We start from the raw sequence: 288,358 nt of genomic DNA, 5'->3' as shown, positions 1-288,358 counted from the left end.
CCAAGAAAATGTACCATTTTAAGTAAAAAAAAGATAAGGTCATTTTGAAATTGATGGCAACAACACATCTCAAAAATTTTAAGACAGGGCCATGTTTACCAAAGTGTAGCATCCTCTCTTATTTTAACAACACTCTGTACATGTCTGGGAACTGAGAAGGCCAGTTTCTGGAGTTTTGGGAAAGGAATGTTGTCCCATTCTTGCCCGATATAGGATTCCAAGCTACAAATATTTTCAATTGGTGAAAGGTCTGGATGCAGGCGGGCCAATTAAGCATCTGGACTCTTCTACTAAGAAGCCATGCTGTTGTCATATATGCAGTTTAGCATTGTCCTGAAATATGCAAGGCCTTCCCTGGAAAAGACATTGCCTGGATGGAAGCATATGTTTCTCTAAAAGCTGGATAAATCTTTCTGCATTGATGGTTTCCAGTTGTGCAAGCTACACATTCAGCACAAATCTAACCATAAGAGTATAGGTGGGCTCTGCTTCCAAGTATAAAAAAAGCTAAAGAGGTTGTAAACCCTTTACAACCACTTTAACTTACAAGTAAGCCTAGATTAAGGCTTACCTGTAGGTGCTTGAAATATCAATGCCATGCATACTAGCTCATTATGCCTTTGTCTTGCATGTGGTGTTTTTTTCCCCTGGGTTTACATCCTTTTTAAATTTTAGGACAGGTACTGTACTTCTGGAGATGGGAATTAAAAACACAAACAAGACGACACACTATCTTAGGTTTTCTGACTAGAGTCCATAACATAATAATGTGCCTGATTTACCAAGCCTTTACTCCATGACTCATGGAGTAAAAGCAGGAGTAGCAGCCGTTTGGCCATTTACTAAAGAAATACGCTGCTAGTGCAGTGTATTTCCCTAGTTACTAATGTGCTCCGTGCGCCCAGGAGAGGGTGCATTGTGCACCAGTACAGACCTGGCGCACGGCACATTAAACTGTAAATTGCGGGGGTTTGGGCGGGAGTTTATTAGGGGGGGAGGTGGGGGGATGCAGGGGAAGTGAAGTGACATGTGTTTTGAAGTGTTTGGCGGGCCGAATTGAAAGGGAAAGTGTTTTTTGAAAACAGATCCCCGTACGCTTGCACAGTGCGCCTGAACCTCGGGAGGTTCATTTGCATACTGGGCATGCGCAGAGAGAAAAGTCAGGGATTCCCGTGCGCCTTGTCAGTACGCCGTGAAAATCTTGGTAAATACCAAGCGGCGTACCCGTGAATGCGCTGCGTGACGCGGCGCACGGGAATCTCCGAGCTGTTTTCAGCCCTGAAGGGGAACTCCGCGCCAAATTTCAAACTTGAAATCGGCGCGGGTCCCCCTTCAGGGCTACATTAGGCTCTTAGGCTTGGTCCGGAACGTGAGGGGTTAAACCCGCGCCGATTCGGCGCGGGGGTCCCCCCCAGATCCAAACCAAGCCCTCATCCCAAGCATGCAGTCTGGCCCGGACAGGAATGGGGGCGGGGACGAGCGAGCGCCCCCCCCCTCCTGAGCCGTACCAGACCGCATGCCCTCAACATGGGGGAGTGTGTGCTGTGGGGGAGGGGGGCACTGCCCCCCCACCCCACAGCACTCTTGCCCCCATGTCGATAGGGACAAGAGCCTCTTCCCGACAACCCTTGCCATTGGTTGTCGGGGTATGCGGGCGGGGCTAATCGGAATCTGCGAGCTCCCTTTAATAAGGGGGCCCCCAGATGCCGGCCCCCCACCCTATGTGAATGAGTATGGGGTACATCGTACCTCTACCCATTCACCTGGGGGAAATGTAAAGTAAAATAAAACACCACACAGAATAAAATATTTTATTGATCTGCTCCGGAGCCCCCCCTTTCTTCTTTAGCTCTCTTACAAGGGGGGGTTTCTTCTCTCCCGATCTTCCGCCGGGACCCTGGGCTTCGGTGATTTCTGCCGGGGGAGGGCGCCATCCCTCAGTCCTCTCCGGAGCCTTCCGCCGGATGCCCCCACCCCATTTAAGCTCTTTTTCATTAGGGAGGGGCATCCGGACTTCGGGGTCTTCTGCCGGGGGATGGCGCCTATCCCCCGGTCTTTCCGGTGCCTTCCGCCAGGGTTCCGGTCTTCCTGGTCTTCTGCCGGGGGTGCGCCAACTCCCAGGTCTTTTCTCTTCTGTCTTCTCTGCTCCCTCTTCTGCCTGGCTCCCCCGCGGAGCCAGGGCTTTCTTCCGTCTTCTTTCTTCTCTCTTCCTTCTTCTGCCTGTCTCCTCCGCGGAGCACAGGGCTTGTCTCCGCTGTCTTCTCCCTTCTTTTCCATTGGATGTTGACACGACGAGGTCCGGCGCTGGAATGCCGTCTGAGCAGTGGGCATGGACTTATATAGGGCAATGCCACCATGTGACCTCAACCCATGTGACATCACATTCCCATCATGCCCAGGGAATGTGATGTCACATGGGTTGAGGTCACATGGTGGCATTACCCTATATAAGTCCATGCCCGCCGCTGACACGGCATGTCAGCGCGGAACCTCGTCGTGTCAACATCCAATGGAAGAGAAGGAAAGAAGACAGCGGAGACAAGCCCTGTGCTCCCGGAGGAGACAGGCAGAAGAAGGAAGAGAGAAGACGGAAGAAAGCCCTGGCTCCGCGGGGGAGCCAGGCAGAAGAGGGAGCAGAGAAGACAGAAGAGAAAAGACCTGGGAGTTGGCGCACCCCCGGCAGAAGACCGGAACCCTGGCGGAAGGCACCGGAAAGACCGGGGGATAGGCGCCATCCCCCGGCAGAAGACCCCGAAGTCCGGATGCCCCTCCCTAATGAAAAAGAGCTTAAATGGGGTGGGGGCATCCGGCGGAAGGCTCCGGAGAGGACCGAGGGATGGCGCCCTCCCCCGGCAGAAATCACCGAAGCCCAGGGTCCCGGCGGAAGATCGGGAGAGAAGAAACCCCCCCTTCTAAGAGAGCTAAAGAAGAAAGGGGGGGCTCCGGAGCAGATTAATAAAATATTTTATTCTGTGTGGTGTTTTATTTTACTTTACATTTCCCCCATGTGAATGGGTAGAGGTACGATGTACCCCATACTCATTCACATAGGGTGGGGGGCCGGAATCTGGGGACCCCTTTATTAAAGGGGTCTCTCAGATTCTGATAAGCCCTCCGCCCGCATACCCCGACAACCAACGGCCAGGGTTGTCGGGAAGAGGCTCTTGTCCCTATCGACATGGGGACAAGAGTGCTTTGGGGTGGGGGGGCAGTGCCCCCCTCCCCCACAGCACACACTCCCCCATGTTGAGGGCATGTGGTCTGGTATGGCTCAGGAGGGAGGGGGGCGCTCGCTCGTCCCCACCCCCATTCCTGTCTGACCAGACTGCGTGCCTGGGATAAGGGCTTGGTTTGGATCTTGGGGGGGGACCCCACGCTATTTTTTTTTTGCGCGGGTTTAACCCCTTATGTTCCAGACCAAGCCTAAGAGCCTGGAGGGAACCCACCTTATTTTTTTGGGGGGGGTCTGGAGTTCCCCTTCATGAACAGCGATCTGTCATTTACACATGTCAGTCCCACCCCCCCCTACAGTTAGAACACACCCAGGGAACATATTTAACCCCTCCCTCGCACCTAGTGTTAACCCCTTCCCTGCCAGTGGCATTTTTAGAGTAAGCAATGCATTTTTACAGCACTGATCGCTAGAAAAATGCCAATGGTTCCAAAAAAGTGTTCGATGTGTCCGCCATAATGTCGCAGTACCGATAAAAATCGCTGATCGCAACAATAACTAGTTAAAACAAAAAAAAAAATATTTTGTAGACGCTATAACTTTTGCAAAAACCAAACACTAAACGCTATTTGCGATTTTTTGGAACCAAAAAGATGTAGAATACGTATCGGCCTAAACTGAGGGGTTTTTTATTTTTTACAATATATATTTTTGGGGATATTTATTATAGCAAAAAGTAAAAATAATTTTTACATATGTGGGCGGGACTTACGCAAGTCCCGCCCACATATATAAACATCGTTCAAACCACACATGTGAGGTATTGACGCGTGCGTTAGAGCGAGAGCAATACTTTTACCACTAGACCTTCTTTGTAACTATAAACTGGTAACCTGGAAAAAAAAGAAAAAGGTCGCCTATGGGGATATTCACGGAATTCATTTTGGCCCCATTGCAGGAGTGTTTCCAATAGTAAAGCGTGACATGTAAGGTATCTATTTACTCAGTGTAACATCATCTTTCACATTATCCCCAAAAATTGGGCTCACTTTTGTGTTTTGTTAATTTTTAACCACTTGAGCCCGGACCATATTTCTGGTCAATGACCGGGCAAGTTTTTGTGATTCGGCACGGCGTCGCTTTAACTGACAATTGCGCAGTCGTGCGACGTGGCTCCCAAACAAAATTGGCAACCTTTTTTTCCCCACAAATAGATTATTAAATGTGCGTGTTTACTTCTGTCTTTAACACCTCCCCTTCAGGCTGGAAAGCATCAGATCAGGGGAAACAAAAAAAAAAAGCTCTTATTCCATTGCAGCTTGGTTCCTACATGTGTGATGAACTGAGCATGCTCAAACACTTAGAAAAAAAATATCCTTTCTTTTTAAAAGGTGAAAAACACTCCTTGGATGCTCATAGAGCGTGGTTTGGGTTAATTGCAGGTGTGCCCAATTACAAGCTCACCCAAACTAGAGACTGCAATTTGTTCATGTGATTTCAATTGCTTCATTACTAGCACTGTTATAAAAAGCTTGGATCGATCAGTCCTCAGCTGCCCTCAGAAGGGGCAGGCTGGCAGAAATGCTGTTGCTAAACACAAATGTGGTTTGTTGCATGGGTTTTGTTTTATTTTGCCAATGGTTTTGGTTTATTTTTAAATGATGTTCACTTTGATGTATTTGTCTATGTGGCCTTATTTTATGAAAAATGTGTGAAGCTATGGTTAGTTAGAATTTTGAAATGTATTTTTGTTTGTGTTTGTTTGTTTGTCTTTTTTCGCTTTCCTTGTTTTGTTGACCAATAAAAATTATTTTAAAATTGTTAAGTTTGTCTTTTGTTACTTTTTCATGCTACATATGTTGACAGCTGCAGCTGAAATCGGTTTGGGCCTAACAAATTATGTGTGTCTAAGCTTCTTTCCTGGTGTGTAATCATGAAATGTTTGCCATGTTTATTCTCCATGACTTTAAAGAGAAAACTGGTAATTACCCCCGACAGGACATGTTTTGTGGATTTCTCTTATCAAGAATTGCTGTCCAGACTGTATTTTAAAGCACATGTACAAGATGAAGGAAAACCTGCAAACATGGCCTGGGGGGGGGGGGGGGGGGGGGTTTGCTATTGGTGGACAGGCTTGACGTGCTGATTTACAGCACTGTGCTTAAATCTAGCGCAAGGCAATCCTATTCAAATTGTGGGTGTTTGAGGGAAGCCAAGTGAGTGTTAGAACCCCTGCTTTGTGTTTTTTTATTTTTGTGTTGAGCTTTGTGTCCCTTTTCTTAAAATTGGCTTCACTTCCTGTCACACAGCTGAACAGGAAGTGAGGTAAAACCCTACCAGTGTCATTTCTTGGGGACACAGGTCAATCTAACTAGTGTCCCCATTAAGCAAATTGCACTCCAGCACTGTTGTGTACACCCCAAATCATGGGTCTTCAAACTACGGCCCTCCAGTTGTTCAGGAACTACAATTCCCGTCATGTCTGTGAATGTCAGTGCATTACAAGGCCTCATGGGATGTGTAGTTCTACAACAGCTGGAGGGCCGTAGTTTGAGGATCCCTGCCCCAAATGATTATTTAGTTTGGGGTTTAGTAAAGGCAAAGCCACTCTGCAGTACAAGCATAGTTGCTGAAAATCAGAGAGGAAGCACTGATGGTTTTAACATCCAATCCTGTAGAAGCAAAGTTGTTTTGTTTTCTTCCTTGCTTTGCACTTGTAGGAGTGGATTTGCCTTTAGTAAATGGACCCCAAAGTCCAAGATCCCTAATAATTTGGGGTGTACACAGCAAAATGCTAGAGTGCAATTTACATAATGGGAAACTATTTAGATTGATCTCTGTGTCCCCAAGAAAATATATTAGTAAGGTTTTACCCTCACTTCCTGTTTGGCTATGTGACAGGAAGTGAATGAATTAGAAAGGGTGAAGACACCTCACAAATGTTGTCACTATCAGGGGTGCAGACATCCCCCAAAAAATTAGCAGATAATACTTATTTGCAAATTAATATTTTTTTAGTTAACATTGGGTGGGGTTCTCTAACACACACATTCCTACATATTCGCAACGCTCTATCCTGGCCTATTGGCATGGTTATATTTTCTTAGGGCTCTCAATAAAACTCTATGAAATTTGTGCTTAAACTAGAACCAGGGGCGGACTGACAACTCATGGGGCCCCTGGGCAATAGAAGATTATGGGGCCCCTCTGGCTTACAGATGGCCACCACGCCAGGAGGTAGTGCAGAGGCGGGCAGCTAAAATCTTGGGATATTCACATTAAAAGCATGTCATTTTCGGACATATCAGGGACAGATCTAAAAAAAACACAGATTTTTACATACTGTCCCTGGTTTTACTGAGCCTGGCAACCCGGATGGGGCCCCCTAGTGGCATGGGGCCCTCGGGCAGTGCCCGAGTGACTCAATGGTCAGTCCGCCCCTGACAAGAACTATAATCAACAAGTTTTATTTTCTTTAATTTTGGATAGTGAGGAAGGGTTATAGGCCCTGTCAGTTTATTTTGTATTATCTGTGTCCAATTGGGGAGATTTGCCTTCACTTCCTGCCCCATAGCCAAATAGGAAGTGAGAGAAAAACTATGCAAATTAACCACTTCCCGCCCAGCCTATGGCCGATTTACGTCCGGGAAGTGGTTACACAATCCTGACAGGACATCCTGCAGGATTTCATGCCGCGCGCGCCTGTGGGGTCACGCAGCGCGGCGATCGGTGATGCGGGGTGTCAGTCTGACACCCTGCATCTCCGATCTCGGTAAAGAGTCTCTCACGGAGACAGACGCGAGTATAGGAGAGCCGATCGGCGGCTCTCCTGACAGGGGGCGTTCGCGCTGATTGTTTATCAGCGCAGCCCCCCCTCGGATCACCACACTGGACCACTAGGGATGCCCACCCTGGACCACCAGGGTGTGCAAAAAAAAAAAAAATATAGAAAAAAAAAAACAAAGCATTAAAAAAAAAGAAAAAAGATGCCAATCAGTGCCCACAAATGGGCACTGACTGGCAACCTGGGAAAATCAGTGCCACCCCACAGTGTCCATCAGTGCCACCCCACAGTGTCCATCAGTGCCACCCCACAGTGCCCACCTATCTGTGCCCACCTGTGCCACCCATAAGTATCCATCAGTGCCACCCATAAGTGCCGCCCATAAGTATCCATCAGTGCCACCCATAAGTGCCGCCCATGAGTGCCCATCTGTGCCGCCCATGAGTGCCCATCAGTGCCGCCTATGAGTGCCCATCAGTGCCGCATAGCCGCGCCGCCAATCAATGCCACCTCATCTGTGCCCGTCAGTACTACCTCATCGATGTCCATCAGTGCCATCTCATCGGTGCCCATCAGTGCCGCCATATCAGTGCCCGTAATTGAAAGAGAAAAACTTATTTACAAAAAAATTAACCTAAAAAAATAAAAACGTTTTTTTGTTTTAAAATTTGCAGTATTTTTTTAGTTGTTGCGCAAAAAAAAAATCGCAGAGGTGATCAAATAACAAAAAAAGAAAGCTCTATTTGTGGGGGAAAAAGGACGCCAATTTTGTTTGGGTACAGTGTTGTATGACCGCGCAATTGCCATTCAAAGTGCGACAGTGTTGAAAGCTGAAAATTGGCTTGGGCGGGAAGGTGCGTAAGTGCCTGGTACGGAAGTGGTTAAGGGAATCCAGTGCCCCCCCAGAACTAGTGTGTGGGTCCCCTGAAAATTACTGGGCGGGTCATACAAAAACAGGGTGTGGCTTTGACAGGAAGGGGTGGGTCATTTTTCTATTAGGAGGTGCAGATATGTAGTCAGGCCTAGGGCAGAACAAAACCTAAATATACTACTGCATATTAGGGCTTATTTAGACCGGATCCGATTTACAGCGTGTTTTTATATTGTGGGAGGAAACCCACGCAGGCACAGGGAGAACATGCAAACTCTATGCAGATGCTGTCACGGGCGGGATTCGAACCAACGACTCTTTTGCTGCTAGGTCAAAGTGCTATACACTACACCACTGTGCTGAACGAACATGATTGCAGCTGAAAGCATGAGAACTTTTATTTTTTTTTTCAATACCATGCTTTCCAGCCTTATTGACCCCGCCTCTCTCCATAAAGAGGACCTGTCACACACTAGTCCTATTACAAGGGATGTTTACATTCCTTGTAATAGGAAGAAAAGTGATCCAAAATCAAAAAAAGTGTCAAAAAAGTGCAAGAATAAAAATATGAGGTAAAAAAAACAAACAAATAAATAAAATAACGCCCCTGTCCCTAGAAGCTCGCACTCAGAAGCAAATATGCATGTAAGTCCCGCCCACATATGTAAACAGCATTCAAACCACACATGTGAGGTATTGACGCGTGCGTTAGAGCGAGAGCAATAATTCTAGCCCTAGACCTCCTCTGTAACTTTGAACTGGTCACCTGTAAAAAAAAAAACAAGCATCGCCTATGGATATTTTTATGTCCCGAAGTTTGGCGCCATTCCATGAGTGTGTACAATATTAAAGCGTGACAAGTTAGGTATCTATTTACTCGGTGTAACATCATCTTTAACATTATCCATAAAAATTGGGCTAACTTTACATTTTTTTTTTTTTAAATTCATGAACCGTGTTTTTTTTTGGGCCAAAAAAAAGTCGTTTGAAAAATTATTGCGCAAATACCGTTGGAAATCAAATAAAAAATGACCGCTAACTTTATTCCCTAGGGTGTCTGCTAAAAAATTATATATAATGTTTGGGGGTCCTGATTAATTTCCCAGGAACAAAATATAATTTTTACATGAAGGAGAGAAGTGCCAGAATAGGCGCGGTATGGAAGTGGTTAAAGTGAAATAATAAAAGTGAAATATTCCTTTAAATTTCATACAGGGGGGGAGGGGGGGTACACGCATGTTTCCCGTGCTTAGAACTGTCCCTGTACAAGATGTCATTTCTGAAGTGAAACAAAAAAAAGGAAGTTTAAAGTACTCATGGCTATAAAGAATACAGTCATTGCTCATTAAAAAAAAAAAAAAAAAAAAAAAAAAGGGGGTCCCTCCAAATTAAATTACCAGGCCCTTCAGGTCTGGAATGGATATTAAGGGGAACCCCGCCGTAAAACCCCCCCCAAAAAATGGCGTGGGGTCCCCCCAAATATCCATACCAGACCCTTCAGGTCTGGTGTGGATTTTAAGGGGAACTCCACCCCAAATTGAAAAAAAAATGGCGTGGGGTCCCCCCAAATATCCATACCAGACCCTTCAGGTCTGGTGTGGATTTTAAGGGGAACTCCACCCCAAATTGAGAAAAAAAATGGCGTGGAGTCCCCCTAAAAATCCACACCAGACCCTTATCCGAGCACGTTGACCTGGCCGGCCGCAGAAAAGAGGGGGGGACAGAGTGCGGCCCCCCCCTCTCCTGAACCGCACCAGGCCACATGCCCTCAACATGGGGAGGATGTCCCCATGTTGATGGGGACAAGGGTCTCATCCCCACAACCCTTGCCCGGTGGTTGTGGGGGTATGCGGGCGGGAGGTTTATCAGAATCTGGAAGACCCCTTTAACAAAGGGGACCCCCAGATCCTGACCCCCCCCCTGTGTGAAATGGTAATGGGGTACATTGTACCTCTACCATTTCACCCCAAAAAAAATGTCAAAGTGTTAAAAATGACAGTAGCCGGTTTTTGACAAATCTTTTAATAAAATCTTCTTTTCTTCTTTCCTTCGGGTTTCTTCCTCTGCTTCTTTCTTGGGTCTTCTTGTCCACATCTTGCCCGACGTCTTCTTCTATCTTCTCCGTCCGTCCTTCAGCCTTCTGGTCCCGCATCTTGCCCGACGTCTTTTCCTGTCTTCTTCTCCGTCCGTCCGCCAGCCTCCTCGTCCGCATCTTGTGTCTTCTGCGGTCTTCTTCTCGGTCCGCCAGCCTTCTCGTCCGCATCTTGTGTCTTCTCCGGACCCAGCGTTTGAATTTGATTTGGCCGCCGTGTTCCCGCTCCTGGGACCCGCCCCCCTCTGACGCCACAAGTAAACTCCTTAGAAGGTCATGTGCGTCACAGGGGGGCGGGGTCACATGAGTGTGACACGGCGGGAACTTCTTCTCCGGGCGGCGCGATTGAAATTGAATTCCCCCGCTGTGTGACGCTCTGTGACCCCGCCCCCCTCTGACGCACATGACCTTCTAAGAAGTTTACTTGTGGCGTCAGAGGGGGGCGGGTCCCAGGAGCGGGAACACGGCGGCCAATTCAAATTCAAACGCTGGGTCCGGAGAAGACACAAGATGCGGACGAGAAGGCTGGCGGACCGAGAAGAAGACCGCAGAAGACACAAGATGCGGACGAGGAGGCTGGCGGACGGACGGAGAAGAAGACAGGACAAGACAACGGGCAAGATGCGGGACCAGAAGGCTGAAGGACGGACGGAGAAGATAGAAGAAGACGTCGGGCAAGATGTGGACGAGAAGAAAGAAGCAGCGGAAGAAACCCGAAGGAAAGAAGAAAAGAAGATTTTATTAAAAGATTTGTCAAAAACCGGCTACTGTCATTTTTAACACTTTGACATTTTTTTTGGGGTGAAATGGTAGAGGTACAATGTACCCCATTACCATTTCACACAGGGGGGGGGGTCAGGATCTGGGGGTCCCCTTTGTTAAAGGGGTCTTCCAGATTCTGATAAACCTCCCGCCCGCATACCCCCACAACCACCGGGCAAGGGTTGTGGGGATGAGACCCTTGTCCCCATCAACATGGGGACATCCTCCCCATGTTGAGGGCATGTGGCCTGGTGCAGTTCAGGAGAGAGGGGGGGCCGCACTCTGTCCCCCCCTCTTTTCTGCGGCCGGCCAGGTCAACGTGCTCGGATAAGGGTCTGGTGTGGATTTTTAGGGGGACTCCACGCCATTTTTTTTTAAATTTGGGGTGGAGTTCCCCTTAAAATCCACACCAGACCTGAAGGGCCTGGAATGGATATTTGCCGGGAACCGCACGTCTTTTGTTTTTTTGTTTTTTACGGCGGGGTTCCCCTTAATATCCATTCCAGACCTGAAGGGCCTGGTAATTTAATTTGGGGGAACCCCTACACATTTTTTTGTTTGTTTTATGAATGAATCCCTTTAGAATTGTCAGAGCCGACAATTCATTATAGCCGCGTGTGAATTTTTAAATGACTTTTTTCCTTCTGAATGTCATTTTGTGCAGGGGGAGTTCTAAGTGCGGGAAAAATGCGCTATTTCACATGCTGACATTACACCCCCCCTAGGTACGAAATTTAAAGGAATATTTCACTTTTATTGTTTCACTTTAAGAATTATTAATTTCACTGCTCCCGAAAAAACGGCCGTTTTAAAAAATAAAAAAAGCATTGATACATGTTCCCTGGGACAGGACTGAGGTCCCCAAACACTTTTTAGGACAAAACTAGCAGATTAGCCTTTAAAATGAACACTTTTGATTTCTCCCATAGACTTCTAAAGGGAGTTCGGCGCGGCTTTACATATTACTTTCAATGCGCCGGCTGCTACGCTGGTTCATGCGCCCAATTAAGCCTCCACCCGGAGTACTAATTAACGCATGAACCAGCGCAGCGCACAGAGCATAGTAAATCAGGCCCAATGTCTCTAGCTATGTATTGCTTATGTTAGTGCAGTGCCATCTTGTGAAAGTCACCAGAAACTACAAGTTTCAAATAACATAAAAGCTTGTTAAATCACATGACCACCACTAGGAAGCAGATGAAATTTTCCTCATTTGTGCATCAGCTTAAGAAAAAGATGACATATTGCTGACAAATATTCTTTGCTGTCTATTGTACAAGTGCAAATACAATTTGTGGGGTAGATTTACTAAAACTGGTGCACACAGAATCTGGTGAAGCATAGTAACCAATCAGCTTCTAGGTTTTATTGTCAAAGCTTAAGACCCGGTTCACACTGGGGCGACTCGTCAGGCGACGCAGCCGCCTGACAAGTCGCGTCCCATTCTAGTGAATAGAACCGTTCTAATAAGAGCGACGTAAGTCGCTTCGACTTAGAAAAAGGTTCTTGTACTACTTCGGGGGCGACTCGGGGCGACCTGCATTGACTTCTATACAGAAGTAATTTTGCAAGTCGCCTTAGATGTCGTCTTCATGTCGCCTGGCCGAGTCGCCCCCGAAGTCGTGCCGCCCCTGTGTGAACCGGCTCTAAAGTGTCTCGTTTTTTTTATATGTAAATAACAAACAAGTTATACTTAACTGCCCTGTGCAGTGGATTTGCACAGAGCAGCCTGGATCCTCCTCTTCTTGGGTGCCTCTTTGGTGCTCCTGGACTCTCCGGTCTGTCGAGTGCCCCCACAGCAAGCAGCTTGCTATGGGGGCACCTGAGCAGAGCTGAATGGACACACAGAGCTGCAGTTTCAGCCCCCACCCTCTCTCTCCAGATTGGCTAACTGACTTCGATTGACAGCCACATGATCCAATGGCGCCGCTGCTGTACCTCAGCCATTCAGGAGGGAGCGTCCCGGATGGCCTAGGGATTTGTGGACATCGCTGAACAGAGAGGGGGCTCAGGTAAGTATTAGGGGGTGCTGAGGAGGCTGCTACACACAAAAGGCTTTTTATCTTAATGCATAGAATGCATTAAGATAGAAATCCTTCTGCCTTTACAAACTTATGAAATCATGTTCAAGAAACCAGTGGTGAGATGATTTGAGCTTTGTGACATGGTGCATTATCCTGCTGGAAGTAGCCATCAGAAGATGGGGACACTGTAGTCATAAAGGGATGGACATGGTCAGCAACAATACTGAGGTAGGCCATGGTGTTAAAACAATTCTTAATTGGTACTAAGGGGCCCAAAGTGTTCTAAGAAAATATCCTTCACACCATTACACCACCACCAGCCATTGATACAAGGCAGGATGGATCCATGCTTTTATGTTGTTTACACCCAATTCTGACCCTATCATCTGAATTTCGCACCAGAAATGGACACTCGTCAAACCAGACAATGTTTTTTCAATCTTCTATTGCCCAATTTTGGTGAGCCTGTGTGAATTGTAGCTTCAGTTTCCTGTTCTTAGCTGACAGCAGCGATACCTGGCGAGATCTTCTGCTTCAAGGTTTGATATATTGTGCATTCAGAGATGGTATTCTGCATGTCTTGGTTGTAACAAGTGGTTATTTTAGTTACTTTTGCCTTTCTATCATCTCAAACCTGCCCATTTTCCTCTGACATTAACAAGGTATTTGTGTCCACACAACTGCCACTCACTGGATATTTTAAATGTTTTGGACCATTCTCTGTAAACCTTATGCCTTGTACACACGATCTGAATTTCCGATTGAAAAAGTCAGACGGAATTCTTTCATCGGATATTCCGACCGTGTGTGTGCCCCATCTGACTTTTTTTCCGTCGGAATTTAGAAAGAGAACATTTCTATCGTAAATTACATTAGTCTGTAGGGAACTCCGACGGAGAAAAAAAACATGCATGCTCAGAATCAAGTCGACGCATGCTCGGAAGCATTAAACTTAATTTTTTTTTTCGGCTCGTCGTTCTTGATGGTCGGAATTTGGTGTGACAGTGTGAATGCAAGACAGCTTGAATGAAATTCCGTCGGAAAGATTTGTCTGAGTTTATCCCAATGGAAAATCCGATCGTGCGTACAAGGTATTAGAGATGGTTGTGTGTGAAAATCCCGGTAGATTAGCAGTTTTTCAAATACTCAGACCAACCCGTCTGGCACCAACAGCCATACCACGTTCAAAGTCACCTAAATCCCTTTTCTTCCCTATTCTGATGCTTAATTTGAACTTCAGCAAGTTTTCACCACGTCTAGATGCCTAAATGCATTGAGTTGCTGCCATGTGATTGGCAGATTAGCAATTTGTGTTACCAAGCAATTGAACAGGTGTACCTAACAAAGTGGCCAGCGAGTGTATATTGCCATTAAAAACTTTATTGTGTCTGTTATTGCTTCCTGGGAACGTATCATACAGGTCAAAATTTTCCATCAAACCCACTCCGGCCAGGTTACACAGGATGGTCTCCTGCCCTCAGCTGCCTGTTTCTGCAGCTGTGGCCGGGAGGCCGATTTCTTACACTGCTTCTGGACATGCCCGGTAGTCCGGGACTTCTGGGACGAAGTGGGTGCTTTCATCTCACCGGCGCTAGGCCTCCCAAACATAATCCACCCCAAGAATTGCCTATTAGGCATTTTTGGCAAATTACACCTATTATCACATGCAGGGGTCAAGTCCTGGGAAAAAAAGTTTGGGAACTCACCCAAGATTCCCCACCCACCTCAAAAATAAATTGGCGCAGCACCCCATCGCTCTCCTTCTTGGTCAAATAGCCATTACACAGCCTGGAGGTGTGTTTGGGGTCATTGTCCTGTTGAAAAATAAATGATGGTCCAATTAAACGCAAACCGGATGGAATAGCATGCCGCTGCAAGATGCTGTGGTAGCCATGCTGGTTCAGTATGCCTTCAATTTTGATTAAATCCCCAACAGTGTCACCAGCAAAGCACCCCCACACCTCCTCCATGCTTCACGGTGGGAACCAGGCATGTAGAGTCCATCCGTTCACCTTTTCTGCGTCGCACAAAGACACGGGGGTTGGAACCAAAGATCTCAAGTTTGGACTCATCAGACCAAAGCACAGATTTCCACTGGTCTAATGTCCATTCCTTGTGTTCTTTAGCCCAAACAAGTCTCTTCTGCTGGTTGCCTTTCTTTAGCAGTGGTTTCCTAACAGATATTCTACCATGAAGGCCTGATTCACACAGTCTCCTCTTACCAGTTCTAGAGATGTGTCTGCTGCAAAAGGTGGCTACTTTGAAGAACCTAGAATATGAAATATATTTTCAGTTGTTTCACACTTTTTTGTTATGTATAATTCCACATGTGTTAATTCATAGTTTTGATGCCTTCAGTGTGAATCTACAATTTTCATAGTCATGAAAACTCTTTGAATGAGAAGGTGTGACCAAACTTTTGGTCTGTACTGTGTGTATATATATATATATATATATATATATATATATATATATATATATAAATAAAACTGTCTTATCTCCTCCTTCTTCCCAGATGTTCAAAGAGGTGGCCAAGCAAGAAAAATAAATAAAAAATAAACTCACCCCAAGGCGTCCGCACACATGTGTTGGTCTGTGCAGAATAGTACAGCTGGGAGTGCTGAGCATGCCCGCCTGGGGCCCCTCTCCTCGGGCTGCCTGTATTGATTGTGCAAAGTGGGGCCCAGATCCTGGGTCGCTCACTCCTCAGTGCCCATCAAATTCAGCCTGATCAGCGCCCATTATTGCAGACTTACCAGTGCCCATTAAATTCAGCGTGATCAGTGCCCATCAAATGCAGCCTGATCAGAGCCCATCAAATGCAGCCTGATCAGTGGCCAGTAATGCAGCCTTACCAGTACCCATCAAATGCAGCTTGATCAGTGCCCATCAAATGCAGCTTGATCAGTGCCCATCAATTCAACCTTGGCAGTGCCCATCAAATGCAACCTGATCAGTGCCCATCAAATGCAGCCTAGCCAGTGCCCATCAAATGCAGCCTAGCCAGTGCCCATCAAATGCAGCCCGATCAGTGTGCAGCAATGCAGCCTAATCTGTGTCTAGCAATGAAGCCTGGCATGTGTCTGAATCTGGGATCTGAATATCCCAGCGCGACCATGTTATCCCCTCCCTCAGTCCACCTCCTCCAGTGGCCACTGTAACAAAGTCCTGGCTCCTATAATTTACATCACACTGATTCAATTTGCCATTGGATCAGGGTTCACCTTATCACTAGAGCTGGGACTTTGTTACAGTGGTCGCTGGAGGAGGAGGAATAGGCGGACCGAGGTAGGGGAGGACGGGTGCACCTTGATGACAATGAGAACGGCGTTCCTGCTGTGGAAAAAGTACAGGAACGTTGTTCCCATGCGTTCCCGCAGGACTCGAGTCCTGGGTGTTCACACCCATGCGATCCAATTCCTGTCCAAATTTGCAGATCGCACTGCCATATGCAAACTGATTTGGGGGCGCTATTAAGTTTTAATTGGCACTTCCAGCAGTTCACATGGGGCAGTGTGAACTGCCGACAGGAGACATGCGATGTGGGAACCCCAGTGGATTTGCAGGGTTCCCGCATTGCATTGCAGCAGTATGAACCGGCCCTTAATCCTAATGGCATGATGCATTAGGAATCACACCCACACTGGAAACTGCTCTGCATTTGCGATTCCTGTGCGTGCGGGCTGTGACTCCAGAAATGGTGGAGGGTCCTTTCGACCTTCTTGGTATTTAAGGAGGCACAGCAGCCCATACAGTATAAATGGGCTGTCATGCCCACACAAAACGCACCTTGCAGAGCCACAACAGTGTGAATTAAAGGAAAAAAATTCCCCCCCCCCCTACTGCTTAAGAACCCCACACCTCCAAGCAAAACTTCCCACTGCAAAACACCACCCTCCCTCATATATCCCCACAATATTAACCCCCCTGTCTCCGATCACCCCTCAAGGCGAAAATATATCCCTCATTTCTAATGCTAAAGAATATCTCCCTTCATTCAACAAACTTTCCACCCAGAAGCAAATCCATACCAATAACGACCCCCTGTAAACTTCTCTACAAGAAACTTACAGGGGCGGTCCTTCTCCAAAAGCAAACCCACCCCTTTTCCTTAACCTCCCCACCAAAATAAACTCCCCCAGGCAGGAATTCTCATCCCCTCCTTCCTCCACATAGAAAGCCATGCCTACCTGACCTTATCTTCAGAAATCGGCACGGCACAGAGGCAGGAAATCTTCTGCATCCCTGGTCTCCCTTCAGCTGTGTCAGAGCTGAGGAGTCTAGGAGTTCCCTCGGCAGTGTGCCCTCGTTGGCAGAGCGTGCCTGGAGCAGTGTGTGTGTAAGCAGCCACAGCTGCTAACGGGAACGGTGTTCCTGCTGAGTAAAAACTGCAGGGACGTCGTTCCCATGCGTTCCCGTAGGACTCGAGCCCTGATCACATGCCAAGAGACTGCTCCTTATACTCTTCTTCTATGTTAAAAAAAGCTATTTTACTGTCCTGGAAGGGCACACAGACCTCTCTGAAATCCCTCTGGTTAAAACTTATTTAATGATGATATCCCACTGTATAATGTTACTTTTGAACTCCGGAAACGGAACAAAACCTTCCACAAAATTTGGGGTAGATGGTTGGCTAGTCCGCTAACTTTCTCCCAGCACTGGTTGTACTACTCTTGCTTGACCATTGATGGGCCATGCCTCAGGGATCTCTAATGTCTGGACCTCCGCTTTTGCTATATCCCGGTATTATACCTGAGCCTTTTACCACTGTGCCTACTTTATTTTTTGCACTGATGTCAGTTTATATTTCTATGTTTGAGTGTATTGCCTAAAGTTTATGACCAGGTTGTCTGTTGGGTTTTTTTTGTATGTTTTTCTGTTTGTTGGTTTGTCTTAAACCTAAATAAAAATATCTTAAAAAAAAAACAAAAAAAACTTTATTGTGATTTGCTGCGATTGCAGAACCTCAGCACGGCTCATTCAATTGCATTATCAGCAGATATAGTTACCAGTTACTGCCAGGTATCTTTCTTGCAGAGAAGCATGTTATGATTCAATATGTGGGAAACAATGTGCAGTATGTTAAAATAATTAACAGAGACCACAAGACAAAAAAAGAATCACAAACGGGATTAGTTATAGGAAGCAGATGTTGTATAGTGTTTATTATTTCTGGACATATACCAATGTTTATATTTAACATACAAATTGAAATAGCACCTATGCCCGAGATGGCAGTAAGAAGTGACACAAAGTACGTTATTAATTTTTAGCATCACACAAGCAGCTTTACATTTCATTTTTCTCTTAAAGTGCAAGTTCACCTTACAGATTTTCTTACACTTACAAGTAAATCTGCCATGAGGGGAAACCCTGGAGCTGCCACTAGTGACCACCTTCCAAAGATGCAAGATGACTGGCTGTAATGGAGACCCTTCTGGCCATTACTTTCCGAGTCTTTGACCCAGAACAAATACACTGATCAAGGAAGTACTTATCTGCATCGTTTTTTTTCCCCCCCAGATCAGCGATACAAGTATTTGAGCCAAATGGTCAGCATGACAGTCAGTGTTTCATAGCAAAGGCAGCTTCCATCAATCACCCATGACAATCTTCTTTTAGTAGAACTTGAGCCCAAAAGTCTTTTTTTTTTCTAAGTCTTGAATAGAATTTGTAAATGTTAGAACCTCAGTTAGCTTTTGTTGTCTGTGATCCGACGGATAATATTTCCCTTAATTCCTCTCCCTTTAACAGCATTAAAGAACAGCAGGTGAGGGGAAATGTTCCCAGCTAGGACACAAACAGTAATAAAAAAAAAAAAAAAAAAAACACCTGATTGAGGTTCTTCTCCACCCTCTTAAAAAAAAAAAAAAAGAAAGAAAGAAAAATAACTTATTAAATTTCAAAATCCTATCTAGTGACATACTCCACTAAACAAAAAACAGGTTTACCTGCCAGAAGAACATTTTCAACTGTAACTGTATGACATGCAACAAGGTTATGCTGAGAATGCGGTTTCAAGGTAAAGTTTCCTACAGGACAGTGAGAGTACTGTTAGCAGATAGTTATTTCTATAATTTTTTTGATGTTAAATGTGTAAACGTAATCCTATTTGGTTTATAACAAAATACTCATCATTGATAAACAGATAATGTATATACAAGTTTTTAATTTCCCATTTTCTTCAAAGTTGATTGAACGGGTCTGTGTATGCAGGCCTCTGATGTCACATAACCGGGACCCTGAGCTTGCACTAAACAGAATACCATAAAGAGTGTTTTTTGCATGTCAGATTTAAGATCTATAGAACTCATATTAAGAACTTGTTGCCACTGCAGCAGCATATTAGCCTTTGGTAGAGTAAGGTCCATATCAAAGCATCATCGTGACTTCACATTATTTAACAACATAATCAAACAAGTAAGAGCCTTAAACTATGGAGAGCTTAAAGTGATTGTAAAGTCTTGTTTTTTTTCTCTAAAAATAACAAACATGTTATACTTACCCGTTCTGTTGTAGTGGATTTGCACCCAGCAGCCCAAAATCTCCTCTTCTTAGGTCCCTCCCTCCTGTTGAGTGCCCCCACAGCAAGTAGCTTGCTATGGCGGCACCCGAGCTGAGTCAGAGCTCCCTGTGTCCATTCAGACACAGGGCCCCGCCCCGTCTCTCATCTGATTGGCTGACTGACTTTGATTGACAGCAGCAGGCGCCGCTGCTGTGTTTCAGCCAATCAGGAGGAGCGCCTTGGACCGCCGAGGCACCCGTAGACATCACTGGATAGTGAGGGGGATCAGGTAAGTATTAGGGGGTGCCAGAGGGTGGCTGCTGCACACAGAAGGTTTTTATATCTAAATGCATAGAATGCATTAAGATAAAAAAAAAAACTTCTGCCTTTACAACTCCTTTAACTGGTAAGTGACATGGAGTTTAATATCATACAACCATGGTTTACCATGAGGTTAGTGAAGGAAAAACAAAATACTAATAAAAATACTATGTGCAGTCCATTTTAGTTCAGATCAACAGAACAACATTAAAAAGCAAACAAAATTAATGTTTACAAACTTTTCACTTTTTAATAAAGAACAATTTATTGTACCGTATTTATCGGCGTATACCGCGCACTATTTTGCCCTGAAAATCAGGGCAAAATCGTGGGTGCGCGATATACGCCGATACCCGCTTTCCCGCCACGAGTTTGAATACTGCGCCGGCATATACCGAGTGTAGTACACTCATGAATCTTCGGGCAGTCTCGGCGCCTCTCGCACTGACGTCCTGTACGTACAGGACGTCAGCGCGACAGTTGCCGAGCCTGCCCGAAGATTCACGAGTGTACTGCGCTTGGTATATGCCGGCGCGGTATTCAAACTCGTGGCGGGAAGGACGCGAGGACGCCGCAGAAGGACGCCGGACCCGCCGAAGAGGACACCGGACCCGCCGAAGAGGACACCGAACCCGCCGCAGAAGGACACCGGACCCACCGAAGAGGACACCCGAAGCCGCCGATGGACGCCGCGCAAGACACCAAAACTAAGTACAAAAAAAAATTTTTTCCACAGGACTGGGGGTCACTTTAGGGGTACGCGGTATACGCGGGAGCGCGTTATACTGCGATAAATACGGTATATAAACCGTATCACTTATGCTGGATACACACTTCAATAAATAATTGATTTATTTTTCAGCTTAACCTCTTGCGATAGGAATAATTGATCTATAGTCGACAACCCATTTGATTAATAGGACCCACAAGGGGAAGTACATTTTAACAATAGTTCCCCATGCAACCTCATAATCCAATTGATCAAAAAGTTATTAAATTTCACGAGTGTTCTAAGTGTTGGCGATCAATGCCCTGGCAGATCGACTTAGTTTGATTGAATCCAATCGAAATTTAGTCTAAACAAAAATCAGAAGGGATGTTATTCCTATTTGATTGTATTATTTAATGTGCGAATCACCAAAAACAATCAAAGTGTGTATGGCCACCATAAGTCTGCAAGTTAATGTAAAAGCAAGAACTCAAATTTTTAATGCTAAAATAAAAAGTAGATACCTGTTCCCATAATTTTGTACAATTACATTGTATAAATGGTCCAAGTCTTAATCGGCATGTGTGAAACATTGTTTCAAGATTGAAAAAAACAACAACAATTTGGCACAATTGCACAGCAACCTCTTGTATAAGCATGGAATACCATTGAAAGCAACAGGGAAGCTTGCATTGTTGCCATATCATGACTTATTCTATGTTTCTGATGGACTGATGTGTTACACTATTGACTTGCCTGATAAGCACTGAATAGTGGATGTTTGGAATGCTCAACCACTGGAAGCATGTGGAACACCTTCTGATTTCAAGTCTTTAACTAACTTGCTTTGAGTATGGAGTGTAATCTTCTATAGGATACATACACACCACATATGATTAAATGTCCCCCCACCAAATAATCTGTGTATTGCCACCATCAGCACTTGCATATGTCAGCCAGTTAATGACTGTACTCTTTTGTTCATTTTGCTGCTAGGTCCTCTGGTGTGTAATTATACAAGGCAAGAGGACCAGTTTCACTGGTTGCATCAGACAATATGACTCAACACTTCTATACTATTATTACTCTGAGAGAGGAAGGATGGAGGAACAACTGTCAACTGATAGCAATTAACAAATGATCTACAGTGGAAGGAAGAGTCCAACGAGTAAGAAAGATAAGGCATGACAAAAAAAAAAAAAAAAAGGCTAAAATAAGGAAACACAAAAGTAAAATTATGGTCTCCCATTAAAAAAATACATGCTGCAGTAATTTTTGTTGAATTTCAGGCATCTATCTTGGAGGAGGTTGAGAGGTGGGGTGCTGAAGTCACGATCTCCATCTCGTTCAATCAAAAATTTGTTCCATTTCAGCATCCAACATGGCAAATCATGCAATGTGTGTCTGAGACAACATATATGAAAAATGTTTTTTATCACTCAGACGTCAAACATATACACACACAAAAAAAAATACATACACTATAATATATATATATATATATATATATATATATATATATATATATATATATATATATATATATATATATATATATATATATATATATATATATATATATATAAAATACAAGTTGGCCAAAGCCAACGTACCTTCACCTGACATGTACATCCACTGTTTAGTGCCTGTTGAGAAAATTCCTCAATAGTACCATTGATGCAGTAATCTGCAGCATTGGGGTGTGTCCAATCATGTGAAATTTATCAGCCAAAAAATGACAAAAGAACAAATCAATCAACTGGACAAAATGCCAGATCCCTATATTGTTAATCTCCTGGGGTCCATCTACTGCAGCAATCATTTATATTTTATACTTTTATAAATTTGATGGAACTGTTATACAACGACCTTAAAAACATTTGTTTCAAGCAACAACGTTATCCAGTGTATTGCCACCAGAACTTACAGTATAAAATTATCCAGTCAAATCTCCAATATCTTAGCTACAACTGAAATTCATCCAATTTTACAAACACTTTCTGGACAGCCAAGTACATCGTAAGCCTCGTAGACACACAATCAGTTTTTCCGGCGGGAAAATTGTGAGGAGAGCTTTTGGCCGGGAGTCCCGGCCGCGTGTATGCTCCTCGCAGTTTTTCTGACGGGAAAACTATCCAAAAACCGCCAGACAAAAAAAGAAAATCCGGCGGACTTTTGCCCGGCGGTTTTTGACAGTTTTGGGAAAAACTGCGATGGAGCATACACATGGTTCGGGATTCCTGGCCAAAGCTCCATCACAGTTTTCCTGTCGGGAAAACCGTCCGTGTGTAGGAGAAAGACTGAACCGAGCAGGTTCTCGGCTTTCCCCTCGGGATTTCCAACGGGAACTTTTCCAGTCAGAAATCCTGTACGAGGCATTACTCTTTTTATACGCCAACAGGAGGGTGGCTGCCAAGTACAAAGCATTTCACTTGCCTTACTCAGAGGGAATGCAAGCTATTGCCCCCACCCTTGGATTAAAAACCAGATGCGTTTGGTAAACTATTGAAGCTTTTACACATAATTTTGAGTAATCCCAATTACTGATGTGTTAGCTTTTGTTTTAAATGTATTGGTTCTTTCAAGAAGATGCTAGATAAAAAATAAAATAGTATAAACTCTATAAGCTACTAATAATCAAACTAGGCTGGATCTGAAAACTGTACTATAGATCAGTGCAATATAGAGCAATTATCTTATAGTAACATGACTTACTGGTGAGCCTGTTAAAATGCATGTATTCAAATACCTAATAAAGCAAGGTGCAATAAACAATTGCTGTTGCTTCATTGTAGGCATGTAGGAGGTAATTAAATAACACTGAACATTTCAGTTGATCGTGAAACATACAGAATTGGGTCTAGTTGTGTTTCATGAAGGAGTATTGTATCCTTAAACTACTTTACCTTATATTACATAACTATTCAGCATGCTAAGTAAGGGCATGTTCAAAAGGCTATTAGACTAACAAATCAGGTGGCCCTTGTGTTCCTATACAGGGAGCACCATTCCTACAAAAGTAACCTCGTCTAATAAAAAGCTAGAATTTAGAGACAGAAATCATGGTTCCTGGGGTGAAGAATCTGGTTGGCCCTCCACGCTCTGCTTGAAAATCCACTCGGCATCTTCTGGGTACTGAAGCTGTAGCTCTTTTTTTGTAACATAGTGATTTCCTGCAAACTCTGAGAAGTAAAGATTTATATCCGGATGTGAGATTTCTGTAGGAGATGGATGTGGTTCAAGGTCCTCTGCAACAAATGGAAAAATAATTTTTAGTTTAGTATATAGTAAAACATAGAAGAGTGACAGTAGAGAAAGACCAAGTGGTTCATCAAGTCTACCCTTGATAATAGTCCTAGGTTAGGTATGAACTTTCTGGTTTGGAGGTCACGTCCCTGTGTTCTTAGTCTAATTTCAAATTGAAAATACTGCCCTCCTGTATATTTCTATTATTTAATGAAGACTGGCATATATTAAATTACTGAAGACTTTCCTGAGGCGTTTCATTTATCAGCCCTTTCCCTATTTTTGTTGCCCATCTCTGGACTTATTCTAATATAGCATTATCTTTTTGAAAATGAGGTTTGGACACAGTGTTCTAAATAAGATCTAACTAAATGTCTCTAAAGAAGAATCAGGACCTCCTTCCTCCTGCTGTTGATGCCTCTAGCGAGAACTAAAGATCTATATAGAAGATTGCACATTTTGCAATCATTTTGAAACAGGTACCCCCAATTAATTTCCCACTGTAGTTATGGCCCATACTGTACCCCCAATATTGTACTCAGAGGATTATTTTTCCCTAAAAGCATTATTTTGCATTTAGGAACTTTGAACCGCAGTTTCCTTTGCGTTTACTGATCTTCTAGCACCAACCCTCCAATTAGTAGGGAGCTTCCTCTGACAAAGTCTTGTGGAGACGCAATGCGTAAGTGGAGTTTTTGCTATGACATCATCATGCAGGAGCGACCCAATGAGGATAGAATTAAGAGTTGTTGTATGCAGCCCCGCAGCTCACTGGATACTGGTGTCAGATTGTTTGATGAGCAGATGAAAAACATTTTTCATATAAAAATATTTAATCTTATGTAAAGTATTATGATGTTTTCGTTCTCCCCTGTGGCTTAAATTGGAGTGCTGGGTTTAAAGCTGTATACAAAGATTAACCCTTAAGGGGTAACAAGCCTGACATCCCGTAATCTAAGAGGTACAACCTCAGAGGCAAGCTTACATCCACAAGGCACTTTGTGAGGGACGAGTTACAGATAAAGAGTGTGGAATAACATGGTGGTGTATGATAGAAGACATGTTGAAGATCAGCTTGGGGAGTGTGTAGTTTAACTGTTTAAGAACCACCCCATAGGTCATTTACTGCTACAGAACAGCCCACCTGTGCAGAATCATGTATATATACACATAGGATTCGGCACTTCCACCTAGGGGGCGCGCACCGCTGGCGGTCCACTGCTACTCACAGCAGAATCCGATCTACGGGTGTAGGGGAATAGATATCTGCCTGCAGCCGCCATCGTCAGGAAGACATAAAACGGAGAGATTGTAAACAAGGCAGAACCCCATTCTGAAAAAAAGGAGGGAAAGGATGGATTTTGTATTCCTGCAAAGCAGGCAGAAGACTGGGTGAAGATGTCAGCGCCAGAAGGGGAGCTTGCTGATGTTGCATCTCTGAACCAGACGTACAAGTAACTAGTCAAGTATCTCTACAACTAAGCAGAGAGGAGTGAAACAGGTTTGAGGGGTGGTCCTTAGGGGGAAGTGTGCAGTATGTGTTGTCCTACCAAATACATTTTGTTAGAGGAAGTGATGTTATCGGTGAGCGGCCTATTGTCCGATTGAAAATTTTCAGTATACATCCCATAGCTTGTAGACGCTATAACGGGAGGGAGAGAGAGAGAGAGAGAGAGAGAGAGAGAGAGAGAGAGAGAGAGAGAGAGAGAGAGAGAGAGAGAGAGAGAGAGAGAGAGAGAGAGAGAGAGAGAGAGAGAGAGAGAGAGAGAGAGAGAGAGAGAGAGAGAGAGAGAGAGAGAGAGAGAGAGAGACAGGGCCGAACCGCACCTCTGTGTCTAAATGGATACACAGAGCTGCAGCTAGGCTCAGGTGTCCCCATAGCAGGCTGCTGGCTGTGGGGGCACTCAACAGGAGGGAGGGTGCCAGGAGAGCCAGCCACGGAGAGGAGAGGGAGGGTCCGGGCTGCTCTGTACAAAACCACTGCACAGAGCAGGTATGTATAACATAAAGAGACTTTACAATCACTTTAAGTTAGCCAAAAAAGGGTATTACTAACACCAAATAGGGACTTTAGTTGTGGTTGCACCCTTCCAGGGTGAATGAACTCCTGTGTGCAAATGCAGGAGTCATGTCACCGCAGGACAGCCAATCAAGGTGGGCAATGTGTCAAACACAGAAGACTGGGCGAAGATGTCAGCGTCGAAGGGGGAGCGTGCAGATGTTGTATCTCTGAAGCAGACGTGCAAGTAACTAGTCAAGTATCTCTACAAATAAACCCAGAGGGGTGAAACGTGTTAGAGTGGTCCTTAGGTGAAAGTGTGCAGTATGTGTTGTTCTACCAAAGACATTTTGTTGGAGGAAGTGATGTTATCGGTGTTTGGCCTATTGTCTGATACTAGATGTTTACAAAGAGTAGGAGGAAAAGAATGAACTCGAGCTTGGGAGCTCTGAGATTCAGGGCTATAGTCTTAATAGAGTTAGAAGCAAGTTTAGGTCCCCTTTAAAAGGTAACCTTTCATAGGCTCTCCAGGAGACACAAAAAAGATGCTGTATTGGGTATTTACTTTTTTTCTGGTTTCCTTCTTTTTTTTTTTTAAAACGTTTCACCAATAAAGCAATTTCTTTCACCCACCTTGAGCAACATAATTACAAGTACCATCTTCAAGAAGCACACTATAAAATGGCTGCGTTATTCCTTTTGAGAGGTTGTAGAGATCCAGGTTTTCCATCCAATCTGGCGGCATCATACACAAAGGATCCCAGCTGAAGATTACACAACTATAATCATATCTGTAAAAGTGAGAAAGGGGCTGCCAATTTAGAAGACTGAAGAGACAGGTGTACTTGAAAATAAATCAAATAAAACAGTTACTGGGGAATACAAGATTTGATACATAAGTTTACCTTTTGAATATGTTACATGTTACATCCTTATTTAAGAGTGTAACACGTAACAGAAAATTAAAAAACACCATAATATAATATAAAAGGAAGGTTTAAAATGCCCCACTCACGCTCATGCTTTAAAAAAAAAAAAAAAAACAGCCCCATCTCAAAGACAGAGTAGTTAAAAAAAAAAAAGAAGAAGAAGAAGGAGGATGTGCTGGCTAATCATAGGCTGAAGGATGCACATAGTAAGTGAAATAGAACTTGCAAACAAAGTATATTATGTTCGACAAGCAGTCCAATGGAGGGGTGAGCAACAGCACAAAACACTAACAGGCCTACAAAAATAACACAACTGGGGACTGTCTGCAGCTAAAAGGGCGACCTGAAGGACTTACGCCCAAAGCTGCCATCAGAGGGGGCTTGAAAATCTACCTGGAAAAACTTAGAGAATGTGTGAACAGAAGACCAGGTGGCTTTCTTGTTAATCTGGGAAACATTTGCTTGACGCTGAAAAGTACTCACAAATCTAGTAGGAGTGTGGCTTTACAGGAAATGGTGGAACCTGATTCTTGAAGAAGAAATGGTGAAATGAGAAGCAGGTTCCTCTTTGTGGGGAATGATAAATGGTAAGTGCTAAAAGTCCAAACTACAACCAGAAATAGAAGGAGATTTCCTTCTGATGAACTGGAGCTAGACAGAGGGGACAAAGAATGATGTCCTGGTAGAGGTGAAAAGCCAAAAAACACCCTTTTCCTTATGCAAGACCAAAAAGGGTTCTTTACAAGATAAGACCACTTGTAAGACGACCTTGTAAAAGAGAAAAGATTACCCCCGATTGGTTTAAGTGCCACTTTGAGTGCTGTGAGAACCAAATTCCCAAGGGGTCAAGAGGGAGCGCACAGGGGAACCACATAGGAGATTTGAAGAACTCATGTAGGCAGATATATTGTGAATTGTAGTATAAATATTTTTTTTAAAGATGCCTTTAATGTTGTTTATCTCATGTCCAGATAATTGCTGTGGACTGTAAAAATTTTTATTTTATTAACCACTTGCCGACCGCGCACCGTCGAAATACGTCCACAAGGTGGCTCTCCTGGGCGAGATCACGTAATATGACGTCCGACGCGTGAACGGAAATTGGGCGCGCGCGGGGAAGGGGAAGTACTGCTCTCTCCCTCGTGTCGGTCTTTCCGTTCCAGACCGAGAGGGAGAGAGCATCTAACCGTGAGTTGCACAACACTACACTGACACCAGGTCACGTAGGCACACAATTCACCCCCCGATCACCCCCCAAATTAACCCATTCACTGCCTGTCACTGTGTCACCCAGTACAGCAATCAGATTTTTTTTTGATCGCTGTACTTGTGTCATTAGTGACAAAAATAAGTGTTAGGGTAATCAGTCTTAGGCCCTAAAAAGTCTAGGGACCCCCCCTAACCCCCCCCAATAAAGGTTTAACCCCTTCATTACCCCCTGTCACCAGTGATCACAGTATAAGTGTCACGGGTGACGCAGTTTAGCTAGTTAATTTTTTATAGCATCAAGGCACCCGCCATATTTTTTGCTATAAAGTTTTAACCCCCTGATCGCCCGGCGGGTGATCAAAGTTTGGTTTTAGCACCAGATAGGGTCTGCGTCGCCCCAGGCAGCGGCCAATAGCGCTAACACCCACGCACGCACCATACGCCTCCCTTTAGTGGTATAGTATCTGATCGGATCGATACTTGATCTGATCAGATCTATACTAGCGTCCCCTGCAGTTTAGGGTTCCCAAAAACGCATGGTTAGCGGGATCAGCCCAGATACCTGCTAGCACCTGCGTTTAGCCCCTTCGCCCAGTCCAGCCCACCAAAGTGCAGTATCGATCGATCGATCACTGACACAAAACACAAAAACACATAACTGCAGCGTTCGCAGAGTCAGGCCTGATCTCTGCGATCGCTAACAGTTTTTTTGGTAGCGCTTGACTCGGTCACTAACAGGTCAGGTGCTTTTTTGCCTGTGAATCTCACCACTGTACCCCTAAATTTAGAGCCCAAAATGGCAAATCGATGGTACAGTGATGAAGAGGCCTACTTGTTTATGAGCCTGACAGATAGTGATGAGGAGGTCACGCATCTGTCAAATTCTTGCTCAGAATACGATCCTGTAGACGACAGTGGCTCCCTGACAGATAGCTCTGACGACGGAGTGGTCCCTGCTAGGGTCAGGCGTACCAGACCCCGATCTTCTGCTGTCGCTGAGGTGCAAGAACCGCAGGGCTCTCGTATGGAGGAGAGAAGTACTAGCGCCGCTATTCCTTCTGGTGAACTGGCAAGCACCAGCGGCCTAGTACATCCTGGTCATATATCCAGCACTGCAGTAACACTTGGTGACGTGGCGAGTCCCATAAGTGCAGTTCAAGCTGGAGAGGTGGCAAGCACGAGTAGTGTCCCGCTGCCACCAAGAAGAAGACGACAAAGACAGGCCCGTCCCCATAGTGCCCTTCCTGCTGCATTCGCCAATCCTGATTGGGTACCCACCACTTCTGCAGCACCCGTACTTCCCCCATTCACTGGCCAACCCGGAATTCAGGTGAATACAGTTGATTTTACGTCACTGGATTTTTATTCGCTGTTTTTCACCGAAGATCTCTATAGATCTATTGTGGACCAAAGCAATTTGTACGCTGGTCAATTCTTCGCCGCTAATCCCCAGCTGTCCCTTGCCAGAGATTGGAAGCCAATTACGGTTTCCGAATTTAAGATCTTTCTGGGCCTTTCCCTCATCATGGGCATTACTAAAAAGAGTGAGCTGCGGATGTATTGGTCCACGCACCCAGTTCACCATATGCCCATTTTCTCTGCCTCCATGGCCAGGACACGATACGAGCAGATCTTGCGGTTCATGCATTTTAGTGACAATGAACTCTGTCGTCCTCGGGGAGACCCTGGATTCGATCGGCTCTACAAAATTCGGCCCCTCGTAAACCACTTCAACGAACGGTTTGCAGCCTTGTATAATCCCCAACAAGTTGTCTGCGTTGATGAGTCCCTGGTTAAGTTTTCTGGCCGCTTGTCATTCAAACAATTCCTTCCCAGCAAGCGTGCCAGATACGGGGTCAAGTTGTATAAGCTCTGTGACAGGGCAACAGGCTATACATCTAGCTTTATGGTTTACGAGGGAAAAGACAGTCACGTAGAGCCGGAGAATTGCCCTGATTACATAGGGAGCGCTGGTAAGATAGTGTGGGAATTGGTGTCACCCTTATTCGGAAAGGGGTACCACTTGTACGTGGACAATTATTACACAAGCGTGCCACTTTTTAGTCACCTTTTTGATTATGGAATTGGCGCATGTGGCACCGTGCGACCTAATCGCCGGGGCATCCCCCAACGGCTTGTAGAATCCCGTCTTAGTCGGGGGGAGAGAGCCTGCTTACAGTGTAATAATTTGTTAGCAGTGAAGTGGAGGGATTCACGGAATGTTTTCGTTCTGTCCACGCTTCACGCAGACACGGCAGTCCAAATTCCTACGGCGGCTGGTGTTGTGGAGAAACCCCTCTGTATCCACGAGTACAACCTTAACATGGGAGGGGTGGACCTCAATGACCAGTTGTTGGCGCCGTACCTAATTGCCCGGAGGTCCAAACGCTGGTACAAAAAAGTGTCAGTGTATTTGTTTCAATTGGCTTTGCTGAACGCTCATGTGCTATACAGAGCTTCAGGACGGACTGGATCCTTCCTAAAATTCCAGGAAGAGATCGTCGAAGCCCTTCTGTTTCCAGATGGTGCTGTGCCCCACCTTCCCAACGCAAATGCAGTGAGCCGGCTGTATGAGAGGCATTTTCCTTTTGTCCTCCCTTGTACCCCTACCCAAAAAACCCGCCAAAAAAGATGTCGTGTCTGCAGCAAACTCGGATTTAGGCGTGACACCCGCTTTTATTGTCCCGACTGTCCTGACCAACCTGGTCTCTGCATTGGTGTATGTTTCAAACGCTACCACACACTAATTGAGTTTTAGCGTAGGGTACAGCACCACACAGTCCTAGGCACACCAACACAGGGTCTCGGAATATGTGATGGCCATCACATTTTGAGAGACCATAATCTGCAAGGTTCAGTTTACAGTTTTCTTACAGTTTTTATAAAAGTGAAAAAAAGTGGAAAAAAAATAAAAAAAACTCACACAAAAACACAAAAAAAATATAAAATAAAAAATCCAAAAATAGTTGTGGTTGTATTTTTCTCCTCTCTTTATTGTTCTCTTATGTTCACTCTCTACTGTCCACTCACTATTGTTCTATATCTATTCTCTCTATTTTTACAATGTTTTATTGTATTTGCTTTGCAGGTATGGTATGTTATACTGTAATGTTTGTTTTATTGTTAACCATCATTTGTTTAGCAGGTACGCCATTCAGTTGCATCGCGGATTTATTTAGCGTGACAGCAACAGCGTTTGCTCCCACGATTTATAAAGCTGTGACTCCAACGCTGTAGGAGGTGATTTCACCACCACGGTTAAAAAAAAAGCATATATGCCGAAGCATGGGGGCAGCAGGGGCGGAGGAGCGATTTTGCTCCTAATGCCGCGTACATACGGTCGAAATTCCGACGGAGGCTTGCCCATGGAAAAGTTTGACCGTGTGTATGCGGCATAACTTTTTATGCGGGAGGATGCCCCCATGCTTCGGCATGTATATTTTTTAGGCACAGGTTGCGTTAAAAATTTTTTTATTTTTTACTGTATTTATTTTTTTGGTATTTGCTTTGCAGGTATGGTATGGTAAGATCTTAATGTTAAAATGTAATGTTACTTTGTTATAATGTTTAACCATCATTTGCTTAGCAGGTACGCCATTCAGTTGCAGCACGGATTTATTTAGCGTGACAGCAACAGCGTTTGCTCCCACGATACATAAAGCCGCGACTCCAACACTGTGGGAGGTGATTTCACCACCACAGTTAAAAAAAGAGCATATATGCCGAAGCATGGGGGCATTAGGGGCGGAGGAGCGATTTTGCTCCTAATGCCGCGTACATACGGTCGAAACTCCGTCGGAAGCTTGCCCGTGGAAAAGTCCGATCGTGTGTATGCGCCATAACTTTTTATGCGGCGTACATACGTGTGTGAGCGGCATAACTTTTTTGCGGGAGGATGCCCCCATGCTTCGGCATATATAAATGGTGCGTGTATGCCCATCATTAGAAGTGGGTGGATGAAGGGAGGTATTCTAATGGTGGGCATACCCACCGATCAATCTTTTTTTCGTTCAGCCAACAGGCTGCATGAAAAAAAAAAAAGATTACAATACATGTCCAACAAGAACCATCAACGTATGGTATGTTGCTGGACTTTGAATGGTTATACCAGAATGATGCCTGCGGGTTTAGGTATCATCTTGGTATCATTCTTTTCAGCCAGCGGTCGGCTTTCATGTAAAAGCAGTCCTAGCGGCTAATTAGCCTCTAAACTGCTTTTACAAGCAGTGGGAGGGTATGTCCCCTCCCCGGATATAAACTGCGCCATTGGGAAAGTGGGAAAACATTTTATCACACCGATCTTGGTGTGGTCAGATGCTTTAAGGGCAGAGGAAAGATCTAGGGTCTAATAGACCCCAATTTTTTCAAAAAAGAGTACCTGTCACTAACTATTGCTATCATAGGGGATATTTACATGCCCTAAGATGGCAATAAAAATTATAAAAATAATAAAAAAAGTAAGGAACAGTTTAAAATAAAATTAAAAAAGCAAATTAAATAATAATAAAAAAAAAAAAAAAAAAAAAAAGCACCCCTGTCCCCCCCTGCTCTTGCGCAAAGGCGAACGCAAGCGTCGGTTTGGCGTCATATGTAAACAGCAATTGTACCATGCATGTGAGGTATCACCGCGAAGGTCAGATCGAGGGCAGTAATTTTAGCAGTAGACCTCCTCTGTAAATCTAATGTGGTAACCCGTAGAGGCTTTTAAAGGCTTTTAAAAATGTATGTAGTTTGTCGCCACTGCGCATTTGTGCGCAATTTTAAAGCATGTCGTGTTTGGTATCTATGTACTCGGCCTAAGATCATCTTTTTTATTTCATCAAACATTTGGGCAATATAGTGTGTTTTAGTGCATTAAAATAAAAAAATATGTATTTTTGCCCAAAAAAATGCATTTGAAAAATCGCTGCGCAAATACTGCGACGTAAAAAAAAATGCAACACCCACCATTTTAATCTGTAGGGCCTTTGCTTTAAAATAATATATAATGTTTGGGGGTTCAACTTAACTTTCTTGCAAAAAAATAATATGTTTTTATGTAAACAAACAGTGTCAGAAAGGGCTTTTTCTTCAAGTGGTTAGAAGAGTGGGTAATGTGTGACATAAGCTTCTAAATGTTGTTCATAAAATGCCAGGACAGTTCAAAACCCCCCCAAATGACCCCATTTTGGAAAGTAGACACCCCAAGCTATTTGCTGAGAGGCATCTCGAGTCCATGGAATATTTTATATTTTGACACAAGTTGTAGGAAAGAGAATTATTATTATTTTATTTTATTTTTTTTGCACAAAGTTGTCACTAAATGATATATTGCTCAAACATGCCATGGGCATATGTGGAATTACACCCCAAAATACATTCTGCTGCTTCTCCTGAGTACGGGGATACCACATGTGTGAGACTTTTTGGGAGCCTAGCCGCGTACGGGACCCCAAAAACCAATCACCACCTTCAGGCTTTCTAAGGGTGTAAATTTTTGATTTCACTCCTCACTACCTATCACAGTTTCGGAGGCCATGGAATGCCCAGATGGCACAAAACCCCCCCAAATGACCCCATTTTGGAAAGTAGACACCCCAAGCTATTTGCTGAGAGGTATGTTGAGTATTTTGCAGATCTTGCTTTTTGTCACAAAGATTTGAAAATTGAAAAAAGAAAAAAAAAATATATATATATATATATATATATCTTTCTTCATTTTCAAAAATAAATGAGCGCTGTAAAATACTCACCATGCCTCTCAGCAAATAGCTTGGGGTGTCTACTTTCCAAAATGGGGTCATTTGGGGGGGGTTGTGTGCCATCTGGGAATTCCATGGCCTCCGAAACTGTGATAGGCAGCGAGGAGTGAAATCAAAAATTTGCGCCCTTAGAAATCCTGAAGGCGGTGCTTGGTTTTCGGGGCCCCGTACGCGGCTAGGCTCCCGAAAAGTCCCACACATGTGGTATCCCCGTACTCAGGAGAAGCAGCAGAATGTATTTTGGGGTGCAATTCCACATATAACCATGGCATGTGTGAGCAATATATCATTTAGTGACAACTTTGTGCAAAAAAAAAAAAAAAAAAAAAAAGTTTGTCATATTCCAGCAACTGGTGGCAAGATATAAAATATTCCATGAACTCAAAATGCCTCTCAGAAAATAGCTTGGGGTGTCTACTTTCCAAAATGGGGTCATTTGGGGGGGTTGTGTGCCATCTTGGCCTTTTATGGCCTTCAATACTGTGATAGGTAGTGATCGGTAGTGAGGAGTGAAATCAAAAATGTATGCCCTTAGAAATCCTGAAGGCCGTGCTTGGTTTTCGGGGTCCCGTACGCGGCTAGGCTCCCAAAAAGTCCCACACATGTGGTATCCCCGTACTCAGGAGAAGCTGCAGAATGTATTTTGGGGTGTAATTCCACATATGCCCATGGCATGTGTGAGCAATATATCATTTAGTGACAACTTTGTGCAAAAAAAAAAAAAAATTGTCATATTCCCGCAACTTGTGGCAAAATATTAAATATTCCATGGACTCAACATGCCTCTCAGCAAATAGCCTGGGGTGTCTACTTTCCAAAATGGGGTCATTTGGGGGGGGTTTGTGCTATTTGGGCATTTTATGGCCTTCAAAACTGTGATAGGTAGTGAGGAGTGAAATAAAAAATTTGCGCCCTTAGAAATCCTGAAGGCGATGCTTGGTTTTCGGGGTCCCGTACGCGGCTAGACTCGCAAAAAGTCCCACACATGTGGTATCCCCGTACTCAGGAGAAGCAGCAGAATGTATTTTGGGGTGCAATTCCACATATAACCATGGCATGTATGAGCAATATATCATTTAGTTACAACTTTTTGTAATTTCTTTTTTCTTTTTTTTTTTTTGTCATTATTCAATCACTTGGTACAAAAAAAAAAAATATTCAGTGGGCTCAATATGCCCCTCAGCAGATTCCTTGGGGTGTCTACTTTCCAAAATGGGGTCATTTGGGGGGATTTTGTGCTATTTGGGCATTTTATGGCCTTCAAAACTGTCTTAGGTAGTGAGAAGTGAAATCAAAAATTTGCGCCCTTAGAAATCCTGAAGGCGGTGCTTGATTTTCGGGGCCCCGTACGTGGTTGGGCTCCCAAAAAGTCTCACACATGTGGTATCCCCGTACTCAGGAGAAGCAGGAGAATGTATTTTGGGGTGCAATTCCACATATAACTATGGCATGTGTGAGCAATATATCATTTAGTGACAACTTTTTGTAATTTCTTTTTTTTTTTTTTTTTTTTGTCATTATTCAATCACTTGTTACAACAAAAAAAAATATTCAATGGACTCAACATGCCTTTCAGCAGGTTCCTTGGGGTGTCTACTTTCCAAAATGGGGTCATTTGGGGGGGTTTTGTACTTCCCTGCTATTTTAGCACCTCAAGAATTGAGATAGGCAGTCATAAAATAAAAGCTGTGTAAATTCCAGAAAATGTACCCTAGTTTGTAGATGCTATAACTTTTGCGCAAACCAATAAATATACGCTTATTGGCATTTTTTTTACTAAAGACATGTGGCTGAATACATTTTGGCCAAAATGTATGACTAAAATTGAGTTTGTTCGATTTTTCTTATAACAAAAAGTAGAAAATATAATTTTTTCTCAAAATTTTCGCTCTTTTTCCGTTTATATCGCAAACATTAAAAATCGCAGAGGCAATCAAATACCATCAAAAGAAAGCTCTATTTGTGGGAGAAAAAGGACGCAAATTTTGTTTGGGTACAGCATTGTATGGCCGCGCAATTACCAGTTAAAGCAGCGCAGTGGAAAATTGTAAAAACACCTCTGGTCTTAAGGCTGACAAATGGTCCGGTGGGAAAGTGGTTAAATGCTGAAACGTATAACCAGTGCTGTACTTCTGGCACTGTGGCCATCTACAGAGTATAGATAGTGTAATTTATACACCCTTTATCCTTGTTTATTCACAGAATGCCTCATGAAAGGAGAGAGAAGAGGTGTAAAAAAAAAAAAAAAAAAACACACTTGTGAAAGGGGACAGCAGGTCCACATTCAGCATTCCCCACCTGTGAGTCAGGTCCTGGAACACCTCCAGGTGAAGAAACCAGGTTCAGGTGCTGCCATCTAATGAAATCTGCCATGACTGGGATGTAAATGTTGAACAAGACTGGAACACAAAGTTCTGCCCAGAACAGGATCCGCTCTACCACCCTTGCCATTACAAGAATTCTGGTTCCTCCCCAATCGCTGATGTACGACACCAATGTGGCAGTGTCTAACTGAATTTGGATCAGACGATCCGCCATTTGAGATGTCCAAGGCTTCAAGGACAGCCAGGTTGCCTAAAGTTCCGGAATGCTGAACAGGAGACAAGATTCCTCCGACATCAAAGTCTCCTGCACCATCAAGGTGCCCAGGACTACTCCCCAGCCTGACAAGCTAGAATGCGTTGTGAAGATCTCCTAAGGATTGGAAAGAAGGACTTCCCAAATTTAGAGCTGAATTGCTAAGTCACCAAACTAGAGACAAATACCTGGTCTTCATGCTTTGATTGATCCATCCAAGGACTGAACTGACATGTTTCACGATGACAGGATATTGTAGACATGTACAGTCTAACTGGGCAAAATGGGACTGCCTCAAGAGAGGCTATCACCAGCCCCAAAACCTTCATGTAGAAGCAAAAGAGTCAAACGATTCCTAGACTGAAGATTCTAAGTCTGGGAGTGGAGAGTTTGAAGTATCTCCTGCCTTGAGTATTCAGAATAAAAGAATGTTCCAAGTGATGAATCAGTTCCAGCACTGACTAATGAAGATTCAGGACCCAGTCATACCTCTGCAAGGTCTTGATGGTTGGGGCTGGGATACCCGTAAAAACCTGCGCTGACTGTTCCAACAGGTCACACATATCCCACAATGGGGATGAGCAATACCACAAGAATAACTGAGATCATAGGCCAATTTCCAGGGTCATAAGCTGGAAGTGCTGCAGCAAAGCAGATGAATTGTAATGCACTGGAAAAATGGAGACAGAGTGTAGAGGTGTGGAAAAATGCATTCGACATGTGGTGCATAGATACACTTTTCAAAAACATTGGAAAAAAACAGGATTTTTAAAAACGGCTTACCTGTAAAAATCCTTTTCTTGGAGTACACCACGGGACACAGAGCCATTCATTACATAATGGGTTAAGGCTCACCAGCGGTGATTGGACACTGGCACAACCAATTGAAGACAGTTTGCCTCCATATAACCCCTCCCATCAAGGAATTACCTCAGTTTTGTAGCAAGCAATAAGGTTCCCATAAGAAGGGGGGACCTCTGTGTCCCATGGTGTACTCCGAAAAAAGGATTTTACAGGCAAGCTGTTATAAAAATCCTGTTTTCTTTCTCGTACACCACGGGAGCCATTCATTACATAATGGGACGTCCCAGAGAAATGCTCCATATGAAGGGTGGGAGACACAGATCAAGCAGGCCGCTACGGAAAAGAAGCCCTATACTGCTGCCTGCAGAACACTTCGCCCAAAGGCAGCATCCTCATGTCCTTTCACATCTATTTAATAGAATTTGGAAAATGTGTAGACTGAAGACCAAGGTGCAGCTTTACAGATCTGAGCCAACAAAGACTGGTGATGCACTGCCCATGAAGCACTTATCGCCCTGGTAGAGTGCGCCCTAACAGAAAAAGGAGGAGTTCTGTTCTTTAAACCATAGGCTTGAATAATTGTCGAATCCACCTGGAGATAGTGGATTTTGATGCGGCTTGTCCCTTCTTGTGACCATCTGGCACAATAAACAAAACATGTGTTTTGTGTAGCCGAGCAGTTGCCTGCAGATATACCTTTACTGCTCTCACTAGATTTAGAGAGTGCAATCATTTTTCCTCCGCTTTCCACGGATCCAGAAAAAAGAAGGCAGAACAATGTCCTGATTTAAATGAAAAGCCGACGCCATCTTAGGTAAAAAGGCAGGATGGGGTTGTAGTACAATTTTGTCTTTGTGACAAATTAAATAAGGTTCTTTGCAAGAAAGAGCTGCCAATTCAGATACTCTTCTAGCCGAAGAGATAGCAATCAAAAAGGCTAATTTCCTGCTTAAAAGGATCAGCCGAATCTGGCAAATAGGTTCAAAAGGTTGCTTCTGCAAAACTGACAATACTAAATTCAGATCCCATGGACACAAGGGAGACTTGACTGGCGGATTGATCCGCAGTACCCCCTGAATGAAAGGCTGAACTAGGGAATGAGATGCCAGCGGTCTTTGAAAGAAGACTGATAGAGCCGATATCAGCCGATTACAATTGGGACATGTTTTTTGTGCGTTTTATTCACAGCTCCTTGGGACAGTTGTGCTAGAGGATTAGCGGCAGGAGCACATGAACATAGCTCAAGGTTCCAGGTTTGATTTATAATATTCATGAACCCAGCTGCTGGGTCGCAGAAGGTCAAAGGTCAGGTGGACAAAGGTGGCCAAGTCACAGCAGGCAGGCAGCAGAGATGACCTGAGGAAAGTTCCACATGTCAAATGCAGTCAGGAGCAGCAGTGGGAAGGAGCTTCCTCAACGTTGAATGACAGGCATGATATGAATGGCCTCAGCGCTCCATCCTTCAGTGTCAACCAAGTCCATGAAGGAACAGGCGGAAGCTGGAGTATTAAAAACAGTGCCCAGCTGCCCTAATATATAGGTGGTTCCTGGTGCTGGGCTTGCATGTCATAATCATAAATGAGTTTTAAGAGACAGGGTTCCACCTGGTGAGCCACATTTAGTGGCACATGGAGAGCTCAGTGCCTGTAGGTCAGGTTCCGTGCAACCCCGCAACATTCAGCAGGGTCCAGGTATGGCACACCAGAGTCATGGTTAGAAACAACCGATCTGGATAGCTGCCTGGAGAGACTGGGGACCAGCTGCGATGTTGCACGAATATTGACTGAAGAACACACACACACACACACACACACAAAAAGGAATACGCAAAAAACTAAGGGATGCTGGAAGTAGGATGGGTTAGACTGTGCTGGTTCACAATTTTTTGTTTGCCAGTGTCCAGTCCTCCTGAAGGTGACAGTGTAGTCCAAAAGTCTCCGAATTCCTCTGACATTTTGATACATAAAAGCACTATAAGCCAGACCTTCCACTGCCTACTCTACAGGGGCCTTCCAATTGTCTCTTATGGCCAACTAGCAGAAAATGAATGCTGTGATTACAAAGGCTACAATCATTTACATAAATATTAAAATATACATACCTTTTATGCCTCATAATAAGTCCTACAGAATAACACACTTCCTTCTCATTCGATCTCAGCTTTGCATGAAGTGAGCTGTCATCCTTTCTCCTCTCTATATGCTCCAATGTATGCTGGACGAGATATGCCACAGCGCCGTGCTGTGATGGATCCAAAGCCTGAATATTCTGCAAGATATCCAAGACCTACCAAACACAAATACTGCATATAATCACACAATTCACCAGGATGTTGTCCATACACCGATTTCCCGTTCATCTAAGGTTTCATGTGCAATTAATTCATTTATATCATGCACAATAAAAAAAATTGAGATTCGAAAAAGTGTTAAATCGTAACTGTCCCATTACAAATGTGACTTTATGCATTGATGTCCCTCCAAAAAAATTCAATCCTGTCCAGACAGTATGGCCAGCTGCTGATTCAACACCCACCACAGGACATTAAACTCTCCATTAAGACATGAAGGTTGAACTAAAAGTAATTGTCCTTCTCAGAATACATTACAGATTATATTACAAAGGGTGTTTTTAATGTTCCTTGAAGTGTAAAAATACAATCTTCCCAGCCTAGTGTCTGCTAAGAAGACTAGAGGGAACATGGAAAACCCAGGGAGGGACCAACTACGTGTACCATATAGCATTATACAGAAGGGAAAACAGAAGGAACATTCTGCTATACAGACCCTTCAGTTCCCAGACCCCATCAATCATTCCAAGGAAGTTGGTCTTCCTTGATATTGTACTCATCAAAATAGTACCATCATTTCTACCAGCCACTTTATACACACAATGGGCAACTCATATCTGCACTACAATATTTACCATTATCCCAAAATATATCTAGGAGTCAGTTTTGTAGGCTTAGAAAAAAACTGTTTAAATGAAACAAATTGCAATTGCAAATTCCAGACCGCCGCACGACTATATACGTCAGCTGTTTGAAGAGGGATATCTCCGTTATGGCAGTAGCTAGCTGCCATAACCCAGGTACCCATCCATCTCTTCCGCTGGCGGTCCGGTTTCTGATAATAGTGGTCTCTGCAGCGGATTCGCCGCAAGATCACCGTTATCAGCGGCGGGAGAGGGCCCCCCCTCCCACTGCTCTCGTGTGCCCTCTGCCACTTACTGGAGCCGTTGGTGTGGGCGGAGGCTATCGGGTCCTTCCTGTGGCTGGGTATGGAGACGAGTGAAGGGAAGATGGCCCCCACCTGTCTCCATACCATAGCAGGGCAGAAACGACGTCAAAACGTCACTTCCACCCATAGCTCTTAAGGGGACATTTATTTTTTTCAAATGACAACATTTTTTTTTATTGCATTCTAGTGTAAATATGAGATCTTTTTGACCCCAGTTCTCATATTTAAGAGGACCTGTCATGCTTTTTTCTATTACAAGGGATGTTTACATTCCTTGCAATAGGAATAAAAGTGACATAATTTTTTTTAAAGAACAGTTACAAAAAAAAAAAAAAAAGTTTTAAATGCGCCCAATTCAATTCCAAATACCACTTCATTACACATAGTAGGTACATAGTTGGTACATCTTGCTGCAAAATGCAAAACTAGGCCCTACATTGTCATCAAAATCTAGAGCAGTGTTCAGAACGGCTCTACATATTAAAGTGATTTTTATTTATTTATTTTCTTAAAATAACGAACACTTGTAGTTTTTGACAGAGAAACATTTGTAATATTTATCATCATTATAGTTAGACTATATAATTATTAATTTTTGTAAACTTTTTGTCTATGAAGAATAACCCTTCTTTATTTTAACTGAAGCTTCTAGAATTAGATTACAGATAATATTTGCCACTTTGTTCCCTTTATCCATTACAATGTTCTGAGTTGCATACACATAGAGGGTTTACAGTATATGTCTTTACAAATGTCTCCTTCTAGTGGCTAGTAGTGGTATCTCTGAAAATTATGAATGAAATGTATAAAATGATGATAGGTAACTTTTTTAAAACTTTTATTTCCATACAAGTTTCTAATATAAAAAAAAAAATTGAAATTCCCTGTTTTATAGTATTTGCATACTATTGAACCCAATTTTAGCTGGTTTCATGCATAATATGTGGCAGTTTTACAACTGCTTTACCTGCTCTCAAAGTAATATATACTGTAGCACCCCAAGAGGAAAAATCCTTAAAAAAGTGCTGCCTGCTCCCCTGGATTTTCACAGTCTTCACCTCTTCTTCCCCAAAAGACTGCTGGTTTGAAGAACCTCTAAGGCGGGCTGCTGTGGACTGTTCTCAGCTGGGCTGATGTGCACTAAACAAGTGGGGGAATCTCTAAAAGACCACTTTGCTTTTATTAATAATAAACTGTAAACTTTTTTTATTGCATGAGATGTGTGCACTCATCTATGGTTGTTTCATACCAATATCTGACCAAACAATAGCAGAAATTGTAACTGCTAAAATGATGCACACAAAATCCTAAGCCTACCCAAGGGAATTTGAGGGGCAATATCATCTTTACCGAGTCAGTCAGCCCTGAAATTATAACATCAAGAAATGTATTTTTTTTCTGGTGGGAGTTCCATATATTCAGTTTTTGTACTGTGTACAGCCAAAAAAAAATAGAAAATATTAATAAATAATAATATAAAATATTAATATACTTTAATTAAATTTGGAATGTTACTAAAGGAATTTCTGTGGGTTTCTGAGCTGGGTCTAATAAAAAAGCTGAACTCAAAGTCCTCCAGCTTAAAACTCTGACATAAAATAAAAAAAATAAAAAACTTTTACAGAAGCCATACTTTGAATTCCACAGCGCAAGTCAAAACTTCTTTTTTTAGTTTTGCATAGAGTAGGTCAGTGATGAGATATCTCCACTCACCTCTTCTCCCAGTGGCAAGTCTAAAATTTTGGATTTCCCATGACTTTTTGTAGCAGAGACAAAAGGTCACCAGAACCATTAGTGAGGGTAAATCTCCTAAGCAGTGGCACAGACATATATAAAAACCTGACAGGGGTTCTAATCCCTCCCCACCCCATCTAAAATGTTTGAGCTATACACTTCAGCTTTCATATCTCTATGGACCATTACGTTTTACATTACAGTGTGCGATTCATCTGTTGTCCTCTGTTCCTTTTCTTTTGATACAACAATAACTGTCTTTATTTATGTTAAAAAATAAGATATACAGTGGAACCTCGGATTGCGAGTAACTCTGTTAACGAGCATTTCGCAATACGAGCCGTTAAATATGACTCGATTTGAGAGCGTCGTCTTGCAAGACGAGCAGAATTCAAGCCGCTGGGATGTGCAGTACCGCATTTGGCCAGAGGCGCGGGGGTGCCGGAGACGCTTGGAGACACTCAGTTCCCGAGTGTCTCCGGCGCTCTCGCCCCTCTGGGCACATGCGGTACTGCATACACCGACGCCCCTGCACCTCTGGCCACATACAGTACTGCATACATCAGCAGTCACTGTGGAACGAATTAGCTTAGTTTCCATTGATTCCTATGGGGAAGCTTGCTTTGATATTCGAGTGCTTTGGATTACAAGCATGCTTCTGGAAGGGATTATGCTCATAATCCAAGGTACTATTGTATCTTCTACTCCAATATTTAATTACATGTATGAGGTGATCTCCTATAAAAGGATTCATATCACAGTTTTACTCTATGTTACTGAATTATTAATTATTTTTCTCCAAGATTTCCCTCTCTGAATGGCTTCCAGCTGGGAAAAGGATCTGGGGGTTTTGAAGAAGAGCAGGTGGAGGGGGCTCTATTAACTGTCCAACAATGTTCCTTAAAGTGCTTGTAAAGTCTCTCTTTTTTTTTTTAGGTAAAAAATAACAAATATGTTATACTTACCTGCTGTGTAATTGTTTTGCACAGAGAAACCTGGATCCGCCTCTTCTCGGGTCCCTCCATCCTGTGGAGTGCCCCCACAGCAAGCAGCTTGCGATGGGGGCACCCGAGCCGAGCCACGGGTCCCTGTGTCCATTCAGCCACTGAGCCGTGGCTCGGCCCTACTCCCTTTCTCTCCTCATTGGCCGACTGTGACAGCAGCGGGAGGCAATGGCACGGCGCGGCTGTCTCAGCCAATAAGGAAGGGAGTCCCGAGCAGCTGAGACACTCCTGCAACATTGCTGGATAGATATGGGGCTCAAGTAAGTATTAAAAAGGCTGCTGCACATAGAATGCATTAAGATAGAAAACCTTCTGCATTTACAATCACTTTAAAATGTTTCTCAATGCCTTTCGCAGTTGTATTTACTTCTGAGGGTACATTATACACCTGTGAGATTATTTTGTATGGGAATGACAGAGGATTCCACCTGTACACAATGTATTAGGGAATCATGATGATTTATTATGGCATTGTTTAAAATTACACCTTTATTGGAAGGGGGTCATAGCCACTATTAACCAGGTTTTTCAAGTCCAAATACGTGTAGACACCAAACAATGTCTATTGGGTATTCTATGCAACGTCTCTGCTGAGGATATACCTAAATAAGCTATAGCCAGGGCCCTTTTTCAGGCCAGCAAGCTAATTCTGATGCCGCGTACACACGACCATTTTTCGCGATTGCGAAAAATTACCTTTTTTTTATGTCATTAAAAACGATCGTGTGTGGGCTCCAGAGCATTTTTCGCATTAAAAATGGCCATTAAAAATTTAGAACAAGCTCTAAATTTCCGCGTTGTTTTTCACGTTGTCGTTTTTAACGCCGTAAAAAATGGTCGTGTGTGGGCTTTAACGACGTGAAAATAACGCACATGCTCAGAAGCAAGTTATGAGACGGGAGCGCTCGTTCTGGGAAAACTAGCGTTCGTAATGGAGATAGCACATTCATCACGCTGTAACAGACTGAAAAGCGCGAAACCGTCTCTCACCAAACATTTACTAACACAAAATCAGCAAAAGCAGCCCCAAGGGTGGCACCATCCGAATGGAACTTCCCCTTTATAGTGCCGTCGTACGTCACCGCGTTTTGCTAGAGCTTTTTTTTTTTCACGATCGTGTGTATGCAAGGCAGGCTTGACAATAATCGGGTTGAAAAAAATCTTCCTACACTGAAAGAATGAATATCCCAAATGGGGGGATACCCTACAACTTGAAAAATGTATTTATTAGCATTGAGGAGGTTTTGGTCAATTTAATAAGCACTGGTTAGATACTCCAGGTCTGGCCCCGGTAGATCTTTTTATGGATCGACTGCTGTGTTGAGGGCTAATTAAGTGTTATATTATTACTCTGTTCCTGAGGGGTGGAACAAGTATGTTCGATACACCTATATGCTTGTCTGTACATGTTGGCAATTTTTTTTTTTTATTGTATTTCTTGGTATCACTATACTCCATGTAAGATGCAGATCTGTGTTGTTTCTGCATGATATATATGCTCTGGGCTGTGTAACGTTTACTTAAATTGTTCAATAAAGTTGAGATAAAAAATAAATAAAAAATATGTATTACATTGCTAACAAACATTTTTCTACTTTTGGTTTAAATAATATTGTAAATAAAAAGTATAAATATTAATGCTACAATTCATCCCATTTGAAAAAAAAAAAAAACACTAAAATAACTCTGGTGCAAAAAGTATCAACGTGATATAAAACCCTTTAAATTTTTTACTTTTGTAATGTGACGCTAAACAAATGCAACTAATAATATGATTAAAATATGCAAAAATAAAAAGTTTAAATATAAAAAAAAAAAAGAGAAGAATATTTTTTTTTGTTTGCCCATTTATACTTACCTAGGTGGATGCAGCGCCAGTCGCCTCTGCACTAAGAACTGAGTGATCGAACACCGCTGATGGCCCCCTCCTCCCAGATCCCTGCTGTCTGTTAATCAGCAGCTCTCCTGTTCTACTCCTCCACGCTCACTGGAGTGCCGAGCTGTGGAGGGGCAGGGAGCGCCCATCTCAGACTCTCAGCGGCTGGCCGAGAGGCTGAGCGGGGTGTCAGTCCAGGCACCTGGCGGATCCAGACTGTGTCACAATGACACAGTGGCTGGACCGATTTCTGTGATGTCAGCAGAGAGTGGACTTCAGTCTGCTCTCTGCTGAAAACAGGTCATAGGAGTTCAAAAATTGCACTCCTGTGACCCATAGGAGAAGCCCAGCCAAACAAGCTCAGGACTTCTCCTTTAATGGTAAAAAAACAAGAAATAAAAATAAAATCAGCAGGAAAATAATAGCTAAAGGGACAATGACAAGAAGATAAATAGGGCTGACATACTATGGGTTAAAAGGAAGTAAAATAGTAACAAAGTTTATTTTTTTTCTTCAACTCATTTGAACAACTGCCATTTTGACAGTTGGAAATTGCTGGCAAGTGTAGGGGGGAATTGACAGTGGGACAGAAAGAAAAGAGAGTACTACATACGTCCGTTGTACTTTAATGAAATTTGTTCTGGAATACAATACAATGTGACTGTCACATTTGGCACCCTGTACATTAGCATCACCTAGAGCAAAATCATTAGGTTAGCAAAATCTGATGAGGTCATTCTGCCATAGAGCTGCTAGTTTGCCCCTTCCAAACATTTTTTTTTTTAAATCAACATCTAATTACTAATGGAGGCAAAAAGGACTGTATGGAAATAAAAGACACATGACAGTTTTATGCTGTAGTTACAAGTACTTTTTGCTAAATTCATTATGTTTTTCTGGCTATAAGCATATTCTTTGTCTTTGTTTTTAGTTTTTTTACCTTTTCAGGCCATATACCGAGGTGAAAATACAGTCGCGCTTGTAGCAATAGGTGTTGCACGCTGTCTGGATACATGGCTAGATACAGATCCAAAGATACTCTCAGCAGCATAAAGCTACGGTCTTTACTTTCCCTGTAAGGGACACGTGTAAAACAGAACAAGAATTGTAAAGTAATAATCTACTTATAATAAAATGAGACCAACTTAATACCACAGTTTATGCAGCTCTTATGTCTGTGAGGGATCTCATTTATATATACTGTATTTATTGGCGTATAACACTCACTTTTTTTACCCTGAAAATAGAGGGTAAACTGTGCCTGCGTGCTATACACAGGGGGCTGTGGAAAGTTTTTTTCCTGAAACTTCCCTCTTAAAGTTAGGGTGCGCGTTATACGCCTGTGCGTGTTATACGCCGATAAATACGGTATGTGTAGTCTAGTTTTAGTTTGTCACATTTAACTAGAATTTTTCTGTAATGATAAAGATCTACAGTAGCTTACCAAACCATTTCTTTATTTCCTAGAGTGTCAGGAAGATACCCCAGTATTTATATTCAGACCTGAGGACACTTAATCCACTCATCACAGAATATGTAAAATGTTGATTGTCCAAGAGCGGGATAGGGGGTGCAAAAGTTGTGGTGCCATCCTGTCCTAGTAGCATAAGCCCATTGTTGGAGATGTTAAAACTGCATCATATGTGGAAGAAAGATGATGACTAAGGGATGGTTCTTGGATTGTTGTTCTACGACGTAGATGGCCTCTTTCATATCACTTGTAAGCCAGTTGTCTTTGCGGTCTTCAAAAGAATGTCCCCATTTCCCTATGGCCAGTTGCACAAACATGTAATAACTTACTGTTATACTCAGGATCTTGTTGGCATAAAGATCTTGAGTAAAATGTTCCATTAAGACGTTGTGTAAACACATATAAATGCACGTATGCACATACACACGTAAATTCAGAAAAATCTTGGATGAGAACCTTCTTCCCTCAGCCAGAACACTGAAGATGGGTCATGAATGGGTCTTTTAGCATGACAATGTCCCAAAACAAAATCGCCAAGGCAACAAAGGAGTGGCTCAAGAATAAGCACATTAAGGAGTGGCCTAGCCAGTCTCCAGACCTTAATCCCATAGAAAATGTATGTAGGGAGCTGAAACTTTGAGTTGCAAAGCGACAGCCAAGAAACCTTAAGGATTTAGAGAAGATCTGTATAGAAGAGTGGACCGAAATCCCTCCTAAGATGTGTGCAAATGTGGTCACTATCTACAAGAAACGTCTTACCTCTGTGCTTGCCATCAAGGGTTTCTCCACCAAGTCATGTTTTGCTTGGGGATCAAATACTTTTTTTACTCACTGAACTGGAACTAAATTTATAACATTTGTATTGTGTTTTTTTTTTTATGGATTTTTGGTTGATATTCGATCTCTATCATTTAAAATACACATATGATAAAAATTATAGACCCTTCATTTCTTTGTAAGTGGGCAAACTTAAAAAATCTGCAGGGGATCAAATAATTATTTTCTCCACTGTAGATGTAGGAAGACTGCAGAGTATATCACTCTTAGCTGGCAACACAGTACACCATCTTTAGAACTCTAAAGAATTTGTCAACAAGGTACGTGGATTGAAGTTGGAGCCAGAAGAAATAATGGTGTCCTATGATGTCAGATCCACTTTCACTTGTATACCAACTGCAGAGGCTATTGAGACTGTAAAAAAATATCTGAAATGAGATCACTCTTGACAGTTGAAGAGAACTCAAGCCAGACTAAGCTTGTTCTTTGCTGGATCTTTGTCTCAACACAACTTATTTCAAGCATATGGGTAACTTATACAGACAGAAACATGGCTGTGCTATGGAATCACCTGTGCCTTTCATTGTAGCTAACCTGTACATGGAGAAGGTGGAGAAGAGAACCTTCAATTCTTTCATAAATGTTCAGGTATGTGGATGATACATGGGCCAAGATTAGAACATCAGGTACACAAGCTTTTAGTAACCATAAACTCGGTGGACACATTTACCAAGTTCATATGGCACAGAATAACAAAATACTTTTTTAGACTGTGTGTTATACGTATTGATTTGGACATTGAGGTCTACAAGAAATTTACCCACACAGACCAGTATCTGCTTTTGACTCTCGCCACCAATTGGAACGTAAAACTATTAGGAATCTGCAACATTGGGCTGAGACAGTATCAACAAACAAAGGCCCAGATTCTTGTACACTGGGCGTATCGCTGCGGCGGCGTAACGTATCCAATTTACGTTACGCCGCCACAAGTTTTTCAGGCAAGTGCTTTATTCACAAAGCACTTGCCTGTAAAGTTGCGGCGGCGTAGCGTAAATCACCCGGTGGAATTCAAATTTGGCGGGTAGGGGGCATGTATCATTTAAATGAAGCGCGTCTCCGCGCCAAACGAACTGCGCATGCGCCGTCCATAAAATATCCTAGTGTGCATTGCTCCAAATGACGTCGCAAGGACGTCATTGGTTTCGACGTCAACGTAAATGAAGTCCAGCCCCATTCACGGACGACTTACGCAAACGACGTAACTTTTTAAAATTTCGACGCGGGAACGACGGCCATACTTAACATTGGCTGCGCCTCATATAGTAGGGGCAACTTTACGCCGGGAAAAGCCTAACATAAACGTCGTAAATTTACTGCGTCGGCCGCGCGTACGTTCGGGAATTTGCGTATCTAGCTAATTTGCATACTTGACGCTGAAATCGACGGAACCGCCACCTAGCGGGCAAAAAAAAATTGCAGTTTAGATCCGACGGCGTAAGAGACTTACGCCTGTCGGATCTAAATGGATATCTATGCGAAACTGATTCTAAGAATCAGTCGCATAGATACGACGGGCCAGATTAGGACTTACGACGGCGTACATGGCCCTGTGCCGTCGTAAGTCCTTTGAGAATCTGGGCCAAAGAGTTTAAAAACAAAGAACACAGACATCTCAGGGTTGTCTTAAATGTTTGTGCCTATCCAGACTAATGCCACATACACACGATCGGTTCATCCGATGAAAACGGACCGATGGATTTTTTTCATCAAATATCCGATGAAGCGGACTTTCATCAGTCTTGCCTACACACCATCAGTTAAAAAAAAACGATCGTGTCAGAACGCGGTGACGTAAAACACTACGACGTGCTGAGAAAAATTAAGTTCAATGCTTCCAAGAATGCGTCGACTTGATTCTGAGCATGCGTGGATTTTTAACCGATGGACATGCCCACAGATGATTGTTTTTTTCTATCAGTTTTTTAACCATCAGATCATTTTAAAACAGGTTCTAAGTTTTTTCACAGATGGGAAAAGAAACGATGGGGCCCACACACGATCGGTTCGTCCAATGAAAACGGTCCATCAGACCGTTTTCATCAGACGAACCCCGATCGTGTGTACGCGGCATTAGGCCTTTGTTAAAACTATCCACAAGGTCAAACAAAAAAAATCTGGACCACTGAACAGAAAAGGAGAAGCAGAACACATTCAGAAATATAGTTATACAGACATAGCAGGAGTGACTAAAAAAACTCAGAAATATCTATAACAAACACAGCATCCCTCTATCCTTCAAGCCCAGCAATACGCCGAGACAGAAACTTGTACATCCTAAAGACCCTACACCCAAACACAAGCAAGGTATCTTAGTATATAGAGGGCAGTGAGTGTAGTAAGAAATACATGGACCTATATATTGTGGAGACAAAAAAAACTCTTAACAAATGGCCCAACAAAAGAGAAAATTCTACAGGCCAAGACTCAGCAGTCTTTCTACACCTTAAAAGAAAAGTATTGGTTTTTGTTTTTTTTTAAATCATACTAACCTAGGTGGATGCAGCATTGATCCCATGCTGCATCTGTCCCCAACTGACTCTAAGGCCGAGAACCGAGTGATTAAACACTGATGATCACTCAGTTTTCCCTGCCACTGGGAGCAGAGAGCGGTGACTGTCAGTCACCACTCTCTGCTGTGCCCCCCCCTCCCCCAGAACTAACTGGAGTGTTGGGCTGTGGAATGTGTAAGGAAGTGGCTGGCTCAGGATTTCCGCATGCTCGCTGAGAGGCTGACCCCAGGTGCCTGTCCAGGCTCCTGGGTGGATCCTTTTTTTTTATAATTCTTTATTTTATATATGTTTCTCTTTTTCCTTTCATATACAGAAAAAATAAATACAGCAATTTCAATATCTTCTGTATCATAACATTCATTTGAAACATCAACTAAACATCTCATAATCTTTATTTTAAATTGCTACGTCCTATTTCGTGTCTGTTCTCCCTTTCACTGGCTGTACTACTACCTTCCAAATGGTCTTACACCCTTCGACTATGACCGTCGGAGGAGCCTCTTAACCTCAGAGGGAGTAATAGTTCTATAGTTCCCTCATTGTTCTCCCCCCCCTCCCCAAAAAAAAAAAAAGAAAAAGAAAGAGAAAAAAAAAAAAATGTTTTATATAATTGTCCATCTTTCTTCCCTAGGGATTTTGGGCCATATCCACAAAAGAGATACTCCGGCGTAAGCCGTCGTATCTCTGGTTCTAACTTTGGAACTGATCCTCAGAAGCAGTTTTCCTAAGTTAGGCAGAAGATCCGACATCTGTAAGGGACTTACACTGCCGGATCTTAAGATGCAGTACCGCATCCGCCACTGGGGGCATTTCGAGTCGAAATGCCTCTTCTAGTATGCAAATTAGCACTTAGGGCGATCCTCAAAGCTTTTGTGCCTAGTTTTTTCGCCGTAAGTGTTAGTTTGCCTGGTGTAAAACTAGGGCTGCTTTTACAAAGTGTAAAGTTAGTCACACCTTGTAAAGGCCCATTCAAGCGACGGCATTTGGTATGCATTCCCGAGGGAGAACTCCACGGCAATTTGTAAATTCCAAACCGGCATGGGTTCCCCCCCAGGAGCATACCAGGCCCTTAGGTCTGTTATGGGTTGTAAGGAGACCCCCCCTCCGCCGAAAAATCGACGTAGGGGGTCCCCCTACAATCCATACCAGACCCGTATCCAAAGCACGCTACCCGGCCGGTCAGGAATGGGAGTGGGGACGAGCGAGCGTCCCCCCCCCTCCTGAGCCGTGCCAGGCCGCATGCCCTCAACATGGGGGGGTTGGGTGCTCTGGGGCAGGGGGGCGCACTGCGGGCCCCCCCACCCCAGAGCACCCTGTCCCCATGTTGATGAGGACAGGACCTCTTCCCGACAACCCTTGCCGTTGGTTGTCGGGGTATGCGGGCGGGGGCTTATCGGAATCTGGGAGTCCCCTTTAATAAGGGGGCCCCCAGATACCGGCCCCCCACCCTAAGTGAATGGATATGGGGTACATCGTACCCCTATCCATTCACCTGTAGGCAAAAAGTAAAAGTTAATAAACACACAACACAAGGGTTTTTAAAATAATTTATTATTCTGCTCCGGATGCCCCCCCTGTCTTCGTTATTAGCTCAATTACCAGGGGGGGCTTCTTCTTCCACTCTCCGGGGGTCTTCTCCGCTCTCCGGGGGGGGTTTCTTCTTCCGCTCTCCGGGGGGGGGCTTCTCCGGACTCCGGGGGGCTTCTTCCATCTTCTCCCCTCTTCCGCTGTTGACTCGGCGAACCCCGGTTCTTCTGCAGCTCTCCGGTGCCTTCTTCTTCAGCGCTGGCTGCCTGCTATGTTTGTGTGTTAGCTCGATTTCAAACAGGCAGCCGGCGCGGTCTTCTGTGACGTCATCTTCTCTTCTGTTCTTCTCCCCTCTTCCGATGTTGACTCGTCGCCTGTTGTCGCTGTAATGATGGAAGCGCGCCTTGCATCCCATTTATATAGGCATCACCGTCCCATCATGCTCCGGTAGGTACCCACGTGGTGGGTGCCTACCCACGTGCACCCACCACGTGGGTACCTACCGGAGCATGATGGGACGGTGATGCCTATATAAATGGGATGCAAGGCGCGCTTCCATCATTACAGCGACAACAGGCGACGAGTCAACATCGGAAGAGGGGGAGAAGAACAGAAGAGAAGATGACGTCACAGAAGACCGCGCCGGCTGCCTGTTTGAAATCGAGCTAACACACAAACATAGCAGGCAGCCAGCGCTGAAGAAGAAGGTACCGGAGAGCTGCAGAAGAACCGGGGTTCGCTGAGTCAACAGCGGAAGAGGGGAGAAGATGGAAGAAGCCCCCCGGAGTCCGGAGAAGCCCCCCCCGGAGAGCGGAAGAAGAAACCCCCCCCGAAGAGCGGAGAAGACCCCCGGAGAGTGGAAGAAGAAGCCCCCCCTGGTAATTGAGCTAATAACGAAGACAGGGGGGGCATCCGGAGCAGAATAATAAATTATTTTAAAAACCCTTGTGTTGTGTGTTTATTAACTTTTACTTTTTGCCTACAGGTGAATGGATAGGGGTACGATGTACCCCATATCCATTCACTTAGGGTGGGGGGCCGGTATCTGGGGGCCCCCTTATTAAAGGGGACTCCCAGATTCCGATAAGCCCCCGCCCGCATACCCCGACAACCAACGGCAAGGGTTGTCGGGAAGAGGTCCTGTCCTCATCAACATGGGGACAGGGTGCTCTGGGGTGGGGGGGCCCGCAGTGCGCCCCCCTGCCCCAGAGCACCCAACCCCCCCATGTTGAGGGCATGCGGCCTGGCACGGCTCAGGAGGGGGGGGGACGCTCGCTCGTCCCCACTCCCATTCCTGACCGGCCGGGTAGCGTGCTTTGGATACGGGTCTGGTATGGATTGTAGGGGGACCCCCTACATCGATTTTTCGGCGGAGGGGGGTCTCCTTACAACCCATAACAGACCTAAGGGCCTGGTATGCTCCTGGGGGGGGGAACCCATGCCGTTTTTTTTCGTTGAAAATTGGCATGGAGTTCTCCCTCTCAGGAATGCATGCTGAGCGACGCTGTCATTTTTTTTTTTAATTATTTGTTTTCCCGGCGCGTCTTTTTTTCACCCGTCGCAACTTTAGTGTCCCGTCGCAATCCACAAAGCCGCCCGGCGTCAATTACGTTCGCGCGATGCACGTCGGGAAAATGACGTCACACGCATGCGCAGTACGGCCGGCGCGGGAGCGCGCCTCATTTAAATTGTAAACGCCCCCCGGAGAGGAGGAACGCCTTACGACGGCGGCACTTAACTTACACGGCTTGAAATTTTTACGTAAGTGCTTTGTGGATCAGGCACTTAGGTAAAAACTTTAAGTCAGTGTAACTTAACTGCTGAAAGTTAAGTTACGCCGCCTGGCTGAGGATTTGGCCCTTTGTTCCCTATATTCTATGTATGGAGTCCAAGTCCTCCAATACTCCTCCTCTCGCTCCCTCATTCCCATCGTAAGATTTTCCATCAACTGGATCTCCGTTATTCTACTGAGCCAATGTGACCTTGTTGGGAGAGCCGTACTCTTCCATAGGATTGGTATACAAGCCTTTGCGGCTGTTATCAAATGTCACAGCAAAGATTGCTTATAATTTTCCAGAGATAATGGGATGTCAAATAACAAAAAAGCTGCAGGTCTGTCTCCAAGGTTCACCCCGGTGATCTCCAGAATTGTATCTGAGACCATCTTCCAAAACTCTCTTATCATTTGACAACCCCAAAAAATGTGTACCATGGTGCCCTCTTCTTTATGACATCTCCAGCAAACTTTTGAAGTATTAGAAAAGATCCGATTTAATGATACTGGTGTCCTATACCACCTAGTCAATACTTTGTATCCCCCTTCCTGATACCTAGATGCAATTGATGCTTTATGTGTGAATGAAAAGATCTTATTTTTCTGTGTCTCTGAGAACTTTATACCCAGATCCTTTTCCCAGGCCTGTATAAAAACCAATTCTTGTGGTGCATTTGATTCGATCAATAAATTATACATATGAGAGCATGTGTCTCATTGGTTCTTTTTTTAAACAGATTTCCTCAAATTTCGAGGGTACCCCTATATCTTCCAATCGGAGTTTCAAAGAACCTATGAAAGTTCTCAACTGATTTTGTCTCCATAAATCTAGATCCCCCCCGTATGCCTGCTCCAGCTCCTCACTATGCATCACATGATTATCTCTCATAAAATGAGTCAGCCTGCTGATTCCTTTCCGTCTCAGATTGTTAAAACATCGGTCTTTTAGACCTGGCTCAAAACTCGGATTACCCAGAATTGGTGTCATAGGGCCTATACAATTCCGCAACTTTGTTTTCTTACCGATCCTTCTGATAACGCTAAGTGTTGCATTCATCATTGGATGTTTTTCCTGGGTGGATCCTGACCATATGGTTGCAATCTTTCTGAAGGCTCTATGAAGTCAGACTGGCTCTATGAAGTCAGCCAACAGCAGGATTTACCTTGCTGTCAGCGGAAAACAGGTCAAGTCACAGGAGTGCAGAACAAACTGCACTCCTGTAACCACAGTAGAAGTAAAGCCAAACAAGCTTTAGCTGAAATTCTCCTTTAAGCAAAAGAGATTCTTTCAAGGACAGCAAAGTGCCCATTTTAGATAGAGAGAACAACTAGTTCACAAGCAGTCCATCTATGTCAAAGTGAAACAACTATCCCTGAAGGCCTTGGTCACTTTCTTCCAAATAGAATGACCTCTAGTCATGTAAATTGAGGAACGAACACCTGACACCAACAATAGTGCTATGTAGCTAGGACAGCATGGCATTACAACTTTCACACCTCCAATCATCCTTCCATCAACCTGTCCAGTTTGTTTGAATCTGGTGTTCCCAACCTGTGGCAAAGAGCTTTAAAGAACTCCGGTTGGACAGCCCATTCTCTTGGATCCAGACGTTAATGACTAAGAAAGTCTGACTGCTAAATCTCCATGCTTGGCATGTGGACAAGGACATGGGCAAAACATGACATTTTGCCCAAGAGAATTAAGTTTGCTGGTTCATCCTTAATTACTGAAGCAAGCCATGGTTGTAGCATTTTCCAACTGTATTCTTGTTGGGTGAACCCCACAAAACAGGAGTAGGAGTGCAGCACTGGAATAGTCCTGAATAATGATTGGAAGGTGTGCCTTCCCCAACAACTAAGCTCCCTGCACCAAGAAGGTGTTCAGGACTGCCAGGATGGCATCTGTTGAGAGAACAATCCACCACTATGGTAACAAGGTTTCCCTAACTCCACTGCTGGAATAGAACTCCACAACATTGGGGAGAGATTGGCCTTGGGGTTCATATGCATTGGGCAGTTCAAGGAATGTTGCAATGGTCTGGAGTGACCCCCTAATACTTACCTGAGCCCCATTGCGATCCAGCAATGTGCATTAGAGCCTCGATTCTCCAGGGACTCTACCTTATTGGCTGACATCACTGGCTCCCACTGATGTCAATCACAGCCAGTGAGCCAATGAGAAGAGCCAGAAAGTGTGACTGAGCTGCAGCTCTGTGTGTGAATAGACACACAGAGCAGCAGCTTGGGAACGAGCTTGCTTGGGTGCCCTCACAGCAAACGGTTTGCTCTGTGGGCACTTGGCAGGAGGGAGAAGCCAAGAGAGCTGGCAGTGGACCCGATAGGAGGAGGAGGATCAGGGATGCTCTGTGCAAAATCATTGCATAGAGCAGGTAAGTAAAACATGTTTGTTAACCACTTAAGGACCGCCTAACGCCGATATCCGTCGGCAGAATGGCACAGCTGGACACAAGCACGTACCTGTACGTCCTCTTTAAGTGCCCAGCCGTGGGTCGCGTGCGCGGGACCCGATCGGTCACAGGAGCTGAAGAACGGGGAGAGGTGTGTGTAAACACACCTTCCCCGTTCTTCACAGTGGCACTGTCATTGATCGTCTGTTCCCCGATATAAGGAAAGGCGATCAATGACGTCACACGTCCAGCCCCGCTTCCTACAGTTAGAAACACATATGAGGTCACACTTAACCCCTTCAGCGCCCCCTAGTGGTTAACTCCCGAACTGCAATTGTCATTTTCACAGTAAACAATGCATTTTTATAGCACTTTTTGCTGTGAAAATGACAATGGTCCCAAAAAGGTGTCAAAATTGTCCGATGTGTCCGCCATAATGTCGCAGTTATTAATAAAAATGCAATAAAACTATCCCCAATTTTGTAAACGCTATAAAATGTTGCGCAAACCAATCGATAAACGCTTATTGCGATTTTTTTTTACCAACAATATGCAGAAGAATACGTATCGACCTAAACTGAGGAAAAAAACTTTGTTTTATATATTTTTGGGGGATATTTATTATAGCAAAAAGTAAAAAATATTGAATTTTTTTCAAAATTGTCACTCTATTTTTGTTTATAGCGCAAAAAATAAAAACCACAGAGGTGATCAAATACCACCAAAAGAAAGCTCTATTTGTGGGAAAAAAAGGACACCAATTTTGTTTGGGAGCAACGTCGCACGACCGCAATGTCAGTTAAAGCGACGCAGTGCCGAATCGCAAAAAGGGGCCTGGTCCTTTACCTGCATATTGGTCCGGGTCTTAAGTGGTTAAAAAAATATATATTTTTTTAAACTTGCCTTGAATATCACTTTAAGCATCAGACCCAGGTACCCCAATCTGTGAGTCTGGTCCTTCTTTTTAGGCTTTTCCTTTAGTTTCCGGTGATCCTGCCAGCAAGTCTGTTGTTTTTTAAACAAAACAAACAGTCCCAACAGATGTAGCCGTTAGAGGGCTGAGGCAAATCATTTACCACTAAGAGAATACTTACAATGATATGATATTTATGTAAAACCTTTAACCCAAAAAGGAAACAAAAAACTGTTTTTGGATCTTCTTATAAAGTGGGAGCTGGAGTAAGCTGCAATATAGAACATTTTTGGTTTTGAGTTTAACTTTAACAAAATATTCCTCTAGAAAGAAGTATGAGACAAGCGTGGCCATAAGGGAAGGAAAGCAGATTGAAGACAAACATCAGGGGGAGGGTACCAGGGCCTGAAGTTTTGAACCAATCTGACTACGTATCTTTCCTCTTATGGTCCGCCATGTGTGGAGATAAAATGTCCCCAGTGGGGTATTCATGACCTCTACAGCAGTGGTGCAGGGGAGAGATATCTGTGTGCCAACACCTGTAGACCGCTGTAATCGAGGATCAGCAAAAATAAACCAATATGAATATGTCCTTATGCTCTAGACCAGTAGAAGTTGCTTGACGGATGTCCTGAATGCAAAGAAGAAGAGGCTCGGAAGCTTCTCTGAAAAAGGGGTGACACGTGTGCAGTACATGCTTTTAGCTGCACTGGCGCAGTAGTACCCAGTTTGCACGGGTACTGTACAGTGATATAACCAGAGAAAAGTGCTTGGCACCACAACACTGCTGCAGGTGCCCTCTGGAGGGCATTTAAATAACACCAAAGTGCCATTAACACTGGCCATTCTGGGACTCCACCATTGGATGAGTGGAAGGCAGATTTTCTGAACCCCAAGTGAAAAACAAGTAACGACATCCTGGGATTGAATGTTTATAGGACTTCTGCCCCGTGTATTCACCACATCATTACCACAAAAAGAGGGGCATTAACCCCTTCCCGTCTTAGTCCTTTCCATGAAGGGCAGGGATCTTCAGAGGCTGGGCTCCGCACCAGGCAGACCGCACCTCTGAGCCCTGTGAAGCAGCCTTTGGCCATCTCTTGGCATGCTGCAGTCCATGCTAAGGGAAGCACCCACAGTAGGATCCAGTGCAAAGCAACATTACAGGCCCTGCATCTTCCATCAGGCTCTACTGAGATGTCCTCCGATCTGGAAGCTGCATAATAAGCCACAATGGCTATTGGTGCAACCAAGTGATGAAGGAATCTTCATGGAAGAAATCCATCACCTAAGGACAATGGGAGAGGTTTTATAGGGAACGTCCTTGCAGTCTTTTTTTGCCAGTGTCTAGTCACATAAAGATACCTGCATATAACCCAACTGTAATGGTTTAAAACAAATCTGTATCCTGTAGATCAGTGGTCATCAACCCTGTCCTCTGGGCCCCCTAACAGGCCAGGTTTTATGTATTACCTTGGGGAGATGCAGACTAGAATACTGCAATCACTGAGCAGCAAATGATATCTGTATTCCAGTTATCTTGCAAACCTGGCCTGTTAGTGGGCCCTGAGGACAGGGTTGATGACCACTGCTGTATAGTACAAGCAGGAAATACAATTCTACATAAAGGGATATGTGGAAATCCTACCTTTTGCCGAGGTTGAGCAGGTTTCCTACCATACGCTGTAGGACCTCCTTAGTGTTGACAGCTGCAAAAAACTCTTCCGTTACAGGCTGACCAATCAGGTGTTCACACTCTTTAGCAGTCCGGTATTTTCCAGATCCAAATGCATCCACAAAAACATAGTCTGTAACAAATGAACTTCTGCAGGGAAATATAAAACATATGTTTTGGAACATTTAGAATCAAAAGGTTTTACACAATGACTAGGGACATCCAATGTAGCTTTGCTATACCACAACCTAGGGCTCTTGTGAACTCATTCAACTGTGTCCCATCAACTAATATTCAATAGAAATGTGCAAGAAAGCTTGTGACATAGCAGTGAATGATTCAGCTATATCATTACAAAACTCAAATTGCATTATACAAATAGCACTGGGGCATATGTCACAGTAATTACCAAAACATATTACCCATATTTTATAGTGTGGTTATAGGATTACAAAATATATTCAAAAAGTGACTAGCCTAAACATTATGGCCCAGATTCTCAAAGGAGATACGACGGCGTATCACCAGATACGCCGTCGTATCTCTGAGTGTGAGCGGTCGTATCTATGCGCCTGATTCTTAGAATCAGTTACGCATAGATTTCTATTAGATCCGACCGGCGTAAGTCTCTTACGCCGTCGGATCTTAACTGCATATTTACGCTGGGCGCTAGGGGTGTGTACACCAATTTACGCCTAGAAATATGTAAATCAGCTAGTTAGGCGAATTCACGAACGTACGCCCGGCCGACGCAGTACAGATACGCCGTTTACGTTAGGCTTTTCCCGGCGTAAAGTTACTACCCCTGCTATATGAGGCGTACATGCGGCTTACCAAAGTTAAGTATGGACGTCGTTCCCGCGTCGAATTTTGAATATTTTACGTTGTTTGCGTAAGTCGTCCGTGAATGGGGCTGGACGTCATTTACGTTCACGTCAAAACCAATACGTCCTTGCGGCGTACTTTGGAGCAATGCACACTGGGATATTCCACGGACAACGCATGCGCCGTTCGTGAAAAACGTCAATCACGTCTGGTCACAAGTTATTTACATAAAACACGCCCCCCTGTTCCAAATTTGAATTAGGCGGGCTTACGCCGGCCTATTTACGCTACGCCGCCGCAACTTACGGAGCAAGTGCTTTGAGAATACAGCACTTGCCCTTCTAAGTTGCGGAGGCGTAACGTAAATAGGATACGTTACGCCCGCACAAAAATACGCCGATCTACGAGAATCTGGCCCTATCATTATAAGTTCAATTATGGTCAATTGGGGAATAGGGATGCAAAAAAAAAAAGACACTGTATGTGCTACAGTAACCCCAGCCAAAAAGCCAGGACAGAAATATGGGAGTTTTATGCTCTGCTTGTTTAACAAAAATGCAAATGTAGAATGGTCATTGACCTACCCTTGAGCTACACAGCCAATTTATTTTTTCCTTGCAGCTATGAAATGTAGCCACTTGTTTGCGGTCACCTGAATATGCTAGAGCAGAGGCAGGCCCCATACACACGGGAGGATTTATCCGCGGATACGGTCCAGCGGACCGTTTCCACGGATAAATCCTCTCGAGGATTTCCGCGGATTTCCATCCGATGGAGTGTACTCACCATCGAATCGAAATCCGCGCCGAAATCCTCTGGCGATGACGTGTCGTGCCGTCGCCGCGATTATAACGCGGCGACGTGCGCGACGCTGTCATATAAGGAATTCCACGCATGCGTCGAATCATTACGACGCATGCGGGGATCCCTTCGGACGGATGGATCCGGTGAGTCTGTACAGACCAGCGGATCGATTTGATAGCATGTCATCAAATATTTATCCGCTGGAAATCCATCCCAGGGGATAAATATCCGCGGAAACAGATCTGCTGGAGTGTACACACCATAGGATCTATCCGCTGAAACCCATTTGCTGGGATTTTTCAGCGGATGGATTCTATCGTGTGTATGGGGCCGTAGGAAACGTTAAAGTGGAGATCTACCTGAACAAAACGGGAGAAGTCAAAGATCAGCGGTCATAGTGTCGCGTTCTCACACCCGATTTAAACCTCTAATTACAGTACTACTGTGTCGCAAACTCGTGCATCATGGGTTTAAATCAGGTGGTGAGATGGCATTATATCACTTCCTCACCATCTATAAACACACACAGACGCAGACACACTCTGATCGCTTTTCAGAGGCGCAGAACAAGGGGTTTGGGCTGCACTTATATGCTTTTTTACCTTAATGCATAATGTTTTGTTTTTTAATCTTCGTGCAGAATGCATAATGAATTATGAATTATGAATGAAGATTAAAAAACAAAAACAAAACAACAACAAAAAAACACACAACACTTCTGTTTTAGAACCACTTTAGGTTTAGCAAATGACTTCTAAACAAATGGAACACATGGCTCCCAATGGAGTGAGCTACATTGATGGGTAAAAGATGCCAATACCTTAGCGATTACTTTGGTTAGTAATAATTTGCTACAAATAGTTAGTAACCTCTAACAATTTTAGTAGCAGAAATTAGCTACTTAAAATTTGTGTAGCATAAGCCTATTCAGGCGATTGGCAGCAAGTGGCGAAACCCCAAGTGGTGACCTCTTCGTAGCAAAAGATTAAAATAGTGTATCCCTAGACTAAATCATTAACAGCCACTGAAATACTGGATTGGGATTCTGGACCTACATACTTGTTTCAGATGTGTAATTCGCCAAGTAGTGAATCCAGAATAAAAACCCGGGAACGTCTAACTTTAACTCAAGTCAGCAATGGCAGCTCCCAAATTTATAACCCGACAACTGTCCATAAGATGGAATTTGCTTAGCTTAATGTCATTAAAACATGATACCAAATTCCCTCTGATCGCAGTCGCATTTAGGCCCAGATTCACGTAGATCGGCGCATCTTTGAGCGGGCGTAACGTATCCTATTTATGTTACGCCTCCGCAACTTAGACGGGCAAGTGCAGTATTCTGAAAGCACTTGCTCCGTAAGTTGCGGCGGCGTAGCGTAAATAGGCCGGCGTAAGCCCGCCTAATTCAAATGTGGAACAGGAGGGCGTGTTTTATGTAAATGTTATGTGACCTGACGTGATTGACGTTTTTAACGAACGACGCATGCGCCGTCCGTGGACATAGCCCTGTGTGCATTGCTCCAAATACGCCGCAAGGACGTATTGGTTTTGACGGGAACGTAAATTACGTCCAGCCCCATTCACGGACAACTTACGCAAAATTTTCAAAATTTGACCCGGGAACGACATACATACTTAACATTGGTACGCCGCATGTACGCCTCATATAGCAGGGGTAAATTTACTCCGGGAAAAGCCTAACGTAAACGGCGTATCTGTACTGTGTCGGCCGGGCGTACGTTCGTGAATTTGCGTATCTAGCTGATTTACATATTTCTAGGCGTAAATCAGCGTACACGCCCCTAACGGCCAGCGTAAATATGCAGTTAAGATCCGACGGCGTAAGGGACTTACGCCGTTCGGATCTAATACAAATCTATGCGTAACTGATTCTAAGAATCAGGCGCATAGATACGACAGCTCAGACTCAGAGATACGATGGCGTATCTGGAGATAGGCCCAGATTCTTAAAGGAGATACGACGGCGTAAGTGTCCAGAGCTCTGACTACTGAGATTTCTACAGTGCCAGAAAAAAAGTGCTCTTATTTCATATGCAAGATATTCTACTTTAAAATCAAATGAAGTTGGTTTATTTGCCTTGCCACAGACTTTATAAAACTAACTAGTCATGTCCACAATATATAGGAGCTATGGTTAATTATGGTGCAAATGGAATACTATGTGGTCTAGCAATCTTCATCTATAACAACCCTAACACTGCTGAAGTACAGCACCTACAAAGAATAAGCAAAATAGATATGCAACATTTGTTTAATAAATGTTTTAAAGTTAGGAGTATAAAAGTTGTCTTTTACCTGCATTTAATGGTTTGACTGCTGCAGACTTCTCCTTCCTAGCAGATTTGAGTAAAATGTATTAATCTGGTCAGAAATGTTCCAACCAGCCCAAAATGTATGACCTATAGAGTTATAGGAAAGAGTTTCTTACCCACGGGTACCTTGGCACCATCTTAGCATGAAATGATGAGGAAAATTGACTGGCTCCAGAAAAACTCCCAGGCGCATAGCAAGTGTGAGATAGAGTACGCAGAGGCTTATGGGGATTCCTGTCTTATTAATTAGAACCTTAAAAAAAAAAAAAAAAAAACATTTTTAAAGAATAACTCTGCCAAGCATTGTTTCCATCTGTTCTCACAACATAATGTATCCATAACCCTAGGAGTTCTGACAGAATAGCAGGTACAAACAGACCATTTTAGTGCCCAGGCAACATAATCACTTTATACATGAAACATGAAGATTGCAGTTGCTGATGTCTCATTCTGCACTTGCTAGGTGCCTAGCTTTCAGGTTCCCATTCTTACTTTAGTACTTTGAGTCAGTAAACCTGTACAAGTATTTTTAAAAGGACCATTGGCTTTGGCTATTCTCCTGGTATGTATGCCATTTGCAGGTGAGTGGCTTAAAAAGTACTGAACACAGTGAATCAGCATAGCAGCAAGTCAACCAGCATTTTCAGAAGGTGGTAAGCAATGGCAGATCTCATATATCTCTGAGAAAACGTTTGCTTTGAATAACATACAACGTGTATAGAAAATAATCACCTTTAAAAAAATCACATTGTGTTGCTTTGCAGCCAGAAATGAAGACAGACACAGTGCATGATTTATCCAGCTGTATTTACGCAGTAGAACTCATAACATCCAATAAAAGATAACACCAACATGTCAGATAAAAATAAAAACAAGTTTAAAAACAGAATCACTGAGTTGGAAAAAGGATCACCCCCTTATGTCAGTATTTTGTTGAATTACCTTTTGGTTTAATTACAACCTTTAGTCTGCACATCTAGACTCTGCAATATTTGCTCACTCTTCTTTGCAGAACTGCTCAAGTTTAGTTTAATTTAAAAGGTGATCATTTGTGGACTGCAGCCTTCAAGTCATTCCACAGATTTTCAATGGGGTTTAAGTCTGGGCTCTGACTAGGCCATTCACCTTTTGTTCTCCTTCAACCATTGTGTGATCATTTTAGTTGTGTGCTTTGGGTCATTGTCATGATGGAAGGTAAACCTTCTTCCCATTGACAACTTTCTGTCAATGAGGGTAGCAGATTTTCCTCAAGAATTTGATGGTATTTTGCCCCATCCATTTTCCCTTCTATCCTGACAAGTGCTCCAGTGCCTACTACAGAGAAATATCCCCATAACACGATATTACCACTTCCATGCTTTACTTCAATACAGCTCACATCCAAATAGTGTTATTTGGATGTGAGCTGTATTGAATTTCCACCAGACATATCATTTGGTGTTGAGGCCAAATAATTTGATTTTAGTCTCATGTGACCAAAACACCTTTTTACATGTGGCCTCAAAATCTTCAAGGTGCGTTTTGGCAAAGCTCAGTCGTGACTGCATGTGGCCTTTCTTGAGAAGCTTTTTTCCTGCATACAAGCCACACATGTGGAGAATTTGTGATATTGTTGTCACATGCACACAATGACCACTTTGCCATAAATTCCTGCAACTGCTTCAGAGTTGCTGTAGGCCTCTTTGTAGCCTCCGACCAGTTTCCTCTTGGCTCTTTCATCCAGTTTGGAGTGACGTCCTGATCCAAGGAGAGTCTAGGAGGGGGGGTGGCGTGGTGATCCTTTTTCCAACTCAGTGATTCTGTTTTTTTTTTATAACATGTTGGTGTTATATCTTTCACTTGGATGTTATAAGTTGCACTAAATACAGCTGTATTGAACAAAAAGGCTGCAAAGCGACAAAATGTGGTCATTTTAAAAAGGGGGATGATTCTTTTCTATACCCACTTTATATTATACAGTATCCACTCTGAACTGCTGGCATGCTATAGGACACCTTTTTTCCCTAAAAAGATGCCATAAAAGTCATATTGGTTCATAATCACTAATACAGCTAAATATAAAATCTCCCTAGCATTATCATACAGAAACCAGATCTGTGACAACACAAGCCAAGACAACACAAAAAATATTAATTTTGTACTTTCTTGGGATCAGTTAAGGGACACAGGAAATTCATTGACGTGTGGAATTATATGCATCTGCTATCAGGAAAGGGCACAGTCAAAGAAAACACTTTTTAGGTTCACTATAAATCAGCCAACAAAAACATCCTGCTTCTGTTTTGTGAGCAAGCACTACATACAGCCAGGACATAAAGGGGTGGGATCTGTGCTCCTAAATGGATTACAAGAAAATGATTTTACTGTAAACACAAAAATCTTATTTTGTCGGCCATTGAGGGACACAGGGATATAGAAGTTTGTAGACATGTGGGATGTCCAAAAGCAACCCAACTGAGGGGTGGACATCAGCCACTGAGAGATCTAACGGATGTGGAAGAGAAAATATTAGAAGAGTTTTCAAAGAAATAATTAGCCAAAAGTGGCAAAAGAAAAAATAGGGAAGGAATATGGAAATGGCAAATATGAACTTCAACAAAGTGGAGGAGGCTAACCTTAGTGCTGTCAAGCGATTAAAATTTCTAATCGCGATTAATCGCATTAATGTCATAGTTAACTCACGATTAATCGCGCGATTAAGGAGGTTCACCCTTTAAAACATTTTTTTTTTTTTTTATTATTTTTTTTTTTTTTTTTTATAATATTAAATTGTGTTTTTTTATTTTTTTACATTTTGATCACTTTTATTGCTGTCACAAGGAATGTAAACATCCCTTGTGACAGCAATAGGTGGTGACAGGTACTCTTTATGGAGGGATCGGGGGTCTAAAAAGACCTCCGAGCCCTCCTTTGCACTTCAAAGTATTCAGATCGCCGAAAACGTAGATTCTGAATACTGTGTACTTTTTTAAATCCGACGACATTGGCAGCCGAGAAACCCAGAAGTGACGTCATGAGCCGCTTCCGTGGTTTCAATACGGAGACTGAATCAAAGCCGTTTACGGCTTAGTGTCAGTCTCCGCCTGAACACAGAAGGCGCCGGATGGAGGATCGGGTCTCCCGGTGGGACGGGAGGCCCGGTCAGAGCGGCGAAAGGCGGCGGGAGGGGGGGGGGGGATGTCCCCTCCCGCTCCTCCGGCATAACAACCGAGCGGCTTTTAGCCGCATCGGTTGTTATGTTTGGATAGCCGATCGCCCGCTCTAAACAACGGTACCGGGATGATGCCTGCGGCTGCAGGCATCATCCCGGTATAACCCCCGAACGTTAATCGCGCGATAAAAAAATTTACGGCGTTAACATGGGTTTGTGTTAACGCCGTTAACGCGTTTAACTGACAGCAATATATATATATATATATATATATATATATATATATATATATATATATATACACACATATATACACACACACTCTGGTTGCAGGAAAGAAATTCACACCATCTATGGCCTGCCTACAAATAAGGTGAGCGGTGAATTCACTTAATGGTGAGCACAACACTCATGCAGAGTAGAGTGTTACACACATAGGGCCCGATTCTCGTAGTTTGGCGTATTTTTGTGCGGGCGTAACGTATCCTATTTACGTTAAGCCTCCGCAACTTAGACGGGCAAGTGCTGTATTCTCAAAGCACTTGCTCCGTAAGTTGCGGCGGCGTAGCATAAATAGGCCGGCGTAAGCCTGCCTAAATCAAATTTGGAACAGGGGGGCATGTTTTATGTAAATAACTTGTGACCCGACGTGATTGAAGTTTTTCACGAACGGCACGAATATCCCAGTGTGCATTGCTCCAAAATACGCCACAAGGACATATTGGTTTCGACGTGAACGTAAATGACGTCCAGCCCCATTCACGGACGACTTAGGCAAATGACGTAAAAAATTCAAAATTCGACGCGGGAACGACGTCCATACTTAACATTGGTACGCCGCATGTATGCCTCATATAGCAGGGGTAACTTTACGTCGGGAAAAGCCTAACGTAAACGGTGTATCTGTACTGCGTCGGCCGGGCGTATGTTCGTGAATTTGCGTATCTAGCTGATTTACATATTTCTAGGCGTAAATCAGCGTACACGCCCCTAGCGGCCAGCGTAAATATGCAGTTAAGATCCGACGGCGTAAGAGACTTATGCCGGTCGGATCTAATAGAAATCTTTGCGTAACTGATTCTAAGAATCAGGCGCATAGATACGACAGCTCAGACTCAGAGATACGACGGCGTATCTGGAGATACGCCGTCGTATCTCCTTTGAGAATCTGGGCCATAGTGTATGGGAACAAAAACGTGCCAAGATGCAGTTGTAAATATGTGATTGCAATACATGATTTACAGCACTGGGACTATGGACTCACTTCCAGCAAATGTATGCACTTTATAGTTTTTTTTTTTTTTTAATAGCACTGGGATTGTGAATTTAATTACTATTCAAAGTACTTTTATTGATTTGCAGATACACTTATGTGATGAATGCACTTTATTGATTATTTATAGCATTTAGATTTGTGGATTTAGTTATCAGTATTGAAGCGTTTCAGGATTATATAAGGTCGTGCATTCATTCATTTATTAAGTTGCAGTACATTACATAGACATATATAACTTTTTGATTTGCAGCACTGGGACTGTGGATTGTATTCACTATTTTTATGTATGCATTTCACATATAAAGGGTACATGTTTAGGCGTGAGCAGCCACCCACAGTATTTAGTGCATTAGGTGATTGCTTTGTATTGGTAGCGCAGGAGATTTTGTTCACATAGTACTTACTAGGATATTGTTGTCCCTTATAGAGGCACACTTGCTGAGGCATAGAGTACAGACCAAAAGTTTGGACACACCTTCTCATTCAAAGAGTTTTCTTTATTTTCATGACTATGAAAATTGTAGATTCACACTGAAGGCATCAAAACTATGAATTAACACATGTGGAATTATACATAACAAAAACGTGTGAAACAACTGAAAATATATTTCATATTCTAGGTTCTTCAAAGTAGCCACCTTTTGCAGTAGACACATCTCTAGAACTGTTAGGAGGAGACTGTGTGAATCAGGCCTTCGTGGTAGAATATCTGCTAGGAAACCACTGCTAAAGAAAGGCAACAAGCAGAAGAGACTTGTTTGGGATAAAGAACACAAGGAATGGACATTAGACCAGTGGAAATCTGTGCTTTGGTCTGATGAGTCCAAACTTGAGATCTTTGGTTCCAACCCCCGTGTCTTTGTGCGACGCAGAAAAGATGAACGGATGGACTCTACATGCCTGGTTCCCACCGTGAAGCATGGAGGAGGAGGTGTGATGGTGTGGGGGTGCTTTGCTGGTGACACTGTTGCGGATTTATTCAAAATTGAAGGCATACTGAACCAGAATGGCTACCACAGCATCTTGCAGCGGCATGCTATTCCATCCGGTTTGCGTTTAGTTGGACCATCATTTATTTTTCAAACAGGACAATGACACCAACACACCTCCAGGCTGTGTAAGGGCTATTTGACCAAGAAGGAGAGTGATGGGGTGCTGCGTCAGGTGACTACCTCTTGAAGCTCATCAAGAGAATGCCAAGAGTGTGCCAAGCAGTAATCAAAGCAAAAGGTGGCTACTTTGCAGAACCTAGAATATGAAATATATTTTCAGTTGTTTCATACTTTTTTTGTTATGTATAATTCCACATGTGTTAATTCATAGTTTTGATGCCTTCAGTGTGAATCTACAATTTTCATAGTCATGAAAATAAAGAAAACTCTTTGAATGAGAAGAAGGTGTGTCCAAACTTTTGGTCTGTACTGTACTTAGACATAGAGATCTCAGCAACACGGGAATGTACTCCTGATTTGAAAGTGAAAATCACTCTGCGGCTAACGAAAACAGCGCACAAGTGATGGGATAGCACTACGTACAAAGCAGTACACTCATCGCCACATTCCAGGATTTTGCTGCCCCTTATGGAGGCATGTTCACCTCAGTTTTCTTACAGATAGAGAGAGCAGAAACCATTGTAGATCACACATGTACTTCTGCTTTAAACTGGGGAGCATTCGGATGTGAACAAACACAGTACATAGTGGTAAAGAACGGGTCACTAGCAGAGCCTAGTTCTCGAAGGTCACATTCCAGTCAGCTGTCGTCCCCCGTGGGCGTTACTCACAATGGAGTATTTAGAGACAGGGTCACACAACTGCTGTGCTACAATTTTGGACCCGTGGAGCACTCTGAGGCTAATGAGCTAGACACAAGATATCTAGGGATCATACGAGTTCAGTGCCCAAAGATCACATTACAGTCAATCCCCCCAATTTTCAATCCAGTACAGCCTTTTGGTTATTGCCTAGGATAAGCTGACAAGGATACCTGTGGTGGAGAGACTTGCTTTAACAGCATACACATATCTTGAGTAAAGTAAAGTAAAATATATACACGAACATTGAGAATGTTGATAGAAAAAGAAAAGACAAAAATAGAAACATACCAAGCTCGGGCCCAACTATGGATGTCAACCAAGCCATATAGTAAAGATGCTACGATTAAGCCCAATACAGGAGAAACGCGTCAGTGGGGCATGAAGAACGGATGGGGACTGTAGCTGAAGTCAGAACTTTATGACTTGGCTAACATTCACAGAGCGAGCCTAAGCTTAGTATGCTTGTTGAAGGGTGGAGTGGGACATGCTCTGTGATGGACAGGCACCTGGAGCAGAGGAAGCACCAACAGGACATTACACAGGAGGCTTTCAGCGGCGCCATTTACACAATGCAAAAGACAAAACATTTTTTTTACCTCAGCTGAGCTGAGGAAATAGTCCCCATCCTCCTAGGACAAAAGCAAAAACTGAGGTATGACGGCTAAGGCAGGGTTTGACAAATTTGCTTGGAATCTAGGAGCCAGCTAAAAAAGTTATGAGCCAGAAAACGCACCCCGTCCCGACGAGCTTGCGCGCAGAAGCGAACACATACGTGAGCAGCGCCCGCATATGTAAACGGTGTTCAAACCACACATGTGAGGTATCGCCGCGATTGGTAGAGCGAGAGCAATAATTCTAGCCCTAGACCTCCTCTGTAACTCAAAACATGCAACCTGTAGATTTTTTTAAACGTTGCCTATGAAGATTTTAAAGGGTAAAAGTTTGACGCCATTCCACGAGTGGATGCAATTTTGAAGTGTGACATGTTGGGTATGAATTTACTCGGCGTAACATTATCTTTCATAATATTAAAAAAAATGGGGATAACTTTACCGTTGTCTTATTTTTTAATTTAAAAAAAGTGTATTTTTTTCCCAAAAAAGTGCGATTGTAAGACCGCTGCGCAAATACGGCGTGACAGAAAGTATTGCAACGATCACCATTTTATTCTCTAGGGTGTTAGGATAAAAAAAATATATATAAATGTTTGGGGGTTCTAATTAGAGGGAAGAAGATGGCAGTGAAAAATAGTGAAAAATGACATTAGAATTGCTGTTTAACTTGTAATGCTTAACTTGTAATACCAACGGCTCACCACCAGATGGCCCACCTTCCAAGCCAAGTCGCCAGGACACTATTTCTAGTCGCCATGGCGACCAGGATTTGTCGAGCCCTGGGCTAAGGGAGCGGTTACAGTGGAAAGGCCTTTAACATTTGTTGATCAATGTCCACCTCCTGAAGTAAGCTGCATAAAACCCCACATTTCTATGAATTCTCCTCATGTCCCTCAATGGAGGGTAACGAAATCAAGTTTACTTATACAAGCGATGATTGCCAAAAGATCACACAAACTCTTCATATTCCTACCTGGTGCATATAGGAATTAAGAGGGTTATAGAAATCTGATACATTTCCTTGAAACTTCAGGTCAACAAAGAGGACATGATTTAGAGCATCCAGTGCCTCCCCCTGTAGATCAAGGTCTTCAATGAGAGATCTACCACCTATAAAGATAGAGGAAAATATATATTAGAAGATAGGATTGTATATATGACTATAATAAGGCCTCATGCACACAGGACTTTTGCAGCTGCTCCTATTTTTTTTTCTGCCTCCAAACTCACCTGCATGTTGGCCTATGTGCCCATTCACACATGGGCTTTTAGCAGTATTTAGTGGCAGGAAAAAAAAAAAAAATCAATTGTTTTCGGTATAACCAGCCTGTTTTTGTACAATTACTGCCACCAGCTATAGCCACCAACAGTATTCAGACAAGGCAGAAGCCTCTCGCTGTCAGAATACAATAGTGCAGATAATTCCTCTATCAACACTCACTGGGGGGTTATTTACGAAAGGCAAATCCACGTTGCTCTACAAAGTGCACTAGGAAGTGCAGTCACTGTAAATCTGAGGGGCAGATCTGAGATGAGGGGAAGCTCTGCTGATTTTATCATCCAATCATGTGCAAGCTAAAATTATGTTTTTTATTTTCCTTGCATATCCCCCTTGGATCTACAGCGACTGCACTTCCAAGTGCACTTGCAGTGCAAAGTGGATTTTCCTTTAGTAAATAACCCCCACTGTGTTAATGGAGGAATGGTGCAATTTTCTTATCTTCAACTCATGGTTAATGGAAAGAAAATTGCATAATCTATGCCTCTACTGGGAGTGTCCAATTACTCTCTGTGGTCGCCAAATATCTCCACTGCTCCTTTCAGCTCCCTACAAAACCTTTTATGTAGCTGAACATATGGGGGAATTCATAAGGGAATACTATAGAGCAGGGATATGCAATTAGCGGACCTCCAGCTGTTGCAGAACTACAAGTCCCATGAGGCATAGCAGAATTCTGACAGCCAGAAGCATTACAACCAGAGGCAGAGGCATGATGGGACTTGTAGTTTTGCAACAGCTGGAGGTCCGCTAATTGCATAACCCTGCTATAGAGTGTCACTTGAGTGACAGCTCTCAGTTTGCAGGAGCTTCTGATATCACATACAAGATGGGGGCCCAGCAGCAGTACAGGGCAGAGCATCCATAAAATATGTTAAATGAACATATAATCTTATAGAAAGATGTTGGTTAATTGGCAACAGGGTTTCAGTAATGTACTTGTCACATAAAAAAAAAAAAAAAAAAAAAAAAAAAAAAAAAGGGGGGGGGGGGGGGGGCCAGTACTAGTAGTAGGTATAAAAGTACAGTTGACATTAGCCATTAGTTAACCACTTCAATACAGGGCATTTTCACCCCCTTCCTTCCCCCATTTTTCAGCTTTCAGCACTGTCGCATTTTGAATGACAATTGCGTGGTCATGCTACACTGTACCCATACGACATTTTTCATCCTTTTTTTTCCCCACAAATAGAGCTTTCTATTGGTGGTATTTGATCACCTCTGGCTTGTTTATATTTTGAGCTTCAAAAAAAAAAAAAAAAAAAAAAAAAAAAGGGGAGAAAAAGTTGAAAAACAAAAACAAACAAACAAAAAAAAAAAAAACATGTTTTTCCTTGTTTCTGTTATGAAGTTTTGTAAATAAGTACATTTTCTCATTCACAGATGAGGCAGCATTGATGAGGTGGCACTAATATGCACGGATAGGCAGCACTGATGTGGGATCAATAACATGCATTACTGATGGGCACTGACTGGCATTACTAATGGGCACTGATTGGCATACAGGTGGGCATCACTGGTGGGGTATTGCTGATGGGTCTTCACTGAAAATCAATGCGCCGATTATCAGAGCAGACCCCCCTTACATCAGGAGAGCCACCGATTGGCTCTCCTCTACCCGCCCCTTGTGAGCACGAATGGAGGAAAGCGGATACATGGCACTTTCTAGTTACCACTGTGGATGGATGTGATCAGCTGCGATTGGATACAGCTGATCGCCTGGTAAAGAGCATACGTCAGAGGCGCTTTACCTAGATCAGAGATGCAGCGTGTTGGATCGACACACTACGAATCGCTGCCTGGGAGCGCGCGAGTGCAGCTTATCCTGCTGGACGTCATATGACACCCAGTCAGGATAATGCAACCAAGTTCCGGCCATCATTCTGCTATATGGCGGGCGGGAAGTGGTTAAAATATCTACAGCAGCTTTCATTGTTTCTTCAGTCCAAATACAAGACTGGTGCTTGCCTTACAAACAATACTATCGGAAGACTGCTTAAGTTATCATACCGATGAGCCAATAGGAATGGTTGGGCGAAGAGCATACTACTCCGGCACATTTAAGATTATTGGTCAAAGCACAGGTTTAAAAAAAGGATACCGGAAGAGCTGTTCAAAGGCAATAAGAGACACAAAAGCAAAACTTAGGTGGCACTCAGGTAGGTGCGAGTGCAGGTAGGACCAGGAACTCGTCCTAGCTCCAAGCTGCAGCAGGAAAACATCCATAAGCTACACATCATGAAGAAGACCCATGTGCATGAAACAAGATAAATGGCAGTCTCCAGCCAGGCCACACCCCCAACACATTTTGCTCCACCACATAGAGCTTTATCATGGGGAACAACACAAAAACAGCTATGCATAGCAAATTAACTGCCCCATGTTTTAAAATGAGATTCACAATTGTGTGTACATTACAAACCTGCCTGCAGAGACAGACTAGGGTGTCTACTGTTCTTCATACTCAGGTAAACTTTCACCTTTCTCAAGATATCTTCAATCTGTGTTTCAATATCTGCAAAACTCACATCTCCTAGAGGATTACAGTACTGATCAATGAGAACAGCTCCTAAACACAACAAAAAGAAAAAAACGTTAAAAACAAATGCTAATGCTTTATTATTTAAATGCAACTGCAGACAAAACAATTCTATTGTTTGGATTATTTGGATTGAGTCCCCACTGGTGAAATTTCCTTTCACTGCCCCAGTGATGCAGCAGGAGTTGCAGACTATGCGGTCAATGGTAGATGTGTTCCCACTCGCAGATTTCCAGAGCACTGATTGGATGCTGGTTTTCCAATATATACGTTCAACAGAAGCTGGTCGTCAGACCGACTTCTGTCAGACAGGGAGCTGTACACATGGGGCCGGATTCAGATACCTGAGCGTATCTGTCCGGCCGGCGTAACGTATCTCTGATACGTTACGCCGCTCTAACTTTGGGCGCGAGTTCTTTATTCAGAAACAACTTGCGCCCTTAGTTACGGCGGCGTAACGTATGTATTTTGCAGGGTAAGGCCGTGTAATTCAAATGGGGATGTAGGGGGCGTGTTTTATTGAAATTTGTCTTGAACCCACGTATTTGACGTTTATTTTTGAACGGCACATGCGCCGTTCGTGAAAACATCCCAGTGCACATGCTCGAAAATCCGCTGCAAAACTTAATTGCTTTCGACGTGAACGTAAATTCCGTCCAGCCGTATTCGCGAACGACTTACGCAAATGACGTAAAAAATTCAAAATTCGATGCGGGAACGACGGCCATACTTAACATAGGATACGCCGCACATACCCCTCATATAGCAAGGGTAACTTTACGACGAAAAAAGCCGAACGCAAACGACGTAAAAAAAAAAAGCGCCGGGTGGTCGTTCGTTTCTGAATCGGCGTAAATCCTAATTTGCATTTTCCTCGCGTAAAACATACAGAAGCGCCACCCAGCGGCCAGCCTGAAATTGCAGACTGACTGACAGATCCGACGGTGTAAGAGACCTGGCGGATCTTAGGGATATCTATGCGTAACTGATTCTATGAATCAGGCGCATAGATACAACCGAGCACAATCAGAGATACGACGGCGTATCAGGAGATACGCTGTCGTATCTCTTTCTGAATCTGGCCCATGGATTGAAAGTCGTCCAGTTTCTGACAAACGGACTATTTTTTGCCGATTTCCAGCCCATGTGTACCCGGTCTTACAACTTTTATTTACAACCTGTATTATTGTCACACAAAAAGCATATAATAAGCATATGTATACAAGCACAGCAGCCAAAGCTCATTAAGCTGTACTTCCCCTGTGAATCACAGGAGTGTAGTCCGTTCTGCACTTCTGTGACCTGTTTTCAGCAGACAGCTGTCAGCTGACATCACAGAACCGGTCCAGGCTTGGGAAAGATCCTGACATTATCGGGAAAGATTGCCAGCAGCTCCCACCCCTCCACAGCCCAGTGCTCCAGTGAGTGCAGGAATGGGGGGGGGGGGGGCAGAGCAGACAGCAGTGAATGACAGTCTTCAGCTCTCTGCTCAGGGATCCCTGAGAACCGAGCGATTGGCTGTGTTTGATCGCTCAGTTCCCAGTGTGAGGCCGCGTACACACGGTCGATCTATCCGATGAGAATGGTCCGACGGACCGTTTTCATCGGTTCACCGCTGAAGCGGCCTGATGGTCTGATGTGACCGATGGGGCGTACACACGGACGGTTTGGACCGATGAAATTGAACTTCGGTCCGTTTTCATCGGTTTGAACCGATCGTGTGTACACGGCCTCAGAGTCAGTGGTGACCAGATTCAGCATAGGCAAGTATGATTCTGCAATAACAAAAAATACTCACACTTCTCTTTTAAGCCGGCCATATATAGACTGAAATTCGGATAGTTCAGCAGAGACCGCCAAGGTTCAATCCGAGTATGGGCAGGCTTATTGTACCAAAGTCGATCCATCAATCAACTTGGGTGCAGCCAGCCTGTTGGATTTTTCTACATGCAATTACTGCTGGTGGCTAGCTGTAATCATTGCATTCACCCTGCCCCCCTTCCCTTGCCAGCAGAACACAATAGCGCTGCAGGATGCATTTCCCCATTAATACTGTGACAATGGGGGAATCCAAATTTTTTTTAATCATTTATGGGCTGCCTTAGTTTTAACACTTTTAGGTCAGAAAAGTAAATGAAAGCGCAGAAGCAAAATGAAAAATAAAATACCTTCTAGAATGTTTTGTTGGTCTGCAGGTCTTTGAAGGAACTCTTTAAATTTAGACATGGTAGACTCTTGGCGCATGCAATATAGAATCTTCTTTGCACAATACTTCTGTATAAAACACTTCCTAGAATTAAAAATTGGTCATCAGCTGAACTTTATGTTAAAACATAAAACTTTTCCAGGTGCCCTTTAATGCAAGAACTACGGGCCAGATTCACATAGAATTGCGGCGGCGTAACGTATCGTAGATACGTTACACCGCCGCAAGTTTTCATCGCAAGTGCCTGATTCACCAAGCACTTGCGTGAAAACTTACGCTGGCAGCCTCTGGCGTAAGCCCGCGTAATTCAAAGGGGCGTGTGCCATTTAAATTAGGCACGCTCCCGCGCCGGACCTACTGCGCATGCTCCGTTTTGAAATTCCCGCCGTGCTTTGCGCGAAGTGACGTCATTTTTTCAAACGCGACGACGTGCGTAGCGTACTTTCGTATTCCCGGACGTTTTACGCAAGACAAAATTTTTTTTTCAATTTCAACGCGGGAACGACGGCCATACTTTAAACAGCACATACGTGTGCTGTCTAAAGTTAGGGCAGGTCAAACGACGCCTAAAATTGCGACAAGAAACTATACTAGCGACGACGTACCGAACGCGAAAATCCGTTGTGGATCGCCGTAACTGCTAATTTGCATACCCGACGCTGGAATACGACGCAAACTCCACCCAGCGGCGGCCACGGTACTGCATCCTAAGATCCGACAGTGTAAAACAATTACACCTGTCGGATCTAAGCGCTATCTATGCGTAACTGGTTCTATGAATCAGTCGCATAGATACTCTGAGATATGACAGAGTATCTGAGATACTCCGTCGTATCTCCGCTGTGAATCTGGCCCTACATTCTTTTTAGGATTCATTCACAACAACATATTGTACTCCTGTGGTCTTTCCTCAAAGACTGTAAAACTGAATTACTATAACACAACTATCTACGGTTATTGAATTTGGTGGTTTCCATAAAAGCAGAACTTTTGGTGCACATTACTTACAAATTGGTCACATCTTTTTCTTTTTCAGTTGCATGAAAACAAATAATGTGCAAAGCAAGTTTGTTTTGTTTAGAATGAAGCCACAACTTGAGTAGAAAAGCTTTTCCCTGGCCAGCATGCTGCAGAGAGCCCTTGCTCTCCGTGTTAGGCAGTGGGCTCTCTGCAGAGGTCCAACACTCCCCTCTTTTGGTTCAGACCTAAACCCCCACAATCAGAAAAGATCATAAAATCCCAGATGACTGATAAACTAAAATAAAGTCAACGTGGTGTTTTAACAATGCTCCAGACACCTAGCATTTTCAGAAGTAGGTCTGTAAATTGTGTTTTTTTCCCCCTCTATACAGGTTTCCACAAATCTACAAAATAAATACATTTCTACATTGTTTCAAATGGGGATTTTGTTTGGTAGAACCCCCAATTATGAATAAATTACCAGTGGAAGCAAAAGTGGATCTCCTGAGTCTAACAAAAGTGTCTTCTGGTGCACACATGACACTGTCTAGTAGAGCTAGACGAATCTCGAAAAAAATGAGAATCACAAGATTCTGAAGATGCTTAGAATAAAGATCACGATTCTAAAGAACTTTATTTTACATATTTATAACCCATTAACATTAGGTTCAAACAAGATGGCAATACAATAAGACATAATACTCTTTGCTTCAATCAAATTTAAAGAAAATGTAAATAAAATTAATCTTACGTGTAAAAAAAAAAAAAAAAAAAAAATAATAATAATAATAATACCATTACGTTTTTTTTTTAGTACTCGCCGATACCAATTACCGATACCTAACTTTTTTGTTTACACTTCAGTGGTCAGCAATGACCATTGAAAAGTTAATTTTACAAATGATATATACATTTTTTATTTTGCACTTTTTTTCAATGTAAAACGTGTAAATATATGTTTAAGGTGTAAAAATATTAATGAACAAAGCAAACAAACAAAAAAAAAAGGTTTAATTGTTAATAGTTTATAAAATAGAAGTACATCGGCAGGAAAATAAAAATTAAATGGAGGAGAATAAAGATTTAATAAGGCTGATTAGAGTAAATTAAAGGGTAAGTCCACCTTTACAGAAAACTCTGTAAGGTGAACTTACACAGGTCCCCCTCTTCGCCCCCCCCCCCCTCCCCGGTCCCGCTGACCTGCTGAACAGCAGCCACATAGCCTTTCCTTTCAGCTCTGAAGAAGATGCGAGGATGGAGAGATGATTTCTAAGCCCCGGGCTCCTGGCGCAGATATACGGGGGCATAGACCCGGAAAGTGCGACAGTACAGGTAAGCAGGACCGGGGGGCGAGGAGGGGTACCTGTGTAAGTTCACCTTACAGATTTTTTTCTAAAAGGTGAACTTACCCTTTAATTTACTCTAATTAGCCTTATTAGCTCCATATTCTACTCCTCCATTTTTATGTACTTCTATTTTATAAACTATTAATAATTAAAAAAAAAAAAAAAAATTTGTTTGCTTTGTTCATTAATATTTTTACACCTTTAACATATATTTACATGTTTCACATAAAAAAAAAAAGCGAAAAAAGAAAAAAAATTATATATCATTTGTAAAATAACTTTTCAATGCTTTTTACCATTGCTGACAGCTGAAGTGTAAACACAAAAGTTGCAGTAGGTATCGGTAATTGGTATTGGCGAGTACTAAAAAAAAAAAAAATTATATATATAAAAAAATTTAAATCACATTAACAAAAATGTTAAATTAAGTCAGAATACTTCAAAACAAAAAAGCACTTTTGGGTTGTTAAGGAGCAAGTGGCCTCCACGTCCCTAACCAACGAGTCATCAGCTGTCAGTGGAATTCCCCGCTGGCAGCCGAGTGTAAACAAAAGAATGCCGGCATACATTTTTTTTTAAATAAAAACAACACACACACAACACACACTAGTACAGATTTTAAGGGTTCCTCCCCTAAAATCCATACCAGACCTAAGGAACCCCATGCCAACATTAAAAAAAATGGTGTGATGGTCCCCCCAAAATTAATATCAGACCCTTATCCCCAACATGCAGTTAGGAAAGGTGGGGGATATGAGTGGAAGCCCCCCTTCCTAAACCATACCAGGCCACATGCCCTCAATGTGGGGGATGCTTTGATTAGGACAAGGGCCTCTTCCCCACAAACCTGGCCCAGTGGTAACTTATTTGAATCTGGAAGCCCCCTTTACCAATGGGGCCCTGGCACAAGTCCACTAGGCCAGGGTTGTGGGCAAGAGGCCTGTGTCCTCATCAACAAGGGGACAAGGTGCTTTGGGGGGGGTGGTATTGTTCAGATGGGTTGGGCGCTTGCTCACCCCCCCCCCCCCTTCTTTCCTTGCCTGATGAGCTGCATGCTAGGATAGAAGGTCTGGTATGGATTTTGGGAGGGAACCCCCATGCCATTTTTAATTTTGTCATGGGGTTTCCCTCAAAATTAATTTTTCTTTTTTTTTTATATATAATGCTGCCATTCAGCTGCCAGCAGTGAATCTGATCAGTCATCAGTTGTTAAGGACGCGGTATGCCGCCCGCTCCTTAACAGCCCATTATTCACTGGTTGTTAAGGATGCCAGCGGCCACCCACTCCTTGACAACTATGTTGTTTACTAGTTGTTAAGGACACGGACGAGTGCCAGCTCCTTAACAACCAGGCTGTGCCTCCAAAGGTGGTCAAAACTGTTGCATCTAAAACATTCAGGTGCAATGATGTCTATGACCTCAATTTGCATGAAAGTTGGACCAAAAGTAGTGCATGAACAAATATTAAAACATAGGGTATGACATGTCATGCGACTTTGATGTACGAATGGAGCCTAAATCAAGCTTTGTTTTCAGGTACCAGGACAGAGATGGCAAATATATTCCCCAAATAGGTTATTGGGGAATAACTTGAATCTGACAGCCAAATGCAAAAACATCACTGTGATATCTCAATGATAACTTACCAGCTCTCTATACCAATTATAGACAATAACTCATCTTCAATGAAATGTGCAGGATGGCCCAAACTCTCAAGATCATTAAAACCTTCACAGGGCAAACGCTAATGAGAGAAAAAAAAAATAAAAAAAGTTAAGATACTTTATCGTAAAGGTTACATTCTGCATAACTCAAATATACAGTATACAAGCTAAGATTTTGAAATTCAAGAAAAACTGGCATTGTACATACACACACACACACACACACACACACACTCTCAATCTCACAAAAGTGAGCACACCCCTCACATTTTTGTTAATATTTTATTTTATCTTTTCATGTGAGAACACTGAAGAAATTACACTTTGCTACAATGTTGTGTAGTGAGTGTACAGCTTGTATAACAGTGTAAATTTGCTGTCCCCTCCAACTAACTCAACACACAGTCATTCATGTCTAAACCGCTGGCAACAAAAGTGAGTACACCCCTAAGTGAAAATATCCAAATTGGGTCCAAAGTGTCAATAATTTGTGTCGCCACTATTATTTTCCAGCACTGCCTTTAACCCTCTTGGGCATGGAGTTCACCAGAGCTTCACAGGTTGCCACTGAAGTCCTCTTCCACTCCTCCATGACAACATCACGGAGCTGGTGGATGGTAGAGACCTTGCGCTCCTCCACCTTCCATTTGAGGATGCCCCACTGATGCTCAGTAGAGTTTAGGTCTGGAGACATGCTTGGCCAGTCCATCACCTTTACCCTCAGCTTCTTTAGCAAGGCAGTGGTCGTCTTGGAGGTGTGTTTGGGGTCGTTATGTTGGAATACTGCCTGTGGCCCAGTCTCCGAAGGGAGGGGATCATGCTCTGCTTCAGCATGTCACAGTACATGTTGGCATTCATGATTCCCTCAATGAACTGTAGCTCCCCAGAGCCAGCAACACTCATGCAGCCCCAGACCATAACACACCCATAACCATGCTTGACTGTAGGCAAGACACGCTTGTCTTTGTGGAAAAAGGTATATGTTACTGTGCTGTCAGTTGAACCAATCCTAAACTAGAGAATTGGATGTAATGTGAACAAATGCTGCAACTATAAATGTGAGACACACACACACACACACACAATGTAAACCTGTAATCAATAAAAGCTGCGCAAAAATAATAATCCCGATATGCTCAATGATGCTGAACTGAATAATGAACAACAACAATGCTTACTAGGAATAGTGAAAATAAGTGGAAAAACAAAATGAAATAAGAAGATGCACTCTGTGTCAAATTAATGGCATTCATCACAATATGAATTAAATTAAAAACAAAAAGTTCAGGTAGTCCCACTAATGAATGGATGTTAGGCAAACTCCGTGGCTGAAAATGGTGGATGCCAATATGTTGGTATTGTGAAGTCCTCATAGGGGTAGTTTGGTGACATCAAACAACAAATCACCCACGAACAGTGCTGAATGATAGAAAAGGGATCCTCCACCTCCAAATCAACTGCCGCTTACCAGAAACTATGATCCCTAGCAGGGATCTATGTTCAAAAGATAGCATGTACCCCAGCCTGGGTCTCTGTATAGTGCTGTCAGATGTCTCAAATTGATTGTTCATGGCCGATTGAAAAAAAGGATAGTAAACAACATAGCGTAACCCAGTAAAAAATTGTTTAATAAAATAAATTAAAATACCACTTACAAAAGTGAAGATAAATTTGCGTGCGATAGATATAGTAGCCGGCCGGCTCTCACAGCTCGTTCCTTTCCGGGACTTTGTGTTTAGTGTTTTGGTGACATCAGCACGCCACTCCTCCCTACGCCGTTTCGTCAAACCTGACTTCGTCCAGAGGCCTAGCAAGGCAGTGGTCCTCTTGGACAAAGTCAGGTTTGAACTCCTCACACGCTTGACACCATCTGAACCTAATAAGTTTATCTTGGTCTCATCAGATCACAGGACATGGTTCCAGTAATCCACGTCCTTAGTCTGCTTGTCTTCCGTAAACTGTTTGCGGGTTTTCTTGTGAATAATCTTTAGAAGAGGCTTCGTTCTGGGACGACAGCCATGCAGACCAATTTGATGCAGTGTGCGGCGTATGGTCTGAGCACTGACAGGCTAACCCCCCCACCCCTTTAACCTCTGCAGCAATGCTGGCAGCACTCATATGTCTATTTCCCAACAACAATCCAAACAACTTCTTTGGTCGACCATGGCGAGGCCTGTTCCGAGTGGAACCTGTCCTGTTAAACCTCTGTATGTTCTTGGCCACCATGCTGCAGCTCAGTTTCAGGGTCTTGGCAATCTTCTTTAGCCACAATAATTTTTTTCAGATCCTCAAACAGTTCTTTGCCATGAGGTGCCATGTTCAACTTCCAGTGACCAGTATGAGAGAGTGAGAGCGATAACACCAAATTTAACACACCTGCTCCCCATTCACACCTGAGACCTTGTAACGCTAACGAGTCACATGACACTGGGGAGGCAAAATAGCTAATTGAGCCCAATTTGGACATTTTCACTATGGGGTGTGATCACTTTTGTTGCCAGCGGTTTAGACATTAATGGCTGTGTGTTGAGTTATTTTGAGGGGCACAAGAATCCAGATTGTGCCAGGATGTCCAAAAGCTGTCCAGCTGAACATTGGGCAACACAGTAACAATTGGGCACAACAAGAAAACTGAGAACTAGCTGTAGTCCATGAGTAGGATCTATGAATGGAGTAGCTGAAGGGGGCACCAGAGGCAAGGGATAGCGTGCGTGCTTAAAGACGGGGAGCTCTCTGCATCCGCATGCTAGAGGCAAACAGAAGGGGCTTACCTTCACACAGAAGACTTTTCAGAAGGCTTACCCCGTCTTTAACTTTCAGTCCTATGAGCTGTCTGGGAACACAGGATCAACGCCTTCCCTACCGAAAGAATGGCAATCTGCCTTATTTTCATAGACAGATCGCCGTTCTGGCTCTCTGCCAACGATTGACGGGTGCCGGTGGACGTCGAGTCCACAGTACCCACAGATCAGCTCCCGCTGTTTAGAATCACAGCAGGTCGGTGCCGGCGGTGTGCATGTGCGCCCCCAGAGCAGGGAGTGCAGGATCATGTACTAGTTATGTGATACTGCGCAGAAGAGCCACCTTGCCGCCTTATATGCAAGTCATATGGTCGGCAAGCGGTTAAACAGTTTTACGGTCATGCACTAGGCTGGTGCACCTTCTTCTTATGTTTATTTTTTGGTCAGACCGTTTCTAAAATTAATTTCTATTTTACAGGGAACCTAAAAAAAAAATTACAGTAGAAAAAAAGGTCATTAAAAACTAGGGATGTCCCGATACCGATACTAGTATCGGTACCGATACTGAGCATTTCCCCGAGTACTTGTACTCGAGGGGGGGGGGGGGGAATGCTCTGATGCCTCAGCCGATACCTGGGCAGGCAGGGGCGTTGCAAGTCTTCTCCCCCGTGCTCTGTGCAGTCTTTCCTCCCCCTGTGCTCCGTGCAGTTTTTCCTCCCCCCCCCCCCGTGCTCCGTGCAGTCTTTCCTCCCCTCCCGTGCTCCGTGCAGTCTTTCCTCCCCTCCCGTGCTCCGTGCAGTCTTTCCTCCCCTCCCGTGCTCCGTGCAGTCTTTCCTCCCCTCCCGTGCTCCGTGCAGTCTTTCCTCCCCTCCCGTGCTCCGTGCAGTCTTTCCTCCCCTCCCGTGCTCCGTGCAGTCTTTCCTCCCCTCCCGTGCGCCGTGCAGTCTTTCCTCCCCTCCCGTGCAGTCTTTCCTTCCCTCCCGTGCAGTCTTTCCTCCCCTCCCGTGCTCCGTGCAGTCTTTCCTCCCCTCCCGTGCTCCGTGCAGTCTTTCCTCCCCTCCCGTGCTCCGTGCAGTCTTTCCTCCCCCCGTGCTCCGTGCCGCTCTTCTCTCCCCCTGTCAGTGCCGCTATTCCCCCCCCCCCCCATCCGTGCCGCTGTTCTCTCCCCCACCGTCCGTGTCGCTCTTCTCTCCCCCACCGTCCATGTCGCTCTTCTCTCCCCCACCGTCCATGTCGCTCTTCTCTCCCCCCTCAATTTGTCAGAATGGAGAGCGGAGGTAGGAGCCGCTAAATCCGGCTCCTACCTTTTCCGAATGGAGTGATCATTGACTCTGTCCATTCACATAACTGAGCATCATAACCTGTGTTTACGATGCTTCAGTTTATGAATGGAGAGGAGCTTCTCTCCATTCATTTCAGCTGAGGCTGCAGAGAAAGGGACTGGGGAATCTGTGCCCTTAGTCCCTTTCTCTGTCTTAAAGGGGAGATTTCAGAGGTCTTTTAAGACACCTGATATCTCACCAAAGCCCCCCCCCCCCCCAACAGGGCTGATTAAAAAAAAAAAAAAAAATGCAATAAATATTTTTGAAAAAATAAATAAATAAAAAAACAAAAAACAAACAAACACACCCCAAAAAAAACAACAACAAAAAAAAAAATCACAAAAAAAAAAGAAATAGTAAAAAAAAAATTGTAAAAAAAAAAAAAAATAGTAGAAAAATACCGCCACTGTCACATGACATAAAAAATAAAAAAAAGGGGAGGCGCATGCGCGAGCGGCGGTGATGGACGCCTGATCCGTGCGCTCCGCTCCAGGCTCAGACTGCGGCGCCCCTAGCTCGGTCCACGGCCGTCGTAGCTCGTCACGAACGGTACGAGCGGACTCCTCGGGCTAGCGGGCACATTTTGGTGCCATCGGCGGACGAAAGGGAGGAGGATTGGGGCAGATATGAGAGGTGAGGAGCCGTGAGGTGAATCCAAGATGGCCGCCACGCAGCAGTCTAAAGCCCTCACACACAGCCTGACTGAAAGAGGGACACACAGGCCGGTGCAGCCCTTCATCTCCCCCCAGCAGTTTTCCCCAGAGGCAGTGGGAAGTTCCCCTCAGAAGAGCTCTTTACCCCAGGAAGCCATCAACCTGTTAAAAATGCCAGAGGGGGCTGAATCACTTCCCTTACTAATGGGGGCTAATATACTACTGACACAAAATTCCCTCAGCCATGACACGCAGCTACAGGGCTCTGCAGTATCAATGGATGACCTATTCCTCAAATTCTCTATGCTGCTGGAGAGAGGATTGTCTCAAACTGCTGCTAAAATAACAGGGGACCTAAAGGCAGACTTCCATTCCCTAGGCTCTAGAATTGAAGCTATTGAAAGCAAAATGGAGGAGACAGTGGCTGCTACTTCACAGAACTACAGCCAAATACAAACACTACAAGACCAATTAGACATTGCAATGTCTCGTATAGATGACCTCGAGAACAGATCGAGAAGATCGAATATAAGGATCCGTGGGCTCCCTGAGACCATTCTAAATGTGCCAGAGGCAGTGCAGGACCTTATTAAATACCTCATCCCTTCTGTGGCCCCCCATCATTTGGAGCTGGATAGAGCTCATAGAGCCCTGGGACCTCCCAGGAAAGACGGTTTCCCTAGGGATATCATCGCCAAACCCCATCATTATTTCATAAAGGAGGAGGTCATGAGGCAAGCAAGATCTAATCAGAACATAATGTGCCAGGGACATCAGGTACAACTTTTCACCGATCTTTCTCCATCCACCATCCAGAGACGTCGATCCTTGAAACCTCTACTCATAGCTCTAACCCAGAAAGTGATCAAATATAAATGGGCCTTCCCATTCGCAGTCAAGTTTGAATTTAAAGGCAAGCCCTACGCTTTTTCCAATCTGTCAGAAGGAGAGGCCTTACTCCTACGCCTGAAGATCATTGCACAAGAAGCAGAGATGGACACTTCCAACACTGGACAGGGATCTAATAAACGAGCCATTCCTACTAGCCCTCCATCTCCATTATGGGTGAAGAACAAAAATAAGAAGGCTAAGGATGATGGAGCAACCTGAAGTAGTGCCTCACCTGCTTGAATAGCAGGTCTTTGTTCAACGTCTAGCTGAGCCTTGGCTGAGCTGAATATTCTACTTGACTTATCTAACTCTATTTCCTCCATTGTGTGGTGTTTTTCTCTTCCAAAAAAAATTTTCTTTTTTTTTTTTTCCTAGTCTCTACTGTAATGTAGTTTCCGGATTCAAGTGTGATATATATACTCCCAGATATGCTAGAATTGTTATCTATATTGTATGTATCCCCCCTGATTACTAAGTACCGGCCTTTTAACTAAAGCTAAACCCTTTGGGTTTTAGGGAGGTTGCATATATCCTTTTTTTTATTTTTTTTACTACCGGAATATTACGGGGTTTCTTATTTTTTTTTCTCCCGCAGTTGGTAAGACTCTCTCGTATTGTTGTGGGGGTGAAAGGAAGTTTTGTTGCTGGGTTTCCCCGGTGGCCGGGGCGGGTTCCCCCCATAACCCTTTTTGGGGGGGGGGGTCCGCGGCGGGGGTCGGGGATTTTCCGCTCTTACACCCCTGTGCAGGATTTATTGTGTGTCGTGCACCGATTCATTTAATCTTCTGTGATCATATTTTTCTCATGGGCGCCCGGTCTGGGCCTGGCTCCTATGCGCCTCCTTCCAGCCTTCGGACGCCTTATGGTCTCCGAGGGATGGACGGCTTTCCCTGGTTTAGGGAGAGCTATTTACGAATTCATTGTCATGAGTGACTGGGGCTTCTCCTCCCTAGCGCTCCTTTTCCTTACTTCAGGAGACCTTTCTGATTCTGTTCTTTTCTGTCTACCCCACCCTCTTCCCTTGATCCCTATGTATCTTTTTGCTTGTCTAACATATATCATGCTTTCTGGTTCCTCAGTTATCCGACTCATCTCAGGGGGTTCAGACCTCATGACGGTACCTGTGATTGGGGCCAGAACCTTCCCGGACCCGACATTGCAGCAGGTGAGTGTGGGGTGCTCGTGCTGGGGGGCCACCTCTGAACTCCATGGCTAACTCCTTAGATTCTAAGCTCCGCATCGCATCCCACAATGTCCAAGGCTTAAACTCCCCGATTAAACGAAGGAAGGTATTGGATCACTATAAAGCTCTCCATTTTGATGTCATTATGTTACAGGAGACTCACTTTCCTATCCGATACAGCCCTACTTTTCTTCATCAGCATTTTCCCCAATTTTATTTAGCCAGTGCAGAAAACAAAACAAAAGGGGTTGCTATTCTATTCTCCAAAAAATGTGCATTCGTTAAGATTTCCGACATCTCTGACCCAGATGGGAGGTTTTTATTAATAAAAGGCACAATAGGGGATCAATTATTTTCATTTGTATCCTATTACGCACCTAACAGGGGGCAAGCAAAATTTTTTAAAATTATGTTAGAAGCCCTATCCCCTAACTTAGAAGGCACTATTGTATTTGGCGGGGATTCCAACATGGCCTTGGACCAAGGACTGGACAAAACTAAACCTCCTGGGTCAAGACTGATACGCCCAACGAGAGAAAGTCTTAAAATAGCCAGGCTTCTGCATGGCTTTGGCCTAGCGGACGCCTGGAGAGATCTCAACCCCTCTAAGAGAGACTATACCCACTTCTCCCACCCACAACTTACCTATGCTCGCATTGACCACATTCTTACACCTTCCACCATTTTGCCGGCAGTCTTGTCGGCATCCATACGGGATTCCGCTCTATCAGACCACTCCATAGTTCTTATCTCACTTAAGCTAGGCATCAGGGAAGGTTCACGTACGTTGTGGAGATTGAATGAGTCACTTCTTTCTGAGCCGGCCAGAGTCAAGGAGATAGGTGCAGCCCTATTGGATTATTTTAAGCTCAACGACACTGGGGAAGTCTCCGAAGAAACACTCTGGGCGGCCCACAAAGCCTTTATCAGGGGTAAGCTTATCCAGATCTCATTGCGTGTTAAAAAGGAAAGGTTAGCAGACATAAATAAATTAGAAAAGGAATATACTTCTCTTAAGGAACTGCATAAAAAGAATCCGACTGGGGTCCCGACTACCCTGCTTGATAATGCCAGACTGGCGCTGAACCTAGCCCTGACGACCCGTGCAGAAAAATCACTTAGATGGAGCGCACACAAATTCTTTACCAAAGCCGATAGAATCGGCACCATGCTAGCATCTAAACTTTCCCCCAAAACCAAACTGATATCCATGCCTAAAATCAAAATAGGGGGGGATCCTCCCACGACCAATCCCTCCAAAACTCTAGAGGCTTTTCACAGCTTCTATTCAAGCCTTTATGACTCTCATACACCGCCCTCGACGGACCTACATTCACAATTTTTTGATGGTCTCCCCATCCCTTCTCTCTCGAGGGACCACAGGGACATAATGGATTCCCCAATTACAGAAGATGAGGTAAGGGAGGTGATCAAGGGTCTCCGCAAGGGGTCAGCTCCAGGACCGGACGGTCTTTCCATTCCTTATTATAAATCCTTTGTGGATATACTCACACCGCATATGGTCAAATTCTTTAACTCCAAAACCATGGGCAACCCTTTTGATCCCCAGATTAACACGGCTTTCATCACAGTTATACCCAAACCTGACAAAAACCCAGAAGATGTCCAAAATTACCGTCCAATTTCCCTTATCAACAACGACCTTAAGGTCCTAACTAAAATACTAGCCAACAGACTGGCGGGGTTTATTGGACAATATGTACACAGGAACCAAGTGGGGTTTATACCGGGCAGACAAGGCCCAGACCAAATTAGACGTGCAATAGATTTAATATCGATCCTACAAACCAATTGGACGGGAGGGACCCCCCAGAAGGGTTTTTTATTGTCATTGGACCTCCAGAAGGCCTTTGATTCTGTTTCCTGGCCCTACATTTTCAGCGTTCTTGAACGCTGGGGATTTGGGACCGGGTTTCTGGGTATTATCAGAGCCCTGTATGCACACCCTAGGGCGGTAGTTCGGATTAATGGTCATTACTCCAAACCAATAGAAATTAAGAGAGGCACTAGACAAGGCTGTCCTCTGTCGCCTTTATTGTTTGCTATTGCAATAGAATCTCTTGCTATTGCCATACGACAGAATCCCAACATATTAGGAGTCAAATGTGGGGAACAGACCCATAAATGTGCCCTCTTTGCGGACGACATACTATTGTTCTTGACCTCTCCCATCTCCTCCCTCCACAACCTATGTCGTACCCTGGACGACTTTTCTAAAATATCGGGTCTCTCGGTCAACTACTCCAAATCGCAAGCACTTAATGTATCCCTAAGTCCCCAAGAAGTTCAGGGCCTCCAACAGTCCTTCAAATTCACCTGGAGTGAGTCAAATATCAAATACCTTGGCGTCACCTTAGCAGCCAAGACCGAGGCTCTCTATAACCTTAATTATCCCCCCATATACAAAAAACTAGAATCTGACTTGCTTACTTGGTCTAAATTTAACCTATCCTGGTTAGGTAGGATCAACTCGATCAAAATGACCCTGTTCCCTAAACTCCTATACTTCTTTCGCTCCCTCCCTATCCCAATCAGAAGGAATCACTTAAAGTCCTTTCAAAGTAAACTGCTTAAGTTCGTATGGGGCTCATCGGGGTATCGTATACCTCAGGACACACTCTATCGACACAAACGCAAAGGAGGGCTTGGACTTCCCGATCTTCACAGTTACTACCTCTCAGCTAGATTAGCACAGCTCTCATCTATATATGACAAACACAATGTACCAGATTGGGTCAGCATAGAGGAACAGGCGGTTCCCACTACACCTCTGGACTGCCTTCTTTGGATCCCTAGCAAATCTCGCCCAGCTATCTTATCCCCAGTGTTGTCCCAATCCTTTGCCCTATGGGATCGCCTTAGACAAAATACCAGCCTTACCTCCTCTATCCGTCCTTTAGCCCATATTTTTAATAACCCTGATTTCCCTCCCGGTTTACGACCTGAGGAATTTAGGTGGTGGATAGATAAGGGGCTGTATCGGATAGGACAGTATTTTACCTCCAGTGGTCCTATCTCCCTATCTTTCTGTATGCACACCCTGAAACTTCCTGAATCGGAGAAAGCCCGCTTTCAGCAGATTTCACAATTCCTGCATGCCATCTGGAAATCTAAGCCTTTACCCCCTAACTTTACCTCATATGAGATCTGGTGCGGTCAGGCCGTGGAGCGGAGAGGTGGTATTTCGGCAATCTATGCGACCCTCACTCACCCATCAACCAAAACATCCTATATGGAGGCTTGGGAGGCTGACTTTCAAATGAACATTAGCCAAGAATCTTGGCATAAAGCATTCTTTAGATCATTTCAAGGTATCCAGGGAACGTCCTTGAATGAGGCGAGTGTTAAAGTCATTACTAGATGGTATCTCACACCCTCCAGATTAGCGGCCATGTATCCAGGTGGAGACCCAAATTGTTTCAGGGGTTGTCAGCTGAGAGGCACTATGGCCCATACATGGTGGGAGTGTCCTAGGATCCGCTCCTTCTGGCGAATCATCTTCAACATGATTTTCAAAGTGACAGGGAGCCGGATTCCTAGGACGCCAGAAGTGGCTCTCCTGAATGCCCATATCCCTCTCCTGGCCAAACCTACTCAAAAATTACTGCACTTCATTCTGCTTGGGGCCAAAATTGCCATTGCAAAATCCTGGAAACAACCCAAGCCGTTGGTTTCGGTAGCCAAACAAAAAATTTCATGGGTCATGACCCAAGAAAAGTTATCCAGCATACTGGATGACTCTTCTGAGAGGTTTCATGAAACTTGGGGCCCTTGGGCTGACTATATTGGTGTTCCTCTGGCACCCGATTATGTCAAAGCTTGACTGCCGTCTAGATATAGGTTAGACATCTTAGCTCCCCACCCTTCCCTGCCCTCTATCCCTCTTCTCCTCTCTATTTCCTAACCTCTTTCCTTTATGTTGCTATCCCTTTGGTACAGGATCCTCTTGATTTATTACCCAAGCGACCTTTACAGGGTTACGGTCGATGGTATTGACACTTTAATATCTTTTAGACTCATTTATTTTTGACATGTTTTGTGGGGGGAAGCACTTGGTAGTCCCTTCCTATCCCACTGCTCTCCCCCCGCCCACATTAGTGAGAGTGATGGGGGGGGGGGGATGGCGAGGTAAGGGGGTCGGGGACCCTTCCCTTAGCACAGCAGGTTCCCAAGTGGGGTGCTGAGGGTCTGGACTCCGAGTTGCCCTCGAATCCGAGCCAAAGTTTACTTGGTTTGACCTTATTAGGTCCTGAGGGTAGCAACTAGTTCAACTTTATTTAGCCTACCGGGCAATCAATATTTCCTCTGTTCGTTCCCCCAGGAATTATTTTATTTTGTGGTATTTACTGTTTCAAGATTTCTTAGCAGTCTGTTATGTATTGCTCCTAGAGGCCATATCTATTTTTTTGAAAAGTATATATGATGACTGTAATCCTATATGAAATATTAATAAAAACTTATTGAAAGTAAAAAATAAAAAAAAGTATCGGTATTCGGTATTAGCGAGTCCTAAAAAAAAAGTATCGGTACTTGTACTCGGTCTCAAAAAAGTGGTATCGGGACAACCCTATTAAAAACACAAACTGTTAAATCAGTGTAAAGACTAAAGCTAATTGGCTGAATAACCACTGAAATCTTAATTGGTTCCTCCTAAAAGATCTCTGCTCCCTGCACCAATGACATTACAAAGCCTTATAGCTGCTCGTTCATACAGACTACATTATCTGTCATGTGAATAAATAAAAGTCTGGCTATAAACATTTTCATTACTATGTTTACAGACGGCATAAAACATTGGTAAAATGTCACTTACATGCTCCACGATGAGTTCCTTTGAGAATGAGGACACTAGTTTTCGTGCGGCTATGCCAGCCTTGTGCCGACTTTTATACTCTTCCTGCCAATCTGGAAGGTCCATTTGGTTATAGTACTTGATTATTGTTGGCCATCTACATAATACATTAAACACAGAGAGTTATCTTGTGGACATAGATGTTGGAAAATTTGCATTTAAATTTGGGATGCAAAACAAGAATCCCTCAGATAGGACTGATCCAGGCTGATCAATGAAAACTAAACCAATATAACTAGAAGTCCTGGAGGATCAGTACTATCCGTCTGATATGTATATGATACTAAAACAATCTGCATATGTAGGTCTGGCCTGTACACATAAATCCCCTTGTTAGGCCTTGTTTATGAGGGTGTACTGCAATATATGCCTGTGTTTGCCTTGGAGGGGATGTACAGACGTTCCATGCATCCCTGTGCAGATACTGTGTTTCCCCGAAAATAAGCCCAGGTCTTATATTCATTTTGGCAACAAAAGACACAGTAGGGCTTATTTTCGGGGTAGGTCTTACCATGTAATGTGCTGTCTACTCTCCCCATCTCCCTCCCTGCCTGACAAGAATCCCCAGTGTCAACCGAGTTAAAATGCTTGTAAAATCCTATAATCCACTCTTTTACAGTATTAGATAATGTACAATGTGTGCATTTTTGTAATATAATTGTGCCAAATACCTTTTGTTATAGCGCCGCTCTGCGCTTCTGTGACCTGCCAGAGCACTCGTCCCCGCATTTATATTACAGAAACACACACATTGTACATTATATACTACTGTAATAGAGTGGGTTAAAGGATTTTACAAACATTTTAAACTAGGGCTTATTTTTGGTGTAGGGCTTATATTGCAGCCGCCCTGGAAAATAACGCTAGGTCTTATTTTTGGAGTAGATCTTATATTCGGGAAAACACAGTAGTACCAACCATGATCATTGGGGCACCACTTCCACTACTCCCAATTTGACAGCCGTGCAAGTAAATGGGAAAAAACGATTACACTACACCCACGGTTTTTCTGCCTGATATACTGACCAATCCCTGATCTCCACATACCTTCGCACACATTGACCAATCCTTGATCTCCATGTCTTTTTACACACTGACCAATCCCGACCTCCTTGTCTTCTCACAGTCACAAACTAACTGATCCCTGATCCCCCTTTCTTCTCACACACTGACCAGCCCCAAAGCTCCTTGTCTTTCACACTGACCAATACCTGACCCCCCTGTCTTCTCACACACAGACCAATCCCTGATCCCCCTGTCTTCTCACACACTGACCAATCCCTGATCCCCCTGTCTTCTCACACACTGACCAATCCCTGATCCCCCTGTCTTCTCACACACTGACCAATCCCTGATCCCCCTGTCTTCTCACACACAGACCAATCCCTGACCCCCCTGTCTTCTCACACACTGACCAATCCCTGATCCCCCTGTCTTCTCACACACAGACCAATCCCTGACCCCCCCTGTCTTCTCACACACAGACCAATCCCTGACCCCCCTGTCTTCTCACACACAGACCAATCCCTGATCCCCCTGTCTTCTCACACACTGACCAATCCCTGATCCCCCTGTCTTCTCACACACTGACCAATCCCTGATCCCCCTGTCTTCTCACACACTGACCAATCCCTGATCCCCCTGTCTTCTCACACACTGACCAATCCCTGATCCCCCTGTCTTCTCACACACTGACCAATCCCTGATCCCCCTGTCTTCTCACACACTGACCAATCCCTGACCCCCCCTGTCTTCTCACACACTGACCAATCCCTGACCCCCCCTGTCTTCTCACACACTGACCAATCCCTGATCCCCCTGTCTTCTCACACACTGACCAATCCCTGATCCCCCCTGTCTTCTCACACACTGACCAATCCCTGACCTTCCTGCATTCTCACACACTGACCAATGCCTGACCTTCCTGTATTCTCACACACTGACCAATCCCTGACCTTACTGTCTTCTCACACACAGACCAATCCCTGACCCCCCTGTCTTCTCACACACTGACCAATACCTGACCCCCCTGTCTTCTCACACACTGACCAATCCCTGACCTTCCTGTCTTCTCACACACTGACCAATGCCTGACCCCCCCTGTCTTCTCACACACTGACCAATACCTGACCCCCCTGTCTTCTCACACACTGACCAATCCCTGACCTTCCTGTCTTCTCACACACTGACCAATCCCTGACCTTCCTGTCTTCTCACACACTGACCAATCCCTGATCTCCTTGTTTTCTCATCCACTGACCAATCTCTGATCCCCTTGTCTTCTCATCCACTGACCAATCTCTGATCCCCTTGTCTTCTCACACACTGACCGATCCCCAGCTCTTGGTTGCCCTCTCACACCCGATCAATCTCTTACCGAGTAAACAGCTGCTTCCTCCATATTTTCCCCCGGGTGGCACACACCGCTCGGAGCCGCCTGCAGACACTGCTGACACTGGCCATGTCCCTGTAGTCCAGATCCCCCTTACATAGGATGAGCTCCAGAAGCTCCTCTGGCAGCCCCGCCAGGCTTGGGCACATCGGCAGAGTCCTGTTCTCATCTGCCGGGGAGCAGCTCGCCGTACTGTCCGAGGAATCGCTATCATCGTGCAGACTGCTCTCTGCATCCTCACCTGTCAAGGCAGCTGCCATCTTTTGTTTACATGGCCTAGGAGAGCCGGTAGTCGCAGAGTGATGACGTATGTGCGGGCTTGTGTAATCCCTGTCAGTGCAGTCCTGGAGGCAATAATGACAGAGGGAGGGGGGGCTCAGACAGAGGTGTCAGGACAGGGCTTTGTCATTCCAAGGGACTCTATGATGATGATGATTCAGTTCATGTGTGGAAAACTGGAAATAGCCCTGACTTCTCTGTTTGACAGGCAGACTTTCCAAACGTTGTAACCATGAAGGAACATTTGAAATAGTGTTCACATAGCTCCCAACTGTCCCTGATTTCGAGGGACTGTCCCTGATTTGGAGCAATGTCCCTCTGTCCCTCATTCCTCCTCATCTGTCCCTCATGTTGATCTGATCTATATAGTTGTATATAAAATGCACTTTGAGTGAGAAACTTATATAGCGCAACAAATGCAAACTTAATTGCCTCAAGGCGCTTGGCATTCAAAGTTGTACAGGTCTTTCAGAAGAGGTGGGTCTTCAGTTTTTTCCTAAAAACCCGATGGTTTTCTTCCAAGCGGATGGTCGTGGGTAGAGCATTCCAGAGCCGTGGTCCTTGGACCGAGAATCTACGTTCTCCACTTTATCTTTCAAAAAGTGTTTTCCAGTGCTAAACCTTTCATCCAATTTCTAAATTGCTGCATTTGTAAATTTTAAAAGCCAATATAAAGTAAGAGTAGTGGTAAAAAAAAAAAAATAGCCCTTCTAGATTTAATTAACCTTTTTTTTCAGTTACGCCTCCTTTAAGGGGCTGTGGCAATGATGGCAATTTGCATATACTCCAGAATGTTATGAAGAGTGATCAGATGAATTGCAATTAATTTCCATAAAAATGAACTTAAAGCAGAGTTCTACCAAAAAATGGTTATTCCGCTTTCCGGAATCCTCCCCCCTCCGGTGTCACATTTGCCACCTTTCAGGGTGGAGGAGGGAGCAGATACCTGTCTAATTCAGGTATTTGCTCCCACCTCTGGACATAGATCACCGCCGTGATTGCGGTGACCTACACCACGTCCATCCCCCCCCCATCCCGCTGTCTTCTAGGTTACACACAGGGACAAATCGGCTTCAGGACCTGACATCGCGGGCACCCTGGACAGGTAGGTGTCCATATATTAAAAGTCAGCAGCTGCAGTATTTGTAGCTGCTGACTTTTAATATATATATTGGCGTAACTCCGCTTTAATCCCCAAAAAAAAACATTTCCACTGCATTTGTTAAGAAGGCTTCATGGTGCCCAAGAAGGTTCAGCAAGCACCAGAACCCTCTCCTATAGTTAATTTGTGAAGGAATGTGATGAGCATAATGATAAATTAGAAAATGTCTATTCTCTATGCATCTGTGTACATAGATGCCATAGGGGTCCCAAGGGGTGTTCCTGATCAATTCAAAGCCAGGGACCAGGTAAAAGCTGGTTTTGAGTCTTTGAGCCCCATAATAACTGTCAACAAGAATGTAGATTGGATTAACTACATATACTCACGCGCCTGCAGGTCGTTCAGAACATGGCCGCGCGTCTAGTGACTGGAAAAAAAACATGGAATCAATCTCCCCTTCACTGAGAAGCCTTCACTGGCTACCAGTGAAAGACAGAATCACTTTCAAAGCACTCTGTCTAACACATAAATGTATTTGGGGAAATGCCCCCCAATACCTATGCGACAAAATAAAAGCCTACAACCCCAATCGCGCTCTGCGATCTTCCAACCAAAATTGACTCCAAATCCCCAAAACCAGATACAAGTCCAAAGGAGAAAGAAGATTTGCTGTCCAAGGCCCTCCACTTTGGAACACTTTGCCAACCTCCATTTGGTTGGAGGAGAACCACTTGGCCTTTAGGAGAAAGATCAAAACCCATCTCTTCTGAGCTCAAGGGAGAAGTGCTCAAACAAGCGCCCAGAGGCGATTCAGTTCGCATGTGTAGCGCTATATAAATGTTTCACTCACTCACTTACTCATACTACAACCAACAGAGATTTGTAAATGATACCAGAGATGCCCTTTAGGGAATTGCTGACCAGTTAGCCCCCACTTCCTATATGACATTCCAGAACCGGATGGCCTTAGACATGGTGTTAGCTGAGAAAGGAGGTGTCTGTAAAATGATAAAGAAAACGGGAACATGTTGCATCTACATTTCTAACAATACTGGCCCAAATGGTAAGGTTACTCTAGTTATAAAGAAATAAGAAGATCTGTCATTGGAGTTGAAGAAGAACTCAGGTATTGAAGACCCGTGGGATCAATATTTCAGCTAGATGAATGGGTGGCAAAAGGTGCTCGCCCAGATAGAGGTTACAGTATTAATAATCCTAGTCCCCTTAGCTCTGGTTGTATGCTGTATTCTGCCCTTTGTAAAGAATATAATGAACAAGGCTGTAGATAACAGTACACCTACATTTCTCCACCAAGAAGAAGAGGATCCCCTTATGAAGGAAGAGGATAAACCCTTCACTCCTTTACAGTCACTCCCCGTCCATAATTTCATAGGGATAGGATAGGGACTGCCTGACTGTCCTTCCTGAGCTGTGTCGAGGGGGGTAGTAAACTAGTTACTGCCCTTCTCTATGCACAGCCTGAAAAAAGGTCCTGGGGAATGGCCCAGGTGGATAGGTCCTTTAGTTTGAGGGACACACGGTCTGTTTTCTTTTAATCACCTTCTCTATGTGTGTGAAACACGCAAAAGTGTGCCAGCCTGATTTTTAAAGTTGTTCAGCACCAATCATATGGTACTACGGTACCATGTGTTTTAGCAGGCGCAAACGTACACTAATTTGCTAGATGCATGGGGATGTCATTAAGAATTAATGGCACCCACACGTGTCTGCAAACGGCAGCAAATTTATGTACGGTTAGGGAAAACGTGCAATTTCACACCTGATACCATAGTGCACTTGGTGTGAACAAGCCTGAAAATTTACTGTGTGAGGCAGAGTTCAGTGGTCTGTAGGTTGTAAATCCCCCCTCCCTCCAGTTCCCCCCTCCCAGCACAAACCCTCCCAGATCCCCCCTCCAAGCAAAACTCTCCACCAAAATCACTCTCCTAGCACAACCCCCCAAAATCCTCCCCACCCCCTCCAAACCCCCCTTTTGCTAGCACACATTCTGTCCCCACAATAATGACAGCAGCAGAGAGAATGGAGCCAGGAGAATGTGCGGGTTGTGCTCTATATTCTGCCTTTCCCAACCCCTCCACTTCCCTAGCTCCTCTCCTTCCCTAGCTCCTCTCTTTTCTGTACATTTGGATCTGAACAATCCTCTTAGCTGTTAGCACAGGAGGGAAAAAGCACTGTTAACTCCTGTATACAGAGGAGGCAGAGAGCTCAACCTACAGCTCCCCCGCTCTCTGCTCCTCTCTGTACTCTGGCAAATCCTTAGCAAGCAACTACGTCATTGGTTGGTAGGATACGGTCAAGTGTCCAGTTTACCTTTCTGCTTTGCCGGCAAGAGTACAGAGAGCAGGGGAGGGGCAGATGCAGTGTGGGATGGGGCATCACCTAGTAAGATGCATTGTGATCCTCACCTGTGCCCGTGTGCACAGATTACAACCAATTATCTCACTACAAGTGAGAGTGAGAGGCGAAGCTGCCTACACTGCCGGGCCAGGTAGGTGAGATGTGCAGAAGCTTTTTTTTGGGGGCGTGGGGGGGGGTCATGAGGGCTATGAAGGAAGATGTGTGCAGGGATAGGGGAGCGCAACGCAGAGCTCAGAGCTGAGGAGCTTGGAAGTGAGATGTGGACAGCCTGTGAAAGAGACCTGAATGCTGCACTGTATATGTAGCACACTCATGAACTCTGCAATCTGTACGTACCACACCCCTGAAACCCGCACACTGTACATAAAGCACCACTAAACCTGTCTCTCTGTACATAGAGCACCCCTGAAACCTGCACTCTGTGCTTAGCATGGCCCTAAACCCTGCACTGTGGATATAGCACACTCCTCAACCCTGCACTCTGAATAATACTGAAGAAATGGCAGCACTCCAAGATCCATCAAAATTCTTATTTAATAGACGAACATTCCAAGTGTTACAGACAGTTCAAATGGTAGACGCGTTTCACACACTAACAGGTGCGCTTATTCATTACTCGCCTGGAACAGCGAGTTCTTTGTTTGGATAAACCCTGCACTCTGTACACAGTGCACCACTAAAACTGCACTCTGTACATAGCGCACCCATAAACTCTACATTTGGTATGTTGTGCACCCTTGAACGCTAAATATTGTACATTGCGCACCCCAGAACTCTGCACTCTGTGAATAGGGCACCCCCTGAACTCTACACAATGCACTGCTGGTATTCATTGCCCCTTTAAGATCGTCCCACTGTTTGCACACACAGTGCAATTTTGCCACACCCACCATCAATGCAGTTCTGCAAGGGAGGGCGTGGTTGAGTTTCTGCACCTATTTGGTGAGAAAAAAAGTCCTGGATAAACTTAAATAGTCTTATGCCCTGTACACACGATCGGATATCTGATGGAATCTAATCCGATGGATTTTTTCGTCGGATATCCGATGAAGCTGACTTTCATCAGTCTTGCCTACACACCATCAGTCAAAAATCCGACCGTGTCCAACGCGGTGACGTAAAACACAACAACGTGCTGAGAAAAATGAAGTTCAATGCTTCCGAGCATGCGTCGACTTGATTCTGAGCATGCATGGATTTTTTTCCGATGGAGTTCCACACAGACGATTGTTTTTTTCTATCAGTTTTTTATCCATAGGAAAATTTCTGAAACATGTTATGTTTTTTTCCCACCGATGGAAAACAAACCGATGGGGCCCACACACGATCGGTCTGTCCGATGAAAACGGTCTATCGGTCCGTTTTCATCAGACAAACCGATCGTGTGTACAGGGCTTTAGAGATACAACTGGCTCTTCAAGAGCAACCATTATGCTGATGCAGCGCGTTATGAAATTAGCACTCTTGCTTTAGAGTGATCATTAAGGCCTTGTACAGACGACCGAACATGTCCGATGAAAACGGTCCGCGGACCGTTTTCATTGGACATGTCTGCTGGCAGGTTTTGGTCTGACGTGTGTACACACCATCAGACCAAAATCCCTGCGGACAGAGAACGTGGTGACGTAGAAGACACCGACGTTCTCTGACACGGGAGTTCAATGCTTCCACGCATGCGTCAAATCATTTTGACGGACAGTCTTCCAGCGGACAAGTTTCTTAGCATGCTAAGAAACTTTTGTCCGCTGAAAACATGTCTGCTAGGCCGGAAAACTGTCCGGTAGGCCCTACACACGGTCGGACATGTCCGCGGAAACTGGTCCGACGGACCAGTTTCAGCGGACATGTTCGGTCGTGTGTACAAGGCCTCAGACTTATGCGCACAGGACATATAAAACACTGCTTTTACAGTTGTTTGACTTTTTTTCCTGCCTCTAAATACCCCTCTATATTAGTCCATGTGTCCATGCATCCTTTGCTTTAGTGCAGTCCTCCTTCACTTACCTCATCCTTCCATTTATTTTGCTTTTAAATGTCCTTATTTCTTATGAGAAATCCTCACTTCCTGTTCTTCTGTCTGTAACTCCACACAGTAATGCAAGGCTTTCTCCCTGGTGTGGAGTATCGTGCTCGACCCCTCCCTTGGACTACAGGAGAGTCAGGATGCTCTCTACGTTGCAGATAGAGAAAGGAGCTGTGTTAGTGGGCGTCCTGACTCTCCCGTAGGTCCGGTCCGAAGCTCTGTGACCACGCCCACGAAACCCGATCGCCGCCGGTGTCCCGCGATCGGGTCACAGGAGCTGAAGAAAGGGGAGAGGTGTGTGTAAACACACCTTCCCCGTTCTTCTCTGTGGCAGTGTCACGGATCGTCTGTTCCCTGTTATAGGGAACGACGATCAGTGATGTCACACCTACAGCCCCGCCCCCTACATTAAGAATCACTCCCTTAGGGCACCCTTAACCCCTTAGCGCCCCTAGTGGTTAACCCCTTCACTGCCAGTGACATTTTCACAGTAATCAGCGCATTTTTATAGCACTTTTCGCTGTGAAAATGACAATGGTCCCAAAAATGTGTCAAAAGTGTCTGATGTGTCCGCCATAATGTCGCAGTCACGGAAAAAAACGCTGATCGCCGCCATTACTAGTAAAAAAAAAAATATTAATAAAAATGCCATAAAACTATCCCCTATTTTGTAAACGCTATAACTTTTGCGCAAAGCAATCAATAAACGCTTATTTTTTTTTACCAAAAATAAGTAGAAGAATACGTATCGGCCTAAACTGAGGAAACAAATTTTTTTTAATATATTTTTGGGGGATATTTATTATAGCAAAAAGTAAAAAATATTGCATTTTTTTCAAAATTGTCGCTCTATTTTTGTTTATAACGCAAAAAATAAAATCAAATACCACCAAAAGAAAGCTCTATTTGTGGGAAAAAAAGGACGCCAATATTGTTTCGGAGCCACGTCGCACGACCGCAAAAATGTCAGTTAAAGCGACGCAGTGCGGAATCGCAAAAAGGGACAAGGTCCTGAACCTGCATAATGGTCCGGGTCTTAAGTGGTTAAATGCAATAATAAAAATATTTTTTTTTGTCAATTGAAAAAATGTTGTCATTTGAAAAAATGTTGTCGTTTGAAAAAGTTACAAAAAAAAGGTCCTTTAAGAGCTATGGGCCATCTTCCCCTCACTCGTCTCCAAACCCAGCCATGGATAGGGACCCGATCACCTCCGCCGCTGCCGACAGCTTCGGTAAGCAGCGGAGGGCGCGGGAGAGCGGCAAGAGGGGGGTCCTCTCCTGCTGCCGATAATGGTGATCTTGCGGCGAATCCACCGCAGAGATCACCATTATCAGAAACCGGACCGCTGACCTGAAGACGAGGATATCTGGATTATGGCAGATAGCTGCTGATATAACAGAGATATCCCACTTTAAAATGCCGACGTATATAGTCGTGCGCCGGTCTGGAAGTGGTTAAATATGGACACAGGATCCTCTTGGTTCTTCTCTTCCTGAATCCTTTTCAGTCACACTATAAGTCACTGATCAGCGCCATTGCTAGTATAGTGTCTGTATGGATCAGTATTTTGACCATGAACAGAACTATGCTAGTGTTTCCATTAGTATAGTGTCCCTAAACATGCAGTGTTAGCAGGATCAGCCTCGATCACTGCCAGCGCTCGCATTTAGCCCCCCCCCCCCCCCATCAAGTGCAGTGTCAGTATACGTTTTCAGATTACTCGAAATTACCATCTTGGGTACATTGTCCACAAAACTGCAGCATTAGAAAGATCAGGCCTGATCTCTGCTTGCACAAGCAGTTAATTGTATTTCTAGTTTTGCAAGCAGTCCCTAATTGCTAGACAGAAGCTCTTTTTCCCCATAGTCACCACTAGGTACCTGTAAATTTAGTGGCCAAAATGTCCCAAAAAAGGTACACTAGTGAGGAGGCCTACAGGATTTTGAGCATAACCGATAAGAACGAAGGGGATGCCTCACTGTCTGAATATGAACTTGTAGAATGCGCCACCCTGACATCTAGCTTAGATGATGGAGAAGAGGTCCTTGCTAAGTTTAGGCATACCCAGGGCCGGCCTTTGGGGTGTGCGAGCTGTGCGGCCGCATAGGGCGCCATGGGCAACAGGGGCGCCGTGCGGCCATCACAGCTCGCAGAATGTAAGTCGCAGTCAGTTGCTCACATGATCACATGGGACCCGATGGTACCAATGTACCAGGCGGCACTTTCAGGGGGGTGGCAAATTGCACAATGTCTTGGGGGCGCCACAGGATTAGTGAAGATGGGAGGGGGGCGCCACAGGATTAGCTCGCACAGGGCGCCTGAACACCTAAGGCCGGCCCTGGGCATACCCAACCCCAGGTTCCTGAAGTGCTAAAAAGGGGTTGTGGGGATGAGGCCCTTTGGGACAAGGTGCTTTGGGGGGGAAACCCAAAGCACACTCCCCATGTTGAGGGCATGTAACCTGGTATGGTTCAGGAGAGGGGGGGGGGGGCTGAGAAGCTGTCTAGAAGCGGGTTTACTGCCTACATTCATGAGGCAATCTGCTGTGATTCTTTTGTGAAAAGGTAAAGACCCTTCAGTGATTGAGAACTGTTCTTTGAGCCGTCTGCTATATAAAATTGGAACTGACCTCATCCTAAGAAGGATAGAGCATAGATGCTGTGTAGAGTGCTTCTGGGCATCACTGGTGAGCTGCCGTTGAGGGTTGTGTCAATGATGTGTCTCTTATTATCTCTGGTACAGAGGAGACGCAGGATGAGGTCCTGGTGATAGAGCAGCACATGGAGACTTCTGGCTCTGAAGTCAACCAAGAAAATAGTGAAATTGGATGGGTGAGGAGGGTGAAAGGTTCAAATTAATGGATGCCTTACCAGAGCACCAGGAGTAAAAATTAAAAGTTTGGACATCAAATTTGGTTCTGATGACTATGGTCATCTAAATTGGGAAAGCAGGTTGGGGGATGCAAATGCCAAGGTGGCAAACCAAAAGAGATACCGGTATGTACCACTTCTTGCTTTAGTGTCCCTTTAACATAGAGGTATATAAAAGAGTGACGAGAGTTCTACGCATCCCCTTCCTTTATCACATGAGTTATGCAGAATTGGTGTATAGAGCATTATTGACTTGCTGTTTTTTTTGTTTTTTATGTATACACTTTTTCTAGTTAGTGTAGTTGCCTGTTACTTTAAGTGGTATGCACAGGGCCAGATTTCCCTGTGGCAGAAGTTCCTCCCTGTTGAGGTGGTGCACGACATTCTATGTGAGATTGGAAGAAATTTGAGAGGAGAAGGGAGCGTAGGGCTGCCTGGTAAAGGGCCTGGAGGAATATCAGAGATTCCTTTGGTGAGCTGGTCATCTCTGGATAAGTAGCTTTTCTTCTTATGATGTTCTTTTCACTTCTTTTGATTTTGTTGGTGGTGTTGTTCTCTTTGAAGAAGTGCTGCATGCATGACTGTTGTGGGTTTGTTTCTTGACCTCGCAGGTTGATATCTGGTGTTATGATGATTATTAGGGTTTATTTTCCCCCAGTAATGATATGTTAATTTATGCAATTTTTCTATTGCCCTAAAACTATGTTTTGTTTGAGACCAAAATGTGCTGTGTTTCAATTATTTTCTCTTTTGTTGCGTATATATACATATATTTATATATGCATACTTCCATATTGAAAGTCTCATCTACTTTTCTACACCAACTTCCCATCCTAGGCCTTTCCTTCTCTTGCCAGTGTCGGGGGATTTAAACTTTTAGCAGAGTTTATTAGATGGAGCACCAATGTTCTCAAGTATTGTTTACTTGACATTCCTACCCCATGTAAACAAACACATCCAGGGGTCTTCTGGGATCTCTATACTTGTTATCTCTTTGATTACTTGCAACACTTCTCTCCAATAATTTTTTTTTTTGGACACGTCCACCATATATGGGCCATCGTTCCCACCTTCCCCCACACATGGGAACAAAGTCTTGAAACTTACCTTTGATGATTATTTGCCTTATCCGGTGTTATATACCAGCGTACTAGGCATTTGTCATTAATTTCGATATTATTACTATCTGTTGCCGTAGAGCAGGGATATGCAATTAGCGGACCTCCAGATGTTGCCAAACTACAAGTCCCATGAGGCATAGCGAGACTCTGACAGCATCAAGCATGACACCCAGAGGCAAAAGCATGATGGGACTTGTAGTTTGGCAACAGCTGGAGGTCCGCTAATTGCATATCCCAGCCGTAGAGTGTGTCACCTTAAAAAAATTCCCCCAGTCCTGATCTTTCTCTGCACTTCTCAATTCTTCTTCCCACTCTGTTATGAATGGCAGCCTTTCCTGGCCTTCCAATCTCACCAGGATCTTACAGATCCTGGAAATACCCCCTCCCTGTTCCTTCTGCTATGCATAGCCGCTTAAACAGTCTTAAATCTTCCTGCGATCTTAGGGGCTGCGGTAATGAAGTAACAAAGTGCTTCAGCTGGGAGTACCGGCACTCATCTATAACCAATAGCGCCTTTTTTTTGTTTTAACTCCTGTAACGTGAGAAGACAATACACTTTTAATCACTTTCAGAAGAGTCTGTATTAATGAAGATCTATATGTGCAATCACTTTTTGAGGAGTCAGTATTATTTGAAGACATGAAGAGTTTATATTATTCCATCATTTTTCAGATTTTAAAAATAGAAATAAAAAAGGATAACAAAGAATGAGTTAAAGCTCTTTTATTTTCATAGTAGATCTTTTTCAAACAAACATATGCAATGCTGATCCATACCACTGTTAGCTTGGGACTATACAAATGGGTGCATGCTTAGACTACAGTCAAAGTAGAGGTGTAACATACTAGTCCTGCTAACGATGCAGAATGGCCATTAACACCCATGTAAAATTTCAGAAGTTTTGCTTTATTAGAAAGTTTTTTCCTATCCTTTTACTGACTTTTTAACTGATCACCTCATCCACTTTCACAAATTTCACAATTTTGGCATTATGTATACCCCTAAATGTTTTACCATCGATTGAGGAAACAAAGAATGTGAATAGATGACCAAGCACATTTATATATTTTATTCTGTAAGTTTCAATGCCTTTGTCAAATGCAGATCCATTAGATTCATAAGAAATTAATTGATATAAATATAGATTTATGAAGATGAGTGAAACACTTATCTCATGTTTTAGGCTAAGGACGTAGAACGATCTGTTGTCTGCAATTCATACACACTTTATTTTTTGCATAGTATAGCAGTATAAGAATTGGTGTTTAGTCTATTTTATCTTGAATTGTTTGTACCAACCTCAATCCTTGTACTTAAAGGACCACTATATCTAAAATAAAAAAGTAACAGAAGTCTCATTGTGTGAAGAAACTGCTAATAACATTCACAGTTATGTATGTAAAGATCTGTACAGAAAATTTGATTTGTAACATTTCCACAACTTTGCTGTGCTCTACATCAGTGGTCATCAACCCTGTCCTTAGGGCCCACTAAGGCCTTGTACACACGATGGGTTAACCAGAGGACAACGGTCTGAAGGACCGTTTTCATCGGTCCAAACCGATCGTGTGTAGGCCCCATAGGTTATTTAACCTTCGGATAAAAAAATGTCAACTTGCTTTAAAATTTAACCGATGGATTGCTAACCGATAGGTCAAAACCGATCGTTAGTACGCACAACCATTGGTTAAAAATCCACGCATGCTCAGAATCAAGTCGACGCATGCTTGGAAGCATTAAACTTTGTTTTTTTCAGCACATTGTTGTGTTTTACGTCACCGCGTTCTGACACGATCGTTTTTTTAAATGATGGTGTGTGTGTACGCACAACGGACCATCAGTCAGCTTCATAGGTTAACCTAGGACAACGGTCCTTCAGACCGTTGTCCTCTGGTTAACCTATCGTGTGTACGAGGCCTAACAGGCCAGGTTTTATGTATTACCTTGGAGAGATGCAGACTAGAATACTACAATCACTGAGCAGCAAATTATATCACCTGATTTTAGTTATCTTGCAAACCTGGCCTGTTAGTGGGCCCTGAGGACAGGGTTGATGACCACTGCTCTACATCACCTAACATTTTAGGCATGACATGGGATATGAAGTCATAAATGTGTCTTGAAATGTCACCCAATACATTTCCACCTTTTTAGTTTTTATATCCACTCTTTTGATAATCTCTTACAAAACGTACTTTCATGGAAAATATTTAAATAATTATTTAGTTGGCTCTTTAGTGTTTCTCAACTCCAGTCCTCAAGGCACCCCAACAGGTCATGTTTTCAGGCTCTCCATTATTTTGCACAGGTGATTTGATCAGTTCCACTGCCTTAATAATTACCACAGCCGCTTCATCCGAGGGAAATCCTGAAAACATGACCTGTTGGACTGGAGGACTGGAGTTGGAAAACACTGTTCTAGATGTCTTCAGTGTGGTTGAAATTGAGTAGGATGCTGGACTCGGAGCTTGGTTAAAAACCAAGAAACTGTTGTAAGCAGCATGGGGAATCTTTAAAAAATTTCATTTATTAATGAACTTGGAGACACAGAGGATGATATTCTGTGACCTCAAGTGGATTGTGTATAGAGATATGTGGGCAACACAGTTTGATACTTGCCTTTTAAAGATGTAAGGAGATCATCAAGCAGACCCCTTACAGCAGTAAGGGCCCAATGGGGGCTTGGCTCCTGTGGAAAACCAGTATAATATGATTCTCTTCAAACTAGGCTTGTGGTAGTCTGGGGATTTGCCCAGTTCTGGAACATGGGGGACAGGAAGAATTCTGAGCCCTGTGCAAGCTCCGACTGCAATAACCGATCTCTTCGATTTCTTTGCCCCCAATGCACAAGTTCAGTTTCAGCTTCATATAGAGTTGAGCTATCTCTCAAACATTGTATCATATGAAATAGCCAAATTCAAATTATTATCTGTATGTAAATGATAGGGACAACATATCAATAAAGGAAATGGCACAAAGGAAAATTAAAGATCAACAAAAATTCCTTCCCCCCACAGCTGTTGCTGTGGAGATGTTTCAGGGTGTGTGAGGGAAGGGGCCGATAAATATGTAATTTACTGGCCCCTTTCCATGCTGAGTGAAGAGCGTGAGTGATCGGTAGTGTGTGTTTGAGCTTTGGGGTGCACACCCTAATGCAATCGGCTGTGCACACCTATGTGTTCTTGTATATAATTGATTTATTTATGACCTAAACTTACCACTTGTAGTCAAAATGTAGCAAGATCTATAAAGGAGCTCCAGCTTTCTGAAGGTTGATCTTCAGCTATGTTGTGATTAGCCTGATTAGCCCATGTTGTCAATAGACCTGAGGTGCACATTACTTCTTAATGGTTTAGAAAAGTGGCGCAATTCCTCTCACACCCCTGATGAAGGTTGTATTGCCTGGATTAGTCAGGAATACACAGGCTTCATGCATGCGATTACCATGCATGCTGGAATTTGTTAGATATTGTTTAATAGTATGTCATAGATGCAAAAAAAATATATAAAATGTCAGTATGCTTCAAGAATAATTTTTAACATTCACTAAAAAACGCTTTCTCTTCTTTTTTGTTTATTTTAATAAACATTTGCAATTTTTCTCATAGGTGAATATGTACTATTTTATTCACATGTTTAAAAAAAAAACCTTCCCAATTATTTCTTAAAATCATTCTGTTACAAATGACGTTAGATCATAATAATATAACAATTTTGTGGAACTTTTACAAAAGAGAAAGATTTCTAATTCTGTTCAGCCATTCTTGTGATCCAGACACCCTTGTTATACAGCGTAACCTGTCCCCGACCTCACTTTTCCCCACTGTAGTACAGTTTGAATAAGGACCTCCTTCCAATCTACTAATTGAACAGCGAAGGTGCATCATTTTACTGTTGAGGTCAAAGCAAAGTATAACTAAAGGCACAACTTTTTTTGTTTTTGTTTTGGACGGAGTTAAGAGGAATTAGAACACCTATTAGGTAATTATTGCTCTCTGTGCCCCGGGGGAAGATTCACCCTCTCTATTTGTCTTGTTTAACATTATTTTTGAAAGTAAAGGAAAATCCCAAATTTTGGGTTGTCCCAGAAAAGTAATAGAGGGGACATCTTCCAATGAAGACACTAGTTTAAATGACCAGGAATGGATTATCTTATTTTTCACGGATTTCCTCTCACTTCCTGTTTAGCTATAGGACAGGAAGTGAAGTTAAATCTCCACAATGGGACACATATGCCAAAATGTTTTTGACAGGAACCTGTCCCGACTTCCAGAAGACTCGGAAGTTAGGCCCCACTCCTCCTTCCCCATCGCAGGGCAATTCAGAAAGCGATTTACGCATGCGCAGAAGGGAACGGACTGTGAAGTCTCAAGGCTTCACTGTCAGTTTCCCTTACTGCAAATGGCAGCAAGCTGCACCCGAGAGCCGATAGAACCATTGGCTGGGGTGCCGACATTGCTAAATTCCAGGACAGGTAATTGTCCTAATATTAAAAGTCAGCAGCTAGAGTATGTGTAGCTGCTGACATTTATTTTTTTGCTGGGGGGTGGGGGGGGGGGGGGGCGGAACTCTTCTTTTAGTTACTCGGCTGATATGCATGTAAGGACTTACTTACAGCTTTCCCGATCTGCATACTTGTTCCAGGTTCCTGACTCAAATAGTATTGCGATCAGTAGGTCAGCACAACAACCATTCATCTAGCATTTTAGAAGGATGTCAGAAATGGCAGTTCCGAATGTTTTACGTCAGGTTTACTTTCAGTATTTCTGTGCAAATGAATATTGGAAGTAAATCAGGAGCAAAATACATGTATTTATTTTAGCCATGTTTAAAAATACATTTAATGATGATTTTACCAAACATAACTACATTCAAATTGTGTTTTTATATCTGCCTGAAGTCCAAGCATAAGTCAATGCTGCTATTGCTGAGCATCCATGTGTATTGGGGTATTATTTGGGTATTTTTGATCAGTGTTACTCTGGATATGATCTGTTTCTAGAAACATTTTTTTTCTTTATCTCTTGCTTGCAAGCTCTCTGTGTCTTTGTTCTACCATTTTCTATGAATCGGGCTCTTGAAAGATAGAACATCACTGCCAAACAGCCAACTTCAGTACTTTGACGATTTATATAAAAATGCATAGCTATTCTCCAAGCAAAAGTACTGGTGCATTTGTTCTGTGCAAATTGGGAAAAAGGAATGTTCTTAGGCTATTTCCTCTACAGGTCATATGTTGTTTATGAATAAAAATATGTGGTTTGGTAATATACCATGGTATGGATACCAGAGGGAGCTGAGAATCATAGGAAATAGGGGCCAGATTCACCAAAGAGATACGACGGAGTATCTCAGATACTCCGTCGTATCTCTCAGAGTATCTATGCGACTGATTCATAGAATCAGTTACGCATAGATAGCCAGAAGATCCGACAGGTGTAAAGGACTTACACTGTCGGATCTTAGGATGCAATACCGCGGCCGCTGCTGGGGGGAGTTTGCGGCGTAAACCAGCGTCGGGTATGCAAATTAGGAGTTACGGCGATCCACGAAGATTTTTCCCGTCGTTACGTCGTCGCAAGTGTTAGATTTCCGTCGCAAAGATAGTGCACCTTTAACATGGTGGGAAATTACTCCACCATGTTAAAGTATGCTCGTCTTTCCCGCGTCGCTTTTGAATTTTTTTTTATTTTTTTATTTTTCCCGGCGTAAGTGCTTTGTTGACGTCGCGATTCTCAAAACGTCGGCGCGTTGTAATTTCGCGCAAAGCACGTCGGGAAATTTGCGACGGGAGCATGCGCAGTACGTCCGGCGCGGGAGCGCGCCTAATTTAAATGGTACCCACCCCATTTGAATTGGACCGCCTTGCGCCGGACGTGTTTACGATACACCACCGCAAATTTCCAGGTAAGTGCTTTGTGGATCGGGCACTTAGGCCCCGTACACACGATAGAATCCATCCGCAGATAAATCCCAGCAAATGGGTTTCTGCGGATAGATCCTATGGTGTGTACACGCCAGCGGATCTTTTTCCGCGGATAAATCTCCCCTGGGATGGATTCCAGCAGATCGGATATTTGCTGACATGCACAACAAATCCATCTGCTGGAATCCATCCCAACGGATGGATCCGCTCGTCTGTACAGACTCACCGGATCCATCCGTCCAAAGGGATTCCCCGCACGCGTCGTAATGATTTGACGCATTCGTGGAATTCCTTATATGACAGCGTCGCGCCCGTCGCCGCGTCATAATCGCGGCGACGGCGCGACACGTCATCAACTGAGGATTTCCGCGCGGATTTCAATGCGATGGTGTGTACACTCCATCGCATAGAAATCTGCGGAAATCTTTGAGAGGATTTATCCGTGGAAACGGTCCGCTGGACCGTATCCGCGGATAAATTCTCTCGTGTGTATGGGGCCTGAGACTGAAAACTTGCGGCAGTGTAAAGTAAACGGTTTACGTTACGCTGCGCCGCGGGTATGTGAATCTGGCCCTAAGTATTTATTTCCTGTAATCCTCATCTGCACCTATTGGCCATAATGTAGTTTTTACATAACCACTCTATTTCTTATCAATGAATAGCAATAAACTGATAAAGCAAACAGGAGAACATTTGATTTTGCCCCAATCTCACAAATGTAACTGCATTTCACTGGACGAATAGCTATGCCATTTTTTTTATAAATACCTGTGCATAATTGGTGGCAGGGAAGGCAAGCTAAACTATTTATGATGAGAGTCTGCTGATTCTGTGGCTCGCCATACTCAAAATGTAGGAATAATAACAGCCTATTATTGTAACTTAACAGGAACATGTAGAAAAATATACTGTAGATAGAGCATGAGACAATTCTTGGTAGAGAAGGGAACTAATCTGGCACTTTGACTTGCAAGAAGAAATAAAGGATTTTTAAAGAAATAAATATTAGTTTAAATAATTTCCTGTTCATTTTGTGTATGCATGCATTATTATAATAATATCTATTTCTGTGTGGTTACCAATACCAAAGTGTAATTATGCAATTTAGTAAATCGCCCCGGTGTCAAAATACCAAACTGAACTTATTATGAGAGGCATTTTACTGTCATTCCTGACCCCTTCTGTTGCAAGTCATGCTGACTCTCCCACTTCTATACTTAGTGAGCTGCAGAATCCAAACTAGTATACAGAATTCAAGGACTCTTATTCTTTCTCAATTACTAAATAGAGAATCAACACGAGAGTTAGGGATTTTCATTTATTAAACTTGCATTTAGTTTAGTGGTCCTTTAAGCACAATCGGTATTTCTGATGACTGTCAAATTGTAAAAAATACATACACTTTTGCCACTTTGTAAGTAGAGTTAAAAATAATCATACAGGGTATATTATTACTATAAAGTAAATTGGAGATAAAGATATTTGTTATAATTTGTGTTTAAATTAGTACAATAGATATATTGATATTTTAAAAACTATCTTCCTCAATTCCCCCCACCATGACTGTATATAGTTATTTTTAAATAAACGTATAGTGATACATCGGTAAAACACGTATTTTATCTGGTAAGAGACCACAACTTCAATTACTCTTGCAAATATTGTAGGATTTGATGCTATTAGCAAAGGTTCCATTTCGATTTATGCTATATAGCTATCAGACATTTTTAACTTTCAGAAATGGTCTCCTAAACTCGGTTCTGAAAATACTGCTGTATCTTTTAAATACATACTTCAAATCTTGACTCTTAGCAGATCCCCTCTCATGAAGTAGGTATGAACTGCTTCATGTAACCTCAGGAACATTTATTCATAAGGAAATCCACAGTTGAAACTTGATAGAAAGCCATATCAAAGGTTTGTAAACAGATGAATCTTAAATAGGCAAGGGATATTCTGGTTTTGTGGAAATCCCCTTTAAGTCAAAAAGTTCTATGGTATGGCCAAGGCACTCTGCAAACACCACAATCGTACATTGGTATGACGTTACTACAAACCCCCAAGCACTGCGTTTCACTTATTGTAGTAAAAGTTTTCTGCAGTCTGTTGCTGGGATACAAACCTGTGGGTCAAAAAGACAAATCTAGTTCTAGAATAAGTTCTTGGTCCCCAGATTATCATATATTCCATCCATTTTGCTAAGCAGAATTGTATCATTTCAGGTCCAAAAATAATGGCCAATTGAAAGGCGAGGTACCACTATCATGTTTCTGTGATCCGTGTATAAAATAGATTCATTGGTATGAATCACCCATACTTTACAGACACACAAGTGGAATCTTCCAGGATACAGACTAGGTCTTTGCAACATTTAGGTGGATTTAAAGCCCTATGTTTATGTCGGCAGTCCCCCGTTATTTCTAAGGCCCCGTACACACGGCCGAGGAACTCGACGTGCCAAACACATCGAGTTCCTCGGCCAGTTCAGCCCTGAAGCCGCCGAGGAGCTCGGCGGGCCGAGAGCTCCCATAGAACAACGAGGAAATAGAGAACATGTTCTCTATTTCCTCGTCGAGCTCCTCGTCGGCTTCCTCGGCCGAAAGTGTACACACGACCAGTTTCCTCGGCAGAATTCAGCCAGAAACTCGGTCGGAAGCTGAATTCTGCCGAGGAAACTGGCCGTGTGTACGGGGCCTAAAACATCAATGTCACTTTCAGTAAAAAGTGATTGGACATTAGGGGTTGCAGCATGATCTTCGACTAGCCTTGGACATAGATATAGAACTTGTACATATCTTTCCACTAGTGTAAATGGCACATGGGGGCCTAAGGATAATCAGTGTGGACTAAAGAGCCTTAGCCATTCTATCTTCTTGCATAAACAGTAACTATTGGATCTCATTAAATAAATGGACATATTTCAGTCCAAACAAAGCAAAGCATGGCCTGAGTAAAATTACAAGATTCATGCACCAGAGAATAGTGTGTTTTCTTTTTTTTTTGCATCTCATTATGCCGCTGATAAATTTCAAGCAAAACCATGTCAGTGTGTTTATATCTAAAAACAACTGAACATCCCATAATTACACCGGAATACATATCCTTGTATATATGTCCCTCTTACACATATTTATATATTGTTATAAGCACAGGACAAAGACAGCACAGGAAAGCAGGCAGATCGGTGCTCAGTCCAATAAAAAAAGATTAACTTTGCCTCTGATGTTACAAAATCCATCTCGTAAGGGAGGCTTTATATGAGAAGATAAAGCAAATCGGTATACGTGACTCTCCACATTGCTATACAGGTGTGGAGGAGTTGTCTTGTGTCATACATGCAGTACACACAGTTTATGTATGTCTCCACAAACAGTGTACATGCAGGTGTGATATGCCATGGCCATGTGCATGGAGTGTGGGTGCTTCTTGCGTGGCCAGGTGGTCATCTGTGGACAATGAAACATTCCAGTTATGAGCTGAATACCCTAAGGGGAAAAATGTAAACAATAGCATGTTAACTTTTTATTTTTATACATATAAAACAAGCTTATTACTTTTCCCCACAAGAAACTAGTATCAACTTAAACCAACCAACCAACTAGAAATCAAATGTAGAAATCGGTAAACTGATGCTAGGAATCTGCATATTTATATTCTGAAACCCTGAGACCGAATCTCTTTTAAGCCAGGTACACGTGGGGGGAAAATCGGCTGGTTCAGAAGGAACCGGCCCACTTTCAGTCTTTATGTACTGTTGTCTGTTCAACAGAAGCTGGCCTAACGACTGGCTACTGACTGGAAAACTAGCATTCGATCAAACTGGTCAGTGTATTCTGGCGGGCCGGGGGTGTGAGGGTGTGGGGTAGCCCCCCTTTAAGTATACATTTTTTTTGTTAATAAGGGGATCTGTCAATTTTTTTTTTTTATTCAACCTGCTGGTTGGAAAAAAAAAACCTGTTTGTGTACCCAGCTTAAGGTGGAACAGAACTCCCCCCAAAAGGAAAAGTTCCGCTTTAAGGCCTCCCCACTTCTTTAAAAATTGGCACACTTATGTTTGCAGGGGGGGGGGGGGGGCGGCTACCGGTACCTGGTTTTGACCAACTTCTCTAGGTGATCTGGGGGGGGGGGGGGGTGGGGGATAGTTCCCTGGTGCCCCTTTGGGTGAGTGCAGCCCTGGATACTGGGACAGGTGAGTGTCTGTTTATTAAAAGTCAGGAGCTGGAGAACCACTTTAAGTTTACTGTATATGTGAACCCTCAACTTGAGAAACAACCCATTCAGTTTAAAATAGAAATGAAAGGCAAAACATTTGTGTATACATATAAAGAACATTATAAATACCTTTGTTTCCCTTTTTTTATAAGTGATCACATTCCCTCTGTTCTCAGTTGCATAAAGAGCTTAGAGACCTGGAGGAGAAACAGCAGTACACTGAACTACCCAGTGAATGGCTGTCAGGACAAGTCTAATCATCGGAAAAAAGCTGGCTGATTTCCCAGCACAGCCATAAAACTGACCACGCTGTGCTCTCATGCTTAGTGTGTTCAGTTTTAATAGGAAAGCAGAGGGACTGGCAGTAACACAGGGTACTTCACACAAAGGAACATGATCATTTTTCATACAAGTACATGGTACAACAAGCACATATCAGGAATATGAAATGCTGGGTTAACATATTCTTTAAAGGGACTCGGTTTGACAAAAAAAAAATCCAAAGCTTAGCTCCTGCCACAAAAGATGCTGAACACTTATGCTATCTGTACAGCCTTTGGGCAAAGTCTTTAGGATTCAGCAGTATTGAATGCCTGCATCGCCCACGATGCATTGTGGTTTCTTACAATTGCTCAAATGTCTCTACAGGGCTCAGTAATGTTCGAGGGGCTGGTGAGGGTGGGAATTACCACTGAGTGCTGTGGGGGATGCAAGGATTAGATACTACTGGAAGTGATGAAGACTTTGCCCGGGGCTATGCTGTTTAACCACTTGCCAACTGCGTTATAGCCGAATGACGGCTACAGCGCGGCCGTCATATGACAGTCTCCTGTGATTGCGCCCCTTACGTGCCAACTGCAGGGTGCAGGCAGCGCGCTCTGTGATCAGTGTCTGGAGGATTGAGGTAAAGAGAGATTGAGCTAATCTTTACCAAGTGGTCAGCTGTGTCCAATCACAGCTGATCACGGATGTACATAGAAGCCGGTTATCGGCATTCTTTTCCTCATGCTGACAGCATGAGGAGAGGAGAAGAGAGCCGATAACCAGCTTCTCTAAAAGGGACATGTACACTGATAATCAGGGCACTAATTATTAGTGTTCTGATTATCATTGCAGTTACAACAGTGCCCACCAGTGCTTCCAATTTATGCCCACCAGTGCTGCTAATCTGTACCCACCAGTGCTGCTAATCAGTGCCCACCAGTGCCGTCAATAAGTGCTAATCAGTTCTGCCAATCAGTGCTGCTCATAAGTGCTGCCTACCATGCCCATCAGTGCCACCCATCAGTGCCACCTATCAGTGCCTATCAGTGCCACCTATCAGTGCAGCCTCATCAGTGCCCACCAGTGCCTTTTCATCAGTGCCCACCAGTGCCACCTCATCAGTGCTTATCATGGCAGCCTATCAGTGTCCATCAATGACCATCAGTGCCACCTCATCAGTGCCCATTAGTGCAGCCTCATTAGCACCTTCTGTTGCAGGAGCCAAGCTCTGAAATTTTTGGCGAATTGACAGATAAGCAGGTTTAAACGATTTAGCCAATTTTGTAAATGTTCACTGTCTATGTATGATTCTAATTAATTGCATTTTCAAACTAACTTATTGATTTAGCTGGCCATTCACATTTGGTGAGTGGTAGAGTTTTTTGTCATTTGAAGGAGAAATTAACGCAGTTTTAAAAAGGACATGATTTTGGAAGTTACATTGCAATGTTTTGCACTATTGTTTCACTAAGCAGATTTTTATAGGTTTGCACAATTTAGCTAATTTCTGCAAAGATTCATATGACATTTGCACACATGGGAATGGTTTTATTCAGAATGGATTTTTTTTATATTTTTTTATAATATTCTAGGCACTCTGTTTCATATATATATATATATAAACAATGGAGATTAATAACCTGAAAGGAGATAGAATAATATGCCTGTGAGTTAAAGCGGGGGTTCACCCTATTAAAAAAAAAAAAAAAAAATGTTTTTATTCTAGCATTACATTCGGCATCGTAGCGCGAGCTACAGTATGCCGGTCTTACATTTTTTTATCCCTGTACTCACTGTGCTATTGTACATTGAAGATTCCGGGGAATGGGCGTTCCTATGGTGAGAAAAGGTGATTGACGGCCGGCCCTGGCACGTCACGCTTCTCCGGAAATAGCCGAAATAGGCTTGGCTCTTCACGGCGCCTGCGCATAGCCTGTGCGCAGGCGCCGTGAAGAGCCGAGACCTACTCCGGCTGTCTTCGGGGAGCGTGACGTGCCAGAGCCGGCCGTCAATCATCCTCCCTCTCCATAGGCACGCCCATTCCCCGCGGGAGTCGGAATCTTCAATGTGCAATAGCACAGTGAGTACGGGGATAAAAAATGTAAGACCGGCATACTGTAGCTCGCGCTACGATGCCGAATGTAATGCTAGACTGATGTTAAGGAGGGTGAACCACCGCTTTAAGTAAGAAACTGGGTATGGGGTTTCTAGGTTAGGAGGGCTACGGAGGGTAGAAAATGAATGCGGCTGATTTACCAAAGCAACTAGGTATCTACATTTAAGTGAACATTTTTGAGTGACTTTACTATGGATTTCCATACACCAGCAATGATAATAATAGTTTTACACTTACTCATCTGAGTCTTTTTTGCTCTCTTCAATAAATGCAATAGATTCAGATCTGAGACGATTTGTGACTTCGTAAGTTCGCAATGTTACTCCAAAAATATCTTCATGGTATTTATTGTCATCCTAAAATAAAAAGCAAATAATTGTGTTTTCCATAATCTATTCTATCAAAGTGTTTCTCTGATAACCATATAAATTTGTTCAATATTGTCGATCCCCTAATTCACATATAAACGTATATAAAAGTCAACTGTATACAATGTCCAGGAAAATGTACATGTATTAGGCGTATTTAACACAGCACAGTAAAAGGGCAAACATTGTGTGCAATGTGTACTAGCCAACCATAATGTTACAGGTGTCACATATGTACGCAGAAATGTATTTTTCTCAGATTAGAATTTGCTGATGCACTTTTCACCAGTTCATAAAAAAAGTCTGGTAATGGTCATAGGACTTACAGGACAATGTTATACCATTGCATGCCATCTGCTGGTTGAAATTAGTACTGCAAGTCTTTTTTTGGGTCTAGTATTCCAAATTAGAGTTTTTTCCTGAACTGACTGATAGATTAGATACTCATCTGTACATATATTTAATTTTGTTGTTGTTTGCATGTGATCATACAAGTGAGTGGTTTGTTTATTTTCTAACTTCTTTCTTATTTTTAAGATCATCTGACATATACCTTCCTTAATGTGACTGTGTTTGTAGGCAGAGTTCTATCCCTATAAATAATAGACACCGGGCACTTGCATATCTTTAAGATTCATGTACTCCCGTAGACCACTTACCCATTGTTTCACCATAATAAAGCATATAATATATAATTGACGTCATCAGCGTTATGTTATGCCACTCGTGACAGTGACTGGGAGCCGCTTTGTGGGTGGCAAAGCCACTTGGCGGCGACGCTGGAGGACTTAGAAACTATTCAAGGAGCGGACGAACAGTGGCCAGTGATTGCTGTTCACAGGAGAAACCAGGACGAAAATCACAGAATTCATAAGTGACTCACTGGTGCTTGTTATTATATATCCTCGCCTAACCCCAAGAAGAATGTACCTAGCATACTGCCTAGATGGGAATTTCTGCTGACTGCAGGGGACCGGTGTTGAGCAAAAAATAGCTGACTGTGTGAGTTTAAAAGACTGCTTTCTATTGCCCTCTAACACCTGTACCTGGCTGCTGAAACTGCAGTGTTGCTCTATTCTCATACTGTACTACGGCTAGCTCCGCTACATAGTGACTACTGCATGTCATCTCAGTAGCTAACACTACTATACTATACCCCAGATATCTAGACCACCACGACTCACCTAACAGCCCCACTGAGTGAAAGTGACCTCCCTCTTTGTGACTTACTCAAAGGGATCAGTACTAGCCTGTGGCTTACCACTTGGACTGTACTATATGCTGTATCACAGTTCATGGTGTCAGCCTTGAAGATGTTTTTCATTGCCTCCTAACATTATACTTGGCCTCCAAACCTGTGCTTTTTACAGTAACTTGTCAATTGACCTACTGCTGCCTATCCACATATAGGCCCGGATTCAGAAAGGACTTACGACGACGTATCTCCAGATACGCCGTCGTACAGTAGGTGTTTGTGATATTGTGTTTTTAGCACGACAGCATCGCGCTGATTCTCGGCGACATGGTGCCGAGATCTCGCCGACATCTCGCACTCGCTGGAATAGTGACAGCACATTCCAACGTGCGCGTCATAGAAGCGACGGGATATCCGACTTGGATTCCCGCCAATTCTACACGTGTGCGGCGTTTGTTATGAATCCTGAGGGGGAAGTCCCCGCCGGATTTTAAATAAAAATTCGGCATGGGTTCCCACCTCAGGAGCATACCGGGCCCTTAGGTCTGTTATGGGTTGTAAGGAGAGCCCCCCCTACGCCGAAAAAACGGCGTAGGGGGTCCCCCTACAATCCATACCAGACCCGTATCCAAAGCACGCTACCCGGCCGGTCAGGAAAGGAGTGGGGACGAGCGAGCGCCCCCCCCCTCCTGAGCCGTACCGGGCTGCATGCCCTCAACATGGGGGGTTGGGTGCTTTGGGGCAGGGGGGCGCACTGCGGGGCCCCCCCACCCCAGAGCATCCTGTCCCCATGTTGATGAGGAAAGGGCCCCTTCCCGACAACCCTGGCCGTTGGTTGTCGGGGTATGCGGGCGGGAGGCTTATCGGAATCTGGGAGCCCCCTTTAATAAGGGGGCCCCCAGATACCGGCCCCCCCACCCTAAGTGAATGTATATGGGGTACACCGTACCCCTACCCATTCACCTGGAGGAAAAGTGGTAAAAACACAAATAAAAAACACAGGGTATTAAAATATTTTATTAGTCTGCTCCGGAGGCTCCCCCTGTCTTCTTTAGCTCTTTTACCAGGGGGAGCTTCTTCTTCCAATTTCCGGGGGTCTTCTCCTGCTCTCCGGGGTCTTCACCGCTCTTCTGTGACGTCTTCTCCGCTCCGGGGGGTCTTCTTCTATGTTCGCCGCTCTCCGCTCTTGACTCGGCGCACCCCGGTTTTTCCTCCCGCTGTCCGGTGCCTTCTCCTTCTTCCGCTGTTCTGTGACGTCTTCTCCTCTTCTTCCGCTGTTCTGTGACGTCTTCTACTTCTCCCTTCAGGCCGCTGTGCTGTGACGTCTTCTCTTCTTCTCTTCTCCCGATGCTGACACGTCGCCTCTTCTTGCTGCAATGACGGGTGCACGGCTTGCGTCGGACTTATATAGGCCTCACAGTCCCATCATGCTCCGGTAGGTACCACGTGGGTAGGTATCACATGGGTAGGTACCAGAGCATGATGGGACTGTGAGGCCTATATAAATCCGATGCAAGCCACGCACCCGTCATTGCAGCGAGAAGAGGCGACGTGTCAGCATCGGGAGAAGAGAAGAAGAGAAGACGTCAGCACAGCGGCCTGAAGGGAGAAGTAGAAGACGTCACAGAACAGCGGAAGAAGAGGAGAAGGCACCGGACAGCGGGAGGAAGAACCGGGGTGCGCCGAGTCAAGAGCGGAGAGCGGCGAACATAGAAGAAGACCCCCCGGAGCGGAGAAGACGTCACAGAAGAGCGGTGAAGACCCCGGAGAGCAAGAGAAGACCCCCGGAAATCGGAAGAAGAAGCTCCCCCTGGTAAAAGAGCTAAAGAAGACAGGGGGAGCCTCCGGAGCAGACTAATAAAATATTTTAATACCCTGTGTTTTTTATTTGTGTTTTTACCACTTTTCCTCCAGGTGAATGGGTAGGGGTACGATATACCCCCATATCCATTCACTTAGGGTGGGGGGGTCGGTATCTGGGGGCCCCCTTATTAAAGGGGGCTCCCAGATTCCGATAAGCCTCCCGCCCGCATACCCCGACAACCAACGGCCAGGGTTGTCGGGAAGGGGCCCTGTCCTCATTAACATGGGGACAGGGTGCTCTGGGGTGGGGGGGCCCCGCAGTGCGCCCCCCTGCCCCAGAGCACCCAACCCCCCCATGTTGAGGGCATGCAGCCCGGTACGGCTCAGGAGGGGGGGGGGGCGCTCGCTCATCCCCACTCCTTTCCTGACCGGCCGGGTAGCGTGCTTTGGATACGGGTCTGGTATGGATTGTAGGGGGACCCCCTACGCCGTTTTTTCGGCGTAGGGGGGCTCTCCTTACAACCCATAACAGACCTAAGGGCCCGGTATGCTCCTGAGGGGGGAACCCATGCCGAATTTTTATTTAAAATCCGGTGGGGACTTCCCCCTCAGGATTCATAACAAACGCCGCACACGTGTAGAATTGGTGGGAATCCAAGTCGGATCTCCCGTCGCTTCTATGACGGCTCTGTCTCCATCGCGGCAAGCCAGCTCGGCGCTGGCTCCCGCGATGGGGCTCGCAGGTGCTCAATCTCGCCGAGAAAGGGAGCGAGATTGACACAATATCGCGTGCACCTACTGTAAGTCCAAATGTGCACCGTCGTATCTATACGCGTATTCTGGAAATCAGATACGCCTGAATTTTGCCAAGATATGACCGACGTAAGTCTCCTACGCCGTTGTATCTTGTGTGCATATTTACGCTGGCCGCAAATATGCAAATGACCTAGATACGCCGATTCACAAACGTTCTTGCGCCCGTCGCATTAAGCTACGCCGTTTACGTAAGGCGTACGTCCAGCGTAAAGTTACCCCTGCTATATGAGGCGCAGGTAATGCAAAGGTATGGACGTTGGAACAAGCGTTGAATTTTACGTTGTTTACGTAAGTCGTACGTGAATGGGGCTGAGCGTAGGTTACGCTCACGTCACAAGCATTGAGCCGGCGTATGTTAGGGAGTAAATTCGACGTGATACTGAGCATGCGTGCGCATGCGCCATTCGTTCGGCACTTCATTTACATGGGGTCATGATTCATTTTAATACAACACGCCCAACTACTTGCCTACTTTGAATTATGCGGGCTTACGCCGGCCCATTTACATTACGCCGGCGCACATATGGGAGTGCTTTGTGAATACTGTACTTGCCTCTCAATGTTATGTTATGACGGCGTAGAACATATGAGATGTGCTACGTCTATCTAAAGATGCGCCGATCTCTCTGAATCTGGCCCCACAGTCTTTTGCATAGGATGCATTAAGGTGAAAAAACATGAACCTTTACAACCCCTTTAACCACTTAAGGACCCCGTCACGCTGATTTACGTTGGCAGAATGGCACGGCTGGGCACATCAACGTATATGTACGTTGCCCTTTAAGTCCAGCCGTGGGGTCGCACGCGCGCGCCGCAGGCGCGTGCACGCGACCCGGTCTGAAGCTCCGTGACCGCGGCCGCGGGACTCGCGAACCCGATCGCCGCTGGAGTCCCGCGATTGGTCCCCGGAGCTGAAGAACGGGGAGAGCTGTGTGTAAACACAGCTTCCCCGTTCTTCACTGTGGCGCCGTGATCGATCGTGTGTTCCCTTATATAGGGAATCACAATCGATGATGTCACACCTACAGCCACACCCCCCTACAGTTGTAAAAACACATGAGATCACACATAACCCCATCAGCGCCCCCTTGTGGTTAACTCCCAAACTGCAAGTGTCATTTTCACAGTAAACAATGCATTTTAAATGCATTTTTTGCTGTGAAAATGACAATGGTCCCAAAAATGTGTCAAAATTGTCCGAAGTGTCCGCCATAATGTCGCAGTCACAAAAAAAATCACTGAACGCCGCCATTAGTAGTAAAAAAATAAAATAAAAATGCAATAAAACTATCCCCTATTTTGTAAACGCTATAAATTTTGCGCAAACCAACCGATAAACGCGTATTGCGATTTTTTTTACCAAACATAGGTAGAAGAATACGTATCGGCCTAAACTGAGGAATTTTTTTTTTTTATATATATATATTTTTTGGGGGATATTTATTATAGCAAAAAGTAAAAAATATTGAATTTTTTTCAAAATTGTCACTGTATTTTTGTTTATAGCGCAAAAAATAAAAAGCGCAGAGGTGATCAAATACCACCAAAAGAAAGCTCTATTTGTGGGGAAAAAAGGACGCCAATTTTGTTTGGGAGCCACGTCGCATGACCGCGTAATTGTCAGTTAAAGCGACGCAGTGCCGAATCGCAAAAACTGTCCGGGTCCTTTTGCTGCCTAAAGGTCCGGGTCTTAAGTGGTTAATATGCCACTGATGTATTGTTTCCTATACGTCTTTGCACTTGCACTTACCCTCAGTTTGCTGATGAAGGCTCCAGCCTCTTCACCGGTCATATTGCCACGCTGCTTCACAATGTGTTGAAGACTTTTGAGAACATCACCAGCCATAGTGACATCTCCACACACATATATGTGTCCTCCCTGTTCCTTCAGTGCTTTGAACGTTACATCTGACAGCTGTTCACGTAGGACGTCCTGTACATATTTCTGTAATTCAATGCAAGATGCTGTAAGTTTACTTAACTGAAGGAATGTAAAGCAATAGTATATTTAACTTTAGGTTATTTTATTACTCCAAATCTGGCCATACACTGATAGATCTTTTTCTTTCAGCCTGCAGTTACACAGCCTGTATAGACAAATCTGCAGTGCCGGCTAGAGACTGGATGCAGCCATTGTTTACTCATCAAATTTCTCTCTGGCTCCTTTGACTTTTCAGTTGAAGGATGTTGTGCGGGAGGTATTGACAGTGCCACCCACTAAGCAAATTTTGTAAGGTTCATCACGAACCAGCTAAAAATGTACTCAGTGTTTGGCCAGTTTTATACACCATGACCTTTCATGGAACTGTTACTGAAAATTATATCTGTTAAGTGTGCTTTTCACACATGTTTAATGTTTTATTGCTTTATGATGAATATGCTGATGAATGACCAAACTGTCTCACTGGATAGTTCAGCAAATATTTTTCATGTATTACAATGGGGTACATTTATTAAAACTGGTGCACTCGGAATCTGGAGCAACTGTGTATGGTAGCCAATCAGATATCTACAAGTTGATCCAAACCATGGACACTGCAGAGCCTGTTCCAGGCCTACCTTCAGCCACGTGCAAGGTGATCTGGAGGAATGTTTCTTCAAACGGACTCACCAACAGGCAGGGCCGGTACAAGGCAGGGGCGGGCGGGGCGAGTGCCCTGGGCGCTACCATTCCGTATAGGAGGGGGGCGCAGTTCTGACAAACAGGCAGCCGCCACCCGCCAGACCAGTGTGTCTAGTACTAGTAGTAAGCGCGGGCAGCGGCTGACGAGTGCGCTCCTCACCTCCTGGCTCCCTTTCCTCTTTGTTTACTAACTCCCCCTATGGAGTCAGTTGGTCCATTCCAGCGTCGTGAGTCGTGTGACGTCACGGCCGGAGGTGGGCTGAGAGAGGGAGGACTCGGAGCAGCACTGCGCAGGGAGCTGTGTCTGCTGAGCTGGCAACTGGCAAGGACTAGTCACGAGGAGCCCGAGCGTGCCTAGGAACCTAGCAGCAGTGTGCTACGCTACAGTACTGCAAAGAAGACTTATTGACTACTAAAAAGTAAGCAGAACAGAACAGAACCTGTTAAAGCAAGTAATTAAATGACTGTATTGGGGGGGGGGGGGGGGTAAGCTGACTGAGGTGATCAGCACTTTGTGTTATTTTGAACCATGCCTTCTCTGACTAGCAAAAAAAAAATCATCAATTGCAGCCTCACTATGCCACCAAACGCAGAAATTGTACCATCACATGCAGCCACTGTGCCAACACACGCAGCCAATGTGCCATCAATTGTCGCCACTGTGCCAATCACACGCAGCCACTGTGCCCATCACACGCAGCCACTGTGCCCATCACATGCAGCCACTGTGCCCATCACACGCAGCCACTGTGCCCATCACACGCAGCCACTGTGCCAATACACCATCAATTGCTGCCAGTGTGCCCATCAATTGCAATCAACGCAGCCACTGTGCCCATCACACGCAGCCACTGTGCCCATCACACGCAGCCAGTGTGCCGATCAAACGCAGCCAGTGTGCCGATCAAATGCAGCCACTGTGCCATCAAACACAGCCGCTGAGTGGCTGTGTTTGATGGCACAGTGGCTGCGTTTGATCGGCACACTGACGGCAATTGATGGGGCAAACTGGCAACAATTGATGGTTACAGACTGTAACCATCAATTGTTGCCAGTTTGGCCCATCAATTTCCGCCAGTGTGCCCATCAATTGCCGCCAGTGTGCCCATCAATTGCCGCCAGTGTGCCCATCAATTGCCGCCAGTGTGCCCATCAATTGCAATCAACGCAGCCACTGTGCCCATCACATGCAGCCACTGTGCCCATCACACACAGCCACTGTGCCCATCAAACGCAGCCACTGTGCCATCAAACGCAGCCACTGTGCCATCAAACGCAGCCACTGTGCCATCAAACGCAGCCACTGTGCCATCAAACACAGCCACTCAGCTGTGCCATCAAACACAGCCACTGAGTGGCTGTGTTTGATGGCACAGTGGCTGCGTTTGATGGCACAGTGGCTGCGTTTTATGGGCATACTGGCAGCACACTGGCGGCAATTGATGGGGCAAACTGGCAACAATTGATGGTTACAGACTGTGTGCTGCCAGTGTGCCCATCAATTGCCGCCAGTGTGCTGCCAGTTTGCCCCATCAATTGCCACCAGTGTGATGGTGGAGGAGGCTGACTGAGGTGACCAGCACTTTGTTAATAAAAAATGGCAGATAAAAAACAAGTTTTCCATCTTCGCCCTGGGCACCAAATGGCCTTGTCCCAGCACTGCCAACAGGTACAAGGATCTGGCATGGAGGACAATCCAGGGGCGTTGCCACCTAGGACATTTATGCATGCCAAAAACCTGTGCAGGCACTGTCCTTTCTGCATCATCAAACAGGAAACTGCTTTGCATGTTTTCTGGGAGTGCCCCTTTGCACAGGATCTGTTGATGCCCTTGGAATTAGAGCTCATGGGCTTTGTACCACAGACAGCCATCACACACTTTGGTGTGCTGAATGGACTATTTAGTGGGACCTTTACTCAGGGGGACATTGATTTAGCCTGGCAGGTTTTGTGTTGCTTTAACCTTCTTAGGCCTCGTACACACGAGGGGACATGTCCGATGAAAACTGTCTGCGTTGTACACACCACCAAACCAAAATCTGCGCGGACAGGATACGCGGTGACGTGGCTGCGCCGTCGCCGCGACGATGATGCGGCGATGTGCGCAACCCTGGAAGGTCAATGCTTCCACGCATGCGTCGAATCACTTCGACGCATGCGAGGGCTTTCGGCCGAGCGGACATGTCCGGTAAGTCGTACAGACGACCGAACATGTCCGAATGCTAAGAAACATTCGTCCGCTGGAAACCTGTCCGCGGACCAGTTTCAGCAGACATGTTCGGTCGTGTGTACGAGGCCTTAGTGGTAATCCCGAGTGTGGCTCGGGGGGGGAATTTTCACTACCAAAAGCGATAACCCGAGCCACACTGGGGATCGCAACGCAGGATCCAGGCAAAGTTACTTACCTTGTCCCCTGGATCCTGCGATGTCTCCCCGCTGTGTGTGTGAGCCGTCTCCTCCTCCGCTCGATTCACAGTGCCTGAGTGCCAAGCTCTGTTCCCTGAGAGCATTGCAACGCACGGGACGGAGCACGGCACCAAATTCTAAAAATTAAAAACACACCCTACATACAGAACACTGTAATCTTACAGATTACAGTACTGTAAAAAATAATTACAGGTCCCTTTTGTCCCTAGTGGTCTGTCCAGTGTCCTGCATGCACTTTTATATTATAAATACTGTTTTTTCTGCCTAGAAACTGGAGATTGTCCATAGCAACCAAAAAGTGTCCCTTTACGTCAAAAGTGCTAGAAAACAGTGATAATAAATTAGAATCACTTGCAGAATTGAGCGATAGCGATTTGTGGGGAAATTCGTCATCAAACACTGAAAGTAATGACAGCGACAATTCTGCAACTGAGCAAATTTCAGTGTTTTTGATTTGATTACATTATTGAATAATTGTTATTATTATTATATTTTTATTTGTTATAATTATTTATAGTTATTTATTATATTATATGATTTCATGTTTCAAACGTTATCATACCCGTAATGCCTTCTAGACTCTTGTTTGGACAGATTTAAGTGAGTTATTCCTAAGAATTACAGGCCTATAATATAAAACGCCAAATTTACATGCAAAACATTGTACTGCTTTGAGCATCAAAAATCTGACATAATCATACCACCAGGGAGGTTAAGGATGCTTTGTGGTGCTCCAGAAAGCACCTCATCCACCAGCAGGAGAGGATGTCTGTTGAGGATTGTCGCTGATCCACAGTCTGCTCAGAAACTATACCCTGATGGATTTCAAGGAGGAAGAGGACATCTGAAGATGTTCCCTTCCTCCACTCTCCCGTGTGTGTCTTTGTGCTTTTAATTAAGCTTTGGGCCTGTGAACTCTTTTTCCCTCCCCTATCCCTCTTCGCTATCTCCCATCACACCTGTTGGTTATTGAATTGTAATAAATATGTTTGAAACATTGAATGCATTGTTTTCAGTCACAATGCCACGTAGGACATGCTGGACAAGGGTCTAACTGCATGTCAAACCTTCAGTAATGTGTTTTAGTAATGCTTTCGGGGTAAACGGCATCATGCAGAATGTGGTGTTTCAGGGAACTTCACTCTACACAACATGTTAGGCATTATACCGCAGGGTAAATTTATTTATTGTAGGATTGGAACTGCATTGTAATCTGTTGTATTTATGTGCTGTGTCGCAGTACAGGGTGGAATGTACCCCAATTAAGTATTTTTTTTATATAAGGTATATATGATATATTATAATTTATCATCAGCTAACATCAGCTTGTTCAATTTTGCTTTGGCAATAAAAGCTGGAAGCTGATTGGTTTCTATGCAGAAGTAAATAAACTCCAATGTCTACCCATTTTTGGCTTCCATAGGTTTAGCATACATTGATGGGGTTGGTTTACTAAAGTAGAAAATGTTCACAAAGTGAATGCTTACTTAGTAAATAACAGGCACGCTGTATTCATTTCAATTAGACCAATCCTGTGCTAGAAAAAAAAATACTGTTTTTTTTCCTTTGCATATAATTGGGTATTGAAAATGAACAAAGGTAAACCTAGTTTAGTTACATTCACTTTGAAATGTGAACATACATTTTGCAAAATGAACATTGACTTTGGTAAATGAACAGCTTCTACGTCAGGGCTCTCCAAACTTTAAGGGCCAATGTACTGTCCAAGGATTAGGGGGGCCAGACTGTGGCCAGTGGCAGTAGAAAATTCCTGGCATCAGTGCCCCATCATTGATTTCAATAGGAGCCCCATTGTTGATATTATTGAGAAAAATATTGCCTCAATGATGGTGTCAGTAGGGGGAATGGTGCTCTATCATCGGTGTTAGTAGGAGGAATAGTGCCCCAAGGGGCAGATAAAGGCAAGCAAAGGGCCACAAACCCGGCTCCAGAGCCACAGTTTGGAGACCAATGTCTTTAGTAAACCCACCCCACTGTTCCTAATTATGAACTCCTGAACTGCTAAAAACTCTATTAGCTCTGTATAAAGCTAACATTTTGTCAGTGAGTAAGGGCCCATTCACACAGAGGCAACACGACTTCTAGCACGACTTTGGGAGGCAACTTGGACACGACTCGAGTATGAATCATCAGGCAACTTACAAGGCAACTTCAAGTTGCCTCCAGGACAGTACAAGGCAACTTCAAGTCGCCTCCAGGACAGGAGGCTTTCCAGTGGCCAATCAAACAACAATCAGCTGTGGGAGGGAGGGGTTTGCCTGAGAAATGTATGTTATCTTCCTGTATTGTTGCTTTAGTTAAGACAGTGATCTGACTTCTAAAGCGACTTCCATTAAAATCAATGGGTACAAGTTGCCTACAAGTCGCCTCAGAAGTCGGATTGAAGTAGTACAGGAACCTTTTCTGAAGTCGGAGCGACTTCAGTAGTGTACACTAAGACGGCTCCCATTCACTTCCATTTATTTTCTCGACTGCGCAACTTGGGGCGACTTGAAGTCGGATCCCAGGTCGCCCCAGTGTGAACCGGCTCTAAATGTGCTCCACCAAACACACACACACTTTACCTCTGTTAAAGGTATGGTGAGTGCTGTAAAACATACCTTTGGTTTGTTTGGTTCCCGGGAATAAGCTGTATACAATTCTTTAAAAACCCCTTTGTTTTTGGCAAGCATAGCCTCATCTTTGTAGATGTGATCAATTTTTGATTCCCGGCACCCAAAGACAAGTATCATTGGACACGGTTTCATTCCTAAAGGAAAAAAACAATAAATCAAGCTGTAGCAATGTATATATGTATGTAAATAGGTCATATCGTTTCAAAAACTCACCTTTATGCTGTATATCGTAGAGACGTTGTTGCCAGAAGCTCCTGAAAGGAGCTATGCCAGTGCCTGGACCAATGAGGATGCATGGCACATGGGGATCCTGTGGCATTTGGAAACTTGGAGCTCTAAGCAGAGAAATAATAGTGAGACAGGCTACTTTATTACTTAAGTATGGAATACCTTCAATAGGGTGATCTATTGTGTTTATGTGTCGGTATTATGAAATGGATTGTATATAAACATGTCATTGAGCTTAAAAGTTAGGAACAAACTTCATGTAAGAGCTTTTTAACAACTTTTTGTCAGACAACTAATCCAGTTATTTTATACCTTACCCTCTTACAAAGCATGGAACCATTTCATCTGGTTGTATTCTGTTTAGCCAAGAGGAGCTGACACCGTGATGTATGGGACCATCGCCATCTGAAAAATTATAATGCATTAAATGCACAACAGTAGTGTCACGTTACAATAAATTTATACAAATAAACTGGCGAGGCTATGGTACTCTGTAACAACCATGTCACTCTAGCAGTCCTGCCGATGGTGGCAACTCAGCACCAGCAGTATCACTGAGAAAGCAAAGAGAGCATTTACTTGCCTCTATAGAGATTTTCCTTTACTTGCTGATTCCATTGTTGCTCCCTCATCAGCAGCATTTCAGCTGGCAAGGAAGCAATGCTATAGGAGCAGGTGAGTACTCTTTAGGGATCCTGTTGCTGACGTGTTGCCATCAGCAATAGGATCGTTAATGTGACAAAGACCTACTTTTATCACAAAATGGCATATAAATTCCTAAAGCTTACAAAAAAACAAATGAAACACGTGGCAGATCTACCTTAGTAAGCTCTAACGAGCAGAGCCCTCTGATCCCTCCTGTATTGAATTGTATTATAACTGTACAGTTTGCCCCCATGTTGTAAAGCGCTGCGCAAACTGTTGGCCCTATATAAACCCTATATAATAATAATAATAATAATAATAATAGTAAGCAACTTTCTTTTCCCTTGACTCTCTGGTTGTGTTTCCTGTCTTCTCAGTAAACCAAATGGGCTTTGCTTACACAATGTGACTTTAAATGGACCACAAACAGTATTTATATAAAAAGTTCCAAATTTTTGGACATAAATACCAATCAACAACATCAAAGTGGAAAAAAAATTAAAAACATATGTTGGGAGCAGAAATGGAAATGGAAACATATGTTGGGAGCTGAAAAGAAAGCCCAAAACTGTCAGACAGAGAGAGCATTTTGAAAAAACAAAATGCAGATCTTCTTCAGGCACAGAGGGCTTGAAAGTTCAAAATCTGTAGCTTAAATTCCAAGTGTTAGTGCACCACCCAGACAAAGAGAGATCATAACTCAATGATGGAAATATAGATTTGTCCGTTAAAACCACGCAAAGGCATCAGACCAGGAAGTTAGCAACAACCAGTGATCCACATAGGACAGAATAGTCCCACTGAGGAAAGGCCGGTAGCCTAGATATATGACTGTGGTATATATTCAAAGAAACACTAGAGGAGATATAAAGTATTTATCCACCAAAAGCAAGTCAGTATAGAGTGGAATCTGTGTCTTGGATATGGGCATCCTATCTATCGCAGGCCATAAACTAGTGCAGGGATCTGCCAGGTCAAACAGAGGTCTGTTCCACCCGGCAGGCACCAACAGCCACACTGTCCCATCTTACATATAAGATCAATATGGCTTCTCCAGACGTTTAGTAGATCCTTGCACTAGTTCATGGCCACTCTCTGTTCATTGCTCTGCCAAAATATGGATGGCATCGCTGATGTATGAGCATGCATAATGATACACATCCATACCAAAAAAGATAATCCAGTGTTTAGATTATGTCCATACATCTGACCACCATTCTATGTTGTGGACTACGTTTCACTAGTGATACCTGTCATAGCTATGCACTGCTACAGTAGAACACTATGAGGTGGTTGGTCAACAATATTTTTTCAACATGGTGGAAAATTACATGCAGCTTATGGTAATACTGTACATTGGTGTTGATTTACTAAAACTGGAGCAAAATCTGATGCAGCTGTACATGGTAGCCAATCAGATTCTAACTTCAGCTTGTTCAAATAAGGTTTGACGAAAAGTCTAGCTTCAGCAACTATACTTTTGCCCCCACCCTTCCTCTCTTCTACCTCTTCAGTTTTAGTAAATCAACCCCATTTTTCCAAACAATGGTAAGAATTTTGTGGATGGGAATATCACTGGGAAGATATGCTATTTTATGAAAAAAAGTTATTTTACACGTTTTTAAAATTACCTCTTGTACGATAGGACACAACCGCAACAGTAAGGTGAACCTCATCAGGATGCAAATCAGGAGAGGAGCTGATGGAGTAGTAACGAGGTTGTAGCAGGGGTAGCTGTGTAAGCAGCAGAGATGATGGCATCTGAACTGAGGGAAACTCCTCTAGCACCTCAACAATAGTAGGGTTCTTGTACCACTTCCACTGCTCGTATTCTTGTAAGCCCTGAGTAGCAAGGTCAGCGTTATTGGAAGCACTTTCAACAGGGATAGATAGACATTACTACCCTACTTTTGTTATCCTTTTTGTTTAAACATTTGCATTTGTTTTGCTGCAAATTATACTCTTCCATAATTATTATTTATTTTATATTTTGCTTTTATGGGCAGATGTCACAAAGAATGCTATTTCTAAAAATTGATCATGACAATACCTTGCTTAAAATATCCAGACTTTTTTTCTCTTTTTCATTGGTGGCAAGACATGCAATTTGCTGCATCAGAAGTGGTGTGGGTGGAGTTGTGATATCCAAGAAATACTTGAGGGCCTGGAAGATGGTGCATGGAGGGATCCTCTCTTCTTCAGTCCAGTTACTGATTACACCTGTATCATCATACCACACAGCTTTAGAATTTGGACACCTGTATGCTAGTTTTCATTGTCAGCAGCCTGGTTTCAGATACACAACTTTTGTGCAGTAAACACGTGTACAGTATATGCAGCTGAGAGATAACTATTCTGCAATATTCATAAGTCAAAAACTCAAACTCTAAAAGTCAAATGTATATATTGCATTATATAGGCTGTGCTGTTTTTTATATATCTACTGATAAAAAGCAGACTGAACAAAGTAAAGCAATAATTAGTGATCAAGGCCCAGATTCTCAAAGGACTTACGACGGCGTAGTGCCATGTACGCCGTCGTAAGTCCGAATGAGAGCCGTCGTATCTATGCGGCTGATTCTTAGAATCAGTTACGCATAAATTTGGCTAAGATACGAGCGGCGTAAGTCTCTTACACCGTCGTATCTTAGGGTGCATATTAACGCTGGCCGCTAGGTGACGCTTCCGTAGATTTCCGCATTGAATATGCGAATGAGCTAGATACGCCGATTCACAAACGTACGCGCGCCCGGCGTAGCAAGATACGTCGTTTACGTAAGACATACGCCAGCGTAAAGTTACCCCTCATAAAGCAGGGGTAAGTCATGTTAGGTATGGACGTCGGAAACGTCGGAACAGCGTCGTGTTTTACGTTGTTTGCGTAAGTCGTCCGTGAATGGGGCTGGACGTAAGTTACGTTCACGTCGACTAGGCATTGAGCGGGCGTAATTTAATTTGAAAATTCGACGTGATACTGAGCATGCGCGCGCATGCGCCGTTTGAAAAAAGCGTCATTTACGTGGGGTCATGATTAGTTTACATAAAACACGCCCCCCTGTTCCTCATTTGATTTAGGCGCGCTTAGGCCGGCACATTTACGCTACGCCGCCATAACTTTAGACGCAAGTGCTTTGTGAATACAGCACTTGCCTCTCTAAGTTGCGGCGGCGTAGCGTAACTACGATACGCTACGCCCGCCTACATTTACGCCGCTGACTGTGAATATGGCCCTATATTTTTATTTTTAGTAGTCATGGGCTTTAACTTAGTCAGTGTTTTTTTTATTTTTTTATTTTAAAATCAGAATAACATAAAATCAAATCAGGTTTGCATGATATAATATCTGCCATTCTCTGGTATATAACTGAACGTACTGGGGCCAGATTTACCATTAGGTACAGGCAGCGTGCATGTTCCTATAGACAGCAGAGAAAGGGAGGTATCCTTTTCCTGTATAATCATTGGCCATGTATTTTATTCCAACTGTAGGGATAATAATCTTTTGTAAGGTTGTTTATGCATTGGGGTTGTTTTACTAAAGAGAAATAGGCTGTTTAGAAGGAAAGTGTATTGTATTTTGCATTGGAATTTTCCCCAGAGCTTAGTGAATGTGGAAAAACGTTGCAAAGGATACTCGATCATGTGCAATGAAAATAGAAAACCGCACATGATTAGTGATGGAAGTCAGCAAAGTTTCAACTCATTCACTAAGCTCTAGGGTAAATTCTCATGCAAAGTGAAACTTCCCTTGCAAAATAAACAGCCTATTTGCCTTGAGTTAATCAACCCCAGTATTTCGGTATCGTAACCCAGATTTGGTCTCTTTTTACAATCCCAACACCCAAATACAAGCAAAGTAACTTTGTATATGCAATACAGTATGTTGATAACTATAAAGACCTGCACATTAGGGAGATAAAATAATCTCTCAACAAACAAAATGGCCCAGTATAGGAAGGCAAATTCTACAGGTCAAGATTTATCAGTCTTCCTATAGCTTAAACAAAATAGATATTCCTTCAAGGATAGTGGGGTGCACATTTTGGGCAGAGCCTGGACAACTGATTTACAAACTGATATTACTAAATATATGAAAGTAAATGCTGGGATATCTTCTGACACTACTTGGCACTGAAGAAGTGGCTTGGTGAAACTATGAAACATCTTCCACTTTACTGAATAAGTCTAACTAAAGGCAATTTTTTGTTTTTGTTTTGGATAGAGTGGAATAGGGTTTAGAGCACCTGTTAGTTTCTATTGTTGTCTCGGGCCGTTAGGGAGATTCAACCTCTCTATTTGTCCTGTTTACCATTCTTATCGAAAGTAAAAGACAACCAGAAATTTGGGGTTTACTTCAAAACACTAATATAGAGAAAACTTTCCAATGGGGACATTAGTCCTAGTTGACACACCGGAATTCCCGCACTTTGCACTTTTAGCGCACTTTGGAGGGATTTCCTCTTACTTCCTGTTTTGGCTCTAGGACAGGAAGTGAAGGGAAATATCCCCAATAGGACACAGGTGGCAAAAAAACCCTGAGGCCCCGTACACACGGCCGAGGAACTCGACGTGCCAAACACATCGAGTTCCTCGGCGTGTTCAGTCCTGGAGCCGGCGGGCCAAGTTCTCCCATAGAACAACGAGGAAATAGAGAACATGTTCTCTATTTCCTCGCCGAGGTCCTCGTCGGCTTCCTCGGCCGAAAGTGTACACACGGCCGGGTTTCTCGGCAGAATTCAGCTCTGAATCGAGTTTCTGGCTGAATTCTGCCGAGAAACTCGGTCGTGTGTACGGGGCCTCATGGGGTTGGATTGTTTATCCAAAAGGAAAACACGTTTTGCCTTTAGTTACACTTTAAATGTGACTAACTACTACTAGCTTTACCATGACCTGGATAGGTAAGAACCTGTTTTAAAGTCATCTTCACTGAGGGGCGTTACTTAGGACCTCAAAATTGTGTTAGTTCAAGCTCCAATGAATAAAAAACAGCTCTGCAAGGCACTAAATGCACAGTAATGCAAGAATCCTTAACACATGTATAGCTTCCTGCAGTTTTAAGCTTGACCATCAGAAAATGGTTTAAACAAAATCTGAGATAGTACAGGCTACTACTGCAGTGCAATGCTTTTTTGAAGAATTGTACAAACTGCAGGGTAATGCCTTGTACACACGATCGGAATTTCCGATGGAAAAAGTCAGATGGAATTTTTTCATTGGATATTCTGACCGTGTGTGTGTCCCATCTGAGTTTTTCCATCGAAAATTCAGACGAACTTAGAAAGAGAACATGTTCTCCTTTTTTTTTTTCGATGAAAAAGTTTGTCAGTTTATCTGTATGGAACTCCGACGAAAAAAAAAACATGCATGCTCAGAATCAAGTCGACGCATGCTCGGAAGCATTGAAGTTAATTTTTCTCAGCTCGTCGTAGTGTTGTACGTCACCGCATTTTGGACGGATGGAATTTGGTGTGACAGTGTGTATACAAGATAGCTTGAACAGAATTCCATCAGAAAAATATGTCTGAGTTAATCCTGATAGAAATTATGATCGTGTGTAAGGGGCATAACAGTTCTAACATGCACAGGCCAATGAGCACTGAAGAAAAAAAAGTTTATTAAGAAGTAACCTTAAGCCTCGTACACACGACCGAGGAACTGGACGGGCGAAACACATCGTTTTCCTCGTCGAGTTCCTTGTTAGGCTGTCGAGGAACTCGACAAGGCAAGTTTCTCCATTCCCGTCGAGGAAAAAGAAGACATGCTCTCTTTTTGGCTCGATGGGATCCTCAACAGTTTCCTCGTCAAAAAATGTACACACGACCGGTTTCCTCGGCAAAAAAAAAAATCCCAGCAAGTTTCTTGCTGGTTTTTGCCAAGAAACTGTGTGTACGAGGCCTGATAGGCAAGGAAACAAGATGTATAGAGAAATATCAAAGTCGGGATAGAACAGTGGATGAGAAAATCTGAGTAAAATAGATAATAGCCCAGGGTACATAAAAAAAAAAGGATATAGATATAAGAGGTGAATGAGATGGAAGGATTAAGGGGGTATTAATTGGAACGGGAAGGGGGATGAGGGGGAGGGGGTAAAGTGAAGATGTATGCAATGTAATGAGAAATGTAAGATTATTGGAAATATGCTGCTGTAATACTTTTATATGGCTGTTTTTATAACTGAGTAGAAAATGAATAAAGAATATGTAAATCAAAAAAAGAAGAAGAAAAAAGTTAAGGCAACCCATGGGTAAATCCACTTCATTTTGACTTACAAACTCATAAAAATGTAATATAAAGTATGACAACATTTGTATAAGGTATTCTGAAAACTGCACCAAAAACTAATGCAGATTCATGCATGAAGAAAGAATAAAGGCTCCTAAATACTGTTATTAACACAACCATCTAATGTAAATGTATACATTTAAGTTAAACATAACAAACCTAATGCAGTATTTCTCTCCTCCAAAATCTCTACTCTAACAAGCTGGTTGACGGGTGGAGCATCTTCCAGTCTTTCAATCACGGAATTAACAAGATCATCATGGTTGCCGGGAAAAACCCCTAAGTGGTCTCCTGGTTTATATCTCAGCTCTTGGTGTCCATTGGTGTGGAGCCGAAGGGCTATAGTTAATCGGCTGTAAAAAAACAACAAAAAAATAAACATTATCATTAGTGGCATGCCGATCAGAAATTGGCTAGCAGGATTCCTTGTAGAATGTTATTGTATCCATCTATTACTGCCCATAACATCTACTCATACGCCCAGTCAATCTAGTAAAAAAAGTTGAATCAAGCATTATTAAAGCATATCTAAAGGCAAAAGACATTTTTTTTTTATTTCTGGAGTAGGGAAGGGTCAAAACCCATCAGAATTTTTCACCATCTGTGTCCCATCGATTTAATTTCCCTTCACTTCCTGTGCTATAGACACATATGGAATAAGAGGAAATCTTGCAAAAATTAGGGTAAAAAACGTTCTCTCAATTGCAGTTCCTTTCACAACAACACATTTAGAATCTTCCCTCATTTTCAGTTTCAGGACAAATATAAAGTTTATCCCTTTCCAGGGCAGACTCTGACAGCTAAAATGCACCTGCGAGGGTTGATAACACTTCCACTTTTATCCAAAACAATATAAACAGGTTTAGATGTACTTTAAGAACTTGTCAGCTGCTTTATTAAATTAGGTTCAAATTCTCCTGCACTTGAAGAGGTATTATACTCACCTCTCCAGAAACAGGTTTCTCTTTGGTCAATTCCAATGCTGCAACTTTCATTAGTCTCTTCGGTATTTGAAAAGAAGTGCCGAATGCCCGTGTCAGCCCCTCTGTACTGCTTCATTCTAAAAATATATTACTGCTGTGACCTGCAGTAATGTATGGGTTAGAGCAGTGTTCCCCAACCCCCGGTCCGCGGCCCACTACCGGTCCACGGCACTTCTGCAGCCGGGCCGCGAGCAGGCGGCATGAGAGAGCCCCACATGCGGACCGCGGCACTCTGCCATTCGACCGCAAGGAGACTTTTCTTCCTCCTGCGTCGCTCATAGAGCCGACAGCGGAAGGCGGAACAATTCTGGGTGGAGGGCGGATCTGCCCGAGGTTATCAAACAGGCGATTGGCTGCTAGGACTGTCCTTCATCCTAGCAGCCAATCACCTGTTTGTTACCTCGGCCCTCCATTCAGAACTGTCCCGCCTCCCTCCCTGCAACTTTTCTCCTCATGCTGTGCCTCTCTCCGATCTGTCCCTAAGTGTGGGGGATGGAACCGAGGACTGTAATGTGTGGGGGACGGAACCGAGGACTGTAATGTGTGGGGGACTGAACCGAGGACTGTAATGTGTGGGGGACGGAACCAAGGACTGTAATGTGTGGGGGACTGAACCGAGGACTGTAATGTGTGGGGGACGGAACCAAGGACTTTAATGTGTGGGGGACGGAACCGAGGACTGTAATGTGTGGGGGACGGAAACCAAGGACTTTAATGTGTGGGGGACGGAACCGAGGACTGTAATGTGTGGGGGACGGAACCGAGGACTGTAATGTGTGGGGGGGAAGGCTGAGGACTGTTATGTGTGGGGGGGAAGGCTGAGGACTGTAATGTGTGGGGGGGAAGGCTGAGGACTGTAACGTGTGGGGAGGGGGAAAGGCTGAGGACTGTAATGTGTGGGGAGGGGAAGGCTGAGGACTGTAATGTGTGGGGGGGGGGAAGGCTGAGGACTGTAATGTGTGGGGGGGGAAGGCTGAGGACTGTAATGTGTGGGGGGGCGAAGGCTGAGGACTGTAATGTGTGGGGGGGGAAGGCTGAGGACTGTAATGTGTGGGGGGGGGGAAGGCTGAGGACTGTAATGTGTGGGGGGGGAAGGCTGAGGACTGTAATGTGTGTGGGGGGGAAAGGCTGAGTACTGTAATGTGTGGGGGGGGGAAGGCTGAGGACTGTAATGTGTGGGGGGTGGGGAAGGCTGAGGACTGTAATGTGTGGGGGGGGAAGGCTGAGGACTGTAATGTGTGGGGAGGGAAGGCTGAGGACTGTAATGTGTGGGGGGGGGGAGGCTGAGGACTGTAATGTGTGGGGGGGGGAGGCTGAGGACTGTAATGTGTGGGGGGGGAAGGCTGAGGACTGTAATGTGTGGGGGGGACTGAGGACTGTAATGTGTGGGGGGGACTGAGGACTGTAATGTGGGGTTATGATATAAATTTGGGCAGATGACAGTACTGTTAATGGGGGAACCCAGAGTATGACAACACTACCAGTGACAGGGTGAGTGTGAGCAGGGCCTAGTGGGGGCACTAGCTTCATCTGTTGGGGCCTTACCACATCTGGTGGCAGGCAGCGTGGCAAGTGACAATCCACATTTGGTGGCAGGCAGCATGGCAAGTGACAATCCGCATCTGGTGGCAGGCAGCATGGCAAGTGACACACTCAAAGCTCCCACTGATTCTGCATTATGGCGGGTTTAACTTTATTTTTTACTACAATGTAATAAATAGAAATAATGCGCTGACAAATTGCCCGCAAAAAAACGCTTACCCCCCGCATGCCATCCCCAACCTCCCCCCAACCGGGCCTTGGAAAATTTTCTTCCATGCAGCCGGTCCCCGGTGCCAAAAAGGTTGGGGACCACTGGGTTAGAGGATGGAACCACGGCACAGGGGTCATGGGCATCTGAAACTCATGGAACTGGTAAATGCTGAAGAGATTGACAAAGGCTGCAATGCTGGAACGGTAGAAAGGTAGGAGACTCAGGCCACCAGAAAGGTCTTAGGTCTTGGGTTTTTCAGTCATGAACAACTTTTTAGTCTTTAGTTTTATGAACTACTTTAATTTTTCCTTGGAAGCATAGTTACTAGCAATTTACCAGCAATAGTAGAAGTGCAAGGGTCACAGCTGTAAATACTCTTGTATTCTTATGAGAATCAGAAGGCCCTGAGCAGCTTTCTCTTGGCATCCGATCAATTTCACTGCCTGAAGGCCTCATATTCTGAAACTTTAAGGTCAACAGTGTTTTTGCTCTGTGCACATTGAAACCACAGCATCATTTCTAAAATGTGCATCATCTCTATATACAGAGTGGCCTCAACATGTAACGCAGACCAGTCTACAATTGTACAAGTGTACATTGTCCAGACATACTCTACCTGTTGAAGTCCTTCTGGGTCATTCACAAAAAGTAAAAAATCGTTAAAAATAAACAAGCAATAAAAGTAAGGGTCTGCAGAAAGAGTGTACCTGGATTTTGCACTTTGAAGGTTCTGTCGACATATCAGCCGGGCTCCATACACTTTCTTTCTGTGAACACTGTAAAGAGCTATCAAAAGAAAAACATTTCAGTCTTAGAAAAATGAGGGGGTAAGGTCTCGTTCACACAGGGCAATTACATGCGTGCCCCATGCAGGGCCCTGTTTTACCGACACAGGGATAAAGTCCTATTGTTGTCTATTGGGAAGCAGTATCTGCACAGACACAGCCGCTGCTACCAATATGACATCCAAGAGGATGCATGGCCCAAAAGCAACCACATAGATGTCATATTGGGAGCAGCGGTTGCATCCCAATAAACAACAATGCATGGGGATGCTCACAACATGCAACACCCCTGCTGATAAAATATGGCCCTGTACGGGGCACGGATGAAGCCACCGGACTGAGGCCTAATTATGATTACAGATGGCTGACACTTCCCGCCCCCCCCCCCCATGTGAATGAGTATTGTGTACCCCTACCCATTCAACAAAAAGAAATAAAAACAAGAGACAAGTTTTTGACAAATTCTCTCTTTAAAATAAATAGTGTCATTCGTAAATCCATTGTCAATCGTGCTGCCCCCCGACCTGAAAAGTAAAAAAGAAAAACAAAAAAGCTCCTCCTCCTGGAATGACCTCCCGCCAAATGCCTCCTCTGTGCTTTGACAGTTCTTATGAAGGTAAGGGGTCGTGGCCAACTGGTAACGTCACCTAGTGGCCCTGCTCCCTTGTGACATCACAGGCCCAGCATGCACCAGTTTGTGAAGTCAGAATGGTTCGGGCCACCGGGTGATGTAACCAGGTGGCCACACCCTTACCTATATTAGAAATGTCAAAGCGCAGAGGAGGCATTCAGCAGCAGGCCATGCCAGAAGGCAGAGTTTTCTTTTTCCTTTTCCGGTCGGTGTGTGGCGTGATTGAAGATGGATATACATCAAGGGACACTATTTTTATTTATTTTTAATAAACGATTTGTCAAAAACTTGTCTCTTGTTTTTATTACCTTTTGTACACTTTTTTAGTGAATAGGTAGGGGTACTATGTGCCTGATACTCATTCACATGGGGGGTGGGATCTGGGAGACCCCTTCAAAGGGGGCTTCCAGATTCTGATAAGCTCCCCAACCGCAGACCCTGACAACCACTGTCCACAGTTGTGGGAATGAGGCTCTTGTCCCCATTGACATGGGGACAAGGTGCTTTTGGGTGGGGGAGGCAGAGCCCCCCCTATCCTAAAGCACCCACCCTTCCATGTTGAGGGCATGTGGCCTGGTATGGTTCAGGAGGGGGGTGCTCGCTTGTCCCCCTCTTTCCTGACCTGCCAGGCTACATGCCTGGATAAGAGTCTTGTATGGATTTTGGGAGGTAGGGCCCCACACCGTTTTTTTATTTTGGAGTGGGGTTTGCCTCCAAATCCATACCAGACCCAAAGGGTGTCGGCAATTGTAAATGCAAGTAATTTTAAATGTGATTTGACATTTTTTTTTTTGCAGCAGCATGCTTTATGCATGCTACAGATGCGCCACTTTACGGGCACATTAAGGGGACCCCCCCAGGCGCTATATTTAAAGGGATTTTTCATTTTTTTTGTTGCACTTTAATCATAATGAAAATCACTGCTATTGAAAAAAAGATTTTTTAAATTTTTTTTTTTGCATTGATACATGTCCCCCAGGGCAGTACCCTGACCCCCATACCTCTATTTTATGGCCAATTACATGCATAAAAGCCTTCAAAATGGGAACTTGATTTTTACTTTGGCTCCCATAGACTTCAATGGGGTTCACCGTTCGGGTTAGAACTTTTCCCCTGTTCGGGAGTTCTACTGTGAACTGAACAGGGGGGTGTTTGGCCCATGTTTAACTATGACATTTTCAAACTGTAGGCTCAATTCACGGAGCTTCACACAATGATCTTCTCATGAACAGTATGTGCATATAGGAATATGATACCTTGTGTGAGTTCAGGAGCCTCAGCCACAAAGCTGATTCGGTACTTGCTCCTCTTCCAGCTGCGGTCATTACTAATAAGGGAATTGTTTGCTTTCTCAATGTTAACATCATCTCCTACACAGAATACGTCACAAGCAGCCTGTTGGGATAAAGAAATTCTTGTTATGCTGAGTAACTAGTGAATTGAAATATTGAGTATGATCTGTATCAGTAAATGGGCCTCATGAGAAGTACTTGTAAGTAGAAAAGACTGATAAGAAGTCAGAATAAATTATGGCCATTGCAATCCATAAAAGGCAAGTATATTGCTGCTGTCCATAAACCCAGCTTTGCCAGGTGCTACTGTAACTTTAAGTGAAGAGGAATTTTTTTTTTGAGAAGACACATGCAGTGGTATAGAAAAAGTATAAGCAAAAAGATCAAATAATATAACCCCTTGGCACATTTCACATTAACATTTACTATAGCCTAATGATTCCATAATCTGTGTGCCTATACTTTTATAAGCTTTCCCGACCACTTCTATTCTCTTCAGTTAAATGTTCTCTTATATGTATGTGTTGGCTGCTCAGATGCAGGTTTAACCTGGAAGGTCAGCTTTCATGTGTGCTCTGTATAAATTTGGAAAGAATACACATACATTTGCACAGTTAAGCCCCAGTATTCAACTTTTATACTTTCAATACAAAAAGTAAACATACACAGAAAATCCTGACACTAATTTATATCTCAGTCCAAAAATGGCTCCCAGCTACCTCCGGATTTCCAGGAAGTTGTGATGTCTGCTTAGTGTCATGATCAGATTTCTGCACATGAAAGGGAAAATTATGCTCCCTAGATGTCTACTCTGCTAGTCATGGTTTAATGTGTACATGCCACCGACAAATTACATTTACAATATAGAAATGAGTGGCATTTATGTTCTTGAAACATGATGGCAAATTATTCTTTCAACTGATGACCAATTTAGGGGCAGCAAAAAAGGCGATATATTTTTATATGCTTAAAGTGACTCTACCCTGCAATATTAAAAAAGGTTACTATTAAATCATAACTCCAGATAAACACAAGCTCAGTTCTTAGTATAGTAGAAGAAGAAGAGAGAGATGCGCCAATCTAAGTGCAGAAAGCAAAATATTTTTTAAAAGAATGATATGTCACAGACAGCCAAGTGACTACTCACAAACATGAGAGGTAAAAAGGGCATGTAGATAGAGATGAAGGCCCGATGTCACTACGGGTGGTCAGCGATTCCTAGGTCCCGATCCACATTCCTCAGCCAACAGGAGCGCTGGATGGATCTGATGAAACAGCGGAGGCTGTGAAAAGGTGCGTCATGCCATTGGATGGCCCGTCTCCCCGCGTCACTTCCGGTGCGACGACGGCACGCTGCGCTCTACGCTGACACGCACGCTGTCTCGAGTGGCGCATCTGGTTCCCTGCTCCCCTGTGGCTCCATGAAGTTCCTGAGTTACTGGATCTCCGTTACATCCAGTGCTCCTGTTGGCTGAGGAATGTGGATCGGGACCTAGGAATCTTCTACAATATTTTCCAGAGCTCGCTTCTGCTTCACGGTTGCTGCCGCTAGTGCATGTGTATATATATATATATATATATATATATATATATATATATATATATATATATACTAGGACTATCAATTGGACTTTTATTGGACATTTGATCAAACCTTCAGTGTGTTTTTTATGGACCACATGATATTATATTACTGACCATTACTGTATGCTCTAATTATCGTGCGCCATCTACCACAATTTTCTTACTCAGTTCTTAGTATACTTTATAGACAGCCATTTACTTACTGCGCATCAGTCTTATTTTGGATACAAAGGGGGTTATTTACTAAAACTAGAACGTTCAAAATCCTGTGCATCTGTGCATAGAAACCAATCAGCTTCCAGATTTAAGTCCCCGTTCACACATATGCAATGAGGGAATCCGCACGATTCCAGTGCGGGTTCCCACATCGCATGTCACTCGCCGGTGGTTCAAACTGTGTAACGCTATCAGCGTTAAATCACTCAATACGAGCGCAGCTGTATCTCTCACTAACAGCTGCGCTCCTTTCAGAAAGACGTCCGCGTCACTTCCGGTGCGCGGACGTCTGCGATTCACGCTGGAACGCGGAAGTGCGTTCCAGCGTACGGCGCCCGGCTCCTTTCACGAGCCCGGGCTATTTAAAGCCTCAGGTACGGCGGCAGGGTGTTCGGATATTCTCGTTGGACCCTGCCGCCACCTGGAACCCGGAACCAAGCTACAGATTACCCCTGTAGCACCCCTTCTCCCCGGAGCCTGATCCCTGCTCTCTGAAACCTGGAGCCTCCACTCTGCTCACTCCTATACTGAAGACCTCACTCCATCCAAACTCCTGCATGTCTACCTATTGGGACTTCCCATCATCTGCATTATAGGAAAAAGATTCCTTACTGGATGAACAACCTGCTTGTGCCATATTGAACATAGGAACATCACCTCCACCTATACAGTGAATCCAGCTTCAGTCTAACCTGCTAACCGCAAGTATTTCATAGCCATGATGTTTTGCTTATAGTGAATACTAAAACACTATCCAGGACTGTAATCTCCAGCATACCTATTATCTTGTAACATTCACATACTTCCATGAGTTATAGCAGTGTTACTCAATGATATTCATATAGTGAGGTGATATTCAACAGAGACTGCAACACTTGGTTATTCTGATTGCTGACCTCAGATTAAGTAGATCTTTTCTTTTGTAATATCAGGACTGTTCATATATATATATCAGTTACTCAGTTAAGCTTAAGAGTTATTAAGCTACTACTTATGGTTTGCTCTCATTGGAGGATGTGATGTTGTAAACCCCAAACTCTCTATTATACTGTGAGAGTGAACTGGTGGTTGAATTCTGAGAGGCCTCCTCAGCTGAGATCCAATTCCATAAACACCATATCCAGTATATCGCGGAGTCATAACATAATATCCGAACCCCAAAAAAAAAAAAAATGGATCCAGCGGATCTCGCAAATCATTTAGTTGCACTTTCCCAAAGAGTGGATAATCTTACAGCTAATATGAATGAGTTGCGTATAGAGAATGATGCTTTACGAAATCAAAATTTTGCACAAGCCAGAGAAAGACCGGAACCTAAAGTCTGTCCTCCAGAACCTTTCTCTGGTGAAAGGTAAAATTATAGACAATTTATTAGTTCATGCCACTTGATGTTTGAGCTCCGTCCCCGTACCTATTACTCTGATAGGGTTAAAATCCTCACGTTAATTAGTTACCTCAAGGGTGAACCCAGAGTATGGGCCGACACCTACGTAGAGGAACACGGAGACCTTCTAGGAGCTTTTGACACTTTTCTTGATGAAATGTCTTTATTATACGAAGACCCCAACAAACAGTTAACTGCTGAGAATTCTATCAGAAATCTTAAACAGGGGAAGAGGCCTGTGGAAGATTTTATTTCCGAATTCAAATGTTGGAGCAGGGAGACCCAATGGTCAGATATTGCTCTCAGAAACCAGTTCCGTTTGGGTCTGTCCGAGCCCATGAAGGATGAGCCGGCCAGGGTTGAGCTTCCCACCTCCCTGGAAGATCTTATGCACCTTTCAGTGACTATCGATCGTCGCCTTAGGGAAAGAAAAGCCGAACGTGCCAACACCTATCCAGCCATTCCTTCTAAGAGGTCCAGATCACCTCCCAAAGATTCCCCAATGGAACTTGGAGTCATTAAGGGACCCCTAACTCCAGCAGAGAAACAACGCCGCAGAACCAACAATCTCTGCCTGTACTGCTCAGCTCCAGACCACGTTGTATCCAGCTGTCCTCTACTTAAGAGAAATTCTGAAGGTAATGTTTCCCACATTAACAAGCTAAAATTAAATGGAACTACATCTAATCGGTACATTTTTATTCCTCTTACCTTACAGTGGGATCAAGAAAAGATTACCGTTGAAGCAATGGTCGACAGCGGAGCCTGCGGCAACTTCATAGATTCTACTGTTGTAAAATCAAATAAAATACCCTGTGTGTTCAAGCATACTCCTGTGTCACTTACTTTTATTGATGGTTCTAGTTCTACCTTTGGTCCAATTTCTTCTCAAACTCATCCACTTTTGGTTACCTGTGCGACTGGTCATACTGAGTCTCTCATTTTTGATATTATTTTATTTCCTGTATTTCCAATAGTTTTGGGTCTTCCGTGGCTACTTCTTCATCAGCCTACTTTCCTATGGGTCACAAATTCTCTTTCTCTACAATCCACTTATTGTAAAGAGAGCTGTTATCCTAATTACTTCATCTCTTTCTCAGAAGCTCACCTTGATAAACTTCCTGATTACTTACATGATTTTGCAGATGTCTTCAGTAAGACCAACGCTGACATACTTCCTCCACATAGGATTTATGATTGTCCTATAGACCTTATTCCAGACAGTCCAATCCCTACCGCTCGGATTTACCCCCTTTCACAACCAGAGCTTGTACATTTGAAAGAGTACCTTGATGAGAACCTCAAGAAAGGATTTATTACACCCTCCACTTCTCCTGCAAGTGCTGCTATGTTCTTTGTAAAGAATAAGGATGGTTCACTTAGGCCCATAATTGATTATCGATCTCTCAATAATATCACCATCAAGAACAGATATCCTTTACCACTCATTCCAGAACTCATTGAACGCCTCCAGACCGCTAAGATCTACACAAAACTAGATCTTAGGGGAGCCTATAATTTGATTAGGATCCGTCCGGGGGACGAATGGAAGACTGCATTTAAGACCAGATATGGTCTTTTTCAGTATACTGTTATGCCCTTTGGGCTATGTAATGCTCCAGCAACTTTTCAGTGGTTCATTAACGACATTTTCCGTGATCTCCTCGATTTTTGTGTTGTGATTTATTTAGATGACATTTTAATTTACTCCGACACTCCTGAAGAACACAACAAGCATGTGCGTTGGGTTTTGGCTAGGCTCAGAACACACTCCTTATATGCTAAACTTGAAAAGTGCGTTTTCAGTCAGACTACCATCTCCTTTCTCGGCTACCTCATCACTCCCAACGGAGTTCAGATGGATCGCACCAAGGTAGACTGTATCTTGTCCTGGCCGGTTCCCCAAACTAGGAAGGCCCTCCAGCGTTTCCTCGGATTTTCAAATTATTATAGAAAGTTCATCAAGAATTTTTCATCAATTGTGAAACCACTTAGTAGTTTGACTAGTTCAAAGACACCCTTTTCTTGGTCCAAGGATGCACAAGATTCCTTTGATACACTCAAACTCAGTTATACCTCCGCTCCCATCCTTCAATTACCTAATCCATTATACCATTTTACACTGGAAGTAGATGCCTCGCATTTTGCTTTAGGAGCCGTACTCTCCCAACGACCAACGTTATCAGAACCATTGCACCCAGTTGCCTTTTATTCCAGAACCTTATCTCCAGCTGAAAAGAATTACCCAATTGGGGAAAAAGAACTCTTGGCAATAAGAGATGCCTTGGCTACCTGGAGACATTTATTAGAGGGTTCCACACATCCTATTACCATTCTCACAGATCATCGCAATCTGCAACATCTAAAAACTTGTAAGACCCTTTCTGCTCGCCAAGTCAGATGGAGTTTATTTTTTGATAGATTCAATTTTATAATCTCTTACCTCCCGGGTACACAAAATATTAAAGCTGACTCCTTGTCCCACATGCATGAAGACCAATCCCTGGAGATTCCTCCTTTATCCATTATACCTTCCCATCGTTTCATTGGTATAACTACGTCTTTTAAACAGTTGATTATTCAAACCCTATCCAAGGACCGTTCCCAACTACCTAAGGGACTACTAAAACATTCTGATGGGATACTTACATTCAAAAACAAGATTTACATTCCACCAAAGTTACAACTCATTCTACTCAAACAACTCCATGATTCTCCACTGGCAGGACACCCTGGAGTCAGTAAAACTATCCACCTTGTTAAGAGAGAGTACTGGTGGCCCCATTTGACAAAGACAGTTCAGGATTATGTCAGTTCCTGTCAGATCTGTGCCACCAATAAACATTCACGAAAACCTCCTTATGGTTTGCTAACTTCCACCCCAATACCTAAGAGACCCTGGGACGTTATATCCATGGACTTCATAGTTGATCTCCCTAGGTCTCACGGAGCTAATACTATCATGGTCTCAGTTGACGTTTTAACAAAGATGGCTCATTTTGTTCCTTTAAAGAATTTACCAACTTCTCAAGAAACAGCAGAGGCTTTCATCTCTAATATCGTTAAGTTACATGGATTACCTTCCCAGATCATTTCAGATCGTGGTTCTCAGTTTATTTCTAAATTTTGGAAAGCTCTCTGCCAAAACTTACAAATAGATCACCGCATGTCCACCGCTTACCACCCTCAAACAAATGGACAAACAGAACGTGTCAACCAGACACTCGAACAGTATTTGCGTTGTTATTGTACACATCTTCAAGACGACTGGTTCCATCTGCTCCCGCACGCTGAATTCGCTTACAACAACGTCACCAGTTCTTCTTCTCAGTTCTCACCATTTTACGCCAACTATGGTTTCCATCCCAGCAGTATGCCATCTACTTTTCACCAAAAAAAATTTCCCGCTCTCGAAAATTATCTTTCAACCATAAGGAAAACTCTGAATATACTCCGTTCTAACCTTGAGACTGCACAACAAAAACAAAAAAGATATTATGACTCGCACAGAACAGTACCTCCCTCATACAAGGTTGGTGATTTAGTCTGGCTATCCACTCGGAATTTACGTCTTAAAATTCCTTCAAAGAAACTGGGTCGTTTATTCACTGGTCCTTTCCAAATCTCTCATATCATCAACGCTAACGCTGTTAAACTACTACTACCTCCAGAGTGGAAAATTCATCCGTCATTCCACGTCTCACTTATCAAACCGTACAAACCTAATCCATTTCCTAACAGAGATCCTCAACCCCCTCCTCCAGTTGAAATCCTTGGTGAGATTGAATATCAAGTAGAGAAGATCCTCGATTCTAGAAAAAGAGGTTCTTCCCTCCAATATTTGATACGTTGGAAAGGCTATTCTCCCATTGATGACTCTTGGGAATGTTCTTCAGACATTCATGCTCCTCGACTCATTAAACAATTCCATCGCAGGTACCCAGATAGACCATCTCTTACTAGGTGCACCGGAAGTGCCCCCTTGAGGAGGGGAGTATGTAACGCTATCAGCATTAAATCACTCAATAGGGCAGCCCTGTCGAGGGAGGAGTCTGCGGATGGCGCGGTCAGAGTGAGGAGTGACTGGACACGGACGCCCGCACCTTAGCCCTGCTCTGAACACATGCCGGGACCGGGACCGGCGATGCTTGTGAGCCGGACCTCCCGCGCCCTCTGCTAGGGCGTCCCTCGTCCTCTCATCTCCCCCTCCGCCGTTCTCCCCCCCTCCGGGCTGGAGCACATACCTCTCTGTGTAGCGTGCCTCGCGCGCGGCTCCCCTGGCCCCTGGCGGGATTCGTTGGATGCTCCTAGAGGTGTGCGGCCGTGATAGGACGGCGCACTAGAACGGCGCGCCTGAGCAGGGAGCTGCAGAGGGGAGTGAGGATCGGATCCCCCCCCCCCGGCATTAACTAAGCGGTGGTTTCTCGGACCCCTGAAGCGTGTGGGCTGCCGAATGGTGGAAGGGTTTTTTTTTTTTTTTGTGGTAGAGGTGTGCTGCTCCGCTCCGTGTGAGGGGGCCGAGGGGAGACACAACGCCAGCCAGCGCCAGCCCTGCAGCCCAAAAAAAAAAATCGTGGGCAGTTCTGTATACCCTGACCTGAAACAAGGTGAAACAAAGTAGAAATCCATTGCAGCAATTATTCTGCCTTATTCTGCTTATTCTGCTAGAAAGCTGCTAGAATGGTGAGTACATTGGTCAGCTAATTGTGTACTGCTTATCGACACACCAGAATGGTGAGTACAAATGTCTATTCCAGAACTAAAAACTAAAAGCTAAAAAAAGGGAAAACGAATATATATACCAATGGGACTATGTTTCTGAGAAGAATGGTAATTGGAAGTGACTGACATAACATAACGAGAAATAAGCTTACTGAACTGTTTCTATTGGGTTCTCTAGGCAGAATCCCCTGGATATTTTTCCTCTCTCCCTCTCTAGTAGGATCAATCAAAAATACAGGGAGTGTTTTTTTTTTTTTTTCTCAGCAGAACATTCGTAACATATATTGAACTCTCTTTAAAAGAAAATTTAGAATCTACTATGCACAATATACAGATGACTGGGCAGAGAAAGTGACTAAAACGGGTGGACGCTAGGGCAAAAATATAAGCATTTGTGTAAATTATCACACTATTAAGCCCTGAAATCGGTATAAGGAGGACTTTAAGATCAGCGGGCATTGGAGAATGACAGAAGGAGGGGGACAGAATATGCGTTAGGCGCATTGAATATTCGTAACATACAGCTAAAGAGGAAGAAACACTACAGTAACATTAAATATTAAATTCTGATACAAGAAACCTCAAAAGGTTCTGTCATAGGTACTATATACCCCCCATAACCGCAACCGCAAAACGGACTTCTTATAAAAGATACATATACATATAAAATCCTGGTGAAGTATGCAGCCATAACTTAGATGCGGCAACAAGCACGGGTAAAAATCCAGGACCATTGTAGGACCGAGAGGGGGTGAAGGATGACCACAAGGGGAAAAGGTGTGAGAGGTGGGGCAATCCCAAAGCCCCCCCCGCTTAAGTCAAAGTCCAGGCCCGATGTGCAAATTTGTGACCCACGGGACAAACGGGGACAATCAGCATATAGAAAAATCAATAACCACCAGAGGAGCTCAATTGGAGAAGGAGAAAAAAAAGGAAAAAAAAAAGGGGGTCGCTAATACTTTGGCGGACCCAGAAACACTCTCAGAGTCACTCCTAGAGATCAGAATAGACCAAGATAGAGAAATAGATAAAGAAATAGACCTTGAACAAAGAAATAAGGATGAAATGCAGGACATGACACGTCTGCCTACAAAAAGGGAAATGGAAGGAATGTTCGCGTCGCTAGAAAGATCACTCAAATCGCAAATGGAAAAAATGGAGAGAAACATGGGATTTATTCTGGAAAGAGTGGAAGAAGTGGAAAAAAAAGTTGATCATAATGCAACCTCAGTTAAAAAACTAGAGGATGAAATAAAAGCATTAAAAGCAAACCAGCGAGAACAGGCATATAAATTAGAAGATCAAGAAAACAGGGATAGAAGGAAGAACATAAGGATACGCGGAATCCCAGAAACGACACAAGAGGAGGATCTCTCAGAAATAATAAGAAAAATCTGTAATCCAATATTAGAGCGAGAAACAACTTCTCCACTAAAAATAGAACGAGCACATAGGTTACGACGCCCTAGAGAGAGAGTACAGGATTACCCAAGGGACATTATTGTTCGATTTGAAAGCTGGGAAGAGAAAAACCACCTATGGAGAAAACTGAGAGGGAAGTCGCCATTAGAATACGACCAACATATTATTCAAATATACCAAGACCTGTCACAAGAGACGTTAAAAAGAAGAAGAAGCTTAAAACCCCTGCTAGGAATCTTGCAGGATCATGGCATACAATATAATTGGGGATTCCCAGCCTGCCTAATAGGCAGGAAAAACGGTATCTCTGCAAGATTAAGGTTCTTAGAGGAAGTTCCCGAGTTTTGTCAGCGACTGGATATCCCAATACCACCTAAATAAGATTAACAATGTTGAAGTGGGGGAGGAGGCGAGTGGGGGGGGGAGGGGGGGATAGGGAGGCACAAATATAGTAAATAACGGGAGCAGGGTTGAGGAGAGGGAGGTCCTGGAGAGCACTCCTTCCCCAGTCTCCCACGCAAGGGAGATAGGAGACCGGGCTAACATAGAATTCCACCTCAGCCGGAGGAGCAAAAGAGCGCCTGGAGCGCCAAATAAGAAAAGCTCCAATATGACCAAAGGGTCAAGGATCAACCAAAGGGAAGGGGGGAGGAGGGAGGGGATGAGAAAGCCCTATACGAAGATCATAGGGGCAAGGTGTGAGTGGGGGGGGGGGGGTGGAGGGGGGAGGAGGGGAGGGAGGGTGGGAGAAGGGGTTCGGGCGGGGGAGGGGAGGGGAAGATTAGGAAAAGGGGTCCAGATCTGTGTGTCATGCAACAAGGAAAAACAAATGCACTTGAGAAAAGTACAGGGAAAAAAAAAAAAAAAGAGAAAAATATGACAAATATAAATTTCTTAACATATAATGTAAGAGGTCTCAACTGCCCGGAAAAAAGGCATATGGTATTAAGAGAGGTTGAAAGGTACTCAGCGGAAATAGTTTTTTTGCAAGAGACTCACATAACATTGGATTCTAGTGTTAGATTGTATTCCCGGGCAGTTCCCACCTGGTACTATGGGGATTCTCCAAAGAAGAGAGCCAAGGGGGTCGCCATAGGAATAGGGAAGAACATTTCCTTCATAGTAGAAGACAGGAAAGTGGACCCGGAAGGTCGCTATTTGTTTTTAAAAGGAATACTCCAAGGGAAAAAATACACGTTAGCAAACATATATTGCCCAAACAGCCAACCACATAAATACCTGAGGGGGATCTTGAATGCTTTAATGGATTTTAAACTTGGACATGTAATACTCGCAGGAGACCTCAACCTTTCAATGGACTATCAACTAGATAGTACGTCCGGGGCACAGAGGCGAAATATTAAACAGCTAAGAATATTAGGGAAAAAAATCCACAGTCACTGCTTAATAGATCCTTGGAGAATAACATATCCAAATAAAAGGGACTATACCTATTACTCTTCCGTGCACGGAACATACTCAAGACTGGATTATATAATGGTAGACCACGAGCTACCGGAAGAGGTAGTTAAAACTTCAATAGGGGTAACTACAATCTCAGATCATGCTCCGGTAATAGTAAAAATTAGATTCAAAGAGATAGAGCAAAGAAAAGGATCATGGAACTTAAATGAAGAACTTTTAGAGGACAGCGAGGTAAATAACATAGTGAGAACTGATTTGGAGCAATATTTCACCCTCAATAATACACCTGAAGTAAGGGTAGCCACTGTTTGGGAGGCCCACAAGGCATACATTAGAGGGAAACTAATTTCGATAGGAGCAGGGAAAAAAAAAATAAGAAAATTAAACATGGAAAAACTAACAACGGAGCTATTTGAATTGGAGCAAATGCATAAAGAGCGAGGAGAAAAGGAAATATATCAAGAAATTGTCGCAAAGAGGGTCCAGCTCAGAGATTTAATGAAGGTTGAAACAAGGGACATATTCAAAAACGTTAGAAAAGAGAGGTATAAATGGGGGAACAAACCAGGGAAATATTTAGCAAGAATATCCAGGAAAAAAAAAAAGAAAAACTACATAGAAAAAATAAAAAACCAAGACGGCCAGATGAAATATAGGACGTCTGAAATTGCTGAATCCTTTCGGACTTTCTATAGTTCATTATATGCAATAAGAATAAATGAAACTCAAGAGCAGGAAAATATTAGAAAAAATAAAATTAGGGAATACCTAGAAGAAGTGAAATTACCTAAAATCTCTCAAAATGACATTGAATCCCTGGAGGCACCAATAACTCAAGACGAGATATATGGAGCTTTCCAGGAAACACCGCGTGGTAAGAGCCCAGGTCCTGATGGCTTGCCGATTATATATTACAAAAAATTTAAAGAACTCTTGGTCCCAGAGATGTGTAATTATTTTAACAAAATTGGGAAGGAAGAGGAAATAAGAAAAGAATCCCTATTGGCAAATATTACTATTATCCCTAAAACAGGAAAAGACGGAACTCTGTGTTCCAACTACCGTCCAATCGCACTGCTAAATGCAGACTTGAAGGTATATGCGAAAATATTAGCAACTAGGATAAAAAGCTTAATGCCGCAATTAATAAACACAGATCAGGCAGGTTTCGTAACAGGCAGAGAGGGGAGAGATAATAGCATAAGGACCCTGCTGTTATTGCAACATGATCCAAAAAAGAAACCCCCAGTCGTACTCATGTCTTTAGATGCCGAAAAAGCATTTGACAGAGTCGACTGGGGGTTTATGATGGAAACCCTACAAAGTATAGGCCTAGGACCAAGGTTCATGAAATGGGTAAAGAATCTATATAGCCACCCGACGGCAAGGGTGAAGGTCAACGGGGGTATGTCGTCTGTGTTCGAAATGAAAAACGGAACTAGACAGGGGTGCCCGCTCTCACCTCTCCTATATGTAATAGCTCTGGAACCATTGTTAGCAAAAATTCGGGAAAACCCGGATATAGGGGGGGTGAGAGTGGGAGATGAAGAACACAAGGTGGCGGCATACGCAGACGACATACTCCTATATCTGACCAAACCCAGGGTGTCCCTCCCAAATATCATAAAGGAAATAAAAAGATACGGTGAACTCTCAAATTTTAAAATAAATCCGATAAAAACTGTTATTTTGAATTTGGGGATAGATAAAAAAGAAGCTGAAGAACTACAGAAAGAGTTCCCATTCACATGGGAAAAAGAAGCTATAACGTATTTAGGAATAAAAATTACATCAAGATTTGAAAAACTATACTCGGTTAATTTTGTCCCCCTAATTAATGAAATTAACCAAGACCTGAAAAATCTTGCAAAAAAACATATTTCTTGGATAGGTAAGATCAACGCGTTTAAAATGATGATATTACCGAAGATTACATATAAACTTCAAATGCTCCCAATAAAAATACCACAAAGTTTTTTTAAAGTAATCAAAACAGTAATCTTGAAATACATATGGTCAGGTAAAAAGGCTAGACTAAGTTACTCATTGTTGAGCATGAAAAAAAAAGGAGGGGGGTTGGGGCTCCCTGATATAAAAAGATATTATTCCGCTGTTAACTTAGCTAGGTTGGTAGAATGGTCAAATACATACACAAAAAAAAAATGGGTACGAATGGAAGAAATATTAAGTAGCACACAATTAAATAGAAATGTATGGATACCACCCAAAATGAGGGAATTGGGCACAAATACACATAGTATTACAAGGAACGTATTTAGAATATGGGACACAATATTTAGACGGGAAAAATGGGAGTATAACTCTCCATTGATCCCTTTAGTAGGCACAAATTTTTTTCCACCAGGTAATGGAACACGTTTTGGAAAGCTACTGGGTGAGAAAAAATTAAAAGATATTGTCACACGGGGGAAAATTAAATTAAGACAAGATATAAAGATAGGAGAAGGGGAACACATGATGAGTGAATGGGAGTACATACAGTTAAAACACTTTGTGAGCACATTACCACAACCAATTAGGGAAGACAAGACACTACACCCAATAGAAAAAATTTGTAATATGGATAAGCCCCTGATACACGGTATATCAAAGGCATACGGGATATTAACGGAGCTCGAGTCCCAGGAAACCCTCCCCTTTTTAGAAAAATGGGAAAACGGTTTGGGTAAAAGGATTGATAAACAACAAATGATAGGTGCAGTATACAATCATGCTTCGGACAACACCACCATCGAAGCAAATTACAAATGTATGGTCCGATGGCACTTGACCCCAGTGAGAATGAGTAGGATCCACCCAAATAACTCAGAGCTATGTTGGAGAAACTGTAAGCAAAAAGGAACAACTATGCATATATGGTGGGACTGCCCGAGAGTGCAGGAATACTGGAAAGAAATTTTGGAATATATTGCAGAAATAACGGGGGAGAGGATTCTTTGCAGCCCGCTGACCTGTATGTTTCACGGAACTGAAAAAACAAAAAAACAGTATGGAACAACGTTGGTCCCAGTGCTGCTAAATGCAGCAAAGGCCCTGATCCCAAAGAACTGGCGACACCCAAAGAGGCCATCAATTAAAGAGTGGATAGAAAGGGTGGAATATATAGAAGAGATGGAGTATCTTGCCTGTAGAGAGACAGGCGGCGAAGACAAATACAGGGTGGTCTGGGAAAAATGGAAAGTGTTTAAATCCACAGAAAAATTTGTCCAGGGAATGGCAGAAGCAGATAGACGAGAAACCTAAGAGAAGATAGCATGGCACACAGATCTAGGGGGAGGGGGGAAAGGGGGGAGGATAAGGGGGGGGGGAGGGGGGAAAAAAAAAAAAAAAAAAAAGGGGCTAGTCATGTTATAATAGTAAGCAATGCAGCCAGACTGGTTAATTTGTAAAAGGGTAATTAATGGTTTAAAAAAATGCCAAGTTTACAATTGTACAGAAGAAAAGGAACCCAAATAAATAAATAAATCTCACGAATGATGCAAAGCCACAAGAGAGACGTTATGGGCGGTCGAACCGTGAGCTAGTCTCGCTGCCAAAATGTGAGTAGAGTCTGACGTGAAAAAAAAAAAAAAAAAAAAAATCACTCAATACGAGCGCAGCTGTATCTCTCACTAACAGCTGCGCTCCTTTCAGAAAGACGTCCGCGTCACTTCCGGTGCGCGGACGTCTGCGATTCACGCTGGAACGCGGAAGTGCGTTCCAGCGTACGGCGCCCGGCTCCTTTCACGAGCCCGGGCTATTTAAAGCCTCAGGTACGGCGGCAGGGTGTTCGGATATTGTCGTTGGATCCTGCCGCCACCTGGAACCCGGAACCAAGCTACAGATTACCCCTGTAGCACCCCTTGTCCCCGGAGCCTGATCCCTGCTCTCTGAAACCTGGAGCCTCCACTCTGCTCACTCCTATACTGAAGACCTCACTCCATCCAAACTCCTGCATGTCTACCTATTGGGACTTCCCATCATCTGCATTATAGGAAAAGGATTCCTTACTGGATGAACAACCTGCTTGTGCCATATTGAACATAGGAACATCACCTCCACCTATACAGTGAATCCAGCTTTAGTCTAACCTGCTAACCGCAAGTATTTCATAGCCATGATGTTTTGCTTATAGTGAATACTAAAACACTATCCAGGACTGTAATCTCCAGCATACCTATTATCTTGTAACATTCACATACTTCCATGAGTTATAGCAGTGTTACTCAATGATATTCATATAGTGAGGTGATATTCAACAGAGACTGCAACACTTGGTTATTCTGATTGCTGACCTCAGATTAAGTAGATCTTTTCTTTTGTAATATCAGGACTGTTCATATATATATATCAGTTACTCAGTTAAGCTTAAGAGTTATTAAGCTACTACTTATGGTTTGCTCTCATTGGAGGATGTGATGTTGTAAACCCCAAACTCTCTATTATACTGTGAGAGTGAACTGGTGGTTGAATTCTGAGAGGCCTCCTCAGCTGAGATCCAATTCCATAAACACCATATCCAGTATATCGCGGAGTCATAACAAACTGACATCTTCAAACCGCTGCAAGTGTCAATGAAAAGTTAATGACACCCCCAGATCGGTTCACAGATCGCAGTGCGAACTGTGAAAGGGTGCAGGAATCGGATTGCATAGCTGTGAACACCCATGCAATACAATTCCATTGCGGACCAAAAAAGGGTTCTGCACCATTTTGGTGCCAATGCAATGCGATTTTAGCCATACACTTTGTATGGCTGAATTTGAATCACACAGACATCGCATGTGATCTGCACAGCAATGCAAATCACATGCAATGTCTTTGATCACACAAGTGTGAATCTAGCCTTATTGTTAAAAGGTAATGGAACAAGCTGAAGATAGAAGCTGATTGGCTACCATGCACAGCTGCACCAGATTCTGACTGCTCCAGCTTTAGTAAATCTCTCTCTAAGCCCAGGTTCACACTTGTCCGACAAACGCTCCGACATTGGGAGCTCATGTCGCATGACGTGTGAAAATGAATGTTTCCCTATGAGAGCCGTCTTAACTGGTCTGACACAAGTCGGTCTGACTTTGAAAATGCTCCCTGTACTACTTTGGTTCCGACTTTGATCCTACTTCAGCCCATTGTATATCATTGAAGTCGGATCAAAGTAAGATCCTTGTTCTTACCATTAGACTTTTGACATCCGACATGTGATTACAGCAGCAGTAAAAGGAATTTATCTCACACTGGGATTGTTTTGATTGGTCAAAGAACAAGTCAGACTATCACAAATTCGGATTAAAGTAGTATCCTGTTCATGAAAGTCGGATAGATGTCAGACCAATGTAGGACCGATGTAGGACTGATGTTGCAGAGCAAAGTAGGATGAAAGTCGTACAACCGTCGTGTAGTATAGTGTGAATCCAGCCTTAGGCTGGGTTCACACTTGTCCGACAAACGCTCCTACATTGGGAGCTCATGTAGCATGACGTGTGAAAATCAATGTTTCCCTATGAGAGCTGTCTTAACTGGTCCTACACAAGTCGGTCCGACTTTGAAAATGCTCCCTGTACTACTTTGGTCCTACATTGATCCTACTTCAGCCCATTGAATATCATTGAAGTCGGACCAAAGTAGGAGCCTTGTCCTAACCATCCGACTTTTGACATCCGACATGTGATTACAGCAGCAGTAAAAGGAATTTATCTCACTCTGGGATTGTTTTGATTGGTCAAAGAACAAGTCAGACTATCACAAAGTCGGATCAAAGTAGTATCCTGTTCATGAAAGTAGGATGGATGTAGGACCAATGTAGGATAAATGTAGGACCAATGTAAGATCAGCGTAGGACCAATGTAGCAGAGCAAAGTAGGATGAAAGTCGTGTAGTATAGTGTGAACCCAGCCTCAGTAAGCTTTAGAACCAGCTAGGAGTCAAAGTGATTGGAAATATATATCTACCTTGAACACTTTTTTGGCCCAAGTTCTAAAAGATTCCTCTTGTCCACAAAGTTCATCACCCTCCCCCATCTTCAAAATTCGTTCTCCTCCCATCTCTTCCAGCAGAGTATCCACAGCTCGGGCAAAGGCACAGAAGTGAGGATAAGCTCGAGAGCCAAGTCCAAAGACTGAGAATCTACAGTACAAAACAAATAGAATTAGGTAAGATAAACAACTAAAACGTAATAGGTAAATGTCAATAAAACAGAAATACATTCTGTGTACACAAATACTGTGATTGATATATGTATAATGCTTTTCATTTATACTGCTTCTCTCCTTAAATCTGTTATCTCTACAAATCTCTACAAATGTTCAAAAATAGACACAGTAACAGATTCAAATGCATTTTTCTGTATCCTAGGAGCCTTATATCCCATCCCTTTCTTCCACAAATTCCCTTGAGTGTAACTGGTTCTGCCCACATTTCTACCTCCTTTAATGTTAAGTTGCTATGCTTGACCAAAAGTTTAATTCCAATACCTGTTCATGGTGATGCTAGACAAGATGTTGCCACCAGGAGCTTGAGGCCCAACTCCTGGCAGTGATATAATAGGTTCTTTCTAATAACCAACTAAATGTAATATTTGCCATACACTAGGCAATTTGTCAGCTTCCAATTTGTTAGCTATCAACCACAATCATTTCTAAAGCCTCGTACACACGATCGGACTTCCAACCAACTTTTCCGTTGATTTTGGTCCGAAGGGCGTTGGCCGTGAACTTGTTCTGCCTACACACGTTTGTACTTTGGATTTTAGTTTTTAAGGACTTGTGTACACACGATATGATAATCTGACAACACACATTTGTTGTCAGACAATTTTAAAGCATGCTATCCCACATTTGTTGGTGGAAAATTCGACAACAATTGTCCGATGGAGCATACAAACGGTCGGATTTTCCGGCAACAGCCTGCCATCACACAATTCCCATTGGATTATCTGATCGTGTGTACGGGCCTTAAGTTTCCAGTGGACAACTGGGTGAAAACTATGTCAGTACTGCTAAAGAAGACATTTTAAATGGATTTCCACTCCTATTTTTATTGTTTGGTTCCATTAAATAAAGGGGTTAGTGGTTAAAAACTTGTTGAAAACAATAAAAGTGTATGGACAGCAATAGACCTTTATATCTGAAAACTATTTTGTCAGACGGCTGTAGCAGCCTGACTGTCTCTCTGGCTGTTAGAAGAATTTCCTAAAACCAAGCCAACAAAAATAGTAAATCAATATACTTTGTTTCTTAGCCTCTCATTTTAGGAACACTCCAGGCAGATATAGAAAACAATTACTGCAGTTAGGTATTCATTAAAAATCAATGAGTGTTTTCTGAAATGCAAGTAGTGCAAGTTCCTGAATGTGCCTCATTGTCAGCCTCTTGTATTTCCCTGTACAATAGCAATCAGACTGGAAGATGGGGAGGGGGGGGGGGTAGAAGGAGCCATTCAGGGATGCACATGTGTTGACAATGAACATTTTGTATACCTCCCAACATTTTGAGATGGGAATGAGGGACACCTATCAGCAAAAGCATGAAGGCATAGGACACACCTCTTGCTGTACCCCCTTAAAGAAGAATTGTACAAAAAACAAGATTGGTTAAAGTGCTTTTTTTTACCACTACTATTCCTTTATATCGGCTTTTGGAATTAAAAAATGCAGCAATTTTGAAATTGGATGAAATGTTTAGCACTGGGAAACACGTTTTGATAGATACAGAGTGCATTTTATATTCAACTATATAGATCAGGCCAAAATGAGGGACAAATTAGGAGAAATGAGGGACAGAGGGACATTGGGAGCTATGATTTTGACAGGAGCAGAGATCAGAGTGATGACTCGTCTGTCTGCCATTCATAATTGTTGAGTCACTGACTGGTTGCAAGGAGATAATCAGCTTGTGCTGTTCCAATTTCCAGGAGCATATCTAAGAGGGGGATAGAGGAGTCCCCCCCCCCTCAGAGCATCCATAGTGATTATGCTGCTGTTTGCGCTGACAGGCGATGCACACTGCAGTCAGGTCTGAAACAGGCAGCTGCAGTTCAGAGTGAAGATTTCCTCATCTCCCCTTATCTCCGTCACATGACTCACTCTAAAAATGCCTGGCTTGACTGATGTTTAATAGGGTGGAAGATCTGTACTAAGGAGGGGGACATCTATACTGGGGGGATCTGTACTGAGGGGAGAGAAATGTATTGGGAAGCGGGAAGCTGTACCAAGGGGGAAATCTGTACTGGTGGAGCTGTACATGGGGAGTTCTGTATCGGGAGAGCTGTACTAAGGGTGATGGAGATCTGTGCTAGGGAAAGCTGTGCTAGGAAAAGTAGGAAGAGGGATCTGTACTCGGGTGGCTCTGTACTGGGGTAGCTCTACTAAGGGGAGGAGGGAGATCTGTACTGAGGGGAGAGAAATGTATTGGGAAGGGGGAAGCTGTACCAAGGGGGAAATCTGTACTGGTGGAGCTGTACATGGGAGTTCTGTATTGGGAGAGCTGTACTAAGGGGAGTATGGAGATCTGTGCTAGGGAAAGCTGTGCTAGGAAAGGGGGAGGGAGATACTGTACTCGGATGAATTTGTACTGGGGGGAGCTCTACTAAGGGGAGGAGGGAGATCTGTACTGGGGGAGCTCTACTAAGGGACGGAGGGAGATCTGTACTGGGGAAGCTCTACTAAGAGATGGGGGGGGTCTGTTCTGGGGGGAGAGATCTGTACTGGAAGGGGAGCATTACTGGGTGTGGGGGGGAGGGGTTTGTACTGGAGAGCTGTGCTGTAGAGAAGAGATCTGTACTGGGGGGGAAGTTATACTAAGATGGGATTTGTACTGAGGGGGAACTGTACTGGGAGGGAGCTGTACTAAGGGGAGCTTTACTTGGGGTAGTAGTGCTGTGGGCAAGATCTCTACTGGTTTTGCACTCTTGACCCTAGCCATTTGTATGTTATGTGCTCTTGACCCCAGTACTCTGTGCGTTCTTAACTCCCAACCCCTGCGTATATGAGGCCTCGTACACACGACCGAACATGTCCGCTGAAACTGGTCCGTCGCACCAGTTTCCGCGGACATGTCCGACCGTGTGTAGGGCTGACCGGACAGTTTTCCGGCCTAGCGGACAGGTTTCCAGCGGACAAATGTTTCTTAGCATGCTAAGAAACATGTCCGCTGGAAGCCTGTCCGTCGGACATGTCCGATGGTCAGTACGACTCATCGGACATGTCTGCTGGCCCGAGAACCCGCGCACGGCGTCGAAGTGATTCGACGAATGCGTGGAAGCATTGAACTTCCGGGTTCGCGCACGTCGCCGCGTCATCGTCGTCACCGCGTCATCTGTCTGCGGGGAATTTGGTCTGATGGTGTGTACAGCCATCAGACCAAATGATCCCAGCGGACGTGTCCGATGAAAACGTTCCGCGGACCGTTTTCATCGGACATGTCCGCTCGTCTGTACGAGGCCTTAGTGTGTTACACACTCCTAACCCCTGCACTTGGTGCATTACTTCTTACCTCTGCAGTCTGTGCATTATGCAATTCTGACCCCTGCACTCTGTGAGTTAAGCAATTCTGATCACTGCACTCTGTTTTTCCTATTTTCCTTTAGCTGCCCAGTGCTGGACCCCTCAGATAAAAAAAAAAGATCTACAACCTTGCTAACTAAAATAGAGAACAGTCAGGTCACCATTCTGGCTGACAGGACTGTGTATATCTCAGGACTGGATGAACAGAAATATAAATCTTATTTCAGGTAAAAGAGCCATATATGCAATTCAAATGTGTATTGAGCGACTGCCTGCACTACAGCTTTAAATAACAATATTAAAGCGGGGGTTCACCCTATTAATACAATTTTTTTTTTTCTTCTAGCATAAAATGAGGCATAGTAGCGCGAGCTACAGTATGCCTGTCTTTATTTTTTTAGTCCCGTACTCACAGTGTAATCGTAGAGACAAGATTCCGACCCCCCTCGGGGAATGGGCGTTCCTATGGAGAGGGAGCATGATTGACGGCCGGCTATGGCACGTCACGCTTCTCCGGAAATACCCGAAATAGGACTTGGCGCTTAACGGCGCCTGCGCATAGTCTGTGCGCAGGCGCCGTATAGCGCCGTGAAGAGCCGAGACCTGTTCCGGCTGTCTTCGGGGAGCGTGACGTGCCAGAGCCGGCCGTCAATCACCTTCCCTCTCCATAGGAACGCCCATTCCCCGCGGGGAGTCGGAATCTTGTCTCTACGATTGCACGGTGAGTACGGGGCTAAAAAAATAAAGACAGGCATACTGTAGCTCGCGCTACTATGCCTCATTTTATGCTAAAAAGATGTTAATAAGGGTGAACCACCGCTTTAAGCTTAGAAACATTTTTTAAGTAAGGTCTTGCTGAATTTGTTGGTAGCATTTCGAATCCTTACCTTACATTAGCTAAAGGACCTGCACTTCCAAAATTGTCACCAGTAGGTCCAGTCTCGTCACCTGATGACTTCCGGGCATCACCAGAAGAAGAAACACTATTAAACCGGACCTTATAGCTCCTAGAAATGAAAATATATGTATGTTTTGGTATTGACTATGACAACTTTTGTATTCATTCAGTTTTAATAAATATTTGCTTTCCCAAATAGAAACATTATTTTTCTTGCATCCTGCCTAGTCATATCTGGATTAATTAACTGTAAGTATTTATGAAGTATAATTACTGTGATTTTTCAGGCATACATCAGGAAACTGTCATAATAAAGTACCATCAAGCTTTGACAAGTTATGCTATGGCAGCCAAAGGGTGACTATCCTGAGCGTCAGTACAGATTAAATTATGCATACTTCATAAAAAGAATTACAGAGAAAATAAACTAGATTTTATGTGGATGCACCATTTTATGGAAGCACACAAATGTAATAACTCTAACAAGTATGCTACTACAAAATGCTAAAGATAATAAATGTTCACAAAATCCATGTATTGGCTTTTACCTTCCCAGTCACGGGATGACTTACACACAGACATGTTAATATTTAAAGTAGTTGTAAACCCTTTTGACTACTTCTACCTACAGGTAAGCTTAGAATAAGGCTTACCTACAGGTAGTGGAAATATCTCCTAAACGTGCGCAGTTTAGGAGATATTTCACTTGTAGTCCGCCGAAAATGTTAATGGTGCATGCGTGGTAAAGAAACAAAACTAAGTACCGTTTCTTCCCCAGCCTGTGCTGTAAATGGCGGCTCTCGTGCGCATGCGCAGGAGTGACATCACGCGGCTCCGGCGAATCACAGAGCGGAGTCTGCAGCCCAGAAGGAAGGGAGGACAGAAGATGGACACTGCCTACACAGGGGACATCGCTGGATTCTTTTGCAGGTAAGTGGCACATACTGGGCTAGTATGCGATGCATACTAGCCTATTATGCTTTTCATTTGCAGCGGGCTAAAGAGGAAGTAAAACCCACCAAAAAGTAAAAAATATTGCTTTTTTTAAAAATTTTAGCTCTTCTTTTTTTTATAGCACAACAAATAAAAACCACAGAGGTGATCAAATACCACCAAAAGAAAGCTCTATTTGTGGGGAAAAAGGACGTAAATTTTGTTTGGGTGCAACGTTGCACGACCATGCAATTGTCAGTTAAAGCGACGCAGTGCCATATCTCAAAAAGTGCTCTGGTCAAGAAGGAGGTAAATACTTCCAGGGCTGAAGTGGATAAACTGCCCCAGTGTCTGTGTTTTATAAAAAAAATGCAGCTATATACCTCATTTGAGAGTGCGACTCGGCGCTCACGTGACCCGCCACCACTCTCCTCTCACTGTCTGACAGCTGCAGCGGGCGGGGCCAAGATTCCCCTGTTGACCTCAGTCGGGATGGCAGGAGGAGACAAGCAGTGGGTCACGTGAGCGGCGACCGGTGCTCTGAAATTAGGTATATAGCTGCATTTTTTTATAGACACTGGAGCACATTAATAAACAGAGAGGATAATGTGACTTGGAAACTGTAATTTTTAGCAGCAGGAGGGGAGGGGTCGGGCACGGACACAGAGATGACAGGGGGAGAGAGGACAGAGGAGGAAAGGAGAGCTGCAGGTGACAGAAGCAGGTAAACTGACCACAATGTCAGGGCTCAGCAGCCATGATATACCTGGTCAGTTTACAAAGGGGAGGGCATAGTCAGGCAGGATCAGCCAGGTATTTCAGGTGATACAGGGTGCCAAATTACACAGCACAAGCACTGTGATGTATAACACCCTTTAAGGGAACAGGATGCATTTTTTTTTTAGGGTAACAAACGCTTCAAAAGTAAACTCACGTTCTCTCCTCTAAATTAGAATTAGGATGTCTCATATCCATGAGAGCACAGCCAAATTTCTGCATAAAACATAAATAAAAAACAAAATAGGAGAACATGTTTTAGCATTAATATACATTCATGCCAAAGTGATATAAGAACATTATTATGGATACTAGCAAAGGTGTGTCCATTCGGGCACAGAGATAATCAATGCAATCTGCTGTCTGCTGGATTGTGTACAGAGTGCAGCAGTGTGAAATATATAATGTACAGCATAGTGCACAGAGTGCAACAGTATGGAGTATATATTGTTCAACACATGAGCAATATCTAAGAAATGTGTGCTGCTGTATATAGGAGAGCAGTGAGTGATATAGTGCACAGCATGGTTTACATATCTGAGAGGATTCATGCATTATATGCAGATCAGTTTACAGTATACATTGCAGCATAGTGTGCAAAGTGGAGAAGTGTGGAATGTACAGCACAGTGTATAGAGTGGAGTGGGATGGAGTATATATTAAACAGCAGTGTACAGAAAGAAGTAGTGTGGGGATATACAGTATAATTGGCAGCACAGTGTAAGCAATAGAACGGTTTGAAGATCATTATATACAGTATAGTGTACAAAGTGGAGAGGAGTGCAGTATAGAATATATAGCACAGTATAAATATATATATATATATATATATATATATATATATATAGCATTGTGCAGAATACAATGTACAACACAGAGTGAAGCAAAGAGTGGTGAGGAATATGCCATGTACAATGTAGAATGACTGAATGTTTGCTATTGTGTTGCACTGTGTACATCCTTACATACTTCAAATATAACGTCAGAACGCAATCTCAATTTGTACAGTTTCAATGTAATCTTCAAGGCCAGACAATTTTGCCTCAAACTTAGTTAATTCTGATTTAAACTATAATTATATTTGTATTCAGTGTTTGAAAACCTGACCTTTGCCAACCTTGTATTTTTATAATATCTCAAAAACAAATCACATTATTCATGTGTCACCTCACCTTATATAACATCTCATCGTACACAAGATTCTTACCTCTCCATTTTCTGGTGGGTCACCATTTCCAAAGGTGCTGGTAACTACTAAAACCAGGGTTTCATGCTCTAGATGTACAATATCATATTCATCGATTGACATTACCTGTGGTGAAAAGTGTTGTTTTGTTTTATATGGACCTTTATAATCGAATCATTAACATATGATGATATGATGATTATATGCATGTTTTATAATTATTAAGGTAGCCTAATTTCTTAAGATGATCATAACAAACATAACCTTAACCACTTAAGACCCGGACCTTTAGGCAGCTAAAGGACCCGGACAGTTTTTGCGATTTGGCACTGCGTTGCTTTAACTGACAATGGCGCGGTCGTGCGACATGGCTCCCAAACAAAATTGGCGTCCTTTTTTTCCCACAAATAGAGCTTTCTTTTGGTGGTATTTGATCACCTCTGTGGTTTTTATTTTTTGCGCTATAAACAAAAATAGTGCGACAATTTTGAAAAAAATTTAATATTTTTAACTTTTTGCTATAATAAATATCCCCCAAAAATATATAATTTTTTTTCCCTCAGTTTAGGTGATACGTATTCTTCTACCTATTTTTGGTAAAAAAAATCGCAATAAGCGTTTATTGGTTGGTTTGTGCAAAATTTATAGCGTTTACAAACTAGGGGATAGTTTTATTGCATTTTTTTTTTTTTTTTTTGTTTTTACTACTAATGGCGGCGATCAGCGATTTTTTCGTGACTGCGACATTATGGCGGACACTTCGGACAATTTTGACACATTTTTGGGACCATTGTCATTTTCACTGCAAAAAATGCATTTAAAATGCATTGTTTACTGTGAAAATGACGATTGCTGTTTGGGAGTTAACCACAAGGGGGCGCTGATGGGGTTATTTATGAGCTCATCTGTGTTTTTTTTTTTTTTTAGGGGGGTGTGGCTGTAGGTGTGATGTCATTAATTGTGGTTCCCTATATAAGGGAACACACGAGCGATGACGGCGCCACAGTGAAGAACGGGGAAGCTGTGTTTACACACAGCTCTCCCCGTTCTTCAGCTCCGGGGACCGATCACGGGACTCCAGCGGCGATCAGGGTCGCCCCAAGTTGCGCGGTCGAGAAAATGAATGGAAGTTAAAGGAGGCCTTCTTAATGTACACTACTGAAAAGGTAGTGTACATTAAGACTTCAGAAAAGGTTCCTGTACTACTTCAATCTAACTTATAGGCAACTTGTACCCATAGATTTCAATGGAAGTCGCCTCAGAAGTCGGAGCACTGTCTTAACTGAAGCAACGATACAGGAAGATAACATACATTTCTCAGGCAAACCCCTCCCTCCCCCTCCCTCCCACAGAGCTGATTGTTGTTTGATTGGCCACTGGAAAGCCTCCTGTCCTGGAGGCGACTTGAAGTTGCCTTGTACTGTCCTGGAGGCAACTTGAATTTGCCTTGTAAGTTGCCTGATGATTCATACTCAAGTCGTGTCCAAGTTGCGTCCCAAAGTCATGCTAGAGGCTGTGTTGCCCCTGTGTGAATGGGCTCTAACACATGCTTTAAGGCACTGGCTGCCACAAGTATAAAACACACATAAGGAATCATGACATAAAAAGACCTGAGAAATACACTCAGTCCAAGCAGAGATCAATCAAAGCCGACAAGTCTTAACTATTCTATATCATTTGTGACAGTGCAAGGCCCTGCCCTGCTAATGTGAAAATGGTTGTAGACAGGACCCAGGGTTCAAATGTATGCAGATTGTGGGACTCTGGCGTATCGATTAATAATGGAGAAAACTGTTTTCACTACGTTCCCCAGATTTTGGTATTCCCGGGTTGGGCGACGTAGTTTGGAGATTTATGTATGCAAGACAGCTTGATTGGATTTTATCCCATCGGAAATTCCGATCATGTGTACAGGGCATAAGACTAAACCTTACTGTGACTTTAGCAACTAACTCTCTTCACTCTCACCTAAAATCTAAAATGATGGCTTAACTCTTATGCCCTGTACACACGATCAGAATTTCCGATGGGTTAAAATCTGATGGAATTTTCCGTCGGAATTCCGTTCAAGCTGTCTTGCATACACACTGTCAGACCAAATTCTGACTGTCCAAAACGCGGTGACGTAAAACACTAAGACGAGCCGAGAAAAATGAAGTTCAATGCTTCCGAGCATGCGTCGACTTGATTCTGAGCACACACGGTTGGAATATCTGATAAAAAAATTCCGTCTGACTTTTTTCATTGGAAATTCCGATTGTGTGTATAAGGCATTAGCCTCATTCTAATCTAACACTTAAATTTAGCATTTTTACCAATACCTAACCTTAAGGTGACCATTATGCTTAACAACTAAACTCCTAATCCTAGCTTTTAGGACTAGGGGTGCAATCTATAGTTTAATTTTCCCTTGCACAATGCCCTGTGCAGAGGGAACATTAATCTACATTCTGTTTTGACAGATAAAAAATGTGCAGCACTGCCTACTCTTAAGCTGGCCGTAGACAGTTAAAATCTGGGCCGGTTCATCGGGAACCAACTGAGATTTGAACCATGTATGGGCTGTTATATCCACTAGCAATAATCACTGTGTTCTCCCAGTGGGGATGGCTTCCCCCCCCCCCCTCTGCTGGGAGAACCCAATGGCTCCACAGAAAGGATCACCCATCAACACTGGCTTTGTTGATGGGGAATTCAACCTAATTTCTTTCTTACAGGAAAGGTTGACCTTAGCCCTAAGACCATACTATCAGGCCTCGTACACACGACCGAGTTTCTCGGCAAAAAACAGCAAGAAACTTGCTGGGATTTTTTTTTGCCGAGGAAACCGGTCGCGTGTACATTTTTCGACGAGGAAACTGTTGAGGAACTCGTCGAGCCAAAAAGAGAGCAAGTTCTCTTTTTCCTCGACAGGTATGGAGAAACGTGCCTTGTCGAGTTCCTCGACAGCCTAACAAGGAATTCGACGAGGAAAACGATGTGTTTCGCCCGTCGAGTTCCTCGGTCATGTGTACGAGGCTTCATGGACAGCTTCTGATTCTGGCTAAAGATTGGGAACCAATGAGTGTGATTACTGATCATGCTATTACCATTTCAGCTATTCGGCTATCTTTTGCCAAAAGTGCATGCTGGAAAACCAGCAGCTGACTGACTCCCGATCAGTGCTCTCACCCAATGGCAGAGAACATTGATAGGAGGGGCGTGACTCCCGTGGGAGTCTATTCCCGGAAGTGGGTGCAAATACCTGAAGGGTGCCAAATGTGACACCAGAGGGGGGGAGGGTTCCGAAAAGCAGAGGTTCACTTTTTGTGTGGACCTCCGCTTTAAGTTCATGAGAAATATTCTCTGAACATGCAGCCAGCATCAAAGCCAGCTTTTATGTATTTATTTATTTATTTATTTGTGAATGTAAATATACTCTCAAAGAAAAAAAGCCTATAGGAACTAGAATGAACAATCCCAATAGTCTTAAAAAACAATGGTGGGCATCATTGTTTTACAAGACTGGAACAGATGAAAAAGAAATGGTCCCACACCAATGCTGGTGATTCACAAGTGACCACTAGTGAATCTTATAAAAAAAAAATTACAAACTTCTCCCAGTTATATTTAAAAATTGATTTGATCCATAGACCTGGACCAAAAAGCAATAATTTGTGATTGCCATTGAAAACACAGAATACAATGTCAAATATGTTTCTACAGAGCAATTTTCTATACGAGAGGATAAATAAAATAAGAACAGCTGTAATCCAAAGACTTTCTTATTTCACATACTCTATATGCAGGATTATTTCTGTGTGTATAAATGTGTTTTAGCATAATGCCGTACATCTTTAATCTTCTTCCATGGTGTTTGGATTTTTTTCACAGATGTTTATAACATCCCTGGAGACTGAAGCTTTAAAACAATGTCTTACCTTCGCATCAAAGGCATGCTTGAAGATTTCACACAATGTTTTTGCATAGGCTTCAGACTTTCCTGTCTCTGTCGCATAGAGGATTGTAGCTTTTACTCTTTTAGCCATTGCTTGTCCCATTAATTTTGCTGAGAATTTAACTGCCCTGTAGATAAAGTACACCAGAGTTTTTAATTATATTATATAATGTATGAATATTATTAATTAAAGCAACCATAATATTTGCATTATACGGCCACTAATTCAATACTCACTTGGCCAGCTTCTTAAATCCAATCGCTCTCTTCTTGGTTGGAGTCCCATTTACTCCTTTCCATATGTGAGTGTTCCAGGGATCAGGCTGTACATAAGAGATTTCGACAGTTATTGTTAACATCAGCAGACACTACATAGCTCATCAGGGCTGTACGAAACACTTTTGGATTGGCAAACAGGCCCAATTAAAACAATTTGCCCCAATTAAAACAATCTGTTTTAGCATATATTTAAAATATGTTTTCTTTTAACAATGTTTATATAAAAAAAAAATCAGACTTGTGAACATTCTAATTTAAATTGCAATAACTATCAGTTCACCACTTGAAACCCTCCTTAAATGGAAGTTTTGTACATGGCTTCTAATTTGTTAAACAGCAGATACTTTATAAAATCCCATCATGTTCAGTGGCATTACTGAAAAAAAATGTTCACTGGCAAAATATTTGACAAAGATTTAGGTCTAAGAAGTAACTACCGTATTTATCGGCGTATAACACGCACAGGTGTATAACACGCACCCTAACTTTAGGAGGGAAGTTTCAGAAAAAAAACTTTCCACAGCCCCCTGCGTATAACACACAGGCAAAGTTTACCCTCTATTTTCAGGGTAATAAAGTGAGTGTTATACGGCAATAAATACAGTAAATAAAAAAAACAATATAGCAAGCGCTCAGCTCCATTCCAGAGGATGATACAAAGCTGGAAGATCATTCTTAATTACAGATGTATTTTTTTTCTGTAGATTTGTAAAACCATTGTATTGACAGTGTCCCCTTTATTAGGATTGTTAGTATGAAACCAGTGTTCCTAAGATAAAGTGATTCAAAATCCATATTTTGAAAAAATGTAGTTCCTTTGGTAACAAAATGAAACAAAAGTATGGTCCATAAAAATGTAAATCTGTTATCAGCAACGAGAGGCATATAGAAATGAAGTATTATGGATACGTTTTAATTAAGCTAAATATTTAAAAAACGTAATATACAAAGTGAATATTAGGCGCATTTTGTTATTTTTACATAGAAAGTGAATTACCTGATATTCAAAGGATGGTGAGAGGCGATAGTTAAGCATTTCCTGGTGAAATACAGGGGTGATACTTCCAGACATCGGAGGTACAATCCAAACCCAGTCAGCCGGACAGCCACCACGACATCGGTATTCATTCTCCATGTGTTTAATAAATGACTCTGTAGCTGAATGATGGTCTACAATCGTTACTTTATCAATCTGAAAATTGGATAAAACAAATCATGACCTAAACTTATATGTAATCATTATTTGAACTGTGAGATATTTATATTTTATTGACTTAACATACAAATGAAGGCTCTCCTATCTATAAACAACAATGTGTACCAAACATTAATATCCATCCTCTTATGCCCTGTACACACGATTGGGCTTTTGCCCGGCCAAATCACATCAGAATTCCGACGGAATTCCATCGGACTAAAATAGAACATGTTCTATATCTAAACTCCAACGGAATTCCTCGGATGGGGCTACACACGATCTGAATATTCGATGGAAAAACCATCTGACTTTTTCCATCAGAAATTCCGATCGTGTGTACAAGGCATTAGACTACTTCTTGATTGTTCTGAGATGACCATTTCCCTTTTTAAACCAAGCACAGATATTTGAAGAATGACTCAAACCTCCATGCTACATGATAATTTCTTACCTTAAAGGTAAATCCCCATGAATATTTCAAGTGTACAATAAGGTTAAACGTGCATTTAAGACTACCTCTATTGGTATTAGGACTGTGTATGGACTGTTCCCCATTTTTAAAGCCCACTCAGATATTAGACTATCTTAAAAGAAGATATAACGACATAAGATACAAAAAGGTAACTGTACAACTACTTCTACTGTATTCTGTCTAGACAATACAGGTATTTTGTGCCCAACATCTGCACTGGGCATATTTTATCATCACTGTAGCAAGCCCTTTGTAGATTTTTTCCCACAATTCCCAGCAGACTAACAAAATAAAATAAAACCATAATAGCCACATCCTAAAGGTCACCATGATCCCCCCATAATCCAGGAATTCTTCTTTTTCCTTTTTAAGTTTTACCCAGTGTTGCAGCCTAATCACGTGATGTTTTGAGTGATACAGTGATGCATTGAATCCTAAAAGCAGGGACCTTAGTCCTTACTTGAGCACTGTATCCACACTTGTTCTGTGTCTTCACATCCCTGAGCCACCATAGTGACACGTTAGTCCTATTGCTCCCCTGAACTACCAAAGCTATCCACCCCATTATGCACAACCAAGCACCTGCAGTACCCAAAGCCAAGCTCTATAGCACCCACAGCCTCCTTACATCATCGCTATATCTCTGCTACCTCCCCTGTCTCTGCTGAATCCCAGCAGCACCCATTGCCTCTGCTGCATCTTCCCTGTACCTTCAGACCTGTTGCGTCTCACCTATCCCCACAGACTCTGTTGTATCCCTGCTGCAACCATAGCCTCTGCTGCAGTCACAGTATCTGCTAAATGGTCATTGCATATGCTGCCCTGCTGCACCACAGCAGCACCCACAGACTCTACTGCACCTCTGCTGCATCCACATCTTTTTCTGCAAGTTCGCTACATCCACAGACCCTGATTTATCTCCACTGAATCCCAGATACTTCCATGGTCAGGGTCTCTGCAGCATTATCTATAAACTTGCAGCCTCCAGCCCCACACTAGCTTCCATCTGCCCAGTGCCTTGTGCCCCTTTCAGGCACCAGTTCCTTGTGTTACCCCTGCACCAACTCTCTTGTCTGTGTCTGTCTTCTCTGTGTCTGTTGTACCTGTATGTACCTTTTAAATGTTATTTTTGTAGCCAGCAACTAAGGCCAAACTCCCATGAGATCATCTAATTTGTATATAGGCAGGCCTTCTATTTTAGTGTTTCTCTAAACATGTTATGTTAAATAATGAAACTGTTAAGTAGTATAATATCCATTCCCCACTATAACATATTATTTGTAAGTATTTCACCAAATTACCTGAAAACTATACAGAACTGCAATATTAATTTCCACCAGTGCTTGGTCTTTCCATAGTGAAGATGTTTTTCTTGTATCCAAGTTCATTTTTTTGGCAACATCCTGCAGGAAACATCAGACTATGTGACATGTGAATGATAAACTATAGAATATGTAACACAATGTACCTAGATTATTTTAAAATATTTGAGTAGGTTGAGCAGTAATATTAAGTGCTTTTTGGTGCAATTAATAATACATTTTTACTATACAAAGAAACTGTTGTTGTACTTTGCAGTATATACATTCAACATCCCAGACTGTAGCCTGGCACCTCGTCTGGTTCCTTCAGTTACTCTTGGGGTCAGTGACATGTAAGCGAGTTCAGGAAGAGTAATAGGATCAAGCTGTAGGTCCTGTTAATATATTACATTGCTGTGTTCCAGTGTGGGTCCTTGTGGGAAAGGCATGCATAGCCTCACAGAAATACCTGATGTGGCGTTTATTATTTATGTATTTGCAATATATCATATTGGCCCTTCCACTACAAAACTGGTAGAGCAAAAGGAAATGGTAAATCACATTGTATAGTGTGTGGTCCCACTTTAGAGAGCTGAGTAGGTATCTGCAGAAAGATGGTGCTGGGTGTGGTGGTCTTCCAAATGAGTTTTCTGTGGTAGGTCATTTGACAGTTTCTAACACTCAAGCCCTGTACACATGGCCCAGAATGTCGTCGGGAAAAAAACTTTGTTTTTTCTGATGAGATTCTTGGCAAGAATCTCTTGCCGGCCGAGTGTACACACACTCCATTTAAAAGAACCGCCGTTATTTTGAATGGCACAAACGCGGTGACGTCATCGAGTACGACAAGCCATCTTGCTTCATCCTACCTATGCCTTTGAAGCTACCGTGCATGCGTCAAAGTCATTTCGAGCATGCGCAGGTTTCCAAGGTGACAGGTAGGTATACAGACGCTTGGGATTCTCGGCAGGAAAACACTGCCGAGAATCACGACGAGAAAATAGAGAGCAGGTTCTCTATTTTATTTGTCAAGATTCTGGGCAGTTTTCTTGACGAGAAAACTCAAAGCCTCGTACACACGCACGGTTTACTCTGCCAGCAGTTTTCTTGCTGGTTCTTGCCGAGAAAACCGTGCGTGTGTACGAGGCTTTACACACATTGGCAGTCTCGGGATATTTCTCTGATATTGGCTGTCTAACATGGATAGTCTTCGGTAATTGTTCTAATGTTGCCTCTGCAAGGCTTTCCAGCATGGCCAAATGTCCTGTAATATGGGCAGTCTCTTTGTAATGTGGGCAGTCTATAGAAGTCTTTCCGTACCATGATAATTCTCTGGTAAAGTCTCTAATAATATAGTTTTTTATTTTATTTGACATGACAACAGTAAAAATGGGGTTGGAGTCATTGGCTGAATGAGCAGGCTGTTTCAAATCATTAGCTGTGGCCTCATCTTATTGCAGGTTTCTGAGTCTGCTAAGACTTAGGCCCCATACACACCATAGAATCTATCCGCAGATAAATCCCATCAAATGGGTTTCTGCGGATAGATCCTATGGTGTGTACACGCCAACGGATATTTATCCGCAGATAAATCTCCCCTGGGATGGATTTCCAGCAGATGGATATTTGCTGACATGCACAACAAATCCATCTGCTGGAATCCATTCCAACGGATGGATCCGCTCGTCTGTACAGACTTACCGGATCCATCCGTCTAAAGGGATTCCCCGCACGCGTCGTAATGATTTGACGCATGCGTGGAATTCCTTATATGACAGCGTCGCGCCCGTCGCCGCGTCATAATAGCGGCGACGGCGCGACACGTCATCGGCAGAGGATTTCAGCGCGGATTTCAATGCGATGGTGTGTACACGCCATCGCATAGAAATCCTCTGAAATCCACGAGAGGATTTATCCGCGGATACGGTCCGCTGGACCGTATCTGCGGATAAATCCTCTCGTGTGTATGGGGCCTCATGGCCCGTACACACGATCCGAATATCATACCACAGATCGTACGACTTTTTTTGCTTAATAGTCACAAGTAGAAATTGAATAGGTTACTAAAGTCATGAAAATTCTCGTACGACAGAAAAAAAATCAGAAGTGATGTCATGTGTTTGTATTGTATTTTCGGACGACAACTATATGGACTAAATGAAAATCGTACGATCTGTTTTCGTGCTTGTCCGATCTAATAATATCGGATGAACTGTCATGATCGGCTCTCCAAAGTAGTGTACACACGATCAGAAAATTGTACGATTCTTCCTTGGACAACAGTTTTCGTCCGATATTTGGATTGTGTGTACGGGCAATTACTAAAAACAATATAATGGGATTGGTGACATGACCTCAAATTAACTGGAGGAAAGTTCAAAACGAATCTTAGAAAGTAAAATTTTACTAAAAGGGTAGTTGGTGCTTGGAATAAACTTCCAGCATAGGTAGTGAGTCAGTCAACAGCAAGTGGCTTCAAACATGCTTGGGACAAACATAGATTTACAGTCAGACGATAAAGTTAACAAAAAACAAAAAATACAAACCATAAAAAACAAAAAAATACAAAAAAAATAACGACAGACAAGAACAAAAAAAGGCAGACTCAATTAACTACTTGGTTACTTTTCTGCACTTCTGTCACTTTTCTATTTTTAACTTGTTCAGAAATTATACTGACTGCATTTTCATACACACAGATAACCAATTTGCACAGTATATGAAATCCAATTATACAAATACAGTCCTACAAGCAACATACATAGTAAGGTGATTCTTATGCTGCGTACACACAATCATTTTTCGGCATGAAAAAAACTTAGTTTTTCAAAAACGTCATTTAAAATGATCGTGTGTGGGCTTCACATAATTTTTCAGGTTCTGAAAAACGAACAAAAAAAAAAAATTCAAACATGCTGCATTTTTTAACGTCATTTTGAACGATGTCGTTTTTCGGGTTGTAAAAAATGATCGTGTGTGGGCTAAAACGACGTAAAAAACCTGTGCATGCTCAGAAGCAAGTTATGAGACGGGTGCGCTCGTTCTGGTAAAACTACCGTTCATAATGGAGTAAGCACATTCATCACGCTGTAACAGACAGAAAAGTGCGAATCGTCTTTTACTAACACGGAATCAGCTAAAGCAGCCCAAAGGCGAATGGAACTTCCCCTTTATAGTGCCGTCGTACGTGTTCATTTTTTAAAAACGATGGCATGTAGGCAACGTCGTTTTAATGATGAAGTAGGGAAAACGTTGTTTTTTCGACATGCTGAAAACAAAGTTTTTTTTCATGCTGAAAAATGATCGTGTGTACGCGGCATAGGAGCTGCAGGAAGCTATATGTTATGGAGAGGGCATACTTGATCTCTGTATTAGAAGCAACAAGCTAACAGTGCGTCTGTGAAGCTTGTAAGGAAAAGACAACCACTGGCTCCTCATTATAGTGACATGTTGCTGCTTAAAGGGGGCTCATGTTAATCTAGAAAAGTTATAAAGCACCCCTTACCTCTTCAATTTAGGAGATTTCTTTAAATAAAAAAAAATAGCAAAGTACAAGGAAAAAGACTGTTGTAAACCTAAAAAGCTATTTCTCACCTTTCCAACAACAACAAAAAAAAAATGCAAACATCTGATATAACTGTTTTACCCATGAAGCCACTGAAATGTACATTTTAGTAAAATATTGTGCACAGTCTTTTGATTAATATGTCTTTTTGATATATACAAATATTCGGTAAGCGTGATCAGTTATCTATTGCTGCCAAAAGGTGGAGCTCTTTACCAGGCCACAGTACCTCCATTATGTTATAGCGGGAATTGTCACAGTAATCTCGAACTCCAATTTCAGTGCCCATGTACCATCCACTGAAAGGACATGCAGTGAACTCCAATCCTCCAACCTCTAGCAGTAAACTTGATACAGCAGGCAATCCATACCATTTCAGGTCCAACTCCTTAAACCATTCAAACCTGAAAAAATAAATAAAAAAACAGTTTTTTTTGGTCAAACACCACAAAGCTACTGTATAAGTCAGCAGTGAATACTTATCTTCTGCATTTCATATCTAGAGTACTAATATCTTGACAGATTTAACTTATAATAACACCTTACCGGTAAAGATATAAGCATGATCAGATTTTGAATTACCAAAAGAATATAAAGTCTCAACATTTAACAAAGAAAAAAAAGTGTGAACGATATACAGTAAATGACATACAAATAATATTTGTGTATATAGAACAATGTAAATGATCTATTCCTTAAATAAACAGCACTTGGTTCTGTGATGCCCAGGTCACTTGTAGTATTCTTCTAGTTAAAAGGGTTGTAAAAGTTCATTTTTTATTTTCTAAATAGGTTCATTTAAGCTAGTGCATTGTTGGTTCTCTTACCTTTTCCTTCCATTTCCCTTCTAAATGTTTTTTTGCTTTGTCTGAATTTCTCACTTCTTGTTTCTCCTCAGTAAACTTGCCCCCATCATCCAAACCGTTCTGGCTGGGGGTTAGTCAGCCAAAACAGCTTACTGAGGAGGAACAGGAAGTGAGAAATTCAGACAAAAAAAAAAAAAAAGGGAAATCAAAGGAAAAGATAAGTGAACCAACAATGCACTAGCTTAAATTAACCTATTTAGAAAATAAAAAACGAACCTTTACAACCCCTTTAATACCAATGTGTATATCCTCCACATATATTGTTGATTTACACCTATGAAATGTATCATAATAAGAGTTCAATTTGCTAATGACACAAAGTGAGTCTAAATTCAAGGTCTGCTATCATACTTTGGGTGCCGTATCTGGACTTCCATTATCAGTTCTGGGGGGATCTCAAAAAGCTCAGGGTCATTGCCATCTGCTTGGAGTACAAGAGGAAGGACATCAAAACGGCCTCGTGGAGCTTTCCAGCCTTGCTGAATACAGATCTGTTAAAAGATGTAATAAGAAACAACAATTCATCATTGAGAAAGCAAAACGTTTTTCCCGTGTAAATCTGTTATGCCTATTCACATTAGCACTCCATCTTCCTGAAAGCAAATATTGATCTGGGGGTTTGAACTTGTTTTTATAAAATATAAAATCACTGACATTCATGTGGTAGTGTTTTTCAACCACTTGCCGGCCAGGCTTTTTCTAGCACTCTTTGTTTACAAGTTTAAATCAGTATTTTTTGCTAGAAAATTACTTATAACCCCCAAACATTATTCATTTTTTTTTTTTTAGCAGAGACCCTAGGGCAGTGATGGCGAACCTTGGCACCCCAGATGTTTTGGAACTACATTTCCCATAATGCTCAACTACACTGCAGAGTGTATGAGCATCATGGGAAATGAAGATCCAAAACATCTGGGGTGCCAAGGTTTGCCATCGCTGCCCTAGGGAATAAAATTGTGATTGTTGCAATTTTGCAAAAGCATTTTTTTTTGGAAAAAATACACTTTAATGAATTAAAACAAACAAAAAAAACACCTTATTTACCCCCATTTTTTTTTGTAAAATGTAAAAGATGATGTTACGCTGAGTAAATAGATGCCTAACATGTCACACTTTAAAACTGCGCACGCTCGTGGAATGGCGACAAATTAGAGTACTTAAAAATCTCCATAGGTGATGCTTTAAACACCTTTACAGGTTACCTGTTTAGAGTTACATAGGAGGTATAATGCTAGAATGATTGCTCTCATTCTAACATTCACAGTGATACCTCACATGTTTGGTACTTATACCGTTTACATATATGCGCTTTTTTCTATCATCTTTATTCCTATTACAAGGAATGTAAACATCCCTTAGAAATAAGGATCTAACAAGCAGTATTAATTGTATTGTATTGTAACTGTACTGTCTGCCCTCAAGATGTAAAGTTCTGCGCAAACTCTTGGTGCTTCCGCTCGCCCAATGAATTAAATTCAAAATACTAACTACTACCTACAAAGCCATCCACAACTCTGCCCCCAGCTACATCACTGACCTAGTCTCTAAATACCAACCTAATCGTTCTCTTCGTTCTTCTCAAGACCTCCTGCTCTCTAGCTCTCTCATCACCTCCTCCCATGCTCGTCTCCAGGACTTTTCCAGAGCCTCTCCAAGCCTATGGAACTCCTTACACCAATCTGTCCGTCTATCTCCTTCTCTATTAGCTTTTAGAGGATCCCTGAAAACCCTCCTCTTCAGAGAAGCCTACCCTACCCACACCTAACAACTGTATGTAAATTTTGTCCATCTGATCAACCCCCACATCTACTACCCTTTGTTCAACTTGACACTCCCTTCTAGACGGTAAGCTCTAACAAGCAGGGCCCTCTGATCCTTCCTGTACTGTTAGGAGAAGCCCACAGATTGCCCAATCCTTTTATCCCGTAGAACTATCTGGGTGTTTTCCTCATAGGAAAGTTTAAAGCTGAACTCTGTCATAGTCAAATACTAAACACAAGAGGCCTGTTTATTCTTACTTAAAACAGTGCCAAAATACTTACCTCTGCTTCAGTGCTCCGATGACCTCAAGCTCCCTAGCCGGCATCTTCTCCCCAGCTTCTTTCGGGTGCAGGGCTTTGCCCTTGATTTGGTTGACTGGGGTGTGTGGGAGTGCAGTCATCTTGAAACACAGGCACTATGCCGGAATGTAAAGGTCAGGTCAGTGCATATTCTGCAGAAGACTGTGAGCAGGCACAGTCTTCTACTCTGCAGTAATCCAATGTGAAACCTTGTTTTCGTGTAGGATCCTCCTGTACCAAAGACCGGTCACTCCCTCTCTCTATCCTTGTGCAGAGTCTCAGGTCTTGTCGCCCCCCCCCCCCCGTAGTTTTCTGCAGGCAGCCTGTAGTAGGTGGAGCCTGCTGGGTCCCTCTCACAACTCCAATCTCTGTAAAACGCAAGTGATGATGTCACTGCTACTTGTACAAGATAATTTCTTGGTTTACAAAGGCATTGGGTGGACATAAAGTGCATTTATATCCTTTGTATCTATGGAGGACTATACCTATATTCCTGCTCAAACATAAGTAACAGTCTATTAGTAATGACATCTTACAACAGGCAGATAGGCCGATGATGATGTAGAGGCTGACAAACAAAGGATCAAAATGTAGTGGAGTATTAAAATGAATGAAGTATGACCATGTGACCAGTTAACCACTTGTCGACCAGCGCACGCACTTTTACGTCGACAAAATGGCACAGACAGGCAAAAGGGCATACAGGTACGTCCCCTTTAAATTGCCGCCATGTGGTCGCGCACGCGCCGCCGTCGGCGCACTCGCGACCCTGCCGCAAACTCCGTGACCACGCCCGCAGGACCCGATCGCCGCCGTAGTCCCGCAATCGGTCACAGAGCTGAAGAATGGGGAGATGTTGGGTGTAAACCCAACATCTTCCCATTCTGCCTAGAGACACTGTCACTGATTGTGTTCCCTGTCATCGGGAACAGCGATCAGTGACGTGACACGGCAAGCCACGCCCTCTGACAGTAAGAATCACTCAATAGGTCACACTTAACCCCTTTACTGCCAGTGTAATTTTTACAGTAATCAGTGCATTTTTATGGTCCAATAATGGTGTCAAAAGTGTCCGATGTGTCCACCATAATGTCGCAGTCACAATAAAAATCAGTGATCGCCACCATTACTAGTGAAAAAAATATTAATAAAAATGCCATAAAACTATCCCCCTATTTTGTAGACGCTATAACTTTTGCGCAAACCAATCAATAAACGCTTATTGCGATTTTTTTTTTACAAAAATATGTTGAAGAATACGTATCGGCCTAAACTGAAGGAAAAAATATGTTTTTTTTTATATATTTTTTGGGGATATTTATTATAGCAAAAAGTTAAAAATATTTTTTTTTTTTTCAAAATTATAAGTTAAAAATATTGTTTTTTTTTTCAAAATTGTCGCTCTATTTTTGTTTATAAAAAAATTAAAACCGCAGAGGTCATCAAATACAACCAAAAGAAAGCTCTATTTGTGGGGAAAAAAATACGTCAATTTTGTTTGGGAACCACGTCGCACGCACGCACAATTGTCCGTTAAAGCGACGCAGTGCTGAATCGCAAAAAGTAGCCTGGTCTTTGACCAGTAAAATGGTCCGGGGCTGAAGTGGTTAATAGATGGACTTAATAGTACTATGATTGTAGAAGCAATACCATGGAGAACCTTAGAACACTTTCTGAAAATATCATTATATTCTACAGCTTATCTTATTAATATATTTAAAAAAAAATGTTGCTATGCACTGTTTGTACTTATATGTACAGGAAGCAGCCATATTTGCTGCGTGCATCTCATGGTTCTGCTTCCTGTTACATGATTGTTGTGTTTTACTGCTCCCATTGCAAGTCTATGCAGCTAATTTATTTAAGGATTAGGGAAAGTTGATTAGGCTTGAGAGAAACATTCACTTCAATACCCAATTATGTGCAGGGAAATATTGCCTTGCTCGTAATTGGATAACTAAAGTGAACACAGTTTGACTTTATAATAAAGTACATAAGTGAATATTGTCTAGTCCTTTAATAAATCAACCGGAGTGAATCAGCATAGTCAACAATTATTAAGCGAGATACAGAGTAGTTGCAGTCAATGAAAGCTTCATCTAGAGACAAGGGGCCAGATTCACAAAGAGATACGACGGTGTATCTACAGATACACCATCGTATCTCTGACTTACACTGGTCCTATCTATGCGCCTGATTCATAGAATCAGTTACGCATAGATAGGGCTAGATCCGACAGTGTTACACTGTGTTACACTGTCGGATCTTTTTTTCAATTTAAAAATGGTGCCGATAAATAATATGTAAATCAGCGAGATACGCAAATTCACGAACGTACGCAGACCCGACGCAGTCTTCTTACGACGTTTCCATAGCGGCTTTCCCGGCGTATACTTACCCCTTCTTTTATCAGGCGCAGCCAATGTTAAGTAAAGCCGGCGTTCCCGCGTCGAATTTGAATTTTTTAACGTCGTTTGCGTAAGTCGTTCTCGAATACGGACGGACGTCGTTTACGTAAGCGTCAAAACCACTGACGTCCTAGCGACGTCAGTGGGAGCAATGCACGCCGGGAAATTTCGCGGACGGCGCCTGCGCATTTAACCTCCTGGGCGGTGTTCCCGAGTCTGACTCGGGGTGAGATTTTTGGGCTAGGATCGGTAACCCCGAGTCAGACTCGGGCTCGCCTCGCTGGATGTACAGGGAGTTTTACTTACCTTGTCCCTGGATCCAGCGATGCCACCGCGCTGTGTGAGCGAGCGGGACCTCGCTCGATTCACACAGTGCCTCCGTGTGACGCCGATCTCCGTTCCCTGCGACGTTACGACGCACGGGGACGGAGAACGGCGCCAAATTCAAAAAAGTAAACAAACACTATACATACAGTATACTGTAATCTTATAGATTACAGTACTGTATGTAAAAAAACACACCCTTTGTCCCTAGTGGTCTGCCCAGTGTCCTGCATGTCATTTTATACAATAAAAACGTTTCTTTCTCCCTGCAAACTGTAGATTGTCCATAGCAACCAAAAGTGTCTTTTTATGTCAAAAATAGTTTTAGATCAGCTAAAAAACAGCGATAATAAATTATAATCACTTGCAGAATTGTGCGATAGCGATTTGTGGGGAAATTAGTCATAAAAAAAAAAATAATGACAGCGACAATTCTGCAACTGAGCAAATTTCAGTGATTTTGATTTGATTACATTATTGAATAATTTTTATTATAATTATATTATTATTTGTTATAATTATTTATAATTATTTATTATATTATAATTTATAATTTTGTTTTTAAAAAAATGTCATACCCGGGATGCCTATTAGAAGCTTGTTTGGTCAGATTTAAGTGAGTTATTTCTAAAAATGACAGACCTACAATATAAAATGCCAAATTTCCTTGCAAATAATGTTACCGCTTTCAGCATGTTTTTTCTGAAAGAATCATACCGCCAGGGAGGTTAAATCGGCGCGGGAACGCGCCTGATTTAAATAGTACACTCCCCTAGCCGCGGAATTTAGGATCCGCCGTCGCAAGTTTGGAGGTAAGTGGTTTGTGAATTAGCCACTTGCCTTCTAAACTTGCGGGAGCGGATCTTAATTCACGTAGATCGAGCGGATCTATAGATCCACTGAGCTACGTGAATCTGGCCCTAGAGTTACAATTTTCTACATTTAATATAATAACAATATAATAACAAAAACATACAAAAAAAAATTAAGATTTTAAAACTGTGAAAGCCACATGAAAAAAAAATTAATCAGTAAAATTACTCTTTATTTTTTCCGTTATTATTAATAAGCTATAGCTTATAAATGACTGTATAAACAAAACATGATGACTGTATGAAATATTATTTGTCATTGTGATCTGTCTAAAGTCAAATGATATATCTGTGAAATAGATACATCCAAACAAAGAGAGAAACAGCTGTACCACGTTTGACAGAATGCAGGTCAGTGGGAGCCTTGTTACAAATTGTAAAAAAAGCAAGTTTGTTAAACTCATACAGTGTTGTAAAAACACGAATACAATAAAATGTATTTACAACTAATGTATGACAATCAATATATTCCCAAAATAAATTCATTTTCTGGATTAAAACAATTAAATGATTTATGGCACCTAGTGCTCTCTCTCTCTCGCTCTATTTCTTTGTTTCTTTTTAATTTAGATTTTTTATCCCTATTATCATTTATGCTTCCACATGTTGAGTTGAGTTGAATAGCATCTTGATATAGCACGGCAATTTACCCCATAGGATCCTGACGCGCTACTGGGGCCAATTTTAGACAGAAGCCAATTGACCTACCAGCATGTTTTTGGAGTACCCTCAGGAAACCCACGCACAAGTATGCCGTATGTGAGTATATTGGTTTATTAGTTTAATTCATGATGTATTCATTTGTCTATCTTGAATGTATTCTTGAATGTATTACACTGAGCAAGAATATAATTGCAACACCTTTGTGTTTGCCCCTATTTATGATGAGCTGAACTCAAAGAGCTACGACTTTTTCTATGTACACAAAAAGCCTATTTCTCTCAAATATTGTTCACAAATCTTAGGCTAGGTTCACACTGCTGCGAATTCAAAATCGCGGTAAAATCGCGATTTTACCGCAATTTCGTGGCTGTGTTTTTGCCGCGATTTTGGCCGCGATTTAAGAGACATCTGCGCAACTCAGATGAAAATGGGCTCATCACAAAGCAAATGGATCCTCTGGCTCCAACCTCTCCACCAAGATTTCACCCTTAAGGATTGATCACCGGATCCTGCAGCCCTGGATGTCCACTCACCTCTCGATAGAGGGATTTCTCAGTAAGCAATAAATGTAATGTTGCAAAAAAAGAGAAAAAAAGCTTCATGGTGTAGTAGAAAAGAACTTGCTCTTTTATTGCTGAGCAGGTAACTTGGCATAAAAAGTTACAAAAACAAATTCAAAGGAGCCTCCTTTCCCAGTAGATGCCTCTTACGGAGAAACGCTGCGTCGGGTGTAGCTGAGAACTTTACACACACCTGACAGTCAGGCGAGAGCCAAGGCACTGACAGAGTGTGTTCGCTTGTTTGTTTCCTTGAATTTGTTTTTGTAACTTTTTATGCCAAGTTACCTGCTCAGCAATAAAAGAGCAAGTTCTTTTCTACTACACCATGAAGCTTTTTTTGCAACATTACATTTATTGCTTACTAAGAAATCCCTCTATCGAGAGGTGAGTGGACATCCAGGGCTGCAGGATCCGGTGATCAATCCTTAAAGGGTCACTAAAGGAAATTTTTTTTTTTGCTGAAATGACTGTTTACAGGGCATAGAGACATAATAGTTAACTGATTCCTTTTAAAAATGATTAAAAATTTATAAAAAAACAATCATATAATGTGCCTGCAGTGTAGTTTCGTTTTTGCTGTTGTTTGCTGGTTCTCTGATGTACAGAGAGCCACTAGAGGGCAGTCAGCCAATAGAGATCAGTGATACTTTGTCTAAAACTCCTCAGCACCAATCCAGTTTCGTTTTACACACAATAATCACATTAGTGACCACCGTGAGAAATCTCCCAGTACTGTGGTTATCAGGAAACAGGCAACCAGGAAGTGTCCAAAACAGAGAGGATTTACAGCAACATGAAAGCAAAAACGAACAATGAGGACATGAAACCAGGACTGCAGCAAGGTAAAGGAAGCTATTTAGCTAAAAAAAAAAATTCCTTTAGTGACCCTTTAAGGGTGAAATCTTGGTGGAGAGGTTGGAGCCAGAGGATCCATTTGCTTTGTGATGAGCCCATTTTCATCTGAGTTGCGGTAAGCGGCCACCTTATACATATATAGGAAAAGTGTCAAGTTTTTTGAAGATTTGTAATGAAATATCTGCAATCCAGCTGACAGAGCGGTGCATCTATCACGGACTTTACCTCATAGCTTTTTTGCACCTTTTTTTGTTACATTCATTTATTTGGACTATTTTTCCTTCTTTTTTTTGATTTTTATTTGTATTGATTTATGTGATCCTTCAGGATTATTTCACATGCAAGGTGTTTGTGGTTAACTATTTTCACTTATAGTCAACACTGTGGTTCACAGTTTAATTATAAATAGTCGCATAATTATGCGACTTTAGGTTGTGCATTATACACACCTTTCTTGAAGATTTGAAATATCTGCAATCCAGCTGACAGAGCGGTGCATCTATTGCGGACTTTATCTCCTAGCTTTTTTGCACTTTTTTTGTCACATTCATTTATTTGGACTATTTTTCCTTTTTTTGATTTTTATTTGTATTGATTTATGTGATCCTTCAGGATTATTTCACATGCAAGGTGTTTGTGGTTAACTATTTTCACTTATAGTCAACACTGTGGTTCACAGTTTAATTATATTACACCAATTATTAATTGTCGCATAGTTCATGCGACTTTAGGTTGCGCATTATACACATTTTTCTTTCACATTATATTTAGTTCTCTATTCGAACTATCATTTAATTGCAGCACCATTTACTCATTTTATTATCACCATTTTCATGCTTCTCATTAGATTGTGGGTTTGATTCATCACACCTGTGATGTGTGCGCTGGATCTCTGTATTTAGCTGCATTTCATTATTATTATTTGGGTTAGCGCGGTTCACATATTTTACAATGCCACAGAGGTCGCAAGTTTTGAGGGAGCGTGCAATTGGCATGCTGACTGCAGGAATGTCCACCAAAGCTGTTGCCCTTGAATTCAATGTTAATTTCTTTACCATAAGCCGTCTCCAAAGGCATTTCAGAGAATTTGGTAGTACAGCCAACAGGCCTCACAACCGCAGACCACATGTAACCACACCAGCTCAGGACCTCCACATTTAGCATCTTCACCTCCAAGATTGTCTGAGACCAGCCACCCGGACAGCTGCTGCAATAATCAGTTTGCATAACCAAAGAATTTCTGCACAAACTGTCAGAAACCGTCTCAGGGAAGCTCATCTGCATGCTTGTCATCCTCATAGGGGTCTCGACCTGACTGCAGTTCATTGTTGTAACCGACTTTAGTGGACAAATGTTCACATTCGATGGCATCTGGCACTTTGGAGAGGTGTTCTCTTCACAAAATAATTCCAGTTTTCACTGTACAGGGCAGATGGCAGACAGCATGTATGGTGTAGTGTGGGTGAGCGGTTTGCTGATGTCAACATTGTGTATCAAGTGGCCCATGGTGGCGGTGGGGTTATGGTATGGGCAGGCGTATGCTATGGACAAGGAACACAGGTACATTTTTTGATGGCATTTTGAATGCACAGAGATACCGTGATGAGAGCCTGAGGCCCATTGTTGTGCAATTCATCCATGACCATCACCTCATGGTGCAGTATGAGGCAAAAGCCCCATGTTGCAAGGATCTGTACACAATTCCTGGAAGCTGAAAGCATCCCAATTCTTGACATGTCACCCATTGAGCATGTTTCGGTTGCTCTGGATTGGCGTATACGACAGCATGTTCCAGTTCCTGCCAGTATCCAGCAACTTTGCACATCCATTGAAGAGGAATGGACCAACATTCCACAGGCCACAATCAACAACCTGATCAACTCTATGCGAAGGAGATGTGCTGCACTGTGTGAGGCAAATGGTGGTCACACCAGATACTGACTGTTTTCGGACCCCCAGACCCCCCCAATACAGTAAAACTGCACATTTTAGAGTGGTCTTTTATTGTGGCCAGCCTAGGGCACACCTGTGCAATAATCATACTGTCGGATCTTGATATGCCACACCCATACCTCCCAACTGTCCCTGATTTCGAGGGACTGTCCCTGATTTGGAGCAATGTCCCTCATTCTCCTCATTTGTCCCTCATTTTGGTCTGATCTATATAGTTGTATATAAAATGCACTTTTCATCTATCAAAAAGTGTTTCCCAGTGCTAAACCTTTCATCTGATTTCTAAATTGCTGCATTTGTAAATTCCAAAAGCCAATATAAAGAAATAGTAGTGGTAAAAAAAGCACTTATGGGTTTAACCAATCTTATTTTTTTTGTACAATTCTCCTTTCACCACTTAAGCCCCGGACCATTTTGTTGCTAAATGCCCAGGCCAGGTTTTGCGATTCGGCACTGCGTCGCTTTAACCGACAATTGCGCGGTCGTGCGACGTGGCTCCCAAACAAAATTGGCGTCCTTTTTTCCCCACAAATAGAGATTTCTTTTGGTGGTATTTGATCACCTCTGCGGTTTTTATTTTTTGCGCTATAAACAAAAATACAGCGACAATTTAAAAAAAAATGCAATATTTTTTACTTTTTGCTATAATAAATATCCCCCAAAAACATATATAACATTTTTTTCCTCATTTTAGGCCGATACGTATTCTTCTACATATTTTTAGTAAAAAAAATCGCAATAAGTGTTTATCGATTGGTTTGCGCAAAATTTATAGCGTTTAAAAAATAGGGGATAGTTTTAATGCATTTTTATAAAAAAAAATTTTTTACTACTATTGGCGGCGATCAGCGATTTTTTTCATGACTGCGACATTATGGCGGACACTTCAGACAATTTTGACACATTTTTGGGGCCATTGTCATTTTCACAGCAAAAAATGCATTTAAATTGCATTGTTTATTGTGAAAATGACAGTTGCAGTTTGGGAGTTAACCACAGGGGGCGCTGTAGGAGTTAGGGTTCACCTAGTGTGTGTTTACAACTGTAGGGGGGTGTGGCTGTAGGACTGACGTCATCGATCGAGTCTCCCTATAAAAGGGATCACTCGATCGATGCAGCCGCCACAGTGAAGCACGGGGAAGCCGTGTTTACATACGGCTCTCCCCGTTCTTCAGCTCCGGGGAGCGATCGCGACGGAGTAGCTATAAACAAATAGCCGCGCCGTCGTCCCGGATCGCTCCCCGAGGTAAGCCGCCCGCCGCACGCAGCGGAGGGAGTCCGGATCGGACCTCCGACCCGCTAGAAGGCAGGAACGTATATATACGCCCATCTGCCTGTACGTGCCATTCTGTGGACGTAAATAGGCGTGCGGCGGGCGTTAAGTGGTTAAGGGGGCGTGGCAAGGGGTGTGTCCTATGCCTACATAATTTTGCTGATAGGTGTCCCTCATTCCCATCTCAGAAAGTTGGGAGGTATGCACACCTGTGAGGTGGATGGATTATCTTAGCAAAAAAGGAGTGATTTGTGAACAATATTTGAGAGAAATAGGCCTTTTGTGTACAATAAAAAAGTCATAGATCTTTGAGTTCAGTTCATGATAAATAAGGGCAAACACAAAAGTGTGGCGTTCATAATTTTGCTATAATTTTTTTTTTTTGCGTTTATAATTTTTTACATTTTTTAGTAATTACATTGCACTAAGAACACAAACTTACACAATTGCACAGAGCACAGTGTAGGAGATTTACTAAAACTGCAGTGTGCAAAATCTGTCGCAGGTTTTAGCCCACGTTCATTTTAGGCCGATTTGGCATGCGATTAGGCATGTCAAATCACATGCCAAATCGGCAGCAATGGCACCGGCCGATTTCCAAAAGTAGTTCCTGTACTACTTTTTGCGACTTTGGGGGCGATTTGAATAGACATCTGTGCATAAACCCGCACAGATGTCTGTCAAATCCCCCCCCCCCCCCAAAGTCAGACTGCATTGCCATTTTAAAATTGTGCGAGTCGCTGCAGTGTGAACCTGGGCTCAATATCAAAGCTTAATTGAACAAGCTGAATTAAGAAGCTTATTGGCTGCCATGCACAGCTGCACCAGATCGTGAGTGCTCCAGTTTTAATAAATGTCCCCAATGTGATAGTTTTTTTGTTGCAATTATTATCTCTACAATTAAACCCAATCCAGGTGAGAGAGGCGTGGCCAAGAGCAGGAACTGTGCAAGAGTTCGGCCCCGTACACACGACCAGTTTCCTCGGCAGAATTCAGCTTCCGACCGAGTTTCTGGCTGAATTCTGCCGAGAAACCCGGCCGTGTGTACACTTTCGGCCGAGGAAGCCGACGAGGAGCTCGGCGAGGAAATAGAGAACATGTTCTCTATTTCCTCGTTGTTCTATGGGAGCTCTCGCCCCGCCGAGCTCCTCGGCGGCTTCAGTGCTGAACTGGCCGAGGAACTCGATGTGTTTGGCACGTCGAGTTCCTCGGCCGTGTGTACGAGGCCTCAGTGGTTTAGAACAAACAGTTGGGTTTTGTTTTTCTTTAGTATTTGTGTGGCGCAGGACATGCTCTTTTCTGGGACCAGCACCTACCATGGAAGCTGAGCAGAGAGGTTGTGCATAGGAGGCTTGGAGCAGCACTATCTGGCTTATCTTGTAAATTGTGATATTGTTATTATTATTTTTTACCTCTGCAAATTTTCAAAGCATGTAAAGGAGAAGGGTGGAGTGTGTAAAAAATAAAACATGCATACACAACTCTATACTGCAGTATCAGTCTGATGCTGCAGCTTTCCCCTGCCAGCACTAGGTCTGAGTGATCACATGCTTGCTGATCACTCAGTTTTCTGTTCTGCCCCTCCAGTGCTCACTGGAGTGTCGGCTGGGGAGGTGGTGGGAACACCTATCTATCTACCAGCTATCAGCTTTTTTAAGGAAAATAATCAGTAAGACCTAGATTCAGTTTTAATTTAGGAAACACCTTATGCTGTGTACACACGACCGTTTTTAATGTCATGGAAAAAAACAATGTTTTTCTCCACGTGATTCTTGTCAAGCCTGTCTTGCATACACACGATCGTGAAAAAAAAATGCTCAAGCAAAGCGCGGTGACGTACAACACGTACGACGGCACTATCAAGGGGAAGTTCCATTCCAATGGCGCCACCCTTTGGGCTGATTATGCAAATTTTCCTTCTCATAACTTGCTTCTGAGCATGCGCTTTTTTTCCCCATCATTAGCCTCCCTGGCGGTATGATTCTGTCTGGAATTACGTACCAAAAGCGGTACAATTATTTTGCAAGGAAATTTGGCGTTTTATAATGTAGGCCTGCAATTCTTAGGAATAACTAATTTAAATCTGACCAAACAAGAGTCTAGTAGGCATCCCGGGTATGATTTTTTAAAATTATAAATTATAAATTATAATATAATAAATAATTATAAATAATTCTAACAAATAATAATATAATTATAATAAAAATTATTCAATAATGTAATCAACTCAAAATCACTGAAATTTGCTCAGTTGCAGAATTGTCGCTGTCATTACTTTTATTTTTTTATGACGAATTTCCCCATAAATCGCTATCGCACAATTCTGCAAGTGATTATAATTTATTATCGCTGTTTTCTAGCTGATCTAAAATAATTTTTGACATAAAGGGACACTTTTGGACAATCTACAGTTTTCAGGCAGAAAGAACAGTTTTTATTATACAAAAGAACATGTAGGGCACTGGGCAGACCACTAGGGACAAGGGGGGTGTGTATTTTTTACATACAGTACTGTAATCTATAAGATTACAGTATATTGTATGTATTGTGTTTGTTTACTTTTTTTAATTTGGCGCCGTTCTCCGCTCCTGTGCGTCGTAACGTCGCAGGGAACGGAGATCGGCGGCACACAGAGACACTGTGAATCGAGCGAGGACCCGCTCGCTCACACAGCGGGGATGCATCGCAGGATCCAGGGATAAGGTAAGTAACTTGTCTGTGGATTCAGCGAGCAGGTAAGCCGCGCCACTGCACACTCTGCACAGCTACCCTGACTCGGGGATACCGATCCTGGCATTGAAAATCCACCCCGAGTCACGCTCAGGGATACCGTCAGGGAGGTTAAAGCCTACACATGACCGTTTTTCACAACGAGAAAAACGGCGACGTGAAAAACGAGAAAAAATAGAGCAGGTTCTAAATTTTTAATTGACATTTTTCTCGTCGAGAAAAATGCTCTGGAGCCTACAGACGACCGTTTTTAATGACCAATTTAAAAAATTGAATTTTTCTCATCATGAAAAACGGTCGTGTGTACGCGGCATTAGTTCTGCTGTCTGTACAGAAACATATGCCATGAATGATTAGAATAGTTTTTATTCAAAATAGAGGATTCACTTTGGGGACATTATTGCTTTTCGATAAAAATTAGCTCGGATCTTTTTTATTTTCTTTATACATTATTTTGAATTTAATTAAACTGGTTAACATTAATGTTTTCTGGTCATCAATATTGGATTATTATTAATATAGTGTTCAGTGATTGGTTTAGCATGTGTTGTAAAGTTCTGTTTACACGCATGTGGAATAAAATGCTTTACTTTGGCAAAAACAAAAACAAAAAAAACAGCACAGTCTGTATTTTCAGTCAACAATGGTACACTAAGGGCACTTTTAAATAAATATCTATAGAGAGAGAGAGAAAGAGAGGTGACAACATGTGGGAGACTGAGAGTGTGACTGACATGCTGAAAAGTATTGTTGCCAGAGAAGTATTTCTGTCATTGAACCCTGGAAAAATGACAAATAAATGTGTGCATGTAACATTCTGCTTACACTGGAGTGAAAGGTTTTGAAAATAGCACACAATACAGTTGGTACTTGTTGCTAAAAAGTAACTTTTCAAGGAAACTTTTCCATAAAAAATTCTTCATTGCACAGGGCTGTTGATGAATCCCTATATCTTTCTATTTTTGCTCCCTAACTGATCCTCTGTCATTAATATGGCATTCAACCCTGCTTGCCTGTGTATATGAAGTTACATGGTGATATAGTTAGTCGAAAAAAAGGACATTAATCCATCTACTGTAGTTTAACTAATAGAAAAAATAAACAAATAGAAACCTCCATATACACAATCCTATAACCACTGTTGATCCAGAGGAAGGCAAAAAAAAATACAAAAAAAACGTAAAGCATTATCCAGTTTGTCTGGGGGGGGCCTTCCTGATCCATCCCCCGAGAGGCAATTGGATATTCTTTGGATCAACAATCCCTGGTGTTATTACCTATAAATGTTTAAATCCAGGTATATTAAAACAATCTACTGAGCTGGCCATAACTAGTTATTGAGTAAGTCTTTTCCACATTTACACAGCTCTAAAGCCCTGTACACACTCGGATAGCTGATGGAATCTAATCCGTTGTATTTTTTTCATCGGATATCTGATGAAGTTGACATTCATCAGTCTTGCCTACACATCATCGGTTAAAAATCTGACCGTGTCCAAAAGCGGTGACGCAAAACACTACGACGTGCTGAGAAAAATGAAGTTCAATGCTTCCGAGCATGCGTCGACTTGATTCTGAGCATGCATGGATTTTTGACCGATGGACTTCCACACAGACGATCGTTTTTTTCTATCGTTTTTTTATCCATAGGAAAAATTTAAAACATGTTCTATTTTTTTTCACCAATGGAAAACAAACCGTGTGTGGGGCCCACACACGATCGGTTTGATCGATGAAAACAGTCCATCGGTCTGTTTTCATCAGACAAACCGATCGTGTGTACAGGGCTTTACTGTCAAAAAGCCTTTCCGAATGTGGAGGCTAAATCTTTTTTCGTCCAGACATAAAGAGTTCCCCCTTGTCCTCTATAATGATCTGAACGTGAATAACTCTACACCAAGTTCACTATACGGATCACGTGTATTTATACATATTTATCATATCCCCTTTTAATCTCCTCTCCTCAAGAGGGAATACATGTAATGGGGTGCACAACTACATGGCAAATGATTTGATCAAAGATTGTATGGCTCAGAACAGTGGGAAACAAAGTCCCAGGCCTCGTACACACAACCGAGTTTCTCGGCATAAACCAGCAAGAACCTTGCTGGGAGATATTGTTTTGCCGAGGAAACCGGTCGTGTGTACATTTTCGTCGAGGAAACTGTCGAGAAACTCGACGAGCCAAAAAGAGAGCAAGTTCTCTATTTCCTCGACGGGAGTCTCAAATTGGCTCGTCGAGTTCCTGGTCGGGCTGGTTTCCGACGAGAAACTCGAGCGTGTGTATGCTAAGAAACCCTCGCTTGCTCAGAATAAAGTATGAGACGGGAGTAAAAGTAGCATTTGTAATGGAGATAACACATTTTTCAAGCTGTAACAGACTGAAAAGTGCAAATCGTCTCTTACCAAACTTTTACTTAACACGCAAACACATGAAATTAGCAAAACCAGTCCCAAGAGTTTAGCCAGGGGAATCGAACTTCCCCTGCCGTTGTATGTGTTGTATGTCACCGCGTTTGAGAACGAGGAGATTTTGTCTTGACAGTGTGTACGCAAAGCAAGCTTGTCGAGTTCCTTGACAAGCCTAACAAGGAACTAGGGGTCCTAGTAGATGATAGGGTCAGCAATGGCAAGCTGCTGCAAACAAAGCAAACAGAATATTGGCATGCATTAACCCTTTCTCGACCAGCTGCCGCAGTTATACAAATACCGTACTGGTGACCGCACAATAGGGATAAAACTTTTCTCTGAAGGGGAGTTCAATAAGAAACATGACCACTCATTAAAATTAGAAGAAAAACGGTTTAACTCTAAACTGCGTAGAGGATTCTTTAATACAAGAGCGGTAAAGACATGGAATTCCACAGGTGGTGGTTTCAGCTGTGGGCATTGATAGCTTTAAAAAAACTATTAGATAACCACCTGAACGACCACAACATACAGTGTATACAATGTAATACTGACATATAATCACACACACAGGTTGGACTTGATGGACTTGTGACTTTTTTCAACCTCACCTACTATGTAACTATATACACCCTTCACAGAAGTGAGTTTTCCTCCATGGGGCCACATATATGTGCCACTGTGTTTGTACTAAGAGTGTACTGCACAGCCTGCCCTGGGCACAGTAACCAAACTCTCACGAGAGCTCCACATTGGCCATGCGCCAATCCAGTGGTACCATGCCAGTCATTAACGAGTCCCTAAAATATAGAAACAATGGCTTTGAAATAACAGTCCTCTTTCTGAGGACACGTTGGTGTAAGCCATCTGGGCCCAGTGCTTTATGTAAGTGACGTGCCTACTATCTACCATAATAAAAGTGATTACTAACAGTTACCAAGTGTATTGCATGTGTCTGTGATGAATGATTGTGAAAATATTATCATGAAACTGAGAAGCTCCCAGTACAATATGACTAATATTGGTACTAAGCACTAATGAGAGGAGGCAGCACACTTACAACTAACAGTTGTGTTCCTAAAATGCATGGTGTGTGGTTCAGATCTGGTAATATCCCAAAATTATTGCATGTTCACCAGTGATGTAAATTAATCCATGTTTAGTGGTCCATTGAGAATGTCATATTTCCAATGACATCCTTTACAGTCAATGTTAAATATAAGCTTACCTCAGTTAGTTCTACATTAGCAGGGTCACCCAGCACAGAGCCATCAGGTTGTTTGTATCCTGCATAACGAATGAGCTGAGTATTCCAGACCCTGAAATCATGTTTTCCATCGGTCCTTTGAGGGAAGATAGTGATTGCTGATCTGTGAAAAGACAAGGTATAAGCTATCATTATGACATATGATGCAGGATATCATATGGTGTCTTAAATGTGTGGTACATAAATATTTGATTAACATTAAATAGGGATACTTGGTCATCCTCTGTGAATACTGAATGTTCTTGCCTGAGGTTGCCTTTGTTGGTGGCATATTTGACGTGGTTGCAGATATAATTGAACATTCCATGGGCAGTGGTGCAGTCTCGAGCATCAAAGACCTGGGAATAATACAAGAAAAAAATTAAATGAATGTGTACCCCTAATACAACTTCAGTCCTCACCAATTCACGACAGGTCTTTTTAACAATACAGATTTCTGCTTTGTTTCATGTCTATAGATATGTTTAATAAGTACAGCATTCCCTATGTATCATCCTCTGTAGAGTTCATTCAAATTCTAATGGATCCGAGCGTGGTTTTTATGATATGGTGTACATCAACTAGTTATTATTCCTGCAAAATCCTGCTTTACTAAACTCCAGACATGGTTTCTTTATTACTTTTGTATATAGCAGTGAATGGTGATGAGCCATTCTTGTGACATTAGTGTAGTAAATAGGATGCTGTTTAGGTAGCCACCATCCACTGGGGAACACTGAGTAAACACTTGAGGTATAGAAGATATCAGCATACCCAATGAATAAGTCAAACAATCAGGTGCGGAAAAATAATTATTTACTTTAAAGTCAATAACCGTGTTTTGGTTGTTATATAAATCCTCCTTCTTAGGGCTTCTAATGATTGTTGGATGATAAATAGTCAGAGTTAGCTCAGGAAACAGCTTAGATGAAGCAAGTGTTTGTTTCACCTAAACTACTTCCCAATCTCTCACTGCCTATTATTTATTCAACACTGAATTATGCCGTGTACACACAATCAGGCTTTTGCCCAGCCATATCTTATCGGAAAAATAGAACATGTTCTATATCTAAACTTCGATGAAATTCATCTGAATTTCTGATGAAAAAACTCAGATGAGATGAAAGAAAAATCCTGGATCGCCGCACTCCTCAAAAAACGATGTCTTTATTCAAAACATGAAAAAACAACAAAAATTCAAATGGAAAAAACAGCCAAAATTCATGCAGTCAAACAAGAAGTGGATTAGGAAAAAAGAGCTGACATGTTTCGCATCCTGTGATGCCTAGCACAACCAGCACCCTCTTGGTTTGTTGGGACGGAAGCAATGGGGATTGATTGTTTTTAGAGTGGTATACTTTTCTTCCAAAAACTCAGATGGTGCTAAACCCGATCGTAATATCTGATGGAAAAAGTCCGTCTGACTTTTTCCATCGGAAATTCCAAACGTGTGTACAAGGCATTAGAAGCATTAGAAGATTCCTGAAACCTCCACAATGCATTGGCTATTGTCTTCAAATAAAAACAATCACAATTCAACCTGATTGTTGGACTGATCCAACACTTTGGCACTCCAATTTTTTTTTCACACTAATTGTTATGACTGTCTGTGTGTTTGGGAGATTTTCACACAATTCCTGACCTCCAGTCACTGGAAGTGAGTACAAATTTCCCAATGAAAGTACATATAGGGATAAAATGTGAAAGAGTTTTTTTTTTTAAATATGTTTATTCAAAGTTTAAGATATATTGGCACAATACAATAATATATCAAGCTTGATGAACACGCTATAAATTGATCAGAAGTAATACAAATAAGATGTCCAAATAGGCTGTAAGCAAAAGCATGCATTACATAATAGACGAAAGAGTTTTTTCATCAAGAGTAATACAATGATTAGCTTTCTCGCATGGAACGTGACGAGTAAACTAAGATAAGGGTTGGATGACTCTCAACAAACACTGTTACATTAGATAGAAGTAATAGCAGAATGCATAACATGGGTCACAATGTAAACAAAATCAAGACTCTGAACCTGACATATACCGTAAAAAAATAAATTAAAGGGAAAGGGGGAATGGGAAAGAGGAAATGCGGGCAGCTGGCCCTCCATGAGATCGCAGGTTCTATAATGGGAGAAACAGTAGCAATTAGGATAAACGAAGGCTGGAGAAAAAAGAGATCAAGGGGCTATTTGTTTCAATTTTCCTAAGTAATTGGTCTGAAAGAGGTTTTAACCTTTCTCCACAATACTTATAACGTCTTTTTATTACTGTCTAGTTTTGATTTAGAGAAACTGCCCCCAGGACAGGAAGTGAGTGAAGATCTCCCAAGTGTAGGGTAAAAACCAGCAGACTACTTTATTCAAGCACATGTTATACAGATATCCCACTTCGAAAAACACTTCCCCCCACCCTTGGAAAAAATGGCGGGTTAAACTGTCCAATGACAATGGACACACAGGTTAGGTGTGGTCAAACTCATCAGTAAACAGTCTTATCAGCAGGGGTCTTCTGGAGGAGTCCCACTCCCTCTTTCCTCACAGCAAACACACTTACACATCCCATAATAGTTGAGGCAGACAGCCACAATAGAACAATATAATACAGTCACACCCCAAATCATCACAGCAAATAGTACACAGCAACATGAGACAACACACAATATATACATATATACAGCATTTAGTCTGACTAGCACAGATCATAGTGGGGTTCTCATTCACTCTGTGCCCCTATTAGAGACACAGGGTGATGTACACATAAAATAGTCAGAGGAAGCTGGACACAGAGCCCCCAGAGCTCTCCAAGGCAAGCTGAGTTAAACAAACCCCCCAACCCAACGTGACCCCTGTCACAGACACCAACAGCCAGTGCCGATCCTGACCTCCCTGGGGCCCTAAGCAAAATGACATGTCACATTAAAGTTGAGAAGCTGGGGGGGAGGGGGGCTGCCGAAAATGACATGTCACATTAAAGTTGAGAAGCAGGGGGGGTGTTCGGCTGTCGGAAATTACATCTTACCTCTTCTCCAATGCAGCCAGCGAGTTGAGAGGTGCCAAAAATTTCTTCTCATCAGGCGGGTAATTTTAGTAATTTGGGGGGCCCTCCGCAGCTTTGTGGGGCCCTAAGCGGCTTGCATAGTGAGCCTATAGGGCGGATAGGCCCTGCCAACAGCAATAAGAACCCAAAAGAGGTTTTAATAATTCTATGCTCTATCAAAATCTAAAAATAAAGTCCAGAGAGCAACATTATTTTTTTCCCCTAAAGTGACAGTATAATGTTTTTTGCCCGATCTTAGTTTGCAAAGTCTATAAATAAATGTTTTATTACATTTTTTTATTGGATGTACAAAATGGGCTTGGTCATTTCATACAGGGTACATCTGTGAGACTCAGTGTACAGAGCAGCTCCAGCAATGTCTTATGCTTTTTGACAGCCTGGTCATATAAAAAAACAACATGACATTCCTCAGTTTTGGATGTCCTACTCTACTAAATCGGATCCCTTGAAAATGCAGTGCAGGCTTGAAAGTCTTCTTGTGTTTTTCACCTGCATATGCATGGATCATGTAGTTTCATTGGGTCATTTGTTTACCTGTGTGCACAGCCTTATAGTAGAGTACATTTTCACATTGTTGTGTCAGAAGTTTCTGTTTGTATTCAAATATGAGGCATATGAGAAACTATATATCCCACAATCCCCGGGCCTTGAAGTCTTATGCTCTGCAGGGGATAGCTAAATAGTAATTATATCTGAAACAGGCATCATCAGGCAGAAAACTTAATAGAGAGCTCACCATGTTGAAAGAGATGTATTTTATTACATTAGCATGCCCATATTTGTGATGCAGGAAATGGCAAGGCACTGATTGGACAATGCATGACCCAGAACAAGAAGTTAACTATCCGTTTAGTGAATAGCTAAGACAAGTTAGGTGAATAATTACATGAACATAGGGGAATTGATCAGCCATTACAATACAAGCTGCAGCCACAACACATTAGCCCATCATTAGAAGGTAAGGCAAACAACAAAACACAGGGAATATAACAACACTAATAGCTATTTAAAACACTAAAAATGTACTTTAAAGGCTAAATTCACCTTTGTGAGCAGAAAAAAAAATGCATATGCTTTGGCAGGTAAACATGTGCATTTATTATTTTTTACACAGATCAGGGAGTCTTAGGTGCAATGTCAGGCTCCTGCAGATACTGCTTACAGCTCTCTTATGGACAGACATTTACCGAGCTGCAGGAAGTGTGTAGGAAATGTCAATAGACTATGAAGGTGCTGATCAGTCTTATTGCCACAGTGGCAGATGGGGCTTGCAATTCATTTATTCACAGATTGCCCTGAAAGAATGATGTGGTTGTGTGGGCAGAGCCCTGCCAATTTTAAAATGTGACAGTGGCTGTGGGGGAGAGAATCCCATGCCTCATGTCACAGGTAGAGGGTCTCAGAGAGTGATGGGGAGGATGTTGGAACATGTTGCATCTTGCATCCTATAACACGTTCCAAAAGGTGAACCTATCCTTTAAGTACTGTTTTACATTGTAAAAATTAAAAAATAAAACTACATTTTACAAGTTCACAACCCCTTTATCAAATTGTTGCTTTATAAAAGTTGCAATGCACAGAGAGTGATTAATCTCACCTGTAGTTTAGACCACTGGATTCTTCCCACACAGCGGGCTGCATTGCGCCAAGCATGCTTAGCTCCATATGATAGCTCAGTGTCTCTTAGCTGGTAGGTGTCAGTTTCTTCAATATCTTTCCTTACTTCTTCTAGTCTGTCCAAATGTGCCTTTGAGCCAAATCTAAAATAAATATTATATATTACTATATATTTATATTTACTATTATTTTTTTTAAGCCCCCCATTCACACCTGTTTTGTGGTCTGTTTTCCTACTCTTGTAACCTCTACTAAGCACTACCTCTGCCATTTATCAGGATGAATACCAACACTTAAAAATCAGTAGAAACGGTGGTGCTGTATTATTGAATAGTGGCAGAGCTTGGCTACATCAAGGGGTGTGACAAAGAAGTATGTGAACATCTTATTTTCAATAATTTTTATTGAAGAATTTAAAATATAGGAAGAGTAACAATAGGGAAAAGCATACAAGAGGTCTGTACGGCTGATAAACACAATAAATAACAATACAGCTGCAAAAAAAATGGGGGGTTATTGCATTCCATAAGAGTTCCCCAGATACAAGAAAATAAAGAAATGTACAATCATACTCCATATATAGTTTTTTTTTTTTATTTATGTACTAAACAAAGGTTATAGTTTTGGCCCAGATCAGGCTGATTCACTGAAAGTGCACATCCACTAGTTTTTAGCGAATCTGCCTGCCCTCATTCACCAAATCCAACTACTGGCACAGGAAGTAGTAACTAACCACCCTTTTCCATAGGCAGGTTTTGCATAGCCCCAAATTCCCCCATTTCTGCCTCAAAGCAAATCAAAAGCTATCATTATACAGTGTCTGTCCTCCAGAAGGCAGTATCCTTGTTTACTCTGAAAAGGGAATGAGGTTTACAAGATACCTGCCACCAAACTATCATAACCCATTTGAACTATGATTTTAAGAAATAACAGATCTTCAAATGGATTGAGGAGGCTGGTGTGGAGACAAGAGAATCTTTATAAATTATGCTTGCTTAAAGAGAACCAGTCATGACTGAGGTGTGGGAGCTACTATTGCTGTCCTATTTTTAGAGGTTCATGTTCTTTCCTATCTGTTGCTTACTACTTAGTGTATCATTGACCTGGAGCAATGCATACAGTATGTGCATCGGATGTTCTGACAGCTGGCATGCACAAGTTTTCAGTTAGTTACCAAGTAGTAAATAAAGCATGAGGATGGCAGTCCTAGAGACTGCATTGCTGGTATTGTGTATTGAATGGGCCTGGGAGGCATTGTGGATTGATGAATCCATGTTTTGTGGGAGTTAATATATACCAGGCCCCACAAGCCAAGGGAGCCTGTTTTTGACTGTTCTTTGGTGCCTACCCCCCTCTTCTGAATTGGCGCCCATGAGACAGGCTGAATCCATAGGAGTTCATGATATATACCTTACGTATTTGAGATTAGAGAAGTCCTGAAGAAGTGGACTTTCTCCACGAAATGTGCAGACTTTGTTTCTCATCTCTGTGTAGTGTGTCAATATAGGATGTAAAAATTCATCTATGTGCTCCATGTGCAAATCTATTTCTAATGCACAGATATATGTAATATGTGATTTTAATGCTCCGTGGGGTGGTATTTTATGAAATTTTGTAATAAAATATAATTTATTTTATTTGGATCTTTTTTTGTACTAGTCTGCTATTGGAGGTACATTCAAAGTCCCCCTTCTTTCTATGTTTTGGCCCAAGAGACTACACCTATCCTTCTGAATGGACACATTTTAGCAAATAACACAGAGCAAACATACATATACCCTCAGACTACCAAATTTAAATTAGTCCATTCGAATAAAAATGTATAGAGGGACTCTTGGGACAAAAAAAGGTCTAGATGACCCTTCAGATTCCAGAATTATGTAAAGCATAAACGTGAACATTTTGGTATTGTCAATACACATTTCAGTTAATACTTCAAATGTATTTTTCTTAGTTTTATTATTCTTTGTAAAAAAAAATCAGCTTACCTTTTAATTGAAGTATAATATTGATCAAGAAACTCCTTGGCAAGGGGTAGAAGCTGCTCTTTAGTGCGAATATCATCTGGCTTACGGATATACTGAGGTGGGGTCATGATTGACCCCATACACATTTGTGGGGTACAAGATGTAGGCTAAAACATAAATACAAATATATGTAAATCTAATTTGTACCATGTTGTTTTTATGATCTACTACAGTATATTGTAATACATATGATTTCAGGTGATTTAGAAAAAAAGTTATTTAGCCACAAAATTACTGACTTTGCTGTTAGCAAAATGTTGCCTAAGGGGAAAGTAATTAAAATGGTTGTAAATTCAGTTATTCCAATTCCTGCCAGCCCCTCTGTAATAACAACTACTGTACAGGGCTACAGTGGGAGGGGTTGAGTTTCCCCTTTGATGGCAGCCGGGGCAGTCATGTAGCCGCACATTGGTGATGTGCAAAAAGGTAATTAGCTGCAAGATTTAAATACAATAAAAGAAAACACACTGTGTAGTATATCTTGTTATTACAGAGGGGCTGGCAGCAATTGGAATTACTAACTTTACTGCAAGACAAAATAGCGGCAGGAAGGGGGCAGACAGCTCACACACAGACTCCTGAGCAGGCAGGGAAGGAGAGGGAGAGGAGCATGTAAACTTACCACGGTATCATAGATCAGCAGCCATGATTACCGTGGTCGGCGCACTAAGGGGGACACAGGAAAAGGCAGGATCAACCAGATATATTACAGCATAAAATGGGACAAATGACACTTCACAAGCACTATGCGGTTAAACATGCTTTAAATGAACAGGATAGTTTTTAGTTTTTTTTAGGGTTACAATCTTTTCAAGCTGTTTAGGTGAAATTTCCTTATTTTGTGTGTTTGAGTGTTATTTTTCTTTTTTTATACTTTTTCTTTCTTTTTTATCCCACTGTGGCTAATAAGGAACTTTTTTCTGGATAAGGACAAGGTCTAGAATAGTTTAAGAGGAGCTTCATAAACCCTCAGAAGCATTTTAAGCCTTTTACACTTAAAATACACAAAATTCATCAGCATCTACCATAATTTATCCTTCCCCATCAACCCTAATGCATTTTGGCAACCTGGCAAAATCTTCACAACATTATTTTTTGGGGAGATGCAAATTCAGGGATCTCTTTTGCTGATCCCTGCTGCTCATCAACCTATTTCTGTAAACAGCAATACCTGAAATTGTATCATTTTTTTGACCTAATAAAGGGAATTTTGAGAGAAACTGTCCTTGACAACCCTCCATTCGAAGATCCAATTGCCCTTGAGTTTAATTTGCTATGGCTAAAAATCACACTGATGGGTATATGCTTCATCATTAGGCTACATGTATAACTATGTTGGTATGTTGGCTGTAAGATGCAATAAAGAGTGTTATGGTCAGTCTAATTTTAGCATTCTAGCTTACCATTTTGAAGATGTAGCCCACAAGTGAGATATTCTGTTTTATATTAACATCATTTATATTGCGAGGAATTGTGGTGAATGGCCAAAAGATGCTTAATATTTTGTGTAAATTGTTACTGCAACATTAATTATGCTTCAAGAGATCATCAATTTTTTCAGTAGATCAGGGGTCTCAAACTGGTGGCCCTCCAGCTGTTGCATAACTACAATTCCCATGAGGCATTGCAAGGCTGACAGTTACAAGCATGACTCCCATAGGCAGAGGCATGATGGGACTTGTAGTTCTGCAACAGCTGAATGGAGTTTGAGACCCCTGCAAAAGAAAGTTGCCACAATTAAATACATATTTCCAAAGATGACTGACAGGAGGCTTTATTATGAGCCATGTACCTGTGCCCAACATAGAAGGAGAGTCTCAATGAACTGTTTGTATTGCCTGCAACAGGCAATAAGCAATTCACTTTTTTAACCTGCTCTGGAACCATAACAGGAAGAAGCTGATTGGTTAATATGGATTGAACTGACTTTCAGATGCATTTAATCCCAAGATCTACAATATAATTATTATTATTATACAGGATTTATATAGCGCCAACAGTTTGTGCAGCGCAATATCTGAGCGAGATCCTAAAAATGGATTGGTTACCAAGGTTCCTATTAAACTTCATTCTCACACAGTACTCGCACTGAATTCTGTTATATGAATGTATGTTGTTTTATTTTTTCAATACATGCCCTTAAGCTAAAGAGCTGGATTATTCCAATTCTTGGTTATGGCAGTGACATAAATAAACTGACTGTATGTATAAAATTATGTAACATTAAAACATTGAAATCTGAAATCAGAATACAGCAAATGTCATGGTATTAACCTATTAACCATGGCTTATAATAACAAAATAGGAACAAAAGTTGTATTTTTTTTTAAAGTATTATATTATATTTGTAGAATAATATATTACTTTACATTGTTTTAAAACCATTCTGTGTTTTAAAGGAATCTTGTGCAAAGAGAGCAAGTAGTCTGTCACATATGACCTGCTTCAGATTAGGTAAATTGCTTGGTTGTCATACTAATCCACCGAGGTGAGCTATCATAGCATATGTATATTCTCAGCCTAGGTCCCTTTTACACCTGCTTCACTGGTATGGTAGTTGTAGGGAAATAAGTTGATCTGATCCCTAGGGATATGAGAGGTCTGGTTCAACTTACCATAGAAGCCTTCAAGTGTAATGTGTCATGTAATAAAGCATTTGTGTCCCAGTTCTTCACTTTGAGATAACGAGGACACTTGGAAGGACTTCCATTCACCTGGCTCTTTGCAGGGGACTGTCTTCCCGAGGCTGAAACCTGGAAATGAGAAAGATTTAGCATGCCAGTACCTAAGGGCTAGGAGACAAATGAGCAGAATAAGCCAGACAAAGAGATTTTAAGTTGTATATAACTAGTTGGCAGGGTGCAGGCATGAAGCCAAATCACAAATAAATTATCCTCTACAAAACAACCCACATTATTTTATAATTAACCAACATGTTTGGAACAGAACAGCAATCATAAACATTTTTGAGAGATCATTTCCTAATTATTTCCTCATGGCATGCACAAAATTACTTATTGATAAAGGCAGAAATAAAATAACAAAACAGAAAATGATATGAGTTTTTTTATTTTTTAAATAAGTGAACCAGAGTACACAACAAGATAAAAATCGTATCTTACCTGGCTTTAAATCGAATCCTGGAAGAATTTGCGCCGTAAGTTACAGCGGCGTAGTGTATTTCTGGCGGCGGAATTCAAATCAGCGATTAGGGGGCGTGATTCATTTAAATGAAGCGCAACCCCGCGCCGAATGAACTGTGCATGCTCCATTTCAAAATTTCCCGCCGTGCATTGCGCGAAATGACGTCGCAACGACGTCATTTTTTAAACTTAGACGTGACTTACGTCCATCCCGATTCACGGACGACTTACGCAAAAAAAATTAAAAATTCAAATTTCGACGCGGGAACGACGGCCATACTTAACATGGCAAGTCTATCTATACGCGGCAAAATAGCAGCTTTAACTATACGCCGGAAAAAGCCGACTAGAGACGACGTAAGAGAATGCAACGGCCGCGCGCACGTTCGTGGATCGTCGGAAAAAGCTAATTTGCATACCCGACGTGGAAAACGACGCAAACTCCACCCAGCGGATGCCAAAGTATTGCATCTACGATCCGAAGGCGTACGAAGCCGTACGCCTGTCGGATCAAACCCAGATGCCGTTGTATCTTTGTTCGAGGATTCAAACTAAAGATACGACGCGGGAAATTTGAAAGTGGATCTGGCCCTTTATTTTCAAAAAGGTTACAGTTATTTTCTGCTGTGTCCAATGAGATTTAGCAATACCAGGCACATAGCTAAGATTAAGTTGCTTATCCTTGTTCTAAAGCTTTGTGATTTGAACCTATATCAATATTGATAACCTTTACAGATAGCTAAGCAAACTTTTTTAAAGATTCAAGCTGCCCTCATATAATACTACTACAGTATTACAATTTCTGTAGCAGGATATCACTTTTGGGTATAACCTCTTTGACTTCTTTATTTTTTACATTTCTTGCTTTACTTTCTCTCTACATTCACAGTACATTTGTTATTACTTGAACATAATCTACAGGAAAATAACAATGTATCTATATTTTGCCATGTATGATTGGACACATTTGGCTATCAAATAAAATATCCTTTAATAGAGTTTGTCTTAGCAGTTCCCATTGGTTGAAAAGATAACACCCACTGGGGGGCAGATTTCCTAAAACTGGTGCACACAGAATCTGATACAGCTTTGCATAGTAACCAATCAGCTTCTAACTTCAGGTTGTTCAATTAAGTTTTGACAATAAAATCTAGAAGCTGATTGGTTACTATTTACAGCTACATCAGATTGTGTGTGCACCAGTTTTAGTGTCTCTACTCCCATATGTTTTTGAAAGTCTTCTTATGCTGCTTACACTCAATCGGATTTTCCATCGGAAAAACCTTGGATGGTTTTTCCAACGGAATTCCGTTCAAGCTTGGCTTGCATACACACGGTCACACAAAAGTTCTCTGAACTTTTGACCGTCAAGAACGCGGTGACATACAACACTACAACAAGCGGAGAAAATGAAGTACAATGCTTCCGAGCATGCGTTGAATGCAAGTGCAGTCACACTCATTTTACCCAGAGCCTATTAAATGTGGTGAAGCTTTATTTTGTAAAGAATACCCAGTCAGGTGCAAGGAAAATAAAAAAATGGAAGACTGAAATCAGCTTCACCCCATTAACTAAGCACTGGGGAAAATGTCTGTAATTGCACTTGCATTGTGCACAGTTTCTTTCGGAGCATGCGTTGGAATTTTTCTCGTCGGAATTGCTACAGATGATCAGAATTTCTGATTGGAATTTTTTCCGTCTGAAAATTTGGGTAAAACGAGTGTGACCGAACTTGCAAAGTGCACAGTCTATTTGCCTTTAGAAAATCCACCCCACTGTGAACACTTTTGTGCTTGCTTCCAAAGATGAGACCATGTATGGTAGATGCTAATAATCCGCTGCGTTCTGTAATTTAGGTAATTTTACCAAAATAACAATTTGTATTTAAATTGAACCAATGTATGCTTCAGACATTAAAGCGTGTACAGGTAGTTTATGGTTTTTTTTTTTTTTTCTCAAGCAAATATTTGTATAAATAAAATTTACAGTGGCTCAGTTTTTAAATAGTCCTTCCTATGTAATTTGGAATGGTTAGAAAAGAATGAACGCCCACTGCAAAGTGGCACAGTTATATTAGAAATAACAAAGACCTGCTTGTAAGGCCAGGTTTAAACTTTCTCTCTCCCCTCCATCCCTCCCTCATGCCACCTGTCACCCCAGTTGCTGGGCTAGCCTTAGTATTACACTCACATGGCTGATATCATATCCACCCAAGGCATACTTGTGATTGGAGACAGATGATGAAAGCGATAGTTTGTCCTCTCTGTTCAAATACACCTAGAGGAGCTGCCACGCTCAATGTACTCTGCTAGCAGTTTGGTTCTAGGTGTACAGACTCAGTCTGGTGAACTACATGCACACTATCCCAGCAGCAAATACACACAAATTCTGGGGGGATAACCAGGATAAGAAACCTTTGGGATTGCGCTGGCAAGAATGGCAGCAGTCTAGAACCAGTGGAGCTCTGCCCAAAAGGGGAAACTCACCTTTTTTGCACCCTCCCCCTTCCACTGCCAAATTTTGCAATGTTTGAGCGGGAGTGGGTACCTTCTTTTGACAGGTACCAGCTCCCACTTCTGGGTAGGATTGCCAATCTACAACGTTTCCGGTCCCTCCTCCCCCGCTGCCTTCTGGGGCACACAGGGGTCCCAGAAGACAGCGGGAACATTCAGAAAGGACAGCCTGACTTGCACATGCTCAGTAGGAAACAAGTTGAAAAACTGCAATTTTCAGTTCCTGTTTTCTTTACTACAGATGCCGGTGCCTGCATCCGAAGCCGAGTGAGGAATCGGGTTTGGGTGCCGACATCACGGGATCCCTGGACAGGTAAGTGTTCTTATATTGAAAGTCAGCAGCTACAGTATTTGTAGCTACTGACTTAAATTTTTTTCTGAAGGAGCCTGGAGCTCCTCTTTAACTATACACAGGAATGTGTCACTGACAGCCCTGCCACCCAATGGTCTATTTTGGCTGTGAATAAATATGGCATTGTCTTTAATATGTTTTTGCTTAAAATTTAGGTAAATAGACAGACAAATAGACAGATAGCATCTGATGATGCAAAAAATGTCATCCCCAAAATTGTATTTAAAGTACCTGTTTACAGAAAATAAATTCCTTAAGCCCCTCCCTAGCACCCAGAACTCTGGAACCTTTTAGTGAGCATGTATTTTAACCTTACTGGTAGTATGGTTATGTAAGATTTTTGAATGTCAAAGCGGTACATTGTTTTGCATGGAAATTTGGCGTTTTTATATTGTAGGCCAGTAATTCTTAGGAATAACTTGTCCAAACAAGAGTCTAGTAAACATCCGGGTATGATAAAGTTTGAAACACGAAAGCATAAATTATAATAAATAACTATAAATAATTATAAAAAATAATAATATATTAATAATAATTTTAATCAATAATGTAATCAAATCAAAAACACTGAAATTTGCTCAGTCGCAGAATCGTCGCTGTCATTACTTTCAGTGTATGGTGATGAATTTCTCCACAAATTACTATCTCTCAATTCTGCAAAAATGAATTCACTATCACTGTTTTCTAGCTGGTCTAAAACCGCTTCTGACATAGAGGGACGCTTTTTGGTTGCTATGGACGTTGCTATGGACGTTCTCAAGAAGTTTCCAGGAAGAAAGAACAGTATATATATATTATAAAAGTGCATGCAGGACACTGGACAAAGCATTAGGGACAAAAGGGATGTGAAATGGTTTGATACAGTAATGTAATCTTAGGCCCCGTACACACGTCCGAGAAACTCGACGGGCAAAACACATCGTTTTGCTCGTCAAGTTCCTTGTGAAGCCGCTGAGGATCTCAGCGAGCCAACTTTTCCCATTGACTAACGAGAAAATAGAGAACATGTTCTCTTTTTGGCCCGACGAGATCCTCGGCGGTTTCCTCGGCAAAAAGTGTACACACGACCGATTTTCTCGGCAGAATACATCTCCCATCGAGTTTCTGGCTGAATTCTGCCAAGAAAACCGGTCGTGTGCACGGGGCCTTACAGATTACCGTGCATTGTATGTGTTATGTTTTGTGTACTTTTTTTAATTTGCCACCGGGCTCCGCCCCCATGCATCGCAAAGCTCGCAGGGAACGGAGCCCGGAACATTGATGAATTGGGCGGAGGATCCGGTGGAGGATACAGCGGGGGGAAATCGCAGGATGCTGGGGACAAGGTAAGTAACTTTGCCTGCAGTCCCGAGTGTGGCTCGGGGTTACCGCTCTTGGTATGAAAAATTCACCCCGAGCCACACTCGGGTATACCGCTAAGGAGGTTAAAGGCTCACTATAACAAAGCAACAATAAAAACTGCATCACGCATCATTCAGAAATATCTAAGTAAATCTCCCATACATGGACAAAAAATGTAAACACAGCTTGCTATGTGTGAGCTACCATTGGAGGCAACACAATGACAGTTGGCTGTTTTCTTTTTTTCTTTAGGATTAGTGAGTATTGGAAAATATCACCCACATTATACCATCTTAATTTGAAATCTTCTTACCTGATAATCGTTTTAATTTTTGACATGTTTGTGAATGGTATTAAAACCATTCTTCACATAAATCAATTTAAGAAATATGGTTACATTCTCCCTTTAAATGCTGGCAGAGACATGTTTAGTGTACTTTACATTTGATCTATTCACAGAACTTACTGTGAACCTAAAAGACTGTTTTCTAGAAGATGACACAAAATGGGACTGTCATATAAGAGATTAGGAATTCATTCTGCTTTCAGGGGGATGGGCATTTCAGCGTGGATCAGCAGCAAGCTTGAAGGGAAATCCTGCATTTATGTCAGAAATCTAAGTTAAAAGCAGATTAATGTGAGTGTGTGTGTGTGTGGGGGTGGCACTGCGGACATTAGCAAAATGGATTAGGTTGACCCTGAAGACTAATGGGAGAAAAATACCAGCTAAATGTGGCAGGGGAATCCCATAATCTGCATGTGCTGGAATAGCTGTAGGAAATCCCAGCCACTCTTGGGAAACCTTTCTGTTTCATGTCTCGCTTCATTTTTCTTCTATTTCAGGCCACACAATGAACTTTATAATGTGTAGCTGTAAAGCCAGTTATGGAAACTAACTGGCACAATTTAACATATAAGTAGAAAATGGTTCAATTTGCTACGTTTACCACGTTATTTGCCATAGAGATCCCTAATTTCAGCCAATTGTCTGTAATTTTTAGCTTTTATTGGACTTCATTGTTAAAGGTAGTGGTGGCAATGGGAAAAAAAATCATGTTTCCCTTCATATGATAATTAAACATGAAGGGTCAGCTTATTCACTATAATTTACTTTGCAAAGTGGACAGCTTATACAAACTTTGTAAATAAACTCCACAGACTTGCATTGTAAAAAGGAGAAGTAAAGCACTGGAAAGAAGGAAGCACACCCTGCATGTGTAGTGAAAACAATATGGCTGCCTCAATTACAGACTACATATAGAAACATGTTTTGATACACATTTATAAATATTTTTTTAACTAACATTCACTTTACAAAATGAGAAGTCTCTGCTTATCTAGTAAATAAGCTCCACGTACCTCATATTTACAACAATGTAACACACTAAGCTGTATTGAAAAAACGCCCTGTATGCTTCATTTGTGGCGCCTTGCTCTGAATGTTTCTATTTAAAGTATAACTAAAGGCAACGTTTTTTTTTTTTCATTTCCTATAGAGTAGAGAGGGTTTAGAACCCATGTCAAGTTTTTATTGCTGTCTGTGTCACAATTAGAGAGATTCACCCTTCTGTTTACTGTTATCAACGAATGATAAAATGAAAAGAAAATACAAAAAAAAATTCTCACCAGGGCACAAAAAAAATAATGAAATGGGAAAACCAGGGATTCCTTCACTTTGGAGGGATTTCCCCTCACTTTCACGTTTTGGCAATGGGACGGGAAATCTCCCAAATGGGACACAAAATATAAATAAATAAATAAATAAATAAATAATAATAATAATAAAAAAAAACAATAGGCTTTATAACTCTCCCTTTCTCTATCCAAATGAAAAAAACTTTTTTTACCTGTAGTTCTACTTTAACCTTCCTGGCGGTATTCCCGAGTGTGGCCCGGGGTCAATCTTCATTAACAAAAGCGATATTTCCGAGCCACATTCGGGATTCCATTGCAGTATCCTGATAAAGTTACTTACCTTGTTCCCAGGATGCTGCAATGTCTCCTCGCTGTGTCTGCGGGCTGTGTACTCGGCTCGATGCATCACCGTGCCGAGCTCCGTTCCCTGTGAGCATTGCAACGCGTGAGGGCGGAGCCCGGCGGCAAATTCAAAAAAGTGAAAAAATACATAACAACATACAATACACTGAATTCTGTGAGGCCTCGTACACACGTCCGAGGAACTCGATGGGCAAAACACATCATTTTGCTCGTAGAGTTCCTTGTGAAGCCGCCGAGGATCTCGGCGAGCCGAAATTTCACATTGAACAACGAGGAAATAGAGAACATGTTCTCTATTTCCTCGCCGAGATCCTCGTCGGCTTCCTCGGCCAAAAGTGTACACACGGCCGGGTTTCTCGGCAGAATTCAGCTCCGATCGAGTTTCTGGCTGAATTCTGCCGAGAAACTCGGTCGTGTGTACGGGGCCTAAGATTACATTACTGTATCAAATCATTTCACATCCCTTTTGTCCCTGGTGCTTTGTCCACTGCCCTTAACGCTTTTATATCATAAATACAGTTCTTTCTGCCTGGAAACTTGAGACCAAAACCAAAAAGTGTCCCTTTATGTCAAAAGCGGTTTTAGACCAGCTAGAAAACAGTGATAGTAAATTAGAACATTTGTAGAATTGAGCGATAGTGATTTGTGGGGAAATTTATCATCATACACTGAAAGTAATGACATCGACAATTCTGCAACTGAGCAGATTTCAGTGTTTTTGATTTGATTACATTATTGAATAAAATGTATTATTATTATATTATTATTTGTTATAATTATTTAAAGTTATTTATTATATTATAATTTATGATTTAGTGTTTCAAACTTTATCATACCCAGGATGTATACTAGACTCTTGGTTGGACAGATTTAAGTGAGTTATTCCTAAGAATTACGGGCCAAATCCTCAAAAGGGATACGCAGGCGGAACTGCTGTTCAGCCTGCGTATCCCTGTGCCTATCTTTGGAGCTGATCCTCAGAAGCAGTTTTCCAAAGATAGGCAGAAGATCCGACATCTGTAAGAGACTTACACTGTCGGATCTTAGGATGCAGTACCGCATCCGCCGCTGGGGGCATTTCGAGTCGAAATGCCGCTTCGCGTATGCAAATGAGGACTTACGGAGATCCACAAAGCTTTTCAGCTTTGTGTTTTCTGCGTAGGTTTACGTTTGCATACGTAAAATTAGTTCTGCTTTTACAAAGTGTAAACTAGTTACACCTTGTAAAAACAGACCTTTTTTTCGATCGCCGCGATTATTTTGAAATTTTGAATTTTATTTTTCGGTGCATAACTTTTTTTTTACCCGACGCAACTTTATTGTCCCGTCGCAATCCACAAAGCCCGGCGTAACGTAATTTTGCGCGCTGCCCGTGGGGAAAATGACGTCACGAGCATGCGCAGTACGGCCGGCGCGGGAGCGCGCCTCATTTAAATTGTCATCGCCCCCTGCAGAAGAGGACCGCCTTGCGCCGGAGACATTTAAGTTACACGGCCTGAAATTTCTAGGTAAGTGCTTTGTGGATCGGGCACTTAGGTAGAAATTTTAAGGCAGTGTAACTTAAATGGGAAAAGATAAGTTAGGCAGGATTTTTGAGGATTTGGCCCTACAGGCCTACAATATAAAACGCCAAATTACCATGCAAAACAATGAACCGCCTTCAGCACCAAAAATCTGACCGCCAGGGAGGTTAAAGCAAAACTATACTCATGTTTGCTACTCTCTGCTGGCTGCTGACATATTATCTTCTTTTGGGTACCATTGAGGTTATACAGGTTTACAGGTTGGATTTGATGGACTTGTGTCTTTTTTCAACCTCACTAACTATGTAACTATGTAACCGATCTTTTCATTGGCCAAGCCAAAATGATAACACTCCTAGCATGTGGGGGAGTTCCTTCACCTTGGCATTGCCAAAACTGTACACTGAGCTGAACTTTAACGCAGAAAAATCATAGTATCTCTTTTCTGCATTAAAAATCATTTCACTTTAACCCCTTGGAGCCGGTGTCTGCTGGCCCCTTAAGGGGTTTAGCATGCCGGAAGGTGGGGTTTAGGGTCATGTGACCGCCCTGACTGGCTGTTACGGCGGTTACATGATAAGAAAGCTCCCGATAGCAGGCGGCAATCGTTAGCTTTCTGTTTGCCACTGTTAACACACAGGGCGTGTGCTCTCGGCACCGCTCTGTTTGACTAATGCACGCAAATATACGGCCCATTGGTGCCTAGGCCCCCCCCGCCGAGAGGCCACATATTTGTGTGCACTCAGCTCCAAGAGGTTAAAGGAGTATTAAACCCAAAAGCAAATATTTATTATATTGCAGCTTGCCAGTTCTTAGATGTAATGGGTGTATTTGTTTTCTTTTTTTAGGCTTTCTTTCTATTCTCATAAGGTGATCCAGCCAGCAAGTCTGTTGTGTATCATAAGCTCAAGCTCTCCAGCAGAATGTATCATGGATGGGGAAAACTGGCAGTGGTGATCAAATATATCAGCTTTTATTTATCCATACAAAACCTTGATCCCAAAAGGACAAAAAAAAAAGCAGTTTGCTGTAACTGAATTTCAAGTGTGGGCTAGAGTATGCCTTCAAGTTATTAGTATACCAAATCTGCTAATACATTTAAAGCGGAGGTCCCACAAAAAATATTAAAAGCTAGCAGCTACAAATACTGTAGCTGCTGACTTTTAATAAATCGACACTTACCTGACTAGCGTACCCGCAATGTCGGCAGCCCGATGTCGAGCAATCGCTCATCTCTCGGCTGTCCCGGCCGCTATCCTTGGTGAGGGAGTCAGGAAGTGAAACATTGGGGCTTCACTGCCCGGTTCCCTACTGCGCAATGCGCAAACGGCGCAGTGTGTCCTCACTGGTCCCCGCTGTCTCCTGAGACCAGTGTGTTTCCCAGAAGACAGCGGGGGGGGTGCAGGGAGGGGCGTGACTCCCATGGGAGTATATTCCCGGAAGTGGGTGCAAATATCTGTATTATACAGGTATCTGCACCCCCCCTGAAAGGTGCCAAATGTGACACCGGAGGGGGGGGAGGGTTCCGAAAAGTGGAGGTTCACTTTTTGTGTGGACTTCCGCTTTAACACTCCCCTCCCCCCAGACTGACAATTCTACTGTCTGCTGTGCTCCCTTTTCATATTCCTCCAGAGTTGTGTCTCAGTAATACATGAGGTGTGTTTTAGGCCAGATCATTCTATGAAAATAGAGGGAAAAAACCCAAAGAAAAGAAAAGTGATGCAGTCACCACATCTAATAACAGGCAAGTCCAGGGGGGTGTGCCAGATGTGTCTGGGCACACCCTAATCACTAGACCAACTCCCCCCATATTGGTCCCCCCCTGCCCCGCAATGCTGTTAGCTTCCCTCATTTCTTCTCCCCTGGCTGCAGGGGATTTTTCAGGATGGAAAGCAGAGGAAGGGGCTAGTAATTATGTAATTTACTGGTCCCTTCCGTTTCTAAATGAACACACTCGGTCACTGTGTCCATTCATAACTAAAGCATAGTAAACTGTGTTTGCTGTGCTTCAGTTTGTGAATGAACAGGAAGCCGCTCAGCACAGAGCACTTCCCATTTATTTACTGCCCCGTGTAGACTGAGAAAGTCATGTGTGTTTGAGCTACAAATACTGCAGCTGCTGACTTTTAAAATAAGGACACTTACCTGTCCAGCGCGCCTGCGATGTCGGCACCTAAAGTCGATCTACCGATCGGCTCTCGGATGCTGCCGCCGCCATCTTCGGTAAGGGAATCAGGAAGTGAAGCCTTTCGGTATCCTACTGCACATGCTCGAGCTGAATGGTCCCTGCTGTCTTCTGGGACCTGTGTGTTTCCCAGAAGACAGTGGGGGGGCGCCAGACGTGGCGTAGATACCCGTAGATAATGCAGGCTATCTATACCCGGAAGTGGGTGGAAATACCTGTCTCAGACAGGTATCTGCTCCCCCCTGAAAGGTGCCAAATGTGACACCGGAGGGGGGGGGGAAATCTGGACAATGGAGATTCCGATTTTGTGTGGACCTCCGCTTTAAGTTCATTGATAAGTGTGCCTCCCTGCACACTGTGGCCCAGATTCACAGAGAGCGGCGTATCTCTGTGCGGGCGTAGCGCATCTCATATGCGCTACGCCGACGTAACATAGAGAGGTAAGTACAGTATTCACAAAGCACTTGCTCCCTAAGTTACGGCGGCGTAGCGTAAATGGGCTGGCGTAAGCCCGCCTAATTCAAATTAGGAAGGTAGTGGGCGTGTTGTATTAAAATTAGCCGTGACCCCATGTAAATGAATTCCCGAACGAACGGCGCATGCGCGCGCATGCTCAGGATCACGTCGAATTTACGCCCTAAGATACGATGGCTCAATGGCAACGAAGTGAACGTAACCTAAGCCCAGCCCCATTCATGTACGACTTACGTAAATGGCGTAAAATCCGACGGCTGTTCCGTCGTCCATACCTTTGCATTGGCTGCGCCACCTATAGAGGTGTTTTATCTTTACGCCGGACGTACCCCTTTCGCGTAAACGACGTAGCTTACTGCGACGGACGCAAGTACGTTCGTGAATCGGCGTATCTAGCTCATTTACATATTCAACGCGTAAATCAATGGAAGCGCTCCTAGCGGCCAGCGTAAATATGCACCCAAGATACGATGGTGTAGGAGACTTACGTCGATCGTAGGAAGCCAAAATTCAGGCGTATCTTGTACTGTGAATTAGGCGCATAGATACGACGGCGCATCCGTGGACTTACGCGGCGTATATCATTAGATACGTTGGAGTAAGTCTTTGTGAATCCGGGCCTGTATGTACAAATGTATCTAAAATGCATGCAGATATTATGGAAACAAGAACTCATGGTACCTTTTAAGATATTTTACAAATACAAAAATGTCCTAATGAGAACTGTATAAGAAATTTTTTCCTTATTATCAAACCTAATCCTCTAAACTCCCATGTAGACTAACCTAATCAGTATAATTTACACTATGTATGCACTAGATTTTGAAAGATTAATCTAAATAGGTTTATTTTGACACATGAGGTAAATTTATCTCTGAGGTAAATTATGGTTTCATACATCAATAGTGTGATGGGAAGCAAGGAAAATCCTAACAGACTGGGCTTTTAGTCAATACTCAATGACAATTTACCCTCAGGATGGCCGCACTGAATAATTAATACATGACAAATGCAGAGATTGTAAAGGCACATTATCTGACAATCCGATCTAATATGACAAGCACACAAGCTGCTAAGGGTGATATGGGAAGACAACAGGTTGGCTTAATCAGCAATGTTTTGACATACCTGATCACATTCCAGGTATGGATTGTTCAGTACCACAGGCATGTTGTTGTTATTCCTCCATACATCATTTAGGACTGGGTCATTTCCTGCTGCTCTCTGCAATTTTCTAAAAGAGAAACATATTGCACCTAAATCAACTGCATTTGTATTTAATGTACCTCATTAAAGTGTAATATGTGCCACTGTTGGATACACATGCATATAAACCGCTGCTGTGCAAGACATTTTCAATTTGAGTCACACAAGTCTTTAGGAAAATGACATTTAAAGAGTAGGTACACTCGCAGAGCACTTATCCTTAGTGGGCCCCCCTCCCCATGCGGCTCATTTTCTACCCAGGATACATTTACTATGGATGCTTCTCCTCTAAAATGCTCTCTGTGCTGCCCGCCTGGCACTGGACATCCTTTCTTATAAAATATTTTCAGTAAGACGGGACCTCTCCCCCCTGAACACATTCTTCAGTTAATTAGAAGGCCCTTATGTAGCATGTCACCCTGGTGATGGACCTGCTATTGAGGTGAAGGGCCAATGATGTGTGGGAAGAGAATCTGCTGACCGACAACTTTTTTTAAAGAAGGTTTGCATTAAGATGGACAGGGCAGACAGTGAAGATCTCTAGAGGAAAGTGGGAAAGGTAAGTACTGTATATCCTAATTATATTATTAGCATGGTGAGGCCTGTAAAGCATGAGTGCACATATTCTTTCAAGTAAAACTCAAGTCATTTTTATTCTGCAGGTGTAGGGAGATTAGTGTAGTACCACATGCCCTGTGTTAAACATGCCGCTGCCTGCTTTCCAGAACATTTCTGCCAGTGGCGGCCCGTCCATGGAAGGCGAATGTGCGCCGCCCTCTCTATCACGCCACCACCTATATGTATCATGAATAGATTCATGCATAGCAGTAGGTACACTCGGAGAGCAGTTATCCTAGTGGGCCCCCCTCCCCATGGGACTCATTTTCTACCCAGGATACATTTACTATGGATGCTTCTCCTCTAAAATGTTCTCTGAATGGATAGATTCATGCATAGCATGAATCTATCCATGTCTGCCGCCGTCACCCCCTATTAAGTTGTCCGACCATTTTAGGATGCCGGGCACCTGAATTACAGCGGCGGGGGTGCTTTTTTTTGAAGCACCAGATTAGAGCCATAGGCTTCAAAATAGGGTAGACTCGGAGCACAGAGCATTGCGCTCGATGCACACCCAGATGTGTTAGAAAAGCAAAAAAATAATAGCTTTTCTAACACTGAACTGCCTCTCCGCCAATCAGGAAGCATGGGTCTGATACCCATCACCTGATTAGTTGAAACGAAAGCCGATCCTATTGGACGTCTAGCAGAAAAAAAGAAGCCTGACCTGCTGCCCGTCTCACGGCTCGCTGTCATCACCCGATACCTGACCCGCCACCAAAATGGGTTAAGTACCGGTCAGAGTGGGTGGGCGGACAGTGCTGGTTAAATGCTGCCGGGTTGGTCACAGTGGCTGAAATGGATGGGCACAGTGGCTGCTATTAACCCCCTTAGCGGTAAACCCAAGCGTGACTCGGGGTGGATTTTTTATGCTAAGAACAGTATCCCTGAGTCACGCTCGGGGTGGATGTGCAGAGCGTGCAGCGGCACGGCTTACCTTTCGCAGCATCCACAGACAAGTTACTTACCTTGTCCCTGGATCCAGCGATGTCTCCCCGCTGTGTGAGCGAGCGGGTCCTCCTCGCTCGATTCACAGTGTCCCCGTGTGCCGCCGATCTCCGTTCCCTGCGACGTTACGACGCACGGGGGCGGAGAACGGCGCCAAATTCAAAAAAGTAAACAAACACATTACATACAGTATACTGTAATCTTATAGATTACAGTACTGTATGTAAAAAATACACCCCCCCCCCCTTGTCCCTAGTGGTCTGCCCAGTGTCCTGCATGTACTTTTATATAATAAAAACTGTTCTTTCTGCCTGGAAACTGTAGATTGTCCAAAAGTGTCCCTTTATGTCAAAAATGGTTTTAGATCAGCTAGAAAACAGCGATCATAAATTATAATCACTTGCAGAATTGTGCGATAGCGATTTGTGGGGAAATACGTCATAAAAAAATAAAAGTAATGACAGCGACAATTCTGCAACTGAGCAAATTTCAGTGATTTTGAGTTGATTACATTATTGAATAATTTTTATTATAATTATATTATTATTTGTTATAATTATTTATAATTATTTATTATATTATAATTTATCATTTTGTTTTTAAAAAAATGTCATACCCGGGATGCCTACAAGACTCTTGTTTGGTCAGATTTAAGTGAGTTATTCCTAAGAATTACAGGCCTACAGTATAAAACGCCAAATTTCCTTGCAAAATAATTGTACCGCTTTTGGTACGTAATTCCAGACAAAATCATACCGCCAGGGAGGTTAATGAGCACAGTGGCTGCAATGGATGGGCATGGTGGCTGCTATTGATGGCACAGTGGCTGCAGTTGATGGGCACAGTGGCTGTTATTGATGGGCACAGTGGTTGCCTGTCCTTCATCTATAAAGCTATCGTGTTGCCATCTAAAAAAAATATATATAAAGGAATAGCACCTGCAAAAAATACTTAATTGCCCCACTGACCACACAGCTGTTTTGTAATTTTGTAGAGCTACCCCTGGCTAAAGTACCTTCTGTATTTGACACCTTAGGGGTCAGATGCCTGGTTCTCCTCTGTCCTTTGTGGTTGCAACTGTCATCCTTTTTGCCACCACTGCATCCTGTAGTGAAATAGGGGTTGGCAGATAAAGTGCAGGAAAGAACCAGGTGTCTGTTCCATGTAAGATGCTGAAAACTCTTCAGTAAGAATAAGCGTCAGCTCTTCAACCATGGACAGCAGGACAGGTAAGTAATAAAGGCCTTTTTTTCCACAACCTCATTTATCTAAGCCTACCTTAAAGCCCAAACTATCATTCCAACTGTTTACATTTCGTTAAAATTTGTGATTGAGTTGGAAAGAGTAAATAGTTTTACCACTTCAGCCCCCGGAAGATTTTACCCCCTTTCTGACCAGAGCACTTTTTACAACTTGGTACTGTGTCGCTTTAACTGATAATTGCGCTGTCAATCGATGCTGTGCCCAAACAAAATGTGCGTCGTTTTTCCCCTACAAATAGAGCTTTCTTTTGGTGGTATTTGATCACCTCTGCGGTTTCTTATTTTTTGCGCTATAAACAAAAAAAGAGCAACAATTTTGAAAACAAAATATATATTTTTAACTTTTTGCTATAACAAATATCCCCCTATAAAAATGCACTGATTACTGTGTAAATGTCACTGTAATTGTGTGTTCCCTCTGTGTGTTTTAACTGTATGGGTATAGGATTGACTAGGAGAGGAGGCATTTTGTTTTTCCTGCTGAGTAGGAACAAACAATATGACTCCTCTCCTCTGACAGCACAGGGATTTGCATGTTTACATAAATCCCCGTGCTGGCACTTGTGCACGTGATCGCGCGTGGCCGGCGCGCGCTCTCTGGTGGCTGAAAAATAGAACATACCCGTATGGGATTTTGCCCAGGAGAGCCATTGTGTCGCAGTATATCTGTCTGACATGGTCAGGGACTGGTTGGTAAAGTTTTATAGCGGTCCATGAACCCATAATGGAAAAAATTACTTAATAATGTCATGTCCCTTTATAATAACTTGACACAGGTTATAACCTTTTCATAGGAAAAAGGGTTTTCCTGGTGCCAACCTGGAAGCATAAGTGGGGTAATAGATCACCCCACCTCCTTTTACCCACAGGACCAATGCCAAGCTATAAAGTGTTGATGCCTGCACAACAATCCATTCCTTACTTTTTTTTTTTATAGAATAGAATATAATTTTTCATTTTGCTACAGTCTTTGTCTCTACTAGAATATTGATGGGAATTTATAAAAACTTGACTCCACTCTGTTCCTGGAGGCACAAGCAAAATTAGCCAATTTTGTTCAGCAGAAATTTCAGCTTAATGCATTACATTCAAGCAGGAAGGAAAATAGATTTGTAAATAGACAGTGGTTATAGTTTTTTTTAGGACTTTAAACGCTTTGCAGAACTTTAAATTGAATATTTTCTAAAGTGTTTTGAATGTATTTTAGTTTTATTGTTTATATTTTATTCTTCATTTTTTAGATTATTTAGACAATATGAAAAATTGCAACTGAAAAATGTTAAATAAACCATGCACAATATTTTTTTTTGTTTGATGTTATTCAGCAAAATATATACTCAAAATATGCTATCTCTTAATTTTTTTACCAACTTTTCAAGCTACTATTTTCCTGTTTTCTACATAAAAAAAAGCCTATTTTTAAAATTAAGATTATTTGTGAATAATGTAAAATGTTTAAAATATTTCTAAAGTTAGTATTTTAAATAAAATAAACATAATATTAAAATGCAGGGAAAAAGACTATGGGCCAGATTCTCAAAGGCGTTACGACGGCGCAATGCCATTTGCGCCGTCGTAAGTCCTAATCTGGCCCAGGGTATCTATGCGACTGATTCTTAGAATCAGTTACGCATAGATACCCATTAGATCTGACAGGCATAAGGCTCTTACGCTGTCAGATCTTGAATGCAATTTTTTTCCCCGCCGCTTGGTGTCGCATCGTCGTTTTCCCCGTCGTCTATGCAAATTAGCTAGTTACGCGAGATTCCCGAACGTACGCGCGGACGACGCAGTGAGGGGCAAGTTTACGTAGGTCCGTCGTATGCCATGTTAAGTATGGCGTCGGGTCAGCGTCGGCTTTTTCCGTCGTTTACGCCGTTTTCGTCGTTTTCGTAAGTCGTTCGCGAATACGACTTTACGTCAATGATGCTCACGTCGGCATCATTGACGTTTTCAGTCGTGAGCTGGAGCATGCGCACTGGGCTATTTTTCTGCCCGGCGCATGCGCAGTTCGATCGGCGCGGGGGCGCGCTTAATTTAAATACAAGCCGCCCCCTTTGAATTACACGGCCTTACGCCGGGCCAATTACACTACGCCGACGCAAATTACGGAGCAAGTGCTTGGAGAATACTGCACTTGCTCCAGTAATTTGCGGCGGCGTAGTGTAAATGCCTTACGCTACGCCGCCGCAGATTCTACAAGAATCTGGCCCTTGATATTTGCAACAGGATGCACTGACACAAAAGTGTCTATATTTTCACACATTGGGGTGTGCTGAATGGGCTGCTTACACAATGGGAAAGGCAAATCCACTTTGCATTACAAGTTGAAATTGCACTGAAAGTGCACTTGGAAGTGCAGTCACTGTAGATCTGAGGGGTCGATCTGAAATGTGGGGAAGCTCTGCTGATTTTATCATCCAATCATGTGCAAGCTAAAATGCTGTTTTTTATTTTCCTTGCATGCCCCCCTCGAATCTACAGCGACTGCACTTCCAAGTGCACTTTTAGTGCAATTTCAAGTGCACTTTGCACTTGTAGTTTGCACTTGTGGTACAAAGTGGATTTGCCTTTTGTAAATAACCCCCAATGTGCTGTAATGCACAAAAACCTACAGTATGTGTTGCAGTGCACTGTATTATGGTGCAAATGGGGCCTTATGTTACAGTATTAGTAAATAGTGAATGGCAATTGTTGGTAACATATCATGTCATATTCTGTACACTATTAATTTATGGCTCATGGTACTGAACTCCTAGCAAGCCATTTTGACATATAAGTATTGCTGTATGTATTGACCTGCTGCTGTATAAACAAGCACTTTTCAATATACTGTTGTTTGTGTGTTTTACAGAAGTTGGTAAGCTAGCCTCAGTGAAGATGTGCTTTTCTCATACAGTGATCAATGCAGACATACATAGTAAGCCCCATATTATTAGAAGGACTGGACAGACTAAGACAACATGCAGTGTACAATTAGTGAGTGAAAAAAGGTGTTCCTATGTGCAAAAATGTAGCACTACCCCTGTTCTCAAGAACCTCATACCCTCTGACACACCAGATTGAGTGTATAAACATAAAATATCACAGGAAATCACTAAAAGTAATACTCGGTACCCAATATTAATAGTAGGGACTGGCAGTGGTATAGCGTGGGTTGTCAGCGCCCGGGGCAAGGCAAGAAATTTGCACCCCCTAACCTCGGCCCCCCCCGAGTCCCTTCCCTTCCTACAATAGTACTGACCAGCCTGATTCCTATACTGACCACTACACTAACCTCTACACGGACTTACATGATTCCTAGACTGACCATTACACTTACCTACCTGTCCACTGCACTGACCTGCCTGATTCCTACACTGACCACTACACATCACACTACACACCACACTGACCATCAGGGCTGGTGCAAGGATCTTTGACACCCTAGGCAATACCTAATTTTTCTGCGACCCGTCTCCACATTACCCTGCCCCTGCAACACATGTGACCTATCTGACCCCCTGACACACCTACCTGACACATGCACTGATCCACCTGAATCCTACTTCCTGCACTACCCACATTATACTGACCCACCTGAACCCTACACTGACCTACCTGACCATTACACTGACCTACCTGACACCTACACTGGTCTACCTGACACCTACACTGGCCTACCTGACACCTACACTGGCCTACCTGACACCTACACTGACCTAACTGACACGACACCTACACTGACCTGACACCTACACTGACCTGACACCTACACTGACCAAACTGACACCCACATTGACTATTACACTGACTGACACGTACACCGACCTGACACCTACACTGACCTGACACCTACACTGACCTAATTGACACCTACACTGACTATTACACTGACCAGACACCTACACTGACCAGACACCTACACTGACCTAACTGACACCTACACTGACCTGACACCTACACTAACCTAACTGACACCTACACTGACCTAACTGACACCTACACTGACCTAACTGACACCTACACTGACCTAACTGACACCTACACTGACTATTACACTGACTGACACATACACTGACCCCCCTTCCTGACACATACACTTACCCCCCTTCCTGACACATACACTAACCCCCCTTCCTGACACACCTGCACTACTCACACAGACCCCCCCTCCACACAGTTTGGTGTAGATCCATCCTCCTCCTTACCTCTGCTCTTCGTGGCTTCCCCACCAGCGTCATCCACCCGCTCGCTCCATGGTCGGTGTCCCCGCTGGGGCCAGGCCAGCGCCATCCACCCGCTCCATGGCGTCCCTGCCGGACGGGAGCCGGAGGTCAGCTAACAGCCGCTGCACCTCCATGCTCCCATGATTCCCATCTCCACCGAGCCCCGCCCCTCCGCCATCTGTACACACAGCGCCGCACCAGAGGGACAGGCAGAGGAGAAGCCCGGCGGCTCACACTTTGCAATGCTTGTCTCCTGAGTCCCGCCATGTTCAGTGTTTCCCGGCGCACTGTGATTGGGTGTATAGGGGTCATGTACAGAGGTGGGACTTCAAGAGCAACCGTGATAGTGGACAGGCCAGCCCCACGCCGCACATGACCCCCATACGCCAAATCACAGTGTGCCGGACACTAAACATGGTGGCCGGAGATCGGGGGACACGGAAATGAAAATTAGGAGAACGCAGCCAGTAGTGACACTACTGGCACAAAATTTCACGCCCCCCTAAAGGCCCCCCTGCCCCCCCACGCTACGCCACTGGGCATAAGATTGCAGTTGGCATCTAGATCGTCATAAACAGTAGAACGGCCACCTCAAGTGCAGTAGTACATTTTAATCTATTGAGTGCTGGAACTATACTGCCAGAGCACATTTATGGTAGTGCATGCTAGTCCTAGACTGACTGGGCATGCACTGTCCAAAAGAAATGGTCGATGATATCGGAGGGGGCAGGAAAACAAAGGGGGTTTTCAGAATAATTATTGTGGGAGGGAAGTTCTTCTGCAGGCTCTCGTTTAGGAGTGTTGGTGCACTTAACAACAGCCACAGTTACCTGCATACAGTATAGGTACAGTGTAATCTCGGAACAGGTGCAAGGTAGATGCTGTTCAGATGCGGTAAAGATTTGGTATAATGTGGTATAGGATTGGTATAGGTGCAGTCTAGGTTTGAAATAAGTGCAGTATAGAGTGCATTATAGGTGCAGTATGGATTGCTTACACTTGGTGTCCTGCTCTTCGTGGCTGAGTCTCTGCTAGAAGTATCAGAAATGAGTGAGTAGCCCCCTCACAAGTCACCAGGGTGCTACGGCAACCTCTCACTGTAGAAGAGAGGACCCCCTTGGTTCTCCCTGAAAGCCTCCATTGATAATCGGTGAGAAGCAGAGGGTGAGTGGATGCTCCAGTCTCCTTGCGGCAGCAGTGCAGGTGCTCCCCAGGTGCTCTCACTCCATGTATCAGGCTTGGATCTCTGCTGGTATGGTCTCCCGTTGGCAGGTGAACAACCAGACAGAGATGCTCTATTTCTAAATCCCACGGAGCCAAGAGAAAGCATGTTCCTGGGCATTTTAATAACAATCATATACCCAATTCTTCTAAGGCACAGTGTCTACTGGGATCTGTAGTGTAGGAGTCTATTTGTCCTATTATATATCTGCTGTTTCAAACTACAACTCCCAGGACTCTCAGCCCCAAGTCTATGGGCTTACTTGGCTTTAGCACTCCCCTAGCTGACCAGAGGAGAATGGTGCAGCATAACCTCAGTATCTCAGTAAAGGGAGAGAAGAATAAAAGGCAATGTCTCATTTCTCCATATTGCTGTAGCCCAGCACCTGGCTTCAATTATATATGAACATTTATTAAATATATTAACGGGGTGAAAAACAAAACAGAGGCTTTAAAACAATATCCATCAGTGATTACGACTCTGTTTAAATGCTATAATGAAAAATTGCTCTGGCAGCTTATCATACGTAATTATGGAGGCTTAGCAAACTAAGCAGTAGTTTCATCAAGGCAGATTAATGTTCAGGGAATAATCAGAGCGTAAATTATACCTTTATTGGATAAATGATGCTTGTTAGTAAAAACGATCAGCGATAAGGAGATCTCTGATGCTTCCCTGAGGCGAAAATACACTAGAGGTGAGATTTGACTCCTACAGCAATTCCCCGAACCAGTACGTATGATAAAAGAAAAAAATCCTTGTTTCTGCAGGAACAGGCTGCGATGTGCTTTGTGACAAAACCGCGTAGCAAATCTTTCATTGCACTTGTCAAGAAACAGTTCTGCATAGCTCTGGCTCCAGTCCTGAATCCACCTTACTTGTAAAAATCGTGTATAGTTACTAATCATTTAGATGTATTTACAGTAGCATCAATATGCAGTCCTTCACTGAACATATAGAACCATTAAGATAAATCCTTTCCCATAAAAGGTTTGTCTAAATTCCATTTCTCTATGGATGAGCTCAATGATTTAACTTATTCAATAGTGAAAATTTTTTTTCCAACATGCTAAAAGGTGCATTTTTACATGAATATACACTTAAAACCCCTGAATTGGTATACATTTTCTGAAAGTAGAGGACCCCAAGAATAAAATGATGGTAGATGCATTGTTTTATTCCACATGATATAAGGGATATTGTTTATTAAATCTATATTTTCAGAAAAAATAAATTTAACCACTTAAGGACCGGACCAATATGCTGCTAAATGACCCAAGGGGTTTTTACAATTTGGCACTGCGTCGCTTTAACAGACAATTGCGCGGTCGTGCGACGTGGCTCCCAAACAAAATTTGCGTCCTTTTCTTCCCACAAATAGAGCTTTCTTTGGGTGGTATTTGATCGCCTCTGCGATTTTTATTTTTTGCGCTATATACAAAAATAGAGTGACGTTTTTGAAAAAAAAACAATATTTTTTACTTTTTGTTATAAGAAAAATCAAATAAACTAAATTTTAGTCAAACATTTAGGCCAACATGTATTCAGTCACATGTCTTTAGTAAAAAAAAATCGCAATAAAAAAAAAAGAGCTACCTAGCGGGAACAGCGACTCTAATACAGCGAGACTAATACAGAAAAATGATCGCTTAGTGACACTGGCAATAGGGAGTGAAAGGGTTAACTAGGGTGGTGATCAAGGGGTTAAAACTTTATTGGGGGGGGATACGGGGGCTACCCTGAACCTAACACTAACTGCCTGTCACACTGACAGTAAATGCAGTGATCAGTACATATATGATCACTGCATTCAGTGACACTGTGAAAGGGGGGTGATCGCAAGGGGTTAATGTGCCTGCGTGTACTGGTGTCAGTGTAGTATAGATATGTAGAAAAAGACCGTAAAGTCTGAGACTAAGAGAGAGTGGACTTTGTAGGCACCAGATTTAAAAAATATAAATATTTTAATCAGTACAAAAGCACAAAAACGCTAAACAATTGCTCAAAAGATAATGAAAGAAAAAGAAAACAAAAAATATACAATAAGATGCACAGAGAACTCAATTCCTATCCCTTTCTGAAGACACCGCTGATAGCCACAGGGCTGGATGTATGAAATACACAATGAGCGCTGGGTGGCGTTGTAACTTCGAGAGGTGGTACAGGATGAGTTTTGATAAAAATGGGGTTCAGCTCGACATGTTTCGCGACGTCGTCGCTTCTTCGGGAGCTTCTGGGTGTTTAAAAGACAATATAATGTTGCCATCAGTGTAGTGTTGTGCAGACTCACTGTGTGATGTGATCTCTCCTCAGCGGCGGTTGAAAATACCGCCGAGAGATCACATCACTTCCTGTGTTTACACAGGCAGAGGAAGTGACACACGGGGGAGCGTGCGGATTGGCTGGGAGCGATCCGGAACAGCCGCCCCCTCATCCCGGATCGCTTGGACAGCCACGGGAACCGCCGCAGGTACCAGGGGGGGTCCTGATCGGACCCCCGACCCACGTCTAGGCAGGGACGTACAGGTACGTTGATGTGCCTGTCCGTGCCATTCTGCCGACGTATATGTACATGCGGTGATCCTTAAGTGGTTAAATTATTTTAGTGCACACAAACACAATAAAATCATTTTTTTTCTGTAAAATATAAAAAACGAGACTCACTCAAATAAATATATACCAAATATGTCAAGACTTAAAGTAAAATTATTTTGTTTAATGTCACTTTAGATTGGGCCAAGCTACCGATCGTGTGTGGGCCCCATCTGACATTTTTTTTCCGTCGATCTTTAGAAATGGAACATGTTTTTTTTCTTTCCGATGGAAAAAAAAAAAAACGATAGGAAATTCCTATCGTCTGTGTGCAACTCCGACGGAGAAAAAACCCACGCATTCTCAGAATCAAGTCGATGCATGCTCGGAAGCATTGCACTTCATTTTTCTCGGCTTGTCGTAGTGTTTTACGTCACCGCGTTTTGCACGGTCAGAATTTGGTCTGACAGTGTGTACGCCACAACGGAATTCCAACAAAAAATTCCATCGGATTTTAGGCCATCGGAAAATCTGATTGTGTGTATGGGGCATCAGTGTGTTGTAATGGACTGTAGCAGTCGCTCATTAGAGGCAGATGGGCGCAGTCCCCCCCTAATCCATGAGCCTGGCTCCCTAATCTAAATGCTGAGGGCCGGGCACATGAATTTCTATGGTTTATTTTTGTTTTTAGAAGCACAAGATTATAGCCTGATGCCTCGTACACACGACCGAGAATCTCGTCGTAAAAGAAACGTTGTTTTCCTCGACGAGTTTCTTGACAGGCTTGTCGAGAATCTTTTCAAGCTTTCCTTGCATACACACTCTCAAGACAAAATCTCGTCGTTCTCAAACGCGGTGACGTACAACAGGTACAACGGCACTATAAAGAGAACGTTTGATTCCACTGGCGCCACCCTTGGGGCTGCTTTTGCTAATCTCATGTTACTGCGTGTTAAGTAAAAGTTTGGTGAGAGACGTTTCACGCTTTTCAGTCTGTTACAGCGTGACGAATGTGCTATCTCCATTACGAACGCTACTTTTACCGAAGGTGCGCTCCCGTCTCATACTTTATTCTGAGCATGCGCAGATTTCTAAGCATACACACAAACGTGTTTCTCGTCGTAAACCAGCCCGTCAAGAAACACGACGAGGAAATTGAGAAACTCCCAACGAGAAAAAAGAGAACATGTTCTCTTTTTTTCACGTCGAGATCCACGACAGTTTTCTCTACGAAAAACATACACACGACCCTAAAACCCTCCCTTACTTTTCCTCTGCAAAAATGCTCTGCCAGCATTTTTCTTGATGGATTTTGCCGAGGAAAACAGTCGTGTGTACGAGGGCTGAGGCTCTAATTGGCTTAAAAAAAGGGGTGGGCTGGGGGCGCAGAGCCTACCCTGTTGTGTGACATTAGCTAATTAATATTAGTGCCCGTTAGTACAGCCTCATCAGTGCCCATCAGTGACATACTTATTTAACAAAAAATTATAACAGAAACAAAGAAAAAGTTTTTGGAAACAAAATTATAAACATTTTGTTTGGGTAAAATGTAGCATGACCGCGCAATTGTCATTTAAAAAGCGACAGTGCTAAAAGCCGAAAACTGGCTTGGGCAGGAAGGGGGGAAAGTGCCCTGTATTGAAGTGTTTAAACTATTTAGGGACCACTTAAGCCCTGTACACGCAATCGGTTTGTCCGTTGAAAACGGACTGTTTTCATCAGACAAACCGATCGTGTGTGGGCCCCATCGGTTTGTTTTCCATAAATAAATAAAAAAATAGAACATGTTTTAAATTTTTCCTATGGATAAAAAAACGATAGAAAAAAACGATCGTCTGTGTTGAAGTCAAAAAGCCACGCATGCTCAGAATCAAGTCGTAGCATTGAACTTAATTTTTCTCAGCACGTCGTAGTGTTTTACGTCACCGCGTTTTGGCACGGTCGGATTTTTGACTGATGGTGTGTAGGCAAGACTGATGAAAGTCAGCTTCATCGGATATCTGACGAAAAAATCCATCGAATTAGATTCCATCAGATATCCGATCGTGTGTACAAGGCTTAACAGTACATACTTACCACACTTCCATGAAAGACTACAGGCACATTAAATTATTTAAACACATTGGGCCAGATTTACAGAGATCGGCGTATCTCTGTGCGGGCGTAGCACATCTCATATGCGCTACGCCAACGTAACCTAGAGAGGCAGGTACAGAATTCACAAAGCACTTGCTCCCTAAGTTACGGCGGCGTAGCGTAAATGGGCCGGCGTAAGCCCGCCTAATTCAAAGTAGGCTGGTAGTGGGCGTGTTGTATTGTAATGAATCGTGACCTCATGTAAATTAAGCACCGAACGAACGGCGCATGCGCACGCATGCTCAGATTCACGTCAAATTTACGCCCTAAGATACGACGGCTCAATGGCAACGACGTGAACGTAACCTACGCCCAGCCCCATTCACGTATGACTTACGTAAACGACGTGAAAATATACGCTTGTTCCGACATCCATACTTTGCATTACCTGCGCCTCATATAGCAGGGGTAACTTTACGCCGGACGTAAGCCTCACGTAAACGGCGTAGCTAAATCCGACGGGCGCAAGTACGTTCGTGAATCGGCGTATCTAGGCCATTTGCATATTTGACGTGTAAATCTATGGAAGTGCCCCTTGCGGCCAGCGTAAATATGCACCCAAGATACGACGACGTAGGAGACTTACGTCGGTCATATCTTGGCAAAATTCAGGCGTATCTTGTTCCCTGAATAGGGCGCATAGATACGACGGCGCATCACAGAACTTACACCGCTTATCAATAGATTACTTTGGCGTAAGTCGTCTGTGAATCCGGCCCAAAATGTATTTTTAATTATTTGCAATGCATGAATGTATCCATACTACACAGAGGGGGTGGCTGGAGAGAGGGGGCGGCACCCATGCACCCTTAATGGATGCACCCCCACTGTTCAGTACTAAATTCTAACCTCCAAATTCTGCCTGCGCCTGCATGTAGCCTGTAGCTGCTCACAATCCCTGCTATGGGAGGCGAAGCACAGGCATGTCTTTGATGTTTCTAGAAGGCAGAGAACAGACGTGTCTTCTTTAGCTGACTGGGTGTGTGATCATCCTCATATGACAGCTAATTTGTACCAGTGAAGGGGAACACAAAAGCTAATGGAATATGTACCCCCGAAACCTATGGTCACGTGATGGTCAACAGCACGCTCCCCAGCTGAAAGTTGTTACAATCAGGTATTAGTAGGATGGAGGGGGCGGTTGAGAAGAGGTATTAATACACTATATTGCCAAAAGTATTGGGACACATGCCTTTACACGCACATGAACTTTTAATGGCACCCCAATATTGAGTTGGCCCACTCTTTGCGTCTATAACACTTTCTACTCTTTTAGGAATTTTTTTTAAGATTTAGGAGTGTGTCTATGGGAATGTTTGACCATTCTTCCAGAAGCGCATTTGTGAGGTCAGGCACTGATGTGGATGAGAAGGCCTGGCTCGCAGTCTCTACTGTTATTCTATCGGGTTAAGGTCAGGACTCTGTGCAGGCCAGTCAAGTTCCACCTCTCCAAACTCGCTCATCCATGTCTTTATGGACCTTACTTTGTTCACTGGTTCCCAGTCATGTTGAAACAGGAAGGGTTCATCCCCAAACTGTTCCCACAAAGTTGGGAGCATGAAATTGTCCAAAATGTCTTAGTATGTTGATGCCTTAGGAGTTTCCTTCGCTGGAACTAAAGGGGCCAAGCCCAACCCCTGAAAAATGACCCTACACCAAAATCCTCCCTCCACCAAATTATTTGGACCAGTGCACAAAGCAAAGTCCGTAAAAACACGGATGAGCGAGTTTGGGGTGGAGGGACTTGACTGGTCTGTACAGAGTCCTGATCTCAACCCAATAGAACACCTTTGGGATGAATTAAAGCAGAGACTGGTTCTCGTCCAACATCAGTGCCTGACCTCACAAATATGCTTCTGGAAGAATGGTCAAACATTCCCATAGACACACTCATAAACCTTGTAGACATTCTTGAAGCTGTTATAGCTGCAAAGGGCGGACCAACTCAATACTGAACCCTACAGACCAAAACTGGGTGCCATTAAAGCAGTAGTGTATTTAGGTTTTTTGCTGTTCTAGGCCTGACTAAACTCATGCACCCCCCTAATTTAAATATAACCCACCCCTTTCTGTCAAGGTCACACCCCTTCCCGTTTAAGACCCGCCCTGGAATTTTCAAGTGGGGACACTAGTTCCGAGGGCCTTGGGGGGCAATGGATTCCCTTCATTTGCATAGATTTCTTCTCACTTCATGTTTGGCTGTGGGGCAGGAAGTGAATGGAAATCTCTGCAATGGGACAGGGATGGTAAAAAATAAACTGACAGGGGCTATAACCCTCCCTTACTCTATCCAAAATGAAAAAATGTGTTGCCTATAGTTCTACTTCAAGCACAAATTTCTGATAATTTTATGGAGAGGACTAAGAAGATATAACCATGGCAATGGTGCAGCAGAAAATATATAGCACGGTGAGAAAGGTTTGTGGTCCAGGATGATAGGACAGTCTAAATTAGAAGCAGCGACCCCCCCCCACACAGTTTCGGAGTTCCGGCCGCCCGCATAACGGATGCAGTCCAGATGCTTTATGGGGGCACTAGACTAATTTGCCTCTCAGTCCTGTCCGCCCCATAAGACTGGCGCAACACTAACTGTGTAGCGCAAACCAGCGGGGACTCCATGCTGCCCCCCTGCAAAGTGCTTCCCTAGGCCTGGACCTTGTTGGCCGAGGTCAGGATACAGAATTGCATTCAAGTTCATGTGCATGTAAAGGCATGTGTCCCAATACTTTTGGTAATATAGTGTATGTGGGGTTAGGCACATCTTTGTAAATAATTAATTATAGATTTGCTATTATCCAAGAGATCATATTTATGTAAATTATAACAAGGCTTTAAAACCACTTTAGGATTTTTAATTCAGAGAATTTTCTTAACTGGATGTGGTCAATTTAACAGGCCTGTGGGGTGGCACCACTTCTAATTTTCTGTCATATCTGATACAGGGGTGGACTGACCATTCAGGCACTCGGGCACTGCCCGAGGGCCCCATGCCACTATGGGGCCCCATCAGGGTTGCCAGCCTAAGTAAAACCAGAGGCAGTATGAAAAAATCTGTGTTTTTGAAAAAAATCCCAAGATTGTAGCTGCCCCGCTTCTCCAGTACCTTTTCAGTGTGTGTATGTATACTGGGGGTAATCCACAAAAGGGATACGCCGGCGTATCTACTGATACGCCGGCGTATCCCTGTTTCTATCTATGGAACTGATCCACAGAATCAGTTTACCATAGATAGGCAGAAGATCCGACATGTGTAATTGAATTACACTGTCGGATCTTAAGGATGCAATTCTAGGCCGGCCGCTAGGTGGCGAGGCCATTGCGGCCGGCCTAGAATATGCAAATGAACACTTACGGCGATCCACGAACGTTCCGACGGGCCCGTCGCTCTAAATCTACGTCGTTTACGTCGAGTTACGCCGCGTAAAACTAGGGCTGAGCCCTAGTTCTCTTAAGCCATGTTAAGTATGGCCGTCGTTCCCGCGTCAAAATTTAAATTCTACGTCGTTTGCGAAAGACGTTCGTGAATGGCGCTGGACGCCATTTCCGTTAACGTCTAAGCAAATGACGTCGGAGCGACGTCAGTTAGCGCAATGCACGTCGGGTAAGTTACCCGACGGAGCATGCGCAGTACGTCCAGCGCGGGAGCGCGCCTAATTTAAATGGGACTCGCCCCATTAGATTCGGCACGCCTTGCGCCGGACACATTTAAGTTACACCGCCGCAAATTTCAAGGTAAGTGCTTTGTGGATCGGGCACTTAGGGAGAAATTTTGCGGCGGTGTAACTTAAATCGGAAGATTTAAGTTGCGCCCGATATTTGTGGATTTGGCCTACTGTGTGTGTGTGTTTTATGTCTCTGTGTGTATACTGTGTGGCCCGGATTCAGATAGCCTTTACGCCGGCGTATCTATTGATACGCCACGTAAGTGCTACGAAGCGCCGGCGTATCTTCTTTCTGTATTCAGAAAGCTATATACGCCAGAATTTCCCTAGGATCCGACCGGCGTAAGTGTCTTACACCGTCGTATCTTAGGCTGCATATTTACACTGGCCGCTAGGTGGCGCTTCCGTATATTTACGCAATGAATATGCTAATTAGGTAGATACGCCGATTCAGAAACGTACGTCCGCCCGGCGCATTTTTTACGTCGTTTACGTTAGGCTTTTTCCGGCGTAAAATTACCCCTGCTATATGAGGGTTATCCCATGTTAAGTATGGACGTCGTTCCCGCGTCGATTTTTGAAAATTTTACGTTGTTTGCGTAAGTTGATCGCGAATAGGGCTGTACGTAAGTTACGTTCACGTCTAAAGCAATGACGATTTGCGGCGTAATTTTGAGCATACGCACTGGGATTTTTTCACAAACGGCGCATGCGCTGTTCGTAAAAGACGTAAAATACGCGGGGTCACAGTGAATTTAAATAAAACACACCCACATCATCCCCATTTGAATTAGGCGGGCTTACGCCGTCTCACAGACGTTACGCCGCCGTAACTAAGGGCACAAGTTCTTTCTGAATACGGAACTTGCGCCCTAATTTATGGCGACGTAACGTATCTGAGATACGCTACGCCACACGGATACATACACCAATGTATCTGAATCCGGCCCTGTATGTATACTGTATGTATGTATACTGTGTGTGTGTATACTGTATGTCTGTCTGTGTATACTGTATGTGTGTGTGTGTATTCTGTGTGGGCCCATAATCTCTTATTGCCCGGGGGCCCCATGAGTTGTCAGTCCGCCCCTGATCTGATATGTGCGTCAATATTTTTCATAGGATAGTTATAGGTTGTACCAGATATTGGATAAACTCCTTGACTCCTCTGCACAGGGCCAGATTAAGAACATCATGGGCCTGGTGCTGAGGATTTTGGTGGGGCCTTTTAGGCTGCATTCACACCTCCGCGACAAGTAACGCCGCGTACGTGGCGTATTTTGCCGCGAATAGTGTAACTTTTTTTTTACAAATCCTTCCTATTGCTTTGTATGGCCGAACGCCAATGCCGCCTGAAAAAAAGGGTCCGGGACTTTTTTTCATGCCGCAGGTGTACGGCGTCTATGAGATGTGAACCATCTCATAGACAGCCATGGGAATTCTCCCCTCCAGCGGCACGAGCGGCCGGCGTCGGGCGTTTTGTCGCGGAGGTGTGAATGGGGTGTAATAAATAATAAATAAATGCGTGGGAATGACATGAAAGCAAGCCCAGCCAAGGCAAGTGACCGAAGGCACAGAACCCAGAAGGAAGACCGGGTGAAGATGGAAGTGTCCAGGCCCCGCCTGATTCATCGCAGCGCAGCACTGGAGGGCTCAGTCTGATTCATCGCAGCACTGGAGGGCTCAGTCTGAAAATTGAAGTGTACACTAATGTGCTAATATGCTGTGCATACTTGTACGTTGTGGCATAACCTACCCCAGGGCCTCTAAAAAGTAGTAATGTCAGGAAAGTTTACTACCGCTTTATTATCACAGGATCCCAGGAGCCTCTCATGGGGCCCCCTACTGACCCGGTGGGCGGTGGCCCTTGGGCAGTGCCTAAGTGCATAGTTGCCAACATTTCAAAAATATTTTCAGGGCCACTTTTTTATATAAGTGCTATATTTAGAGTAGCTGAGATCCCCGATGTTCCTCTATACATCATAGTAGTAATCACAAAATTAAATGAGTACTAATAATGGGGCAGAACAAATATGAGAACTGATATTTCCTTTAGTTGAACTAACAAAAGTGTGTCCGTTCTAGAGCTGGTAACATTGAGGATATTCAGTATAATTTTAAAGAACTGTTTTTGTGGGTAAGCGACATAGGGGAGGAGTATGGATGGTATATAAGTGGGAAGTATGTGCAGGTGAGGGAGAGGAATGTGGAGGGTCTAACAGTGGGCACTATGTACAGGAGAGGAGTACAAAGGGTATGGAAAAAAGCACTATGTACAGGAGAGGAGTGTGACGGGTATGACAATGGGCAGTATGTACAGGAAGAGTGAGGGGGTATGACAGAGGGTAGTACGTACCAGAGAGAAGTGTGGAGGGTATGATGGGGCAGTATGTACAGGAGAGGAGTGTGGAGGGTATGACAGTGGGCAGTATGTACAGGAGAGGAATGTAGACGGTATGATAGTGGGCTCTATGTATAGGAGAGGAGTGTGGAGGGTATGACAGTGAACACTATGTATAGGAGAGGAGTGTGGAGGGTATGACAGTGGGAACTATGTATAGGAGAGGAGTGTGGAGGGTATGACAGTGAGCAGTATGTACAGGAGAGGAGTGTGGAGGGTGCGACAGTGGGCACTAAGTACAGGAGAGAAGTGTATGACAGCAGGCACTATGTACAGGAGAGGAGTGTGAAGGGTATGACAGTGGGCGCTATGTATAGGAGAGGAGTGTGGAGGGTATGACAGTGGGCACTATGTACAGGAGAGGAGTGTGTAGGGTATGACAGTGGGCACTATGTACAGGAGAGGAGTGTGGAGAGTATGACAGTGAGCACTATGTACAGGAGTGGAAGGATATTTAGGGACTGAGTAGTGGTTAAGCGGGTCATACATGGATTGAAATCACGCCAATTATGCAGAGACCAGCCATAGTCAATCTATGTATGGGCTAGCTGGTTTTACACAAGTCAATCTATTAATCAACTTGAGTACAACCAGCCTGTTTTTTTTTTTCTTAAAACAATCAGTGCTGCCAGCTAAAGTTAGCAACACTGATCATTGTATGCACTGGCAGAACACAATAACACTGCAGGAGTGATTCCCCCATCCACAGGTCAGCAGGTGAGAGGGTGTGTGGGGACAGGCTGGGGAGAGATACTAGTCAGTGGCTGGGTAGGCACTGGTAGTATCAGAGCCAGATACACACAGGTTACATACGCCACGATCGTTAGAGCGAGAACAATAATTCTAGTACTAGACCTCCTCTGTAACTCTAAACATGTAACCTAAAAAAATGTAAAGCATCGCTTAGGATACCAAAAAAAATTGTGCTAACTTAACTAACTAACTGTTTTTTTAATGAATGAAACATGTTTGAAAAATTGCTGCGCAAATACCGTGCTAGAGCTGCACAATTAATCGTTAAAAAAATTGTGATCTCGATTCAACCCCCCTGAGGATCTCCAATGCAGAGTTTGCTGATTCTTTCATATAACAAGTGGAGAGACTTTCAGCTGTCAAAAGAAAATATCTGGGCAGTCTGCCAAGTTTTTAACAGGAAACATTGTAACTGACACTTCCTTCTTAGAGCAAAGGGATACACTTCTGTGTGTAAAGAACAAATCTGGGCAGTCTGCGAAGTTTGTAAACAAAATGAAACATTGTAACTAACTAACATTGTAACTAAATTTAACCACTTAAAGTCCAATACTTGTTTCTTAAGTTAGAAAGCAATATTATTTGCTAGAAAATTACTTGGAACTGCCAAACATTATATATATTTTAGCAGAGACTCTAGGGAATACAATGGCTATTGCTGCAATATTTTATGTCACACTGCATTTTCCCACTTCAATGAATAATAAAAACCATAAAAACAAAACAGTGAAGTTAGCCCATTTTTTTTGTTTTAATGTGAAAGATGATGTTACGCCGCAACAATCGTGAGAGAATCGTGATCTATCTTCTAAGCAAAAAAATTGCAATTCTCATTTTAGCCAGAAACATGCAGCTCTGTACCGTGCAACATAAAAAGTGCAAAGACCACCATAGAGTAATTTTCTAGCAAAAAACAAATGATGATTTTTACATGTAGTAGAGAAGTGTCAGAATTGGCCTGGGTGGCAAGGGGTTAATTACCATGAGTAATATACAGATAATTATTATAAGCACTGTGATCCTATCAGTCTGCTGTAGTGTGTCAGCTTGTATTTATATTGGCCGCTCTGAATGTAGCTTCTGACAGGCTGTGCAAGCAGCCCCGTATCTCCGGAACCATAAATGATAGCCGTCCCATATTTTAACCAGTTGTGGGGTAGCTCTTCCCATGCCTACCCCCAAATGTGGGGTTTCTGTGACCTCTGGTCATCGAGATACAACCCCCCAAATTCGATCTTAAAAAAAAAAAAATCTTAAAAAAAAAAAAAAATTTTTTTTTTTTTTTTGTTTATTTTTTTGGGCAAATGGGCCTATCTTGAGAAAGGGGCCTGGAGCTGCAGCTCCATCAGCCCCATTGTTAATCCGGCCCTGCCTCTGCAGATACATCTGTATGTGTGCTTACAGTAATATATGATAGCGAGCTCTGTGTCTTTATTCTTGCTTCAAATCTTTCCTCAAGCTCACTTGATACAATACAACAAGCAATTAAATATTTAGGAACTGCTGTCATGATGTGCGGTTTGGGGACATGTTAAACAATTAACTCAGCCATCACCACAGGCTGAATATCTATATTAGCACTTATCTGGGTGCATTAAGTGTCATTCTGTTGTGTGGTTTAACTCTGATCCGTGATATCCTGTGTTTTCTTTTTTTTTTTTTGGTAACATACTGCGAGACATCACAGTGTCGCCTCCAGGGGATGGAAACTTGCTTGATTGGAACTAATACTTAACAGAGGGGAATTCGCACATCATTGTTACAAAGTACTTGGAAGTGACTTTCACCATTGCGCACAAGATTCGCACCGACGATCTCGATAATAATGAGATTTGTTGCCCTTTTTCTGTACCGAATAATGCAGCTTGTGATATTTGTCCCAAACATTAATAGGATATGGCTGTCTAAATGGCAGCTTCTTTATCACCTGCCTGCTTGAACACACTGCAGATTTGTTTCTTGATTCAACCATTATCTTGCTTCTAAAACGTAGGTAAACCCTAAAGCCGCGTACACACGATCATTTTTCATGTCATAGAAAAAAACGAAGTTTTTCTCAACGTGATTCTTGTCAAGCCTGCCTTGCATATACACTATCGTAAAAAAAAATGCTTGAGCAAAGTGCAGTGACGTACCACACGTACGACGGCACTATTAAGGGGTAGTTCCATTCGGATGGCGCCACCCTTTGGGCTGATTATGCAAATTTCCCTTCTCATAACTTGCTTCTGAGCATGCATGTTTTTTCCCCCGTCATTAACCACTTGCCTACTGTGCACATACACCCCCTTCCTGCCCAGACGAAATTTTAGCTTCCGGCACTGCGTCGCTTCAACTGACAATTGCACGGTCGTGCGAAGTGGCTCCCAAACAAAATTGAGGTCCTTTTTTTTCCCACAAATAGAGCTTTCTTTTGGTAGTATTTGATCGCCTGTGCGTTTTTATTTTTTTTGGCTATAAACAAAAAAAGAGCGTAAATTTAGAAAAAAAAACACAATATTTGTAACTTTTTGCTATAATAAATATCCATAAAAAAAAAAAAATGTTTTTATCTCAGTTGAGGCCGATACGTATTCTTCTACATATTTTTGGTAAAAAAAATAAATAAAATTTCAATAACCGTATAGTGACTGGTTTGCGCAAAAGTTATATTGCCTACAAAATAGGGGACATAATTATGATTTTTTTTTTTTTTTACTAGGAATGGCGGCGATCTGCGACTGCGACATTATAGCGGACACATCGGACACTTTTGACACATTTTTGGGACCATTCACATTTATACAGTGAACAGTGCTATAAATATGCATTGATTACTGTATGAATGTGACTGGCAGGGAAGGGGTTAACCACTAAGGGGCGGGGAAGGGGTTAAATGTGTAGCCTAGTGAGTGTTCTAACTGTAGAGGGAGGGGGGTGACTGGGGCAGGTGACCGATCTGTGTCCCTATGTACAAGGGACACAGCATCGGTCTCCTCTCCCTGACAGGACGTAGATCTCTGTGTTTACACACAGAGCTCCACGTCTCTGCTCAGTTACTGGGCAATTGCGGGTGCCTGGCGGCCATCGCGGCCGCCGGGCACGCGCATTGTTGGCCAGATTCACATACCCGCGGCGCAGCGTAACGTAAACCGTTTACGTTACACCGCCGCAAGTTTTCAGTCTAAGTACCCGATCCACAAAGCACTTACCTGGAAATTTGCGGCGGTGTATCGTAAACACGTCCGGCGCAAGGCGGTCCAATTCAAATGGGGCGGGTACCATTTAAATAAGGCGCGCTCCCGCGCCGGACGTACTGCACATGCTCCCGTCGCAAATTTCCCGACGTGCTTTGCGCGAAATTACGACGCGCCAATGTTTTGAGAATCGCGACGTCAAAAGACGGGCATACTTTAACATGGTGGAGTAATTTTCCACCATGTTAAAGGTGCACTATCTTTGCGACGGAAATCTAACACTTGCGACGACGTAACGACGGGAAAAATCTTTGTGGATCGCCGTAACTCCTAATTTGCATACCCGACGCTGGTTTACGAGGCGAACTCCCCCCATCGGTGGCCGCGGTATTGCATCCTAAGATCCGACAGTGTAAGTCCATTATACCTGTCGGATCTTCTGGCTATCTATGCGTAACTGATTCTATGAATCAGTCGCATAGATAGAAACAGAGATACGACGGAGTATCTGAGATACTCCGTCGTATCTCCTTTGTGAATCTGGCCCTGTGTTCCCAGTAACGTGACGGGTGCGCGCGTGCCCCCTAGCAGCTTTAAATAATAAGACGTCATATGACGTCCTGTCACAACAATAGAGTATTCCGCCCGCTATCATTTGACGGCGGGCGGGTATTAAGCAGTTAAAGCGTACACACGACCGTTTTTCATAATAAGAAAAACGACGACATGAAAAACGACAAGAAAAATAGAGCAGGTTCTAAATTTTTAATGCCCATTTTTCTCATCGAGAAAAATGCTCTGGAGCCCACACACGGCCGTTTTTAACGACCAATTTAAATAATGGCATTTTTCTCGTCATGAAAAACGGTCGTGTGTACGCGGCATAATTATGAAATCATTTTGTTTGATCCCATTTGGCTTGTTAAATCCAAAATCTGCTTCAAAAGGGCAAACAAAAAACCTATTGATCCTCATACCTCCCAACATTTTAAGATGGGAATGAGGGACACCTACTAACAAACGTATGTAGGCATAGGACATGCCCCCTGCCACACCCCCTTAAAGGAGAATTAACCAAAAATAAGGTTAATTAAATCCACAAGTGTTTTTTTTTTTACCACTACTATTCCTTTATATTGGCTTTTAAAATCTACAAATGCAGCAATTTAGAAATTGGATGAAAGGTTTGGCACTGGGAAAGACTTTTTGAAAGATAAAAAGTGAATTTTCTATACTACTATATAGATCAGACCAGAATGAGGGACAAATGAGGAGGAAAGAGGGACAGAGGGATATTGATCCAAATCAGGGACAGTCCCTCAAAATCAGGAAAAATTGGGAGTTATGGATCCTGACAGAAATCGTGCGAGCTGACAGCTTCCTCAACTCTCTGCATTTGTCGACTGTTATCAAATACTTTGTTCTGTTGACTACAGAAGACCTATCCTTATAGAAAGGAGAAGAGGGGGGTGTTCTATAGTCCAGTCCTAGGCTAATAATGCTACCTCTTTGTCCCACCAGAACAGGAACTTTTACCTGCAGGACCATTAGGGGAAAATACAGGGAGAAAGGAACCAGCCCATCTAAGGACAGGTAAGCTGCAATATATTACAACTGTGTTCTTGGGTTTAGATACAATTTAGTACAAACAGTAAAATAATCTCTGTTTTCCTCATGGTGAAAAGGGAATTAGAGTCAGACTAGGGCTACATAGATGTGTGTAGTCTCTTACGACTAGATGTAACTATTATTTTCTCATTAGCAATACAATAATTTAATTGTACTGCCAAAATTTGGTTAACTCTCTCAGTAGCCTAAAGCCTCGTACACATGATCGGATTTTCCGCGGACAAAGCGTAGGACTTTTTTTTTTATCCAAAGGGCGTTGGCCGTGAACCTTGATTGCATTCAAACAGCAAAGAATTGTTGGCCAACAAATACGAAACAACATGGTTTTTCAGCTCTTTATTGCCACCCTTTGGGCAACTGCTGCTTATGTTGTCTTATGATTAGCATTGCTTCTGAGCATGCGTGTTTGTACTTTGGATTTTTTTCCGATGGACTTCTGTACACGCGATCGGATAATCCGACAACACACATTTGTTGTTGGAAAATGTTAAAGCATGCTATCCAACATTCCGACAACAATTGTCCGGTGGAGCATACAAATGGTTGGATTATCCGACAACATCCTGCCATCACAGTTTTCCCATCGGAAAATCAGATTGCGTGTACGGGCCTTTAGACATTATTGGTTCACTAGCAATAACTAGTATTTTTATACAGTGGAATCTCGGATTGAGAGTAACGCGGTTAACGAGCGTTTCGCAATACGAGCACTGTATTTCGAAAAATCCTAACTCGGTTTGCGAGTGTTGTTTTGCAAAACAAGCGGGGGTCAGGCAAAAGCGGTGTACAGTACCACGTTTGGCCTGAGATGGGGGGGTGCCGGAGCCGAGTGGAGCCGAACGGCATCGATCGTAGTCGATCGGCGCCGTTCGGAAATGATCAGAAAGACACGGAAATACTCCATTCCCGAGCGTAAAAATGATCTGTCACATTTAAAATATTTTTATTCATAATTCTGTTTGATACAAATTATTAAATGTTCTGTTAAAGCAGTATTAAACCCCAAAACAAAAATTGTATATATTGCTGCTAACTAATCTGTAATTATGGTGGCTTTGGTATTTATTTATTTTTGTGTGTTTTTTCCTTTTTTTTCACCTGTTAACAAAATTTGGCTCCACCCAGGATGGAGGAGCAACAGAGACACACTTGGACAGCAGCACTGCTGACCTGTGGAGATGGTGGTTTTGGATGGACTAGTTGATGTAAATGGTCTTTACATAATTGAATAACAAATTAAAATGAAACTATGGCTAACACTTTTTAAACAATTGACCTCCGGAAGATTTACCCCCCTTCTGACCAGGCCATTTATTGAGATACAGCACTGCGTTTCTTTAACTGACAATTGCGCGGTCATGCAGCGCTGTACCCAAATAAAAAGTATTTTTTTTCCCCACAAATAGAGCTTTCTTTTGGTGGTATTTGATCACCTCTGCTTCTTTTATTTTTTTGCGCTATAAACAAAATAAAAATAGACAATTTTGAAAAATAAAACAAACAAATTTTATACTTTTTCTTATAAAAAAGTATTCCCAAATAAAAAAATGGAAAAAATCGAATTCTGCTACATATTTTTGGCAAAAATCCCAATAAGCGTATATTGATTGGTATATATTTATGGAATATTTATTTATTTATTTTTTATTTGTAATAACAGCGATCAGCAACTTATATTAGTACTGCAATATTGTGGTGGACAAATTGAACACCTTACTGACCCTTTTGACACTTTTTTTTGCGGACCAGTGATAATAATACAGGGATCAGTGCTAAAAATATACACTGTCAATATACAGTACTCATGACACTGGCTGGAAAGGGGTTAACATCAGGGGCGATCAAAGGGTTAGCTTTGTACCTAGCCTGTGTTTTTGTACTGTGTGGGAGATGCTTTTACTAGGAACACAGGATCCTTGCCTTTCCTACTGACAGAACGGCAATCTGCCTTGTTTACATTCTGTACTGAATGATCGTGGGTGCTGGCAGATATTGAGTCTGCAGTATCCGCATATCAACTCCGGCTGTGTATAATCACAGCAGGGGCACCGTTATTCAGATGGCCGGCGCTCACCAGGGGGCCAGCCATCTGAATAGTGGGCGGCAGCAACAATACATAGATTCATGCAATGCATGAATCTATGTATTGTATTTCAGTGGCGGTGCAGGAGAGAGAGGGGTGGTGCTCCTGCGCCCTCTATGGACGCACCGCCACTGGTGGACACATCGGACACTTTTGACAAATTTTCGGGATCATTGTCATTTTCACAGCGAAAAGTGCTATAAAAATGCACTGATTACTGTGAAAATTACAATGGCAAGTGAAGGGGTTAACCACTAGAGGGCGCTAAAGGGGTTAAGTGTGTTCTATTGTGTGTTTCTTACTGTAGGGGGTGTGGCTGGACACTGATCGTCGTTTCCTATGACAGGGAACAGACGATCAGTGACAAGCCACAGAGAAGAACAGAGAAGGTTTGTTTACACTCACCTCTCCCCGTTCTTCAGCTCCTGCGACCCGATCCCCGGACACCGGCAGCGATCGGGTCCGCGGGTCCTGCGGGCATGGTCCATTCACCTATAGGTGGCGTATAACCTACATAGTAATTACTATGGTGCTCTATGTCCTGTGATGTACTCCCATTAGATCTGATGAAAATGCGGAAGCATTGAAACGCGTCATCACTACGAGCCCCTGTCTGACGTCACTTCCTGTCGCCGAGAGCCGTGTGCGCTCCAGGCCGAAAGCACGCCACCGAACAGGTACTCTGCCTCGCTACTTTCCTGGACAGCAACCAACAATATCTTCACCAGAGAAGCCACCATCATCGGCTGACGATCTACAGTGACTACACTTCCCCTTTTTATGAGCGCATTTTGTATTACCTTTTAGTGAGTAGCCATTTGGCTGTTTTAATAAATTAATAAATTCCATATTATCAGACATACTGCACTTAGTAGGCGCATTTTTTCTTTTTGTTTTTTCTATTACAGAGTCTTGCTTCACTCTCCAAAGTGCTGCCACAGTGTATATGTCATTTTGAACTGTTTATATACGAACTTTAAATATTGAGACTTTCATTACAATCCTTTTTATTATTATCCAGTTACTTGTCTTTTTGTTTCCCTTCCTCCCCTTCCCTTTTTTTAACAATTTATTTATCAACTTTTTGTGGTATTGTGGTTCAAATCTCCCTCTTTTGTGCCGTCATTGTGTTTGTTTTTTGACGTACCTGTATGTGCCTGTGCCCAGCCGTGCCCTTCTGCCGACATATATCGGCGTGAAGGGGCCCTCAAGTGGTTAAGATAGGGATTGTGTGAGTGTGGGTACCTGTTATCTGCTGTCTAATGACAATGTATCACAGATACTTTGTGTGGGTACCCATGATCCCTGACACGCAACCCCAATGAACCCAGATGGCATCCCTGGTTTATTTCTGGATCTACTGGCACTGACAGACATGTGGTTTTCAGTGAAAGTATCTTCTCCTATGTTTTTTTTTCATCATATGCTCCATTTGGACAGGCCAGGTTTGTAACATGTTTACTTTGAGGCCTCGTTCACACCATATGTGCATAAAACCTGATAGAAAAAATGCACAGATCTGGCTTGCATAGGCTTGTTCATACCATGTACAGAGCAGTGCATATCTATTATGTAGGTATCTGCAAGACACACAGAAAACAATTGTTTTCTACCCTGTTTTCCCAAAAATAAGACCTACCCTGAAAATAAGACCTAGCGTTATTTTCCAGGAGGGCTGCAATATAAGCCCTACCCTGAAAATAAGCCCTAGTTAAAAATGCTTGTAAAATCCTATAATCCACTCTATTATAGTAGTATATAATGTACAATGTGTGTGTTTCTGTAATATAATTGCGGGGGGGAGAGAGCTCTTGCAGGTAACAGAAGCAGAGAGCGGCTCTATAACAAAGGTATTTGGCACAATTATATTACAGAAACACACACATTGTACATTATATAATACTGTAATAGAGTGGATTATAGGATTTTACAAGCATTTTAACTCAGTTCACACTGGGGATTCCTGTTAGGCAGGGAGGGAGAGGGGGAGAGAAGACATCACATTACATAGTAAGACCTACCCTGAAAATAAGCCCTACTGTGTCTTTTGTTGGCATAATTAATATAAGACCCGGGCTTATTTTTGGGGAAACACGGTATGTGCCGTGTTCACACCATGTGCAGAGACATGAGGTTTTTTTTTAACTTCTCTGCAAGGGCACAAAAAAACAAAACATTATTTTCTATAAAAATATACTGTACTAAAAAAAACACATTGAGTTTTGCTAGACCTGTTTTCTTGGGAATAAAATGAGTTAAATAGTCATAATATGGAAATTCTCAGCTGAGGATACAGTAGTCACATTTAATTAGAAAGTAACAAATAAGCATCCTCATCTTTAAAGTGTGAACCAGGAGATTACATCTCCATCCTTAAAAAGACTAACAACATATCCTAACTAGAGCTGACATTTCCTTTGTATATCTCACAATGGATGAGGAGAGAGCATGCTGAAGGGGATACGGAATTCCAGTCAGAATGATACAATAATAACCTGAATCCTTGCTGACTTTTATCAAGCTCTTGAGGAAATGCTGTCAAGTTAAAAACTGATTACTTTTCACAGGTTTTATAGCCTAAAGTACAATTCCTTGTATTAAATACAAATAATCGAATTATATTAAACTGCAGTTATTTTGTTTGACATGTCATAAATGGATAATAGCTGGTCATATTACATTTCTTTAATGCAAAAGCTGTCTTACCTGTCTACTTGAACTTCTGCGTCCCTCTTTTCCGCTTGCCAATGTCCATCTCCATTTAGGTCTTTCCGTGCCTTCTGTAACATATTCACTACAGGCTCAATCTCTTTCAGGATGTCATTGCTTTCTGCACCCCCATTAAGGCAAGGACTTATGCTGATGTCATCTCCTTTGACTTCATCAAGCCCATTTAAGTGTAGAAGCTGGTGGTCTTCCTGCCAAGAAGAACCTGCTGAGCTTGTGGCACTGTCCACCGTGCTTTGCTGTTCTTTGCTACACAGGCTCTGACTGGACAGATCACTTGACTTGGACTTGGGGCACAAAGGTCTAGTGACTCTAATGGTCTTAGTTGTTCCTTCTCCAGTAAACGTGGTTTCCAGGTGTGTTGTGAAGCCCTCGGGACCTCTGAGGATGAGTATGACAAATGTCTCTGAGGGGATACTGCGCAACATTTCCAGGGCAGATTCATAGCTGGCATCTACAAGTGGCCTGTCATTCACTGCTAATATTATGTCACCTACCTGCACCAGCCCACTTTGCTCTGCTGCCCCACCTCGAATTAAATCAGAAATGATCACAGGGGGCTTGTTCCGTCTTTGTTTGACAAGGAACCCGAGGCCACCAACTTTTCGCTTGTAGAGGCGTACCGAGATAACGTTCGGTTGCAGCTGTTTAACACTGAATTCATATTCCTCCATGACAATGCTCTTCACAGTCTGAGGGGAACGAGTGAATTTGTTATGACGGTTATGACAGTTTCCTTGGCTAAATATAACAGGGATAATCAGAGTATTTCTGAAACAGAGTTTGCAAAACAAGCAGATTCCTTGGATGTTTTAGGAGCCCTGCTACAAATGTTTCAGATTTGGATAACTTTCAATGTTTTTTTAGATGAACTTAGCTTGACTTCACCTATTTCATTCTTTGGTCCTATTTTCAGGAATCTCACTGTGCAAGCAGCCTATAATTCTGAGGTTTCCCAGGTAACAGTAAATCCAAACAAACCTCAAGTCTGTTGATATGTCAGGCAGGCTCCTAATAACAGTTCATTTATAGATAGCTAGTATCCTAATTCTCAGGCATCTCTGAAGTGGCATGTCCAGGCTCCATTTGGATTTTTTGTAGCTGCAGAAATACAAATAATTTATTTATTAGAATCTGATACCAACATACACTGTATAATATGACTTCTGAATCACATGGCTTTTAAGATTGAAGTGGCAATGCTGAATTTTTTTTTTATTTGTAAAACAGGGACAAGGCCGCGCGGGCCGACAAAAATAAACACAATAGTACACACAGTACACGCAATGTATAAATTACACAACAGCAGAACATAATGTATAAAAGCCATCGCTAACCTCCCTTCAGGTACCCCCCATTGACCGCCAGCGCCTAATTGCGTGTGCAACAAGCCCGCGGCGGCTCTCAAAGAAGGGGGGGGAGCTCCCCATCCTGTGGTAGACATCATAGCAATATGTCCGAACCGCGCAACCGGCCCCACCATTTTCTTTTTTATTCGGGAGGACCCCCAGACGGGGGTCATGTAGGAAGTTCGGGGTTAGAGACAGATCGGAAGTGTAACGAGGAAAGGAAAGAGATAGGAAGGGGAAAGGTGGTCGAGGATAGAGAAGGGGGGGGAATGGGGGGGTGAGGAATTAATCCCTCTAGTCGTGTGCCCCCCGGAGGAGGGGGGGGAGTTGCATGCAGACCCACCCACCGGTATGCAATCGGTCAGGGGTGGGAGGGAGCATTGCCACAGATCTTCGCTCACACATCAGCCAGGGGCTCCATCAATGCCTGGCCCTCAGCCGAGTATATGAAGATATTCCACAGCTGCCAGGTGTTTTTAAAAGTTTCCTGTCTGTTGTGCGCTGTGGCAATGCTGAATTTACATCTCATGTAATATGTAAAAACGCTAAATAAACAAATAAGAAATCTTGCCGTATATACTCAAGTATAAGCTGAGTTTCTCAGCACATTTTTTTGTGCTGAAAATGCCCCCCTCGGCTTATTCTCGAGTCAGTGTACCTGATTATCAGGGAGAGGACGCTGGCGCTGTCTGTTCACTGCTTCTCTGTTCTTTGTTTGAGACGAGTGCAAGAGGAGTGAGAGGAGCTCCAGCCATCCAGAAGCTCACCCACGTTCTGACCGGTGACCTTGCCTGGCTCTTTCTTCAGACCCTAAAGTACATGCATGACTATCCTTACAGACCCCAAAGCACAGCAAGATACTGGGGAGACATCGGGGGCCGTTACCGTAGTGCCCCTCGAGCCACCTGTAGCATAGTTCACAGCTCTGGCCTATGTACGTGTAGCGGCCGCCATCTTGCTACACCCGGCAGCTCGCGGATCTCCAGGCTCTCCTGTGCCCGTTTCCCTCTGGCACAATCACTGGAGCTGACCATCTGTAGAGGAGGCGCGGATTTTAAAAAATGGATGCCCGCAGTCTGACTCTGCATGTCAAGGTATGGAGATCGGCAAAGTAAGGCATGCAATGGGCACAGTGAGGTGAGGCATGGAATGGGCACAGTGAGGTGAGGCGTGCAATGGGCATTTTTGACCCTCTTTTCCACTTAGGCCTCGTACAGACGAGAGGATATCCGCTGGAAACGGTCCGCTGGACCGTTTCCAGCGGACATTCCTCCTCCAGATTTTCATCTGATGGCTGATTTCATCTGATTTGATCTGATGGTGTACACACCATCAGATCAAAATCCCAGCGGAAAACATCCGCGGTGACGTGGCCGCAACGATGACACAGCGACGTGTGCGACCCTGGAAGGTAAATACTTCCACGCATGCGTCGAATCACTTCGACGCATGCGAGGGATGGGGATCGGGCGGACTTATCTGGTGAGTCTGTACAGACGACCAGATAAGTCCGAAGGACAGGATTCCAGCGGATAGATTTCTTAGCAAGCTAAGAAATTTTTATCCGCTGGAAATCCGTCGGCTGGATTTTTATCCACTGGAAAATGTCCGCTCGGGCCTACACATGACCGGATCTGTCTGCTGGAACTGATCCGCGGATCAATCCCAGCGGATAGATCCGGTCGTGTGTACGGGGCCTAACAGTAGCCGCTGCATTTCTCACCCTAGGCTTATACTCGAGTCAATACGTTTTCTCATTTTTTTTTTTAAATTAGGTGCCTCGGCTTATATTCGGGTCGGCTTATACTTGAGTATATACAGTAAAATAAATTCTATGATCTACATTAAAAAGGGGCTACAAGAAATTGGTTATGGTAAACCACTATATAAAAACAAGGACATTTATCAGCCAATCACATCTCCCCGAGGAATTCACAAGGAGTGACGAAACTAGTAGGAGGTACCTGAGAGGCTGATGAATGTAGAACCAGGAAGCATCATTCCGAGTGTAACAGAGGGAAGGAACACTGATGGCTGGCGCTGCAGAGCCAGTTGAGAAGTGACATACCTGTCTTAGCACTGCTGGTACAAGTATAATACACACAGGTTTGTTTTAAAGTTTTGAAATGTGAGTGCAGATTTGTTATGACCATTTTGAATATAGTACTTAAAAAAAAAATGATAAAGCACTATGGCCAGATCTGATTGCTTTGCATGTGGTCGGTTTGATTGGAGTTCACGATCAGCAACAAGGAGGCTTAACTCTTAAATTGATCAATGGGACTGGAGTTTACGGGAAGCTTATAAAGAGAAGGAATACCATGAGGAGCATTTCAAAGGAATAATAATTTCCAAATGCACATTTAATAAGCCTATAAGGTGAGGGCACAACCGGTGAAGGGATCACTAGAAGAAACACATATACTGGTGGATAATTGTGGAGAGATCGATTTACTTATTATGCATATAATGGACTAGCATCATATTTTCACCATTGTTTGATTCATATAAGGACACCTATGGAAAATAATTGTACATTGCACTTAAATACTCATCAAATTATTTGATTTATACAGTATAAGAACACAAAGTGCAATATGCAAATTTTCACAATATGTATTTATATATCGTTTACTGTTTGCACTATATATCCCTTAGGGATATCGGTATATTTAGCGCTGCGCTTATTTTGAATTTTGAGATTAAAAAGGGCAGTATCGTTACATAACTGCATTATGGATTGGGTATAAAATAAAAGGTAGCATTAAGAATAAGGAGTTATGTTAAAATTAACAATATGCACTGATGTAAAATATTAGAAGTATATTTTACAAAAGATTTGATAGCCAATTTGACCCAGGTTCAACTATTTTGTTTTGGCAAAATATGTGACATTAGTGAACCTTCTCCCAATGTTTTTCCAGTGAAAATTTAATTTTCTTACATTCAGTAACATCTGTTCTGCAATATGGAAAGGTATTAACGGTATCATTAACTACATTTATAAAGGGATACATTTAATTCCCTGCATGTTTACCTGGCATTTTAAAACCAGGTTCAGCACTTTTAGGGTTAAAGAGATTGTAAACCCTTACATCACATGTGTTAAACACAAGGCCCGCGGGCCAAATCTGACCCTGAAGGCCATATCATGTGGCCCTTGCACCCCTCTTATAGCTGTGACACCCCCTGGTCTCCACCCCCACTTTATCTCAGCAGCTGGCAGCAGAAAGGAGGACAGAACACCTTTGCCAGACCCTGCGCTTCTCTGTGCAACTGCTGAGAGGCTCGTCTCTGCCCCCACACCATATCAGCAGTTGGCAGCCTAGAGGAGGACAGAAATCAGCACCCCCTTGTCTCCACCTCCACTGGTCTCAGAATTCAGCAGACCCTGGCAACTGAATTGAATGCAGAGGCAATGATTTAATATGATAAAGCATAGATACAGTTATATAGCCTTACCTACAGTTCTTTGAAGGAAAACATGATTCTGATGTTTCCCATGATGAAATTGAGTTTGACACCCCTGCCTTACATTTAACCACTAAAGTGACTAAGCTCAGGTGATGCACATAAATTAAACAAATCTTCTTGCCAATTTTGTACATGTTTATCTGCAGCCCTCAATTCTCTATATATATTTAAGAGGTCCAGAATTTACACAAAGTGGAGGTAATGGACACACCCCCTCTACACAATATCATAGGGAAACATACACAACTGAGGCTGTCATTCACAGGCTGTGTGCTTGAGCTTACCTACCCCGACTCCATTGGAGTCAGCACAGCATCTCATAAATTACTTATGCAGGTAGCATAGGAACCAGACTGTAGACAGAAATCACACTCAGTGTTATATATTGAGGCAGATAAACACTATAGAAGGATATGCTTTGTTAATTTTTTTATGGCAATGTTTTATGCCTTTTACACACGATTGGAATTTCCGATGAAAAAAGTCAGATGGAATTTTTTCATCGGATATTCCGACCGTGTGTGGGCACCATCGGACTTTTTTCCATCGGAGTTTAGAAATAGAACATTTTTTATTTTTTCTAATGGAAATTCCGATCGTCTGTGTGGAACTCCGACGGAGAAAAAAACATGCATGCTCATAATCAAGTCGACGCATGCTCGGAAGCATTGAACTTAATTTTTTTGGGCTCGTTGTAGTGTTTTAGGTTACTGCGTTTTGGACGGTCGGAATTTGGTCTGACAGTGTGTACAGTATGTAAGACAGGATTTTATCCCATCAGAAATTCCAATCGTGTGTACAGGGCATTACAGTCACTTTAAGGTTTTACAGTAAAATGTAAACAAAACAACCCCAAAAAACAGTGTGCCCCTCCTCCCAGAGCTAAATAGCAGCCCAGCACATCAGGCATGTTAGGCTGGTATCCCCATATGAAGCCATCATTAGGCATGCAGCCCCTCTGCTATGTTGGTACCAACCCACATGCCTTTCAATATTGGGGAGGTACTTTGAGAGTAGGGAGGTTCCTCTCCCAAAGCATTGGAACCTGGAGCCCAGTAGGGGGAGCTGGCACCCCATGGAGGAAGCATGTGGCACTATCTCCTTCGTGAACTGGTTTTTATGAAGCTATGAAAGGCAGATGCAAATAAACTCTGACACCTTGCACAAAATCAGTTTGTTAATTAAAATGCAACTAAAATTTACCTTCCAGGTTCCAGCAGTGTCCGATAGTGTCCCATAGACAGACAACTATATTTTTTAGGGGTGCTGTATATTGGTGTATAAACATATATCTATTTTCCAACTTGAAATGCACACATGTGCATTAAGACCACGACAGAACACTTCAGAGACAGTTTTCCATAATAATAGGCTTTTGCTTTCCTCCCCATCTCACTCACACCGAGAATCTTGCAGGGAAGCATTTGCGTAGATAATATACAAGTGGATCCTGCTGAGAATTTTAGCATCACAGAATTCTATCATGTGAGGGAGTTCTGTCTTCAACACTAAAGAATTATTCTGATTACAGCTCACAGTGCACAAATAGTGTAGTAGAGACCTAATTTTTATTATAACATAGTTACTGTTTTTTTCTTACACAAGTTTACAGGATGCAAGGATGCAGGGTAAAGATGGTGATTGTGGAAAAACTCAGAATTACATGGACTTAGGGCCAGATCCACAGCCAGCTGGCTTAACTTAAATGTTCCTATTTAAGTTACACTGCCGCAAAATTTCTACCTAAGTGCCCGATCCACAAAGCACTTACCTAGAAATTTGCAGCTGTGTAACTTAAATCCGTCCGGCGCAAGGCGTGCCCAATCTAATGGGGCGAGTCCCATTTAAATTAGGCGCGCTCCCGCGCCGGACGTACTGCGCATGCTCCCGACGCTATTTTCCAGACGTGCTTTGCGCGGATTTACGTTGCGCCGAGTTTTGAGAATCGCGACGGGTGTAAAAGAAAAAAAAGAGTTGCGGCGGGAAAAAAAAATGTTTTTAAAAAAAATTTACAGCGACGCGGGAATGAAGGGTCTACTTTTACATGGTGTACTAAGTTTACACTTTGTAAAAGCAGCCCTAATTTTGCGACGACAAACTAACACTTACGGAAAAAAAACGAAGGGAAAAAGCTTTGTGGATCTCCGTAAGTGCTAATTTGCATACCCGACGCGGAATTTCGACGAGAAATGCCCCCAGCGGCGGCCGCGGTACTGCATCCTAAGATCCGACAGTGTAAAACTATTACACCTGCCGGATCTTAGGAATATCTATGCGTAACTGATTCTATGAATCAGCCGCATAGATAGAAACAGGGATACGACGGCGTATCAGTAGATACGCCTGCGTATCCCTTTTGTGGATCTGGCCCTTAGTTCATTTTTTTAACTTTGGGTAAAATAGAAAAGAGTTAAAACGACTGCTGTGTTAGTTTTTGCTCTTTGTGTACCACAGGAAATGACCCCTATACTTCCTGTTCCAGAGAGTCATCATGAAGTTAAAGGAACTGTCCCAATATTTGGAGAATTGCCCTTTTAGACAGCTGTCCTAAGAAAATGTACCTTTACCCCATTCTGGGGACAACTGTAACATTTTGGATTTCCTCTGAATTTCTTTATCAGTGACAATGGGCAGTACAAATAGAGGGTTAAATTATCTCAAACTAAGAAACCTCTCTGATTGACTAAATAATTACAGAAGGAGTTGAATGATTCTTATAGGGTTGCCTGCTTTACAAAAAAAAACCGAAAAGGGTCCTTTTAGGGAAACAAGACTCATCTGTTAAGCCCCGTACACACGACCGAGGAACTCGACGGCCGAAACACATTGTTTTCCTCGTCGAGTTCTTTGTTAGGCTGTCGAGGAACTCGACAAGGCAAGTTTCTCCATTCCCGTCGAGGAAAAATAAGACATGCTCTCTTTTTGGCTCGACGGGATCCTCGACAGTTTCCTCGTCGGAAAATGTACACACGACCGGTTTCCTCGGCAAAAAAAAACCCCAGCAAGTTTCTTGCTGGTTTTTGCAGAGAAACTCGGTCGTGTGTACGAGGCCTAACTATAAAGCTCTCTATATTAGGGAAACTGAACAACGAGAAAAGAATCAGGGTCCAATTCTCTGATTGTTTATGACTGGTTACATTATAACTGTAAAGACTGTAAAGTGAGTGCCAGTTCACACAGGGGCGACTTGTCAGGCGACTTAGCCACCTGACAAGTCGCGCTCCATTCTGTACTATGGAACCGTTCTAATAGGAATGACTCATGTCGCTCCGACTTAGAAAAAGGTTCCTGTACAACTTTGGGACAACTTCAGGGCAACTTGCATTGACTTCAATACAGAATTCATTTTGCAAGTCGCCAGATCGCCTTGCAGAGTCGTGCTGCAAGTTGTGCTGCCCCTGTGTGAACCGGCACTAATTGTAAAGTATTTTTTAAATAACAAACATGTTATACTTACCTGCTCTGTGCAATAGAATTGAACAAAGCTGCCCCAATCCTCTTCTTCTGGGGCCACCTGCCGGCGCTCCTGGTTCCTCCTCTTCTCAGTGTGCCATCATAGGAAGTTGCTGGTGGCACACCCGCAGGCTCAATCCCGTGCCATGCTGTTTGCCTCCATTGACACATACAGAGTGGCTTGGCCCCACCCCTGCTACCCTTTTGCAGGATTTGACAAACAGCAGCAGGAGACAGTGGCTCCCTCTGCTTCAGCAAAGCATGTGAGAGTGGGGAGAGCTGCTATAGATGAGCACAGCACTGGATTGCGTGAGGAGGTAAGTATATAGAGGGGTGAGGAGGCGATGCAGGTACTGGAACATGTTTTTAACTTAATGGAGGGGATGCATTAAGATAGAAAATGGTTAGGTTTTAGAACCAATTTAACCAATATGTTATGTTGCTCCTATTCCCTATCAGTGCAAATTTTTTTTTATTGTAGTAATGGCAATCAATTTCATTGGTTGAAAGTACAAATATAACTTTTGAATGACCTGCTGAGGACTTTATTCTAATGGGGACATGCAGAGAATTAAAACTCAGTGAGAGATAACAGAATGAATATAAATAGCAGATTGAATCAATAACGATAGATAACATCTCAATTATAAGGGCATCTAACTGGAGAAGACAATGCATGCCAAGATGCCTTGAATTAAAAAAAAACATTAAAAAAGCTTTGTTGATAACTTTTCTTTGCTTCATACAACACTACAAAACAACTTAATGATGCAACAAAAAGGAATACAATATTGTTGTATTTCATGGCTTAATGTGACCATATTAAGTCAATGATGTCACGGCCATCTGGTCATATTACAAATAAGGAGAAAACCCACTGACATAGAAAAAAACTAAAATAGTGAAGAAAGCCATGCGCAAAAACAGTCAGATACACTGTATGGTAAAATATAAAACATGTGGCCATATTAATTCAATGATGTTTTTGGAGTCAGGGGGCTGCAAAAGCAGGAAGCAGGAAGCCGAGCTGTAGTTTTATGCCCCCCGGCTGCCCACCAGAATCTAACATTACAGCCTAACAGGACCGTACACTTTGAATTTCAACTTGGGCTGTCCACATGGCAAATTTTATTTGGGCTGCAAAGTTTGTCTGACGACATTCTTGTCAAATTCGCCCATTGAGATACATAGGGCTGCACTGCAATTGCGATCTGAACTTTTGGCTCTCAGTTGAGGTGTGGTCCCACAATGTAAAATTGCACTTCCGCATAAAACAAAAAAAAAGGAAAGAAAAACTGGTGTCAGTAGGTGTCGGTAACATCTTCTGAATACATGCAAACTACTTCCATACTGTTCTAATTACTGCCTGTCTAAAAGAGCCCTTAAAGTCAAACATTTTATTTATTTTGGTTGGCATATGGAATGGTTTTATGTCGTCATTCTTTTTCTTTTGCCACCTGTGTCCTATTGGAAAAATCACTTCACTTCTACATACAACAGGAAGTGTGGTGTATTCTCTCAAAAGTAAATGAAATCCCCTTTGCTCTGGTGACAACTCTTCCCTACTCTATCCAAAACTAAAAGAAAGGTTTTGGTTTTTGTTACACTTTAACAAAAGTCAGATTTTATGTATTTATTTAAATATAAAAGAAACAAGAGAATGTTGGCCTGATCTGCCTTTCGAGGGCATAATGATAGCTCATGCACAAGCTGCCCAAACTCCTGCTATTAGGAGCTCTGTGGCTGCTTCCTATCATATACATTTATGTGCTAACAAGAAATAATAGAGCCTAAGAGGCGGTTCACACTGGGGCAGCACGACTTCGGGGGTGACTTGGCAAGGCGTCCTGAAGACGACTTCAGAGGCGACTTGCAAAATGACTTCTGTATAGAAGTCAATGCAAGTCGCCCTGAGTTGCCCCCGAAGTCGTACAAGAACCTTTTTCTAAGTCAGAGCGACTTGCGTGGCTCCTATTAGAACGGTTCTATTGAATAGAATGGGACGCGACTTGTCAGGTGGCTGAGTCGCCTGACGAGTTGCCCCAGTGTGAACCGGCTCTTAATGTATATGTGTTCCCACATATAAAATATTAGGCTGTTTGGGGGGGGGGGGATATTTTGATGGAGTGACTGGTGTATTTCCAATGCTAGGCACGTGTGCCCAATCCTGTATAGATGTACAATGTGTAGTAAAGCAAGCTCTTGTAACCTCCATGAAAAGTCTGTGTGACTGGGTGATGATATAGGATCACAATTGGGAGACAGGGAGAGTATTGTCATTCTTTAACAGAATGTATTCCATAAGGATCTTAATGACAGGATCACCAGGTATTCGTTTTTTGAAAGCTGCAGCTTTAGGAACATTGAAAATTACTTTAACATGTTAACACTTATATGAGATTTTAATGATTAGATCTACATATACGTATTTTTTTTTTAAATGGGCAATATAAACCCCCATGCATTGTGGTCATTGCACTGCATTAAGTGGAGAAAAAAGGAACAGATAACTAGACAAAATGAAGGGCAGAAAATACAAAAAAAGTGATAGGAGGAAACAAATACAGCAGCATAGTAAAAAGAGAGCCAGAGAAATTAAAGGCATTTCCTGTGCAAAAGACAAAGCAGGAGCACTACCAAAAACAAGAAGGAGAAAGTTAAAAAGAGCAAAAAAAGTACATAAAGGCTGAAGCGAGATATGGAGTGAGGGAGTGGTTAGGACTGAAGCCTTAAAGTCCAACTCTAGAATGAGCAGACTCTCCTCCCTCCTTTCCCCAAAGCATCTCTTGATAACTCGAATCCCCCCCCCCCCCCCAAATTTTTGTTTTTGTTTTCCCCTGAGAATAGGTTCCTTTTTTTGCAGTTGTCTTTGGTTCATTTGTGGGACCTCTTTTTCCTGCAGCATTGGTCCTCTATGATGCAGCGAACAGTGTCACGTGACAGGGGTGTTGTACTCTTCATATATACCCTGCCATGGGGGTGTAAAAAGGAAGTGACCCTGTACATCACTTAACACAAAAGAGGAGAAGCAACTGGGACTGGAGGAGGATGAGAGGTAAATCACTGGAGTGTATAGAGTAAGTGCTGCTTTGGGACCTTTTTTTTTGGCAGGCGTTAACTGTTTCATATATGTAGGTTAAAAAAAGACACATATTCACAGAGTTCACCCAAAAGACAAAAATAATATAAAAAATATCTGCATCCCCAAACCTGCAGTTAATCTAGGGGAAGACAATAAAAGTCCATAAATGCACCATACAATGTTCTTTAAATAATTCATTTTTTTTAATGCGCTTGTGCATTTAGGAATGACATAATCATCACTACTGTAACACTATACTGTGGTTGATTTACTAGAAGCAATTAAGCTGTTCACTTTGCACTATGTAAGGAAATTTTCCTTAGAGCCTAGTAAAATTTTACTTTGCAAAGAATACCCAATCGCGTGCAAGGAAAATAGAAAAAAATGCATTTTTTGCACATGATTAGATGATGGAAGTAGCAGAGCTTCACCTCATTCACTAAGTTCTGAGGAAAATATCCTTGCACAGTGCAACTTCCCTGGCAAAGTGATCAGTCTATTTGTCTTTAGTAAATCAACCCCACTGTGTCTGATATATTGTGGTGTTTGATGTTAAGTTACAAATTCCGTTAAAGTTCAACTCTTATGTGATGAACACATGGCCTGCCATTGCTGGTTTCTTTCTGAAAACACTACAGTAAATCCAAAAATGACAGCAATGGACTGAGTGGTGGTGGAAACAGACAGCACCCATTTACGGATCTGTACCAATGAGAGAATAACAATAACTAACAGTTTTTTTGGTGAGCCGAACAACTTGCGGGTAGATATGATGTGAGTATGTTCAATATGAGACCGCAGTGGCATACAGCAAACTTAGGCATGAGTAAGTAAAGAGAACTGAACAGGATGAAGCTAATCAAACTGCAAAGGAATGGGAACACTGTAGTGTAAAGTTATTCTCTTATTATGCCAATTTTCTTTTCCTCTTTGTGACACTACATGTTTCTTCCACTTCTTTGATCAAAGAATTTTAGAGATCGGAGAACTGAATAGTTTCACAGTTAATTACTGTAAACGGAAGAACCAATATTCCTTTAGCTGATAAAACTAAAATATAACTTTCTATTCCAATGACAGTGGCAAAAAATAACAATAACTTGTGCTGTTGCTTGCTTTCCCTAGTGCCACTGCCTTCTCCATTTAAATATCAGCAACAACAGCCCACCTGGACTGTCCTCCATGCCTGGTTTTCACAGCTCCCCTAAATGAGGCTGCTCAGCCCTGACTTAAATTGTACTAGCAGAATAAAAGATTCCCCGTCATACAGCAGATGCTCATGTTGCATAGGCAGGGACTTACACATCTGGGATTTGCTCTGCATTTGAGGTGCCTGATGCTGCACATAGCACCCTGCTTATGGCTCATAGCTCCTTGCAAATGACTGCACTGTGCACCCTGGTGAACTAAAAACATGCTTCCAACAAGATGCACCTATTGAATGTATTAGCTAAAATACGTACACTATGTCATCAAATGTAAAAGAGCTGGTAATGGTTGCATATTTTTCCAATAGTTATTACTGCCTGAGGTTGGGTCCATGTGAAATCCCAAAGTCCAACTCTGAGGCTCCAAGGTTAACTGCACGTTTATGTATAGGGAATGTTAAAAGTACTTTTACTTATCTGATCCTCTGCTCCTTCAGCCAATGGCACTCCCCTACATTCCGGCAGTGGACTGTCTCTCACCAGCCTCATATCCAGTGCAGGACTATGTTTCCTAAATTTATCTTGGTGAGGTCAGAGGCATCCAACTACTGGAGTGCAGGGGACGAGTGGATGCAGGGAGCAGTCTAGGAACACAGAGGAGTCTGTAGAAATAGAGTATCTAGTTAGAAAAACTGCTTAACCCAGTCCCTTAGGTATAAATAGGTAGCCCTTGCTGTGTAGGCACAGTCCCACTGTAAGGAAGAGTTTTCTTTTCCCAGAATTCAGCTCAGTTATGCTCAATATACAAGTTACAATCTGACTGTACAATCATTGTACAACCTCCTTTAGATTTACCAAGACTATGTAACATGAAGACTTACGTAATGATCCAATCACTCTGTATCCAACCAGACAGGCCCTTGCATTACATAATTATTGGTAGATTTAAAGAAAGTTGCATAGTCAGATTGTAACATGTAGTGAGCTTTGTGATCTTTATCCTGTATCATTCTGGTAAATACATAAAAGCCTTCATGTGTGTACATTTTTTTTTTGTATTCTAATTTCTTGTTTAGAAACCCAATGTTCTACACTGGAAAAAATAAATACAAACCTCTGCTATTTTTGACAGTATGCAATGCTATTTTCAACAAAATCAAAGTCATAGCCTGGGAATGCAAGCATGAATACAAAGTAAAGTAACACAATACTATTTCCCTACCAATATTAAATAATGTCAAAGGCCCCGTACACACGACCGAGTTTCTCGGCAGAATTCAGCCAGAAACTCGGTTCAGAGCTGAATTCTGCCGAGAAACCCGGCCGTGTGTACACTTTCGGCCGAGGAAGCCGACGAGGACCTTGGCGAGGAAATAGAGAACATGTTCTCTATTTCCTCGTTGTTCAATGGCAAAAGTCGGCCCGCCGAGTTCCTCGGCGGCTTCCACACTGAACTCGACGAGGAACTCGATGTGTTTGGCACGTCGAGTTCCTCGGTCGTGTGTACGGGGCCATACACAACTGAGTCAGTTACTTTGTGGTTTCTGCTCACCTGATTGCTGTGGGGATCAAGCTGAATGAGGTCAAAAACCTAATAAAACATTTAATTTGACTGCATTCGATACAAATTAAATGATATTAGTATTAGTATTTGGAGGCTACAGTGTTGTCTTTAGGACACAAATAATTCAGCCTTTTTAAACAAACATATTACAATAGATTATTGCTAAAATGATCCTGTGGGTATTACTTCAGTGCTACTTTTTAATAAAAGTGCCAATGAGTAACATGTTCATTGAAAGATGAATTCATATGTTTTTAAATGAAACGATAAGTGTTAAGTTTTACTGGATTTATGAGAATTGGTGCAAAAAAGTGGGATTTTAGGTGGCGTTATAGCAAATGGAATAATATGTTCTCTTTTTGACACTAGTTTTCATAAATTCCTCTCCCGCCACCCAGCATTGTGGGGAACTAATATATATGACTAATGGCAAAACACGGGGCTAAAAATAAACTTGATAATTTGTGGCTTTATTGTGATACATAGTATACTGTATTCTTTATGTTGTGCTAAATAAAAAGTAGTATTTTTTGGTCATTAACTGTACAACAAGGAAATCACTGAAACTCTCTCTTAATCATCTTTACCAGAGACAAATACATTTTTTTTCTAATTTATGACCATACATGATGTAAACCAAGCTCTGTCTCTGCGCAGTTTAATCTTTAGTAAACAAAGCCATCCAGTTTGAGTGTCTCCATAAAATACTTATGTAAACCAGGCCATGCAATTTGAGAGTTAGTTACAAATGTTTTAGTAAACCTGAGCATGAAGTTTGAGCATCAATTACAACTAATTAAATAAACCGGCCATCCAGTGCAGCTTTCAGTTACAAATATTTAAGTAAACTAGACCATCCAGTTTGAGTGTCAGCTACAACAATCTTAATAAACTAGACCATCCAGTTTGAGTATCAGCTACACAAAATCTTAGTAAACCAGACCATCCAGTTTGAATGTAAGTTACAAATATTTAAGTAGACTAAGGTAACAAGTCTGAGAGTCAGATACAAATATTTTAATAACCCAGACTATTCAGTTTGAGCATCACTTACAAAAACTAAAAGAAGTTGGTTTTCTAGTTGCTGGTCACATACCAAATGAATGTTCACTTTACAAAATATATGCTCACTTATCTTAGAAATTATGGAAAACCTGTGTTTACTTTGAATAGCCAACATGTGCAAAGGGAATAAAAAATACAGGACTTTGGCTTACACATGATTGGATCACGATCTAAGCTAAGTGAACATTAAATCTGCAAAGTGACCATAAGCCTTAAAAACTAACCTTGCTCGATTTCTTTAGTAAATCAACTCATTAAGATGAACCAGAGTTCTTCCAACGTACAGGAAAATCATAATCATTGATGTCCATTTTTTTTCTTTTCTTTTCTTTTTCTTTTCTGTACGAGAAACAATTGTGTCACTGCTAATGTGGAAATTTAATGTACCATAAATTGGACACAATAGCCACAGTGAATACCAGCATTTGTCAATCATCTACGAGAAGGCCAAACAGCAGGCTAAGATAACCTATGCCACCATGATGAAAATCTTCCTTAAGCTCCCCCTAAGCTGGATAGTAGTTATGAGTTAGTATTGTTTGAGTTGGCTATTGCAAATTATCAGTTAGTTTGTGGCTAGAATATAATTAGGTAAGAGGAATTTACCTGTTTTTCTTGGTAATATTAGTATATCAGAGTGCTATGGGTTTAGGTGTTGCTAGGGTAATAAGGACACTGGCTAAGATATGTACAGGTACCCAACGGTACCCACGTTACATTTCAGCTGCTACTCTAGCTTATGAATGGAAAGGGTTACTTTAATGAATACTTTATGATTCTGCAGTTTGCTGCACAAAATGAAATCCTTAAAACCTCAAATACCTTTATAACATTTCTGATTCTGTCCCTGCTTTTGGCTCTTTCTGATTTCACGTTAATTCCAAGTATTTTATTGTACAGATAAATCTAGTGTCATTGCTGCATTACAGACTGAATTTGCTGTGCAACTTGGCCAGAAGAAAATTTAGCAAGACATGACAGAATCCTGGTCTAACAAGAAGAAGATGAAACGACTCAATGAAAGCTGCTATATTTTGTACTATATATTAACTTCCTCATCTGTGAACTATAAATGTAGAGGGGGCGAATAAGTAATCACATAGTTTTCTTTTATTTGCAGTATGAAATAACAATAAAATACAAAGAATAATTTGCCTCTATAAAAATGTACCTTTATGTCCCTTATAACGCCTAATTCTTTACCCATCTATCATGTCCTAGTGCTGCTCCAAATATTCATTACTTGCAACATGTTCACAAATTGGGCAGTGAAGTGCCAGGCACTGCAGCTATTGTTCTGCATATTTTGGCCTGAGTTCCAATCTCAGGTGGAAATGGGTTTGAGCAGCACATCAGAATGAGTTTTCTTCTAGCTGGAGATGAGTTTCCTTACAAGCAGGAAAATGTAATATTTTGTATATTTGAATGAGATGTTGGTCTTCAAACTACTCTCAGCTGGCTGTATATTCACATTGGGGCATTTATTAGGAATATATAAGAGACATACTTCTCTGGCTTGTGTTCTAATGCATAGCAGTCATATAGAAATGACAGGTTTATGTTCAGATTCTTTATTATAGAATCAGGGATGGAATAACCACTTGGAAAGGCAAAAAAAAAAAAAAGATTCAAGAAAGGGGCAAAGTTGACTGCCACAGATTAATCCATAACTGAATCACCTATTGACTATTCTTCAAATATGTAATATGTATTGGGATAGCAGTATGCTTGTGGCAGTGAAAAGAGTCTGGACTGCACACTAGGGACCCAACAACTGTTGTTCATATTATCTACATAAGCTGCAGCAGTGAAAGCTTATTGCATAAACCAATTGATTCAGATTGATTGATGACCACATTCATTCTCAATCTTTATTGACTTTTCATGACAGCTTATTATCTTTAATGACCATACTGCTTTCTGACTGAGCTATTTTCATAAATTTTGTATCTCATATAGGATTTACCTGGGTGACTATTGGAACATTCCTGTGTTTTATTATAGCTGGCAATACATATACAGTATACTCCATATCTACTATACTAACTGTATGGTAGTGTGTATGTCTATTAGGAATGAGTGAATCTGCCCAGGTTTTATTCATGGCCAGTTTCATGTAATGTGCTCAGACTTTGGAAAATCTGAACTTTCCCAGAATCCCAATAAAGTTGATTTGGGAAGGGGGCCAAATCTTGATATTTATGTTGTTCCTTTTGTAGAGCTAATAAATAAAAAACAAAAGTCGAAGGAAACTGGGCACTGTCATAGGAAACATGTACTAATGGCTACATTAAAATGTACATACAGTCTTTTCAAGTGACTTCAAGGAGTAGAATAAAGTGTGACAGTGTGAGGCCCTGCTGCTATTGAAATATATATAGGAATGACACAGGATTCACACTAATGCAGATTGTGGAGCTTTGACGTGTTTGTTGTGAGCTGAGAAAACTGTGTCTTTACTCTCTGGGTTTTGTAATCCTGGATGAAGACCTGTAGCTTGAAGGTTTCAAAGGGTCTTAGATGGGATGAAGCCTTCAACCACATGTCTAGGTCTTGCTGGAGACCTGCAAGGCTGACCATAGCTCTAGGCTTCCATTTGAAGACAGAGTCCTGTCAAGAGAGAGCTGTGCACTTCAGCTCCAGGTGGGACGTGTGTTCGTGTGAAGAGACTACACCCCATGTTGGGGGATTCCTTGTCCACTGGACTGGGAAAGTCAATACAGCTGTGAAAATCTGGAAACCGGAGAAAGCTCAGGCAACTAGTGAGTTCAGGGGGCTGGAAGGAGTTCATAATAAATCCTGCACGGGCCACCTGATGTATGAACTTTTAAAAGCACAGTTTGGGGTTGGCATTGATTAAAAGACATCTACCACTGAGCTAGACATCCCCCATAGCACAGAGGATACACACATATTTTAAATTACAGGTTTGGGGATGTGGTAAAGCTGTATGTGATGTCATGGAATAGCAAAATAGCAAAATGTTCATAGGCAGCCGCTCCCAGGTGGGAGAATTGGGTGCAATTGTAACACATATTATAAGTATATAAGTATAGGGTTTTGTGAGCTTGTCATCTATCTGCTTGGTGTGCTGTGATTGTTTTAGATGGCTACTTTGGGAAAAAGGTACAGGTGCCCTACCAGAAGTTTGTGTGGCCTTACCACTGCTATGTTCTGAAGGACCTGCTCGCCTACTATTACTCTGCTTTTCAGTTTAGATCTGCATCTCATATGTAGTATTTTTTGGAAAGTTTATGAAATGCCTAGCTTTCCCAAACTTTGGTGATAGAGGGGTGAATGTGTGGTGCTTTAGATGCATATCAGTTACTGCATAGCTTGCTGCGTACAAAGAGTAGTCCCAACAATTGTCCAGCAACAAGTGTATGATACAGACCACAAACTTAAAAAGGCACAAGCAAGAGCAAATTTATTCAAATATCCCCATCCCAAAAAAATATACATACAAATTCTATAAGATTAACCACACAAAAAAAGTACAACTTTTGCCTTAATTGCAGACTAAAGCCAGTAATTAAGGCAACATGTGGTTCAACAAAATAGTGACACAAGGAGGTTATCCGTTTTCCAACTCAGTGATTCTGCTTTTTTGATTTTGTGTTTGTTTTTTTCTAACATGTTGGTGTTATATCTTTCACTTGGATGTTATAATTTGCACTAAATAAATACAGCTGGATAAAACAAAAACTGTATCTGTCTTCATTTCAGGCTGCAAAGCAACAAGTGAGTATTTTAAAGGGGGGGGAGTCTTTTCTTTACCCACTGTAAACATTGATGAGCATCAGGTCATTATAATTAACAAGGCATTACATCACTGGCTGCCATGATTTATCATGGATTTACATTGATGGACATCATGACTGATATGGATTTACAAAGTGGGCCATTTTTTTATTGTATTGTTATTATGTGACCTTTTCAAATGTGTATTTATTTACTTGTAACTCCTTGTAGGAATGGATATGGTACTTATGTTCCTGGTGTATTTATTACCCTGGGAGGGGGTGGATATATGGGGGTTCCCTTATTATAAAACGGGCTTCCAGAGTCTGCTACATGTCCACCTCCAATAGCCCCCACATTCTTCTTGGGGGGAAGAGGCCATTGTCCCTAACCATTGGGGCATTTTACCTTGCAAGGGGGAGAGAGTTTTCTGCTACCATTGAAAGGTAACTGCCCTCAAGGTTTAAAGACTAATGCCGCGTACACACGATAGGTTAAACCGATGAGAATGGTCTGATGGACCGTTTTCATCGGTCAAAACTGATCGTGTGTGGGCGCCATCGGTTATTTAATCATCGGTTAAAAAAAGCAAACTTGCTTTAAAATCCATGCATGCTCAGAATCAAGTCGACGCATGCTTGGAAGCATTGAACTTCATTTTTTTTCAGCACTTCATTGTGTTTTACGTCACCGCGTTCTGACACAATCATTTTTTTTAACCAATGGTGTGTAGGCGCGACGGACCATCAGTCAGCTTCATTGGTTAACCGATGAAAACGGTCCATCGGTCCGTTCTCATCGGATGGACTGATCGTGTGTACGCGGCATAAGGTGGAATGGGGGTGGGCACATGCTAACTGCCTTCATTTTCTGATGGAAATCCATCTCAGTCACTGTATCCAGCAATGTTAATCCATGTTAATCATGACATCTAGACACCCACTGATGCTTACACGCCACTCTCCCATCACTAAATGACAAATCCCTAGCACTGCAGCAATGAAAATGCTGTGTTTACAATATTGCAGCACTTGGAATCTGACATTTAGCAATGAGAATGTGACATGTACACATAGGTGGGAGTTGGGTCATTTTAATTACTGATGATTTACATCATTGGATGCTATGATTAATCATGGACTTACTGGACATCTTGAATGATGTGGGACATTAGTGACATTTTTTATTGTATTGTTATTAAATTTTATTTACTTATTTGTGCCCCCCCCCTTGTATAATGGTGGCTTCAATATTCCACTATAAATCCTACCCTTTTGCAAAAACCTTAAAAAAAGCAGACCAAAGGATACACTTCAGTGTCTGCTCAGAAAGATCAAAGTGTCTCAAGATCTGCTGAAATCAAATCTGTTCTTTGCAATTCCATCAGTGTTTGGTTTGGTTCAGGTCCCAAACAGGGTAGAAATAGACTTTAGCAGAGAGTTAAGTCTGCATAAAAAATTATTGGTGCTGACCTGCCTATGATCCCGGACTTATCCAACCAACTCTCCAATTGGGAAACAAGCAGAGATCATTGAGACCAGGACCAGGGCAGCCAGATTTCAGAACAAGCCATGACAATTATGAACACTTGAATGCTCACTTGCATATTTGCTCTTTTGTTTGGTTTTTACTACCTCACAGTATCTCACAGTAAAACATTGCATATTGGGGTTTATTTACTAAAGTTGGAGAGTGCAAAATTAGGCTCACTTCTGCAGAGAAACTAATCATCTTTCAGGTTATATTGCCAAAGCTTCATTGAACAACTGAGGTTAGAAGCTGATTGGATACCATGCAGAGCTGCACCAGATTGTGAGCACTCCAGTTTTAGTAAATCTCCCCCCCCCACTCCATTGTGCTGTTGTTTTAATGTGTATGTGTGTGTGCCTAAGGGTTCATTCACAGATACTTTGGTCTCTGAAGAGTGATAAGCATTTGGATCCCTCGTTAGAGAGCATTTGACAGGTGGTAAGGAGGTCGTGTATCACATCCCCACCACCCGCTTTAACCCCTTGATCACCAGAGTACTGCACTGCAACTACTTGTGTGCATGTGGTTAAGTATTGCTTGCAGAGTGGCCCCATTCACTTGAATTGGTAGCTGTTGGTGGGTGGGCTCTTGGTGGGTGCCACCGCCATGGAAAGCAACAGGAGGTAATATTCCTGCTACAGTTTTAGCATGGGTACACTCCTAAAAGCTGCATCTGCAGCTAAAGGGGGGGGGGCTGTAAAATGCAGCTCAGCTGCTGGTTTTTACTGTCTCTCAACAAATTGAGTGACTGAGCCCTAAGAGTGGTTGGCTGGTGCATATTTGCCAAATCTGGTGAAAATTGTTTGATTGTAAGACATTCTTCTCATATCTGCACACAGCTTTAGTATACAAAAACAAGTTAAGGCAATTTTGAATTTAGGTAATGTAAGTAAAAATAAATTTCTAAAATCTTAAAAAAAAATAACAAGATTAGCACATCAAAATCAAGTTGGTTAGTGCATTATTTTATTTATTTTTTTGAATGGAGAAGGGTTAGAGCCACTGTTAGAATTTGTTTGCTGTCTGTGCCAGCACTGGGGACATTCACCACCCTATTTGTATTGATAACTACTGTCATAGAGAAAGAAAGTGTCAGGAAACCCAAAATGTTAACCTTGCCTCCAGAGCAGAGCAATAGGCAGGGGGAAATCTTTCAATGGGCACGCCTGTCTAAGAAGGGAATTCCCTTCACTTAACTTTCCCAACTTCCTGTTGAAACTCTGGAACAGGAAGGAGAGGGACATTTCCCCAATGGGACACAGACAGCAAAAAAATAAACTGACAGGGATTAAAAAAAAGTTTTCTCTATTTAAATACTTAAAGGGGTTGTAAAGGCAGAAGGTTTTTTTTTATCTTAATGCATTCTATGCATTAAGATAAAACGCCTTCTGTGTGCAGCAGCCCCCCCAGCACCCCCTAATTCTTACCTGAAGTCCATCTCTGTAGAGCGATGTTAATGAATGTCTCAGCCATCCAAGATTATTTCTCCTGTATGGCTGAGACACAGCAGGGGCACTATTGGCTCCCACTGCTGTCAATCAAAGTCAGCTAGCCAATCAGGGAAGAGAGGGGGTGGGTCCGGGTCGGGGGTCTGTGTCTGAATGGACACAGGGAGCTGTGACTCAGCTGGGTTGCCCCCAAAGCAAGCTGCTTGCTGTTGGGGTACTGACAGAAGGGAGGAGCCAGGATCACAGAAGAGGGACCTGAGAAGAAGAGGACCCGGGCTGCTCTGTACAAATCCACTGCAACAGAGCAGGTAAGTATAACATGTTTGGTATTTTTATAGAGGAAAAAAAGAGCCTTTACAATCACTTTAAAATGAGGGGGGGTAAGGGGCGTAACTGGCCGCAGAGCTTGATGGCCACTTAATCCACCAGCTCTGCTGAGCCTCCGGACATCCAGCAACCCTCTGCCTTCTACAGTGGCTTTTGTCCCCTCACTCCTGCACTAGAGGGGAGCTCACACTTGCGGCAACCGAACGGTATGTCCAGAAAGAGGAACACATACCCCGCAACTCCCGCCGCCTCACAGACTACTTCACACACACAGACATGCAGCAATGCCAAGATGGCGCAGATGCGATGCCCCCTCCTCTCCCCTCCTCACTATCTGATGCCGATTCACAGGATACCACCAGCAACCAGGAGGATATGTACAGCACAGAGCCCACATCAGCTCTCCCACAAGGCTCACATGCTGACAGAGGTAAGAGAGCTGCTCAATCCCCTGTGCTTGCTCCCTCTAAAGCTCCTTCACATAAGAAGCAGCACTGAGCTAGCCCTGACAATCCACCTCAAGGGGAGAATGACACTGACTCCCTTGCTGTACACCCTGCCAGTGACCAGCCTGCTTCAGAATACACACTGAAGCTCATGCTCCTCTCCTTACAAAAAGACCTCCGCAATGAACTCCGCGCCTCCACATCTTCTTTACACTCTAGAATAGACCATGTGGAAGAACGCACAGACAACCTTAAAAAAATAATTACTGAGCACATGGCAGCTTATAATAAAGTTGCAGAGGTCCAGGACCACCACACTCAGGAAGTCCGATATCTACGGGAAAAAATGGCTGACCTGGAAGATCGTTCCAGAAGGAACAATATCAAATTTAGAGGCATTACAGAATCCATCAAACCTCCTGAATTACTTCACTATTTATGAAAATTATTCCTCAAACTCCTGCCCCAGCTAACACAATCTGACATCATTATAGACTGTGCTCATAGGATCGCCAAGCCTAACCACCTCCCTGCATCTGTTCCACGAAATGTGCTGGCGTGCATTCACTTTTTTTGCCTCCACATTACCAGATCCCTATTCTTCAGTCTCTCTCTTCACCAATATATATACTCTGCCACAGCTCAGAAACGCAGGGATTTCACACAAATCACTGCGGTAATCAGAGATAAAAATTTCACATACAAATGGGGCTTCCCCACCAAATTGGCAGTGACCTAAAATGAGGGAAAAAAATAAAACACTGCACGCATTTAAATTATTCCAGTGTTTAAAGTGTATGTCCAGCTAAAACCTTTTTTAGTTTTTGTATTCATTAGGGGGAATTAGAACCCTTGTCATGCTTTCACTGTTATCATGAGCTCCTTGACAATGGTTTCACCAGATGGTAAGTAAGGGGGATTTTCAAACTCAACAAATCCAGAAATGAAAGCACTTTTTTTTCTAAAGTAGAGAAAGGGGTAGACACCCAACAGAATTGAATTGCTGTCTGTGTCACTGTGGCAGATTTTTTCTCACACCTTCTTATACTTTTTATAAGAAGTAAATGTTTGGGATAATTTATAAAAAAAATAAAAGTATAGGAGTTGCTCACACATCAAAGCTGTAATTTTTTTCTTTCTCAAATTTAAAATTGAATGCAGTTTGCTCATTTGCAACATATTCTGTTATTCCATTATTTATTAATGAGCCCAATCGTGTATTACGACTGTACAGCAGCCTAAAGGTTAATTTCTGCATATCTTAGATATTTTTTGCATATGTCACATTTTATGTCTTCTATTTATACTTTATAAAGAAGAATGGCAGCTTTTTGTATGTCTTTTTTCAAGCAACAAAGAAAATGTTATTTTTATTCAGCTTGATATTTTTTTTTAGTCAGAAGCCTTTTATGTTTCCCAAGTATTTATTTTTGATTGCATGTGTTTACTTGAAAAAGAGGAGATTTTTGAATTATCCATGAATGTACCAGATCTTTTCTAGTGATGAAGGTATTAAGAAAAAGTGTGACTTACATTCTGATTACTCTGTTTTACAAAGTAGCATGATTAAACAGAGGCAATTCAAAGGGAAAACTGTTAGACATTGGATCAAAATAACTTTTCCATTTGGTAAATGATAATACACACCACATATTGATCTAATAGTAGCTCATTGCTAGATGTGAATATGTTCATGTTTAGATACTGTACTCTGAAGCAAAAAACGATTTCTATTGAATGCTTGAATGCACAATCCTTGCTTATGGCAATACTATTTAAATGCACAATTATAACAAGAACTTTTATCATCTTTTATCATCTTTTAATTTAAATCACAGATTTTAGTGATGCTGTCAAAAGGAACCTGATTTATGAAGATTCTAAGACTGCACACTTAGCTCTTAATCTCAGGGAAAGTTGTAGGGATACTAAACTCCAATTTACTTATTATATGAGCTTATTTGTAAGCACAGTCATACCAGATAAAAACTATGGGCCAGATTCACAAAAGAGATACGACGGAGTATCTCAGATACTCCGTCGTATCTCTCAGAGTATCTATGCGACTGATTCATAGAATCAGTTACGCATAGATAGCCAGAAGATCCGACAGGTGTAATTGTTTTACACTGTCGGATCTTAGGATGCAGTACCGCGGCCGACGCTGGGGGGAGTTTGCGTCGTAAACCAGCGTCGGTTATGCAAATTAGGAGTCACGGCGATCCACGAAGATTTTTCCCGTCGTTACGTCGTCGCAAGTGTTAGATTTCCGTCGCAAAGATAGGGCACCTTTAATATGGTGGAAAAGTACTCCACCATGTTAAAGTATCCCGCGTCGCTTTTGAATTTTTTTTAAATGTTTTCTTTTTCCCGGCGTAAGTCATTTGATCACGTCGCAATTCACAAAACGTTGGCGCGTCGTAATTTCGCGCAAAGCACGTCGGGAAATTTGCGACGGGAGCATGCGCAATACGTACGGCGGGGGAGCGCCTAATTTAAATGGTACCCGCCCCATTTGAATTGGGCCGCCTTGCGCCGGACGTGTTTACGATACACCGCCGCAAATTTCCAGGTAACTGCTTTGTGGATCGGGCACTAAATCGGAAAACTTGCGGCGGTGTAAAGTAAACGGGTTACGTTACGCTGCGCCGCGGGTACGTGAATCTGGCCCTATGCTCTTATCTATTCTTGTATAACAAGAGAAGTTACCTTTTCTTGTCTCACAAGAGAAGCTAAGCAAGAATTTTCAATAACATTGTAAACATTTTTTCAGAAATAATATCACTTAATTGCTACTAGTTATTTGAATTTCTTTTGGTGGTATTTGAACATCTCTGCGGTTCCTATTTTTTTGCGCTATAAACAAAAAAAGAGCGACAATTTTGAAAAAACGCAATAAGCGTATATATTTATTGGTTTGCGCAAAAGTCATAACATCTACAAAATAGGGGATAGTTTTATGGCATTTTTATTATATTTTTTTTTTACTAGTAATGGCGGCGATCTGTGATTTTTATCATGACTGCAATATTGCGGCGGACACATCAAACACTTTTGACACTATTTTGCGACCATTGTCATCTATACAGCAATCAGTGCTATAAAAATGCACTGATTGATTACTGTGTAAATGACACTGGCAGGGAAGGGGTTAAACACTAGGAAGGGATGAAGGGGTTAAATGTGTCCTAGGGAGTGATTCTAACTGTAGGTGGATGGGCTATAAGTGACACGACAGTGATCACTGCTCCCAAAGACAGGAAGCAGTATATCACTGTCCTGTCACTAGGCAGAACAGGGAAATGGCTTGTTTACATATTCAGCTCCCCGTTCTGCTTCTCCATATGGCAATCGCAGGCCGTTGGTGAACATCGAGTTTGCTGGACCCGTGAGCACACTGCCGAGCCGCACAGTGGGGCAGATTCAAAGCAACGAACAGGCACGTTGCTTTGTCTGCCCTTGCCATTCTGCCGATGAATATCGGCGTTAGCCGGTCGGCAAGTGATTAAAGAAAATCAAAAATGTTGGGTTCACACTAGAACAGTAGTAGAGTGGAAATCTTTCAATGGGGACACTAGATCTGGTGACACTGGTGACGCCCAGGGATAACCTTACTGTAGGGATTTCCTCTCACTTTCTGTTTTGTCTATGGGACAGGAAGTGAAGGTAAATTTTCCCTATGGGACACAGATTGCAAAATAAAACCTGTTCGGGGTTATGACCCTCCTTTACTTTTAATAAAAATAAAAAATGTTTTTCCTTTAGTATTACTTTAACCTATATTAATTTTAAATATTCAAAATAACTCAAAACTCAAAATATAGTTATGTGATTGCACTTATATTTGAAAGCAGGCAACTCTGATAAAGCACAACTGAACTCAAAGTAAAACTGCTGAATACACAGAATAGTCAAGTATTTGGCGTCACTATTCTCCACTATAGATAAGTAATATGGCTTTTCCCCCAGTCTGCGCAAAAAAGGAGCAATACTACTCTAAAGAAATCTTAGCTCAGTAAGCTCACTGCCAAGTATTTGACCTAGTTGAGTCTCTAACTGCCTAACAAAATTCCTCTCTTAGTCCTACTTTAAAGGGAATGACAGGATACTAATATAAAGATGTTGATTTGTACTTTAACTAGGTGTATTTAAGTGTATGTGTGTGCGTGGGTGTGTTTTAAGAGATACAAAATTTAATAAAACTGAGACAATTTGTTTGTGTCTGAATTTAGTTTATCTTTGTGAGCTAAAAATAATAATCAATATTCAGTCAATTCCAGTATTCTGAATATTCATGATGTCACATGGTCTCCATATTCCTGCACACAGCTAACTTACTTGCCAATAAGCAAACTTGTTCCCAGCTTTGTTTTGCAATAATGACTAGTGCTTCAGAGTTATACTAGCAGGCCATCACTTTCAGGCTTTTTATCTGATACATCTGTGCAAAAGAATCCTTTTCTCATGCTAAAATCAGATCAATCTAAACTGTATGCAGAACTTCAACACACACACCCACAACAGGCCGAGACATGCGCATACAAGCTACATTATATATGTGGAATTTACTACCAAATGTAGTTTGCTATGGCATGCACACTTCTGAAGCCAGATATATGCCAGCTGAGCTATGGCTTGCCATCAAACAATAGGTTTTCTGCAACGCCTTTAGGACTATATAACCTCTTTTGGCATACAGGGGTATTGTACTGTGCACATGTGGAACTTTGTTCTATACCTGACCTTCATTGTCACTAGGGATGAGCTTCAAGTTTGAGCTAAACCCATGTGGCTGATGATTGGCCAAGCATACACTATGACCCGCATGCTTTGGCCAATCACAGCATGGAAAAAACGGAGAGCCATAATTCGCCAAAGCCAGGCCAATTATGTCTCAGGGGGTTTAGTACACGCCCTACACTATATAAGGCTGCCTGCGTGGCGTCCTTGTGTAGTGTGTTGCGGCAGTGGTTAAAGACAGACAGAGAGAGAGAGAGAGACAGTGTCATTTATTTTGAGTTAGATAAAGCAGGCAGGCAGGTGAGTCAGTTAGCTTCAGTTACACTGTGTAGAGGATATATATGCATCCCAGGTGTTGTATATCTATCTATACACTGTATTCAGTTTAGCTAGATCCATTCCTGTTATTCTCTTCATAATATACTGACAGGCAGGCAGGTGATTGTGCTAGCTGCAGTATTTTCACTTACTGTACTGTGTCCTTACTGTACTGTGTGTGCACCTAAAGCTTACCTGAATACAATTGCTGGTGTTCTCATACAAATACAGGCAGGGACCTCCAGTATTTTGTTTTATTGTCCTTTGCACAGGACCAGACATTACATTAAAGCCGCAAGCAGTTTTAAATTACTTTTTTTCCTATAGAAATGTCAAGTTGTGCAGGGACAGTTCCAAACATGGGAAACACGTGTCACTTCACAGGCATACTATAGACATCCAGCAGGTACGATATTTAAAGGAATATTTCACTTTTTTTTTCACTTTAAGCATCATTAAAATCACTGCTCCGGAAAAAACTGCAGTTTTTAAAACTTTTTTTGCATTGATACATGTCCCCTGGGGCAGGACCCAGGTCCCCAACACTTTTTTAGGACAATAACTTGCATATTAGCCTTTAAAATTAGCACTTTTGATTTCGAATGTTCCAGTCCCATAGACTTTAATGGGGTTCTAAAGTTTGCGCAAACTTTAGAACCCAATTTTGCAGGTTCTGGTGTAAACCGAACTGGGGGGGTGTTCGGCTCATCCCAAATTGTCACATGCAAAACAATGAAGGGTTCTTCCCTCAAACATAAATTAAAATGCATGAAGTATCAGGTGCATTCTAAAACACATTGCCATATGTGTTTAGATGTGTTACAATGTGAATCCGAAGACCCAATACAATTCAATATAGTAGGGGAACTGCACTATAATGCATTGCTCTGGTCATTAAGGGACCCATTAGCAATAACTTTTTAGTGTGCCATGCCGTTTGTCTATATTACCCACTTCACCTCTGGAAGATTTACTCCCCTTCCAGACCAGGCCATTTTATACGATACAGCACTGCGTTACTTTAACTGACAATTGCTCAGTCGTGCGAAATATAAAATGTATATCTTTTTTTTAACCACCAATAGATCTTTGTTTTTTTTTGGTATTTTATCACCTCTGTGGTTTTTAAATTTGGGGGCATGAAATTGCCCTAAATATCCTGGTATGCTGATGCCTTAAGAGTTTCCTTCACTGGAACTAAGGAGTCAAGCCCAACCCCTGAAAAACATCCCCACACCATAATCCTCCCTCCACCAAATGATTTAGATCAGTGTGCAAAGCAAGGTCCATAAAGACATGGATAAGCGAGTTTTGGGTGGAAGAACTTGACTGGCTGGCACAGAGTCCTGACCTCAACCCGATTGAACAGCGTTGGGATGTATTGGAGCAATGATTGTGAGCCAGTCCTTCTAGCCCAACATCCGTGCCTGACCTCACAAATGCCCTTCTGGAAGAATGGTCAAACATTCCCATAGACACAATCCTAAACCTTGTGGACAGCTTTTGCAGAAGAGTTGAAGCTGTTATAGCTGCAAAGGGTGGCCCAACTCAATATTGAACTCTACAGACTAAGACTGGGTTGCCATTAAAGTTCATGTGCCTATAAAGGCATGCATTTCAATACTTTCCCTACTGGTGCTATTTCTCACTCCGTTGAGGCAGTCTGGCCTCATTCTCCTGTGCTCTCTCCCAGCTCCCCAATAAGAGAAAAATTTGTTCAGACCTGGGCAGGCCAGAAATAGCAGGAAGCTGGGCGCCAGTGGGCCAAGGGAGCTTGGGGCACCAGAAAGAAAAGAAAAAGTAGAGTAGAGTAGAGGAAACTCCAAGAATAAAATGGGAGGAAGAGTGAGTTCTGTGTGGTCTGCTACTGATTAATGCCAAGGTCACATGACTATGAATGTACCATCACTCATACAGCCACATACTTCATGTGTAATACACACACATACACCCTGCTACATACTACATGTGTACTGCACTCACTGCTTACACAATACATGTGTAATGCTTTTACTGTTTTCTCACTGCTACTTGTGCATGGTAGAATATACTCTAAATGCAGCATTTCAAGTACGTTAGTTACCTCCATATTGCACATACACACTCCATTTACATTCATTTCTATATCATAGTTTTCATAGTATGCCTCACTGCTTCCATACAAGATCACACTGGTTATACTAAACATGAAACCCACGCACTGCAACACTTATTCACTGATACATTGATCACTTCTGCATCAGAGTTTAACTGTGCATGCATGTACAATATATTTCCCCAAATGCATTACTTTGTGTGATGATGCAGAAGCTATCAGCATTTACATGAGTATGGCTGCATTCACTTATTCACTTGTATTTATGGCCATGGGAAAGCACAGGGGATTTTACACTTGAGGAGTTTTCAGCTAATAAATATCTGTGTGTGATGATACATAGATGATTTCCTTTACATCAGAGGGATTTCTTATACTTATAGGGCCAGATCCACAAAGAGCCGCTGTAACTTAAATATTCTGATTTAAGTTACACTGCCGCAAAATTTCTACCTAAGTGCCCCGATCCACAAAGCACTTACCTAGAAATTTTCGGGTGTGTAACTTAAATTCCGCTGGCGCAAGGCGTTCCTATTCAAATGGGGGCGAGTCCCATTTAAATTAGGCACGCTCCCGCGCCGGACGTACTGCGCATGCTTGTGACGTCATTTTCCCGACGTGCATAGCGCGAAATTACGTTACGCCGAGCTTCGTGAATCACACCGGGTCAAAAAAATTGCGTCGGGAAAAAAAAAAGATACGGCGGAAAAAAAAAAAATTAAAAAAAAAAATAACAGCGTCGCGGGTAAGAAGGGTCTGCTTTTACAAGGTGTAAACAGTTGACACTTTGTAAAAGCAGCCCTAATTTTACACATGTAACTTAATACTTACAGAGAAAAAACGAAGCTGAAAAGCTTTGTGGATCTCCGTAAGTGCTAATTTGCATACCCGACGCGCCGCCCCCAGCGGCGGATGCGGTACTGCATCCTAAGATCCGGCAGTGTAAGTCCCTTACACATGTCGGATCTTCTGTCTATCTCTTGGAAACTGATTCTGTGGATCAGTTCCAAAGATAGAAACAGGGATACGCAGGCGGAACAGCAGATCCGCCTGCGTATCTCTTTTGAGGATCTGGCCCATAGAGTATAGATTATCTGTCTACTGTCTTTGAAACAGAGAGTGGGGGGAAATTGTCCCATTGGGACACAGGCAGAAAACAAAAGCTCAACAGCTGTTGCACAATGTTTCTATAGAAAAAAAAGTTTTAGCTTCAGCTATAACTCATATGCATTCCTCAGGAGGGACAGAATATAACTGATAACACATGAGATTTTTTTCCAGAATAAACAGTATCTGACAACATATGAGTAAATTCCCTTAAATTTCCTTCTAATCAATAAGCTGTGGGTGTGTGATCTCTGTAATTCTTGTAAACTCCTTCATAACCAGCTTAATCGTGCTGGACAACAGGCAACCCACAATAAAACTGCTTCTAATTGCTTAAAAATTATCCAACCTGCTAAAGATAATTTAACCACTTAGTTTTTACTTTGTGCATTTTGTATTTTTCTAGTCAAAGCATTTTTTGGGTGGGGTTTTGGATAGGAGTAAAGAAGGGTTAGAACCCCTGATGGGTTTGCTATCCAGGGCTACATTGGAGAAATTTCCCCTCCCTTAATGTGTCAGAGACAACATTTTCACCAGGCAGAATGTGAAGGAAAATCTCTAATAGCAAAGACAGAATGAAAATGTGTGTGTATTTTTTTTTATAGTAGAGTAGGGAATGGCTAGGATTTCTGTCCTGATTTCTATCTGCATCCCTGTTACAGATTTTTACTGATCCAGTCCGAAAAAACTGTGGTGATAGTAAGAGTTAGGTTAAATAGGTTACAGGTATATAGTACTAAATTGCTGTAGTTTTACACTATTGAGTTATCGGAAATTGGTTCCACTTTTGGGTTTGGTATTATTGATAAGGAATGGAAGGGCAAATATCATGAAAGTGAATACTGCCACTTAGTGCACAAATTCCAACAGCTATTAAATTTGAGTGTAATTTATCATGACAATTATGCCGTTGATTTTTTTCAAAGGGTCAATAACTTGAAGCAAAATATAATCGACCAACAATTAGTTTTAGACTTCATGTATACTGGGGCTTTTTGTAAACGCTTTTCTCCTGGCAGGGGATAAGCAGTTATAAAAACACGTCTAAATCGCATTGTTGCAAATGTGTTTAGATGCATTTAGGCATGTCAAATGCTTAGGTGTTTATTTATTTAATTGGCCAGAATATTAATTTATGAAATGAAAAACACTCAAGCACATTTAGGTGCATCAGGTGACTTTTATGCTTAAAAGCTCTTTTCCTGAGCATAACTTTTATGCAGTTTTTATTATTTTTTTGCCTCTAAATACTCCTGCCTCCAAATTCTTGTAAATGCCTATAGTGTACATGAGCACATAGGCTAACATGGAGGGACATTTAGAGGCAGAGAAAAAAAACCCTCAAACAACTGTGAAAGCAATGTTTTTGAACTCCAGTGTGCATGAGGCCTTAGAGTGTATGCATCCTTGTGATTATGTGGCCATTTCTCCTGATGTACTGTATATTGTACAATATATTCATATTGGTTCCTACCTTCCTTAGGAAAATAGAAGGTAATGCATGCTTTGAAGGTAAATATTATTGAGTAAAAATACTCATATATTTTTATCAGCATAATAATCGACAGATTCCCTTACATTGGCATTTATATAAGCAAATAGCAATGTGTTATGCAGACAGTGCATTGAAGGATATGAGTAGTTAATGAGTGAAATAATGCTATAGGTTCAAAATCCCACCCAATTGGGGTCACTGGTAAATGTCCACCTCAGATTTTAGGCCAATAAACAGCTGATGTCCTGCTGCCTTTTTTTTTTTTACTTCCATCTGATACCAGACCAACACTTTAGGCATGCTAAAGTCCCTATAGCAAGAAGGTTGTAAGTATATGGACTAATGCTATTTAAAACCAGCCCACAGCTTGTACATTAGAGTACTAGGAAGTGTGTTATGCTGGTAAATAAATCAAACATGATCCACTCACACTGCATTCTTCTGCAAATTCTTTTTGTTTCACTGTGATACCAATGAGCACCACTGAGGCTTTACGCACCTTTGAAACACCAGATTTATGCTGCAGGGGCTTCAGGCTGATAGTAATGTAGCAGGTTGCTCTCTAACTAATTTTCCCTTTTTGCTTGTTTGGAATTACTTGGGACTCTTTTATATTTAAAACTTTGGCCCAGTCAATGACAGGGCAGTGAAAGGAGGAGCATAGCAATGATGATCTCAACTGTCTCTCACTCTGCTTTTTCCTTCTTTCAGCATGCTTCTTGCCAGCACATGGACTGTTTGGCTCTTTTATATTTAAAATATTAAAGGAATAAAATATGTTGAATCTGCTGATTCACATTGAGCAGTAGTGGATAACTCTGAAAGTAGACGGATCTATGGTGTATATTAAAATTTGTATTCCTGATGAGAAATGAGCAAAGGAAACAGGAATCCTCAAAAGTCTTAAAAATACACTGTAGATGTCAACACATGGTGCATTACTATTTTATACAGTGAATGTACTGTGTCCAAAATGATATATATATATATATATATATATATATATATATATATATATATATATATATATATATATATATATATATATATATATTGAGGCTCCAATAATTAGACAACTGATAGTGAATTAATAATTTGTCTATGTGTCAGCACTTCCATGTGACATAGCATCCATAAATTATCTAAACAAGTCTGTATCAGGTAAGTATGAATGTTGATGCAGAGTCCCTGAAAGGTTTCAGAAACTAGTGGATGATATAATATCAGTTTTGGTTGGGCTGACTTTTGATGCAATCTTCACCTTTAATCTAGAGATTTCCCCACAGTATTTTTTAAGACTCTATATGTCCTCACTGGCCAAAATAATTCAACTCACTTCCTATGAACCCAGGTCATCCTGGATCCGCCCCAGCCAATGACTGGACAGTAAAAGGAGGAGCAGAGCAATGACAATCTCATTTGTCTCTCTCTACTTTCTCAGCATGTGTTTTGCCATCACATGAACTGATTGGCTCTTCGTGCTGGTTCTACCTATCACTCTCCAGTCCTATTCTACTGGGACTTATGCCAGATCAAACTCTGATCCTAAATCGTAAGCTTACATTTATATAATACATTTAACAGTGTATTAATTATTACAGACATGCAATAAGTGATTCTGAAGGCTGAAGGTTTTTTTTAATCTTCATAAATTCTATGCATTAGGGGAATAAACCTTCAGTGTGCAGCTCCTTCCTCAGCCCCCTAATATTTACCTAAGTCTGATCTCGATACAGCGATGTGCACAAGCGCAGCAGCTCTCCCAGGTCTCTTCCTCTTCATTGGCTGAGATGCAGCAACAGGGGCCATTGCCATTGACTCCTGCTGCTGTCAACAGTGCCAGTGAGTAGGGAGCAGGGGAGGGGCTGAGCTGCACTCTCTGTGTCTTATGGAAACATAGAGCCAGCTTGGGAGAAAGCATGCATGAGTGCCCCCATAGCAAGCTGCTTGCTATGGGGCACTCAGCAAGGGGGAGGGACCCAGAGCACTGGCGGGGGACCCGAAAAGAGGAGGATTGAAGCTGCTTTGTGCAAACCATTGCACAGAGTAGGTAAGTATTACATGTTTGTTATTTTTTTTATTATTTTTTTCCTTCACAAACACTTTAATTTGTGTGTTATATATATCTGCCTAGAGTCAGTTTTTAAAATAATCTTGTGAACAAATTGAAGGCAGAGAGTTAGAAACAAGAGTCAGGGGTTCATAAATGACTTTGCTAGTGGTTCAGAAAATGTATTTATCTTTCATACAATGGCAGAGAATAGTGCTTATGAAATCTAAATTAACGGTGTATTTGGTTTCCAGTGTGCGTGTTTCAGACACAGGACCTAAATAAGTGCTGACTTGGTTCCACTGACTCACTGAAAACCACATTCAACTAGCAAGGTCAGCAACATCTTGAATAAAATATAGATACATTCTATGTAGAATAAAAAAACTATTTCCCAATTTCAAAATGGACTTAGTGAGCATGTTGCTGATTAAAATTGTGCAGTGATATCCAATGTTGGTGGATCACACATTTTAGTAACATTAGATACTTGAATGTTTTTGATAATGGTACGTGACTGGCCACTGTTTAGAAAAACTGGTTCGCTTAAAACCAACTTATATGTCTAAATATGCCATCATCTATAGATTTTGATCACCACAGTTTCTTCTGCAGCAAATGATAATGACAAACAAATGATAACTTGTGGCTAAGAAGAAAACTGTGTTGATTCTAGATGAACTAAATTATTCTAGATCTAATGTCATGGGTTTTGAAACATTGGTGTGGCTCTGCTTCAAAGACTAAAGCCTCATACACATGCTTGGTTTTCTCGGCAAGAACCAGCAAGGAAACTGCTGGCAGAGCTTTACTGAGCATGTGTACGAGGCTGAGGTTTCTCGTCAAGAAAACTGCCCAGAATCTCGATGAGAAAAATAGAGAACCTGCTCTCTATTTTCTTGTCGTGATTCTCGGCAGTGATTTCCTGCTGAGAAAACCCGAGCGTGTGTATACTTACCTGTCGCCGTGGAAACCCGCGCATGCTCAAAATGACTTTGACGCATGCGCGGTAGCTTCCTATGCATAGGTAGGCGGCGACCGCATCGAATGTGACGAGCGTATGCTCATCATACGCAATGACGTGACCGTGTTCTTGCCTTTCAAAAGAACCGCGGTTCTTTTGAAAGGATTTTTTATGTTCACTCGGGCGGCAAGATATTCTTGCCAAGAATCTCGTCAGGAAATACAACGAGATTCTGGCCCGTGTGTACAGGGCTTCAAACCTTCAACTGTTTTCTTTTGGGAAAGGCAGAACAGGAAACAATTTAAATTGTAAACAATTTAAAACAAATGTCAATTATATATTTTTCTGCAGGGTTTTGAAGTATCCATCTCATTCACAGTTATGAGATCCACTTATTCATGTTTGGTCTGCAGAAACTCTGGGGTCTGATGTGCCTTCTCTCCTTCATATCTATGCCTTCAATTGCTACTAATAGATTGCAATATCCACACACATACAAGATGACATTCACCCCAAAAAAAATCTCCTACAACATTCTCAAGTGCTTGGGAGTTAACTTGTGCAATCAATAATCTGATGTGTGTACATCTTCTAATGGCAACAGGCAAAATTGTAACATTTTGCTCTAGGAACAAATGATGCTTTAAACAGTATACACACAATATAAAGTATGCCAAGATTTAGTAGTTACAAAGTTAGTGTTCTCTCCAACACTTCTAGGGGGACATTATACTTTGGTTAGAGCTCAGCTAAGTAATTGTTCTCTCTCTAGATTTTAAGTGAAATAAAACCAAGGTCGTTTATCGTTTCATTCATTGATTAGACACTCATCCTTCTTCATACACTACTGTAATGTGATTCATGTCTGCTAACGCTGCTTCAATTTCATTTAGCTGGGGGTGATACAATGAAATAAGTCAGAGAGCAAAAAAAAAAAACTTAGATCCATAGCAATTTACCATAGTTTACATAGACTAGATGACTCATGTTGCTAATTTTATACTTGGTTACAAGAAAGACAACATTCTGTAGCAAAATCCATGTTTTATTGGTAACTAAGCAAACTGGCTGCTCTATGTTCATTGTAAATGCACATTTAACAGTGTCTCCTACAGCTTAGATTCAACCTGAATGCTGTGGAACTATTATCTCTTAAACCATGCATAAACTATTTATTATGCTATATATCTGTGCCCATTATGGGTTTCTTGCTGATATTTAGCTGAGCTGAAAGTAAAAATGTGCTCATCTAAATGGGAAATGTCTGGGGGAAATAAAGTATTTCAAAACATTGGATGATTTGTATTATGATTAGGTGTCTGGAACAAAAATGACACATCCTTACCCACAGTATTCAGCAAAAATAAATAAATACAGTTCTGGTTAAGTTGGCACTCTTAACCTGAATACTAAAGAATTTGCATTAGTCTACTTACTGCAGAAGTTTAAAAAAAGGTCAATCGGAAACTGATGCCAAGAATTGCAGTGTATGAGTTGTGTGCTGAACCATTTTCAGATATATCTGAAACGCTATCTGCATCAGCATCCATGCATTTACTTAGACAGGTGCAAGAGAATATCTGTCCCTGGAACCACCTGTAAGAATGCGATTGGTAATATTAGGAAAACCCATATAATTACTCATCTCATTCTAGAATGGCTTTATCACTTTTCTATCTGGTGTATTTTGAAAAAAAAGTTTTTATGTACAAGGTCCACTGGGGAGATCTATGAGCAATCTAGGAGAGAAAACTACATCAAAATCGTAGTTGCTGCCTGTAGCCACCAATGTCTTCATATTTCATTTTCTGAGAAATAAAACAAGGAAACTGACTGGTTGCTTTGGGAAATTACTCAGTTTTTGATCAAGTGTACTTGCTTCAGCTTTTATTGGTTAACACTAAGACATAAATGTTTTGATGGAGACTGAGAATCACCCCTGTCAAATCTGTATGTGACCATATTATACATAAACACAATGCACACCATTGTACACGTTTTTACTGCATCAAGTATGCAAAAACATACAGTCCAACAACAACACCTGGCATCACATAGTTAGTCAGGTTGAAAAAAGACACAAATCCATCTAGTTCAACCGTGAAAAAAATCGTAAAATCCCATATACCCATTTCTATACCCACAGTTGATCCAGAAGAAGGTAAAAAAAAAAAAATAGCAAATCATGATCCAATTTGCTACAGCAGGGGAAAAAATTCCTTCCTGATCCCCCGAGAGGCAATCAGATTTTCCCTGGATCAACTTTACCTATAAATGTTAGGAACCAGTTATATTTTGTACACTCAATAGTTCTTAGGTTCTGGTCCAATCTTAACTGGTATATATTTGTTTTTTTTTCTATTCTACGTCTTCCAGATCTCTAATTATATTCTACATGCATTGTTTTTACATGGGTTTGAATCATCCCATTCACACTAGAAGAACAATTCAGCTGTCTTGCCTTTATTAAGACATATTGGGGTCTATTAGGCAGAAACATATAGTAGTATGTTCATTTAAAGCTCTTTGAAAACTGAACTTGCTGTAAAATGCCCTCAGGTTATAGCAAAATCAAAACAAAAACATAGAAAATCTATTTAAATTCTGTGGGAAATTGTCTTATAGATACATCAAGAAGGTGCACTGAACTCAGAGAACAAAGTTGTTTTCCATAGTTATGTAAGTTATTTTCTATAATCCTAGGCTAAGGATATGCGGGAGTCCTGTGGGTACAAAACACATGGGAGCTGCATGACAACATTAAAAAAAAAAAAGAATCTCAGGGGCTGAGTGCTGAACTATCTATTCTAAGCAGTCTCAGATGATTTAAGCACATATGTGAAGAATTGTACTGTATAGGTGCTGTTAACTTTAAAACTGGTACATAAATACAAGTCTTTTTATTGGACTTTGACAACCTAAAAAATCATGCATTTAGGGACTGCTCTATCAGGTGAAATATTGAAATGTTCACTTTGGGGTTAGCTATTTCATTATGTATAACTGTTTTTTTTTTAATCATACCCTCTCACAAATAATAGGCACTTGGAAAAAGCTGCAGAATTTATTATGATGCTCATAATGTGATTAAACCTTTGGTGTTCATAATGGCAATCATTCTACAGTAATGAGAATGTCTACTCTGAAAAAAAGAAATGGAATATTGTACTAATGTAACTAATTCATATTTATGAAAAGATTAATGGATATGGCCAACATGGAAAAAAACGTTGTACACAAACTGGTGTCTTAGAAATTGATTGAATATTATAGCTAAATACTTTGCTACATACAGTATATATGATATACATCAACTATGCCAACACCACCCCCTATGAGTTTCTGACTCATTACCTTCAAAAACGCCTGGAGGAAGCATGCTTTAACCAAGTTCACCACACATACTTGGGGCTGTTAACCCATGCAATTATACATGGATCATGAAGCATGGATACGTCTATTCATAAATGCCCAGCTTTACTTTACTACATAACTGAATGTCCCGATGTGCTACAGAATGCATGCATGTCCTTTACAAAGTCTATCCAGTTGTACTAAACGCTTATCATAAACTCCGCAATTATCCACACACAGTCTTACAAAGAATAGAAACAGATGGGTATCTGCGGCTTAAATATAGGCTACATACCCCTCTCGTGCTCTGCTTCCCACGGCAGTCTGGGCATGCTGTATCTCAATCCAGCACCTTGGAGAGCGCTCAGAGTGTGGCTTCCTATAGACAGCAGAGCGGTACAACAGAGCACAAGTTCTTCCTATGGAGAGCGGAGCAGTACCAGACTGGAGCTGTCCGTTCAGCACCTTGGACAGCTCTCCATATCCTCCTATAGAGAGTAGAGCAGGAATAGCCAGGAGCTGTGTGTTCAGCACCCTGGACAGCGCTCCGTATCCTCCTATAGAGAGTAGAGCAGGACTAGCCAGGAGCTGTGTGTTCAGCACCCTGGACAGCGCTCCATATCCTCCTATAGAGAGTAGAGCAGGACTAGCCAGGAGCTGTGTGTTCAGCACCCTGGACAGCGCTCCGTATCCTCCTATAGAGAGTAGAGCAGGACTATCCAGTAGCTGTCTGTTCAGCACCTTGGGGAGCGCACAGGGTCTTCCCATAGGGAGTAAAGCAGGACTAGCCAGGAGCTGTCTGCAGCACCCTGGGGAGCACTCAGGGTCCTACCGTAGGGAGTAAAGCAGGACTAGCCAGGAGCTGTCTGCAGCACCTTGGGGAACACTCGGGGTCCTACCGTAGGGAGTAAAGCAGGACTAGCCAGGAGCTGTCTGCAGCACCTTGGGGAACACTCGGGGTCTTACCGTAGGGAGTAAAGCAGGACTAGCCATGAGCTGTCTGCAGCACCCTGGGGAGCACTCAGGGTCCTACCGTAGGGAGTAAAGCAGGACTAGCCAGGAGCTGTCTGCAGCACCTTGGGGAACACTCGGGGTCTTACCGTAGGGAGTAAAGCAGGGCTATCCAGTAGCTGTCTGTTCAGCACCTTGGGGAGCGCACAGGGTCTTCCCATAGGGAGTAAAGCAGGACTAGCCAGGAGCTGTCTGCAGCACCCTGGGGAGCACTCAGGGTCCTACCGTAGGGAGTAAAGCAGGACTAGCCAGGAGCTGTCTGCAGCACCTTGGGGAGCACTCGGGGTCTTACCATAGGGAGTAAAGCAGGACTAGCCAGGAGCTGTCTGCAGCACCTTGGGGAGCACTCGGGGTCTTACCATAGGGAGTAAAGCAGGACTAGCCAGGAGCTGTCTGCAGCACCCTGGGGAGCACTCAGGGTCCTACCGTAGGGAGTAAAGCAGGACTAGCCAGGAGCTGTCTGCAGCACCTTGGGGAACACTCGGGGTCTTACCATAGGGAGTAAAGCAGGACTAGCCAGGAGATGTCCGTTCAGCACCCTTTAGAGCGCTCTGTATCCTCCTATAGAGAGTAGAGCAAGGAGTTATATGTTCAGCACCCTGTGGAACGCTCTGTGTCCTCCTATAGAGTAAAGCTATCTGTTCAGCACCCTGGGGAGTGCTCTGTATCCTCCTATAGAGAGTAGAGCTATATGTTCAGCACCCTGTGGAGCGCTCTGTATCCTCCTATAGAGTAAAGCTATCTGTTCAGCACCCTGTGGAGCGCTCTGTATCCTCCTATAGAGAGTAGAGCTATATGTTCAGCACCCTGTGGAGTGCTCTGTATCCTCCTATAGAGAGTAGAGCTATATGTTCAGCACCCTGTGGAGCGCTCTGTATCCTCCTATAGAGAGTAGAGCTATATGTTCAGCACCCTGTGGAGCGCTCTGTATCCTCCTATAGAGTAAAGCTATCTGTTCAGCACCCTGTGGAGCGCTCTGTATCCTCCTATAGAGAGTAGAGCTATATGTTCAGCACCCTGTGGAGCGCTCTGTATCCTCCTATAGAGAGTAGAGCTATATGTTCAGCACCCTGTGGAGCGCTCTGTATCCTCCTATAGAGAGTAGAGCTATCTGTTCAGCACCCTGGGGAGCGCTCTGTATCCTCCTATAGAGAGTAGAGCTATATGTTCAGCACCCTGTGGAGCGCTCTGTATCCTCCTATAGAGAGTAGAGCTATATGTTCAGCACCCTGTGGAGCGCTCTGTATCCTCCTATAGAGAGTAGAGCAAGGAGCTATATGTTCAGCACCCTGGGGAGCGCTCAGGGTCTTCCCATAGGGAGTAAAGCAGGACTAGCCAGGAGCTGCCTGTTCAGCACCATTCGCTGAGCGCTCTCTACAGTCATCTGAATCACTAGTTCTCATCCATCCAACTTATATGCCTGCTGCACCTGCTCTCTGCATCTAAAAGACTTTTCCAGCATTTAAATCCCTAACTGTTAATGGAGTCTTTATAGATAAGCACACTGTCTATCATCTCTACAGGTGCCGCTTGTACTGCAAGCCCTAAATAATTCTACATGTACAGGGTAATATGAATTAGACGTGATTTAAAGTCATCAACTAAGAACTACGTGGCAACAGTTTAGTTCACTAGTTAAATTAAGCTGTAAACTCTAACAATACATTAATGTTATTTGCATCATGTTGGTCTTTTAAATATATTATTGAAATCGCTTTGTTATATTAGTTTGGCAAGTTTAAAAAAAGCTGTTAGTTCACCCAAAATGCATGCGAGCTGATTCCTGTTCCTGTAGTTTCTGCCTCTAAAACCTTATCAGCTTGCTATCTCTGTGGTCTACAAAACAACTTTCCCCTGTTATGTACTGTAGAAGAGAGGGAGGTGGTATGTAGTCCTAACACAGTGTTGTGTAGTCCCAACACACTCTCAATCCAGAGGGGGGACACGGCTACTCAGTACAGGTGTTACCGTACTATTGTTAGTGTGTTAAAGGCAGGATTACTAGATAAATAAAGGAAAAAAAGTAAAAAAAGAAAAGAAAAACGAATACAACCACCACATCTAAAGACTGGTAGGCTGCAAAACTATAATTTTTTGTTATTGGGTTTGAATACACCTTAATAAGCAGACAAAGGCAAAACAGTTGAGTTAAAGCTGGTCTATGTCTATCCCCAAAATTACCAGAAAGAGCCTCTGCAAGGTTTAAATTTGTACAAAGTGTTGTCCTAGGTTACAGGATTTCAAATGAGTCTGAAAACATTCCAACAATCTAGTCATTAATGCTCAGTCATGAGTTACTATGTACACTATGTGCCGATAAATGGATTTAGAATACCCTTCATGTAGGGTGATAATCACATTGCTTCCTACAGGTTGTTTAATGACACACCGATGGTACCTACCTTTAGTCCGGCTGTAGATGACTAAGGGTGTGCTGAAATTCACTCCTGGTAATATACAGATCTATGTTGGAAAGAATGCTGTCTACCCCCCAGGGCTCCATATTATCCTACCAGAGGGATTTGACAACTCCAGTTAGTGGGAAAGGCATTTAGACTGGAATGCAGTAATACCCGAAAATTCAGAAGAACAGGTTTTAGGCACCCCTAAGGTGATGAACTAGAGAAATCTATTCTTATTGCCAATACTACCTCTGCAGCGTCCACTGGGTAAGATGTATTGATTTATTACATAGCTAACAGTTTACGCAGCACTTAGTGTACCTTCAAATGATCAGTCCCTGCCCTAAAGGAGCTTACAAAGATCCCTATCTCACATACTAGGGCCAATTTACACAGGGGCCAATTAACCTACCAGCATGTCTTTGGAGCCTGGGAGGAAACCTATCCCCCAGGGGAACCCATAAAAATACAGGGAGAAGATGCAAACTCCATGCAGTTAGTGCCCCGACAAGGATATTAACCAGGGACCCCAGTGCTGCAAGACAGACTTATTAACCACTGAGTTACTATGATACCTTTAAGGGAAAGGTCATTTGGAGGAAGGCACATATATCAGGTTGTGTATTTGTGAATGAAGTTTTATAATACTTTAGCAGTAGATGCCTCTCTTATCAATTACATTGTGAGCATAAGGGCTTGTCATATTTTAGCACAGCCCTAGAAAATCATTAGCATATCCTCCGCTTTACACTGTGCCAGATTGGAGCAAGCCTGCCAGTATTTACCCGTGTGTTCGTCTTTATACATACCCACACCACGCAATTGGACAGCTAAACACAGCAAGCACGCTATAGAGACAGCTATTTACTAACGTGCACTGGGCACGGGCAGGCTGCTGACCTCTTCCCCATCTTCTGCTCACATTCATTAGACTCGGAGACATTCTTTCACAATGTCCATTTCCCAAATACACGACTAATGTGCATTAACTACTATCTCAAAGGACAAAGGAGATGAGTGGAAGGAAAAAGTATTCCGGTATTATCATACAAGTGCATTTTTAGAAGACTTTTATATAGTACTATGATGTCAAACTTTGCATGTGTTTATATGATAAATAATCGCATGCGATTAGGAGATTTCTCCCTGGCTCTATTACATACCTTGCTGTAGGCATATTTGTAAAGGCTGTAATACTGATCTGGGACTGTTGGTATTTGGGATAGCTCTTATTTTGGATTTGATTCACCAGTTGGAACTAAATGAGGAATACCAGCCCCTCTCACCTTGATTATAATATAAGTCTCTATATCACACGCGATCTTCTATTCTACATACATAGCATATGGGTCTCTTTCTTATACACGATCTCCGTTTCTACATACACATTATAGAAGCCCCTATGTCGCACACGACGATCTCCTATTCTGCATACACCTAATAAGAGCATGCATATGTCACGATCTTTTATTCTACATGCACCTAATAGGAGCATGTATATCGCACACGATCTTCTATTATTCATACACCTAATAAGAGCATGCATATCTCACACGATCTTCTATTCTGCATACACCTAATAGGATCATGTATATTTCATACACGATCTTCTATTCTGCATTCATGTATATCGCACACGACCTTCTATTAGTGCATACACTTATTTGAGCATGCATATCTCACACGATCTTCTATTCTGCATACACCTAATAGGAGCATGTATATCGCACACGATCTTCTATTCTGCATACACCTAATAGGAGCATGTATATCGCACACGATCTTCTATTCTGCATACACCTAATAGGAGCATGCATATCGCACACACGATCTTCTATTCTGCATACACCTAATATGAGCATGCATATGTCACACACGATCTTCTATTCTAAATACACCCAATAGGAGCATGCATATCGCACACTATCTTCTATTCTGCATACCCCTAATAGGAGCATGCATATCTCAGACGTTCTTCTATTCTGCATACACCTAATAGGAGCATGCATATGTCACACGTTCTTCTATTCTGCATTCATGTATATCGCACACGACCTTTGCATACACCCAATAGGAGCATATATATATATATCGCACACGATCTTCTATTCTACATGCACATTATAGGAGCCTCTATATCTCACACAATATCATATTCTATATGCACACCTGGTGTACTATATAGTCCACAAGGAGCTTGCACCATGGCATGCAGTAATCTTCCCTATAGTAGACAACTCATAAATTCCTGTTTCAAACAATATTATACTCCTGTATGTGAGAATCTCTTTGATTTCCCAAATGACTGTCATTAACATATAGACTGGACTCAATGTAGCATATCGTTATAGAAGTGTATTCTAACAACACTCCGATTATAAGTCTAAGCAAATTTCTGACAAAGTTCACGTTGTCCCTTCTTCCCTTCCTTTGTACCTACAGAACTGGAAAACGTCCTACAGACACAGTGACTGGAAAAGCTCAATAGGAGTCATATAGAATAATAAATGGACATTTATTCCTTTCACAGTAACTTAGCAGGAAGCTAAAGATCAGATGAAACCTGTAGGACAAGTTCTATGAATAGAGGATCTGATACCTAAGCTAGAGTAATCATGTGCATCCCTCCTAGACAGCTAAAAGCTGGCACACTTACCTTTGCTGGTTTGGGATACCTCTAGATGCTCTCAGATATCCAGCTCATACTTGTGTAAAGTAAACCAAAGCAGAGTAGCAGAGGTACTCACCTCCAACAAGCCTTGCCTCCTTCATAAAGAGTTTTAAAATCTGCTCTGCTCTTGAGTAATACACAAAAGGGACATGCACATAAAAAAAAAGCACTCCCACCCCTTTTTCTTTCTCCCTCCCCTCTTATTTACTCTCCACCCTTCTCTACCACTCCAAGTAGGAGACAACACTGAACTATAAATATGTTGGGAGCCAACAGGCAAGGCATGAGCTCAGGCAAGCTTGTAAGGAGGAATTTATTGCTTAATGTACCTCCTTTATTCTATCATCATTGAAACGTATTA

General features: G+C 42.7%; 2 protein-coding genes and 1 long non-coding RNA gene across 3 annotated transcripts; all 3 read right to left on the bottom strand.

Moving 5' to 3' along the window:
• Nucleotides 1-22,509: 22,509 nt before the first annotated feature.
• FBXO21 (F-box protein 21) lies at nucleotides 22,510-92,888 on the bottom strand. The gene is made up of 12 exons (XM_040345911.1): nucleotides 92,573-92,888; nucleotides 90,157-90,292; nucleotides 78,515-78,612; nucleotides 74,525-74,646; nucleotides 72,240-72,386; nucleotides 69,512-69,648; nucleotides 61,798-61,934; nucleotides 57,690-57,866; nucleotides 45,539-45,671; nucleotides 38,847-39,031; nucleotides 26,119-26,276; nucleotides 22,510-23,488 (listed from the first exon to the last, which is right to left on the bottom strand). Exons 1-12 carry the CDS (start codon nucleotides 92,845-92,847, stop codon nucleotides 23,301-23,303), a joined length of 1,893 nt encoding a protein of 630 aa, XP_040201845.1. The 5' UTR covers nucleotides 92,848-92,888; the 3' UTR covers nucleotides 22,510-23,300.
• An 18,094-nt stretch (nucleotides 92,889-110,982) lies between these two features.
• On the bottom strand, nucleotides 110,983-112,671 carry LOC120932981. Its single transcript, XR_005748051.1, has 2 exons — nucleotides 112,630-112,671; nucleotides 110,983-111,773 (listed from the first exon to the last, which is right to left on the bottom strand). It is a non-coding gene; the product is annotated as an uncharacterized LOC120932981 (long non-coding RNA).
• A 2,442-nt stretch (nucleotides 112,672-115,113) lies between these two features.
• Nucleotides 115,114-288,137, bottom strand: NOS1 (nitric oxide synthase 1). Its single transcript, XM_040345889.1, has 28 exons — nucleotides 287,983-288,137; nucleotides 243,143-244,264; nucleotides 213,729-213,834; nucleotides 201,687-201,824; nucleotides 199,033-199,178; nucleotides 197,025-197,187; nucleotides 192,632-192,723; nucleotides 192,347-192,488; nucleotides 175,363-175,502; nucleotides 174,375-174,549; nucleotides 170,581-170,682; nucleotides 168,607-168,801; nucleotides 167,568-167,653; nucleotides 167,314-167,458; nucleotides 163,415-163,519; nucleotides 162,365-162,423; nucleotides 160,487-160,606; nucleotides 156,049-156,223; nucleotides 139,312-139,450; nucleotides 137,347-137,425; nucleotides 134,063-134,256; nucleotides 129,672-129,841; nucleotides 129,253-129,463; nucleotides 127,294-127,381; nucleotides 126,962-127,083; nucleotides 126,734-126,882; nucleotides 120,813-121,007; nucleotides 115,114-115,236 (listed from the first exon to the last, which is right to left on the bottom strand). Exons 2-28 carry the CDS (start codon nucleotides 243,835-243,837, stop codon nucleotides 115,114-115,116), a joined length of 4,254 nt encoding a protein of 1,417 aa, XP_040201823.1. The 5' UTR covers nucleotides 243,838-244,264; nucleotides 287,983-288,137.
• Nucleotides 288,138-288,358: the final 221 nt, after the last annotated feature.

The sequence above is a fragment of the Rana temporaria genome, chromosome 1 (assembly GCF_905171775.1).
Source record: "Rana temporaria chromosome 1, aRanTem1.1, whole genome shotgun sequence".
NCBI classification, from domain to species: Eukaryota; Metazoa; Chordata; class Amphibia; order Anura; family Ranidae; genus Rana; species Rana temporaria.
Note: the sequence above shows the minus strand (reverse complement) of the source record. Positions and strands in the feature narration are given on the sequence as shown.

Bases quoted from the DNA above. Each gene is read 5' to 3' on its own strand.
- FBXO21 (XM_040345911.1), bottom strand. From the start codon at position 92,847: ATGGCAGCTGCCTTGACAGGTGAGGATGCAGAGAGCAGTCTGCACGAT. The intron at 90,293-92,572 runs GTAAGAGATTGA...TGTATTATGTAG, and splicing joins AGGAAGCAGCTGTTTACTCG to ATGGCCAACAATAATCAAGT. The intron at 69,649-72,239 runs GTTTGTAATGTA...CTATCTTTATAG, and splicing joins TAGTCTGTCTCTGCAGGCAG to GTGGTAGATCTCTCATTGAA.
- NOS1 (XM_040345889.1), bottom strand. From the start codon at position 243,837: ATGGAGGAATATGAATTCAGTGTTAAACAGCTGCAACCGAACGTTATC. The intron at 175,503-192,346 runs GTAAGCTTATAT...ATCTTTTAACAG, and splicing joins CTAATGTAGAACTAACTGAG to ATCTGTATTCAGCAAGGCTG. The intron at 163,520-167,313 runs GTAAGACATTGT...TTTTCACCACAG, and splicing joins AGCATGCCTTTGATGCGAAG to GTAATGTCAATCGATGAATA.